Source organism: Mesoplodon densirostris, chromosome 9 (assembly GCF_025265405.1).
Source record: "Mesoplodon densirostris isolate mMesDen1 chromosome 9, mMesDen1 primary haplotype, whole genome shotgun sequence".
NCBI classification, from domain to species: Eukaryota; Metazoa; Chordata; class Mammalia; order Artiodactyla; family Ziphiidae; genus Mesoplodon; species Mesoplodon densirostris.
Genome location: NC_082669.1, coordinates 7,705,126 through 7,963,821, shown reverse-complemented (window position 1 = coordinate 7,963,821; position 258,696 = coordinate 7,705,126). Strand labels below are relative to the sequence as shown.

The following is a 258,696-nucleotide window of genomic DNA, read 5'->3' as shown; positions in this document are numbered from 1 at the left end:
GGATCATAAGATAAGGGAACTGATTTTCCCTGAGATCCTCTCCAAATTCTATTTCATTACAGAGAGATAGTGTCGATCCTTAGAAGATCCAGTCGAATTCACACAAATATTTCCTCCTTGTAACTTACTGCTTTTAATATCTCCATTCTCAGTCATTTGGGAGATGCAGGTACAAAGATAACGAATACACGATTTTTCTGTTCATTCAAAGCTCCCACGTCATGGGCCATTGACGGATGCACGCAGATATTTCACTTTCACTTACTTGACTTTCTCTTCTAAACATGACTTTACATCATGCCCCAAACTGAGGAACAGGATAGGCTGGATTATTTGCATCATTGGTACCTCACGCAGAAGCACACAGTCAAATAGGGGAACCCCTATTTCTCTGGAGGAGAGGTAAGGGAAACTGAACCCCTGAACAAGTCTATACCTGCAATCTACGTGTGGCACGGACATCTCACCTCTTTAGTCCATGGACTTGTGGTTCTCCTGGGGACGGTCCTCTCTCCTACATGGCAGGCATAGTCCAATCCTGAACGAGAGCCCTGTATTAGTCACTGTGCAAGGGCCCAATGAGAAAGCAGTTCTGTTGAATATATTAAAACAACAGCGCTGAAGGTCACGGGCAACGTCCCTGGAGTTACATGTCACTCCAAACCAACTCCACTTCTCTTCATTTGGATAAAAGCAGCCACTGCTAACCCCGCTGACCTGATCAGTGCATGTTATAGAATATTTCCGCCTTTATCAATCACATCAACACCTGACACATTGGTGAAAAAGGTAGCCAGAGCTTTAATAGGTTTAGGGAGAAAAGGCGGAACTATGGTCACTATTTAATGCCTTTAAAGCTTCTCCCCCGTACATTTACTGATTCCAAAATTTTGAATTAAGCATCTAAGTACAAATTATTGTGACCACAAAAAAAGGAATAAATCATGGTTTCCTGCCTTCATGGACTCTTGGCCTCTGGTGCAACACAAATAAGAAATCAATCACTGTGCAATCATGGTGGGAGATGAACTAAAGGTCAGCAAAGGGTGGTCAAAGAGGCTTCATTCCATACAGAAGAAATCATTTAGTCATTAACGTTTGAATAATACCCAAGAAAAATGGATACTTTTGTCATCACTAAAAAGTTGACCCATTGTGGACCTTAGTAACTGCAAAGCCACCACTAACTGAATCCTCAAGAAATTTACATATGCTTATATTTAATTTTTATCTTGTTTATCAAGAACACCTTGGGCCAAATGGGCTCTGCACACAGCTTTCCATGCAAATCCTCAGGGGAAGTACCATCTAGATGCTCTCAGGTGTGATCAGCTTTCCAGAACTTACTTTTTTGTATTAAAGGCTACTAAAAATCAGCCATCTCTCCATCATCCAAGGGAAGATTTTTATGAGCCGAGGTTATATCAAGGTATGATTTTGTCAACAAATGGCCCCAACCTCCTGGGGACGTGGGTCAGCAGGGATGTCTCAGCACACAAGCAGCCTCTTCTCACCCTAGCAGACATGCTGCAACTAGACAGACCCCATCAAGGGGGCCCAGAGTCTCCCTGCTCCCCTTGGTGATGTTACTCCTCCCAGGTGGGCAGTGAGCTTGGAAATCATGGTGATGGCTCCTCAAACGTGGAGAGAATTCCAGGAAACCTGGTAATTTGTTGCACAGGGAGCATGAACCTGACACCATCCTGTGAAATTGTCTAAACTCGCGTGACCCACCCTTGTCCCAGGCATGCTCCAGGCTGGAGCCCCAGGGCTATTATTACAGTAAAGTAACCCCGCCCCTCCTCTTTCCACATAAGGACGATATATAACCAAACACAGGGCAGAATCTGGATTAACAACACTGCATAGGCTTAATGTAGAATGATAATATTTGCATTGTTGTCCAAGAGAAACGTGATTCTCAGGTTCTTTATTTCATGCTGTTGATATTAGACTTTCAGCATCCATAAAGTATATCGGGGGAAATTTTGGTTTCCTCCTCTCTTTCCATAGAACATTTTGCTGAGATTCCTAATGATGAAACTGCTCTAACAGAGGCAAGTATGGGTCCAAGCTATTGATTTCAAAATATGGTTTTGACACAGTACTGAAAAGGGAGCCTCAAAATTCTAGTGCAGAAATGATTGGAGAGCCATAATTCTTAAAATTCAAATAGGCTTATTCCATGAGTACCTCATAAATGTTGTTGAATGGTTTATTCAAGTGACAAAAAGGAAACCATGCTTACCAATGTATTACATGAATTTATTTCAAACTTTTCAACCTATATCAATATCTGAAAACCTGAAGCTACTTGTATAAGCAATAGAGTGACTCTGGAATTTTCTAATCTGATGTTTTAGATTTTCAAATTAGATTCATTCTTTCAGCCATAGGCTCTTTCCTTGTTGGATGGATCCATCAGTACTTGTACATTTCACAGAAGCTCGTATTTCACTACTGCACACAACAAACGTTAGCTGCACCCTTCGCCACATGCCAGAGTCTGCAGTACAGATGGAGACGTGAGTGTATGCTTGACCTCAAGGAATTTATATGCCTTGAAACTCACATTTGATTAGTTTCTTTTCAATCTTTTTATACCTTCAATGTCTTCATCTCCTGTGTGCAGTAAAACATAGAGATGAATTCTTATACATTTTAAAATTTGCGGCATCATGAATAAGTTTAATAAACTCTTCTCTTCACTCCCCCAATGTAAGTGTTGCATGTGTACAATATTAAAAAATGTCCAAAAAATTTCAGGGAATTCAGATGTTTTCGATTTTGTTTTTGTTTTGATTTTAAGCATTGAAATGGACTTCTTAATGTGTCCATTAGTTGAAACATGAAAAATACAGTTTCTAACAAGCATTATTGAAAACTGCATCGATTATTTTAAATATAGATTACTGAAACATAGAGAAAACAAAAGTACAGACACAAGCCAAATTAGCAAATATTAACAACCCACCCTATTTGCTTTAATAGGCAAGAGAGCAAGTCTGCTTTTTATTAATTTTAAAAAGTCAGATGTTATTGTGTTGGATTGGAGGACACATCCAACTTTTTAGAATAAAAAATTAACAGAGGTGACCTAGATGTCATCCCATTGGCACAAGGGGACAGTTCCAGGCGTCCCAATTAGTGGGCACCACTGGTGACAGCATATGGCTTCTCTGGCCAATATAATTTGCAACATAATATTCTTACTAGACCTGCCCACTTACTATCACTCCGATGGTTGATGCAGTCATTTTTCCTGAATAATCTGGTTTAGAGTGAGCAATTCACTTATTCTAGAATAAATGCATTTTTACGGTTCGTACTTTTCACATTCCAGCTGCCACTCTTTATGGTTCCATAGTAGAACTGCCCCATGCTCCTCACTCCAAAGCAGCCTCCCCAGTCTACGATTTTCGTTTCCTAAACATAGATTTCCATTTTGACTGAATGCTCCCAATCGCACACAGAACAGCCAGACTCCTCAGCATGGCAGGCTGGCATCTTTACATGTGGGTCCTGGTCCACACACTGACCCGGCCCTGCTGGCTCTCAGCACCTTAGGATCGGGGTGCCTCGGACTGGGCTCTGAACCTGCCGCTACCACCCACCCCTGCCTTTTCAGCACAGGGAGAGATGAGCCACTTTTCAGTATCAAACTCAAAGGCCATTACTTGTGAAGCTTCTTTAGTCCTAATTGGACGGTCATTTTATACCCTGCCATACTATTCATTTGGTATCTTATTTTAGCATGAATTATTTTTTCTATTTTTTGAAGTATAGTTGATTAACAATGTTGTGTCAATTTCTGCTGTACAGCAAAGTGACTCAGTTATATATATATACATATATATGTATATGTGTGTGTATATATATATATATATATATATATATATATATGTTCTTTTTCTAATATATTATTTTCCATTATGGTTTATCACAGGATACTGAATACAGTTCCTGTGCTATACAGTAGGACCTTGTTGTTTATCCATCCTATATATAATAGTTTGTATCTGCTAATCCCAAACTCCAATCCATCCCTCCCCCACCCCTCCTCCCCCTTGGCAAGCACAGATCTCTTCTCTACGTCCGTGAGTCTGATTCTTTTCATAGATAAGTTCGTTTGTGTCATACTTTAGACTCCACATATAAGCAATATATGATATTTGTCTTTCTTTGTCTGACCTACTTCACTTAGTATGATAATCTCTAGGTCCATTCATGTTGCTACAAATGGCACAATTTCATTCCTTTTTATGGCTGAGTAGTATTCCAGTGTATATATATACATCTTCTTCATCCATTTCTCTGTCAATGGACATTTAGATGGCTTCCATGTCTTGGCTGTTGTGAACAGTGTAATTTAGCATGATTTTGAAATCCTATCGTACTTTGCATTATAGTTCATTTGATTTTCGCTCTATTCTTTACTCTAAAATCTCTTTAATTCAGGCTATGGACCATTCCCTCCCAGAATATCACCCAATACCTTTATGTTAAAGGTTTATTGAGTTGTTGTCAATATATAAATTCAGTTATTTGCTGCCCTTGTTTAAGGCCAACACATTTCTTGAAGAGCAACTCAAAGCTCCCATTACTATTTGCCTGCCCGGTGGTCTCTTGGTGTCTCAGTTGACTTGCAGACCTCAAAGGTCCAGGGCCAGGAACCTGAGGCCTACCCAGTCCCCAGTGTTGCAGAGTTTAGGGTGAGTAGCCATGAGACAGTCATTGGCCATTTATGATGCAAGTCAGGAAACAAATGGCTTTTGGTGTAAAATTTCTGATGATGAATGTAATTTCTTATACTGAGGAAACACTGGTACTTACTGATGATAAAACAAGTCAAGTTCACAGTTTTGGTATTTCTTTACTGATTATTTCCAACTTTTGGAATATAAATCTCTTATCTTTGACTTTCTTTCAGTGTTTTGAGTATCTCTGAATATTTTAATTTTTTTACATAACATAATTAAACACCTCAATAGGTATCTGATGAATTAATAAATCAATGAACTGAGTTATCAGTACAGAAATACAAGTTTCCATAGCCTGTTGGAAAAGTGTTAAAAAGTGATGGTTGTCTATATTTCACCATGGTCAAACTGTGAAGAACCTGCTGCTCTAACCTAACACAGAAATGTGGAAATTAAGTACAAATGCCTAATTTTAAAAGTAATAAATTCCATTGAACATTAAGTGACACTGAAAGGTCATGCTGGCCAACAGCACTCAACCAGAGTTTCAATAACATTCAGAAAATGTAAATGAAAATGTGCTCTAACTTCTTGGCACATGGGCGTTTTATGGTCTAAGAACTATATTCTGTTTAACTCCTACCTGTTAAGTTCAGAGAAGTATATAAAGCCAGTGGCTGCCACATTATTGAGACAGAATTTTCAAAACTAATCAAAGGAGGGACTTCCCTGGTGGAGGAGTGGTTAAGAATCTGCCTGCCAATGCAGGGGACACAGGTTCGAGCCCTGGTCCAGGAGGATCCCACATGCCAGGGAGCAACTAAGCCAGTGCACCACAACTACTGAGCCTGCACTCTAGAGCCCGTGAGCAACAACTACTGAGCCTGCATGCCATAACTACTGAAGCCCATGTGCCTAGAGCTCATGCTCTACAACAAGAGAAGGCACTGCAATGAGAAGGCTGCACACTGCACCAAAGAGAGCCCCTGCTCGCTGCAACTAGAGAAAGCGCACATGAAGCAATGAAGACCCAACACAGCCAATAAATTAATTAATTCGTTTTTAAAAAATCAAAGGATACACCTGCAGTCATTTTAGTACATTCCTGACACAGTCTGATGAATAAAAACAATTGTAAATATTGACAACTAAGTTTTAAATTTGTTTCAAGAAATACAAACATTTCCCAATTTTATTTAATATTCAATAACATTTAATGATTAATTTCCTATTTTTAAAAATTCCTGTAATTAATTTCAGGCCTATTGCCTTTCAGTATACTTTATGGGAATATTGGTTTTCCCATTTTCTTTATTTATTATACTTACATTATCAAATGAATACAATTCTATGTTTATTTCTACTTGATTTCAGGAATTATTTCCTTTGGAAGCATGTATTTCCTACAATTAAAATGAAAACGAGTGAGAAGTATCCAATAAGTAATGTCTTTCTATGAAATTATTAGCACCCTATATATAACAGAGTTACTTATTTTGTAGGTTGAAATAATCCACTATTAGGCAATCAATAAATGCATATTTTAAGCCAAGAGTTATGCAGTTTCCCCAGGCAGTAGTTAACATTATCTCCTTTTTTGCAGAAAAGTAAATGTAGGCTCAAAAAGTTCAGAAACCAGCTCAAGTTTCATTCCATTGAATGACAGGCTTGAGTTAAGAACCAGACTGTGATGATAATCTCAACAGATGTAGAAAAAGCTTTTGACACAAGTCAACACAAATTTATGATAAAAACTCTCCAGAAAGTAGGCATAGAGGGAACTTATATAGAAAGGAGAAAAGACAGCCTCTTCGATAAGTGGTGCTGGGAAAACTGGATAGCTACATGTAAAAGAATGAAATTAGAATACTCCCTAACACCATACACAAAAATAAACTCAAAATGAATTAAAGACCTAAATGTAAGGTCAGACACTATAAAACTCTGAGAGGAAAACATAGGCAGAACACTGTATGACATAAATCACAGCAAGATCCTTTTTGACCCACTTCCTAGAAAAATGGAAATAAAACCAAAAATAAACAACTGGGACCTAATGAAACTTACAAGCTTTTGCACAGCAAAAGAAACCATAAACAAGATGAAAAGACAGCCCTCAGAATGGGAGAAAATATTTGCAAATGAAGCAACTGACAAAGTATTAATCTCCAAAATATACAAGCAGCTCATGCAGCTCAATATCAAAAAAACAAATAACACAATCCAAAAATGGGCAAAAGACCTAAATATAAATTTCTTCAAAGAAGATCTACAGATTGCCAACAAACACATGAAAGGATGCTCAACATCACTAATCATTAGAGAAATGCAAATCAAAACTACAATGAGGGGGACTTCCCTGGTGACTCAGTGGTTAAGAATCTGCCTTCCAATGCAGGGGACACGGGTTCAAGCCCTGGTCCAGGAAGATCCCACATGCCGTGGAGCAACTAAGCCCATGCACCACAACTACTGAGCCTGTGCTCTAGAGCCTGTGAGCCACAACTACTGAGCCCGCATGCTGCAACTGCTGAAGCCTGCACTCCTAGAGCCTATGCTCTGCAACGAGAAGCCACTGCAATGAGAAGCCCGCACACTGCAACAAAGAGTAGCCCCCACTCGCCGCAACTAGAGAAAGCCCATGCGCAGCAATGAAGACCCAACGCAGCCAATTAATTAACTAATTTAAAAAAAATCTACAATGATGTATCACCTCACACTCGTAAGAATGGCCATCATCAAAAGAACTACAAACAATAAATGTTGGAGAGGGTGTGGAGAAACAGGAACCCTCTTGTACTGTTGGTGGGAATGTAAATTGATACAGCCACTAGGGAGAACAGTATAGAGGTTCCTTAAAAAACTAAAAATAGATCTACCATACAACTTAGCAATCTCACTACTAGACATATACCCTGAAAAAAACATAACACAGAAAGAGTCATGTACCACAACGTCCATTAGAGCACTATTTACAATAGCCAGGACATGGAAGCAACCTAAGTGTGTATCAACAGATGAATGGATAAAGAAGATGGATATGGCACATATATACAATGGAATATTACTCAGCCACAAAAAGAAATGAAACTGAGTTATTTGAAGTGAGATGGATGGACCTAGAGTCTGTTATACAGAGTGAAGTAAGTCAGAAAGAGAAAAACAAATACTGTATGCTAACACATATATATGGAATCTAAAAAAAAAAGATTCTTTAGAACCTAGGGGCAGGACAGGAATAAAGATGCAGATATAGAGAATGGACTTGAGGACACAGGGAGGGGGAAGGGTAATCTGGGATGAAGTGAGAGAGTGGCATGGACATATATACACTACCAAATGTAAAATAACTAGTGGGAAGCAGCCACATAGCACAGGGAGATCAGCTCAGTGCTTTGTGACCACCTAGATGGGTGTGATAGGGAGGGTGGGAGGTAGACACAAGAGCGAGGAGATATGGGGATATATGTATAGGTATAGCTGATTCACTTTGTTATACAGCAGAAACTAACAACACAACATTGTAAAGCAATTATACTCCAATAGAGATGTTAAAAAACAAAAAAAACAAAAACAAAAACAAAAAACAGACTGTGCTTTATACCAGAGCCTGGGACTTTAAAGCAGAGCCTTTAGAAATTAGACAGGAATTTCCAAAATGCTCTTCCTCTCTAATCCACACAAATATAGGGAACGAACATCCACAGATTCCCCTAATTCTACTAAGGCAATCTCAACAGTCGTGAGACTGAAAGGTAATTCCTCACAAAATATGACTCCCTAAATGTTTGTCGTATACTTTTACTCCTAACCAAACTATATCTGGATCTCTTGTTAAAAGAGTATTCAAGCATCAGTAGTGGTTTTTATGTCTTTGTTTAGGTATGGTCCTTACATTGAAATTTATAAAATATGACCAAATATTAGGACCCACTTTCCTGAAACTAAATGAAGCTGCCATTTATTGTGTGCCAATTATATGACATGTACTATAATAGATATCTCAGATTCTCTCATCTGATTTCTTCCTTTTGTCAACTTTACTGTCTCAATGTGGAAATTAAGACGTGGTAGATGACATGTCTGAGTTTCAGTGATAGAACCAAGGCCACGTCTGTCTGGTCACATTTCCTTGCATGGGGCACAGTCAGGGCTGGAATGGGTGGTACTACCAGCATCTAGTATTCTTCCGGAGGAGTATCAGCTGACCTCCTTCAACAAGTGATATCATGTTACAGATATTTCTTGAGTGTATCCTATAGGTCAAGTATGGTTTAGGCCTGGATGACCAAGAAATGTATGGCCTTTAGGCCAGTGGAACTCTTGGTCTAGGACACCTAAAGAGTCCTTAAGTCAGTAAAAACAGGGATGGCATTAAATTCCACTTTGAACTTTTGCTTAAGGTCATTAACTTGTATTGGTATCATCATTTATAATTTAAAATAAAAAATCTTGCTACCTCCTGATATACAGTAGAGATTGAATTATGAGGCTAAGATTGTATGGAACCAATGACTTTAAAAAGGTATTAAGTGCCTTCTTGGGTTATACTCTGCACACGTTTTTTCATTTAATTCTTGTAAACTTCAGTTCAATTTAACTCATATAAATTAATTATAAATGTAATCTTCGCACATTATATTGGGTTGGCCAAAATGTTCGTTCTTTTTATTTTCCATAAAATGGCTGTACTAGCGCTTAGTTGCCTTTAACTTCATTCGAAACAATTTTGTTAGATTGTATGTGACAGCTAGCATATCAGCGTGCCTTTTAAAAAAGACAGCAAAATTGGTGAATTTTTGTGTAACCATTTTAATACTGAAGATGGAAGAAAAAAGGCAACATTTTCAGCATATTATGCTTTATTATTTCAAGAAAAGTAAAAATGCAACTGAAACGCAAAGAAAGGTTTGTGCAGTGTATGGAGAAGCTGCTGTGACTGATCGAATGTGTCAAAAGTGGTTTGCAAGGTTTTGTGCCAGAGATCTCTTGCTGGATGATGCTCCACGGTGCAGTAGACCAGTTGAAGTTGATAGCAATCAAATCGAGACATGGAGAACAATCAACGTTATACTACACGGGAGATAGCAGACATACTCAGAATATCCAAATCAAGCACTGAAAATCATTTGCACCAGCTTGGTTATGTTAATCACTTTGATGTTTGGGTTCCACATAAGTTAAGCAAAAACAACAATCTTGACTGTATTTCGGCTTATAATTCTTTACTTAAATGTAATGAAAATGTTCCGTTTTTAAAACAAATTGTGATGGGCGATGAAAAGTGGATACTGTACAATAATGTGGAATGGAAGAGATCGTGGAGCAAGCAAAATGAACCACCATCAACCACACCAAAGGCTGGCTCTTCATCCAAAGAAGGTGATGTTGTGTATATGGTGGGATTGGAAGGGAGTCCTCTATTATGAGCTCCTTCAAGAAAACCAAACAATTAATTCCAACAAGTACTGCTCCCAATTAGACCAACTGAAAGTGGCACTCAACGAAAAGAGTCCGGAATTAGTCAACAGAAAACACATACTCTTCCATCAGGATAACGCAAGACCGCATGTTTCTTTGATGACCAGGCAAAAACTGTTACAGCTTGGCTGTGAAGTTCTGATTCACCCGCTGTATTCAGACATTGCACCTTTGGATTTCCATTGAGTTTGGTCTTTATAAAATTCTCTTAATGGAAAAAATTTCAATTCCCTGGAAGACTGTAAAAGGCACCTGGAACAGTTCTTTGCTCAAAAAGATAAAAAGTTTTGGGAAGATGGAATTATGAAGTTGCGTGAAAAATGGCAGAAGGTAGTGGAACAAAAAGGTAAATATGCTGTTCAATAAAGTTCTTGGTGAAAATGAAAAATGTGTCTTTTATTTTTACCAAAAAACTGAAGGCTCTTTTTTTGCCAACCCAACATGATATTAAATCTGTGATTTCAAAGCACATGCTATTTCTCAAAACAAAACCAAAGGCTGTCCCCAGTGCAAACAATTCCAGTGGCGGTGGGAGTGGTTGAGGAGGTGAGAAGGTCCCTCTGGGCAGCACTCAGCAGACCCTGGCCAGGTCAGTCCAGCAGCTCCCACCCTCCCTCATTGTTTTCTCTAGAAGAAAGAATTCCTACTTAAAAATAGGCATCAGTGCAATAAAGGAGCTTCATATAAAATGATTTCCTATTGACCTTTTTGTAGGTTTGGATTAATTATGGTAAATCAATACCACAAAAAATGCAGATCTTACAAATAGCTACACTGAAGTAAGAATCAAAATTTGTCCTCTATTTATGTAAAAACTAAATGTCTTTATATAGAAAACAGACTGGTGGTGGCCAAGAGGGAGGGGGTTAGGGGAGGCATGGAGGTTGGGGTGAGCAGAGGTAAGCTTTTATATACAGGATGGATAAACAAAAAGGTCCTACGCTATAGCACAAGGAACTCTATTCAATATCATCTTAGAAGCCATAATGGAAAATAATATTTAAAAAAGAATGTATATATATGTATAACTGGATCACTTTGTTGTACAGAGGTAATTAACACAACATTGTAAATCAACTATACTTCAATTAAAAAAAAATAAGTGTCTTTAAAATAAGTATAATGGGCTTTTGTAGTACAATAAACAGGGCTTCCCTGGTGGCGCAGTGGTTGAGAGTCTGCCTGCCGATGCAGGGGACACGGGTTCGTGCCCTGGTCCGGGAAGATCCCACATGCCGTGGAGCAGCTGGGCCCGTGAGCCATGGCCGCTGAGCCTGTGCGTCCGGAGCCTGTGCTCCGCAACAGGAGAGGCCACAACAGTGAGAGGCCCATGTACTGCAAAAACAAACAAACAAACAAAAAAACATACCTACTCTTGAAAGGACAGATAATGTTATAGACTAATAAGGGGGGAATGTAAAGGGAATAATTAATTTGGATCTGGAACCAAAATGGAAAGCTTGAAATTTAGACTAATATAGATTTTAAAGTGTGTTAGAAACCTTTAAAATATTGAGGAATATGATTTAAAAGCTCAAAAATTACAGTATATAATGAATCCCTTTCTTAAAAAAATAAAGAAAATACATTTTAAAAAGTAGTCTTTGGGCGAGATAATTTCCCTCAATATATTCCTCAGAACTATCTGTATTTTCCAGCTGGAAGCTTCTTCCCATACATACGTGCATCTAAACACATGGTTAAACATTTACCCTCTGAATTCACCGAGATCTGAAGTATACATGTAAATATAAGTAGGATCAGATGGAAACAAAACAAGCAAAAGACAAAAGAAGCAATGCATCCCTGGGTAGGCATTTCTTTTGGATTATTATGGTGAATCAATACCATAAAAAATACAGATCTTACAAATAGTGACACTGAAGTAAGAATCAAAGTTTGATGTCCGACATCAAAGAAAGACAGATGGAAGTAGTAAAAGGTGTGTGGAGCAGACTGAGAGAGACGCTACTCAGGACTCTGTCATTCTACTTCGTCTCTGTAAATTCATAACGTCTACTACTGTTTGCTCAGAGCTGTAAGTATAAGCATGCATATATACACATATGCATTTAATTGTGTTATTTATGACTTATTGGAATTTTTAAAAACAATTTTAGATACTGATTCCACAGACCCAGTATTGGAAAATGAAAAAAACAAAAACAAAAACAAATTATTTTAAATGGCGTCATTTACAAATATGTGTGATGTTTTACAAGGTACCAGATGAATATAAAACCATAGGTTTCTGTTCTCATTTTTAACAGACTGTTGCAGGGATTGTATTTACTACATTTATGAATTACACACAGTTTTCCTATAGACTGAGAGTGATGATGTCTTTTTAAAGTCCTTTAGTGAAAGCGAGTCTGCCTGTAAGTGTTCATGTCCTGTGCAAGTTTATCAGACAACATTGATTTTATCTACCAAGTGTAACAATGAAGAATTCTCCAACCACCATTTTTCCTGCTTATCTGACAGATAGACAATATCATGCTCAGTGTTGAAGATACTTGGGGAATTCCTGTTGGGGAAAAAGAGATGAAATTAACCTAAAGGGAATGCCCATGATGCCTTTAGGAACAAGGTCTAGAACATGCTAGTTGGAGGGATGGATCTGGGACCAGCAGAGGACGGTAGGAGTGAAAAGTCATAGGCAAGTGGGTCCCATCCCTGGCCTAGGCCTTATTCCACATGCACAGAATCAAAATCACCAGAAACAAAGGCCAGAGCAGGCTTTGAACATTTATCCTTAATAGAGGTTTGCAATCTCTTTGCTTTACGTAACTTAACAGTTAAGACTTTGGCCATTGGAGGCTGGTTCTAATCCCAGTCCCACCACTTACTGAATATTGATCAAGTCCATGCTACCTACCTCCAACTCTCACCCTGCTCATCAGTAAAATAGAGACTGTAGTACCAACCCTTAAGATAATTAAATGAGTTGATATTTGTAAAAAACACACAGACTAGATCATATTTATATATTTATATAGCACAAGGTCCATATAAAAGTGTTCACTGCTTAATATATTGGAAATATGAGACTATTGAAATTAAGACATTTTGGAGAAAATACTTGGAAAGAATATGTCCAGTAAGGGGTTAACATCCAAAATATATAAAGAACTTATACAACTCCATATCAAACAAAGAAACAAACAAACAAACAAACAAAAATGGGCAGAAGATTTGAATAGACATTTTTCCAAAGAAGACATACAGATGACCAACAGTCACATGAAAAGAGGCTCAACATCACTAACTGTCAGGGAAATGCAAATCAAAAGCACGGTGAGATATCACCTTACACCTGTCAGAATGGCTACTATGAAAAAGACAACGATTAAGTGTTGGTGATGATGCGGAAAAAAGGGAACCCTCGTGTGCTGTTGGTAGGAATGTCAATTGGTTCAGCCACCAGGGAAAACAGTATGGCGTTTCCTCAAAAAACTAAAAATAGAACTACTATATGATTCATCAATCCCACTCCTGGGTATTGATCCAAAGAAATGAAAACACTAAATTTAAAAAATATATGCACCCTCATGTTCATTGCATTATTTACAATAGCCAAAATATGTACAGACGAATAGATAAAGAAGATGAGAAATATATATATATATATATATATATATATATATATATATATATATATATATATATTACTCAGACATAAGAAAGAATGAAATTTTGACATTTGCAATAGCATGGATGGACGTAGAAGGTATTATGCTCAGTGAAATAAGTCAGAGAAAGACAAATAATAAGTGAGAGAAAGACAAATACAGTATGTTTTCAATTATATTTGGAATTTAAATGCCAAAATAAATGAACAAACAAAACAGAAACAGACTCACAGAGAGCAACCTTGTGGGTACCAGAGGGGAGAGGGTTGGGGAGAGGGGCAGGATAGGTGAAGGGGATTCAGAGATACAAACTACCAGTTATGAATCTAATCAGTCACAGGGATGTAATTAATGTATAGCACAGGGAAAATAGTCAATATTTTATAATAAAACTTTTTTTGAAGATTCTAATTAAGTAAAAGTGAATGTCTTAATTTAGGACTCATTTTTTCCCTATTCTATGCCTCTCAAATGTTTAAATTTAAAACATATAATATCTTAGTTTTTATCCTATTTATTATGATATCTGCTAGGAAAATGTTTTATAATACTTTAATTATATGTGATGTTGAATTTATATGATTAGGTCCAATGTGTATGTGTTGTTTCATGGGTATGTGTGTCGAGCTGATTTATAAAGTAAACTATTTTTTAAGCTGGGTTTTGCACTTCCACAGAGAGTTACATTTAAAAGAATACTTTTGAAATAGTTCAGTCTTTTAAAGTAAATTAAACAAGAATAATAATGTGTCATTAAAAAATATTCAAAATGCTATAAATATTTTGAATTATTTAAATATAATCCTTGAGGCTTATTTCAATATATACTATGACTTTCACTTCTTATTTAAATAAAGGACAGACATTACACTGAAGTAGTATCTATAATGTAAACTTGCCTCACGGTACAGACTGTGATGACAATACATTTTCATTGTGTTGTTTCTAAAATTAAATGTGGAACTTCCCTGGCGGCACAGTGGTTAAGAACCCGCCTGCCGATGTAGGGGACACGGGTTAGAGCCCTGGTCCAGGAAGATCCCACATGCCGTGGAGCAACTAAGCCCGTGTGCCACAACTACTGAGCCTGCACTCTAGGGCCCTCGAGCCACAGCTACTGAGCCCGCGTGTCACAACTACCAAAGCCCGCGTGCCCAGAGTCCGTGCCCCACAACAAGAGAAGCCACCGCAATGAGAAGCCCACACTGCAATGGAGAGTAGCTTCCACTCACTGCAACTAGAGAAAGCCCATGCACAGCAACAAAGACCCAGTGCAGCCAGAATATATATATATATATATAATTAAATACAATGCTCATTAAACTATGTAACTAGAAATAGGGTCTAACAGTAAGTAAATACCTTAAGTGCAAACTGTCACTAGCGTTTCCTCTGCTGTAGCATGGAGGAAGACTCCTTTAAAAATAAATAAAAACCAAAAATCTTTTTAAAGCTAAGAACTTCACATTCCTGAATTGGCAGATTAGATAATTTAGAAAAATCTTCCTGCCAAAAGCAACAAAAGAAGCTAGACAGAATGTATAATTCTTCTTTTGGTATCAAAAGAAACCATGGAATTCTGAAGACAGATGAATATCATCAATGTGCTGAAGGAAAATAAATGCCAACTTAGAATTTCATATACAGAAACAGTACCCTACAGACTGTAGTATACATAAGTAGTTGCCTTATTAAGATGTAATATTTATTGATGCTTTTATCACTTTACAGGCAAAGCCATAGTACAATTTAACTCCATTTACCTCTTCCTTCTGTATATCCATTATTTTATTTTAAGTATTTTAATTCTATGTGTTTTATATCTGACAAGTCTTGACTATTATTTTTCTGATAGTCATTATTCATTTAGCTATATCCCTGTATCTGCTATTTTATTGGTTTTTATTCCTTCTTTCATTTTCATTGCAAATCATATTTCTTCTGCCTGAAGAATACTTTTTGGTACCTCTTTTAGTGAATTTCTACTGGTGGTGATTATTTTCAGTTTTCGTTTGATTGAAAATATCTTTATGTCAACTGCATTCTTAAAACTATAAGGATATAAAATAGTAAAAAATAAACATGAGATCTTGATAAGAATATATACTATAATTTATAGGGTAGTATTTTTATATATAACTGGTAAAATGAATAGGAGATAAAATACTCAGAGACATTTTACCAACCTGAATAACTTAATTAACAAAGTTGACCTAGTGGACATGTACATAATTCTTCCTAAAAAAAATTACAGAATACATATTTTTTTACAAGCACATGTGGAAATTTTATAAACAATGACTTTATGCTGAGCCATAAAGAAAGTCTCAACACATTATAAAGAACTGACATCATCCAGATTGTAATTCCTGACAACAGTTCAATTAAACTATAAATCAATAAGAAGAGCTAAGTAAAAAGCCTCCATATGCAAATTATAATATGCAAATTAATAGAATTCCAAATATCCCAGTGGACAAGTGAGATGTCACAGTGAAAAGTATAAATCTGATGGACTGATCAAGAACAAAAAGAAAGAAAAGGTACAAATAACAAATGTCAGGAATGGAAGAGGCAAAGTCACTTGAGACTTGGAAAATATTAAGGTAATCAAATTATACTTCAGGAGATGTCTGGTTCTGCCAAAATACAGTAGTTCCCTTCCTCGAAGATTCTCCCTCTTTCTACTAAAAACCCTGGACATCACTCAAAAGAAACAAAAGAAGGCTCTGGAAGTTGCAAAGAAGCAGGGGGTTGCCTAAGTTCCATGGGATTTGGGGAAGACCACTGCAGAGAGTTCCCTGTTTCCTTACTGTCCCCCCTAGAAAACACACCCGCCAATAGCACAGACAAAAGTGCTCCAAGCAAGGCCAAAGGATGGGAAAAAGATGACCAAACAACAGAAGACTTTTCTGCCCATTCCTACCCTACCCTGGGCACACACCAGCAGAAAAGTGTACCCCACCCCTGGTTTCAGCAGACTGATGGGGAGCTGGCCTCCCACTCACCCTCCTCCTGCAGAAGCAGGTGGCACTGCTGCTCCCCTGCTGGGTGGTGGGGGTCCACTCCTGCACTTTCTATGCTATGGAGTGGTCCCACCCTTGGTTGGCTACTCTTCTGTGCAGGATTCCATGGCTGGGGCCAGACTGGGAGTGGCACCCTGGGCAGTGGTGCTGACTATGCAGTGGGTGGGTGTACATTCCTGAAAGGATGGACCGTTGGAAGATGAATGTCATCAAGTTGCTACCCAGTTGCTGGTGTCCTTGAGGGGAGCCATACCAGGGACTCAGAGGTGGCATGAGCTGGAAGAGTCTGGGAATGCGGGGGTCCGTGCCATCGGGAGCTCACGTAGCTCCACCTCATTACCCTGGCCATTCTGTCCTTGTGTCCATGTGATGAAAGCTGGCAAGTGTCACCTGGCTGGGGCATTTTACCCACTTGCTTGTTCAGGGCCTCTTCCAGGGTACAAGCTTCCTGCTGGATGTTAACATGAGATTCGATGTCCTCATACTTGTGCCTATGCCCCTGTGTCCGTCCACAGGTCCCTGCTCCAGACAGTTTTGTATCCAATCTTCCAAGCTTTTTCCTTCTAGGCCCCTGGCTGCAGCCAGCCTGTGGACCACTGACCAGGAGCAGATAGAGACTGTCCCCTCTCCAGTCTTTCTGCAACCTCTGAAATGGGCAGCCGCTCATAAATTCTGGCTTGCGATCACTGACGGAGCCAGTGCACCCATACATCAAGCTTGGGATTTGCCTCATCCTTGAGTTGGTTGAACTGATGTGAACGTGGGGAAGGGCCCTGGTGCAATGGTTGTGGATAAGATGGGGGTCGGGATGCCGGCTCTTGCAGTGTGCTTGGGCTCGCTGGTCCTGTCTGGACTCAGTCCTCAATGGACCACTTCCAGGCAACAATGGACTGCTGCCGGGTCAGCCCAGGATCAGTGCCCAGTGGGCGGTTCTGGGCCCGTGATCACTTGTGCCTAGAGCTAGGCATTCCCTCAGGCTTTATTACTGCATTACTCTCTCTCTCCTCCCTTTAGTCCTGGCCTGCAGAGGAGACCCACCAATGAAGTGCTTCGTGAGGCTGGTACTGCTCAGAGCCTCACGACCCTGATGGCCCTGTGAATGGTGTGCCCTTGAGCCCCCTTGTGGAACACAGTGCTCTGTTGGGATTCTCAGCCTCATGTCAGTTATCAGTTCCTGCATCCCTACGCCTGCATTCCTTGCTCCAGCACTTCCACTCTGCTCAGTGTGGCCCATCACTTTCCCCAGGCCTCTAAGAGGACGCCCGCCCCACCCCCCAGCAGTAAGTTTGCACATAACCTAGGGTCTTTGCCAGGGGAACCCCCCAAAAGTGTCCTGCTCAGTGAACCCTTGCACGGTCCATTTCATATTCCAGTTCCTCTGGCCAAACACCCTCACACTCCAACCTCCTGGTTGCTGCCAGTGCAATGAATGGGGTCTTTCTGTAGCTACAAAGGGGCCCTCTGGCCCGACCCATAGTCTTCAATCATCTGTTTCTCATTATTCCTTTTCAAAGCATCCATTTGACTTAACAGTATTCTGCCAACACAGTTGACCTTGCGGGCATCACTGTCTCATCTTTCAAATCTTCACACCTGCAAGCACATGGCACACAGGTGAGCACCCTCTCTGTCCACTGGCAGCTCAGGGAATAAGTCCCTGAGCCCCACCTTACTGCCTCTGTTCTCCGACTACTCCTGGCTCCTGGCATTCCTTGGGTTAGTTAGGATCTGAGAAACAGCCACAAAAATAAGATTAGATATGTAACAGATTTATATGGGAAAATATGTGTGAGAGAAAAAGGGGAGAAAGAGAGAAGAGGCTGAGAGAGCCTGGGGTGAGATGTAGGTTGGACCCACAGACGTCAAGGAGGAAGGAGGGGAGGCCCTGGGTGGAGCTGGAGGCTGCAGGGTGGGTCCAAGACAGAGCAGGCTGGGTGATGGGCCGCCCTCAGGCCACAGTCGCCCATCAGGAAACCCTATGTATGCAGATAACGGGCCGAGCTCTGCACTCCATGGAGCTCAGTCACTGGGGGACACAGCCTGCAGGAAGCGCGGGGCCAGGGCAAACAGCAGGGGATTCAGAGCGCGGCCGTGGGTCCGTAGGTCAGTCATCCCTTATGGCAGCAGGTGGGGAAGGCACGTTGCCACAGCTGTTACACCCGCATCCTGTGCCATCACGAGCCCGTCTATCCTGGGCATTGTGGTCTTCGATTCACTCTGCCACGGGACACCGGGGTGCTCAGACTCGCCATGGAGGACCCCAGCCTTCCTGCCTGTCTCCACAGTGCTGGGGAAACCCAGTCTCCTCTGGAACACTAGAGTCAATCACTCTGACCTTACAGTCAGCTCCCTCTTACGCACTGATTCAAGAGCGTGAGATGCAAGTTCCAGCTCACAGTTTAATAGATGCATTCCTCCCTTGGTAAATACTGCCTCTAAACTAGCAGAGTCCACAACTGCAGAGACCAAAAGCTAATGTTTGCTAGTTGGTCTGTGGCATAATCGTGAGAAGCCATTCCTGTCACCTACCCCCCAACACACACACGATTCAGAGACCCACAGGGTCTTAACTACAGAAGTGACACTACCAGATACTACTTTCATACAGGTAGGGACAGTTCTCCCATCATGCCCTTCTCCAGATAATCACTGTAATTCTATAGGAGTAAAATCAATGAGGAGAGTGTGGCTGTTGCTATTAGCTGGTGATTCAAAGCATAAGTCACACCCAGGAGGACATTACCTGAGCCTCCAGGTGATCCCTTCAGGTGGCACCAGAAGAGTCTTCACCAGACCAACCCACCATCTTGTCACTATAGATGTTTCAAGGTAATGGGGAGCAGGGTGAAACTAGTAAACTGTAAGAGCACAAGTCTATTGTCATGCTTCACCTCTTGTAAAGTAAGTTCCCTGTTCAGTAGCAATGTTGTGAGGACTATAATCACAGCAATAATGGCATTTGCTAAATCCGCAGGTGGTAGTTTTGGCAGAAATACTGGAAAGCAAATCTTCACTCAGTTCCAGTATGAACAAATCATGCCCCTTTCAGGATGGCCTTGGTCCCATGCTGCTGGACCTGCCATCCAGGTGGTTGGCTGTCTCCCTGGTAAATGCTGCCGTAATGGGGGCTCCTTGTTGGACTCTCCTGTTGGAAGATCGGGCACTCGGAAGAGGCTGCAGGCAGGTTGTGTCTTGATATCAGGCAGAGCCTCCATCTTTGTCACCATGGCCACTTGGTTCATGGCAAGGAGAGGCGGACCACTGTCCACACAATGGTCATCTCGTGTATTGGATGGTCAAGGCTCTCTCAGCTGAGTTTCCCTTTAGTGTGCATTCCTCCATGCTCTGTGCTTATTCTGAGAGATGTAGTCACAAACATTTCCTCCTTGTCACCAAATTTCCAATCTTGTCCCACTTAACTTTTGTTTATTGCTTCAAAATCCATGCAGCTCCATACTTCTGGTCAACTCTCATTTCTGACCAAGTGGAAAAACAAGGGCACTGCTCCAAGTTCCATCTCTTGAGAAGATTTCCCTTCACTGCTCTTACGGGCCTACCTGTGAGCGTGGCTGTAACTGTCCACTTTGGGATGCTTCCAACATATCTTGCACAGTCAACTTCCCAGGCCTGCAGGACCCGCCCGAGTCCTTCTCATGCACACCCGTCCAGCACTCCCATGGCTGGTGGAGGGAGCAGCTCATGCAGTGGCCTGCAACAGCTGCAGAGCCATCTCTAGCTCTGAGTCTCATTCAAAACTGGCAGCTTGCCAGGGTACTTAGTAAATTAGCAGGAGAAACACATCAGTAGAAATAAATACTGACTCCAAAATCAAGAGAATTCCCCTCTTCGGCTTTGCAACTCTTTCTTGCTGGAAGAAGCCAGATGAAGAAATTCTTCTACAGTCATGGAAGGAAATCAACATGGGCCAGATCACAAGACCCCTAGAAATGTCACCAAGGTGGCAGGATCCTGAAATCTTGTGGGGCTTGCATCCAACCTTCTGACACGTCTGTGTCTCACAAAGTTGTGTGAAGGATTTGGTAATTTCTGTTTAGCACTGCAGTGAGCACGGTACCTTTAACACAGTGGGTCAGCCTGGTGCACTGTGGAATGGAAAGGTCAAGTTATCTGCAGACAAGATGATGACAGAGTTGGAATTTGACACAGCCTTGCAGTAGGACAGTAAAAGTGTTATTATTGGCTGGCCAGCTGAAAACAAACTGCTTCTGGTGGACTTTACCTAAAAGTACAAAGATGAGCGCATTCACCAGATCAGCAGCTGTGGACCACGTATCAGGGACTGTTTTAATTTATTCTAGTAAATAAACAACAACTGTAAAGGAAGTTGCAACTGGAATCCCACCTGATGGAGTTGGATGGTCATTCTCCAAGGTCCACCATCTTCTGCCCAGGCCAGAGAGATGCGTGCATGATGATGGGAGAGGAATCACTATCCTTCATCCTCCTAGTCTTTGAAAATGGCATTGATCTCCTAAATCCCTCCAGAAATGCAATGTTGCTTTTGGTTTGTTATTTTCATAGGTGGGGACTCCAATAGCCCCTAGTGGAGTTCTAGGGGCTCCACTAGGTCTTTCCAGTTCCAATAACTCCATAGTTCATGGAACCAACAAGAGGAATTCATCCAGCTGCTATTCCGACTACGCGTGCTGGAACTCGGAAGAGTCAGGCAGTGGACCAGGGAGCCCATGTGGCCCATCGTGAGACAGGCCTGACCCCACACTCCTTTACTAGTCCCACCCTGAGCACGGTGGTATCGTGAGTTCCTGGGAGTAACATCAGTTGAGAGCCAGAGTCGAGTAATCTCCACAATAGCTGGTATGTTTCATTCTCTATTATGCAGCCACCCTAGCAAACAGCTGTGGGTTCCTTCTGGGAAGGCTGGAAAGATGTGCAGCATAAACCTTGGGCCGTGTGGCGGGTCCTTCCTCAAGAGAGCCCCCGTGGGCTGCCTCTGCCCCAAGGTACACATACCTCTGAGTCTGTGGATTGATTCAGTTCTGGAAATTAGCTAAGTCTCAATTCTCAACTGCCATGGCTTAGTCAGGCTTCTTTGAGACAGGCCTGGAGCTCTGATAAACCAACCTGAATTTGAATCTCACAGACGGAACTGCCCCCTACCTCCTTCAGTCTGGGCACACCATGAGCAATGTGCCAAGACCCCCGTGGATCTGGTGGTTCTGATCGCTGCTTCAGCCCTGACGCCCACCACCTCTGGCCTCTGCATGGCACTTCTCCTGGATACCATCAGCCCATGTGATTCACCAGGTCCATCTCAACTCCCATCACTGGACCACAAAGCGCTGCAGGTACAGAGACCTCAAGATGCCAGCATGCTATTCACTAAGAACTCCTCTGAGCCCTGGAAGGGAGAGGCCTCTAGACCCATCAGGGGCCAGAAATAGGGGAGTCTGCATGGAAATCTCACATAAAACATCCACTCCAGCATTCCAGCCTCCCTAAGCCTTCAGATGCCTTACTCGGCACACCAAGTAATGCCAGGTTGTCAAGTTTATTCAGTGTAAGCTACCCACCGCTGGGTTCAGAGTCCAGTCAATCAGATGAGCAAACTGTTAGTGCGATTCCCAGCTGCTCCAACTCATACACTGAATCCAGGCTCTCTGGCAATGACACCCGTCTCAATACGTTCAGCCCCACCCAGCACGGCATTCCTTCCACTCTGGCTGAGTACACTGAGGACCTATTCCCTGTGCATCGGTTATACACTTTCTATTGCTGAGTAACACATCACCATACGTTTCATGGATGAGGACAACACCCGTTTTCATCCTAGTTTCTGGGGTATGGCTTAGCTAGGTCCTCTGCCCGGGACAGAGCTGTAGGCAGGTGCTGGCTGGGCTGGGCTCCTTTCTGGAGGAGGGTGTCCTCATCTCAGCTCACATGGTTGTTGGCAGAATCCAATTCCTTGCAGTCTTAGAACTAAGGCACTGCTTTCCTGCCAGCTGACAGCCAGGGATTGCCCTCAGCTCTCTGAGCCCACTGCAGGTCCTTGCCACTTGGTCCTCTTACAGGTCCTCTCACGACATGGCAGCTGTTTCTGTGCCAGTGGAAGGATCTCTTGCTCCAGATCCAGCAAAAAGAAATTCAGTGACTCTCCCATCTTTGACGTCTTCTGTTGTCTAAAATCAAGTCACAGGTTCTAACATGCATTCGAGGGAAGAGGATTATACCAGACATAACTCAACGGGGGGCCCTGATCAGGTGTCTCCAACGTCACCTATGCATGTCCCCAGTAAGCTTCTGCTGTAAACTGGCTACTACAATTCTTCTGATACGTGTAGTAGGTAACACTTGCTAACCAAACACCCTGGGGACTGCCAGGATTCAAGTTAAGGTCTAGGTTCAGAAGCAATGAAAAGTGATAGTTTTGGGGAGGAAACAAGACAACTGTTTTAGGACGACCATTATAGGCTCTTCAGGCAAGGGGAAGTTTAGGCTCCTCAGGGGAGGAAGGGCTGCTCTTACTGACAAACAAATCCCAGTAGAATGTTGGGCTTAATGTGTTTGGCTTCTCTGGGACTTTCACAGGTCCTCACGTCAATTCTTTCCCAACCAGTGCCTGGCCTCTATCATGAGAAACATACTAGGTGGTGAGTTCAAGTAGATTTATCATTCAATCCACCATTGGATTCGAATTTAAGTTTGTTTATCAAAAATCTGTGTGGCCACAGGAAAAGAGAGTTACTTCCATGGCAGTCATAGGAACTTTCTGGGTTTTTTTTGAAGGCTTGAACTCATCATTTTCTTTCATCAAATGCAGTTAGAAGCAACCAACTCATCTCAGTCCTTATACTTCACTGCCTTCATTAAAATGTACTATTTCATCTGAGGCCTTGTCTTCCATAGGCACTTGGCCCTGAGTGATGACGTGATAATTTAAATGATGTATCCCCACTGAATGCCAGGAGTTACCACCATCAGTGGAGTCCATCTTGTCTTTACATCAATAAAAGGACAGATCTGTGGAAACTGAGACCCCAGGGGAAGCTCAGCCTCTGGACATCAGGCAGTGGGTGGCATAACTGAGGTCACTGCTGGTCAATGCTGGCAGCAAGTCAGATGCACAGCAGAGGAGAAGTGAGGGCCAGCTGGGGCCTTTGAGGGCACCTGTGCATCTTTTGTCACCAAGCTTAACCATGAGGACACAACACAACCTAACATAAGAGAACTGTCCTGCCCTTGGATACCCAAATCTGGGCAGCGATAGCTTATGAGTATTCTGGGCCCCTGACTTCCAGAAAGTAGAATAGAATAGAGAAGGAAGATAACCACTGAGGTCAGAACCAGGGACCAATCAAAGAACTCACCCATATTTGACAGCAGGAAGATCTCAGTATATCTTGCCCACCTGGATGGTGACTGGGATGTGTTTCTCTTTACTCCCTTTTCTGAATGGGCATTTTAAACTAGTCACTCTCTTCCTTCTCACCCATTTTATATTGGTAGTTTAGAAGCACATCAACTCTATAGACCATAGGGACCCTGGACCTGATGCAACCTTCCACACATCACCCATGATTTTGAACTTCAACCTGAATGCACTCACTGGGTGAGAGTTTGAACCTGTATTGTGGGGGAGGGAGAGACAATGAGCATGCGACAATGCAGAGCTTGTTAATATGAAGGGTGTGTATTGATGCAGACTCGTTAAAGGGATTCTCTGTGTCAGATAAAGGCACCGGCCCACTCAACACCATTCCAAGTCCATGTCCACTTTGAACCCCTCTTCTCTATTAATGAGAATCAAAAGTGAATATATCGATTTTCCACTTACGTGTCCTTGGGACATTGTCCCCTTCAATGTGATGTAAAAGTCTTGTAGAGGGCTTTCCTCTTCATCTTTTTTTCTGAATAGAAGGTCAATCCAATGCCTAGATGCACAACAGCCACCTACAACCATGAAGACAAAAGCTACATTAAGGAAGGTGGAGCAAAAAAGGACAGGTGGCCCAAGGTAAGGACAGCTCTATGGAGACATGGCACCAGCTCTAACCCGACCTTTGCTGGACTCAAGAGAGAGAACGGAAACCACTGCATCAGGGTTCTCTGTAACTGACACACATCTTCACCAGTAATCAGCTCGTAAACTTGGGGAAGTTATACAATTATTGTGACTCGATTTTCTCATATACGAAATGAGAGTAATATAATAATAAATCACAGAACTGGGTAAATAAAACACGAAAATATACGCAAAGGATTTCAAACAAATCTTTTCACATAATAAGCACTTGGTAAATAATACTCGTTAGCACCAGCAGCAGCATAATTATATGAGGAAAGCTCAACCTCACCAGTACCGCAGAAAAATGAAAGTATAACATGGGAAACTATTTCCATCTGTCAAGAAATAATTAAAAAAATGAATTCAGGGAATTCCTTGGTGGTCCAGTGGTTAGGCCTCCGCGCTTTCACTGCTGGGCCTGGGTTCAATCCGTGGTAGGGGAACTAAGATCCCATAGGCTGTGTGGTGTGCCCACACCCCCCCCCCAAAAAAAAGAATTCAGAGAGGGTGCAGTGAAATGTATACTCTGATACATCACTGGTGGGACTATAAATTGATACAATTCTTAGAAAATAAATTTGGCAAATGGTCCTAAGGATTAGAAATATCCAAACCCAGTCATTCTACTTCTGGGCAGAGAGAAGACTTAAAAATACCACAGAGTATTAAGAAAGAAGATGTTAACTGCAATGCTACATAAAACAGCAAAAGTCTGGAAGCAGTAGAAATGTCCAACAATTAGAAATGATTAACCATACTACAGTAATTTTGCTGAAATGTATCATATGTAATAATCATTCCAATTATGTTAGTGAGGTGTATAAGATGGTATGGAAAATATATATTAAGGGAAATACTGACTGCATATACATGAATAAAACATATAACATGAATTAAAAAATCACACAAAAGTAGGAAATTTACCAAAATGTTAACATTGCTGATATCTGGGTTATGAAACTGTAAGTGGTATTTTCCCCCTACTTCTAATTTCCTCTATTTTACCTATTTCCTGTAATGAACTCTCTACCAATTAGGATGCTTTTAGCTGAAGAAAACCTAACTTGCTTTAATGAAAGGAACTTTCCTATCTCACAGAACTGGGGAGTCCAGGGCAGGTGGGATTCAGACACAATAAGGGTAGTGTTCAGCGTCATCAAGTGCCAGCTCTTTCCATGTCTCCACTCGGGGTCCTCAGCGTGGGCTTCATCCTCAGGGTGTTCACCTCATGGTTTCAACAAAGCGGCGGCCAAAAAAAGTCACGTGCTGACTGGCTAAGAAGGATAGTTCTCTGGAGTAAACAAACTTGGTGTTCTGTTGGGAAGAAGGGGGGCGAATTGATACTGGAGAGTGAGCAACAATGTCTTCCCCAAATGGCTATTCTTGTCATTTGTCCAAGTATGTTTACTGCTTCCAAGATTTTCCAAAGTAATTCATTTCACTGTAGACGACTTGGAAAAGAGAGGGTATCAAAAAAACCTCACATAGGACCCTATCACATAGCATGACCACTACTAACATTTTGGTTCATTTGTTTTAAAACTCTAAACAATACTACATAACATTCTACCATATGGAAACAGCATAATTTATTTAACCATTTCATTCTTGCAGATAATTTCTGTTAATTCCATTTTCATTATTAGTACCACTGGATGGAATATTTCACCTGATCTCTAATTTGCTTCCTTTGGATAGTGTCCTTTAAGTGATATTACTGGACCAAACTTGTTAAGACTCTTTTCACATATTGCCAAATGAATACATATTACACACCTATAATGAGAAAAAAATCTAATTGATAAAATACAAAATGGGAACCATATTTCTCATAAGTTCACAGGTCAATGTAAATGCCAGATTGTGCAATTAAGAAAAAAATGTTTTGCTAAAATTAAGGCATTATATAAATATAAGATATTATTTTGATATAAACAAAAATAATGAACACCTGTAACTGTCTTATGACAACAATCTCTCTTAGGGATTATAGTTTTTATCATACATATTGTCAACTGCTTAAAACTACAGTTATTATTTATACTCACAGGACTTTAATAATCTATTAATTAGTTTAAAAATTATTAAGCACATAACTGTGCTTTGAAGATGACTAGGAAACTAGGAATACACTAGTATAATTGAATGTGGAAGACAGACACACAACCAACTAAAATAAATGTGATATGTGGTAAAACAGAGCCAAGAACATTTCATTTTGAGAACCAAGAAAAAGAAGTAATTAACACTTCTCTTTCTTCTCCTAGCTCATCCTCTGCTTAAATTTCTACCAGCTGTTCTTTTTGCCTGGACTTTTAAATCTGACCTGTTCTGCCCCCTGGAATCTGTGTGGCCTCATTTCTGGTCTGCCTTCATAAGCTGAAAGTCCGTGACTGGCTCCACTCATTCTCCTGTCACTTGTCTCTTCTCATTCCAGATCACCCATCTCTTCTGACCTCCAGTGCCTGTCATCACCATGTCACCCCTGCCACTGTCTTCCCAGCTGACCAGCTAGGGGGCTAGTACTGGTCACGCCTCAGAAGGATGTATCAGAAATTAAATTCCTCTGGGCTTTTAAATAATAGGAAGAAAGTAATCCAAACTTAGGGAGTACAAAGGAAAGAATATGTACTCCAATTCATCTTATTATTAAATTAAGAAATTTGGAAAACTTTAGAAGCTTGCACTACTTTTACAGATGGAGACTTAATAGGTCTTTTACTAGTTACAGAAAGCATGTGCAAGAGGAACAATAACTGACCCAAACAGTAAAACGGCAAAAATATGTGACTTAATAGTGAAAAGACGGCTCTTGATAAACCTCTCAAAAATATATGAAAACAATTACGTCATGATTAGGCAAGTCTAAAGGGATTGTTAAAGAAAGATCAACAGGGCTAACAAAGAAATGTCATTTCCCTTCCCTCTCTTATTTGTGTGAGAATTCCAGAGTAATGTTTATCCACAGGACGACGGAGAAGCTAATGTATTTACTGGACACTCAAAAAGCCATGCAGAGCCTCGGTTTAAGTACATGCCTCTCCTGTCCAGTGTGCTGCACAGCTGTGCCCACATCCAATCTGTGTGCATTTTCCATTTACATATGTTCACGTCTCCAGAAAGGAAATATGAAGAGAAAAACAGGGAACGTTCCAAGAGAGTGTAAAGTGGATACGAATTTAATTAAAATAGTAATTAGAAAACTGAGAAGCTACTAATTTTGTGATTTACTCATGTATTTTCCTGGTAATTAATATTTAAATTTTTGGTAGTTTTTCATATTCAAACACAACAACCCAGGGTGAGAGAGTAAGTATTAGGCAGTCGCAGCAGTGTTATCTGTCACAGAACACTGTAATAGTGAAGGAAGTGAAATGACTGCTTGATTCTCACCCCTAGAGGTGCTGCTGGGGAAAGAAACTGCTTAGTTTCTCTTTCTCTCCACATTGTGAAAGCTCAAATGTTAATTTAGGCACATACAATGATTACTCCATTCTAAAATGTCAAAAAGGTAATTTGAGGGACTTTCAACTGAAAAGTTTAAGATCACCACATTGAAGTATATTAAAAACTCAGTGTGTGTTTGGGACTAGGGCTTAAACTAAAGTGGCTAAAAATTGCAATAATAAGACTTGCAGTGACTTTGAGCTATGAAAGGTCAAACTGGAAGGAACAGAATCCCATAAAATTAAAACAAAGGAATGAAACAAGCTGAAATTAAAATGATTGTGGAAGAATATGGTGGCCTGAGATTAGTCAACATATAATAATGATAGAATGGGCTGTTATTGAAAAATCATAAAAAAATATTTTGGGCTAAACCAATATAGTATATTTGAAACTATTTTAAAAACAGTGATCCAAGAAATATTTTGGAGTCATATGTAGGTCTGGCACTAATGAATAAAGATTACTGGATGTTCTGTATATAAGGCATATGGACATACCGTGTTTCAATTAAAATGATGACACCATATTTTGGTAATATCTAATATATTTAATTTTGGCATAATAGTGATTTATTATATAGTAATATTTCAAAAATATACTTTTGTGTTTAACAAACCACCGAAGAGCTCAAAATAATGGCCTATAAACATGCTTTTGCTCCAAACACCAAGCTGCTATTGCACTGAAGGCAGTGAATTCCATCACGGGAGTTATAAGATCCAGGGCTGCAGATCACTGTGAATAAAAAATAAGTTAATAAGTAACGGTTTCCTAATGCCACGTAAATTAACTTTACATGGAGGATAAATTTTCAAAGAAGAAAGAATTTTTCAAAACAAAAATAATTTGTTTTTAATTGTGGTAAAATGCATATAGCATAAAATTTGCCATTTTAACCATTTTTAAGTGTATAGTTCAGTAGTGTTAAATGTATGCAAATCATTGTACAACTAATCTTCAGAACTTCTGCATCTGGGAAAAACTGCAACTATACCCATTAAACATCTCCTCATTCCCCCTCTCCCCGCTCCTGGCAGCCACCATTCCACAATTTGTTTCTATGAGTTTGACTCCTCTAAATGCCTCATGTAAGTGAAAAGTTTTAAGTTTTCACTCTAATCCAGCTTAAACCAAGACTGTGACCTAAAAGAGTTGTACTGACCACACGATGTTGACATCAGAAGGCTGACTGGGCCATCCTGTAAGTTACAGAAGAAGCCACAAGGGGTCAAGAACCAAATGTGACTACCAGATGGTCCATAGTAACCACGATTTAGATGTATAAAGATAGCCCCAAATATGGGAAGGACTTGCAGATCATTTCTAACAATCCTCTGATTTCAAATCCTATTTCTATCATGGGCTAAAGGTGTAATTCTGGAAAAATTACTTAGCCTAAAACATAACTCAGTTTGGTCATTCCTAACATAAGGACAATGTATACCATGAATACGTCACCACTGCTCCCTCTGTGTGATGGAAAGTAAAGAGAGGCAGGAAGAAACCAAGGTCAAATACATTCTCTGCCATTGATTAACTTTGGGATCCTGGGCAAAGTAGTCAATTCTCTTAGTTCTAGTTTCCTTATTTGTAAAACAGGTACAGTAACAATCAAGTCAGCATTATTGTGAGGACTGAAACCAGATGATTTAGATGAAAAGGCACCCAGCATGTGATGGACACTCAATAAATGCTTAACCCTGTGCATTGCGGGGTTGCTGCCTCTACTCACCTCTTCCACTGGGGGGCGGGGCGGCATCAACGTCATGGGATGCCATCAGCCCCTAATTAGGTTGGGGTCTCTGACCAACCTATTGCAGATGTGGTCAGCCAAGGGATCACAAAGATGTTAGTAATAGCACATCTAAGGCATGGGTATTATGGGCCATCAAAAAAGATTCTTTATCTAGCACCATGATTTAATAATACATGTCACTGAATGGAGCTGGGTCATATTATATTATTTAATTTCTTATTCTTTTTAAAATATATTTTTTCAAATTGGGAAATATCTTAACCGTCACTCAGAAAAAGTATTTTCCATTCTAGGTTCCACAGAGTTCCTCAAGTTTTAACAGACATTTTATTTGGGAATTAATGTTCCAGATGGAAAAAAAATTGGTAAACAAAGTTAAATAGATTGATTTGCTGCAGTAATAAGAAGAGTGTTTAAAGTGAAAATGTATGTGGTAAAATTCTAATGACATAATATTTCTCAAAGGTGTGTGATCATGGTACACTTTCTCTCAAAACACATATTAATATTTCTTGATGCACAAATATGGAAAGATTTAGTGAACGTATTAAAAGTGTCAAATCATTACATATGGAGAAGAGAAACCTGCATTTAGTCTTTACACACAGACTTTATACATGACTGTTACAAACAGAACTGATACTGGCATAAAATCATCTAAATCAAAGTTTAAATAAGTAATGATATTCTAATAAATATTCTTAAAATTTAAAAAACCTTCATAATATAGTACATGTTACACCACAGAGCCCTTATCTGTAGCACTCTCTCCTAGGATATATCCTGAAATATTTTGTTCTCTTTTAAGTGGAATTGTGGAAAAATGCTAAAATGTTATTTAAATTTACAGTATAAAATTAGTGAACTGTTCTTCCAGGTCTGAGTCTCAGTGAGTAGAACATCTCCCAGCTACAGTTATGAGAACAGCCTGATTAAAACTTTATTATTTCAATAAGAAGAGAAGGAAGCATTGGTGACTGATCGGTATCGAAATATGAAGAAATAAGTAAATACAGGAAAATATCTTCATGAATTTTGGGTAGGGAATAATTCCTTAAAAAGGGAAGTGACTAGCCATAATAGAAAATAATTGATACATGTGGTATTAAAATTAAGAACTTAAAGTAACAATAGTCAAGCAAGAAAACTAGGAAATAGTTGCAGCTATATAACCAACAGAGGACTACCGTTCAGGAAACACACACAATTCATATAAATCAATGAGAAAAGGACAGAAAATAATAGGAAAAACTTAACCAAGGAGGCAAATTCTTGTGTACTGAAAACTACCAAAAATTGCTGAAAGAAATCAAAGACACAAATGGAAAGACATCCCATGTTCATTTAATATTTAATACTGTTAAGATGTCAGTACTACTAACTATTCATGAAATCTCCATCTATGAAATCTCTAGATTCTATGAAAGTTCTATCAAAATCCCAGTGGTGGCATTTTCAGAGATTAAAAAATCCATCATAAAACTCATTTGAAATCTCAAGGGACTCAGAATAGCCAAAGCAATTTTGTAAAAGAATAACAAAGTTGGACATCTCACACTTGCTGATTTAAGTACTACAAAGCTACAGTAATTTCAGTGGCCTGGTACTGACATAAAGACAAAATTACAGACAAAAAAAAATAGAAATAAACTTCCAAATAATTTTTAACAAGGATACCAAGACCATTCAATGAGGAAAGGACAGTCTTTTCAACAAATGGTTGAGCAAACTGGATATCCACTTGAAAATGAATGAGGCTGGACTCACCTTACACCATATATACAAAAATTAACTCAAAATGGATCAAAGACCTAAACATAAGAGCTAAAACCATGAAATTCTTGGAAGAAAACATAGGAAAAAGCTTTATGACATTAGATTTTACAATGATTTTTTTATATGACACTGAAAGCATGAGGACAAAAGACAAATAATTAAATTGGACTACATCAAAATCGAAACTTTTTCTGTACACTTGAACCAAGGAAAGGCCATATGAAGACAAAATGAGAAGGTGGCCCATTATGCCATCTGTAAGCCAAGAGAGAACTCACCAGAAATGAATCACCAGCACCTTGAACTTGGGCTTCCAGCCTCCAGAATTGTGAAAAAAAATTTTGTTTAAGCCATCCAGTATATGGAATTTTGTTATGGCGGCCCACCCTAATACAGTATTTATCCAAAAGAACTAAAAGTAGGATCTCGAAGAGATATCTGCACACCCATGTTCAGTGCAGCATTATCCACAATTGCCAAGAGGTGGAAGCAACCCTATGTCCATTGACAGACGAATGGATAAAGAAAACGTGGCATACACATGTAGACAACGGAAATGTGGTACATTAGTGCTGGGCCGCCTAATGTGATGTAAATGTGGGAATGTGAAATTATAAGAAGTACTGTGGAATGGTATGAAAATGTGTGATGGTCACGTACTACACATGTTGGAGGTGGGAATGTGATAAATATACACACATATACACAACAGAATAGTATTTAGCCTGCAAAAGGAAGGAAATTCTGACACATATTACAACATAGATGCCAAGTGAAATAAGCCAATCACAAAACGACAAATGCCACATGATCTCATTTACATGAGGTACCTAGAGTACTCATCAAATTTACAGGGACAGAAAGAAGAAGAGTGGTTGTCAGGGACTGAAAGGAGGGCAGAATGGGGAGCTAGCGTTTAATAGGTACAGAATTTCAGTTTGGGAAGATGAAAAAGTCCTGGAGATGGATGGTATCGACGCTTACACAACAATATGAATGTGCTTAATGCCACTAATTTGTACCTTGCAATATGCTTAAAAGGTTAAATCTTATGTATATTTTACCATAATAAAAAATGTGATGCATTACATAATCATCAGATTGCAAATATTTAAAGTTTGGTTATGCCAAGAATTGGCATAGATGTAGACAGGATCTGTCCTACATTGCATTGTAAAAGTGTTTTCTAATTTTTTTGTATTAACCCAATCTGACATATTTTAATGAATTGCTCATCTTATGATCCAATATTAGCTAAAGACCTAGGATATACAAACAAAAATATTCACAACACCATTGTTTGTCATAGTAGAAAAACTGAGAAGTAGGAAGCAATTTCAACCAACAATAAAACAGATATATACTCCTTGATATATTCATAAAATAGAATATTATATAGAAAAAAAAATTTTTTAATTGTGTTATAACCACAAAAATGTGCATGAATCTCACAGATACAATTTGCAATAGTGTGAATCTGTTAAAATAGCCTATCATTGGACAGATTCTCAGACTGGATTTTTAAAAATCCAACTTTATGCTGCTAATGTAAAAATGTAAATTTTAATCAAATTAATCTATACCTGCACTGCACTCATAAATAAAACCTCAACTACAATTTTATTTTACATAACTTGACAAATCAATCTAAAATGGACAACTTCTAAAGAGAAAAAAGAAGGTTATTTACCCTCTCTATACATCAAGACATTAATTACCACAAACAGTAAAACAAAAAAGGACCCTTTAAAAGACATATATATTCGTGTGTATGTACATATATGTGTATATACATACGAATGTAGATGTGTATATATATGCACCATATAAGTATATATGTGTGTACGTACACACACACACACACACACACACACAGTATGTACCCTTATTTTATGGACCTGAGAGTAAAGAAACAAAATTTGAAATTAATAAAATAAATTATTAGAGAATTTTTTCCTGGTTGTGAGGCAGGTAAGACTTTTATAAGAGGAAACAAATACAGAAAATAAGCAATAAGACTTATACAATATTAAACAAAAAAATAATGCACCAAAGACAATGTGCACAATGCTAAAAATCAAGTAGCCAAGAATTCTAATTCTAGCTTATATTGAATTAATCAATCTGCAGGAAACACTTATAACATCTGGAAAGAGGAAACATACACTATTTGACAGTCTTGAAGAGGTAGCAAAGACAGCAGGCAAATGGGTCAATGTATTATCATATATTTCAGCAGTGGGCACTCACCACGCTATGTGGTGCACGGGTGGCTAAAACTGAAGCAAAAATTATGTCTACTTGGTTACAAAAAATGAGAGGACAGACTTCTAGGCCACCAGAAGATATAGAAAGTAACGGGAGAAATTCAAGGAAATAGGTAGAAACAGAAGCAGCAACTCTAAAATCTCACATAAACTCCATGCAGATAACTGGCTGATGTGAGACCTTCACATTAGTCAATGATATTGCAAGAAGTTCAAAACCAGTAAGAGTTGGAAAGCTGAACAAACTGAGAAGATGGTGCCTACAATGGGAGAGACAGTTTAGATTTTGAATCTAGCATGTTATTAGGATAAATAATAAACACTCTTCAGAGCAAAAATAAGCCAGAAGACTCTACATAGCACTACCAATAAAGTTTAGGATACAATAAAAATTATTAGATTTTCAAAGACACAGAAAACTAACTCATAGTCAAGAGAAATAAGAGTTTTAAAAAAAAAAGAATAGAGTAACATCAGCAAAGATACTGGCAGCTCCAAATGACAGTCCCAACTAAAGAAACATGAAAATAATCAAGCAAAAACTCTCAGAATTAACTTTGAAAGAACTCTAAAAAACAATCAACATATAGGAAATAGTAAAATGGCAGAAGTAAGTCCTTTCTTATCAGTAATTACTTTTAATGTAAATGGGTTAAATTCTACAATCAGAAGACAGAAACTGGCAGAATGAATATTTATGATCCAACTATATGCAATCTGGAAGAGACTCACTTTAGACCAAATGAAACAATTAGATTGAAAGTGAAAAAGTGGAAAAAGATATTCCATGGAAACTGCAATGAAAAAAGAGCTGGCACTAATTAAAATTAAATAGACTTTAAGTCAAAAACTGTTATAATAAAAAAAGGAAATTACATATTCCTAAAAGGATCAAATCACTAAGAAGATATAACAATTATAAAAATATACACACCAAACAACAGGTACAGAAAATATATAAAGCAAACACTGGCAGAACAGAGGGAGACATAGCTCTACAGCATTACTTGGAGATTTCATTACCTCTCTTCCAATAATGGATAGAGTTTCTAGACAGAGGATCAATAAGGAAATAGAGGACTTGACAACACTATAAACCAAATAAATTAACAGATGTATATAGAACACTTCACTCATAGCAACAGAATACCCATTTTTATCAAGTACACATGCAATATTTTCTAGGATAGACAATATTTTAGGACACAAGACAATTCTTCATAAATTTAAAAAGAATGATATCATACAAATCACAATAGAATGAAGCTACTGAAGAAATCAGTAACATAAGGAAAAGTGGAATGTTCACAAATATGTGGAAATTAAACAACACATTCTTAAAAGGCCAAGAAGATAAAGAAGATATCAAAAGGGAAATTGAAAAACGTATTGAGATGTATTAGAATGAAAGAATAACACACCGAACCATATGAGATTAAGTGAAAGCAGAGGAACATTTATTAGTAGTAAATGCCTATATTGAAAAAAAAGAAAGATTTTAAATCAATAACATAAATTTACACCTGAAGGGATGAGAAAACAACAAACTAAATCTACAGATAGCAGAAGGAAGAAAAAAATTTTAAAGATTAAAGTGAATATTAATGACAGAGAGAATTTAAAAAATAGAGAAAAGCAAGGAAAACAGAATTTGATTTTTATAAAGACTAAAAGGATTGACAAACCTTTAGGTAGATTGAGAAAAAGAGAGAAGAGAGAAATTTCCAGAGTCAGAAAGAAAGATGGAACAACACTACCAAACTTACAGAAATAAAAAGGATAAGCCAATTTTAAGAAAAATTATATGCCACCAAATTAGGTAAACCAGAAAAAAAAAAAAAAAGAAAAATACCTGGAAACACACGTGTTACAAAAACTGACTGAAAAGAAATAGAAAATCTGAAGAAATCTATAACAAGTAAAGATATTGAACTAGTAACTGAAAACCTCCAATAATGAAAATCTCAGGGTGAGATGGCTTCACTGGTGAATACTACCAAACAGAATTAAACAAATTCTTCTCAAACTCTTTCAAAAACAGAAGAGGAGGAAACACTTACTAATCAATCTGTGATATCAGCATTGCCCTGACATCAAAGCCAGATAGAGTTATTACTAAGACAAGGAAATAAATATCAATATCTCTAGAATGCAGATGCAAACATCCTCAACAAAATACTAACAAGCAACTTCCAACACTATATTAAAGTATTATTCACCATAATCAAGTGGGATATATCCCAGGAACTGCAAAGGTGGCTAAACATATAAAAACCAATCAAAGTAATATACTATACAAATAGAAGGGGGAAAAAAAAACCTACATGATCATCTCAATTGATGCAGAAAATGAATTTGACAAAATCCAAAATTTTCATCATAAAAACACTCAACAAACTAGGAACAAAATGAAAAAAAATTCAATCTGATAAAGGGCTTTTATGAAAACCCCAAAGCTAACATCATCTTCAATAGTGAAATACTGAAAGTTTTCCCCCTAAGATCAAGAACAAGGCAAGGATGTCCTAAAGAAAGTTCTAGAGAGAGCAATTAGGCAAGAAAAAGAATAAAAGGCATCTGAATTGTAAAAGAAAAAGTAAACTAATTGTAGATGACATGATTGTGTGTATGTATACACACACACACACACACACACACACACAGGGAGAGAGAGAGAGAAACCTGTGAATACTCATATACACACGGTATTAGAGCTAATAAAGGAATTCAGCAAAGTTGCAGGATACAAGATCAACACACAAAAAGTGGTTATGTCTATACACTAGCAGTGAAAAATCCCAAAAGAAAATTAGAGAAGCAATTATATTTACATGATAATCCACAAAAAATCTAGATGTAAATTGAAGCAAGAAGACTGAAGACTTGTAAAATTAAAATTATCAAACATTGCTGTAAGAAATAAAAGAAGACCTACATAAATGGAAACACATCCTATGTTGGAGAAGTGGAAGACAATATTGTGAAGATGACAATACAATCCAAAGGAACCTATAGACCAATGTATCCTGTATCAAAATCCCTCAGGCTCGTTTTTTTTTTTTTTTAATAACATCTTTATTGGAGTATAATTGCTTTACAATGGTGTGTTAGTTTCTGCTTTATAACAAAGTGAATCAATTATACATATAAATATGTTCCCATATCTCTTCCCTCTTGCATTTCCCTCCCTCTCACCCTCCCTATCCCACCCCTCTAAGGTGGTCACAAACCACAGAGCTGATCTCCCTGTGCTATGTGGCTGCTTCCCACTAGCTATCTATTTTAGGTTTGGTTTTGAAAAGAGGGAATGATGATCCTCAAATTCACATGGAATTGCAAGGGGCCTAAAATATACAACATAGTTTTGAAAAATACAAACCTAGAGTACTCACACTTCTAAATTTCAAAACTCCCTACAAAGCTACCATAATCAAAACAGTGTAGCACTAGAAAAGGAGAGAAGGTACACTAATGGAATAGAACTGAGAGTCCAGAAACAGCCACAGACATCAGTGGTGAACTGATTTTCAACAAGGATGACAAGATCACGCAAGGGGGAAAGAACAGTCTCTTCAGTGAAAAGTCCTGTGACAACCAGATAGCCACATGACAAGAATATATTTGGACCCCTAACTCATACTGTTTTCTAGAACTTACCTCAAATCATCAATGACCTCTTTGAAAAAAAGGAAAGGGGTAAATTTTTCACAATTTTAGATTCCATAATGGTTTTTTAGAAATGACACCAAAAGTATCAGCAATAAAAAAGAAAATAAACTGAACTTTATAAAAATATAAAACTTCTGTGCACAAATGGACATTATTAAGAAAGTGAAAAAACTCTCTGAGAATAGATAAATATTTGCCAATCATACATGTGCTAAGGTCTGAGTATAAAGAATATGTAAATAGCCCTTAGAACTCAACAACAAAAAGAAAGAAAACCCAATTTAAAAAATGAAGAGAGGACTTGCCCAGACATTTTTCTGAAGATATACAAGTGGCCACCAAGTACAGGAAAAAATGCTCAACGTCATTAGTCATTTGGGAAATGCAAGTCAATACTGAGACCCTACTTCACACACAAGGATAGCAATAATTTTTTTAAAGGAAAATAACAAGTGTTGTTGAGAATAGTTACCCTTGTATATTATTAGTAGCACTGTAAAATTGTGCAGGCACTGTGCTAAATAGTTTGAAAACAGCTCAAGAAAGGTAAACACAGGATTGCCTGTGTATAAAGTATAAACAAACAATGTAATATTATTCAACCATAAAAAGGAATGACATACTGATGCATGCTACAATGTGGTTAAATCTTGAAACATTAGGTTAAGTGAAAGAAGCCAGAGAAAAAATGACAAATATTGTATCTTTTCATTTGTATGAAATATCCAGAATAGAGAGAGAAAGCAGACTGGTAGCTGTCAGGGGCTGAAGGTAGAGAAAAATAGGAAGTAACCACTTAATAAGCAAAGAGTTTCTTTTTGAGGTGATTAAAATGTTTGGGAACTAGGTAGAGGTGGTGGTTGCACAGCACCATGTACTAAATGTCACTGAATTATCCACTTTAAAATGTCTTTATGTTATATAAATTTCAACTTGATTAAAAAATGAGTAGAGCTTCATGTGACCCCTGGGCCAATATACATTGGTGTAACATATGTGTAATTGATAACCAAAAAGGGAGGACAGAGAGAGTAATGCAGAAAACAGTAAATGACATATATGACCCCAAAGCCTTGAATTTAGCAAAAGACATAAATGAACAATCCAAAAAACTCTGCAAACACCAACATGAAATGTACAAAACCTCCACCCCTACACACAACATAGTCAAACTGCTATAAATCCCGAGTAAAGATAATCTAAATGCTATGGAGTACAAGTGATGACACATTAAATGCAGGGTGCGAGAGGGAAGAAGTATGAGTAGCAGTTCACTTCTCACTAGAAGCAATAACTGCTAGAAGGCAGTGGAACATTATTCAGTGCTAAAAAGAAATACTACTAAGTGAAGGAAGTCAATCTGAAAAGGCTACACACTGTAGGATTCCAACAATATAACATTCAGGAAAAGGCAAAACTATGGAGACAGTAAAAAGATCAGTGGCTTGGGGATAAAGAATGAATAGGTGGAAAGCAGAGAAAGTTTAGGGTAGTGCAGCCACACTGTATGATACTATAATTGTAAACATATGTCATTACACATTTGTCCAAAAAAACAGAATGTACAACACCATGAGTGAATCCTAATGTAAACCATGGACTTTGGGTGATGATATTTCCATTCATTGTAGATTCATCAATTACAACAAATGTATCACTCTGCTGAGGGATGTTGAGCGGTGGAGGTTAAGCATGAGGGGGGCCAGGGGACATATGGAAAATCTCTGTACCTTACATTCAAATTTGCTTTGAACCCAAAACTGCCTAAAAAATAAAGTTTATTTAAAAAACATGAAAGGTAAAAAAAGACATTTGGTAATACAATTTAGAGACATTGTAGACAATAACCCTGCACTACAAGTAAGGCTAAAAGAAGTTCTTTAGCCTGAAGAGAACAGTGGCCAGATAGAATAAAGGAAATGATTTACCATTTTGCCTGAAACAACCGAAACATAATAACCATAGAAAGACATGGAAAATGGTTTTCAAGAAACTGGACATCAAACCACAAGGGACAGTGATCCCAAGGGACATACAGGAAACAAAATATTGATATATGAGCTCTACAACTGTTGTAGATTATTGCTTTCAGTGAGTTTCTAAATTATGGCAACGGGAACTAAGGTGGAGCTGAGTTCTTCCCTGAACTGAAGAGACAAAGCTGAAGTCCAAGAAGACATTGAATGCAGCTAGTGTTCTTCCTGGGAACCAGAAAGGAGATACTGTGGAGACAGAGAACTCTGGAGATGAGTAGAACATCTCACTTGATTGTATAACAGAAATCAGCATATGTGTCTGAAGAAGCTACCTGAATCTGGGGAAAGGACCATCAATTTTGATAACTTTAGAGGAAAGGGTGCTTGGCAATCACTCAGGCTAAGGAACAGTGTCTGTTCCCAATAACCAGAATAGAAAATTCATATTCAAAAGGCATTGGGTGGAGCACTTAGGAAAGTAGTGGAAAATGATTAGCTTTTGACTGAATGCTGAACCAGAAACACCAATCAGATTAGAAAAACAAGACATGAAATGATCAAATTGTTTTCAATAGTGTATTAATTGCATGTGAAAAAAAGAAGACAAAATTCACAGGAATACAAAAATATGCAGTACCAAATAAGGTAAAATCACAATGTTTGTAATCTACACAAAGATTACTAGGCATGAGAAAGAGGCAAGAAAACACATAATAAAAGGAATAATCAAACAATAAAACCAAACTAGAAAAAAGGAGGTGAAATACTTGTATACTAAAAACTACAAAACATTGCTGAAAGAAACTACAGGAGACCTAAATAAATAGAAAGTCGTTCACTCTGTGGTCATGGTAGGAAGACTTAATATTAAGATGTCAACATTACCCAAAGCAATCTAGATATTCAATGCAATCCCTATGAAAATTCCAACAGCTTTTTTTTTAAAGAAATTGAAAAGCCATTCCTCAATTCATAGTAAATTGCAAGTGGCCCTGAACAGCCAAAATAAAATCTTGAAAAAGAAGAACAAAGCCAGAGGACTCGTATTTCCCAATTTCAAAACATACTACAAAGCTCCAGGAATCAAAACAGACAGACCTACAGACCAATGGAACAGAAATAAACCTACTCATTTATTACCAACTGATTCTTGATAAGGGTGCCAAGTCCACTCAATGTGAAAACAGTAAACTATTCAACAAATGGTGCTGGGAAAACTGTATTTCCACAAGCAGAAAAATGAAGTTGGATCTCTACCTCACGCTATATACAAATATTAACTATGACTTAAATAAAGAGCTAAAAATTCCTAGAAGAAAACATAGGGCTAAATCTTCATGTCTTCTGGTATGGCAACAAAGTTAAAAAATGGATAAATTGGACTTCATCAAAATTTAAAATTTTGTGCATCAAAAGACATTATCAACAACTTTGTTAAATGGCTAAGCAGAAATGTTAACAGGGTCTATCTCTTTCTGGCACAAGATATAAGCACTAATCATAAGAAAGCTGGAGTGATTATATTAATATCTAACAAAGTAGACTTCAATGCAAGGAATATTATCAGGAATAAAAAGGTGTATCATTACATAATGATGGAGAGTCAAGTCATCAAGAAAAGGAGCAATCCTAAATGTCTATTTACATAATTACTGAGTTTCAAAATACTTGGAAGAAAATAAAGGAGAAACAGTCCAATCCACAATATCAGCTGGGAGCTTCAACATTTCACTCTTACAAATTGATTTAACAAGTGGAAACTAGGACAACAGAAATACAGAAGACAACTTCTACTTAAATGCCAGAATAAACTTATTGTTCAAGAAGACATGGAATGGGCTTCCCTGGTGGCGCAGTGGTTCATAGTCCGCCTGCCGATGCAGGGGACACAGGTTCGTGCCCCGGTCCGGGAAGATCCCATATGCCATGGAGCGGCTAGGCCCGTGAGCCATGGCCGCTGGGCCTGCGCGTCCGGAGCCTGTGCTCCTCAACAGGAGAGGCCACAACAGTGAGAGGCCCGCGTACCACAAAAATAAATAGATAAATAAGCACAGTAGAAAGTCTTTGTGACCTTAGGGTAGGAAAATGTTTATTAGAACACAAAAACATGTGAACCACAGAATAAAAAAAATAATAATAAATTGGATTTCTTCAATGTTTTGCTTTGAAAACAAAAATGTAAGCCACAGTCTGGGAAAATAGTCACAGCACATATATCAGAAAAAAAAACTTTTTGTCCATACTAAATTAAGAACTCTTACAACTCAGTGAGAAAAACAACGCACTTAAAAAATGGGAAAGATATTTGAACAGATACTGTGCAAAGGAATACCAATATCCAATAGAAACTTGAAAATGTTTTTTAAAAAGGAAAATTAGGGGCCTCCCTGGTGGCGCAAGTGGTTGAGAGTCCGCCTGCCGATGCAGGGGATACGGGTTCGTGCCCCGGTCTGGGAGGATCCCATATGCCGCGGAGCAGCTGGGCCCGTGAGCCATGGCCGCTGAGCCTGCGCGTCCGGAGCCTGCGCGTCCAGAGCCTGTGCTCCGCAACGGGGGAGGCCACAACAGTGAGAGGCCCGCATACCGCAAAAAAAAAAAAAAAAAAAAAAAAAAAAGGAAAATTAAAATTAAAACCACAATGAGATACCACTACACATACACACATTGGAATGGCCAAAATTAAAAAAAGAGTGAGCATACTATGCTTTGGAAAGTATTTAGAACAACTGGAACTCCACAACCTTTCTGGTAGAACATGAAAATTGTACATCTGCTTTAAAAATAATTTGGCTTTTTTTTTATAAAGTTAAACATACACTTATCATATGACCCAGCAATCGCAATCATAGGTATTTTCCCAGAAGAACTGAAAACACATGTCCACCCAAAGACTTGTACAGGAATGTTCATAGCAGCTTTATTTGTAATGGCCTAAAACTGGAAACAACCCGGATGTCCATCATCAGGTGAATAGATAAATAAAATGTGGTATATCCATACAAGGGACTACTACTCAGCAATAAAGAGGAGCAAACTATTAATACATGAGATAATACTGACGAACCTCAAAATTATGCCGAGTGAAAGAATTCAGACAAAGATTATATATTGCATGATTCCATTTATTAAAAATTATTAAAATGCATGCAAATATATAGTGACGCAGAGCATATCTGCATTTGCTTGGGAATGGATATTGAGGGAGGACTGATTACAAAAAGGCATAAGCAAAATGCAGGGTTACGGCAGAGATCCTCTTCTTGACTGTGGTGATAGTTTCATGGATGTATATGTGTCCAGGTCATAAACTGTATAATTTCAACATGAGTACTTAATTGTATGTCATTGTTGAGCCCAAACAAAGCAAGTTGTAGAGGTTATTTAAGGCAAGACGCCATTTATTGATTATCACGCAAACCAATACTATTTGTCATTGATTGCCTCAATAAGAATTAAAAGTATAAAATTCGGGATTGGGTTAAAAAATATCCAATTCTGATAATGAATGTATCTGAGCAGAAGAGGAAGACAATGGATTGTTGAGGCCTTCACAGGAAGCTTCAGCTGTGTCCTATTTAAATCACTTTAAATCTTAGGATACAAAGCAAGTGACAGAATATGAAATTTGTTTGGAATGGGAGATATGAACATACTTGTTTATAACATCATTTTCTATATTTCTAGATGTTTGAAATATAACATTATAAAGAAAAATTTTATTTCCAAAGAGCGATAATAAATCAAAGACACACACACATACACACACACATGCATCGTTCCCTGAAAACCAAAACTAAACAAGCTTCAAGGTACAGATAGCTTCAATGAGGTATTGAGGGAAAAATTATATAAATTTTACATAAACCATTCAGAAAAAGCAAGAAGAGGGAATGACTGCAATTCATTTTTAAAACAGCAAGTGCCCTAATAATAAAATTGTATAAATATTTACAAGAAAACTATAGACCAAAGTTCCTTATGGATATAGACACAAGAATCCTTAACTAAATGTTAGCATATAAACCTCAGTGATATGTAGAAATTACGAATGATGATCACATATAGTTTATATTAGAGGTCAGTTTATACAAAGTTGGTTTAACTTCTATGTATCGATCAATGCATCATAAAACATGATAAAAGATACAAAACATATGATCATCTCAATGGTGTATACAAGACATGACAAAATTCCATCTCCTTCATGATGAAAAATCAAAATAAATAGAGAATGGAAGGGAATTTCCTTCATCAACCCGATTAATGGCATCTCTTAAAAGCCACCAGCTAGCATCACAGATAAAGGAGAAAGCCCGTGGGCCCTGACAGTTGGAACAGGAAAAGAATGCCAACTCTCACCACTTTTGGTGAGCACTTTTCTGAACATTCTAGCCAGACTAATGGGGGCGATAAAAAGAAATAAAGAGCATGGAAATGGGAAATAAAGCAGTGAAACTGTCTTTATTCCTATGTGAAATGATTAGGTATGAAGAAAATCCCAAAAATAAAAAATAAATTCTTAGAACTGTAAGTTTTAGCAAGGCCACACAATACAAGGTCAATGTTTCTAGAAGAAAATAGGAAAAATTCTTCATGAATTTGGGGTAAGCATAAATTTCTTGGATGGACACAATATCTTTGGTTCCTTAAGAAAAAAAATTAAGAAACTTAGTTTTGTCAAAATTAAAACTTCTGTATTTGAAAGACACCATTAAGAAAGTAAAATGAATATATATGGACCTGTTTCCAGAATACATAAATAAACCTTGTAAGTCAATATTTAGAAGAATAATAACCAGAAAAAGGGTAGAGGAAATGATGTGAACAGTTCACAAAAGAACATATGTGAATGCTCACAGAGAACATGAGAAGATATTTGATATCATTAGCTATAAAGTAAATACAAATTATATCACAAATAAAATAGCACTACACTGATTAAAATTTAAAAGATGGACAATATCAAGACTGCAAGAATGTGAAACAACCAGAAATCTCATACACTGCTTGGTGGACATGCAAAATCATACAACTACTTTGTAAAAGTTTGGGAGTTTCTTAACAGTTAAAAATACTCTACTATATTATCCTAAAACTTAACTCTTATGCATTTACCCAAGAGAAATGAAAACACAGGTCCACAAAAACTTACACAGAAATGTTCATACAAGCTCTATTCACAATAGACAAAAACTAGAAACAACCCAAATGCCTGTCAAAAACTGAATGTATAAATAAACAGTGGTAAATTTAATAAGTAGTTGTGATTGTGAAGTAGCATAAGGGGAAAATTCAGGGAATGGAAATTTCTATATCTTCATAGTGGTACTGGTTAAATGGATGAATACACTTGTCAAAACTCACTGAACTGTACAATTAAAATGTGCACATTTAAAAATGAGTGTGTTTATGACACCTTAATAAAGTTGATTTAAAAATTTTCCCCACAAATACTGCATGATCTAAAAGAGTCAAATTCAGAGGCAGGAAGTAGAATGGTGGTTCCCAGGGGCTGGTGAGAGGGAGAAATGAGGAGATATTACAAAGTTTTAGTTATGCAGGATGAATAAATTCTGGAGAACCAAGTAGAGCAATATGACTCTAATTAACAATATTACATTTCATACTTGAAATCTCGTAAAAGGGTAGATCTTAAATGATCTCACCATACACACACACACACACACACACACACACTCTATATATATATATATATATATTTATGTAACTATGTGAGGTATGGAGCATGATGGATATGTGAATTAGCTTAATTGTGGTGATTATTTCACAATGTATACATATATCAGAACATCAAGTTGTATATCTTAGATACATACAACTTTGTCAATTATACCACAATGAAGATGAAAAACAGACACAGAGATATAACACACTTATGAATATGAAGCCATCTTCTCCCCAAAACATAATCCTATCAGGCTTACTGAAAATGAAAACTGACCAGCTGATTCTAAAATAAATAGGGGAATATAAGGACCTTGTGAAAGACTGTATTTCCCAGAGATGGCTAACAATATATCCATCCCATTCTACACATTCTTACAATTGTGACCTTGTTGAGCAGTAGAATCCATCCGGGTCACCTCCTCTGTTCCTAAGTGGAACTTTGTATGACAGAAGTGACACCAGCTGACTTCTGAGGCTAGATCATGGCTTTCTATTGTTGTCTTAGGACATGAGCTTTTAGATGCATTCCACTGCCATACTGTAATGTAACAGTGCCCAGTGCTCACACAGGGCCAGTTAATGTGTATAATCCCATGAGTTAGTATGGAAACACTCAAGAATAACAGGCTTACAGCCAGAGTAAACAGAAAATTCTTGCCTCAATAGCAGAGAATGACTAGCCTAGACGGAACATTGGTTCAGCCAAATAAATTAAAAGTAAGACCAGAAATAACCAAACTGTTTCCAAACAATTTTTCTGTGTGTAAGAACAAAACGCAATAATGCAAACATATAAAAATACAAAAAATATTCAATGCCAAACAACAGAATATTCACAAATATTTGGCATTCAGTGAAAAATTACTTGGCATGAGGGAGACAAGACAATATGACTCACAATAAGAAAAAAAGTTAATTACAATCTACCCTGAATATGTGGAGAAGGACATTAAAACAATTAATGTAACAATATTCCCTATGTTCAAAACTTAGAAAGCCCAGAGATAAACCCACGCACCTATGGTCAACTAATCTATGACAAAGGAGGCAAGGATATACAATGGAGAAAAGACAGTCTGTTCAATAAATGGTGCTGGGAAAACTGTACAGCTACATGTAAAAGAATGAAATTAGAACACTCCTTAACACCATAAACAAAAATAAACTCAAAATGGATTAGAGACCTAAATGTAAGACCAGACACTATAAAACTCTTAGAGGAAAACATAGGAAGAGCACTCTGACATAAATCACTGCAAGATCTTTTTTGATCCAGCTCCTAGAGTAATGGAAATAAAAACAAAAATAAACAAACGGGACCTAATGAAACTTAAAAGCTTTTGCACAGCAAAGGAAACCATAAACAAGACGAAAAGACAGCCCTCAGAATGGGAGAAAATATTTGCAAATAAATCAACGGGCAAAGGATTAATCTCCAAAATATATAAAAAGCTCATTCAGCTCAATATTAAAACAACAAACAACCCAATCCAAAAATGGGCAGAAGACCTAAATAGACATTTCTCCAAAGAAGACATACAGATGGCCTAGACGCACATGAAAAGCTGCTCAACATCACTAATTATTAGAGAAATGCAAATCAAAACTACAATGAGGTATCACCTCACACCAGTTAGAATGGGCATCATCAGAAAATCTACAAGCAACAAATGCTGGTGAGGGTGTGGAGGAAAGGGAACCCTCTTGCACTGTTGGTGGGAATGTCAACTGATACAGCCACTATGTAGAACAGTATGCAGGTTACTTAAAAAACTATAAATAGAATTACCATATGAACCAGTAATCCCACTACTGGGCATATACCCAAAGAAAACCATAATTCAAAAAGACACATGCACACCAATGTTCACTGCAACACTGTTTACAATAGCCAGATCATGGAAGCAACCTAAATGCCCATCGACAGACAAATGGATAAAGAAGTTGTGGTACATGTATACAATGGAATATTACTCAGCCATGAAAAGGAATGAAATTGAGTCATTTGTAAAGACATGGATAGATCCAGAGACTGTCATACAGAGCGAAGTAAGTCAGAAAGAGAAGAACAAATATCATATATTAACTCATATATGTGGAACCCAGAAAAATGGTACAGATGAACCAGTTTGCAGGGCAGAAATAGAGACACAGAGGTAGATAACGAAAGTATGGACACCAAGCAGGGAAAGTGGCGGGGGGGGTGGCTGTGGGTGTGGGATGAATTGGGAGATTGGGGTTGACATGTATACACTGATGTGTATAAAATGGATGACTAATAAGAACCTGCTGTATAAAAAAGTAAATAAAATTTCAAAAAACGCCAAAACTCAGTAATTCAAAAATATAAAAATACAAAAATATTCAATGCCAAACAACAGAACATTCACAAATATCTGGCATTCAGTGAAAAATTACTTGGCATGAGGGAAACAAGACAATATGACTCATGATAAGAAAAAAAAGTTAATTGCAAACTACCCTGAATATGTGGAAAAGGACATTAAAACAATTAATGTAACAATATTCTCTATGTTCAAAATTTAAGATTAACATATGGAAGATATAAAAAAAGCATTTCAATCAATCTTCTAGAGGCCAAAACCATGCTGTGTGTGATGAAAAACACTCTGGGTAGGATTACTGGTTGACCTGATATTGTAGAAGGAAAGATGACCAATCTTGAAGATACAGCAATAGAAACTACAGAAAATAAAACACACAGAAAAAAATTTTAACGAAGAGATCAACAAAGAGCTGTTGCAAAATATCAGTCAGGTTAATATCCTTTTAATTGGAATCCCTGGAGGAGAAGATGAGACTAATAGAAAAATTATTTGAATAAATAAGTAAAACAATTTTCCAAATTTGAGGAGCACTGAGTGTCCACAAATCCAAGAAAGTGAAATATTCTTCAATAGCAAATTCACACCAGAAGAAATGTTAAATAAAATCCTTCAAGCCATATGAAGAGAACTTCAGGTGGAATTGGGTCTACACCAAGAATGAAGACTGATGGAAAGGATGATTAGATGGGTAAATACGTGTGATTTTTTTCTTATCATTCACATCCTCATAAAAGATAAACTGTTTAATAAACAGAACAATGTAGTGTGGGATCTGTGATGCAGGTAAGCTTAGCTGGGTGGACGTGAACAATAGCACAAAGCTCAGGAGAGAAGAAATGGAAGTATAATATTTTAAGATGCTTATACTTCATATGAAGTGGTATAATATTAATTAAAGGTAGACTGTGATAAATTAATGATATACACCATAAGCCTAAAGTTACCACTAGAATAAAAACTCACAGAACTGTACCTAATAGGTCAACAAAGCAGAAAAATGGAAGCACAAACACTATTCAATTAATTTAACTGAATGTAGAAAAAATGGAAAAAAAGGAGCAAAAAATAAGTTGGGGAAATAGAAAACAGTGAGATGATACACTTGAACCTGACAATACTAGTAGTTACATTAAATTGGATTTAAAGATGCCAATTACAAGGCAGATATTGTCAGACTGGATTTAAAAAGCAAGATCCAACTGTATGTTGCCTAAACAAATACATCTTAAATATGAAGATATAAATTTAAAGTAAGGGGCTAGCAAAAGGCATAGCATTTGTACTGGCTAGTTTTATGTGTCAATTTGGCTAAGCAATACAAGTTATTCAATTAAACACTAATCTAGGTATTGTTGGGCAGGTATTTTGTAGATAAGATTAATGTTTGCTATCAGCTGACTTTAAGGGGTTAATCTGGTGGGACTGATTTAATCAGTTGATAGGCCTAACACCAGAACTGAGGGTCCCTTGAATAAGAAATTCTGCCTGTGGACTTCAGCTTCAGACTGTGGCCAAGAGTTTTTTGTCTGCCCTTCCTGAAGACCTGCCCTATATATTTTGGAATTATCTAGTTAGCAATCACAATTACATAAGCCAATTTCTTGCAATAAATCTCTCAGTATACATATATCCTACTGATTCTTTCCTCTGTTGGAACCCTGAATGATAAACCACGACAACGCTAATAAAAAGAAATCTGTAGTTGGCAGTATTAATATTAGACAAAACAGAAGTCAGAGGAAAGATTATTACAAGGAACAAAAAATATCTCATAATGATAGGGGCATGAATATAACCAGAAGGATATAGCATAAAACATGTTTCAGTAAATTAAAAAGTATTCAAATCACACATATTCTCTCTGACAACTGAATTAAATTAAGTTTCAATAAAAGAAAGATCTCAGGGCTTCCCTGGTGGTGCAGTGGTTGAGAGTCCGCCTGCCGATGCAGGGGACACGGGTTCGTGCCCCGGACCAGGAAGATCCTACATGCCATGGAGCGGCTGGGCCTGTGAGCCATGGCCGCTGAGCCTGCGCGTCCGGAGCAACGGGAGAGGCCACAACAGTGAGAGGCCCACGTACCAAAAAGAAAAAAAAAAAGAGAGAGAGAGAAAGATCTCTGAAAATTCCCATAACATCTGGAAATTAAACACCACAATTCTAAAGAACCAATTGCTTGAAGAAGAAATCCAAAGAGAAATGAACATTATGAAGTGAATGGAAATGAAAATACAACATGTCGAAATTTGTGAGGTGCCACTAAGGCTAGGGAGAAGTTTATATCTTGATGGCCACAAATTATCAAAACATTACACACCCCCAAAAAAAAACCTGAACAGCCGTATGTATTACAGAAATCAAATTTTTAGCAAAAAAAAAAAAAAAACCTAAAAGACAAAAAACATTTACCAACAAAGAAAACAAAATAAAAGGTGTACTCTGTCTTTGCCTTGCTGCTTACAGTAAAATGCAGGAGGAAAGAGATAAATTGATGATAGCACTGCTAAGCAAAAAGGAACCATCATCTGGTAATTAGAAACCTATCCAGTTTTCAAAGAATGCTAAAATCAGGAAGTCCACTGTTAAAAAGCAAGATCTAGAGAGTAATGCTATGGCTGGACAAACTTTTGATACCAAGACTACGTATGTGATTCATAGGTCCACTCAACCATCTTGGAAGAAACCTGGAATTGAGATATGGAATTGCAAGAAAGTTCTGTGCCTCCACAAGAGGTGTCCCACTTGACTAATGATGTGAATACCCATGACATACACAGGAGAACTGCAAGGTTTTTTTTTTTTTTTTTGAGGTATGCGGGCCTCTCACAGCTGTGGCCTCTCCCATTGCGGAGCACAGGCTTCAGATGCGCAGGCTCAGCGGCCATGGCTCATGGGCCTAGCGGCTCCACGGCATGTGGGATCTTCCGGGACCGGGGCACGAACCCATGTCCCCTGCATTGGCAGGCAGACTCTCAACCACTGCGCCACCAGGGAAGCCCACTGCAAGGTTTTTAAGAATGTTTTACAGCAGAAACACTGCTAACTTGGACTAAACGGAACAGAGACAGGATCAAATTAAAGACATTTTTTAGATTTCCAAAATTCTACAAGCAGGAAATGGGCTGGTAGAATTATCATCTGCAAACATGCACTACCCTTGAATAAAAAAGGAATGACTCCCATGGAAAAGTAATAGGTCCAGAGGCAGACCAAGTCAGACCCACAGGCCTGAAACAGGAGATAATGGTACTTCCATGGACTAGAATGAAGTGCCTGAGAAAATATTTGAAGAGATTATAGTTGAAAACTTCCCTAATATGGGAAAGGAAATAATTAATCAAGTCCAGGAAGCACAGAGAGTCCCATACAAGATAAATGCAAGGAGAAACATGCCAAGACAACATATTAATTAAACTGTCAAAAATTAAATACAAAGAAAACATATGAAAAGCAGCAAGGGAAAAACAACAAATAACACACAAGGGAATCCCCAAAAGGTTAACAGCTGATCTTTCAGCAGAAACTCTGCAAGCCAGAAGGGACTGGCAGGATATATTTAAAGTGTTGAAGGAGAAAAACGTACAACCAAGATTACTCTACCCAGCAAGGATCTCATTCAGATTTGATGGAGAAATTAAAACCTTTACAGACAAGGAAAAGCTGAGAAAGTTCAGCACCACCAAACCAGCTTTACTACAAATGCTGAAGGATCTTCTCTAGGCAAGAAACACAAGAGAAGGAAAAGACCTACAATGACAAATCCAAAACAATTAAGAAAATGGGAATAGGAACATACATATCGATAATTACCTTAAATGTAAATGGAATAAATGCTCTCACCAAAATACACAGACTGGCTGAATGGATACAAAAACAAGACCCATATATATGCTGTCTACAAGAGACCCACTACAGACCTACAGACACATACAGACTGAAAGTGAGGGGATGGAAAAAGACATTCCATGCAAATAGAAACCAAAAGAAGGCTGGAGCAGCAATTCTCATATCAGACAAAATAGACTTTAAAATAAAGACTATTAGAAGAAACAAAGAAGGACACTACATAATGATCAAGGGATCGATCCAAGAAGAAGATATAACAATTGTAAATATTTATGCACCCAACATAGGAGAACCTCAATACATAAGGCAAATACTAAAAGCCATAAAAGGGGAAATCGACAGTAACACATGCATAGTAGGGGACTTTAACGCCCCACTTTCACCAATGGACAGATCATCCAAAATGAAAATAAATAAGGAAACACAAGCTTTAAATGATACATTAAACAAGATGGACTTAATTGATATTTATAGGACATTCCATCCAAAAACAACAGAATACACATTTTTCTCAAATGCTCATGGAACATTCTCCAGGATAGATCATATCTTGGGTCACAAATCAAGCCTTGGTAAATTTAAGAAAATTGAAATTGTATCAAGTATCTTTTCCGACCACAACGCTATAAGACTAGATATCAATTACAGGAAAAGATCTGTAAAAAATACAAACACATGGAGGCTAAACAATACACTACTTAATAACGAAGTGATCACTGAAGAAATCAAAAAGGAAATCAAAAAATACCTAGAAACAAATGACAATGCAGACACGATGACCCAAAACATATGGGATGCAGCAAAAGCAGTTCTAAGAGGGAAGTTTAGAGCAATACAATCCTACCTTAAGAAACAGGAAACATCTCGAATAAACAACCTAACCTTGCACCTAAAGTAATTAGAGAAAAAAGAAAAAAAACCCTGCAAAGTTAGCAGAAGGAAAGAAATCATAAAGATCAGATCAGAAGTAAATGAAAAAGAAATGAAGGAAGCAATAGTAAAGATCAATAAAACTAAAAGCTGGTTCTTTGAGAAGATAAACAAAATTGATAAACCATTAGCCAGAATCATCAAGAAAAAAAGGGAGAAGAATCAAATCAATAGAATTAGAAATGAAAAAGGAGAAGTAACAACTGACACTGCAGAAATACAAAAGATCATGAGAGGTTGCTACAAGCAACTCTATGCCAATAAAATGGACAACCTGGAAGAAATGGACAAATTCTTAGAAATGCACAACCTGCCAAGACTGAATCAGGAAGAAATAGAAAATATGAACAGACCAATCACAAGCACTGAAATTGAAATTGTGTTTAAAAATCTTCCAACAAACAAGAGCCCAGGACCAGATGGCTTCACAGGAGAATTCTATCAAGCATTTAGAGAAGAGCTAACACCTATCCTTCTCAAACTCTTCCAAAATATAGCAGAGGGAGGAACACTCCCAAACTCATTCTACGAGGCCACCATCACCATCACCCTGATACCAAAACCAGACAAAGATGTCACAAAAAAGAACACTACAGGCCAATATCACTGATGAACATAGATGCAAAAATCCTCAACAACATACTAGCAAACAGAATCCAACAGCACATTAAAAGGATCATACACCATGATCAAGTGGGGTTTATTCCAGGACTTCAAGGATTCTTCAATATACACAAATCAATCAATGTGATACACCATATTAATAAATTGAAGGAGAAAAACCATATGGTCATCTCAATAGATATAGACAAAGCTTTCAACAAAATTCAACACCCATTTATGATAAAAACCCTGCAGAAAGTAGGCATAGAGGGAACTTTCCTCAACATAATAAAGGCCATATATGACAAACCCACAGCCAGCATCATCCTCAATGGTGAAAAACTGAAAGCATTTCCACTAAGATCAGGAATAACACAAGGTTGCCCACTCTCACCACTCTTATTCAACTTAGTTTTGGAAGTTTTAGCCACAGCCATCAGAGAAGAAAAGGAAATAAAAGGAATCCAAATAAGAACAGAAGATGTAAAGCTGTCACCGTTTGCAGATGGCATGATACTATACATAGAGAATCCTAAAGATGCTACCAGAAAACTACTAGTGCTAATCAATGAATTTGGTAAAGTAGCAGGATACAAAATTAATGCACAGAAATCTCTGGCATTCCTATATACTAATGATGAAAAATCTGAAAGTGAAATCAAGAAAACACTCCCATTTACCATTGCAACAAAGTATAAAATATCTAGGAATAAACCTACCTAAGGAGACAAAAGACCTGTATGCAGAAAATTATAAGACACTGATGAAAGAAGTTAAAGATGATACAAATAGATGGAGAGATATACCATGTTCTTGGATTGGAAGAATCAACATTGTGAAAATGATTCTACTACTCAAAGCAATCTACAGATTCAATGCAATCCCTATCAAACCACCACTGGCATTTTTCACAGAACTAGAACAAAAAACTTCACAATTTGTATGGAAACACAAAAGACCCCGAATAGCCAAAGCAATCTTGAGAACAAAAAATGGAGCTGAAGCAATCAGGCTCCCTCACTTCAGACTATACTACAAAGCTGAGTAATCAAGACAGTATGGTACTGACACAAAAACAGAAATATAGATCAATGGAACAGGATAGAAAGCCCAGAGATAAACCCACGGACATATGGTCACCTTACCTTTGATAAAGGAGGCAGGAATGTACAGTGGAGAAAGGACAGCCTCTTCAATAAGTGGTGCTGGGAAAACTGGACAGGTACATGTAAAAGTATGAGATTAGATCACTCCCTAACACCATACACAAAAATAAGCTCAAACTGGATTAAAGACCTAAATGTAAGGCCAGAAACTATCAAACTCTTAGAGGAAAATATAGGCAGAACACTCCATGACATAAATCACATCAAGATCCTTCTTGACCCACCTCCTAGAGAAATGGAAATAAAAAAAAATTTAAAAATGGGACCTACTGAAACTTCAAAGCTTTTGCACAGCCAAGGAAACCATAAACAAGACCAAAAGACAACCCTCAGAATGGGAGAAAATATTTGCAAATGAAGCAACTGACAAAGGATTAATCTCCAAAATTTACAAGCAGCTCATGCAGCTCAATAACAAAAAACAAACAACCCAATCCAAAAATGGGCAGAAGACCTAAATAGACATTTCTCCAAAGAAGATATACAGACTGCCAACAAACACATGAAAGAATGCTCAACATCATTAATCATTAGAGGAATCCAAATCAAAACTACAATGAGATATCATCTCACACCAATCAGAATGGTCATCATCAAAAAATCTAGAAACAATAAATGTTTGAGAGGGTGTGGAGAAAAGGGAACACTCTTGCACTGCTGGTGGGAATGTGAATTGGTACAGCCACTATAGAGAACAGTACGGAGGTTCCTTAAAAAACTAAAAATAGAGCTACCACACGGCCCAGCAATCCCACTACTGGGCATATACCCTGAGAAAACCATAATTCAAAAGGAGTCATGTACCAAAATGTTCATTGCAGCTCTATTTACAATAGCCAGGAAATGGAAACAACCTAAGTGTCCATCATCAGATGAATGGATAAAGAAGATGTGGCACATATACACAATGGAATATTACTCAGCCATAAAAAGAAACAAAATTGAGCTATTTGTAATGCGGTGGATGGACCTAGCGTCTGTCATACAGAGTGAAGTAAGTCAGAAAGAGAAAGACAAATACCGTATGCTGACACATATATATTGAATTTAAGAAAAAAAAATGTCACGAAGAACCTAGGGGTAAGGCAGGAATAAAGACATAGACCTACTAGGGAATGGACTTGAGGATATGGGGAGGGGGAAGGGTAAGCTGTGACAAAGTGAGAGAGTGGCATGGACATATATACACTACCAAATGTAAAATAGATAGCTAGTGGGAAGCAGTCACATAGCACAGGGAGATCAGCTCGGTGCTTTGTGACCACCTAGAGGGGTGGGATAGGGAGGGTGCGAGGGAGGGAGACGCAAGAGGGAAGAGATATGGGAACATATGTATATTTATAACTGACTCACTTTGTTATAGAGTGGAAACTAGCACACCATTGTAAAGCAGTTATATTCCAATAAAGATGTAAAAAATTAATAATAAAACACTTCTCAAGTCATATTATCAAAAAAAGAAAAAGAAGATAAATCACTCTAGTTGTCTCATAACTAGTATTTGTGCTTCCTCCCAGACAACTGCCTAACACCTAAACCCCTCTTCAGTCTAGTATTAAAACAAGGCCAGAATTAATTTGGCCTTTTTCTTTCAAATCTTCAGATTGACATAGTGTTTTCAAACACACTACTTCAAACCTAAATGATAGTAAAAATAAGTGAAAGACATTCACTTAGGCATGATGAAGACAGTGAGTTTTCATATGTATAAACCATAAAATCATAGTTCATTACATACCACAGCACTCAGGACATTTTGGGTGTTTCAGGATATTCATTCCATACCCTGGGAAGCAGCGATTAATCCAAACCATCTGGAGAGTACCATCAATGTAGTATATCTCAGGCAACGGCTCTGCACGTCTGCCCTGAACTTCCACTTGTTGATCAAAAAATCTCTCTATGAGATTTTTAGCCTGAAATAGAAATACAGTATGAAAAAATTATCACATAAATGTAATTTTAGAACAAATAAGGACGCTTATGTATTTAGAAGCAGGGGAAACAAATTCTCCAGGTCCTTATTTTTTCTTGAATTCATAGGATATAAATAACACCTGTAAAACTGAAAAGATATCACCTATAAACCTCAAATATTTCTAAATGCACTTCCATATACAACACAAAGAAAATATTTCAATATATAACCAAACTTCTTGGTCCCTTTGGTTTTGAATAATATATGGATGGGCATAACAGCAAAAACAAGAGAGCTCTTTGAAATTAAATGTACCTTCAGAAGGGTACTCTAACAATTAAATGTTCTTAAAGAAATATACTTTAAGAATCTTTAAGAAGCATATCCTGAGACATCTGCTCCACTCTTTAAATAAAGAAAAATTAGGTTTAAAGATGGCATACAGCACATGTTAAAACTTCTAGCTCTGTTTCAAAAATCAAATTTACAAAATAATTAAGGCATAATTCTGATCTATAATTAATTACCTTTTTACTTGTAGTAATTATTCTGGCTTGACTCCGAAAAGTAACAAGAGGCTTATACTTTTCAGTGGCTGGCAAGCCTTACCTGGTAAAGCATGAGGTATGGTCATGAGTTCACACCCTCTGCAAGCTAGTTAGTTCTGCTCAGTTCTCCTATGCTCACCTGCACCTCTCATGTAGTCAGAAGCAGGGGTAAATGAAATCATGCTCATCTATAACCACTAATGGTGCATCTCAATCTACTGACTTCTCCAGATACCTTACAAATTACATCCCTCTGATGAAAATTTCTAGAAATAAATGTAAAAATGTTTTTCAATATACTGCATTCAACTCATTCTATTACTGAATTACTATATTTTTACAGTCTAAATTGTTTTCTTGTACATCTAATAAATTCTGTCAAATTTCCTGCTATTTACAATTTTGGTTAAGGAAGTGCTTATGAATTAATTAGCTACAAATATGGTATCCAATTAACTACATTTAAATGCAAGACTAAAATAAAAGTATCAGGAGACATGATCAGAATCACTTGGCTTCCTGACACCCTATGCAGGAAAAAAAAAGAAAAAAAAAAAAAAACAATGAAACTATACCTCTCAAAACCTGACAAGAACAAAAATTATCATGTAAATCAGATTCTTGTTTCCTGTTTTCTTTCTAGGAAGGAGAATGAGGATAAATCTCTTATTTGATAAAAATGGAAAGAAGGTAAGAAATTATTTGAATCATTGACTAATTTTTTTAAAAATAATGAGTATGTTGATGGTTGACATGGGGTTAATTATTTGTACCAAAGAAAGTGTGAAACTGAAGAATTCTCTGCGTTGGGTAAAGATTAAAGATTTTAAAGTAAAAATTTTTGGACAAATTTGGATGACATAAGAAAAAATCATAATTATAGAAATTCTTCATAGATTAATCACCTGGTTTAAGATACAAAGAATTAATTCAACTGAATAAACATCAGATTGCCTGGCCCAAGCTACTCTTCCCTTCACCCACCCCCCACAAATTTTATAGAATTATTAAGCATATATGGAAGGAATATGTTCTATAATTATTGGTTATTGATTACAAAACTAGAACAAGAAATCATTACCACTTCAACAATAAGCAGTTTGTAAACTATATAAACTTCTGCATGGAGAAGCTGAACGGCTTACTTTAAATACCATAATCTGCTCAACTGATCATGCCACATTAGGTACTGAAAAAGGCGACTAGAAAGGCTTAATATGTGCTCTACATTAGTCCAGCAAGCGATAGGAGTCCTAGGATAGGCAAAAAGTGTCATACATTATACACGACCAGAGTTGAATTGGAGCTCCAGTATCCATGAGGCGAGAATTCATTATGTACCAGGTGTTATGGACAATACAGTTTTAAGATAGAGTCCGTTGGAAACCTCTGGTTAACACGTATATTTGGGGAATCTCTTTGGAAAATGACTATAGTCATCAAATGGGGCTGGAATTAAAAAGCCAAAAAAGGGCCTCCCTGGTGGCGCAAGTGGTTGAGAGTCCGCCTGCCGATGCAGGGGATACGGGTTCGTGCCCCGGTCTGGGAGGATCCCATATGCCGCGGAGCGGCTGGGCCCGTGAGCCATGGCCGCTGAGCCTGCGCGTCCGGAGCCTGCGCGTCCGGAGCCTGTGCTCCGCAACGGGGGAGGCCACAACAGTGAGAGGCCCGCATACCGCAAAAAAAAAAAAATAAAAAAAAATAAAAAATAAAAAAAGCCAAAAAAAACAAACAAAAAAGGAGAGGCTTACAGTATCTTGGATGAAATGGAAAGAATTGTGAATTTGCATAGAAAAGACTGGTGATCTCAGTGCTCAGTGAGCAAATGAGAGGTAGGGTGTCCAGATCTTACAGGACAATGTCCCAATGAAGAACTGTCGAAAAAGTTTAAAACAAAAACACAAAGTTGTCCCTCTGATGGTAGGAACACCAACATGGATGATGTACACTCACTCATATCAGTAAAACAGTCAGAGAACTATGAGATAAAGCTCAGTTTCAAAGCAGAGCCAAAGGGAAGAGGAAGAAAGTAAAGGGTTATATAATAGTTTGAATTCTATGAAAGTTGGAATCTACTCCTAAGAAGCATAATGAATCCAAGAACTTTAGAATAAAGAAAAATTTAACTTTGTAATGTAGTCTACTTCAGTCCTGAAGCAAAAGACAAAAGAATCGACTCTTCACTCAGCATTGTCACTGAAATGGTAGTTGCTCCACAAGAAATGAAACCTGTATTAGAAAACCAGATTTTTTAGAAGAAAGATTAAAGATAAATTGTAATTTAGGTTTTGAAATTATTACAGATTTAAACTGTCATATTAAAGTTTTTTAAAAATAGTATAAAAGTTTTTTAAAATAGTATATTTCTAATTGAAAAAAAGAAAGCAGAAAAGATAGGAATGAGAGGAGAGAAATGACATTTAAAAATACAGAAAAAGATTTCACATTTCCAACCATATGGTGCACTAGATAGTCTGAAAAATCACCCTGCTAAAAATCACCTAACTGAACATAACACAGCAAAGATATTGTGTACCTATATTTCAACAATAAGAGAGGAAGAAAAAAGTAGAAAGGAAAAAAGGAAGACAGGGAGAGACAGAAAGAAAGAGAGAAAGTTGCTAAAAATGAAAATTACAAAGCTAATATTAGCTGAGCCCCTATTTCATTTCATGTCAATCTGAGTATTCCAGAGTGTTATAATTTAACAAACAAAAGAGCTAAGGAAAAAAGGCTTAAAGCTGTTAAAAACAAACAAAATAAACAACCAAGAAAGACTCTAAGTAAAACAGTGGAGCAGGAAAAGAAATTCAATTACAAAAGGGAAATAACAAGAAAGCCTCTCAATAGGGTAGGGAGGGGCAGCAGGAGGGGATGATGGAGTGGAGGGATGGGGGAAAGCAAAACTCCTCTGTGAATTCCTACACGATGGTTTGCTTTCAAAGTGGGTGTGGGGTTTTGTTGTACTTTCTGTGTGGTACAAGATCCCCAAGTCAGAAATTAACATAAAAATTTGGCTTTGATTGAGAACAACCATGGAACATTAGGCAAAAGCAAACGTAGTAACTTTACAGAAAAACACACACAACCTAAGCCAAAGGGGCTACATCTACTGATAAAGGACTGACAAACATGTCTTATCAGCCAGAGTTATGAAGCAGAGGATGAACTAAGAAACAACAGTGGGGTCAACAAACTGCCAAATTAGACCATCAAGAAATTCAGATAATGGAGCTCCAGTGACCTAAAATAGCAAAAAATGATATGAAGTATCCTTAGAACACATGAAGACATAAAAGTGGAAATTTATATCACAATAAAAGAGAAAGTATATTTGAAAAATTACCTACTTAAATTACAATTAATGAAGGGAGTAAAAAATGGAGTGAAATTAAAAACTCAGTGGACAGACTGAACATCAGATTAGGCCCTGCTGGAGCTAGAACAATTAAATGCAATAAATAATTGAAGAAATTATTCAGAATGAAGAACATATTTTAAAAAAGAAAAAAAAGTAAGAGAGAGGTGGAGAAATAAATGAGATAACCTGAAACATACTAAATGCGAGTTCAAGGAAAGCAAATGGGGCAACAGGTAATTTTCAAAGGTGTTCTGGCAGAAAAAATTTCCAGAACTGATCAAAGTAATGAATCCTCAGATTTCAGTGGAACAATAAATATAGGAAGAAGGAAAAATACATTATAAGGAAAGACTGAGAGGCAAGAAGAAATCGTAAGCAAAGAAATGGATAAAACTGTGGGTAAATCTAAACAGACACTGACATTCTGAAACAATCTTAATAATAAGTGAAAAATCAAAAAAAAAACTAGAATACTAGAAAACAAAACCTTGAAAGATGAAAACAGGTCGTAAGAGTTAAAGGTCTTTAAGGCTTTTGTACTTTTTTGGAAGGTACTATAAACTAAGTAAGTTTTGGTTCTGCTATGAAGAATACGTTAAAATTTGAAACAAATCCAGAAAAAAAGTGAAAAAAATATAACAAGAAAAAAGTCAGTTAAAAAAAAGTTTAATCAATCCAAAGATAGGGAAGGAGCAAAACCAGAAGAATAGAAAATCAGGTTAAATGATATATAGTAGAATGATAAAAACCCATCCACATAAAGCAGCAGTATGATTTGAAAACAATAAAGCAATGAACAAGACTATAAAACAGTATCATTCTTTAAAAGGCACAATCATCCAAAAGAAAGAATAAAAGGAAAAAGTTACAAGAGATGGGACAAATAGAAAAAAATGGAAAAATGGTGGATTTAAATCCAAATCTTTGATAATTAAATTAAATGTAATTGGTCTAAATATTCTAATTAAGAGGCAGGGATTATTAACTTGATTTGTTAGCTGGATTGTTAACTATATCCAAAAGGAATGCTGTCAGCCACACGGCAGAATAGGAGATGCCAGTCTTCACTGCACAAAAACACTGATTTGACAACGATTCGGGGATCAAAATACTTTTTAAGAACTCCTGAATATAGTAGAAACGTTCCAGCACCCCCATGGACCACAAAACCCAAGATCAGACACACTGAAAATGGTAGGAGAAACTGTTTCACTTTGACTGCATCACCACTTTCCCAGGTCACCAAAACTCAGCACCCAGAGAGATCCCTCTAGACCACAACTTCTCCCTCAGGGGAAGGAAAATGCAACGTGAAGGTTTGGCTTTCCCAAGCTTGGGGTCACTTCCCATGCGGACTCCTTCTGGAGGTCTACTTCTCTCTTACTGCACCTAGAACTCTGAGGAAATTAGCGTGGCCGAATCATTTAGAGAAAGCTGAGAACAAAGAAAAGGTGTGGAAACTCATGGCACCTGGCATGTGTGCCCTGACAGCTGGCACACAGATCTAAGCAGGCAGTATGAAAGCCTGCAGCAAGTTAAACTCTGCAAAATTTGGTGAAGGTGCACAACCCTGAGACTGTTACTTCAGGAGAGAGGAAGAGAGATGGAGCTTGCAACCCATGGCTCAGAATCAAGGGCACTGCCCTGGGGAAAAGAGAAAGGTGACTCTTGGGGCACTTGGCATGACTCTGCAGACTACAGTGAAGGAGCAAACTCCAAGATATCCCCTTTAGGAGGGAGGGAGAGAAATGGAAGATGCATAAAAAGCCTTGGCATCTCAGGCACTGCCCTCAGGAAAAAGGAGTGGTTTGCTCTTAGCACCTGATGTGACTCTCATAACCTGACATGGCTCTGTAGGATTGAGAGAAGAAATAATTCTAAGACATCCACCCCAGGAAAAAGCAAGACTTGAGGAGGTGTAGCCATTAGAAAGGTATGAGAGACTCCTAGAAACTCTAGTCTGGTAAAGGTCATTCTCTCCTGAAGCCAGACCATAAAGATTGGAAGAGGAAACTTTTCTTTAAAAGCACAGGCACCAATTCAAGCACACCAGGATCACAAAGAATCAATAAAACATGACACCATAAAAGAACAACAAAAAAAGCTCCAATAACCAGCTACAAAGGCCAAAGTTATGAAGATCTATGAATCGCCTAAAAATAATTCAATATAATCTTAAAGAAACTCAGTAAACTACAAGAAAACACAGACAAAATCAAGAAAACAATGTGCACACGTGCGTGCATGTGCACACACACACACATACATACACACAAAACCCAAGAAGTACAACAAAGAGATACAAACCATAAAAAAGAACCGAACAGAAATTCTAGTTTGAAAAATACAGTGATTGGACTTAAAAATTCAATAGAGCTTCAAAGGTTGACTCAATCAAGCCTAGAAAAGAATCAATGAATTAAAAGACAGATCATTCGTAATTATCCAGTCAGAGAAACAAAAAGAAAAAAAAGAGTGAAGAAATCCTATGATACTTATTTGATATCATTACCTAAATCAATACATGCACTATGGAGTTCCCTTAAGAAGAGAAAGAGAAAGGACTAGAAAGCTTATTTAAAGAAATAATACCAAAGAACATTCTAAATCTGCAGAGGGAATGGGCATACAGATTCATAAACCTTAAAGAATACCAAATATGTTGTACTAAAGGGAACTACACCAAGAAACATTGTTATTAATTTGACAATATTCACAAAGACAGAACTATGAAAGTGGCTAGAGAAAAGCAATTCATCAAATAAAGGGTACCCCCACACACAAATAATACTATCAGTGATTAGAAGTCAGTGGATGTCTTGGCACAAACCTTTCAGGCTAGGAGAGTACATAATGATACATCCAAAGTGCAGAAACAAAGAAATGAAACTATGAACCAGGAATACTATACCTGTCAAACTGTCCTTTGAAAATGAAGGAAAGATGAAGAGTTTCCCAGAAAAACAAACACTGAAAGAGTTCAACAGCATTAGAAGTCCCAGCATCTCAGTGCTCTGCCCAGGTGAGTGAACTGCCTTACGAGAATTGCTAAAGAGAGTTCATCAAGTGAAATGAAATGAAAGAACACTTAACAGCAACATTAAAAGGTATAAATCTCACAGCAAATACAGACTAAGGTAATACTGTAAGGGGGATACATAAATGACATTTTAAACCAGTATAAAAGTTACAGACAAAAGTATAAAAAATATAAGCATAAAAATCTGTAATTAGATGTACAATACGAAAGATGTAACTTGTGACATCAATAACATACTGTGCAGAGGAGAGTATAAGTACAGACTTTCATATGCAATTCATATGCAATATAGACTTGCATATGATCTAAGTTATCAGCTTAAAGTAGACTGTTATAAGATTTATATGTAAGCTTCATGATAACCAAAAAGAAAATATCTTTAAAAAAGAGAAATGAATCAAAGTGTATCAATGCACAAAAAAGTCAAGTAACAAAGGACGACAGCAACATTGGAGGAAAGGAACAAAAGAACTACAAACATACAGAAAATAATTAACAAAGTGACAATAGTAGGCCCTTACCTATCAATAAAAACTTTAAATGTAAATAGATTAAACCCCCCTGTAAAAAACATGACATGGCTTAATGGACAAAACAAGATCATCCAACTATATGCTGTCTACAAGAGATTAACTGTAGATTTAAGGACACTTATAAGCTGAAAGTGAAACATGGAAAAAGATCCCATGCAGATGACAACCAAACAGAGCAAGGATGGATGTACATATATCCAAAAAAATCACCTTGAAATAATAAAAAACTGTAATAAGAAACAAAAAAGGTCATTATTTAATGATTAAGGAATCAATTCAACAGGAAGATAGAGCATATATATACACCCAACATCAGAGTATATAAATATATAAAGCAAACACTGACAGAGCTGAAAGGAAGAATAGACATCAATACAATAATAGTAGGAGATTTCAATACTCCAATTTAAATAGTGGATAGAACATTCAGACAGCAAATCAATAAGGAACTACCAGACTTGAACAACACAACAGACCAAATGAACTTAACAGATCCACAGAATGTTCCATGCAACAGCAAAAGAAAATGGATTCTTCTCAAGTGTATACAAACATTCTCTAGGATGGGTCACAAAACATGTCTTTACGAATATAAAAATATTAAGCTCACACCAAGTATATCCTCCAACCACAATGAAGTGGACCTAGAAATCAATAACAGAAGGAAAATGAAACAACTCACAAATATGTGGAATTTAAACAACACATCCTGGGACCACTGAGTCAAAGAAGACAAGAAAATATCATGAGACAAATGTAAACAAAGACACAAAATACTAAATTTATGAGATGCAGAAAAAGCAGTACTATGAGGTAAATTTATAGCAATAAAAGCCTACGTTAGAAAAAAAGAAAAATATCAAATAAACATCCAACATTACACCTCAAGAAACTAGAAAAAGAAAAACAAATTAAACCTGAAGTTAGGTGAAGTAAAGAAGGAATAAACACTACAGCAGAAATAAATGAAGTAGAAAACACAAAAATAGAACAATGATGAAACTAAGAGCTGTTTTTTTTAAAGATAAACTAAGAAGACAAACAATGAGCAAGACTAACAAAGAAAAAAAGAAAGAAGACTTAAATAAAATCAGAAAAAATAAAATCAGAAATGAAAGAGGAGAAATTACAACTGATGCCACAGAAAGAGAAAAGATGATTTTCTTTCATAAATATTTTCTTTCATAAATCATAAAAGAGGACTATTATGAAAAACTATATGCCAACAAATTGAATAAGTTAGAATATATGGCAAATTCCTATAAACATACAAAATATAGAGGCTGAATTCAGAAATAAGAAAAAGACAGAAAATATGAACAGACCAATAATAAACAAGAAGACTGAATCAGTTATCAAAAACTTTCTAGCAAGGAAAGCTCCAGGACCAGTTGTCAACATAGATGAATTCTACCATATATTTAAAGAAGAATTAATAACAGAACTTCTTAAACTTCAGTCAAAAAAATAGAAGAGGGAACACTTCCAAACTCATTTTGTGAGGCCAGTACCACTCTGATACCAAAACCAGACAAAGACACCAAAAGAAAATAAAATTTATAAGATCATATACCTGATTAACATACATACAAGAATCCTCAACTAAACACTAGCAAACCAAATTCAACAACATATTAAGAGAATTATACACCATGACCAAGTGGGATGCATCTTTGGGATGCAAGGATGTTTCAACATACACAAATCAATCATTAACAGAATGAAAAATAAAAATCATATGATTATCACAATAGATGTAGAAAAGTATGATTTCACATCCATTCATAATGAAACTTCTCAATAAAGTCAGAATGTTAGGAACTTGCCAAATATATAATTAAGTCCATATAGAAAAATTCCACAGCTAGCAGCACATTCAAAAGTGAAAAACTGAAAACCTTTTCTCTAAGACCTGTGCAAAGAAAAGATGCCCAGTCTTGCTACTTCTATTCAATATAGTATGAAAGTCCTAAAGAGAGTGATTAGAAAAGAAAAACAAATAAAAATCACCCAAATCTGAAACGAAGAAGTAAAATCATCTGTTTTCAGATGAAATGTTCATATATGCAGAAAACCCTAAAGACTCCAAAAAAACTCTTAGAATAAGCAAATTCAGTAAAGCTGCATGATACAAAATCAACATTAAAAAATCGTTGTATTTCTACACACTAGCAAGAAACTATCTAAAAAGGATATCAAGAAAATAATTCCATTTACATGAGCCAAGAAGAATAAAATACTTAGAAGTAAAATTAAGTAGGAAGATGAGAGATGTGTACACTAAAAACTAAAAAACATTGATGAGAGAATTTTTTTAAAATAAATAAATGTAAAGACCCTACATTCAGATGGAAGACTATTGTGAAAGTGTCCAGAATACCTAGAGGGATTTAGACATTGATGGCAATTTGCTTCCAAATCCCAATGGCATTTTTTCCAGAAACAGAAAAAAAAAAAAAAAACCCTAAAATTCATCTGGAACTACAAAATATCCCAGACAAAGCAATTTTGAGCAAGATGAACAAAGCTGGAGTCATCACATGTCCTGATTTCAAATTACATTACAAAGCTATATTGATCAAAACCATATGGTATTGGCATAAAAACAGATATATTGTCCAGTGAAACAGAATGGAGTATCCAGAAATAAACCCACACATATACTGTCAACTGGCCTTACACAAAAGAGCCAAGAATACACAATGGGGAAAGGACAGTCTCTTCAATAAATGGTGTTGGGCAAACAAATTTTTCAGATGAAAAGAATGCAATCGGACCCTTCTACCTTACACAAAAATCAATTCAAAATATATTAAAGGTTTAAATGTAAGGCATGAAACTGTAAAATATCTGGAAGAAAATATCGAGAAAAAAAGTCTGACACTGGCCTTAGCAATGAAAACTTGGATATGACACCAAAAAACACAGGCAACAAAGGCAAAAACAGACAAATGGGATTACCTCAGACTAAAAAGTTTCTGAACAGAAAAGGAAATGAGCAAGAAAACAACAAGGCAACCTGTGAAATGGGAGTGTATTTGTAAACTTTGTATCAGATAAAGGGTTAATTTCCAAAATATATAAGGAAGACATAAAACTCAATAGCAAAATAATAATAATAATAAATGATCTGAATTTTAAAATAGGCAAACGAACTGAAGAGACATTTCTCCAAAGAAGACATACAAACAATCAGCAGGTATATGAGAAGATTCTTAACAGAACTAACCATCAGGAAGATGCAATAAAGACCGCAATGCACTATCATATCACACATGTCAGAATGACAATTATCAGAAAAACAAAAGACAGAAAGTGTTGGTAAGGATATACAGAAAAGGGAATCCTTATACTTTATTGGAATAAATGTAAATTGATGTAGCCACTATGGCAAACAGTATGGAAGGTCCACAAAAAATTAAAAATAGAATTACCATATGAGCTAGCAATTCCATTTCTAGGTATATATCTAAAGTAACTGAAATCAGGATCTCAAAGAGATATCTACACTCCCATGTTCACTATTCACAGTAGCTAAGACAAAAAAGCAACCTAAAAGTCCATCTGTGATTGAAAGGATATATAAAAAACCGTGGCCTATACATATAATGGAATTTTACACAGCCACAAAAAAAGAAGGAATTCTAAGGACATAGTTGAACTCAACACCACCATGAATCACCTGTTATAACTGATGTCTATAGACTGAGTCATACAACATCAGGAGAACACACATTCTCCTCAAGCTCAAATGGAACATTCACCATGACAGACAATATTCTCCACCACAGCACACACTTTAACAAATTAACAAGAACAGAAATCATACAATGTCTGCTCTCAGATCATAATGTAATTAAACAGAAATCAATGGAGATTAAACAACACACTTCTAACACATGGGTCAAAGAAGATATCTCAAGACATATTAAAAAAAGTATTTTGAAAATTTTAAATTTCAACAAAATATTAACAAAATTTGTGGGGTATACTAAATAATAATTAAAATAGTACTCATGGATTAAGAAACAGAATTAGAAAAATAAGATTGTTTTCTGTACTCAATGCCCTAAAATTTAACTCCTATTTCAAAAGTAAAGGAAAAAATATATCCCTGGGATGAGAGGTAACCCCTACAGAAGTTTTTTAAATGGAAATATCTGGTTATGTATAAATAGATGATTTAAGCTACATTTCAGGAGGCTTCGTGAGTACAAATTAAGAAATCATCCCCCTGTCAATTTCACTAGGCAAAAGTAATGGATACTGACCTATAAATATGCATTACTTATGATTTTAACAGAAACTTTTCACAATCATCAAATGTAAATTACACTGTATTCCAAATATTTTATAATATTATTTTTAATAAAATGTTCAGGGTCATTGAAGAGTAATCTGAAGTAGGGAAATCTGCCATAAATTTACTGAGCAAGAATAATATGTTAAGTATCATGTAAAAGAGAAAACTAAATTAAATTGCTGCTGGAAGTTACAGCATAATTTTCACCCTAAGCATAGATACAAGATGCTGAGAATAGAGCAACATGCAAACAGTTAATAAACAGTATAGATCAAATTTATTATTTAGGATTAATAACAGTAACATGGAGAGAATTCTTCTGGATTATTAGTAATAAATTAATTTACAATAGCAAACAAGGCCATATAAATGGGAAAATCCTATTTCCTAATACAATCAGTTACAAAATGCTAAATTTCAAAGCATTTCATAAAAATATTAACTCCACTAAATCCTTGTCATTTATTATTTGATGTTATTTGATGAAGTTTTATTTTTACTGTTGAATTCCCTAAGTGTGTGTGTTGGGGGGGGATGGTGTGTTCTATAAATAGCTAAGATGCTTACTCACACCCTGGGCATGTTCACCATTTCCTCTTTTTTCTCACCTCACATAACATACCTTAGATAGTCTTTTGGAAGATTCACAACTATGGTCTGCACATGGTTTGGGTCCTTTTTCAGTGTCTAGAGATGTAACTGAGAAAATATTTTATTTTTTATCATGGGTCTAAACTACTATATCACAATATTTAAATTGGCTTTTGAAATATAAAATAGACCATGTGTCTAATATTTCTATTCCACTAAAAAATTAAGCAATTTTCCAAATGTTAAATCACTCTTTTCAGCCAAAAACCTAACATAAAAATTTATCTTATATAAATCACAGGAAAACCTATTGCAGTGAACTTAAGAGTATGTGGCAATTGACATCATACAATTTTTAACAATGGAATTATTTTGCCTTTTATACCATATATATATATATATATATATATATATATATGTATGTATAAATGTGTTTACTCATTCAATATTCTACTTAACTCTACCCATATAATATAGCGTTAGTCATTTGACTAACTCAATTCTTAATCTCTACAAAGAGGTAAATGATTATAACAATACTGAAAAGAGAATGAGGTTGGACTACAGTAGTGGCCATGGTAACTAAAATGATGAACATAGTCATATATGCATGCATTCATGTACCTATCTATTCAGTAAGTAATTATTGAGAGTCTATTACATACTAAGAGTTATTCTAAGAGTCTGAGACACATAAGTGACCAAAACCTACAAACTCCCTGACTCTTTGGAAATTATATTCTAAAGCAGAAAATGAGAATAAACAACAATACATAAAAACAATAAACAGTCATCATTACAGAAACATATTTTGTGATAAAGTGATAAGTACTAGAAAAGAAAGAGCAAGGAAAGAATCCTATAACCTGCAAAACTGCCCTTCAAGAGTGAGAGAGAAATGAAGACTTTCCTAACTAAACAAGAGCTGAGGGAGTTTGTGACCACCTGACCTGCCGAGCAAGAACTGCTCAGGGAGTCCTGCAGGTGAAGTGAAAGGATACTAGAAGGTAACGTAAAGCTGCATGAAGAGAAATAAAGACCTCAACAAAGGTAAGCACACGGACGACAGAAGCTGCTGTTACTGTCAGATTGGACTGTAACAGCAATTTTTCTATACATGACTTAAGAGTCTAATATACTTAAGAAAAAACAATTGGTCTAAAGGCTAGTATTACTGTAACTTTGGTTTGTAACTCCACACTTTGTTTTCTATATAAATTAAGAGACTAATTCATTTAAAATAATTATTAGTTTATATTTTGGGGCATACAATTTATAAAGTAGCAAGTTTATGTCATCAACAACTGAAAGAGGTGGGGATACAGCTGTTTAAGGAGAGTTTTCATATGGTGTAGAAGTTAGGTTGGAATAAATTCAGATTAGAGTGTTATAAACTTAGGAATGTGAAATGTAATTCCCGTGGTAACAACAAAGAAAATAACTATAGAATATACACAAAAGGAAATGAAAAAGATTTCAACATTTAACTACAAAAAAGTTAACTACAGAAAAAAGACTATAATGAAAGAAATGAGGAACAAAACTGCTATAAAGCATAAAGAAAACAAATAGCAAAATGACACAGGTAAATTCTGCATTATCAATAATCATTTTAAAAGTAAATGGATTGGGGACTTCCCTGGTAGCGCAGTGGTTAAGAATCTGCCTGCCAATGTAGGGGACATGGGTTCAAGCCCAGGACCGGGAAGATCCCACATTCCGTGGAGCAACTAAGCCCGTGTGCCACAACTACTGAGCCTGCGCTCTAGAGCCCGCGAGCCACAACTACTGAAGCCCGTGCTCCCTAGAGCCCACGCGCCACAATTACTGAGCCTGTGTGCTCCAACTACTGAAGCCCGCAAGCCTAGAGCCCATGCTCCACAGCAAGAGAGGCCACCACAGTGAGAAGCCCACACACCCAATGAGTAGTAGCCCCTGCTCGCCACAACTAGAGAAAGCCCACACGCAGCAATGAAGACCCAGCACAGCCAAAAATAAACAAATAAATAAATAAATAAGTGGATTAAATTCTCAAGTCAAAAGAGAGAGATTTGAGAATGAATAAAAAAACATAATCCTACTATGCACTGTCTATAGGAGACTCACTTTAGATACAAAAACAAAAATAGATTGCAAATGAAAGGATGGAAAAAGATATTCCATGCAAATAGTAACCAAAACAGAACAAGAGTTGTTATACTCATAAGAGATAAAATAGACTTAAAATCAAGAAAGGGTATAAGAGACAAATAAGGACAATACATACTAATAATAGGTTTAACACAGCAAGAATATGTAATGTAAATATAAACATTTACATACCTAATATCAGACCATGAAAAGTTTTGAAGTAAAAACTAACAGCAGTCAAAAGAGAAATATACATTTCTACAATAACATTTGGAGACTTCAATATCTCACAATAGTGGATAGAAGAGTCAGATAGAAGGTAAGTAAGGAAATAGAGGTCTTAAACAACATAGTCATAACCCAGGACTGGATGACTTCAGTGGTGAGTTCTAGCAACAGTTAGAATTAATACCAATCCTCTCAAACACTCCCAAAAAGGTGAAGAGGAGGTAACAGTTCTAAACTCATCCTCTGAGGCCAGCGTTACCCAGACACAAGAGCCAGACAAAGACACCGTAAGACACTACAGTCCCATATCCTTAATCAACACTGATGAATAACTCAACAAAATACTAACAAACCAAACTCAGGGTCTTACTAACAGGACCATACACCATGCACAAGTGGGGTTGATTGCCAGAATTCCGGGATGGGCCAACATACAACTATGCCATTTCGTCTCAGTAACGGAAGTTGTAGCCAGTGTGTTGTGGCAGGAAAGCGAAATAAGAGGCGTCCAAATTGGAAAAGAAACAGGAAAATTACTTCTGTTCAGAGATACTACGATCTCATATGCAGACAGTAAGATTCCACAAATAAAACTGTTAAGAACTAATAAATAAATTCAGCAAAGTTGCACAATACAAAGTCAACGCAAAAATCAGCTGCGTTTCTATACACTACGATGAAAAGCCTGAAAAGAAAATTATGGGAACAATTCCATTTACAAAGGCATCAAAAAGAATAAAATACTGAGGAATTAACCAATCAATTAACCATTAACTTAGACAATACTCAGGAATGAACTTACAATTAACTTAACCATTGTTAAAGAAATTAAAGAAGACATAAATAAATAGAAATGCATCCAATGTTCATAGACTGGAAAACAGAACATCGTTAAAATGTCAATACTACACAAAACAATCTATAGACTCAATGCAATCAACAGTAAAATCCCAACTACATTTTCTGCAAAACAGAAAAATCCACACTAAAATCTCTGTGGAATCACAAGGGACTTTATATAAAATCTTTAAAAAGAATAAAGCTAAAAATCAAAATTCTTGACTTCAAAATTTACTACAAAGCTGCAGTAACCAAAACAGTGTGTTACTGGCATAAAGACAGAAATATTGACTAATTTAACAGACAGCCCAGAAATAAGCCCTCACATATATGGCCAAATGATTTTTGACAACAGTGTCAACACTCTTCGATGTGGAAAGGACAGCCTTTTCAATAAATGGTGCTGGGAAAACTGGATATCCACATGCAAAAGGATGAATTTGGATTCTTACCTAACACCACACATGCAAATTAGCTCAAGATGGATCAAAAACCTAAATGTAAGAAATAAAACTACAAAATTCTTAGAGGAAAACTTATGGCAAAAGCTTCATTGGATTTGGCAATGATTTCTTGGATATGTCACCAAAGGTACAAGAAACAAAAGAAAAAACAGACAAGTGGACTTCATCAAAAAAAATTTTTTAAGTGTGCATCAAAACACAATAGCAATAGAGTTAAAAGGCAACTTACAGAATGTGCGGAAATATCTGCAAGTCACATATCTGATAAGGGATAAATATACAGAATATGTAGAGAACTCCTAAAGCTCAAAACCAAAAAAAACAACCAGGTTAAAAAATGGGGGCTTCCCTGGTGGCGCAGTGGTTGAGAGTCCGCCTGCCGATGCAGGGGACACGGGTTCGTGCCCCTGTCCCGGAAGATCCCACATGCCGCGGAGCGGCTGGGCCCGCGAGCCATGGCCGCGGAGCCTGTGTGTCCGGAGCCTGTGCTCCGCAACGGGAGAGGCCACAGCAGTGAGAGGCCCGCGTACCGCAAAAAATAAAAATAAAAAAAAAAAATGGGCAATGAACAACAACAACAACAAAGGGGGCAGTGAGGGACTTCCCCGGTGGTCCAGTGGTTAAGACTCCACACTCCCAGTGCAGGGGGCCTGGGTTCAATCCCTGGTCAGGGAGCTAGATCCCACATGCTGTAACCAAGAACCTGCAGGCTGCAACTAAGACCCAGCACAGCCAAATAAATAAATAAATATATGTTTTTTAAAAAATGGGCAATGAATTTGACTAGGAATTTCTCCAAAGAAGAAGTACAAATGGACAATAAGCTCAAGAAAAGATGTTCAACATAACTAATTTTAAGGGAAATGCAAATCAAAACTATAATGAGACACTACCAAACACCCATTAGGATGGTTACTATGAAAACAAAAGAAAATAACTAGTGTTGGTGAGAACGTGGTGAATTGGAACTCTTGTACACTGTTGGCGGGAATGTAAAAGGTTGTAGCCACTGTGGAAAAATAGTAGCGGTTCCTCAAAAAATAAAAATAAAAACAGAATTACTATTATGATCTAGCAAATCCACCTTTGAGTATATACCCAAAAGAACTGAACGCAGGGTCTCAAAGAGACATGTGTACACCCATAAGCAGCATTCTTCACAATAGTGAACTGAAAACAACACAAGTGGCCATCAATGCGTTCACAGAGAAGCAAAATGTTGTATATACACAGAATGAAATATTATTAGTTCTTAAAAAGGAAGAAAATCATGCCATATGTTACAACATGGATGAACCTTTGAGGACATTTTGCTAAGTGAAAACTACTGTATGATTCCCCTTATAGGAGATATTTAGTTAAAATCACAGAGATAGAAAGTAGAAGGGTAGATGCTAGGAGCTGCAGGGAAAAGAACAACTTATTCTTTAGTAGAAACAGAATATCAGCTTCCCACAATGAAAGTGTTTTGGAGGTAAATGATGATAATAGTTAGATATGAATGTATTTAATATGATGTAACTGTATACTTGAAATGGTTAAGATTAATTTTATGTATGTGTATTTTACCACAATAAGAAAATGGAAAAAAATTAAAAATAAAAGAATTAAATCAGACTTCTCCTCAGAAGCCATGCAAGCAAGAGAATAGTGTGAATGATTTTAAACACAGTATTGAAAGAAAAAAAGTCACCAAACTAAAATACTGAATTCCGTGAAATTATTCTTCAAAACTGAAATAAAAACAAAGACTTTCTCAGAAAAACAAAAATTGAGAGAATCTGTCACCAGAAACCCAGACTTATAAGAAACATTAAAAGAAGTTCTTCATAAAGAAGGAAAACAATACGTGTCCACAACTTGGATCTAAATAAAGGAAGGGCACTAGAGAAGGAATAAAAGAAGGTAATAGTAAATCTATTTTTCTTATTCTTAACTGATCTGACAATAGCTTGTTCAAAAGCTTATGGATGGGGGCTTCCCTGGTGGTGCAGTGGTTGAGAGTCCTCCTGCTGATGCAGGGGACACGAGTTTGTGCCCTGGTCTGGGAGGATCCCACAGCCGCAGAGCGGCTGGGCCTGTGAGTCATGGCGGCTGAGCCTGCGTGTCCAGAGCCTGTGCTCCACAACGGGAGAGGCCCACGTACCACCAAAAAAAAAAAAAAGCTTATGAATGAGTAAAATAAATTACTGCATGTTTATAAGGGAAGAGAGGACAAATTTGGGAATTCTACTGTAAAGTACTTGTACTACCCATGAAATGGTACAGCATTATTTGAAAGTAGACTTGGATTAGTCATAAAGGTGTACTGCAAACTACAGGGCAAACACTTAAAGTAAAAAACAAATTATAATTGATATTTTAAGAGAAACAAATTGAGTCATATAAATCCTTGATTAAAACCAGAGAAGGCAAAAAAGTGGAAGAGGAAAAAGAAACAAAGAAAAGGGGCAACAAATACAGAACAGTAACAAATATGGTAAATGTTAATTCAACTCCACCAATAATCATTTTTAAAGTCAATGGTTTAAATTCACCAATTAAAAGACAGAGACTGTCTGAATGAATTTTTAAAGATCTAATTATATCTCATCTACAAGAGACCCACTTTAAACATAAAGATACTGATAGACTAAAAGTAAAGGGGTGGAGAAAAACATACCATACTAACATGAATCAAAAGAAAGCTGGAAAAGTAATATTAACTTTAGACAAAAGACAAACATCTAGACAAAGAATAAAAGAGAAATTAAAGTAGAGGACATTACTATCTATCTTTCATAAGTAAAAAGGATTATAAGAACATTATGTACAATAGTATGCTAAAAATTAGATAACCTACATGAAATAGTGGAAAATATAAATTATCTAAACTGACCCAAGAAGAAACACAAAATATGAACAGTAATGTAACAAAGAGATCAAATCAGTAATCAATGATCTTCCAATAAAGAAAACCCTGGACCCAATGGCTTCAGTGGTGAACTCTACCAAACATTAACTATTAAAAGAAATCTTTCTCCATCACTTTCAAAAGAATAGAAGAGGAAGGGACACTTCTTAAAACTCATTTCATGGAGCCAGTAGTATGCTTATACCACGGGCAGACAATAACATCACAAGAAAAGAAAACTCGGGGCTAATATCAATTTGAATGCAAATACTCTCAATAATAGAAGTACAAAATTATTCCAGCAGCGTACTAAAAAATATATATATACCCTGACCAAGTGGGATATATTGCAGGAGCGCAAGTGTGGTTCACCATGTGGAAATCAAAAATTACAATGCACAACATTCATAGAAGGGAAAAGAAACACATGATCATCTCATTTGATACAAAAGAAACATTTGACAAAAGCTAACACCCTTTCATGATTAAAAAAAAACACACTCAATAAACTAGAAATTGAAAGTAACTGCTTCACCCTGATAAAGAGCTTTTATGAAAAACCCACACAGCCAATATCAAATTCAATAGTGAAACACTTAAACTTTTCCCCTAGGATCAAGAATAATTCAAGGATGTCCACTTTTTCCATTTCTACTAAACAATATATTGACATTCTAGCAAGAGCAATTTGGCACAAAATAGATAGAGAAGAGATAAAAGTTATCCAAATTGGAAAGAAATAAGTAAAACTATTGTTATCCTTAGGTGACATAATCTTCCATGTAGAAAATACTAAAAATTCCAAGCACCATAAAATAACTCTTAATTAATTAAACCAAGATGTAAGATACACAAAAAAATCAATGAATTTCTACACACTAGTGATGAACAATGTGAAAAAGAAAATTATTGCACTTACAATCGCATCAAAAACAATAACACATGTAGTAATTACTTTATCAAGAGGTGTAAGACTTATACACTGAAAAGAATAAAGCACTGTTGATAGATAAAGAAGTCTGCTGTGTTCTAAATATTTTATGTCCCCCGCCCCGAGTTCTTATGTTGAAATGCTAATGCCCAATGTGATGGTATTAGGAGGTGGGGTCTTTAAGAAGTGCTTAGATCATGAGAATAGAGCCTTTATGAATGAGATTGGTGCTCTTACAAAAGAGGCTCCAGAGAAACCCTTAGCTGCTTCTGCTATGTGAGGACATAATGAAAAGTCTGTAACCCTTAAGAGGGCCCTCACCAAACATGGTGGCACTGTGACCTCAGAATTACAGCTTCCAGAAATGTGAGAAATAAATTTCCATTGTTTATTAGCTACCTAGTCTATGGTATTAGTTACAGCAGCCCAACAGACTAAGACAAAGTCCTAAATAAAGGGAGAGTGATCCTGTGTTCATGGGTTAGGGGACAGTATTGTTCAGGAGGTAACATTAGAGACATTACAGATTCAATGCAAACCCCAATGACCTTGTTCAACAGGAATGGAAAAGCAGGTGCAAAAAAACATAAGGGATTGCAACTGACTTCAAATAGCCAAAACAATGTTGAAAAGGGGAGAACAAAATTTAAGGACTCCCACTTCCCAATTTCAAATATTACTACAAACAAAGCTATGATCAAAACGTTGTGGACTAGCATAAGAACAGGCATACACATCAATGAAATAGAATTAACAGCCCAGAAATAAATTCACATATCTGTGGCTAAGTAAATTTCAACAAGAGTACCATGACAATTCAAAGAGAAAAGAACAGTCTCTTCAAAATTGGTGTTGGGATAATTGTACATCCACACTCAAAAGTATGAGGTTGGATCCATATTTCACAGCATATACAAAAATTAACTCAAAATGAATCTGAGACCTAAATGTAGGTGGTAAACTTAAAAATTCTTAGAAAAAAGCAAAATGAGTACACATCAAGCAAAGAGATCTCAAATAAAAAATGTAATATTATACCTCAAGGAATAAGAAAAAGAAAATCACACTAATCCCTACATTAGCAGAAGAAAGGAAATAATACATTAGAGCAGAAACAAATGAAATAGGAAAAAATAGAAATGGTTAACAAAACCAAAACTTGGTTTTTTGAAAAGATAAAACTGACAACTTTAGCTATAATAAGAAAAAAAGAGGACCCAAATACATGAAATTATAAATTAAAGAAGAGACATTACTCTGATAACCAGAAATACAAAGGAGCCAAAGAGACTACTATGAATAACTATACAACAAAAATTGGACAACTGAGAAGAAATTGATAAATTCCTAGAAACATGCAACCTACCAAGACTGGAATCATAAAGAAGTAGAAAATTTGAACAGATCAATAGTGACTAAGGAGATAGAATCATTAACCAAAAATCTCCCCCCAGCCCCACAAAAAATCCCAGAACCAGATGGCTTCACTGATGAATTCTACCAAATACTTAAAGAACTAATGTCAATCTTTCTCAAACTTCCAAAAAACTGAAGAGGAGGTAACATGCTCAAACCATTTTACAAGGCCTGATACCAAAGCCAGATAAGGACACTAATCGAAAAGAAAACTATAGGCCAATATTCCTGATAAATATAGATGGAAAAATCCTCAAAAATCCTCAAAAAATGTTGTTTGAGGAAAAATCCTCAAACAACATGAGCAAGTGGGATTCATCTCTGAGATGCAAGGACAGTTCAACATATGCAAATCAACAAATGTGATTCATCACATTAACAGAATGAAAAATAAAAACCACATGGTCATCTCAATGTACGCAAAAATGTACCTGACAAAATTCAACTTCCATTCAAAATAAAACTCTCAACAAATTAGGTACAGAATGAATCTACCTTAATATAATAATGGCCATGTATGACAAGTCCACAGCTAACATCATACTCCATATGAAAGGTTGAAAGATTTTCCTCTAAGATCAGGGACAAGGAAAGGATGCCCACTCTCACCACCCCTATATAACATACTACTGGAAGTCCTAGCCAGAGCAGTCTGGCAAGACAAAGAAATAAAAGACACCTGAATCAAACAAGGAGAAGTGAAACTAGCTCTGTCTGCATATGATGTAATTTTACATAGAGAAAATACTAAAGACTTCAGCAAAATCTGTTAGACTTAATAAATGAATTTAGTTAAGTTTCAGGATACAAAACAACATGCAAAACTTGGTATAATTTCTATATAATAACAAATTATCTGAAAAGAAATAAAGAAACAATCTTACTTACAATAGTATCAAAAACAAAAAAAATACATAGGAGTAAATTTAAACAAGGAGGTAAAAGGTCTGTACACTGAAAATTACAAGACAGTGATGAAAGAAACTGAAGAAGACACAAATAAATGGAGATGCCTCATGTTCATGAAATTAATATTGTTAAAATATCCATACAACCCAAAGTAACCTCCAGATTCAACGTAATCTTTACTAAGATTCCAATGTATTTTTTACAGAAATAGAAAAAAAAATCCTAAAATTTGTATGGAATCACAAAAGACCCTGAATAAGTTATCAGTGCAGTTCTAAGAAAGAACAAAGCTGGAAGTATCACACTTCTAATTTCAAATTATATTACAAAGGTATAGTAGTCAAAACAATATGGTACTGGCATAAAAACAAACACATAGTCCTATGGAATAGAACTGAAAATCCAGGAAATAAACCTATGCATGTAAGGTCAACTAATATTTGACAAGAAAGCCAAGAATAGTCAGTTGAGAACAGACAGTCTCCCCAATAAATGGTACTGGGAAAACTGGACATTCACATGCAAAAGAATGAAACTAGACTCCTATCTCATGCCACTCACAAAAATTAACTCAAAATGGATTAAAGACTTAAATGTAAAACTTAAACCATAAAACTCCTAGGAGAAAACACAGGGAAAAGCTGGTGCTGGCAATGACTTTATGAATATGACACCAAAGCACAAGCAATGAAAACAAAAGTAAACAAATGGGACTACATACAACTAAAAAAGCTTCTTCACAGCCAAGAAACAATCAACAAACTGAAAAGACAACCTAGAGAATGGTATAAAATATTTGATAACCACATAAATTTGATAAGACAATAATATCCTAAATATATAAGGAACTCATACAATTCAAAAACAAAAAACAAATAATCCAATTAAAAATTGAAAAGGACCTGAATAGACAATTTTTTCTTAGAAAGTTATTCAAATGGCCAACAGGTAAATGAAAAGGTGCTCAGCATCACAAATCATCACGGAAATGAAAATTAAAACCATGAGATATCACCCACATCTGTTAGAATGATGATTATCCAAAAGACAAGAGATGAGTGTTAGCAAGGATGTGGAAAAAAGGTAACCCTTATGCTCCTTTAGTGGGAATATGAATTGCTACTATGGAAAATAGTAGGGAGGTTCCTCAAAAGGTAAAAAAAAAAAAAAATAGAACTACCATATGATCCAGCAATTCCACTTCTGGATATACATCTGAAGGAAATGAAATCACTATCTCTTAGAGATATCTGTACCCACGTGTTCAATGCAGCACCATTTACCATAGCTAAGACATAGAAATAACCTAAGTATCCATCAACAGATGAACGGATAAAGAAAATATGGCACACACACACACACACACACACACAGAGGAATATTATTCAGCCATAGAAATGAAGGAGATTCTGTCATGTGTAACAACACAGATAAAACTTGAGGGCATTTTGTTAAGTGAAACAAGTCAGAGAAAGACAAATACTGTATGACCTTACTTATATGTGGAATCTACAAAAACTGAACTCAGAAAAAGAGAACAGATTGGTGATTGCCAGGGTCATGGATCAGGGGTGAGGGAAATGAATGAAGGAAGACAAAGGGTACAAATAAATTCAGGATGTAACACAGAGCTTGGTGAATATAGTTAATAATACTGAATTGTATATATTTGAAAGTTGCTAGAAGAGTAGATTTTAAAAGTTCTTACTGCAGAAATAAATAAATTGTAACTATGTGAGAAGACCTATGTGTTTAACCTTATTATGGTAAATAAACATTTTGCAATATATAGATACATCAAATCTTTATGTTGTACACTTTGAACTAACATATTGTTATATGTCAATTATATATCAATAAAACTAGGGAAAAAATCAAAATTGGGCAAAGGACTTGAATGGACTTTTCTCCAAAAAAAATATATGAATGGTCAATAAGCACAAGAAAAGATGCTCAACATCATGAGTCATTAGAGAAATGCAAATTAAGCCCACAGTGAACTAATTTCTATTGAAAATCATCTCTTTTCTCTTATGGGTTCAAGTACACTTCCAGGTTTTCTCAAGACTATTAAATGCCTATTAATAGCATCTATTCAATACACCAGGTACAAAGACCCCATAACTCTTATGAATGCTAACAGTGGGTCTTTGATGAGCTAAAGAAAGACTCAGCCTATCTTTCATAATTTGCCTCAGGGGCTGGAGAACAACTCTCAAAAGTTTTTCTGGAGAAGAGAAAAGAAGTAAGGAAGATAAAAGATAGTGAAAATGGGGTTGAACACCTCTTATTCTTTTCTCTGAAAGCTTCGCACCACTCACTTGTATCTAAACATTCAATCCTAGATGGCCAAGAAAGAGAGGGAATATCAGAGAAATGGGTAAGTGTAATCAAACACTGACAGTAGAGAAATCAAGGACAGAGGGTAAAGAAGAAAGAAAGGAAACAGCAACATACCATTTGAGATGAAAAGTGGAGGGGGTCCTCTTGCCACTGGGACCCATTAAGAACACATGCATGGGTATTCCTAAATGCTCATTCATAAACGGGCCCTTTATAAATCTAAAGTCTTCAGATATTAAGTCCAATTCTTGGTTTTCCAGAATATACTGGGCTTTTGCTCTACATTGTTAGGAAAAGCAACTAAGCTGTTAGAACAGTCCCTCTGGTCTAAACTGTTAACCTAGCTTATTATATAATTACATGCTTTTACAAATTAAATCTTTGTAGCTAAATATCATGATAGATATTCCTCATACTAAATTCCATTCTATAGTTAATTATCATAGCAATGTTTATTTGCGAACCCAAACTTTTCATTAAGTACATGAATCAGCAGAAATATATTTGGGGGCTATTAGATCTAAGAAGTGAAAGTAAAGAATATGAAACATTCAGATCTATAGCATTTACATTCTAAAAATGCCACTAGTCACTCATGTCTCTAAGATTAGTTTTGCAGTCTAACTTTGTTTTCTTTAAAGAATTGCATATACTTACCTGAAAATGTAAAAAACAATTCATTTTGCAAACCAGCTCTCTGCATTTTAACACGATGGCATTCAGACTTCAGTAAGAAAACCTGACATGAAAGGTCAAGAACCAATTTGCTTAAAATCTGAAGAAGTTTCTTCTCAAAAGAAACATTATAGATACTATTGCAGGGAGCTGCATGATATCGAGCTGTGAACTGGTAATAATAATGTGGCTCACGATAAGCTGCAAAAAATTAAACAGAGAACAATACAGCAATGGTTATTTAAGCAATTCAAATATATTTCAGCTATTCAAGAGAAATCATTTGGAATACATCTGACCCTTGAACAACACAGGGTTAGGGTTAGGAACACCAACCACACTCCCAGTTGAAAATCCACGTATAATTTAGTCAGCCCTCCTCACCCATGTTCCTCTGAATCCAGGATTCTGCATGTGTGGATGTGGATCGTGTGGTACTGCAGTATTTGCTACTGAAAACATCCATGTTTAATGAACCCACAGAGTTCAAACCCATGTTGTTCAAAGGTGAACTGTATATGTTTTTATATACAGCCATATATACATATATTTTAATTTAACAAGCACTTATCTAGCAGCTACTAAGTGACAAATGCTGTTATAGGCACTTTAAAAATAGAAACTCATTTAAATCTCCTAAGATTATTAAAGATTGGTATAATCTTCACATCCAGCATGTATTGAGGGATACTATGTCACATGCCTAATGCCTGTGCTATCAAAACTGAGCCTCTAGCTGAGGAGCCAAGCCCAAAGTCTGTGCCCTTAACCACCATGTCATGCTGCCTCCAACTCAGGTATGAGACTTCCCTAAGTTTAAATATACATCTTAGAAGAAAAGAGAGTCATAGAATTGCCAACAATAGGCAAAAAAAAAAGTATGTTTCCAACTTATCTATAAGCTTTATTGAGTTCAATTACAACACCTGAAACTGGGAATAGTTTTTTTTTTTTTTCTATCCATTTCAAAATCTCACTGAAATGACACAAGAAATATAAAAATGATAAATCTATGGTACTAGAAATCAGAAAAGTTTACCTTCTGAGACAGGGAGCTCTGTTGCTACTTTTGTTAATCAAGGGGCCTGCTGAGGAGACACTCTCCACTCACACTAAAGTGACAGCCACCACTGTTCACTTTCCTACCTGCTCAGTTAAGCCAAACTTGAGTGCAGAGACCAAGCTACTATAAGCCTTTGTATTCAAGGTTGAGACCAGACAGCTTCTAATTCATTTACAACCATGAATGAAAACCACAGATTCTCCTAACCGAATCTGGGGAATTCCAAAAGCACTAAAGAAAAGCATGAAGGTGGCACAGTGGTTGAGAATCTGCCTGCCAGTGCAGGGGACATGGGTTCGAGCCCTGTTCTGGGAAGATCCCACATGCCATGGAGCAACTAGGCCCGTGAGCCACAACTACTGAGCCTGCGTGTCTGGAGTCTGTGCTCCGCAACAAGAGAGGCCACGACAGTGAAAGGCCCGCGCACAGCGATGAAGAGTGGCCCCCGCTCGCCGCAACTAGAGAAAGCCCTCGCACGGAAACGAAGACCCAACACAGCCAAAAAATAAATAAATAAATTTAAAAAAGAAAAGCATGAAAATGAAAAAGCAAGGGGAAAATAACATAAAAGAAAATTAATGTAGGAAGCATTTAGAAATAAGTTTTTAAAATTCTAACTAGTAAAGATAGAAAATATATCCATAAAACATTATAAAGCTATTGTAGAAGAGAAGTGATGGTAAATACAAAAAGCATCCTGGAAAAAAATTTTAAATACAAATACTGAAAATTTAAAAATTAATTGAAGTAATAAATGAAAACAAGGTTAAAAATATATGTTTGGAGATGAAGTAATGCAAGTCTCACATAGCATAGATCAAAATTAGAAACAAAATGACAAGAGCAAAGGAAGAGAAAAGGAAGAGAGATCCAGATATCCTATGTCAAAGTGAAGGAGTTCCAGGAGAGAACAGAGCAGACGAAGGAGAAGTTAATCAAGGGACAAACAGGGAAAACACTCTGTAACCTGAAGAAAGATTTGTGTCACCACACCAAAAAGGTCCATGAAACTGTGAATAAGCAAACAGAAAAACAATGTCACACTGAGACATAAATCTTAAAAACCTATCAATATCATGCATTTACTGATACATATATTCCCATATGATAAATGACTGATTTATATTGATTACATCATGATTGATCACATCAAAGCTGTGTGATGTGATACATACAAGCACCACATAGAAGAGTGAACCTTATCAGATGGACCTGGAAGCTGCAGTAAGGCTCACAGCAAGGACTGCAGACACAGCAAGCACTCCTCTGGTTCATGGGCTAAAAAAGAACTCCTTTTTCCTTCCAGAAATCCGGCATGTATCATGCTATTACCTTTGATAGAAAGAAATCTAAACATAAGCCACAATATCTTCAAAATGTCCTCAAAAACTCTATCAAAAGTGTCCTTTTCCAAAGACAGCTTCTTATCTCTGGGAGAAGTACACATTTACACACACAGCAACTCAGGATCTGCTTGTAAATGAGTTATTAACAAGTTGTATAAAAGAGAACACAGCAGGCTGGAGGCTGCCTACAGGATTGGCCCTTGGCTGGTTAAGTATGTCCCTAAATGGACAGGCATTGCTCCCCATATGATAAAACTGTTTCCCCACCTGAGGAACTGAACCCTGCACCTCTGGGAGTTTGGGACTTCTGTCGTTGTCAGGCAGAGGGAGCCTTCATGAGTAGCTCCCAATCAGTGCCCGGGTGCTGAGTCGGCACAGGGGTTACTGGATTTTCACCACTAAGGAAAGGAGGCGGCCCCATGCGACCTCACACAGGAAGGATAGTACAGCAGTCCTGTACGTGGATTTCACCTGGCTCTGCCCATGACTTTCCCCCTGCCATTCCTACTGTGTGTCCCTCACCTTAGCCTTGAGTACAACTCTGCTGAGTCCCGCAAGTCCTTGCAGGGAATCCCTGCAACAGTTTAAAAAATAAAATCCTCATATGAAAATCAGAAGCTTTAAAAGAAAAAAGACATATACGGCTCTAGAAAAATGAGAATGATAAAAAAAATGACATAAACATCTACAGCAGCTGTTCTCAAAAGTTTTGGTCTCCAGATCTCTTTACATTCTTAAAAATCACTAAGGACCACCAAAGAACTTTTATGTAGGTTATATCTACCAGTATTTATGATACAAAAAATTCAAACTGAAAAATTTTTTAAATGTTTATTAATTCATTTTAAAATGATAGAAACTCATCAGGCAGTAACATAAAAAAAACACTTTTAGGTACAATAACACTTTTCAAAAAGAATCAGTGAGAACAGTAGTATGGTTTTATATTTTGAAAAGCTCTTTTTTTTTTTTTTTTTTTTTTCCTTTTTGCGGTATGCGGGCCTCTCACTGTTGTGGCCTCTCCCGTTGCGGAGCACAGGCTCCGGACGCGCAGGCCCAGCGGCCACGGCTCACGGGCCCAGCCGCTCCGCGGCATATGGGATCCTCCCAGATCGGGGCACGAACCCGTATCCCCTGCATCGGCAGGCGGACTCTCAACCACTGCGCCACCAGGGAGGCCCCTGAAAAGCTCTTTAAGGTCTGCTTAATAGGGCTTCCCTGGTGGCGCAGCGGTTGAGAATCCACCTGCCAATGCAGGGGACACGGGTTCGAGCCCTGGTCTGGGAGGATCCCACATGCTGTGGAGTAACTAGGCCCGTGAGCCACAACTACTGAGCCTGCGCGTCTGGAGCCTATGCTCCGCAACAATAGAGGCCGCGATAGTGAGAGGCCCGCGCACCGCGATGAAGAGTGGACCCCGCTTGCCACAACTAGAGAAAGCCCTCGCACAGAAACGAAGACCCAACACAGCAAAAATAAATTAATTAATTAATAAACTCCTAAACTCCTACCCCCAACATCTTCTTAAAAAAAAAAAAAAAAGGTCTGCTTAATAGAAGTCAGCTGGATTCTTATACTTACTTGTGCATTCAATGACATATAATGTGTTGGTTTATTGCCTCATAGAGATATGTAGTTGGTTAGAAAGAAACATTTTAACAGCTTTTTTGCATAATTGTGGATGACTGTTTAACAGTAGCTTACCCACTGCAACTGTAAATCTCAACACAGTTAAAACAGTAAATAATATCATTGTATAATTACAAAAACAGTTTTCACCTTACTGACCCCTTGAAAGGGACTCAGGGACTCCAAGGAGTCCATAGATTACTATTTGAAAACTACTGATCTATACTCAGAGTTAGAGTATTTGAACTTACTAGAAATTGGCAAGAACATGATAACTTAGTAAAACAGGTAAAAAAATATGAACAGAAAATCTCAAAAGGAATAATAAGCACAGAAAAAGATGCTCAGAGATGCTAGTACTAAGGAAAATGCAATCACAACAGGGGCATAACATTTTATATCCCTATACAAATAAAAGAGCAATAACACCTATTTTTGTGAGGGATATAGGTACGAGCAAGTTTTCATACATATTATGAAAATTTAAAAATAAAAGATATATATATCTCAAAATATTAAAGAAAGTAATAAATTAAGAATAGGAAATTATAAAACAAAAACTGGTACATATGACTAAAGAACAAGTGGAGATTTTAAAGAAAAAGATCCAACTGGAAATACTGCGGATGGAAAGTATAGTCATTGAAATAGAAAAACAGCACCAAAGTTAAAACAGAAAGTGAATAGACTAGCTAAACTTGCAGACTTCACACCACTGAAGAGAGGTTTGATAAATTGGACAATGGTACCTAAAACACATTTAAAGATGTGTATATATGAAAGACAAGTGAAAAGATATGGATGATAAATTAAGGAGCCCTAACAAATATGTTTAATTGCTATTCCAGAAATAAGTAGTTAAGAGGAAAGGTTTTTAGAGATCATGAAGGAGTCAACCAAATCCAAGCTAGATGGAAACTCCACTCCAGACTGGGGCAGACAAGGGCACAAGGCTCCCTCTCCCCGAGAAGGGACAGGAGGTCAGCCGTTCTCATGCAGACCAGAGCTACCTGGTGCTAAAGGGAAGTTGTGGGCGAGTATGGCTGAGAGGTGACGGCTCCCTCCTTCCACCATCCCCACTTTGTGAGGCGAGGCTCTAACCTGGCTACAGCAACCCTGAAAACAATGGGAGCCCATCAGCCTTGTCCAGCTCGTCGTGTGAAGTGTCCACACCCGGAGAAACATGCTGTGGAGACCCGGGGCTGCTGCAGCTACCCCCTCCAACAGACGCTAAGTTCCTAAAGCAGTGTGTCACTCACAGAGAAGCACACCACGGTCCCCAGACCCAGCTCCAGAGCGCTGGCTCAGAGAATCTGCCAGGGATGAGCAGCAGGCTGTAGAACAGAGAGCTCAGAATCTCTTCTCAAAGGAACGGACGTCCTTGTGATAAACTGTGGGGAAGCTCAAACCTCAGGGCACTTTCAAAAACACTGGCAATATGGGGAAAGACAACTGGGAGAAGGCAAAACTGTAGGCAGCCTAGTTTGTCAGAGAGCAACACAGGAGGAGTCAGCTGGAAGGAGCAATCCTGAGGTCAGAACAAATCTCAAACAGACCTGGGGAACCCAAACTGAACTGGATCGGTTTTAGAGGAATTTATGACTCAGGGCATTGTTAAAAACAACAGATACATGAAATCTCTATGGGTACACCCAAGGTGCACCTTCCTAGGACAGACTTTGGAGGCCTCACACTATGGTGGTAGGGGGAGTGAACCTCACTGAAATAATCTAGCCAGTTGCTAAACAAATAAACAGGATAAAATTATGACAAATCTGGAGGGTGGGGGAAGGAAATGGACCAGTACCCAGAGTTGCTACAATACATTATCTAAAAAGTCCAGTTTCCAAACAAATTTATGAGACATGCAACGAAACAGGAAAGTATGACCCATACACTGGAAAAAACTAGGAAACAGAAACTGCCTGTTTAAGACTGACCAGATGTGGTCACTTTGATAGATAAATATTAAAAACTAAAGACTTCAAAGCATTCATATAAATGTGTTAAAATAACAAAAGAAAATCATGATTAATGAAGGGAGGTACTTTAATAATATCAGATAAAAACTATCTATAAAAAATTATACGAAAAGAATCAAGGGCTTCCCTGGTGGTGCAGTGGTTGAGAGTCCGCCTACCAATGCAGGGGACACGGGTTCGCGCCCCAGTCTGGGAGGATCCCACATGCCGCGGAGTAGCTGGGCCCGTGAGCCATGGCCACTGAGCCTGCACGTCCAGAGCCTGTGCTCCATAACGGGAGAGGCCACAACAGTGAGAGGCCCGCGTACCACAAAAAAAAAAAAAAAAAGAATCAAGTGGAAATTCTGCAGGTAAAAAGGAAAAACACTGAAAGGAAAAACAAAATAAGAAGCTCAACAGTAGATCTGACCTGACAGAATAAAGAATCAGCTAAAAGTTTTTCAGACTGTTAAAAAGAAAACCACAGGCCCCAAATTATATCACACGTGCTAAACCTCAAGACACCAAAACTACACTTAATATCTAATCGAATGGCAGTTTGAACCTCTCCCAGAAATGTAATCCTAATCAACCAGCCTGGAATTTTCTAGTCTAACAGTAAAGTAATCTATCACACAGGACTCCTCCAGTCCCCAGAGGAAGAAGAAGCAACCTGCATGATAAAACCAAAACCTCTGCCACTCCCTTCCCCACGCCCTCAAGAAAAGAGGGCCTAGTCTAAAAATAATCCTTTCTTTTCTTTTGCTAATAGCTCCCTTGCTCCATCCTTCTGCCTACAAAAACTCCCATTTCATACAACCCCTCAGAGCCACCTTCTAGTTGCTGGATGGGATGCTCCCCGATTCATGAATTGCCTAATAAAGCTAATTAGATCTTCAAAATTTCTTGAATTTTGTTTTTTAACAAGACTGAAAGAACATGACCTCAGTCAATAATCTGAATCCACACAAAAAAGAAAGCACTCCAGTAAAGTATGTAATTATATAGACAGAATAAGTGCATATTTCTTCTTTCTTTTCTCTTTACTGATTTAAAAAGCAATTGTATAAAAGAATTTGTATATGAGGCATCACTGGGACCAAACATAAATATATATTTTCCAATAGGAGTACAATGGAGGTGGGTGGGAGCAAAGCTGTACTAGACTAAGGAAATGACTACAGATGGAAACTTGAAAAAAGGCAAACAATTAAAGAAAATAAAAAATGATAAACAAGAAGGCTAATGTAACAAAATCTATAAATATACACTTGCTTTCCTAATTTCAGCTTCTCTAAAATACATAAAGTTACACAAAATAATAATTATAAAAATATATTGTTAGTTTTGTAACATTTACAGGTGTAATATGTATAATATTAATACCACAAAAAGCATGGAAAAGGAATAGATCTACATAAGACTAAGGTTTCTATATCTCACCAGAATTAAGTTTGTAAAGATGTCAAGCTGATTCTGATAGGTTAAGATATATGTGGTAACGTCTAGAGCAATCAATAAGGAAATGACTCAAAAATATATAGTAAAAAATCATTAAAGTAATTAAAATGCTACATTAGAAAATATTCACTTAATTCACAAGACAATGAGAAATAGAAGAACACACGAGACAGGGAAATATAAAATAAAATGATAGAGTATATCCACTTATATAACTAATAACATTAAATGTGAATGGATTAAATTATCTAATCAAAAGGCAGAGACTATGAAATTGGATTTAAAAAGCAATGAACTATTTAGTGTCTACATGAGACACATTTTACATGCAAAGATACAAACAGACTGAAAGCGATGGGGTGCAAAATAATACATCCTGTATACAGCAATCACAAGAAAATAGGAATGGCTATTCAATTATCAGGCAAAGTAAACTTTAAAACAACCAAAAAATGCTACTATAGCTAAAGGGTAACATTTTTATAATAAAAAAAGACAACCTATCAGGAAGAGAGAACAATTATAAACATACACACACCTAAGAACAAAGCACCAAAATGAAGTAAAAACTGACAGAAATGATAAAAGAAATAATCATTTTGATTATATGATGATTATATCATTAAATAATGATAAAAACAATTCAAAATATTGCTTGGAGACTTCCAATAATGAATGAAACAACTAGGCAGAAGATCAACAAGGAAACAGAAAACTTGAATAATGCCGAAACCAAATATACCTAAAAGACATCTACATACCTCTCCACCTGGCAGCAGCAGAATATACATTCTTCTCAAGTGCTCTGGCACATTCTCAAGGATGGAGACTATTTTAAGCCACAAATCACAATAAATTTTAAAGGACTGAAATAATACAAAGTATTTTCTCTGACCACAATGCAATAAAATTAGAGTAACAGAAAAATTTGAAAAACTCACAAATGTGTGGAAATTAAACAACATAATTCTAAGTAACCAATGTGTCAAAGAAGAAATCAAAAGAGAAGTTAGAAGAAAGACTTGATATAAATTGAAAAAAAAAAACCATAACCTATGGAATGCAGCTAAAGCAGTACACTGTGAGAAATTATATATACAAAATTATATATATATATAAAATATAATGTGATCTCTAATCAATAATTGAAACTTTTACCTTATGACACTAGGGAAGAAAGAGAAAACTAATCTTAAATCAAGCAGAGGGAAAGAAATAATAAAAATTAGAGCAGGAGCTTCCCTGGTGGTGCAGTGGATAAGAGTCCGCCTGCTGATGCAGGGGACATGGGTTTGTGACCCGGTCCGGGAAGATCCCACATGCCGCGGAGCGGCCGGGCCCGTGAGCCATGGCCGCTGAGCCTGCACTGCGCGTCCGGAGCCTGTGCTCCACAACGGGAGAGGCCACAGCAGTGAGAGGCCCGTGTACCGCAAAAAAAAAAAAAAAAAATTAGAGCAGAGATAAATGACATAGAAAATAGAAAAACAATAGAATCAATGAAACAAAAACATAGTTATTTGAAGATATCAACAAAATTTATAAATCTTTAGCTAGAGTGACCAAGAAAAAAAGAGAGGACTCAAATTAACAAAATCATCAATAAAAAAGGAGGCAGAATTACCGACCTTACAGAAATAAAAAGAATTACAAAGGGATACTATAAAAACCTGTATGCCAATAAATTAGATAACTTAGATGAAATAGAAAAATCTCTAAAAGACATACACTACTGAAACTGACTCAAGAAAAAATAGACTATATGAATAGAGCTATACCAAGCAAAGAGATTAAATTAGTAATCAGAAAAAACAACTATCCAGGAAGAAAAACCCAAGCTCAGATGTTTTCACTCATGAATTCTACCAAACATTTAAAGAAATATTAACAATTCTTAATGCACTCTTCCAAAGTCAGAAGAGAAAGAAAAAATTCCCAAGTCATACTCAGTATTATCATGAAAGCAAAACCAGATAAAAATGATATCACAAGAAAACAGAACTACAGACCAATACCTCATATAAATATAGATGCAAAAATTCTCAACAACATTCCAGCAAAATGAATCTATCAGTATACAGAAAGCATTATACATCATGACCTAGTGGGATTTTATCCCAGGAACCAAGCTTGGTTCAACACTTGAAAATCAATGAATGCAATATACCATATCAATAAAACACAAAATAAAAAATACATGATTATCTCAATTAATGCAGAAGAAACACTTGACAAAATCCAACATCCTTTAACATTAAAAAATTAAAAATCAACAAACTTGGAATGGAAGGAAACTTCCTCAACCTAATAAAAGGCATCTATGTAAAAACCAATCTAACACCACATTTAATAGTAAAAGACTGGATGAGTCCCCCTAATATTACAAAGAAGGCAAGGATATCTGCTCTCACCATTCTTATTCAACACAGTACCAGAAGCCCTAGTGTCCCCAAAAAAAAAAGAAAAATAAGAGGCATATGATTGAAAAGAAACAAAACTGTCCCTATGTGCATATGACATGACAGTCTCACAAAGAATCTACAAACATTTTTTAAAAATTCTAGATCGACATAAATAATAAACCACTTTTTTTTACAGTATGTATCATTTTGTTGTGCTCCACATTATTGTGCTTAGCAGATATTGAATTTCTTACAAATTGAAGGTTTGTGGCAACACTGCATTAAGCAAGTCTGTCAGTGCCATTTTTTTCTTCAGCATTTGCTCACTTTGTGTCTTTGTATCATATTTCGGTATTTTCACAGAATTATAAGTTGAACTTGAATATGTGACTGAATTGCTGCAATCTCATGATAAAACTTGAATAAATGAGGAGTTGCTTCTTATGGATGAGCCAATAAAGTGTTTTTTCTTATTTTTTATAAATCGTTTTTCTATATATTAGCAATAAACCTGTGGAATCCAAAATTTGAAATCTAACATCATTTACAGTTGTGCAAAAAAAGCCCAAAATAACATACTTAGGTATACACTTAAGAAAGCATGTATATAGAGATGAAAGAGGGAATTCCCTGGCAGTCCAGTGGTTAGCGCTCCCACTGCAGGGGGCACAGGTTCGATCCCTGGTCAGGGAACTAAGATCTCACATGCCTCACGGCATGGCCAAAAAAAAAAGACAGAGAGAGATCGCAAACATCCCCCAAATTCATCTATAGATTGAATGCAATTCCCATCAAAATTCCAGCAGCATACACTGTAGATACATATAGGATTATTCTAAAATATATAAGGAAAGGGGTGTGCCCTAAAAAAGAAAAACATTTTGGGCCTCCCTGGTGGCGCAGTGGTTAAGAGTCTGCCTGCCGATGCAGGGGATACGGGTTCGTGCCCCGGTCTGGGAGGATCCCATATGCCGCGGAGCGGCTGGGCCCGTGAGCCATGGCCGCTGGGCCTGCGCGTCCGGAGCCTGTGCTCCGCAACGGGAGAGGCCACAACAGTGAGAGGCCCGCATACCGCAAAAAGAAAAAAAAAAAAAAAAAGAAAAACATTTTGATAAAGAATAGTGGAAGGAATCACTCTACCTGGTACTGAGGGTTTCTACATAGTTACAGTGATCCACACAGTGGCACTGGCAGGGGAACAAACCCCATAGATCAATGGAAGAAATTAGAAAACCCAGAAATAGACCCACACAAATATTCTCAACTTACTGTTGACAAAGGTACAAAAACACTTCAAGAAATCATGCTGGAGTAATTGGAAATCCTAATGAAAATTATTAAACCTCACACCTTACACAAAAATTAACTGATATTGCATCATGTTAAGTAAAACTATCACAAAAAACGGAGAAAATCTTTGCCTATGGCTAGGCAAAGAATTCTTCTTTTTTTTTTTTTTTTGCAGTACGTGGGCCTCTCACTGCTGTGGCCTCTCCCGTTGCAGAGCACAGGCTCCGGACGCGCAGGCTCAGCGGCCATGGCTCACGGGCCCAGCCACTCCGCGGCATGCGGAGGCAAAGAATTCTTTGACTTGACAACAAAAGCATGACTAATAAGCAAATTTGATAAATCAGACTTCATTGAATTAAAAACTCTGGTTCTGTAAAAGTACTGGAAGCTATAAGACATTAAGAAAAGAAATTGAAGAAGAAACAAATAAATGGAAAGATATTCTGTGCTCATGGATTGGAAGAATTAATATTGTTAAAATGCTAAATACTACACAAAGCAATCTACAGCTCCAATGCAATCACTATCAAAATTCCAATGGCATTTTTCACAGAAATAAAACTCTCAGAAATTTGTATGGAACCACAAAAGACCACAAATAGCCAAAGCAATCTTGAGAAAAAAGAACAAAGCTGGAGGCATCATGCTCCCTGATTTCAAGCTATATTACAAAGCTACAGTAATTAACACAATGTGGTATTGGCATACAACCAGACACACAGATCAACGTAACATACAGAGAGCCCAGAAATAAACCCATACATATATGGTCAATTAATTTACAACAAAGGAGCCAAAAATATACAATGGGGAATAGACAGTCTCTTCAGTAAATGGTGTTGGGAAAACTGGCCAGCCACATTCAAAAGAATGTAACCACTGTCTTACATCATGCACAAAAATCAACTCAAAATTGATTAAAGACTTGAATGTAAGACCCGAAACCATAAAACTTCTAGCAGAAAACACAGGCAGTAAGCTCTTTGACTTACTGTCTTAGAGATAAATTTTTTAATCCAACACCAAAAGTAAAAGCAACAAAAGCAAAACTTTTGTTCACAGCCCACGCAAATAGCAAAACTCAAAAAACCTCATCAATGACCAAAAAATAAACACTGAAGCCATGAAATACCATTATTAACCTATTACATTGGCAATAATTCAAGATGCAGTATACTAAGGGCATTTTAGGTAATGAGGTTCTCGTGTACTGTGGTGGGGATACAAACTGTACACTCTTTGCAGGGCAACTAACACTGTGAAAACCCTGTAGAAGATATTACCTTACAGAATCACCTCAGCAGAATACTAACAATTTAACATCTATAATACAAGAATACTAGTGTGTGTGTGTGTGTGTTTACACACAGATCGATGAGCGAGGGACTCCTACACAGAGACACGCACAGAGGGACTCAGGGAGGAACAGACTGAAGGACTTCTTTCAAGGCTCCACGCACTGCTGTTTGAGGCAGGGAAAGTCCGAAACACGCGGAACGATCATCAACTGAGGAATGTGCAAGCACAACCTGGAATACCATGTGGCACTGGAAAGACTAAAGTGGATCCTTAGAGTGAAACAGAATGACTTGCATGACTTTTCTAAGCACAAAAATAGCAGGTCTCCAAAATCAGTTTATTAAATGATGTGTCATCCTGCTGCCACTGGTATAACAGTGAGGCACAGTAGGACATCAAGAGAGATAAAAATACTGACTCTAGAATGAGAATCCCTAGATTCAAGTCCCTAGATTCAAACCACATTCTAACGAAAATTGCAGTACCTACTGTACGGGTTTGTTGTGAGAATTAAATAAGTTGAATATAAATAAAGCACTTCAAAAAAAAGCCTTGCAAAAATAAGCAATATATGTGTTTTGCTGTTATTATTATAACTACACGTAAAAACACAGCATAAATGCTTGGTGAATATTAGCTATCATTTTCATTACTATAAACCAGCATTCATTTTAGGCACTGTTACACTTGTTAGCTTATGTGAATATACCCCTATGAGAGATTTCAAAGTATATTTGTTATAAACTATATAAACTATACTAAATAACACATATCATATATTACAGGAAAAACTACGTAACAAAAATGAAGTGTGACTGATTACAAAGTTTAAACAAATTATTTGCCTAACAAAGTTAATATACTTTCTCATGAAAATTACGTCTTTCTTTGGGTATATGGAGCACCGTTTTTTAGTGTATAAAAATGATCAGTAAACCATTAATAATTCTGTCATTTGTTCTGCATCCCAGCTGTGAAAACAATGCTGCATGAGCTTCCTATTGCTTCCAGTGGTATATTAACTTCTTAAGCCACAAACCTCGTGGCTTAAAATAACACAAATGTATTATCTCACAGTTGTGGAGATCAGACGTCCAAAGTGAGTGTTGCAAAGCTGGAATCAAGGTACGTTCGCTTTGGAAGTGCCAGGCTCCAGAGACCTGCCACCTCCTTGGCTTGTGGCGCCTACCCCACCCTCTCCTTTCGCTGCCACGTCTCCTTTATCTGCCTTTGGCTGTCCTGCCTTCCTCTTTAAGGACCCCTGTGACTGCACTGGGCCCACGCTAGTAATTCAGGAGAGTCTCCCCTTCTCAAGATCTTAATTACGCCTGCAAAACCTGCTACTGTAGGGTAACATATTCAGAAGCTCTGGAGGTGAGACAAGGACAGCCTTGAGGACCCTGACTGTCTCCATGCGTGGGTCCCAGCCATGAGATGGAATTTTCACTCAGGCTGTTCTCCTGGCCACTCAATGACCGACTCACCTCTCCAGTCTCAGACCTCAACAGATCAAGCTACTTTTGGAAAGGGGTTGTAATACAGTGGCAATCCATGCTCCTGTTCATGAGGATACTCGGAATTTAAAAGCAGTACAGAGTACAATATCATGTTTATTCTCTGAAAACACGATTTCCATACCACCCTGTTTTTATGCACTGTCTTAAGTTTATCTGTACATGTATGTCAACATTCCCCTGAAGAAAAATGATCTTCCCTTACCCCTAACCCCTTACAAAGCACTTCACAAAATACAGGCAGGCAGAAATTTTTCTTTAATTAAGAGAGACTAAACATAACAAAATCCCTTTAAAACAAACCTGTTAAAATATGTAAATATTTGAAAACATTAAGAAACGTTAAAATACAACCAAAATCCCTTCTTACCATATACAACATATTTCAGTTGGAGATTTTTAACGACTTCTTCCACAGTAGGTTTATACTCCAGAAAACACGTGTAAACCCCACTCATGCTCTCCTCGAAGTTCTGGAATACAAGGCTTCCTGTGGAGGTCACTTGGGCACTGCTGTTTCCTAATAGAGGAATAAGATACAGTGATCAGTAGCTTAAATTACATGAGATTGAGATAAAATAACGAAATATTTTCTTAACAGAGAAAAAGCATCCAAATTTACCTACAGAATCATTGAAGGAGTCGGGGACAAAGTCATTGTGTCTGGTGGTTCTTGACAGTGGGTGCCAGCATGAACTTAGTGTCAGAAGTTCACTAACCAGAGTTCATCAAGCGTGTGGCTGCCTAAGTGGTAAGAGACTAACAATCACACATACATGATGTGCTCCTGACCTGCTTGTCGCTCTGAGGTGGCATCGTCAGTACTCATATACATATAATATAGTACATACTTATACATACTATCAAGTAATTATATTTGTATATATGCATATAAATACTTTACTGATGAGTTATGCTCTCATTAAGCATAAAAAAATGTACATGAAAGGGATAAACAGTGTGTCCAGAACAAAGGCTAACTCAATATAATCACGAACACCTAGGCATCTGTTGTCATTACACAAGGCACTTGGCAAAATTTGGATTACAACCGTGAGGGTTGCAGGAGAAAGAAAACAGGAGACTGGATCACTTGACACCCGAAGTCGCACAATCAGAACTGCAGTGCTGGGAGTCAGAACTTGGACGTAAGGTCCCTTGTCACTTCAGCATCACTTAAGTACCACACGGGGAGAGAGCCATGTTGTGTAATGGGAAAGAAGTCTGATTTAGAGGGTTAGAACTTGGCTTTGAGGTGTGCCTTTCTTTCTCATAAACTGTGTAACTGGGGATAATCACTTAATCTTTCTGAAGTCTAGCTCCTTCATTTGCACAACAAAGAATCATAATATATGATAATATATCTCATAGAATTGTTTTTGAATAACAAATACAAGGAATGTTAAAGTACTTGAAAAAGCTATAAATCATTAAGCAATTAAAAATGGTTACTCTCAACGTTCATAACCACGGGTTTGCACTAGAAAAAATTATTAGATACTAAAACTCACTCAACAATTTAATAAACTATTCATTAGAATTGAAAATATTATCTTAATAAATACTTATCTTTTTCTATTTTAAGAAAATAATTTATTGCCTATAACTGTCAAGTTGAAATTTATTTTGAAGAAATTCATTGCTTCAAAATAAGACAAAAGATGAATGTTCTTAGTGAAGAAATTTTCATTATTAATTTTTTCACTAACAATTTGTTGAGTTTCTAGCACATGCAAAGCCCTGTTTCGGATACTGAAGGAGAAATGAATAGATGGATATACCCACCCTCAAGGTATTTACATAGAGCATTATGCCTTGAGAACTCCCATTTCTATATCCTGGATGAAGCTGAAAAATGTGATATAAATTTAGAATACATTTCTATTGTACTGCCTATTTCTTCATGAATATCTTTTGATGTAAGAGTATATATTTATCATAACATGTCTCTTTTTTTAGAACAGATTAAGAGGTTTCAAGTGTTTGCTATACATATATTTCAGCAGACACAAACAGATACATCATAGTAATATGATAAAAGGTGCGCACACATTGTAAAGAAATTTTAGAATATCATGTCAGCAATGAAGCTATGCATTCCCTGGAAAAAATTTGAAATAAAATTTCGCAAACCAGAAGGATTAATAAGTATATTAATATATATTTGAATGCCTACTACAATGTTAAATATCATGACAGCCAGAAAATCGAGTATCATATAATTTGTAAGAAAACACTCCCTGGCTACCTTCTTATTTAAAAAAATTTAAAAGTAGCACACTTTGAAAAGATACCCAGATGACTGCATAGCCAAGAGAAGAACCCACTTAACAAATACCACTTAAGAAACAGACTTTTACAAAACTAAGTTTAAATGGGAATTTCAGGATGCCAAGGCATATCACTATATACTATATCACTATAAGAACTCAGACAACAGCAGACAGTCAATCAATAATTAAACTGAAGTCAGGACTTCTTTCTCTAGAACTCAGCTTGATCATCTAAAAATTCAGAGCTGGATTAGACTTCTAGAAGCACATGCCTTAGAGCTCTAAAATGATATGGCAAAATTTAAGCACCATTTCATTACAACTTATTTTTAAAAACAGGTTGATACTTTTGGTTTCTGCTCAGATATGGAGAGTGACTATAAGAGCAACAACATCATACAACAATAAGGAAAAAGACAGACAGACTGTCAACCAACAAATTTTCTTGAACCCATCAAACAAATGAGGCAGGCAGGGCAACCAGGAACCCTGAACACCAGGAATGAACAGGGCCTGCGGCTAGAACCTAGACCGAAGCATTTGCTTCAATGGTCTGGGAACATCTGGCTAAAAGTTTTCAGTAAACTGCTAAAAGCCAAGTGTTGTCCAGGGTGAGCATGTGAAGCCTCCGAGGACCACGGATGGGGGCAGGGGGAGTGCAGAGGCAGTTGCACCCTCTTACAGGCTTTATCTTCATGAAAACCTTTAGGTGTTCAAAGGAAGATCAGGGGAACCCTGAGCAAGATTCCCACAGGGTACTGGCTAGAGGAGGGGGCCGGCATCCCTGCCAAAACTCCACCCTTGCCCATTTCCCCTACCTCCTGGTGAGGAGCAATGCTTTAACCTACAAGGGAGAAGAAACAAAAATGGTCACTGAGGGCACTGTGGAAACCTGTTACCACTCGGGAAGGAAACAGGAAGGAAAAAAATCCATTCTTGAGGAAGTCAGCAAGAAGTACTAGGCCAACACTAAAGCCGGCAGACAGGCTGAAGAACTTCTAAAGGCCACACCCACAAGATCCAGTGACACCACACCTGCCAGAGACTAATGCTGAATCAGAACACTAGAGACTGCCCCTCTCTCCCAACTGCCCATCACTAATAAGAGTCTAGCGAAAATGCAGTGAAATCAAGCTAGGAGAGCTGCAAGAAAGATTCTCTCTAGAGAAAGCAAAAAAAGGAGAAACCAAAGCCAAAGACGAGACAATGGAGAAAAATAAGTTTTCAGTAACCACAGCAATAACCAATATCAAAGCCAGACAATTCCTGACTAGTTTAACACAAACTCCCAATATTAAAGGCTTAATAATATTTTAAAAAGTGTTCATCTCAAATATAAAAATAATTATCTCAATATTTACTATCTTATTCGAGATGTTCTTAAAAAATTAAGAAGCATACAGGAGGGTAAGAAATGGCACATTTCCAAAATACCAAGCAATGACACAGATGTCAGAAGTATCAGACAGTTAGTTTAAAATAACGATGAATAATGTATTAAATAATTTAACGGAAAATGTAGAAAGCACACAAGACCAGATAGGTGATTTCAGCAGAGTCTGAAACCATAAGAAAAAATCAAATGGAAATGTTAGAACTAAAACCAAACCAAAAAAGTAAAAAAAGAACACAGTAACAGAGATGAAATCTTCCTTCAATGAGCTCATAAAGAGGCTTGACACAGCTAAGAAAAGAATCAATGACTTGAAGATAAATCAAAAGAAATTTACCCAAAGAGAAAAAGCAACAAAAACAACAAGAGCAACACAACACCAAGAAGAATGAATCCAAGAGCTATGGAACAATTTCAAACAGTTACATAAGGGTGATAGAAATCTCAGAAGGAGCAGAGAGACAGGATGAAGCAGAAGAAATATTGGAAGATATAATGGCTGACAATTTTCAAAAATTAATGACAAACCAAAACTACAGATCCAAGAAGCTTATAGAACACCAAGCAGAATAATACAAATAACCAAAAAAAAAAATGCATTTAGTATTCAAATCACTGAAAGTGAAACGGAAATAAAAAATCTTGAAATTAATCAGAAAAATATGGCACACTGCCTACAGAAGGATAAGGACTATTTTATAGCAGCCTTCTCAAGAGAAACTATACAAGCAAAAAGAATACAGAATGCCATCTTTGGAATGTTGAAAGAAAAAAACTGCCAACCCAGAATTCTACAACCAGCAAAAGAAAAAGATAAGCAAACTTTACCCAAAGCAAGCAGAAAGGAAATAATAGTCAGAAATCAATGCAACTGAAAACAGAAAAATACCAGAGAAAAATAACTCAAAAGCTGGTCCCTTGAAATGACTGATAAAATTGTTAACCCTGTAGCCAGAGAGACCAAAATGAAAGAGAAAAGACACATCCAATACCATATCATAGAGATCCTGGAAATATCAAAAAGATAGCAAGAAAATATCACAAACTATGCACATAAATTCGACAAGTTGAAAAAAATCTAAGTTGGACAAATTCCTTGAAAGACACAAATTACAAAAAGTCACAAAATGGTGAGAAGGGAAAACCCTAGTCCTACCTCATTTAGATTATTATCTGTGAACTCTGAAGCCAGACTTCAAAGGCACTTGACTTCAGGAAAGTACCTTGTTCTCTCAATGCCTCTGTCTTCCACATATAAAAGGGAGAAAATGTATTTACTGCAAAGAGCTGTTGTGAAACTTAAATGATTAGTATATGTAAATTGCTTAGAACAGAATCTGCTACTTGATAAAAGTATACGTGTTGATTATTTTTATAAAATTCAGAATAAAAACACTAAAGTAAAAATATGCTTGCAGATGGGCCTCCCTGGTGGCGCAAGTGGTTGAGAGTCCGTCTGCCGATGCAGGGGATAGGGGTTCGTGCCCCGGTCTGGGAGGATCCCATATGCCGCGGAGCGGCTGGGCCCGTGAGCCATGGCCGCTGAGCCTGCGCGTCCGGAGCCTGCGCGTCCGGAGCCTGTGCTCCGCAACGGGGGAGGCCACGACAGTGAGAGGCCCGCATACCGCAAAAAAAATAAAAATAAATAAATAAATAAATAAATATGCTTGCAGAATATATCCATACACGTATATCTATATTTATATATATTTAAATATGTGCATCTACTACATGTATGAATACACACGTACATAGATATATGTATGTATTTGTGCGTGTGTATTCATACACATTGTAAATGCATAAAGAAAAGCTAAGGAATAATATTGTAAAAGTTCAGGATAATGTTCACCTAAGAGGGGTTGGGAACAGAAGAATGGGATTTTTCAACGTTAGAAGGTTCAACAGTCATGATAATGGTATGTCTTGGCTTCTATAGCAAGCTCAAGGATGTCTGTTTTATTACGCTTCATAACTTACATATCTGTTATACAGATTTGTATTTATCAGATGCTTCATAATAAAAATATTAAGGTAGAGTAAGATGTAATCTATGATCTCATTTTTTTTAAAAACCATAATAAGGATGCAGTTACAGGGTAAAGCTCAACGTGTGTGTGTGTGTATGTGTGCACTTATACAGGTTTGTGTGAACATTTAAAAAAGTGGGAAAGTCCACACACCAAAAAGAGTTAATTCATCAGAATGGTATTCGGGTTGAAATAAGAGGTACAGGGCTTGCTGCAATAAATGCTTTACCTTTGTAAACCAAAAATGTTGGAAGAGAGACAGAAAGAAGAGGGCGGCATTGGGGGTGAGAGGAAGAGAGCCTGGCAAGTCTAAGACTTCTAGCAAGTCTAAGACTTGGCCTCCACACTGTACAACCATCTAAACAACCTGGATGCTTCTCTCCAAAGGGAGGCACAAGTACGTAACTACATGTTTCTTTGGTTCAACTGTAGGGGAACTATCTTTGGAATATCCATAAAAAATAACAAAAGTACAGTGTAGTTTAACCTAGAGTCCAAAAAGCTTCTCTGTTTTTCAAGCTTTAATAAAATTAGACATTTTCCACGTCTCTCTGCAAGTACAGTGACAGTACTGAGCTTTAAAGCTGACAGACAGTGAACTATGATGTGACACTGCACTGAAAACACAACGGTAATCATGATGTCAGAATACCAGGATTTTCTGAGAATAGTCTTTATAAACACAAAACCATTGCATCTACATGATTTTATCCTACCTGGAAACAATTACGTTTTTGAACATCTGTTTTCCATTATGAAAGTGAGTAATATAAAATGTCACTGCTAGTTAAAGGATTCAAAATTCACTTACATATTATACTTTGCAATACAAGCTGCAAGACCTGGCCTGGCATCTCAGAGAAGAGCATGTTTCACATCTTAATTTTCAAATCAAAGGAGTAACAAATTACAACACAACAAATCAATACTTCAATGCTTCTATTTTTGAACTCACAGAGTTTTAATAACAAATATATTTGATTTTATTTTCAATATTGGATACCTTTACTCCTGGCCCTCTTCGCTGATTTATATTAACTGCCTAGCCTCTCAGGACCTCTGTCCCTGACCTCTGCTCACCCCCTCCTACACTCTAGTACTACAGCCAGGCAGAGGTCACGCTGCTCTGTGTACCTCCTGCAAAGCTGGGCACAATGGCAGCCACCAGGTAGTCACTCCCCTAGAGCCGAGTAATTCACTTTGGAAACACACCACCTAACTTAAAGAGTGAAGTAACTCTTTAAACCTTGAGCTATTTCAGAATCAACATAAATATTATAGCAATGTACAACAGATTGTTCAACTATATAAAATATGAATTAAAACATATTAAAAAATATTTCTTATGAATGTTTCTTCAGCAAGTCTTTGTATGAATATACTGCTTTCCTCCATCCAGGTCTAAAAAATAAACTTGTAGGTTTTCATCCACAAGCACTATCTCAAAACACCAATAAGGGAGAAAAAGGAGAAGAAAGGAAGGAAGGAACGGAGGGAAGGAGGGAGGAAGGGAGGGAGGGAAGGAAAAGAGAGAGAAAGAAAACATGGTGAATAGAGCAATAAAGAAAAAACTTCCACAGAAGGTATGCAAAAGGTACTTCCTTGAACAGATATTTAGGATGAAAATTCACTATCTGAATTTTCAGCAAGGCTGAAAACAAAAACAGCTAAGCTAATTGATATTTTTTTAACTACACTGCAAAAACAAATCAGCTTTTAGCAAATGAGATATCAGAATACAAGTAAGATGGGCATTTCAAAATAACAAAAGAAGAAGTTGAATGGAGAAAATGTTGATCAAATCAATCATACGAATAGTAATCTCTATATGGAAAAACGTACCTTCATGAGAATAAGACCTTGTTTTCTCAAAACTCTGAAAACTGTAAGGCTACTATTCAGATGTATCTCAAGTCCATCTTCTCCTCTGGATGAGTGCCCGAGTACTAAACTTTCTCTTTTGTAAGCACAGCATCAGTAACATATTATTACACAGCTACCGCCAAACCATGCGGTATATTTAAGAGCATGTTTTTCATACTAAAATACTGAATGTTAAATTTAGTCAGTTTTTTCAAAATGTATATTAATACTTAGGTTAAATTCAAATATAATCCATACTGTCTGGTCAGGATTTTAATCAGAGTGAAATATAAGATAAAAAATATAAAATCATAACTACGAATAAAGTCTCAAGTTGTTCCTATGTGGGGCTGTATAAAACAAACAAAACCAGAGTTTTAAACCTAGAGCTCAAAGTGCTCATTTGTGTTTTTAACAAAAGCCAGAATCATATTTTCTTCTTCATACATACTTTGCTAACAAAAGTCTAACTGAGGGCTTCCCTGGTGGCGCAGTGGTTGAGAGTCCGCCTGCCGATGCAGGGGACGCGGGTTCGTGCCCTGGTCTGGGAGGATCCCACATGACGCGGAGCGGCTGGGCCCGTGAGCCATGGCCGCTGAGCCTGCGCATCCGGAGCCTGTGCTCCGCAACGGGAGAAGCCACAACAGTGAGAGGCCCGCGTACCGCAAAAAACAAACAAACAAACAAAAAAAAGTCTAACTGAGGTAACCAAAATGATTTTATGAATTTTACAATAAAAAAGGAAAAATTTTTGAAATATGGATGCTTAGAGAATTCTCCAGTTTAATCATCCAGTGTGTCTCTATCTCAAATTAAGATCTGGAAAAAATGGTCATGCCATCTACATTGTTACATTCTAACTCCAAAAAGAAATGACAAGAAAAAGAAGTGAGCTAATACATAAATGTATATGAGATACAAATATTCTTTTTGCTCTGAGTACATTTCATACATATCATTTTTAATGATAACAACTGAAACAGAAGCCCACCTGAAATGATTTTTCCTTTAGGTCCATGCCACTGGAATGATGGGTCTATGAGTTCAGAATTCTGCAGTCGTTGGGTTACACATAACACGTGTGGACTCTTTTGATGGAGCATAACATATACTTTCACTGAAAATAAATATTAAAATGTTCCAATAATATTTTATGTTCATTCATGATCTATAATGGCTTACATTTTTGTAGTCTGGGTTACATGTTTTCAGACGTTTTCTTTGGATTATTGCTATTGCTTGGTAAGAACTAAATTTCATTGCATTCCATATAACTAACTTTCAAAAACATACACTTATTTGCATGTGCGAGTGTATCTTAATCTCAGCATTATGCATTAGTCTTTTTATTCAGAGTTCATATACCAACTTACTTTGTTGTCATAAAATTATTTTAATTACAAAGTATTAAGATAACTCTATATCTATACTTCATCTGTTTTGCAAAGACACCAAACCTGAAAGAAACTGACAAGATAAATTTGCTTAGATTACGGAACAATACATTAATCACAATGATGTAACACAGTGTACTGAATTTTAAAATTGTAATGTGATTAAAAAATTCACAAATATGTGCTTTGATTTTAATTATTAAGCGTTCTTCCCACTTTCCTTTAAAATTTAGAGCACTGCTCCTTAAACAAGCAAAAATAGTATTCTCTAGGAGATACAAAAGGAACACAGTAAAGATTTAATTGTTTTGCATTTACTCATAAGAAAGCTTTTAGAAAAGCTTCTAGAAACTCCTCAGTAATCCCATGGCAACACCTCACTAATCAACCATATACTAAGATTTTTGTGTTCCAGTAAAATAAAAATTGTTTCTATGAGAATCAAAATTCTCCTTAACTTTAAAGAAACTGTCTCTAAACTTTAGCCATACAACATCATGTTTATTGAATGTAGCTTTTAGATAGCTACTCTTACTTAGGTTAAGAAAGTTCCCCTCAATTCTTGGTAATTTGTTTTCCTGGGACACTTGCACCTATATTCATAAATGTAACTGTATATAATTTTCTTACATTATCCTTTGTGTTTTTCCAATTTCAGTACAAATTTGTTATTTAGTGTTTAGCACTATTAAGTTAGGCATCTAAGATTATAATAGCCACATAAAATGAATTAGGCAGATTTCCTTCTATAAATTTTCTCTGAAAGAATATGTAAAGTGTTTTTGTCCTTGGAAACTATATAGCCTGGTACTTATTTTTTGGCAAGGGAGGAAGTAGCAAAACAAATTTCTGATTAACAATCTGGAGAATTTAATTATTAGTTTACTAAGTAATTTAATTAAGTCTGTTTTAGAAACATATTTTAGTAGAGTTATCCACTGTAAGTTTATTAGATAAAATTATTCAGAATACTAAGTTCTGATTTTTAAATCTCACCATATCTTAATTTATTCATAATATTTTTGTACTTTCATTATTCTCTTGTGAAACAATTACCAAAACTCTGTCTCCTAATTGCTCCAAAGACAGCTTTTGGTTCCATTCAATCTATTATTATTCTCTGGTCTCCTTCATTAATTTCTCCTCTTATTTTATTTCCTACTCACCTCAGTTTAAATGTTTCTTCTTTTTTCTACTTTTAATGAATGCTTATTGTATTAACGTGTCATTCCTCAGCATGACTTACTGGCTCTTTTATAAGGACACCAGTCATATTGGATTTGGGTCTTCCTTAATGACTTCATTTTAACTTGATTACTTCTATAAAGACGCTGTCTCCAAATAAGTTCACTTTCTGGGGAACTGAGGATTAGGACTCAAACATGATTTTAGGGAGAAGGATGATTCAGTCCATCACACTGAGATTCAGTTGTTTTTCTTAACTGAAATGTTAATTCATTTTAAGGAGAAATTTAAGCACATCCAATAAAAAGGAAAGTTAGTTATACGCAACTGTTTTATAATTTAGGTTTAAAAGCTGTAGTTTTAAAACAAAAGCTGTGATAAAAGTTGTGATATCAGTGAAAATGGCAGAGTAAAGAACTCCAAAACTCATCCCCTTCATAAAGGTAATAAGAAAATGGCACATATTGTTAGAATCAACATTTTCAGAACTCTGGAAATTAATCAAAGACTTACAGCACCCAGGAAAAATGTACTCAGGAAAAACAACTGAATCTCGGTGTCATGGCCTGAATTATGCTTCTCCCTAAAATCATATGTTTAAGTCCTAATTCCCAGTTCCCCAGAAAGTGAACTTATTTGGAGATAGAGTTTTTATAGAAGTAACCAAGTTAAAATGAGGTCATCAGGGTAGGCCCAAATCCAATATGACTGGTGTCCTTATAAAAAGGGGAAATTTGGACACACAGACAAACACAGAGGAAAACAGTGTGAAGAGATATAGGGAGAAGATGGCCATCTCCAAGCCAAGGAAGAAGAACTGGAACAGGTCCTTGCCCTACTGCCCTCAGAAGGACCCACCCAAGCCTCCATGATTGGACTTCTATCCCCCAAGACTGTGAGACAACACATTTCTGTTGTTTAATCTGTCAGGCCCGTGGTAATTTTCTACCGTAGCCCTAGCAAACACACCTGGTAAAAACAGTGAGCGTGTAGTGCTTTGAGTTGCTGTATTAGAACCAGCAGCCTGGTAGCCACTAGAGGGGCAGATGGGGTTAGATGGACTTCAGTGCCTCCTTCCCAGAGAAGTGTCATTATTTCACCTTTCTGGCAGTGTCCTGGAAGACACCATGCACAAAGCTATCTTTACATGACCTAACTTGGAGCACACCCACTGTAAAAAGCCTTTTCCCCAAGAGTCTTTATCAAAAACAACTAGAGCTTGCCACTTAACTTTGTAAATGCCTGAAGCAGTGGGAGTAAACATCAGCTTAACCAAAAGCTTAAGAGGAAAAGCTGTGTAATGACATGTCAATGGGAGCTTTGAAAACTTCAGACACGTTCCTAGGAAAATAGAAGGGCATGTGCATGCACAGAGTAGGCCACGTGGCCAAGACTGGACATGCTCAGTAAAGAATGAGAGGCCTTAAAGTTCTCACCTCTGGCTGAAATTGAGCCTCTGTAGAGCAGAAAGTGAAGGATATGCTGGAGTTGTCAACCGCCTGGCTAAATGTTTAAGGTAAGCCATGACAAGCTCACAAGGATTCTCAGAAAATATTAGGAGACTAACTGGTTCAGGTGTTTAATGAAATCTCTGTTGAACCATTAGCCTAACTAAGCTAACTAAGCAAAGACTTCAGTGGCCACACATGACAAAGAATACAGAATTTAAAGAGAATTAGTTCAGAAAAGTCACTAAACAAATGCTATAGGAATACCTCATTTTACTGTACTTCACTTTACTGTACCTCACAGATTTTGCATTTTTTACCATCAATGGTTTGTAGCAATCCTGAGTTTCAGATGATGGTTAGCACTTTTTAGCAATAAAGTATTTTTTAATTAAGGTACATACACTGGTTTTTAACCAAATGCTATTGCACACTTAATAGACTGTAGTACAATGTAAACATAACTTTTATAGGCACTGGGAAACCAAAAAAATTCATGTGCCTTACTTTATTGTGATACTTGCTTTATTGTGATGGCCTGTAACTGAACTTGCAGTATCTCTGAGTATGCCTGTACAACAAAAAGCAACTACATAAATACCTAGAAAGGGGGAAGAATCTGATTTCCAGAGTACTACATAATATTCCCTACGAAGTCCAGTTTTCAACCAAAAATATGAGTCATGCAAAAAACCAAGAAAGTATAGTCATAGGCAGCAAAAAAAGCAACCAATAGAAACTGTCCCTGAGGAAAGCCAAATTTTGGAGTTACTGGACAAAGACTTTAAATCAGTTATTTTAAATATGATCAAAGAACATCATGCCTAAAGTACTAAAAGAGTATGAAAATGATGTCTCTCCAAATAGAAACTATCAATAAAGGGATAGAAGTTATAAAAAAAGATCCAAAGAGAAATTCCGGACTAAAAAGTACAATAACAAATGAAAATTCACAGTAAAGAATCAATAGCAGATCTCAACAGACAGAAGAAAGAATCAGCAAACTTTACGTTACATCAATGTGGGATTTATCCAATCTGAGAAAAAGAAAAATAGAAAGATAAGTGAAGGTAAATCAATAGTACTCAGAGACCTTTGGGAAACCATCAGGCATGCCAGTATATGCATAAAAGTCCCATGGAAGAGTGGAGAGAAAGAGCCAGAAAGAATATTTGAAGGAATAATAGCAAAAACTTCCCAAAATGGGCTTCCCTGGTGGCGCAGTGGTTGAGAGTCCGCCTGCCGATGCAGGGGACACGGGTTCGTGCCCCTATCCCGGAGGATCCCACATGCCGCGGAGCGGCTGGGCCCGCGAGCCATGGCCGCGGAGCCTGTGTGTCCGGAGCCTGTGCTCCGCAACGGGAGAGGCCACAGCAGTGAGAGGCCCGCGTACAGCAAAAAAAAAAAAAAAAAAAAAAAACTTCCCAAAATTGATGAAAAACATGAATCCACACATCGAGCAAGCCCAATGAACTCAAACCAGGATACATTCAAAGAGATCCACACCTTAGGTACATCATAATCAACTGTGAAAACCCAGAAACAAAGAATCTTGAAAGCAGCAAGACAGAAGCAACTCAATACATGATATGGTCCTCAATAAAATTAGCTTACTTCTCATCAGAAACCATAATGAAATAGAAAGTTTGAATAGACCTAAAACAAGTAAAGTGATTGAATAAAAAAAAAAAAAAACTTCCACAAGGAAAAGCCCAGCACCAGTTGAATTCACTTGTGAATACTACCAAACAAGTAGAATTAACAATACTTCACAAACTTCCAAAAAAATGTAAGAGGAGGGAACACACTCCAACTCATTTTATGAAGCCACTATTGCCCTAAAACCAAAATCAAAGACAACACGAGAAATCTACAGACCACTTTTCCTTATGAATATGTACATGATAATCTTCAAAATACTAGCAATCAAATCCAGCAACATGAAAAAGGATTATACATCATAATCAACTCAGATTCATGCCAGAAATGCAGGGCTAGTTCAAAATACAAAAATCAATCAATGTAATACCTTATCATATCCATAGAATAATGGACAAAACCCATTGATCCTCTCAATATACGCAGAAAAATCATTTGACAAAATCCAATACCCTTTCACAATAAAATCACTCAACAAATTCGGAACAGAAGGAACTCTCTTAATCTGATAAAGGGCATCTACAAAAATTCACAGCTAACATAATACTTAATACCAAAAACTGAAATCTTTCCAGGCCCCCAAGGTCAGGAACAAAACAAAGATATCTGTTAACATCAATATTGAACTGGAGGTTCTACCTGGAGCAACTAGCAAGGAAAAATAGGCAGATTGTAAAAGAAGAAATAAAACTACCTCCATTTGCAGATGACATGATATTATATACAGGAAATTTTAAGGAATAATTCCCCCATCCCCCATTTAAAAAATTAGAGCTGTAAGTGATTCGGCAAGATGAAAGGACACAATATCCATTTGCAAATCTCAACTGTATTTCTATACAGTAGCAATGAGCAATCCAAACACTAAACTGATAAAAACATTCTATTTACAGTAGCATCAAAAAGAATAAAATATTTAGGGATACATTTAACAAAAGTAGTACAAGAAGACTCATACACTGAAAACTGTAAAACATCATTGAAGGAAAATAAAGAACACCTAAATAAATGGAAAGACACTCCATGTTTATGAATTGCAAGACTGTAGAGTGTTAAGGTGGTAATACTCCCAAGATTGATCAACAGATTCAATGCAATCCCTATAAAAATCCCAGTGGGCTTTTATTCCAAAAATTGCCAAAGCTGATTCTAGAATAACACGAAATTTCAAAGGACCCAGAATAGCCAAAACAATCTTGAAAAAGAGCAAATTTGAAGTACTCACACTTGATAATTTCAAAACTTATTATAAAGCAACAGCAATCAAGACAGTGTGGTACTAGAGTAAGGAAAGACATATATATCAAAGGAATAGAATTTAGAGTCCATAAAAAAAAACTCATACATCTATGGCAAACTGCTCTTCAACAAGAGCACCAAGACATTCGATAGAAAAGTAAAAGTTTCTTAAACAAATGATGCTGGAACAAGTGGATATCCACATGCAAAAGAATGAATTTTGATCCCTACTGCATACCATGTGCAAAAATTAATTCAAAATGGATCAAAGATCTAAATATAAGCACTAAAACTATGAAATTCTTTCAAGAAAATGTAGGAGTAACACTTTGTGGCTGCTGATTAAGCAATCACTTCTGATACATGACTCCTAAAGCACCAGTACAAAAGAAAAAATAGAAATCAGACTTTATCAAAGTTTAAAATGTGTGCTTTAAAGAACACTATCAAGAAATGAAAACACAATCCATAGAATAGAAGAAAATATTTGCAAATCCAACATCTGATAAGGGTCTAGTATCCAGAACATATTAAAAAAAAAAAAAACTCTTCCATCTCAGTAATATAAAAGACAGCCAAATTAAAAATTGGGTAAAGGACTTGAACAGGCATTTCTGTAAAGAAGACATCCAAATGGTCAATAAACACATGAAAAGAGGTTCCACATCACTAGTCATTAGGGAAATGCAAATAAAAAGCACAATGAGAATCCACTTCACATACACTAGGATGGCTAAAATTTTAAAAGATGGACAATAATAAATGTTAATATGGATGTTGGGACATTTGAATCCTCATAAATTTCTGGTGGCAAAGTACAATAGTTCAGGTTCTTTGAAAAATTGTTTGGCAGTTCCTCAAAATGTTAAACATAGAGTTACCGTATATCCCAGCAATTTTACTCCTGGGTATACTGAAAACATATGTTCACACAGAAACTTGTCCAGAAATGTTCATAACAGCACTATTCAAAATAGCTAAAAAGTGGAAACTTCCTAAATATCCATCAATTGATGGATACACAATGGTAGTATATCCATTCAATGGAATATTATTCAGCCATAAAAATGAATGATACATTCTGTAACATAAATGAACCTTGAAAACATCATACAAAGTGAAAGAAGCCACACACAAAACACCACATAGTGTATGATTCCACTTATATGGAATGTCCGGAATGGACAAATTTATGGAGACAGAAAGTAGATTAGTGGTTTCCAGGGGCTGGAGTGTGATTGCTTAATGGGTATGGTGTTTCTTTTTAGAGTGATGAAAATGTTATGGAATTACATAGTGCTGATGGTTTCAGTACCTGGTCAATACATGAAAAACTACTCGATTGTATACTTTACAGGAGGAATTTTAAAGCATGTGAATTTACCTCAATTAAATATATATATATACAAAAAAAGTTGTAGATGCTATGCCTCATGTTACTACTACAAAATCTTATTAACCCAAAATCTTTATGATATACAGATCCCATTTTTTAAAAGTTTTAGCATAAGAACTGCATATGGGGACTTCCCTGGTGGCGTAGTGGTTGGGAGTCCGCCTGCCAATGCAGGGGACACAGGTTCGATCCCTGGTCCAGGAAGATCCCACATGCCGCGGAGCAACTAAGCCTGTGCGCCACAACTACTGAGCCTGTGCTCTAGAGCCCGCAAGCCACAACTACTGAGCCTGCGTGCCACAACTACTGAAGCCTGTGTGCCTAGAGCCCATGGTCCCCAAGGGAAGCCACCACAATGAGAAGCCCATGCACCACAACAAAGAGTAGCCCCTTCTCGCCCCAACTAGAGAAAGCCCACGTGCAGCAATGAAGACCCAACAAAGCCAAAATTTAATTAATTAATTAATTAATGTTTTTAAAAACTGTTTTTTAAAAAAAGAACTACATACATTTAATATTAGGTTTAATTATTATACAAAACAAGCAAAAACACTGTAGACAACTTTAATTAGATAGCTTTTAGAAATAATTATTTTTTGCACACTTAAGAAGTTACATCAAACAGAATTAAACTATATGAATCTAACTCTGTGGAAACACCTTTAATCCATTTCCATAGAGGAAAAGGGCCATAGGAAACTAGGATAACTGGGGAACACTAGCCTTTTGCAAAAGATTGATCAAATTTAAACAAATGCCAATTACTTTCTTACAATTACTGAAAATCTATTTATTAATACCTGGAAAATTTGGTGATCCCACTATTTTCATTGAATCTTGGGTCAAGTGAATACCTCTTGGTAATCGAGCCAAATATCCCACTATCAAAAACAAAAAGAACAGAATTAATCAACAATCTGGCTCATTACAAATTTCAAGACATTCGAATAGGACAGTATCGCAGTCTATTTGATGTTTGTTGAAGGGGAGCCATAAATCAATATCCTCTGATATCTGGTATCTCTGTTCCAGCTCTATTCCCTTCATACACTCCAATGAAATTAACATATCCACCGCTTTCCATATTATGTCTCACCTTCAGCTTTTTCTACATCCACTTAGAATACTCTCAGTAAGTCCAAATCCCCACCCTTCAAGACCCAAATCACAAGTCCCTCCTCCCTCAAACCTTGTTTGTCCTCATTTCTTACCTTTTTAGTACATCATCAGCTACACTCACTCTACATTGTATTACAGTTCTTCATGCACAGATATAATTTTCTTTGACTATAAGCTCAATAGTAGGATCAGTGTTTATGTCAACTAATGGAGAATCGATATCTTTTGACTGCCTTCATCCAATTCCCCTCAATCCCGCCTCTGCTAACCACAAGTCTGATCTCTTTTTCCATGAGTTTGTTTGTTTTTGAAATATAATTGTCCCACAACACTTTGTTAGTTCCTGTTATACAACATAGTGCTTTGATGTTTCTATACATTTCGAAATGATGACCACGGTTAGTCTAGTTATGATAAGTCATCATACAAAGACATTACATTGCTATTGACTATATTCCCCACACTGTACATTTCATACTTGTGACTCATTTATTTTGCAACTGGAAGTTTGTACCGCTTAATCTCCCTCACCTACTTCTTCCGTCCCGTTTGGCAAACACCTGCTTGTTCTCTAACTATAACTCTGTTTATGTTTTGATATGTTTGGTTTTTTAGATTCCATATATAAGTGAAATCATGCGGCATTTGTCCTTCTCTTATTTCACTTAGCATAATACCCTCTAGGTCCATCCATGTTGTCACAAATGGCAAGATTTCATTATTTTTTTATGGCTGAGTAGGAGTCCACTGTATGTATCTATTATCTTTATTATCCATTCTTCTATTGATGGGCACTTAGGTTGCTCCCATATCTTGGCTACTGTAAATAATGCTACAATGAACACAGGGATGCATATATCTTTTCTAATTAGTGTTTTTGTTTTCTTCAGATAAATCCTAGGAGTGATATTGTTGGATCATATGGTAGCTCTATTTTTAATTTTTTTGAGGACCCTCCATACTGTTCTCCATGGTGACTGTATCAATTTACATTCCCACCAATAGTGCAGGAGGGTTCCCTTTTCTCCACAGCCTCTCCAGCACTTGTTATTTGTTGCCTTTTTGATAATAGCTATTCTAACAGGTGTGAGAATGGTATCTCATTGTGGTTCAGACTTGCATTTCCCTGATGATTAGTGATGTTGAGCATCATTTTCACGTGCCTATTGGCCATCTGTACGTCTTCTCTTGGAAAAAGGTCTATTCAGGTCCTCTGCCCATTTTTTTTTATTAGTTTCCACTCTATAACAAAGTGAATCAGTTATACATATACATCTGTTCCCACATCCCTTCCCTCATGCATCTCCCTCCCTCCCACTCTCCCCATCCCACCCCTCCAGGCGGTCACAAAGCACCGAGCTGAACTCCCTGTGCCCATTTTTTAACTAGACTGTTGTTTTTTGATGTTGAGTTGTATGAGTTTTTTGTATATTTTGGATATTAACCCTTACAGGATATATTCTTTGCAAATATCTTCTCCCCTTCAGTAGGTGGCAGCCAAAACGTACAAACTTCTAGTATTAAGATAAGTACATACTTGGCATGTAATAAACCATATGATAGGGCTTCCCTGGTGGCGCAGTGGTTGAGAATCTGCCTGCTAATGCAGGGGATACGGGTTCGAGCCCTGGTCTGGGAAGATCCCACGTGCCGCAGAGCGACTGGGCCCGTGAGCCACAGCAACTGAGCCTGCGCGTCTGGAGCCTGTGCTCCAGCAACAAAAGAGGCCTCGATAGTGAGAGGCCCACGCACCGCGATGAAGAGTGACCCCCGCTTGCCACAACTAGAGAAAGCCCTCGCACAGAAATGAAGAACCAACACAGCCAAAAATAAATAAATAAACAAATGTGGGTTTTAAAAAAAAAATTATTATAGGGAAGCAAAAAATGAAAACTGTTACAGATGTAGAAATCAACTTTAAAAATATATATATATATAGTAATTAAAAAAATAAATAAATAAATAAACCATATGATAATATAAATTATTATGATAAACATATGATGAATACAATTAACACTGCTGTATGTTACATATGAATTGTTAAGAATTAATCCTAAGAGTTCTCAACACAGGAAAAAATAATTTTTTTCTATTTCTTTAATTTTGTACCCATATAAGATGATGGACATTCCCTCAACTTATTGTGATAATCACTTCATGATGTATGTAAATCAAATCCTTATGCTGTACACCTTAAAATTATACAGTGCTGTATGTCACTTATACTTCAATAAAACTGGAAGAAAAAAGTATGTTCCTTAAACCTGGAGGACACAGGGATGGGAAGCCAGGGCCAGACTGGGGAGGCCTCTGTAAGCCATGCTTTGACTCTGCAAAAACCAGCAAGCAAATAAAAGATTTAATCAAGAAAAAAATCATCTGTCAAGCACTACACCTTGCACATAGCAAATATTAAATAATAATTGTTAAATAGGATATATTCTGATGTTGTTCAGTTCTCGCTGAACAAGTCAATGTTGATGGACACAGGAGTGTGCACAGACAAGGGGCAGGAGCAGCACAAAAAACGCAATAAAGCTTAGACCCAAATCCTCTGTGGTGTTAAAAGAGAGGAGGCAGTGAACAAAGAAGAGCATGCTATTCAAAATCAGATGACCTGGGGCTTCCCTGGGGGCGCAGTGGTTGAGAGTCCGCCTGCCGATGCAGGGGACACGGGTTCGTGCCCCGATCCGGGAAGATCCCACATGCCGCGGAGCGGCTGGGCCCGTGAGCCATGGCCGCTGAGCCTGCGCGTCTGGAGCCTGTGCTCCGCAACGGGGAGAGGCCACGACAGTGAGAGGCCCGCGTACCGCAAAAAAATAACAAACGAAAAAAACAAAGTCAGATAACCTGGATTTAAATCCCAACTCCACTAACTAGTCTTAGGAAAGTCACTTAAAACTCCAGGAGCTTCAGTTTTCTCATCCGCAAAATGAGACTAAATTCCAGATTTAGAGTTTTTGTAGGAACTGAAGGGACTATTGTATAAACTAGAGAACGCTACATAAATGTTGCTTCACTATTCATACCTTACATATTAAGATACTGCGTTCTTCGTCTACTTCTTATATCCTCAGGCCTGATCTTGTTCTTGGATCAAAAGACAACACACACACACACACACACACACACACAGTCGTACCTAGCATAAGATCACGGGCCGTGGTCAAGAAGCATCCTTCTCCTATGGGGTAATTAACGGCTATCGGCTAGTCTCTACTTAAACTAGAATGACCTTTGGACTTTGGCATATTTTGTAATGTCTCTTCACCCCATTTCTTTCCATTCTCCTCCTAACCCCTGTCTACCTCCGCAGCCCTTCCTCATTCATATTCTTGGAGGGCTTCTTTTTTCATTGCCCCTTTTCTGCACAAATTGTATTTTAAACAAGCCTCGTTTGTGTTTTCTATGATTCAATTCTGGGAGATACTTTATTTCTAAAAAGTCTAAAACTTGAACGCAAAATAACGCAGCCAAAACCTTTCTAGTTAAATGACGCCCGTTTAATTAAGCACTCCCTTCGGTATCTTAACTCTATTTTGAAAGCATGAGAAAGTATTTCGGATCTCTGAATCAAAAGGAGGAAACAAAAGGCGGCAGCAGGGTATCAAAACTTTAAGTTCCCAGTCGTTCCTGTACTTTATAGCTAAAACCAATAGATGGAGCTCCAGGACCACGGGAAATGAGAAAGCGGCGGGATGTCTACTCATTTCAAAATACACTGAAATCCTGAGCCCCGTACGTCGTGGAAAGCTGGCAAAGGACCCGGGGGCTGATAAGGGGCTTGTTAACAGCCAATTTAATCTCAAGCCTTGAGCTGTGGGTGTCTGAATGACCTCGCCCGTCTAGACGACATCAGTGTGCCCAGTCCTCCTATTAAATTCAAGAGCGGGACCAGTGATAGAGGCTTTCCCAGCAGCGGACGCCCGTGACACACAAAAACCTCAGGGAGCCGCGGTCCGGAGCCGCCCTCCGCCGCCTCACCTGACGCGGGCGCCCGCAGCACCAGCGCGGAGAACACCAGGACCACCGCGGCCCGGGAGAGCGGGGAGCCCACGGCCCGGGACCGCAGCCAGCCCCGCCGCGCCCGGCCGGGGGCCGAGGCCTCCATCCACCCGCCGCCGCCGCCAGCAGACACTCAGCGTAGAAGGTCGTTAGGCAGCTCGCGCCCACCCGCCCGCCAGCGGACCGGAAGGGGGGCCGGAAAAGGGCCACCACTTCCGGCAGGGCGGGGGCGGGGCTGGACGGGTCGTGGAGGCCTGGGGGGCGCGAACTCGCCCGCCATCAGGGCCCCGTCGTCGCTCAGGCAGCCCGGAAAGCATAGGCGACCTGTGGAAAGTTGTGGAGCCGCAGAAGAGTCGCGGGCCGAGGGACGGGCTGGCCGAGTCTGAGCGTTGAGGCCGACTCTGGACCACAGGGCGAGGGTCACGGGAGTGAGGGCTGGTCCAGCCCGAGAGAGCTGCCTGCCTCTCCCGACGTCGGCTGCTGACTACCTACGGATTTATGGGACGCACCTGGGCGATGGATGCAAGGTCCAGCCACCGGGAATGGAAGTGGGCCCTGAGCCCCAGGAAGAGGCTGGGCCGGAAGAACGAGGCAACAGCCTTCGATGGAATGGACCGCATGCAGCGCTCAGCCCGAAAGATGGTCTTTTATCACCTGAGTTCAGGAAGATGCATTAAACCACCCATCCGCCTACGTGGGCGTTTATAGCCAGAACGTGTTAGAATCCTCTGCGTTTCTGCGGCGGGAAGGATTCACTTCACGTGAAGGGAGCTACGATACAAGTAAATCTTATCCAGTTGGTACAAGTACATAGGAGAATGAAGTTTAAGCAACAGAAGACAGAATGCCCAATAACCCTGTGTAATCGGAAGAAATGAGTGGTCCAGGTGGTCTGAAAGCCATCTCTGGGTGTCCTTCTCTCCACACGAGGGTTTTCGAACGGACAGCCTGAGCACCCACCTGAGTCCACCGCCCCGCTTGTTCGGTGGCGTATCTCGAACATCGATGCCTTCAGATGTAGCTTGTTTGTGCCACAGAGAGCATCGCCCCTTGCTGTCTTTCAGCTGGCCTGCTTTACCAATTATGTCTTCACATCTAGAATCGTGTCTGTTTTGCCACCATGTTAACCTCAACTTCTGGGATGGTTCCTGGTATAAAGTAAGCATTCAAATAACCATAAGTTATTTTAAAAAAAAAGAAAGAAAAGAACAGAAAACATCTAGCAGAAAGGAAGGAGAGTTTATTTTGGACCAGGACCAGGATGAAGACATATCCAAATGTCTTCCTGGACATATCCAAATGTCCAGGATTATGTAAATATCCAAAGAAGTCCTTGGTTCTTATTAACAAAGGAAATTGAAATTTCTGCTTATTTCTTGAGTTTTCTGGCTATCTTTATGCATGTGCTAATTGGTAAAATGTATCCAGTACAGTTTATTCTACTGAGTAGATTTACTTCTTTAGAAATCCTTTCTAGTCTGTGTAAAGTCCTGAATTGAGTACAGCCTGTTCAGGCATGTCTTAGTAAAGAGACCTGCATGATTTAGATCCAGCCAGCATTTTGGTCAAGGTCTTGCACTTCCTTTGTGCACACCTAGTAAACAAATTTTACTGAATAGTACCCAATAAATCACTATATTTGTCTGGATATATATTCTGCTAAAATTCCTTTTAATTTTTATAAACAAGTCAACCTGCACAACATGATTTTTACCAAATGAACTTTGGACTGTGGACTTGTAGAGAATAAAGGGCAGAGAGGACTGTTCAGACCATGCTAAATCTGGAAATCTCTGCTTTCTGTAATTCAGCAGTCCCTCCTGCCTTGGTCTGCTGTGTAAATTCCTAATATTCAACCTGAGAATAAGAAGTAATATTGGAGATCTTAGTTAATGTATGGTGTGATTCTAAAGATGGAAAGCTGATTGCTGAAAACCAAAAAGAAAGTGGGTCTGTCATTAGTATTTGCACTTTTTACTCCAGCAGGGATGGTGTTAGCTTTTGTGCCCAAATTCTGCTGTCTGGAATTCCTTTGATAGCAGTTTTCGTGCAAGACCAAGTTACCTACTTGAAATGAGCTTTTAAATGAACAGCATATTAATGATGGGTTTTTTTTTTTTTGCATCGAGCTGATAGCTGCTACTTACTGTAGTTTCCAAAATGAGTTTAAGAACTTCATTGCTCTTACTCTGCCATCATGGTAGCAAAAAGGTAAGTAAGGATAATGTAGAGCATGTAAAAGATGAACCTGTACTTTGACTATAAATTGTAAGTTACTATCCTTAAAAATTAGATACATTGATTTAACTGTAATGTAATACATGTTCATTTTTTGCACTGCATTTAAATTTACAATTTATATAGGCAGTGTGTTTTGTACTTTTTTATATCTATCAGGTAAATACTTAAAGTATATCAGAGATATGCTTTAAAAAATATATTGCCTCTTCATTAACTTTTATTTATACCCTTTACTGAATCTCATTTACCCATAAAGTAACAACTTATGGAAAAATTAAAAAATTGCAAATGAGCACAGTTTTCCTGAGCATTGCTGAGGAAACTGTCATGGAGATTTTACTGACAAGTCTGTTTTTGTTTTTCCTAAGAATTAAATTATGATGTATATAATAAATGGTCCAATGTGTTAGAGTTCTAGCTGTTGCCAAGCAACATGGGCTCTGTTTCGTTTTGTTTTTTTCTGTTCTGGTCCCTTACTTCCTTTGATGGAGAAAAAATATTTACCTTAAAATTTAAAAAAAAAAAGAACTCTATTGACATTGAGAAAGCCAAATCAATAACTATGTTAGGTTAACCAATCCTCAGTGGTTAGAAATATAAGAGTTTTATAGTTAAAGAGAAAGGAGACTTCAGAAGCAATTAATGTACAGTCACCCACAATTTTAAAGAGAAAGGCCGTAGATATGGGTTCACAGCACACACCTGGAAAGATAAGTACCTCTGAAGGATCCTTCCTTTCAAGAACAAAGGCTGTTGAGAATATAGATTACCCACACTATCATGCGCTCTCACGAAAACTGAACATGCCTTTTGTGAAAGGAGTTGAGGACAGACGTGACTGTGGCAGAATTGAAAAGAAATGCAACCCGACTTTTCTTAATTTTCACCCTTATCCCCCTTCAGTCCTACCAGACTATCATTTACACTATCCTTATCCCCCACCGTATGGGCCAGATTATCCATTATTTCCACTTCGGGATGATGTACCCTTAGGTGACACCTGTTCAGGGTTTGTGAGTCCTGGTGGTGATGCTGACTTAAAGCCTGGCATTGGCAGAACCATACCAAGCTTGGTAGATTTCAGTGATGTGAAACCTCAACATCGAGTTCCCAGGCCAGACACAGGACTTCAGACAACATTAAAAAGGAAAAAAGTGTTACTAGAACTAAAACAGGACAGGAGATGGAATTCCAGGGCAGTACCAGACATTTCCATCCGAGCAAGACTTGGAGGTAAATGAAGTGACATGGGCTTTGTAATTTTTAAACTCTGAAATGAGAGAGAAGAGCATAGATCTAAGATTCAGTATTTAGCAGTTCATTTGACATAAAATTGTAAAAGACCAAATAAGGAATTCTTATTTTTAAATTATGGATTGTAAGGAAAAAGTAATAAGAATGATAAGCCTTTTATAACCCTGTTTGTAAAAAAATAGTTGGTTTTCAAAAAAATACATTCATCAGTATGTGGCCAACACAAAGTATATATCAGATAATTAATTCTAAACACACAGATAACCTAATTTTGCCACAAAGGAATTCATATTTAACTTTGATAATTGTATATCATGCCTCCTTATCTGTCTCTGTCCTTTGAAAAAATTAATTTGCTGATGATTATCAAAGAGTTAGGTTACAGGAGCTGAAATGCAATGCGAAAGTAGTTGAAAGTAAATTTGGGGGTCTTGTAAGAACAGGAGCTGAAGAGAGGCAACCCCTGCATAAATAACTCCACCACATTCCTAGAGGCAGAATTTGATGAACACTCACTGACTGCTGCACCTTTTGGTTTCTCTATAAGAACTCCCAGAGCGTGTCACAAGCCTGGCCCAGAAGTGGTGAGAAACTTCCAGAAGAAAGCCACGGGCAGTGTTCCTGTATGGAATGTGCCTGGTAGGCAGGGAGTGAAAAGAGATTAACATGTTTGAGCATGTGGGAAAGGCAAAGACCAAGTGCTGTAGCAAGAGATGCTGAGCTTGCTCTAGCCTTAAGAGGCTGCGCCCTCTTCACCACTCCTCTGCAGTGCCCAGCCACGGACCAGAGGCCTAGGGAGGCTGTGTGGAGGAACAGTGACATCATTGTTTTTTGGAGCAGTGGAAGCTCGTGGTTCCTGCCACTCCTCCATGAAGAGAGGCCATAGGCACTTGGGACCAGGAAGGGAGTACGAATCAGGGCAAAGGTAGTAGAAATGCAAAGCCCCACAAAATAATGGTCCCAAGCCACACTCTCCAGATACCCACTCTTGAACAAGAAAAGAGCAATTTGATGAGAGAGAAGCATGGGATAAGAACTATGCTTTTAATGTGCACTCTAGTTGTGGCCTCAGTGGGTAGGCTTAGGGAAATTCCTTAGTTTGGAATGTTCATGTAAATATATAAATGAGGTTCAATAACCTATTTTAAGAAATAATTATTTTATAATCCATTTGAAATACCATCTAGGGAAATAAGGTATTACTGAGAAGCAAATGCAATTCACATTGAAGGAACCATTGATGCGTTCAGGCCAGTCTTACAGCCATAGTACAGTTTTCACTGATTCTGAACTAGTGACCAATTTTCTGATCTGTCCAGAAAGGAGCTTGAGCTCAATCTTTTGTTAATGTTTCAATGTACACTAATAGTCATTATCAAGAACTCTTCTTTAAAGGAATCGAAATCATTTTTCATTGTAGTCCTATATTAGATAAGTATGACACTTTGCTTGTAAGCAGAAAATCCAAACCTAGTGTAATTTTTAAGAACAATATTGATTTGTTTTCGTAAGTTTTCCTAAGAGTGAACTGTCAAAGCATTCCAACAAATTAGAGGTGAAGAAGCTGACGTACGACTGAAATAGGGATAACAGACATTGCACCAAGAGTTCAGAACCAGATATAGAGCTCATCTAGCCTCTATTTCACTGCCTAGATCAGTCCAGCAGAATGGAGAAAATAGGCGCTAGAGTGAGACTCTCTGTACTCTGTTCCTGGCAGGAAAGTTACCTGCACCATGACCCAGGACTCATTGCTCATCTCTATGCCTGTGTATCCTTATTTGTAAAATTCAGATACTAGTTATAATTTATAATAGCGAGGGCTATTTACTGTTATTCATGTAAAAATATCTGACAAAGGAATGAACCAATAACATCTGTTAGATGTTGTAAAGTTAAACAAAGTCATGTTATAAAGTTAAAGTCCCGAATTTTCAGTTCCTTCATACATAAATTCTCTTATAAAATTGTAGAAATTGAATGAATTAAGATGGGTAAAATACTTAGCAAAATTCGTGGAACCTGGTAAAGCATTTAATTAGTAGTAGCTGTTATGAGCTATTAACAGTTTTAAAGAACAATACTTGCAGTTCAGGGACTGATTTCAATATAATTTGGCCTATGCTTTCAGTGATTCTGGAAATAATCATTAATTATAAATAATAAATACTTTCAGTTTTTAGCAAACCTAAATACACATAATTTCTCATACATTCTGATAAAGAAGGATATCTTCTCAGAATTTATTATATCACACACCATTATGCTTTTCAGTGGACTTTCATAAATATCAAAACAAGATCCTGAAAGGTTATATTGCTGATTTTTTGTCCTATTTCAACCTTATCTAGACATTTAACTGTGGTCAGTTGTTTTTTGTTGCTAGTTTCATCCTGTCATGGGAGCCTCATCTGAACCTAATTACCCAAAGGCCCCACCTCCAGATACCATCATATTGGGGTAGGGGCTACAACATATGAATTTTAGTGTACACACCCTCAGTAACAACCATCTTAACCATTTTTAAGTGTGTAGTTCATTGGTGTTAAGCACACTGGTGTGCAGCCATCACCACTGTCCATCTCCATAACTCCTTCCGTCTTACCAAACTGAAATTCTATATCCATCAGATACTTACTACCTTTCCCTCCCTCCTCTCCACCCCTAGCAATCATTTTACTTTCTTTCTCTATGAATTTGACTACTTTAGCTACCTCATATGAGCAAAATCATACAGTATTTGTCTTTTTGTGACTGGCTCGTTTCACTTAGCATAGTGTCCTCATGGACAACAGTGTTCTTGCTGTAGCATATGTCAGAATTCCTTCCTTTTTAAGGCTGAATAATCTTCCATTTTATGTACATACCACGTTTTGTTTATCCTTTCATCCAACAATGGACACTTCGGTTGCTTCACCTTTTGGCTATCGTGAATAATGCCGCTATGAACGTGGGTGTACAGATATCTCTTCAAGATCCCACTTTCTGTTCTTTGGAGTATATACCGAAAGGTGGCATTGCTCAATAGTAATTCTGTGTTTAATGTTTTGAGGAGCCAGCTATTGTTTTCCATAGTGGCTAATCCATTTTACATTGCCACACAATGTATTAATGCACAATAACAATTCCTTACATTCAAGGAATAAACCCCACTTGGTCATGGTGTATAATCCTTTCAAATATGTGTTAAATTCTGTTTTCTGGTATTTGAGGACTTTCGCATCAGTATTCATCAGGATATTGGTCCATTTCTTCTTGGAGTGTCTTTGTCTGGCTTTGGTATCAGTTGGCCTTATGGAATGAATTTGGAAGTGTTCTCTTCAATTTTTTTGGAAGAGCTTGAAATGGATTAGTGTTAATTCTTTTTTAAATATTTTGTAGAATTTACCAGTGAAGCCATCTGATCTGGAGCTTTTCTTCGTTGGGAGTTTTGATTACTGATTCAATCTCCTTATTAGTTATAGGTCTGTTCATATTTTCTGTTTCTTCATGATTCAGTCTTGGTAGGTTATGTGTTTTTAGGAATTTGTCCATTTCATGTAGGTTATATAATCGTTTGGTGTACAACTGTTCATAGTACTTTCTTATAATCCTTTTTATTTCTGTAAAATTGTTGGTTCAAAACCTCAGGAGTTTCCCAGGTGAAATCCAAAACTGGCCCCTGTACTCACAGGGCAAGGAGAAAGAGGCAGACTCTCCAGACGGGTAGGTGGCAGGTTTAATTACCGAGGAAACTTACTTATGCTTGTCTTAGGTGCCTTAAGTTGAGTAGATCTCCGCACCCACCCTCCAGAATCTTCAAGTTTATGTAGAGGACTTAATAGGGTTCAGTCACGTATACTGTCCAGATGGTCTCAACGAAACGTTACTCTCTCAAGGCTGTGTTCCTGAAACAGCTCCTCCTGTGGGACCAGTGGGCAGAACATACATTCATTTCAAGGACAGAGGAGGGGGTGAGGAGCCTCTGATTGCCTGAGTTCAGCTCATGGGTCAGTGGGTGGTCACGTCCTCTCAATGACCTCCTCCAGCAAAAATCAGTTGTAATGTCCCTTCTTTCATTTGTGATTTTAGTTACTTGAGCCTTCTTTCTTTTTCTCTGAGTCAATCTAGCTAAATGTTTGTCAATTTTGTTGATCTTTTCAAGAACCAACTCTTGCTTTCATTGATTTTCCCTGTTGTTTTTCTATTCTCTGTTTTGTGTATTTCTGACCTAATCTTTATTATTTTCTTTTTTCTGCTAGCTTTGGGTTTAGTTTGTTCTTTTTCTAGTTTTTCTAAGGTGTAAATTTAGGTGGTTGATTTGAGCTCATTCTTCTTTACTACAAGCATTTATACCTATGAGTTTTCCTCTTAGCACTCCTTTTGCTGAACCCCATTACTTATGTTTTTGTTTTCATTTGTCTCAAGATAATTTCTAATTTCCCATGTTATTTCTTCTTTAACCCAATGGTTATTTAGGGGTGTGATGTTTAATTTTCATATATCAGTTTTTAATTTTATTCCAGTCTACTGATTTCTAGTTTCATTGCATTGTGTTCAGAAAGTATTAATATATTTTACATGCTTTCAGTCCTTTTAAATTTACTGAGACTTGCTTTGTCACCTACGATATAGCCTAGAGAATGTTCTATGGGCACCTGAGAAAACTGTGTGTCCCGCCTGGGTATCCTGTTGGTTTGAGTGTCCTGTAAATGTGAGGGCAAATCGTTGTTTATGTCCTCTACTTCCTTGCTGATCTTTGTCTGGTTGTTCTATTCCCTATTGAAAGTAGGGTCCTAAAGTCTTCCACTGTTATTTCAGGGCCGTTTCTCTCTTCAATTCTGTCAGTGTTTGCATCATATATTTTGAAGGTTGGATGTTTGGTTCCTATAAATAAATAGAGACTAGAAAAACAGCAGAAAAAATAACCTAAACCTAAAGTTGGTTCTTTGAAAATATCAACATAATTAACCTACCTTTTGCTATATTGAGAAAGAAAACTAAGGGAAGACCACTCACAAAGGATATTTTAGATGTTTTAAAAAAAAAAGCAAACCTGTCTGTAACCATTAGAGGAGAGATAACCCATGAATAAAAAAAAAAATACATAGAATAGTCCTTGAATCTTTTTTCTAAGGTTTTGGCTTCCTTAAAAGCACCTTGTTATGGAAATGTTTTATAATAAAAATAATAAGGCCTATGGGAAAATAGTGTTCATGGTAGACTGCTCCAAATTCATACAGTTTCATGGGTTACACACAAAACCCGTTCACTGTAAAAATACGATCACAGTTTTAAACATGTTAAATCTCTAATAAATGAGGAAATACTTTTGTCAAGGAAATAATACAGTGCTTTCCTTGACAAAAGACTTGATATTTGTTGGGTGGCATGAAAGCAATGAAGTGAGACTGTGGGTTATGAAGGAGAGGTGTGTAATAGCTGTTCCCCAAAGTGGCTTTTGGCAGCTCACCCCTTCCTGTGTGTGCCTGCCACTTCTCCTACCATAAAATGAGGTCTGTTTCCTTCTCACATTGACTCTGGGCTTGGACATAGGAGTGGCTTTAGCCAATAAGATATTAGCAAGCATGATGCAAGTGGAGGCCTGGTAAGTACTTGCACATGGAGATTGGTCATTTAGGGATTCTTCCCCTGGAGTTTCAGTCACTATTTTGTGAGGGACCCAACCTAGATCCAGAGGGGAAGAAAAATAAGGCATTGGTCATCAGGCCCAGCTGAGCTCCCAGCTAACAGTCAATACCAACTTGCCAGCCATGTGAGTGAGGTCATTTTGAACATTTTCAGCTATCGGAGCTATGCCTTATGACAGAACAATTCAGAGCCCCAGTAGATGATGAATGGTTGTTTTAAGCTACTAGGTTTGAGGTTATTTTGCAGCACTAGATACTGAAACAAGGTAGAAGAAAGGAGGTCATCATACTTAGATGTAAGCGTAGTGCCCCTGAGGTATATAGTTGTAATTCATTGCCCTGTTTACTTCTACTCTGGCTTAAAGTCAAAATGTTAGTTTTCTTGTTTTTCTACTTTCCTTTTTTTTTTTTTTTCTAAGTAGCTGCTAGAATGGCTTCAAATCAGAGGATACCAAAAAGCACCATATTGCTGCTGATGGCATGAGAATCTACTGGAGGGTTTTCTTTGGCCAGCTGAGTCACAGACAGAAGTATCCTCTTCTCAAAACTGAAATGCTCATGGAATTCAGCACTGCCTCTCTCACTCTGCCTTGGCCTCTTGCCCCTGCTTCTGTATTCGTTTTCTCTTGCTGCTATAACAAACTGCCACAAACTTAGCACCTTTAAACAAAAGCCATTTATTACCAACAAGTTTGCGGGTCAAAAACCTGAGCAGGCTTAACTGTGTCCTCTATTTGAGATCCAACTGCCAAAGTCAAGGTGTGCTCTTTGTTCCTATCTGGAGGGTCTGGGGAGAAATCTACTTTGGGGCTCATTCCAACTGGGCAGAAAACAGTCCCTGACATCTGAGGCGCCCGTTTCCTTGCTCTCTGGCAGGAGGGGATGCACTCCTCTCCTGGAGTCTCCTCACATGGCCTGCTCCATCTTCACAGTCAGCAGTGCTGTGTCAAGGCCTTCTCCCTTGCTACTCTCTCTCACCTACCTTCAGAATCCATGGAGGGTCCCCCGTTCTCCAGCCCTTCATTGCCACTTCTGAGTTTGCACGTTCTGTCCTGCTTGGTCAAATACTGACTGAATCAACATCATCATTATGAAGATGACATTACTACATTTCTACTATAGGTACTAATAATGTTACAATGACTAACTGATAATGTTATAAACTGCATGCCAGAAATTTGCCAATTCCTTTAAATACATTAATGGTAGTTTTTACAACTCTGACAGCAATCATTAAAGGTAAGAAAAATAAGACTCGGGGGGTCAAATAATTCACGAGGTCACAGTGGCACCTTAGCCAGGAAGTATATACATGATTAAGCCCCAAGTATTGCTGTAGTCCGTTATGGAGCTTCACCAGATGGCTATCCATGGTGACCAGGGTGCTCCTGTGTTATCCCAAATCCCTCTCACAATTCATCTCACCTATGCTTAGATATCTCTGTACTGTCCAGCTCGCTCCCAGTTTTAACATTTTAGTTCATCTTTTGCTAAGTTAGATTAATTCATGGGCAAAGCTAAAAAGTGGAGGACCAAGTTAGAAGACCCCATGCGGTAGGAAAAGGATCTCTATGGTACGACCATTATCTTCACCTACACTAGTCCCCTGTCCAAACCAGAATTATTTGCCAAAGTTATCAGTCTCTCTTATTAAGACGTACCAAGGAGGATAGGTCCAAGGCTTTCATGTCCTGACATTGGCCTACTTCTTTTGTTCATCTTCCACCATTCCCTGGCTGCCATTTCAAGATGTAGCTATACCCAACCTTCAGTAAGAGTTGTGATGTTGCTCTCACAGGGCAAGCCTACCATTGTACATACTGTTCCCCCATCTGGAATGACTTTTCCTCCTCCACTTCCCCTTTGTTATCCAAGTCATACTCAATTGTCAAGATGAGGTCAGGTCTTATCTTCAGGAAGATGTTCCTAACTCCCTATAATCTGGCTGGATTAGATGTCCCTCCTCTGCACTCCCACAGCACTCAGAGCTCAACAATGATCACAGTCACCACATTATACTGAAATTATCTACTTACATGTCTGTCTTTTCCATTTGTTCATGAGCACCTCAAAACCAGGAAACCTGTTTTCCATCTTTATATATTCATCTGCTTTCATTTGTGGTGAGGTAAATATTTGTTGAAGGCAGCTTTTATATATGCCCGTCTCTTATCATTAGGTTGAATTATCTACATAATAAACTCCTTTGTGTCACCACCATCCCCAACCTGTCTGCATGCACATGCACAGATTAATAGTGCCCAAGAGATCTCTTCCAATAATAAATAACAAATAACAAATAATTGTACACTATTTAATTAATCTAACACATAAATTCCAGAGAGCTTCTGTTCTCACTGCTGAGAAAAGTTGTTAGATAATTCATGGAAAAATCAATACCACACAGTTTAGCTTTCTAGTAGGAAGTATTTCTGGTGGAAGAAGAAATTCCTATTGCATTGTGTACATTTGTATTTCGTACATATGTACCCAAAGCACATACATTTTTGTTTTCAGGTTGGACAAGCCCACTGAGAGTTACTGCCTTACAACCTCATCGTGAAGAATACTCAGTAAATCACCAATATACATTTGATGAGGAAGCAACATGTACCGTAAGGTTTTCTTACTGCATAGCATTATGTAGTATTTGTAATCAATTTATTTCCTTGTCTGTATTTGATATTTTATGCCCTGTAAAAATAGCTACGCATGCTGAGTGAAGTAAGTCAGATAGAGAAAGAGAAATATCATATGATATTGCTTATATACAGAATTTAAAAAATGATACAAATGGACTTATTTACAAAACAGAAACGGACTCACAGACTTAGAGAACAAACTTATGGTTACCAGAGGGGAAGGGTCGGGGTGGGAAGAATAGTTAGGAAGTTTGGGATTGGCGTGTACACACTGCTATATTTAAAATAGATAACCAATAAGGACCTACTGTATAGCACAGGGAACTCTGCTCAGTATTATGTTACAACCTAAATGGGAAAAGAATTTGATAAAGAATAGATACATGTATATGTATAACTGAATCACTTTGCTGTACATCTGAAGCTAACACAACATTGCTAATCAACTATACTCCAAATATAAAATAAAAAGTTTAAAAAAAAATAGCTACCATTTATAAAGTACTCCTTATGTGCCAGGCACTATGTAGAAGTTCACAGTCATTGTATATTATGCATGTCTGTGCATCCCTACAACAGAACAGTGCTATGGAAGAGGAATGAGTAGTAGATGATGGTAGTGCCCAACACAGGCCCCTCTACTGGCAAGTGCAACCTCCCCAGTGGCATTGGGCAATGGCCACTGCATGTCTGCCAGCTGCCAGCTGGACACTGCACCCTCCCACACTGACCACTCAGGCTTTGGCCAATGACTGACTTCCTTGAAGAAACAGAATAAAGCTAGACTTCAGCTGAAACCACATTCCCACTAGTGTCTTTTCCTTGTCGTATCCTACACTTCACCTAGAGCACTCCCACCATGTATTAATTGAACAACAGTTGTGTTTGAGTCCCTGCTTCTGGACAAGACAGTGATGTTATCCCCATATTATTTGAGAAATCTGAAGTCCTGTGATGTTAAGCAACTGACTTTTGACCACAAACTTTAAACCTAGATATATGTCTGAATCATCCTATGTGGATTAATAGATTCTAAACCCATGATATTTAAATTACTTGAAGACTCCCCAAGGAATACATAGATATGACAAGTGATTAAAAAAAAAAAACAGGGCTTCCCTGGTGGCGCAGTGGTTGAGAGTCCACCTGCCAATGCAGGGGACACGGGTTCGTGCCCCGGTCTGGGAAGATCCCACGTGCCGCGGAGCAGCTGGGCCCGTGAGCCATGGCTGCTGAGCCTGCGCATCTGGAGCCTGTGCTCCGCAACGGGAGAGGCCACAGCAGTGAGAGTCCCACGTACCGATAAATAAATAAATAAATAAATAAAACAAAGCAAAAAACAAAAACCAGTTTTACTGAGGTATGTTTTACACACCATAAAGTTTGCCCATTTGAAGTGTTCAATTCAGTGGAGTTTTTTTCTTCTTTTTTTTAGGATGTTCACTGAATTGTACAACCATTGCCACAATCTAATTTTAGAACCCTTTCATCACTCCAAAAAGAAACCCATGCCTATTAGCAGTAAAGATATGGATGCTTTCAAGGAGTCAATTTCCATTTCTGTTACTCTTGTATGTACTCCTTCCTAAAGTTGATATGCCTGATAAATTATCTGTACTTAGAGATTCAGATTGATTTCTTCTTTTCCCTCTTTCCCCACCTCTCCCTTTGCCTTTTCTAATTTTACCACAAAGAGGAATGGAGCATACCTCCCACAAATCATGTACTAGGGTATATGGCCATGAAATAAAAAGGTCATTCAAAATAAATGTCACCAATGCCTCCTTTACTCAAGATGCCATCCACCCATGCCAGAGCTTCATGTCTTTCCTTGTCTATGCATTTTTCTCTATAAGAAAATTATAGCATTAGAAATAAGGGAGATTTGACCTGATTTGAGCTATTCTAAATTCAGGTAAAAGGCAGAGTTTGGTTACAAGGGTAAAGAAAATTTGTTAGTTTCACTTATTCCATCTGCAGACTCTTCAAAGAGTCTATTGCTCCTTCTGGTAAGTCCGTGAAAGCAAATGAAAGGGAACATTATAAGAAATTGAAGGCATTAATGCCTTTTTTCTCCATCTAAGTCTACAAATTTATGGCAAGGCTATATGCTTTACTTAGCTATCTATTGTAGAATTAGAATTCTGAAGTTTGTGCTTGTCCTGCAAATGCTTATAGAGCATACTTATTTAAATTTAAAATAAGCTTAGACTTTTATGACAAAATCTTGATATTTTACTACCAGTAATGGGAGCTAAGTAACATGGGACAGTACTTCCAATGGAAAAACAACTGGATTAACATTTTTTAATATCAAAATCTAATAAGGTGGAGAGAAATTACTGGGCCAATGAGAGGGTAGAAACTCTAAAATTTAAGCTATCACTTAGGGTCACTTTGGCCTTACAGGAATTTGCTATTCTGGAAAGGGAAACTAAACTTTAACTGAACATTTCCTAGCCTCATGGGTAAAACATCAAAAATTAGAATTGATCTTTGAAAACCACCCACTACACCTGAAGGCTTTCACCTTAGAAGTAAGGGTAGATCAATAGTAAAAAGCCTTGAACAGACTACAGCTGCTTCACAATAAAAGAGAAAACCAAGTCTTGAACTGGTATTAAGGCGATCCTAGATTGCTATCATTCCCAGAATCCAGACACATACAAATAAAACTTCTTTGAAGGATGATAGTATATTAATTACTAAGCCTCAAATTATTTCTGTCAATAACTTTAAAAATATAATGTTTAACACACAATCAACAGTAACCAAACACATAAAGAGAAAGGACACTGTGAATGAGAATCAGCAGAAATGAGAGAAAACAAAGAGAGACAAAAATTGATTCTAGACATTGGAAATATGCATAAAATGTTCAAAAAGAAGAAAAAAAGATAAGCTCGAAATTTTTGTAAATAAGTTAGAAATTAGAAAGTGCAAAATGAGAAAAATGTAGTACCAGAACTGAAAAATACAGTAAGTAAAGAATAAGGTAGATGGGTGCTGTAGCAGATTAGACACAGTTAGAGAATTGGAGAACTGTAGATAAAAGAGAGGAAAATACTCTTGATGATGCACAAATTTACAAAAAGATGGAAAATACCAAAGGGAAAGTAAAAATCATAGAGGATACAGTGAAAAAGAAAAATATATGTTTATTTGGAATTCTAGATGTGTAAGAGAATAGGATAGAAGCAACATGTGAAGACAATTATCATATCCATTGCTGTTTATTTATGGAGTTCCCTGTGGCATCCCCTCACATATTCTGTACATTAAGGATTAATTATTAGTAAGCCAATCATGACAGCAGCAGCAGCAGCTCTTGGTGTCAGCCCCAGCACCAACAAAAATGGCAGCAAGAGTCTCAAAAGACAGACAAAGCACAGAAGACACAAAAGTGGAAAGAAGGAAATTTTTGAAAGTTACTTCTTCACATTGTTTATGGTAATTGCATTGTTTAGAATCTGGGCATCAGTTGTTATCTTTTGTTAGGTCTTGTTGAACATGAAGAAATTCTAGGAAATTGAAACATGATATTGTTGGTGATGGAGGATCTTAATGTGAATGATGCTAAAGTATCAGGACATAAAGAGAGATCTCATTCAATGTTATTAGTCTTGTCAGAAGAATCTAGGAAATATCTAGATTTATTAGTAGAGTTTCCCATTGAATCAGATTCCAAGAGCACTAGAGATGAAGTCAAAGATCAAGTTTAATCACTTCTTTATGAAATAGTACACACAAAACATTCAGAGAACAGAGATAGAAGATGCACCAGCAGAAGAATAGCTACTAGAAAATGAATATTTATTAGGAAATTATGTAGATGATAAATTTGAGGACCTGGAAACTACAACATTTCATAAAGAAATTGAAGCTACATATCATAGAAATGGCAGCTTACAAGACTAATCAGGAAGTGGAAGAGATTGTGTATTTGAGGAAAATCCAGATTCCAATGGAAGACTGTGCCATGATACCAATGACATGATGAACCAAGATGATGATGAACAATAATATGAACCACCAGAAAATGGGGAGACATAAATTCAGACCCTTCTAGGAAAGATTTAGTTACCTTCTTGAAGAAGAACAATAGGAAATGACAGATTTCAGAATCTTTGCCCCTAAAACTAGAGGAGGACCAATCTTATCCACACATCACTCACCAACTTTATCAATACATTACCCACAGGAAACAGGTAATTGTGACAAATCTTGTAAATTGCTGAAAAGCTCACAATCTAAAATATTTTAAATGAATTGTAGTCAATTGTAATTTAGAATACTTTTTAGAAATAAAAAATTGATGTGATTTTGCATTTCTACATGCCTCATTTTTGGCAGTAGAGCCATTGGTTTTATTTGCTTGTTTGCTCCATCTCTCACACAGCTCTTATTCTTACCCATGTTTATGTGTAATCTTCAGAAAAGATGTAGAAATTATATTGATGTAGCAGCAATTGACTTGTCAAAGATTTCATATTTGTTAGTAGTGCATAACACTAAGAATGTTAGGTTTATTTGGGTGACCTCTATGCGAAACATGGATTTTTATCTGCAAAGGCACTGAAATATTTGCTAATGACTCAGGCTGATAGGAATCATCATAAACTGTGTGCCAATTAACAGGACAATGGGATACCAGGGAATATAGTACATATAGATATACTGGAACTAGATATAGTAGAATAAAACAGCACAATTAATAACTCAACCTAATAGACATACATAAATAAATCTTTTTGCAAGGACCATTTACAAAAATTACCACATACTATGCCATAAAACAGGTCTAAAAATATATCAAATGTTTTAAGTCATACAAAGTATATTCTTTGCCCACAAGACTATTATGACAGGTCAAAACACCCTAGAAAATCATGCATTTGGAAATATAAAAATGTATTTATGAATGAGTGATGGGCCAAAGAAGAAATCATAAAGGAAACTAGAAAATATCTTGAACTGAATAATAAAATATTGTACAACACAAGGAATAGCCAATATCTTACAATAACTATAAATGGACTATAACCTTTAAAAATTGTGAATCACTGTATTGTACACCTGTAGATTATATAATGTTGTACATCAACTGTACTTCAATTTAAAAAATAAAATTGATCATGGGAGGAGTGAGCCTCCAGGGAAGGAAAGGCCAGAAGTGATTCCGCCATGGTTGGGACCAGCCTGGAGCCAGTTAGGATCCCTGACTGAAGACCCAGCAGGCCAGCTTTGAAGAAAACCTGGAGAGAGGGCAAGTTACAAATCATCCCCAGACTACAGGAGATACAGACATGGCAGAAGGGACTTGGATCCGGTCAGAAGCCAATTTCCCTGTGGTACTGAAGTGGATCCTGATGAATTTACCCTTGCAAGTGAAAAAGATGACGTTACATACAAAACTGGAAGTGCACGAGTAAGAAGAGATTGAATAATAACTCATACATGCCTTTTTGGGCATTTAAGCCCTTAGAAAACCCTCTGTGACCCAGAGACTCACAAAGCGAGAGGAGTTGTCATTCCTCACAGTCTTGGCATTGCTAAAGGCCTCCAGCAGGGGATTGGCATTGATGATTTGATCTTCCAGAGTTCCCTGCAAAGACAAGAGCAGTCCTCACATCTGGGCTTCCTGAGCGCTCTGACAGTCTTGATTCTGACACACCAATCAGACCCACCTGCACTTTGCCAGTTTCATCTGTCTTCTCTCCAGTAACTGCAATTGTTGCAAAGTACTTGGTGACACGCTTCTCTGTGTTCACAGTCTTTCCTGCCCCAGATTCTCCACTGTCAAACAGAAACCAAAGAATAGATCAGAACTACAGCTTACATTGTCAATATCTAAGACAATCACCACAAACCAGAGAAGAAGGAAAAAATCACTTATGTGGTCAGGATGGACTGGTTCTCATGATCTGTGAAAAAGAAATCAAGACCATCAGTTTTTAAAGATAGTACACATCCAATATGAAGATTATCGACTCTGTTCAGATTAAACATAGTTTATTCTTTTTAACATTTTGAAGATGTTGCCTGTGATCTTGGTTTTGTGTGTTGATCCCACACAAAGAGGCAAGAGTACTTGCCTCTTACAGTAAAATTTGTGAAAATGAGAGACAAAGAATCATCTGTTTGTTCTTAAAATATTATTAATTTTAAAACTTATGGGAAATTTCAAACATATACAAAGGTAGAGGCAATAATGTAAAGAGCTCCTATGTACCTATCATACAGTTTCAGCAGTTATTATTTAGCCAGTTTTATATAATCTATACTCCCATCCTAAACTCACTCAGTTATTTTAAAGAAAATTCCAGGCATCATATAATTTCATCTGTAACTACTTCAGTAAGAATCATACAATTCTGAAGTTTCATTTAACAGATGAAGAAACAAACCCAGAGAGAAATAAGTGATTTTCTAATAGTTACATAGCCTGTCAAGATATTTAGGTCAATAGTTTATATATTTTTCTGCTACCTGGCCTCATCCAGGTTCTTCATATTAATTTGACTACTGCTAATTCTAAAAAATGAAGGGATCTGGAATTGTAAATGTTGGTGTTCATTTACTTTTAGTTTTCTTGTATACAAACTTCTAAGGGATAAAAACAAAAATTATCACTAAAAATAATAAAATAATAAAATAAAATAGAATTATTGTAGCAACGTGTGGGAATGCAACTATAACAGTGCCTGGAGGAAAATATATAATCTTAAATGAATATGTTATAACAGAAGAAAACCTGAAAATTTAAGAACTAAGCCAGCATCCATCTCAAAATGAGAAAAAAAAATAGTCAGTTTTTTAAGTTGAATGGAGGATATAATAGAGATAAAATGAGAAATAAGAAAAGAGAAAACAAACATATATTTTAAAAGAACACCAAGGCCACAAGTTGGTTCACTGATAAACAATTGATAAATATCTGCCAATGTCAATCAAGAAGAACAAAAATATATAACTTTGGGGAAGCCAAATATAATGCTGACCTCATAAAACTGTGCATCCCCACATAGCCTCAAAAACAGTGCAGAATAAGACAAATGACAGTATACAAAAACCTTACCATCACCATAACTAGAAGACAGAGAAATTCTAAATTTCAAATTACTGCAAGTTCAAAAGAAAAGAAAACAGAAAATCCTAACAAGTCATGTCTCAACATCTCAACAGAAACCCTTTTTTGGTAAATGAGGACAGCTTTGGAAAAATTACATGGTAGACAGAAGCCAGCTTAAAATTGGTCAAAACCATGGATAAATAGACAAAGTCTAAGACTAAAAATATAGATAATGTCTAAGTCTAAAGTCTAAGTCTACAGAGAAGGAGTTAAAAGAACATGTGATGAGATGGCAGTTTCTGAAAGGAATCGATTGTATAGGAGAAGAAGTTTAAAAGAAAAAGAAAAGAAGGAAGAGGAAAATTTAAGATCCTGAAAGGCAAAAATAATTATTTAATTGGAGATTATACACCCCCTCTGGTAACAGTCAACTAAAATAAGGAAAAAACTTTATTAAAGAAACTGTACTTAGCTACACTGACAGAAGTGGGTACCATTGAACTACAAATATTAAACCACACAAAATTCACAGAATGAATTAAAGAAAACTGTAATAAAACAGAAAACAAGAATCAAAATACTTTAGTGAAGAAAATTCCTCCCCAAATCAACTATAAAAAAAATTGTAATATAACACTCTGAAGTTTATTATATATTTTCAGGCAAGCACTTGAGAATATGAAAATTGCCTGCATAAAGAAATTCAAAGATTTACAAATAAAATTTTAGGTGAAATAAAGAAAATTCATTTCAAAATTCAGACCTAATTTCTAATTACATGATGCCCAAGGAAACTAAAATTAAATAAGATTTAATTAAAATAAAAATTTAATGGGGGACTTTGAAGAAAGGCAGGAAGACCTCCAAGAGAAGAAGAATGAAGAATTAGTTTAAAATATCTGAGTGAAAATGGTTGAAAAGGAAGATAAGCAAAGAAGAAAGAATATATGTATAATTGGAGTCCCTGAAGAAAAACTAAATGATAGAATGGAAATAATATGTTAAACCAGGTTTTCTCAGCTTTGGTGCAATGACATTTTGGGCTGGATAATTCTTTGTTGTGGGGGAGATTTTGTGCAGTGTAGGATGATTAGCAGCATTCCTGGCTTCTCCCCACTAAACACCAGTAGCACCTTTCTTGATGAATGAAATTCACTTCTCAAAATGCTAGAAAATGGACAGCAAAGGAAACCAACAATAGTACAAAGCGAGAAAAAAGATAACAGAAGAAATTAATGAAGTGCAGGAGATGGAGTAACATGCACTCAACTATTCTGCCTTAATAATGTAGAAAACTGGACAAATTTTGAGAAATAATGGCTTCCAGACACTAGACAAGAGGCAGTGAAGTACTGAGCTCTCTGAGGAAGGAAGAAGAACATTGTGAACTCCACAATCATACTGGCTTACTACCCGGAGACAGTTTCTAAACCACAGTCCAGGGAAGGGAAATCCATACAAAGCTTCACACTTTCATGCAGTTGAGGAGACAGAGGTTGGTGTTCTGGGGGTGAGGGGCAAGCCAAGCAGAATTTGCAGAGTAGGATACCAGGGAGGAGGGAGCTACAGAGAGGGGGCTCTGGAGATCTGGGAGAGAGAATGAGCAGATCTTTGAGCACAGATCTGTGCCTCCTTAAAGGGAAACTACCAAAGCTGAGGAAACACCTATTGTAAAGAACTGGCATGATCATTTTCTGAAGCTCAAACAGGGAATGTCCATGTCCCCATAAAGTAGAAGGAAGAAACTTTTTAGTTCATGAGATGTCAGGTGGACACTTTAGAAGGATGTCACCTCTGTAGTCAGGCTTAGTTAGCCCTACTCTAAAGTTTCCTCTGGACTTTAATGAACAAAGCTTAAAAGCAACCCTCAAAAGCACCCAACTGATTGCAAGTACAGAACTTTGTGCTGGAACAGAATCTAACACTATTTAAGTATTAAAATAAGTTCTAGCAACCAATAAACTAACATTCAAAATAAGCAAAACTCAATTAAAAATTATTTTTATGCAAAGGAGAAGAAAAATATTACCCATAGTCAGGAGCAGAAGTAAGTCAGTAATGCCAGACACAGAAGTGACAGACATGAAGAAACAAGCAGACAGGGATATGCTCAAGCAGCTATTACAAATGTGTTCCCTACATTCAGGATGTAGAGGAGACCACAACTATGATGAGGTGGAAAATGGCCCATACAAACAAGACTCAGAAGGACTTCTAGAGAAAAACACCATGTCTAAAATGAAAGATAAATGGATAGCTTCAAGAACAGAGTAGACACTGCAGAATAAAAGGTCAGTGAAATTAAAGACATAGCAGTAGAAACTCGAACATGAAATACAGAGAGAAAATTAACAAATAAAGCATCAGTCAGCTGTGGGACAGTGTCAAGCAGTCTAACATACATGTATTTGGAATTCCAGGGTAAAAAGGAAGGTGGGAAAAAAATATTTGGGGAAATAATGGCCCAAATTTTTCCTAACTGAAGAAAATTATAAATCTTCAGATCCCAAAAATTCAGCAAATGCCAAGCTGAGTAAAGATAAATAAAACCATGCACATCAATCACATTGTGGAAAAACAGTGATAAAGAGAAAATCCTAAAATAGTTAGAGAAAAAAAATATGTACAGAGGAACACATGTAAGAATGACAGTAGGTTTCTTGTCAGAATCTGTGCAAGCCAGAATAAAATGAAGACACATTTGAAATTTTTAAAAAATCAACTGTGAATACTTTAACCAGAAATAACACATTTCAAAAATAAAGTCAAAACACACAAGGACATTTTCAGAAAAACCAAGCTGAGAAAATTCATTGCTAGCAGACGTAAAGGAAGTTCTTCAGATAGAAAAAACTAAAGTATACGGAAATTGGAGTTTCCACAATGAAATGGATTTGAGATCAGCAGAAATGGTAAATATGTGGGTAAAAATAAAATACTATGTTTTGTTTTTAATTTAGTTAAAGTGTACTGACTGTTAAAGAAACAACCATTACAAGTAGTTAGAAGTTATAGCATATGTAGGAGTAAACTGTATAACAGTAATCCAGGGAATGTCAGGATGAAAATGGGGATATGCTGTTGTAATTTTTACACCATTTGTGAAATGGTGTAATATACTGTAAACCCTAGAATTAAAGATGTGTATTGTAAATCCTAGAGTGACCATGATAAAGGAAAGAAAGAGAGAGAGAGAGAGAAAGGAAGCAAGGAAGGAAAGAGAGAAAGAAAGCTAATAGGCAGAGATAAAATTTAATTGTAAAGAGGGAAAATATTACCTTAACTAATCCAAAACAAAGTAATGCAAAAGGAAAAGGAGCAGGTGAAACAAATAGTAAATAAAGCTAGATTTTAAAGCTAGATTTAAACCAAATTATGTCAATTGCTATATTGACTCTAACTATATATAATTAAATTTAAAGTCAGCAATATTTATGTTGGATTAAAAAAAATTAATACCCAGATATATTCTGGCTACAAGAAAACCATGTTAAATAGAAATAGATAAAATTTTAAGATGGGAAAATATATACTGAACAAAAAAGAGTTAAAGAAAACAGAAATATCTGTAATAAAATCAAATGAAGTAGATTTCAGAACAAGAAATTTTACCAGATAGATATTCCATGATGCTAAAAGTCAATTTATAAAATGACCTAATAACGCAACTCAAATACATGAAGCAAAAACTGATGGAACTGAAAAGCAGATCCACAATCACTATCAGAGATTTAAACACTCCATTCTTAGTAACTGATAGAAAAGGTAGACAGAAAAAAAAAGTGAAGATAAAAGTGAAGATAAAGAAGATATAAAAAGAAGATACAGGGGGCTTCCCTGGTGGCGCAGTGGTTGAGAGTCCGCCTGCCGATGCAGGGGACACGGGTTCGTGCCCTGGTCCGGGAGGATCCCACATGCCGCGGAGCGGCTGGGCCCGTGAGCCATGGCCGCTGAGCCTGCACATCCAGAGTCTGTGCTCCGCAACGGGAGAGGCCACAACAGTGAGAGGCCCGTGTACCGCAAAAAAAAAAAAAAAAAAAGAAGATATAAAAAAACATTATTGACTGACTTGACCTACTTGGTATAGTCCACACAACAACAGCAGAATAGGAATTCTTTTCAATTCACACAGACGGTTCACCAAGGTAAATTGTATTCTGGGACATAAATCAATAAATTAAAAGAATTGAAATTATACACAGAATATGCTCTGATTGCAAATGAATTAGGGTAGAAATCAGTAATGAAAGGTATCAGGTAAAGACTGAAGATGCACACACATGTTTAGGGTCTAGCAATATAGCACGTGGTTACTACATCATGATAAAGTTAAGTCTACCCCAGCAATGTAAGATTTGCTTAACTTTAGGAAATCGGTGAACATAACTAACTGTATCACAGTAGAAAAGTCATATACTCATCTAAACATAGGCAAAAAAATAAAAAAGTTTGATGAAAAGAACTGAAAATTATCCTCAAATTAACAATAGATATCTATGAAAGGGTAAATCAAACAATATTTGAACTCTACACATTGGAGTTCCTAGCCAGCCAAATCAAAGAAACATAAAAATAGTATAAAACTTAAAAAGTGTTAAACAAATCTATTATTCTTGATAATATGATTATGCATGTTAAAAATCCAATTAAATCTGCAGTTAATTTACTAAAATTAAAAAATGAGTGTAATAAGGTTTCTAGAAATAAATATTATTATAAAATCATTAATTGTATTCTAAATATCAGTGAGAAGCAGAACATTTTTAAAAATTTTAAGCTATCATTTAAAATTGCATCAAAATTATTAACTATTGAGTAATAAATCTAACAAAATATATTCAAGAAACCTGTGGCAAAACTAGTAAGTGTATTGAGAGACATTTTAAAATACTGAAATATATAGAGAAATATACTATTATCTGGATTGGAAGACTCAACATTTAAAATTTTTTTAGACCTTTCTAAGTTGATTTATAGTTTCAATGCAATTTCAATCAATATACTATCTGTGTATTTGTGGAAAATGAAAATTTCTTTATAAAATGGATACAGAAACCAAAGAATCACAAATAACCAAGACTATTCTTAGGAATAAGGGAAAAATCAATATTCATTTGTAATAAAAACTCTCAACAAATTAGATTTATTAGGGGACTTCCTCAACCTGATATTTAAGGCATCTGTGATAAACTAAGGCTAAAGTAATGATGAAAGACAATTTTCTTTCTCTAAAATCAGGAACAATACAAAAATGCCTGCTCTTACCACTTTTATTTTCCATCCAGTGGAGGTAATGGCTATTGCAGCAGGGTAAGGAAGAGAGATAGAAGTCATAAATATTGGAAAGGAAGAAACAAATCTATCTTTACATAAAGATGACATAATATTTATAGAAAATCCTCAGGAATCTTCAAAACAACTACTAAAGGTAATAGCTGAATTTATTAAAGGTATAGGTTTATTGCTAATATACAAAAACCAGTTGTATTTGTGCATATCAGAAGGCAACAATTGGAAAATGAAATTTCAAAAGATTCTGTTTACAATAGGGCCAAAATCAACATAGAATTTAGTGAAACACATGCACATGAACATTTTCTTCACTGACAACTAGAGTACATTGCTGAATGAAATCAATTAAAGAAGACCTAAATAAATGGAAAGCAAACCAGATTTATGGACTGAAAGACTTATTATTGTTAATATGTTAATGCTTCCCCAGTTGATCTATAGATAGTTTCAGTGCAAACTCCATCAAAATCTTAAGAGGCACTTTTGAAGAAATTGGCAAGCTGATTATAAAATCAATATAAAACAGAAACCTAAGATAGCTAAAACAATTTTGAATAAGAAGAATAAACTTGGAGGATTTATGCCACCTCATTTCAAGTCTTACTATAAAATTACAATAATCAGTACCAAAGGGAAAATTATAGATACAGATTAACGGAACATAAAAGAGAGTCCAGAAGTGGAGCCACCTAATATATTGCCATTTGATTTTTTTAATGTGCCAAAGCATTTTAGTGAAGAAAGGGAAGTCTTAATATATTACTAAAACACCTGGATATCCTATGGGGAAAAAAATCAAGTTTTACTATATTAACATATACAAAAAAATAACCTTAAAATGGATAATAGGCCTCAATATAAAATTAAGATTGTAAATTTTTTTAAATATTTAGATTTTCAAAATGCATTGTTATGAAAATGAAACAGCAAGCCACACAATGGGAAAATATTCACAATCACATATATGACAAAGGATTTGTATCTATAATGTATAAAAACCTCTTAAAATCAATCAATAACAAGACAAACAACCCAAGTGAAAAGTGAACAAAAGATCTGAACAGACACTTCACAAAAAAAGTAAGAATGGCTAAAAATACATGAAAAGATGTTCAATGTGCTGAGTCATTAGTGAAAAACTGTATATAACTACAATGGCTAAAACTTAAAAGACTGAAAATTCCAGGTGTTGACAAGGATCCAGAACACTGGAACTCTCACACACTGCTGGTGGGATTGTGAAACATTACAGATACTTTGGAAGCTCTTCAACACTTTGTTTAGAAGTTAAACACACACCTATCAAGTGTCCCAGCCATTCTACTCCTAGATATTTACCCAAGACAAATTTAAATGTATGTCCACACAATGACTTGAACATAAATATTCAAAGCAGCTTTATTCATAATTGCCAAAATGTGGAAACAAATGTTCACATGCATGGGAAAGTATGAACAAATTGTGGCATAGTCATACAATGGAATAGTATTCAGCAATAAAAATCTACTGATACATGCAACCACATGAATGAATCTCAAAATCATTATACTGAATGAAAGTAGCCAGAAACAAACTATTACATACCAACTGATTCTATTTACATAAAGCTCTAAAAATGCAAACCAATATAGAGTGACAAAAAGCAGATCATTTTTTGCCCTGGCCTAGGAACAGGGGGAGATATGGATGCAAAGGAGCATGAGAAATACTTCTGCAAAATATAAATGCTCTGAATTTTGTCTGTTGTGTTTTCATGGGTATACACAGCTATAATATCTCATCAAATTGTGTGCATTTATCGAATTTAGTTCATTGCAGTATATTATACCTCAATACAGTTTATTTTTTTAATAAAGGATATGATAAACAACTTTATGCCAGTCAATCTGACAACTTAGCTAAGCTGAGAAAATTCCTTGAAAACACAACAAAACTGACATAATAAGAAAGTCTGAGTAGCCCTATATCTATTAAATAGTTTAATTGATTATCAAAACACTTTCTACAGAAAAAACTCCAGGGCTAGATAGTTTTACTGATGGGCAAGATCAGATATTTAAGGAAGAAATAATATAATTTTACCCCAATAATATATTTGAGGACAAAAGAAGCCTGTCACCAAAATATGAAAAATATATTACAACAAAAATTAGTCTGATATGAAAAGACAAAAAAATCCTTAGCAAAATTTTACTATATTGAATTTGGTAATATATAAAAAGGATGATACATCACAAGTAAGTGGGGATTATTCCAGGATTGCAAGATTTGTTTAGCATTCAAAAATCAGTGACTGTAATGTACTATATATGTTCTCAAACCACCACAGAGTTAAATTAAAAATAAATAACTATAAGATGTCTAGGAAAGCATCAAATATTTTTAAGTTAAACACCACAATTCTAAATAATCCATGGATCAAAGAAGAAATCACAGGAGAAATTAGAAAATGTTTTAAACTGAATGATAAATTTGAAAATGAAACATATCAAATTTTGTATAAAGGAGTTAAAACTCTGCTAAGAAGAAAAAAAGTCTTTTGTATATATATTAGAAAACAAGAAAGGTCTAAAATTAATTACATACATTTCAATCTTAAAAAAAGTATTAAGCCTAAAATCAGAAATGAGTAGAATAACATATATTTGTAAATTTTAATTTAATTAGTAGGAGTATACACACACACACACACACACACACACAATGTAAATTTCCAAGACAATAGAGGAAAGTAGGAAAGCATTAAATCTGGTGGATCCAAGACGTGCTTTGAAAGAAGAAAAATGCAGAAAGAGAGAAAAAGAAAGCATGGTGAATATAAAACATTAGCAATTTTCATTTACATCTAATCTTTTTAAACTTATTCACCCCTTCTAGGATGATGGAGAACCACTTTTACAATCAAACAAGAAATATAATGCAAAAGACTCATTTTACAAGTCCTCTACACAAAAGTAAGCATTTTTCCCCAGTAGAATTTGATTTAAAAATGTATTTCTTTTTTCTTTAATAACACAACTCCTTTGTGTCCACAATATCCTGGATCCTGTGAGGAATTCAAAGACTCTCAGACACAATTCTTTACTTACTTACAGTGATTGCTAAAATAAACAGTTAAAGGAAGAAAACCTATATTTAATAGAAAAATAAAACCAAAACAGAAAGGAAAGGCTCAGAGAGGGAGGACGAGATAAAGATGTCCAGCATCATAGAAAATGAGAGCAGAGAAGTTTGAAGGAGAACTTTTTTACTCAGTCAAAAATCATATAGAGTATCTGTTATGTGTCCATGCCCGCACTCACTCTAAAGGGAGACGGACAATAAGCCACAAACATAATAAGTAAATAGATCATATCTTAGAAGGTGATGAGTCAATGAAAAAAAAGGAGAGAAAAAATAGAACAGGATAAGAATATCAAGAGTGTCCTGTGTGGAGTAACAGGCTTCCATAATAACTAGGAGGTCTGGGTAGGCCTCCCTGAGCGATGAGATTTGAGCAGGAACTTGGAAGTGGGTGATGTGCAGATATCTGGATTGACTACTTCCCAGTCAAAGGGAACATAGAGCAAAAGCCCTGTGTCAGAAGTGTGATTGAGGTGTCAAGGAAGAGCAAAGGCCAGGGGTCTACAGTGCAGTAAGAGAGGGGTAGCAAAAGAAGAGGTCAGGGTGTGCCCAGGAACCAGATCTTGCTGGGCACTTGAAGAGATTGTAAACAGTAGGGTGTTAGCAGTGAAGTGGCCAGATCAGACTTGTGTATCAAAGTAGTCATGGTGGCTGCTGGGTTCAAAGTGGACTGGGTGAGGGGAGAAGCTGGGAGACCAGGCAGAAGGTTGCTGCTGTCAGCTAGGTCAGAGATAATGGCGTTTGGGAGGAGCATGGTAGGAAGTTGTAGCAGTTGCTGGCCTCTGGATACATTTTGAGAGCAGAGTCAACACAGTTTCCAGACTGGAGATTGTGAGTCTGAAAGAAAGAGGCGTGGAGAATGATTCCAAGGTTTAGGGCTTTGCAGCTGGATAGACTGAAGCCATCACTTATCAAGAGGAAGGCAGGTGGAGCAGGTTTGGAGGGAAAGATCAGAGGTCAGTTTTAAATGTGCTGAATATAAAGATGCTCATTAGACATCCAAGTGGATGTGTCAAGTAGGCAACGGGGTCTGTGGGTCTGCAGTCTGGGGGAGAGGTCTGGGCTGGAGGAACAAGTCTGGGTGTCATGGCTTATGGGCAGGGATGTCAAGCCCCAACACTGGATGAGCCAGAGGAGAAGAACAGAGCTTGAGTCCTGGCATCTGTACATCAAGAAAGAGGAGAAAAATGGTGGGGGGATGCCAGCAAAAGGGACTGAGAGGAGGGAACCAATGGGGTGTTGGGGGGAGGAAATGCAGAGACCTAGTGCTCGGGTGGCAAACTAAGAAAGTGCTTTAGGGGCAGGGGGGTGAACATCATGTGAATGTTACTGACTCCTCAGTGGCAGGTAATCAAGATCAGAGGTCTAACTTCAACCATCAGTGGCTGAGTGACCTTAAGCAAACAAATTCAGTTTTCTAAGCCAGAGCTTATTTATTTGTAAATTAATGTTCTTCTTGCCCTGCTGCAAAGCTCAAATGAAATTTTTTTTGGTAAAGTGTAAGATGTATATAAGTGTATGCATTAGTTTTCTATTGCTGTGTAACAGATTACCACAATATGGCAGCTGTACATCATGCCCATTTAGTATCTCACGTTTGCATAAGACAGAAGTGCTGGCAAGTCCCTGCTGAGTTCAATGCTCAGGGTTTCTCAGGCTGAAATCAAGATGTCAGCAGCGGCTGAGTCCCAGTCTCCCAGGATCGTTCGGATTGTTGGCAGAATTCAGCTCAACGCAGCTCTAGGACTCACAGGATGTGTTTAAGGATAACTGAAGTGTGTCTGCTGCTGTTTTCTTGCTTCTTTTTAGGGGTCACCTGTTTAGGTCAGAACCACTTAGGATAATCTGCCTTTTTTTTATTATTAACTCAAATTCAACTGATTAGGGACCTTAATTATCTGTGCACAATCTCTTTTTGCCATATAAAGTTGCCATATAAACTATCATAGGAGTGATACCCTACCATATACATTTGCTCTGCCCACACTTGAGGGGAGGTGACTACATACAGTATGTACACCAGGGGCAGGAATGTTGGGGGGCAGTTTAGAATTCTTCCTACAATAGAATATGATATTGTTAAGAACTGTGCGAACTGAATATGTATTTTTCATAAAATGTCATTATTTAATAATTTCATAGGGCTTATGAAATAGTTCCTTGGGACGAGATGCTACCACCAAAACTTGATCCAGAAGAAACAACAGTGGAAAAAGCTGCTGACCCTATCTCACAGTGTTTTACACTGAAAAGATATGAAGGATTGCCAGCAATAACTCAGGTCAGTGATCACCTCTCATAATGAAGTTTTTTAATACATAAAAGTACACAAAACTAAAAAGGAAATCAATTATATTGAAATACAGCTCTAAACATGGACTCCTAAGAGGTTTGTGAACTACAGGTTAAGAAGCCCACAGTATCTTGAAAAACTTCAGCTTTTACAGAGAAGAAGGATAATTAGAGAGGAAAAGTATAGTTTTAATATAAAATCTCAGCACAGGATTTGTGCACAGAAATTAAAACCAATTAAAGGACCAAAAATGTGCCTGGATTCCTATAACTATGTTTAAGGATCTCTCAACTCCTTTAAAATATTTTTATACCTTGTGAAAATTGGTCTTTCATTACATATTGTTTAGTGTTGAATTATACTTGTATCCAAAGTCCTTCCTGGTGAGATGATGGTCTAAGATGATGGCTCTGGGTGGGGGAGACTAGCCTGGGGCTGTGGAGCATGGGCTAAGGGGGAGCCAAGAAAGCACAGTCTTGGGATGAAAATCCAAACCAGACCTTTCACAAGGGCTTCAGCCCAAAGGAGGTGGCTAACGAGGCAGATTCCAGCTGTGAGAAAACAAACTGACCCTGAGGGTCTGCGAGCAGAGCAGAGACCAGGTGTGGCTCTGGAGCAACCCCCAGAGTGAATAAGGGTGCTCGGGGAGTGCTTTCCATTGGGTGACTGGGGCTCTGGCCTGTGATACGAGAGGACTGAAGCTTGTATACTAGAAATTACAGTAACTTAGAACATATATACTAGAGATTACAGTAATTGGAACTTAAATACTAGAAATTACAGTAACTTGGTTAAATGCTTGTCATTCATTTTGATGGTGATTTTAGATGGTTGGTGGACTATGGGACAGATTTCAGACAAGATCTTTCTTGGCACCAGTCAAACCAGTCAACTTGTAAGTTTTATCTCCTAATGTTCTCATTAGTAGACCTTTTGCTGTCACATATTTATCATAAGAATCAGAGGCTCTAGCCCATGGGTGAGGGGCATGTCCTCCGGAAAACATCCCAGAGGCCCCAGGACTTCGTCCCTGTGGCTGGAAAGAGAGCACAAATCCCAGTTCAGTCACTCAGTGTTGCCAGCTTTCTCTTGTTTTCTCTTAACCCTTCTTAAAATTTAGACTATCAAATATACCACAACCATTTAAAAATAAAGAGTGTTTTATATGTCACTTGATATGAAGAATTATAATGTTGTAAAATGCATGGACTTCAAGGGATTATGAATTATTTTCTATCAACTTTTGTATCATATAGTTATTTTGAGTTCTATTAATGCTAGAAACAATGATTTATTACTAATTTTTCCACGTAGGTAATTTTGTGCATTTAGTCTAAAAAACTTGGTGTTTCTGTCTTTGAAAATGTCACTATTTTGTCTCTTTTTTCTTCTTTTGACCCACAATACAACCATCATCTCTGTTTTTATTTTTTTAATTTATTTTTGAATAATTCCTATATAAAAATGTAAAATAAAAATATGATATAATCTGCGTGTCTACTTCCCAACTATAAAAACAAACCATTACTAACACCACAGAAGCCCCTACATACTTCTCTCTAAGCACATGTGTCTTCCTAAGGGATTGCCATTATTCCGGCTGTGAAGTTTCACATTTTCATACACCCTTAAAGCATATGTGTTATTCTTAACCAAGATGTGGAATTGTACTCCATGTTTACAAGTGGTAAATAAGTGTTCCATGTTTATAAGTGGTATCAAACGTATATTCATACAACTTAACATTTTTGTTCAGTACTGTGTTTGTGAGACTCATGCTGGCATCTCTAGGTGTTCATTTTCTGTGACGCATAGAGTTCCATTGAATCGTTATACCACAATTTATTCATCCGTTCTCATAACTTAATTTTTTGTCTGATTTCTGTTGGAGTTGGAAACAGTGTCCCCATATCTTTATAAAGTATAAAGCTATTTCTGGGTTTTATATAGACATCCTTACATCTACAATTGCTACATCAAGAGGTGTAAACTTCTTTGTGTTCTAAATATTGCTACGTAATTCTCCAAATGAGTTTTACCAATGGACCAACCATCAGCAATGCTTGAATTCCCACTACTGCACTTTGTGGCCAGCATTTGGAATTTTTAAATTAGAAAAATTCTAATTTTAGAAGCATGAAATTGTACTTCATTATAATTTTAACATTTACCTGGTTACTAATAACAATTTTTTTTGTAAGTTGTAACTTACTGCATGTTCACATGTATAACTTACTTGTTCATATATTTTGTCTTTTACTGATTGATTATAGAAAATTTTAAGTCTATTATTCTGGATTAAAATCCTTTATTGGTAATATGCATATCTCCTTCTAGGCTGTGACTTTTCTATTTTATAGTGCCCTTTGCTGAACTGAAGTTCAGAATTTTAATATAACTGAATTCATCAATATTTACCTCCATACCTTGTTATATTTGTGGAATTTTTAATAGATCTTTCCCTATCCAGAAGTAAAAAGGATATTATCCTTCATTTACTTTTTTTCCTAAAAATAATTAAAGTTTTGCTTTTCATATTTATCTCTTTAAAACATTTGAAGTCAATTCTCACTTATGATCTGAGCCAGGGACTCATTTCTCAGCATGACTCGGCAGTTTTTTTCTGTCCCAGTTTAGTGAGTAGACTGCTGAGCAGACTAATGAGTGATTTGTAGCCTGCAACCCATTAGTGGAGAGTCACAACCAGCATTTTGTGAAAATTAAATAGAACAGAAAACATAAGAATGAATCACATGGAACTTTAAACAGATATGTGTATTTTGCAACAAATACTGTGGCCAGTTATGAAGAATAGTGTGAGACAGACAGATAATGCATAAGAAGAATGCATGCGTCCACAGTGAGATAATCCCATCTTTTGTTTCCTGGAGTTTCATATGATGTTCTGGTTTGATGATGGTCAATTTGATCATCACTTCAATGGGAGGGTTTTTAATCTTGTACATTTAATTTTATATTTACCTAATCCATCATTAATTGTAAAGCAAAGTATGGGAGATTTTAGGCCTTAGTCAGCAAAATTAGTAAGTTATTAATAAATTTCAGTTATGGAAAAATAATATCAAAGGTGACATTTTTCAAATCTTTAACAACTGTATGTAGCACTTCAATAAAACCAGCATAAATTGCCCTTTAAAGAAGGATTTTTTGGAGGACCTTCAAGATGAGGAGTAAGACTTCCTCCCCACAAATACATCAAAAATACATCTACACATGGAACAACTCGTACAGAACACCTACTGAACGCTGGCAGAAGACCTCAGACCTCCCAAAAGGCAAGAAACTCCCCACGTACCCTTTTTCTTTTGCCCTACCCACGTACCTGGATAGGACAAAAGAAAAAAGAAAAAACAGAGACAAAAGAATAGGGATGGGACGGGACCTGCACCACTGGTAGGGAGCTGTGAAGGAGGAAAAGCTTCCACACAGTAGGAAGATCCTTCATTGGTAGAGACAGAGGGTGGGTGGCAGGGAGAAGCTTTGGAGCCATGGAGGAGAGCACAGCAACAGGAGTGCAGAGGGCAAAGTGGAGAGATTCCTGCACAGAGGATCGGTGCTGACAAGCACTCACCAGCCCAAGAGGCTTGTCTGCTCGGCCGCTGGGGTGGGCGGGGCTGGGAGCTGAAGCTCGGACTTCAGAAGTCAGACCCCGGGGAGAGGACTGGGCTTGGCTGAGTGAACACAGCCTGAAAGGCCTAGTGCACCACAGTTGGCCGGGAGGGAGTCTGGGGAAAAGTCTGGAACTGCCTAAGAGTCAAAAGACCATTTTTTCAGGGTGCATGAGGAGAGGGGATTCAGAGCACTGCCTAAACAAGCTCCAGAGACAGGCACAAGCCACGGCTATCAGTGCAGACACCAGAGACGGACATGAAACGCTAAGGCCGCTGCTGCAGCCACCAAGAAGCCTGTGTGAGACCACAGGTCACTGTCCACACCTCCCCTCCCGGGAGCCTGTGCAGCCCACCACTGCCGGGTCCCATAATCCAGGGACAACTTTCCCAGAAGAACACACGGCATGCCTCAGGCTGTTGCAACGTCATGCTGGCCTCTGCCACCACAGGCTCACCCCACATCCACACCCCTCCCTCCCCCTGGCCTGAGTGAGCCAGAGCCTCCTAATCAGCCGCTCCTTTAACCCCCTCCTGTCTGGGCAAAGAAAAGATTCCAGAGGGCAACCTACATGCAGAGGAGGGGCCAAATCCAAAGCTGAACCCCAAGAGCTGTGCGAACAAAGAAGGGAAAGGGAAATCTCTCCCAGCAGCCTCAGGAGCAGCGGATTAAATCTCCACTATCAACTTAAGTTATGCTGCATCTGTGGAATACCTGAATAGACAATGAATCATCCCAAAATTGAGGTGGTCGACTTTGGGAGCAAATGTAGACTTGGGGTTTGCTGTCTTCGACTCTTTTGTTTCTGACTTTTATGTTTATCTCAGTATAGTTCTTAGCGCTTGTTATCATTCGTGGATTTTTTTATTGGTTTGGTTGCTCTCTTCATTTATTTAATTACTTTTCAATTTTTTTATTATTTCTTTAATACTTTTTAATATTTTATTTTAATTATTTTATTATTTTTTCTTTCTCTCTTTTTTTTTCTCCCTTTTCTTCTGAGCCGTGTGGCTGACAGGGTCTTGGTGATCTGGCTGGCTATCAGACCTGAGCCTCTGAGGTGGGAGAGCCAAGTTCAGGACATTGGACAACCAGAGCCCTCCCAGCCCCATGTAATATCAATCAGTGAGAGCTCTCCCAGAGACCTCCATCTCAATGCTAAGAACCAGTTCCACTCAATCACCAGCAAGCTCCAGTGCTGGACACCCCATGCCAAACAAGTAGCAAGATAGGAACACAACCCCACCCATTAGCATAGAGGCTGCCTAATATCATAATAAATTCACAAACACCCCAAAACACACTACCGGACACAGTTCTGCCCACCAGAAAGACAAGATCCAGCCTCATCCACAAGAACACAGGCACCAGTCCCCTCCACCATGAAGCCTACACAACCCACTGAACCAACCTCACCCACTGGGGGTGGACACCAAAAACAACGGGAACTACGAGCCTGCAGCCTGCAAAAAGGAGACCCCAACCACAGTAAGTTAAGCCAAATGAGAAGGCAGAGAACCACACAGCAGATAAAGGAGCCAAGTAAAAACCCACCAGACCAAACAAATGAAGAGGAAATAGGTAATCTACCTGAAAAAGAATTCAGAGTGATGATAGTAAAGATGTTCCAAAATCCTGGAAATAGAATGGAGAAAATACAAGAAACGTTTAACAAGGACCTAGAAGAACCAAAGAGCAAACAAATAATTATGAACAACACAATAAATGAAATTAAAAATTCTCTAGAAGGAATCAATAGCAAAATAACTGAGGTAGAAGAACTGATAAGTGACCTGGAAAATAAAATGGTGGAAATAACTACCTCAGAGCAGAATAAAGAAAAAAGAATGAAAATAATTGAGGACAGTCTCAGAGACCTCTGGGACAACATTAAACACACCAACATTCCAATTATAGGGTCCCAGAAGAACAAGAGAAAAAGAAATACACTGAGAAAATATTTGAAGGAATTGTAGTTGAAAGCTTCCCTAATATGGGAAAAGAAATAGTCTATCAAGTCCAGTAAGCACAGAGAGTCCCATACAGGATAAATCCAAAGAGAAACATGCCAAAACACATATTAATCAAACTATCAAAAAGTAAATACACAGAAAAAATATTAAAAGCAGCAAGGGAAAAACAGCAAATAACATACAAGGGAATCACCATAAGGTTAACAGCTGATCTTTCAGCAGAAACTCTGCAAGCCAGAAGGGAGTGGCAGGACATATTTAAAGTGATGAAAGGGGAAAACCTACAACCAAGATTACCCAGCAAGGATCTCATTCAGATTTGACAGAGAAATTAAAACCTTTAAAGACAGTTCTCTTTACAGTAAAGAGAATTCAACACCACCAAACCTGATTTACAACAAATGCTAAGGGAACTTCTCTAGGCAGGAAACACAAGAGAAGGAAAAGTCCTACAAAAACAAACCCAAAACAATAAAAAAAAATGGTAAAAGGAACATACATATCAATAATTACCTTAAATGTAAATGGATTAAATGCTCCAAATAAAAGACAAAGACTGGCTGAATGGATACAAAAACAAGACCCATATATATGCTGTCTACAAGAGACCCACTTCAGACCTAGGGATGCATACAGACCGAAAGTGAGGGGATGGAAAAAAATATTCCATGCACATGGAAATCAAAAGAAATCTGGAGTAGCAATACTTATATCAGACAAAATAGACTTTAAAATAAAGACTATTAGAAGAGACAAAGAAGGACACTACATAATGATCAAGCAATCAATCCAAGAAGAAGATATAACAATTGTAAATATTTATGCACCCAACATAGGAGAACCTCAATACATAAGCCAAATGCTAACAGCTGTAAAAGGGGAAATCAACAGTAACACAATAATAGTAGGGGACTTTAACACCCTACTTTCACCACTGGACAGATCCTCCAAAATGAAAATAAATAAGGAAACACAAGCTTTAAATGACACATTAAACAAGATGGACTTAAGTAATATTTATAGGACATTCCATCCAAAATCAACAGAATACACTTTATTCTCAAATGCTCATGGAGCATTCTGAAGGATAGATCATATCTTGGGTCACAAATCAAGCCTTGGTAAATTTAAGAAAATGAATATTTATCAGGTATCTTTTCTTACCACAACACTATGAGACTAGATATCAATTACAGAAAAAAACTAAAAAATACAAACACATGGGGAGCTAAACAATATGCTACTGAATAACCAAGAGATCACTAAGGAAATCAAAGAGGAAATAAAAAACTACATAGAAACAGCTGACAATCAGAACACAGCAACCCAAAACCTATGGGATGCAGCAAAAAGCAGCTCTAAGAGGGAAGTTTATAGCAATAAAATGCTCCCTCAAGAAACAAGACGCATCTCAAATAAACAACCTAACCTTACACCTAAAGCAACTAGAGAAAGAAAAAAAAAAACAAAAACAAAAACCCAAAGTTAACAGTAGGAAAGAAATCATAAAGATCAGATCAGAAAGATATGAAAAACAAATGAGTGAAACAATAGTAAAGATCAATAAAACTAAAAGTGGTTCTTTGAGAAGATAAACAAAATTGATAAACCATTAGCCAGACTTATCAAGAAAAAAAGAGAGAAGACTCAAATCAATAGAATTAGAAATGAAAAAGGAGAAGTAACAACTGACACTGCAGAAGTACAGGGATCATGAGAGATTACTACAAGCAACTCTGTCAATAAAATGGACAACCTGGAAGAAACGAGCAAATTCTTAGAGAAACACAACCTTCTAAGACTGAACCAGGAAGAAATAGAAAATATGAACTGACCAATCACAAGCACTGTAATTGAGGCTGTGATTTAAAATCTTCCAACAAACAAAAGCCCAAGACCAGATGGCTTCACAGGTGAATTCTATCAAACATTTAGAGAAGATCTAACACCTATCCTTCTCAAACTCTTCCCAAATATAGCAGAGGGAGGAACACTCCCAAGCTCATTCTACGAGGCCACCATCACCCTGATACCAAAACTAGAAAAAGATGTCACAAAAAAAGAAAACTACAGGCCAGTAATACTGATGAACATAAATGCAAATGTCCTCAACAAAATACTAGCAAACAGAATCCAACAGCACATTAAAAGGATCATACACCATGATCAAGTGGAGTTTATCCCAGGAATGCAAGGATTCTTCAATATACACAAATCAATTAATATGATACACCATATTAACAAATTGAAGGAGAAAAACCATATGATCATCTCAACAGATGCAGAAAAAGCTTTTGACAAAATTCAACACCCATTAATGATAAAACCTTCCAGAAAGTAGGCACAGAGGGAACTTACCTCAACATAATAAAGGCCATATATGACAAACCCACAGCCAACATTGCTCTCAGTGGTGAACAACTGAAACCATTTCCACGAAGATCAGGAACAAGACAAGGTTGTACATTCTCACTGCTATTATTCAACTTAGTTTTGGAAGTTTTAGCCACAGCAATCAGAGAAGAAAAAGAAATAAATGGAATCCAAGTTGGGAAACTAGAAGAAAATTGTCACTGTTTGCAGATGACGTGTTACTATATGTACAGAATCCTAAAGATGCTACCAGAAAACTACTAGAGCTAATCAATGAATTTGGTAAAGTAGTAGGATACAAAATTAATGCACAGAAATCTCTTGCATTCCTATACATTAATGAAAAATCTGAAAGAGAAATTAAGGAAACACTCCCATTTACCATTGCAACAAAAATACCTAGGAATAAACCTACCTAAGGAGAAAAAAAGACCTCTATGCAGAAAACTATAAGACACTAATGAAAGAAATTAAAGATGATACAAACAGATGGAAAGATATAGCATGTTCTTGGATTGGAAGAATCAACATTGTGAAAATGACTCTACTACCCAAAACAATTTACAGATTCAATGTAATCCTTATCAAACTACCAATGGGGGCCTCCCTGGTGGCGCAAGTGGTTGAGAGTCCGCCTGCCGATGCAGGGGATACGGGTTCGTGCCCCGGTCTGGGAGGATCCCATATGCCGCGGAGCGGCTGGGCCCGTGAGCCATGGCCGCTGAGCCTGCGCGTCCGGAGCCTGCGCGTCCGGAGCCTGTGCTCCGCAACGGGGGAGGCCACAACAGTGAGAGGCCCGCATACCGCAAAAAAAAAAAAAAAAACTACCAATGGCATTTTTCACAGAACTAGAACAAAAAAGTTCACAATTTGTAGGGAAACACGAAAGACCCTGAATAGCCAAAGCAATCTTGAGAAAGAAAAATGGAGCTGGAGGAATCAGGCTCCCCGACTTCAGACTATACTACAAAGCTACAGTCATCAAGACAGTGTGATACTGGCACAAAAACAGAAAGATAGATCAATGGAACAGGATAGAAAGCCCAGAGATAAACCCATGCACATATGATCACCTTGTCTTTGATAAAGGAGGCAAGAATATACAATGGAGAAAAGGCAGCCTCTTCCATAAGTGGTGCTGGCAATACTGGACAGCTACATGTAAAAGAATGAAATCAGAACACTCCCTAACACCATAAAGAAAAATGAATTCAAAATGGATTAACGACATTAATGTAAGGCCAGACACTATAAAACCCTTAGAAGAAAACATAGGCAGAACACTCCATGACATAAATCACAGCAAGATCCTTTTGGACTCACCTCCTAGAGTACGGGAAATTGAAACAAACAAATGGGACCTAATGAAACTTCAAAGCTTTTGCACAGCAAAAGAAACCATAAAGAAGACGAAATGACAACCCTCAGAATGGGAGAAAATATTTGCAAATGAAGCAACTGACAAAGGATTAATCTCCAAAATATACAAGCAGCTCATGAAGCTCAATAACAAAAGAACAAAGAACTCAATCCAAAAATGGGCAGAAAACCTCAATAGACATTTCTACAAAGAAGATATACAGATTGCCAACAAACACATGAAAGGATGCTCATCACTAATCATTAGAGAAATGCAAATCAAAACTACAATGATGTATCACCTCACACCAGTCAGAATGGCCATCATCAAAAAAATCTACAAACAATAAATGCTGGAGATGGTGTGGAGTAAAAGGAACCCTCTTGCACTGTTGGTGGGAATGTAAATTGACACAGCCACTCTGGAGAACAGTATGGAGGTTCCTTTAAAAACTAAAAATACAACTACCATACTACCCAGCAATCCCACTACTGGGCATATACTCTGAGAAAACCGTAATTCAAAAAGAGTCATGTACCACAATGTTCATTGCAGCACTATTTACAATAGCCAGGACCATGGAAGCAACCTAAGTGTCCATTAACAGATGAATGGATAAAGAAGATGTGGCACATATATACAATGGAATATTACTCAGCCATAAAAAGAAACGAAATTGAGTTATTTGTTGTGAGGTGGATGGACCTAGAATCTCTCATACAGAGTGAAGTAAGTCAGAAAGAGAAAAACAAATACCGTATGCTAACACATATATATGGAATCTAAAAAAAATGGTTCTAAGGAACCTAGGGGCAGCAGACGTAGAGAATGGACTTGAGGACAGAGGGAGGGGGAAGGGTAAGCTGGGACAAAGTGAGAGAGTGGCATGGACATATATACACTACCAAATGTAAAAGAGATAGCTAGTGGGAAGCAGCTGCATAGTACAGGGAGATCAGCTCGGTGCTTTGTGACCACCTAGAGGGGTGGGATAGGGAGGGTGGGAGGGAGAGGCAAGAGGGAGGGGATATGGGGATATATGTATACGTATAGCTGATTCACTTTGTTATACAGCAGAAACTAACACACCACTGTAAAGCAATTATACTCCAATAAAGATGTTAAAAAAAGAAGGATTTTTTAAAAATTATTAGAATAAAAAAGTATAGGGAAGTAGAAATATGCAAAATCATAATCAAGTTTAAATGCTGAATCTGGAATTGCAAGTAATGACAGTATTGAGAGAAATATTGAGTCGTGTCAGCAAACTGATTTTATTGAGCCATATTCTAAAAACAGTATGTAAAGTTTTGATAAAGATTATTTAAAAGATGATTTAACCAAAGGTATAAAACACCCCAATGAAAATAATAGATTCCAATGTATAAACTGAATGGTAATAATTTAAATCAAAGATTAAAACATTCAAAATATAAGTTCCTTATAAACACAGCAAGCTGAAATAGTTGATAATCCAATTCAAATATCTTTTAAATGAATAAAGATGTAAATTGCTGGTGCTAACTCTTACTATTACGTGAGTGCTAATAAAAAAACTTTATTAGTGAGAATTCCATGGCAGTCCAGTGGTTAGGACTCGACCTAACCACTGCCATAGTGGTTAGGTTAGGCCATTTCACTGCCATGGGCCCAGGTTCAATCTCCGGTTGAGGAACTAAGATTCCATGAGCCACGTGTCACAGCCAAAAACAAAAAAAAAGAAAAGAAAAACTTTATTAGTATCTTTCTATTTACATGTCATGTGGTAAAATAGCAACTAGCTCACCCAGTTTCTATGCATCCATTGCATTTATTGTTTTAATGATGAATCATCTACTGAACTAAAAGCTGTAAGTCCTAGTCAGTTCTGCCACATCTCAGAACTCCTGAGGGATCCACTCACCTCGGAGCCTTCCTCTAGTAAATGCTGTTCCCATTAGCAAGAAAAACCTATAAGTGAATGCTCATAACAGTTCTAATCATAATCTTCAAAACCTAGAATCAACCAAGATTGCTTTCAACAGGTGAATGGAAAAGCATGTATTGGATAAAGATACTAGAATAGAGCTACACAATGGAATACTGTTCAGCAATGAAAAAGAACAAATGCAACACGCAACAATATGGACGAATCTTAAAAGCGTTTTGCTCAATGAAAGCAGCCGGATCCAAAGGATCTCATATTGCATTATTCCTTTTATATGACATTCTAGAAAAGGCAAAACTACAAGGGTGGGAGTAGATCAGTGGCTACCAGGATTTGGGGGAGGGGGACAGAGTTGAAGACAGCCTGTAAACAAACATTAGGGTGATGGAACAGTTCTATATGGTTCTGTGGTGCTGGCCACATGACTGTATTTGTCAAACCCATAGAACTGTATGTACACCCTGGAGAACAAACTGTACTGAATGCAAAGTAAAAACTAGAGAAAGAGAGAGAAATATATACCAGGATGGTGGGAAAATCCAGGATGGAATTCAGAAGGTAACAAGTGAATCTGTATTACAAACAAATGACATAACTACATTTAAGTGGATGGGGGAAAACAGGAGTGATCCTAAATTTGGACCTTCATAAACTTGGAAATAGTATTTTGACACAGAATTGTAAGGCTAATGACAAAAAGAACTGTATATAAGTATTATCTATACTCTACTCGGTAAACGTGTTTCTCACCAAGAAACAGGTTGGCAATTCTAAACTTCTTACATGTATACTCCATGTAAGAAAATGTAGTGTGACTTGTGCCTTTTTGTCACATTTTGTTACACGTGACAAAAAGTAAACCTTTGGTAGATGGTGAGAGGCAGGTCTCACACTGTCAAAGAAGGAAACAGTAAATAAGGGAGAAAAGGCTGACAATGAGCCCTGTGGTGCTGATTAGACTTGGGGACATCCCACGAACTCAGGTTTACAGGAACACTTCGTTTTGTTGTGCTTCACAGATTCTGTGTTTTTTACAGATGGAAGGTTTGTGGCAACCCTGCCTCAAGCAAGTTTTTCGGGGCCATTTTTCCAACAGCATTTGTTCACTTTGCATCTCTGTGTCACATTTTGGTAATTCTCACAATATTTCAAACTTTTTCATTATTATTATATTTGTAATGGTGGTCTGTGATCAGTGATCTTTAATGTTCCTAGTGCAACAAGATTTCAGCTTGCTGAAGACTTAGATGATGGTTAGCATTTTTTAGCAGTAAAGTATTTTTAAATAAAGGTATGGACATTTTTAGACATAATGCCATTGTACACTTAATAGACTACAGTTTAGTATCAACATAATTTTTATATGCACTGGGAAATCAAAAAATTTGTGTTACTCGCTTTATTGTGGTATTCACTTTTATTGCCGTGATCTGGAACCGAACCCATAATATCTCTGAGGTATCCCTTTATTTATATATATATGCATGCAGAAAGTAAATACAGAAATATATGTAGATATATGGATACACATGGGTTCAAATACACCTGGATATTCCTAGCTCTGTCCACTGGGAGGGCCTAGAAGCAGGGACACACAAGCAGCCAGAAGCATGTCTAGCTCCAAAATGTTGGTTTAAAATGCCACTCTCCAATAAAAGACATTGTGAGATCCTTGGAAAAATGTCTGATTCTAGGGTTGGAGCAGGGAAAGTACACAATAAACCCAAGCTCCTCTAAGCGCCCTAAATAACTGCAATCTTGTGTACGTCACTGAACTCCTTTGGGCCGCAGTCGCTTCCTCTCCACCATGGAGAGTTACACTAGATGGTCAGTAAGAGCCAGTCAAATGTGGACCTTCTGTGTGTCTAAGAAAATGAGAGGTCAGCTTTGCCAAATATGACATGTCTAACCATTGAGGACAAAAACAGCAAAGAAAAACCCGGGAGAAGAGGCTTTGGAGCTAAATCATAGGCATCAACAAGGACTTATGTGTCCTTGGCTGTTTGGAGTCAATTTGTTCTGTGCTTGATTTTCATCACTTAAAAACTCCATCTTTAAATCTTTTCTGCTTAAAATTACAAACTTTTGGAAGCCCATTCCTATGGGATATCTCTGAAGACTTTTTTAATAAGAGAAATACTCTAATCATTTGATGTTTATTAACGTCAATAACTCAGTTGCCCATGTTTTCTCTTTTTCTAAGTGTGAGTCCAAGTTCCAGAAGCAAATACATTCCTCTCTCTACGTAAGTAATGTTTCTTAATGTTTTAAATATTACCAGATTTACATCTAAATTGTAGTTGCTTTCAGCTCACTCATGTTTGTAATTCACTTTTTAAAACAGCTTACGCTTTCTAACAGATTTCTAATGTTTTCCTAGCATGATGCCTGTCAGAAGTTTCACCCAAAATGTGTTAAAGATTTTAATAATAGAAAGAAAGGGGGAGCAGTATCTTCGGTTTTCCCAAATTGTTTTTTTTTTTTTCGTGTCATTCTTTTTTTTTTTTCTTTTTCTTTTTTTTATTAGTTTCTGCTTTATAACAAAGTGAATCAGTCATACATATATATCTGTTCCCACATCCCTTCCCTCATGCATCTCCCTCCCTCCCACCCTCCCCATCCCACCCCTCCAGGCGGTCACAAAGCACCGAGCTGATCTCCCTGTGCTCTGCGGCTGCTTCCCACTATCTATCTACCTTACGTTTGGTAGTGTATATATGTCCATGCCTCTCTTTCGCTTTGTCACAGCTTACCCAATTGGTTATTTTATGAAATAAAATACCTTGGATGCTACTAATATTGGGTGTTGTCAGCAAGAAAGGTTTTTACACTTGATGTGGAAGCCGCAATGTACTCACCAAAGCTAAGGGCAGGAAATGCGATCTCTTGCTTTTCTATTTAAATGTGGCTCTCCGTGGGTGGCACAGATGCGCGTCATCGCCCTTTGGGGTCTTCTCTGCTTTATATGGAGAAAAATCTTGTGCTTTAGTCAGCTTCGGCTGCTGTCACAACATAGCACAGACTGGTGGCTTGTAAACAACAGACGTTTATTTCCCACAGTGCTGGAGGCTGGAAGTTAGGGACGGCCAAGGGGTCACAGACTTGTATCCACGCATGGTTCAGGGGCAAGGAGCTCGTGGTGTCCATTTTATAAGAACACTAATGACCCAAGTACCTCCCACCTCCTGATGCCATCACCTTTGGATGTTAGGAATTCAACGTATGAATTTTGGGGGGACATAAATATTCAGATCACAGTACCTTGGAACAAAGTAAATCCAAGAAAACACAGGAATCTGGTCCTTTCATCTCTACCCTCCTCCCTCATTACTCCAGCCTCTCCTGTCCCACAGTAGAATTGACTCATCTTCCTACCAGTGGCCCCAGAAGTGCCTGCGGGACACCCTCTCACTGCTGTGGACTAATTGGACCTCCTCGCAGGCCCCGAAGGCACTTTGCCAGTTGTCCACAATCCCAGGCACCTGCCCCGTTTCTGTCCCCACAGGAGGCCCCTCAGCTATGGCGACACCCATCTCTGCCTTGCCCCGGCTGCCCCCAAGCTCCAGGGAGGAGTTGGCTCAGGGCTGCAGAAGCAGCTGCTTCTTTGCTCAAGAACACAAACCAGCTGTTGCTTTCACTCTGGCCCAAATTGAAGATCAACTCTTACTCTAAAAGAGAGAAGGTCTCCTTACTTTATTTTTTTTTAAGGCAAATTGTTCCATCACCGTGGTTAATTTTTTGCATTTTGAATTTTGATCTATTTTGGCAAGATTTCCTTTGCAAGTTAGGATATGTCCATCTATTTTTTCTATGTTTCTTTTCATCCTAACAGTGGTTGCGTGCATTCTACAAATGCTGATGACATGGACAACCCCCGTGGAGACATCACATCTCTCGCCAAGCCTCGCAGCTCTGAAATTCTTTATACGAGCTCAAGTTGGTGAGTGCCACTTATGGTTATTCCCCTCACTTTATTATTCAGGAGGAAACATGGTCATGGGCTTTGCAATGAATGGAGCAATTAAAAAACAGCCCTGGATAAACAACAAGGTCCTACTGTACAGCACAGGGAACTATATTCACTCTCCCAGGAAAAATCATAATGGAAAATAATCTGAAAAAGAATGTATATGTGTATAACTGAGTCACTTTGCTGTACAGCAGAAATTAACACAACATTGTAAATCAACTATACTTCAATAAAATTAAAAAAAACAAAACAAAAAACAGCCTGGTGCTGCTCACAGCTTAAGAGGAAAGATACCTGTTTCTTGAAAGGACTGTAGTTTCTCACAAAGGAGATTATAGTATTGAGCACTGACTAACCTGGGTGCCTACATATATATGTAATATATCTTTACATGCTATGTTTTATGAATATATTATATATATTATATATACAAAAAGTATGTATATATTCACTTTCACCAGTGGAAATACTGAGCCTCAGAAATTACTTCCCTAGGATTCACAGGATACACTACAGGAAGCTGACGTTCTGTGTCTTTTTTTTTTTTTTTAATTTTTACTGGAGTATAATTGATTTGCAATGTTGTTAGTTTCAGGTGTACAGCAAAGTGAATCGGTTATACATACACATATATTCACTCTTTTTTAGATTCTTTTCCCATATAGGTCATTACAGAGTATTGAGTAGAGTTCCCTGTGCTACATATCAGGTTCTTATTAGTTATCTAGTTTATACATAGTAGTGTGTATATGTCAATCCCGATCTCCCAATTTATCCCTCCCCCCTTACCCCCTGGTAACCATAAGTTTGTTTTCTACATCTGTGACTCTATTTCTGTTTTGTAAATAAGTTCATTTCTACCCTTTTTTTTGGATTCCACATATAAGTGATATCATGTGATATGTCTTTGTCTGTCTGACTTACTTCACTTAGTATGATCATCTCTAGGTCCATCCATGTTGCTGCAAAGGGCATTGTTTCATTCCTTTTTATGGCTGAGTAATATTCCGTGGTATATACGTACCACATCTTCTTCATTACGCCACTGAGCTGCTACACATCATGGCTGTTACCCCATCAGTTTCTGTGGTGACTGAAAACCTTGCAGGAGGTGTCCTGCAAGCCTATAGTGTGAATCACAACAGTATTTTAAATGTTAGCTGCTTTCTATTTTTTTTAAACATCAGTTGTGCCCATGAGACGAAATAGCTAAATTTCACATTGGCTGTCCTTCAGACCTATTCTACACCCTATAATAATTTTGAATTTTCCTGTGTTATATATTCTGACTCTAATTCCTTTGACTACTTGGCCAAACTAAAATATGTTTCAAAACTAACTTTGGTTTTAAAATATAGTTCTGTAACTTATTGCATTGAAGAATTAAGTGAGTTGATCTATTTCAACCAAAAACAAAAAAGAAAGAAAAAAGAGGAGAGACTACATAAAATATTCCATGTACTGTGACAAAGACTTAGCCCTCATGTAGCTTGCAAACCTTCAGGGCCGGTGAACTCTGCACACCAACAATGATAATATAGAGCAGCATGGAGTGAGTCTCCTGAGCAGTGAGCTTAGTGCTTCAGGCTCCGGACACGCAGGCTCAGCGGCCATGGGTCACGGGCCTAGCCGCTCCGCGGCATGTGGGATCCTCCCGGACCGGGGCACGAACCCGTGTCCCCTGCATCGGCAGGCGGACTCTCAACCACTGCACCACCAGGGAAGCCCAGTGCTTTTGATCTCAGTTGTACAGAGAGGTCACTTTCACCCACAAGACTTGAAGGCTGTGATGTTTTAGCTGAGTCCTGAGGAAGGGTTCGTTGGTTATGATTCTTCCATAATTTCTGCAAGGAAATTATTGCTATTAAACGTGGCAATTCTAAAACATTTTCAAGAAAGAATATGAGGATAAACCCAACTGAAAATATCCTACTGGCATAAAATTTTATTTCTCCTTTGAAATGTACATATGAATTTTGGAATGTTTTATGAAACATTCTTGCTAAAGAATAAAATGTATTCTTCTGGGTCATTCTTCAAGGATAGTAAAGAGAAGTCTGGCAGCATTTTAAAAATTTGATGTAGAACATGCCATTTAACTTGAGTAAATTTGAGAGCATGCCATTCTACCTCATCTTGCTGTTAATTAGTGTTTTTAAGGAAAGGAAATTGAATAGATTATGTAAAAGAATTGGACATTAACTGTACTTCCCCAAATTGGCCACTAGAGGGCCTCCAAGGTTGCAAAGTTTCTTCTTTGGATGAGGTTTCATTATTTAACAGAATCTTAACCTTTTAACACAAAGAAAGGTTTTCCATTTTTATTATGAGGTATTGATACAAAATGTATAGTGTCATATGTAACATACAAAGCAAAGTAACAAGGAAATGCCTGTGCATCCCGGGCCTAGCTAAGGACATAGTATTGTATCTTTTAAGCCACCTGTTTATTCCTCCCAACCTCATCTCCTCGGTCTCCTTCCCCAACCCAGAAGTCATCACATCAGACTTCGTGCTTATCCTTTGCTTGCTTTGCTTGATAGTTTGGCTACATATACTTGAATCCCTAAACAAAATGTTATGTCCTTTCCACAGTACCACACTGAGCAAAGTATAGAAGAATGCATACAACATGACATCATTTACATAAGGTCCAAAACCCAGAAACACGTAAACTTACTTTGTGCCCAGTAGAGTACCATCCTATTCAAAAGCAAACATGACTCTTCCTTTGTTTCCTCATCTTTAACTTTCTTAAAGGGAAATATTTTTATGGGATCATCTTTTTTTTTTTTTTTTTTTTTTTTTTTGCGGTACGCGGGCCTCTCACTGTTGTGGCCCCTCCCGTTGCGGAGCACAGGCTCCGGACGCGCAGGCCCAGCGGCCATGGCTCACGGGCCTGGCCGCTCCACGGCATGTGGGATACTTCCCAGACCGGGGCACGAACCCGTGTGCCCTGCATCGGCAGGCGGACTCTCAACCACTGCGCCACCAGGGAAGCCCTATGGGATCATCTTTAAGGCTCTTATAACCCATGACAATTAGGACAGGAGCTGTACTTGTCCCCACTCCTTCAGTGGAAGCCGCATTTCACACACAGTCAAGGCTACTGCCCCGTGGGTTCAGGTGGTTGGAATCACCAATTTCCCCAAAGGGTAAATGTTTTCAAATTTTCCTCATTCGTTGATTTTGTATTCTGGCCACCATCTCGTTTGACATGCCCAATGTATTGGTGGTGATTATACTAATAGTTTTAAAAATAACTTTTAAAATTGTAGAACTGAATCTGATCATTATAGAAAAAAGTACAGGAAAAATTAATAACAATAAAAATATAACTAAACTTTTACACAGAAACATAGGCATTATTAATATTTTGACATATTTCCATCTGTCATCCTGAATCTTGTATCTGTATATTTATATAGCTATGATCATACTACATATATAATTTTTACTACCTTAACATTGCAACATCATTTGGGTACCTGTTATTATGAACTCAACATGACTTTTTGTTTGTGTAGATGTGCTGTCATTGACTAGTTCACTTAGGTTACATATGTAAATTCTTTCCATTTTTTGCTATGATAAATAATGCTGTCAAACACTCTTTAAGTGAATCTTCTTCTAATTTGGAGTTATTTACTTAAGGGAGACTCCTTGAAATGGATTATGAGGTCAAAATATATAAACATCCTTAAGCATGTTGCAAAATCCTTTCCTGGAAGTATTATAAAATTTACAGTGGAACCAGAGTTTATGTCCCATGTGTATGCACACACACCTTCAATGCTAGCCTTAAAGCTCACCAAATAGCATATTCTTTTCCTTCCAAATGTGTTTATTATAAAAACAATTCAAATATGTTTGTCAAAAGTGGAATACCTCTTTCATTTTCAGGGCCAGTATTGAAAAGTGATATATGTTTTAGACTTTCCCACCAAATGTGCATGAATTCCTGCCTGTAGGTAGCTGCATGTTGCTGTGTGTGCATGCGAGTGTGGGGCGGTGTTGTATTGACAGGTGCAATGGACATTTTCCCAGGCTCTATGCAGGGCTATGAAAGTCTTTTTTAATGGCTGCGTGATATTCCACTACAAGCTATATCATAGTTTACATAGGCCAAGTAGTTACTAAAATCTTTCCTATTGTTAAAAAAATACAGAAATAAACATCCTTCACATATATCTTTGCACAGTTTTATGCATCCATTTCTGTAGAACAAATCCTTAAAAGCAGAATTGTTGCATGAGTTTTCTCATTAAAATTAATAAAATATTTTCTGATTTGGTAGTGATGGGCCAGTTATTAAAAGATATTTAGTTAAGGAACTCAAGACATTAATTCAGTTTCCACTGAGGTTCCTAACTTCTAACTTGGACCTAGTTTAGGAACTAGAATCCACAATATCCATTGGCTTCAACAGTTCTTGAAGCTCAGGCATTGAGTAGGAATTACAAAAAAAAAAAAAAAAAAAAAGGTAAAAAGTCAATCCTCACTTATAATCTGTGTCAAGCAAACAAGGTAAGGTTAACGTAGGGATTCCCCCCCCCATCTTTTTCCCAATCTGTTTTTGCATCCTACTCTTAAATACTAGAGCCATATTCTTTGCAAGAGCTTATTATACAATGAGATGAAAGAGAAGTTTGTTTTCAGTTAGTAATTATTTTGTGGCCCACCTTGTTTCAAAATGCCTGACATTCAGGAGTCATCAGTGCGAAGTGCCTGACTATAGAATGATGTGTAACAGCAGATCTGTGCAGACTCAGGATCCAAAAGCATGGAACCTTGCCCTTTCCTAAGAAAAGGGAGAGTGTTTTTCTTTTGCCATGGACCACGTGGGCTCTCACGTATGTGCATCTCAGCTGGTCCAGCCCCTCCCTTTACCAACGAGGACGCTGGGGCTTGAGCAGGAAAGAGGCACGTCCAGGTGACGGAGCAGAGACTGTACCCTCCGACCCCATACCCAGTGCTTTCCAGACACTGTTTGCCGTTTGGTTTCCCAAACCAGCCTGGCGCCTCCACCGTGCTGTCTTCCACTAAATCACAATATTTTATTTCAGGACTTCACCCAGTTTCATATTCACTGTGCCTTTACCTCTGTCGTCTCTCTGATGAAGCATCTGCAAATAATGAGTAATTGTCCAAAGTGACCTCCAGGCACCCCTGGGCCAAGGCCTGAGATGGAAGAGGGGCCGCCCTGCCCGTCCCCGGGTGTGCTGCACCTTTAACAAACTCTGACCACAAGGCAGGTTCAAGACGGGCTATGAATAGCAGTTCCTTACACTAGCCCACACTTCTGCCTTTTCTGAGAACTTTCACATCGACTCTCTCATTTGTTTTTCAAAGCAGTGTGATGAAGCCAGAGGTGCGGGAATAGGTTCTCTCCCCACTTTACAGATGAGGAGGCTGAGGCAGACTAAATTATGTAAGAGCCCCAGGTACTCATTCCATGAGCGGTTAGGAGACCAGCCCCTCAGTCCCCGGGGCAGCCTCTGGCCAGTGAGTGCTTCCTGGACGTCAGCCCTGCTCTGATGGGGCTGTCGGCTCCTTTCTGTGTCCCCTCCCAGATGCAAGAGGTGAAGGTTCCCTGAGAGCAGAGGGAGAAAAACATCCTCTAGAGCCTGATGATGCTAGGAGTGAAACTAATTCCTGAGCAGGTCCTGGGGATCTCACCACATCTTACCACATTCAGGGAGGCACAGCCCAGTGGCCAAAATGACTCCGGTCTTATTTAGATTTCTCACAGAACGATCAGCAAAACCAACCACAGTTCCCAGGCCCTCCTTCCCCTCAGCCTTCCCAGGCCTGCCTCCTTCTCTGTCCACACGTGCACTAGGCCAGCGCTTGGCCCAACTAACCCGACCCCCCACCCCCTGCAAGGGAGCTGCACATCCCCCCACCCCTGACTTGGGCAGAGGTGGCTCAGAAAGCTCCCATCCTGCGTCCAGGACCACAGGGCTGGCGGGGGCAGCCCTGAAGGCCGATGCCAGCCCTGGGACACTCTGAGCCCACGCCTCCCTCTGTGTCCCTCTCACACCCTCCGCCTCTCACTGTGCGTCAGCGATCTTTGCCCCACTTGGGTTCTGTAAACCTCTAGCCGTGCGTTTAACAACTTTACTCCTTAACGTGAAAGCTGTCAGGCGTCAGGCCTGTTTGAGTCCTGCTCGATCTGTACCTGGCACAGAATAGCTCTGGATGAACGAGGGCCCAAGTGACTTGAACGTGCACTACACCCACACCCTGAACGACGCCAACCACCCTGACCCAGAACAGCTCTCCCGGCGCGGCTGGCAGTCTGGGTGTCAGGGCCTTCTGGGTCGGGTCAGTCCCACCACCTGCCAGCTCGGTTGTCTCTGGGCACAGGACTTAGACTTTTTCTGAGGCCCCAGTGCCCACATCTATGAAATGGGCATGATACAAGGACCAGCGACCCAGAGTGTTGGGAGATTAAATCAGTCAACTCATGTTAAGTGCCATAAAGGGCGCACACTCAGTGAGGATTCGTCAGGCCTGTGGTACAGAGAAAGAACGTGTGCACGCTGGAATTCTCATCCACGTATGCATGACCTACAGTCTACACATAACATGATTTTCTCCATGTTTTCTTTATTTTCTATTTAGCTTTTCATTACACACCATCTGGGCTCCCTCCTTCTAACTGAAGTTCCTTATATTTCTCAAGTTATTTAATTGCTATTTTATTATGCTTTGCTGAGCAAAACCAATTAGCTGTGAACTTAGGCGACAATTTATTCAAATTTACCCATTAGTGAACCAACTCTAGGCTTATTGTGGGAATTGGGCACCAAAGAAGGTGTTCAAAAGACTAGCAGCTATGGAGCAAAGGCAAACATGAAGACTTCGCTTATCTTTAAATGGTTTCCTGTTTCTCTCGCTTTCCTTAAATGGGGGAGTGGGTCTGAACGTACAACTGCTCTGGAAATTCTCTTAGAGCCTGGACATTTCAGCGTCTTTAATATCTTTGTTTCTTCCATCTGAAAAACCGTGTCACCCATCAGCCGCAGGTCTGCAGAGTGTCCCCCAGAGACTATTCTCCTCTTGATATAAGGTCAACATGTTGCACTTAAGATGGAAAAAAGTCCCCCTGTGATGTCCCTGCCAAAGGGTTAAATGGAATAGATTTTAGCAGCAGCGTGGGTGAGGACTTTCGTTTTCAAATATGTGGCAGTTTATTATGCAACTGAATTCATTTCTCAGGCCTAAGCAGCTTATCTTTAATTCAGTCCACTAGTGCCTGGGTGTTATTTTTAGATATGATGTAATATAATATCATTATTATAACGTAATGTATAATACCATTTAACATCAATAACCTGTATGCCACAAGGCACATAGAGTGGGGTGATGTTTGATATCAAGCCCTTCTTGTGATTGACACATCACTGGCTTCCACCTTTGACTTCTTAACTGCTCTGATGGAAGGTTATGACTTCAGAGGCGTTTTCATTCTGCAGGTGTTTCAGGGGCCGTGGAAAAAGCCTCTCACGCAGAGGAAGGGGATTTCCTTGGTAACATGCATGGAAGCTTTAATGAATGTTTGGGGAGAGACACGACACATGAATGGTTTTGGCCCATTTTTTGTTACCTCTGTGACATACAGCTGCAATTCTTTAAGAAAATTCCAAGAAACCCTGAAGGGCCCTGCCCAGAATTGGACAACAGTGGTTTACTCACCCAGGTCCCTGCAACAAGCCTGAAACAGAGACTTCCAAACCTGGCTGCCCACGGGAGTTATCTGGAGAGATTAAAAACCCCAATTCCCAGGTTACACCGCTTGGCAATTAAATCAGAATGTCTGGGGGTAGGAGTAAGGCATCAGTACCTTTGAAAAATCCCCATGAGTTGTCAGGGCACAGCAGCGTTTGGAAACCACTGTCTGTCTTCCCCTCTCTCAAGCTGCCTGTTCTGGACGAACTGCATTCTTCGCCCGCCAGGCTCCTATTTTGTACGGTTCTTATTTCTTTAAAATCTCATATGCTCAATTAATTGAGCACCTACTAAGTGCTAAAGACTTGCCAGTTGCTTTCACCTTCACTGAATCCCTTTGACCCCCCAGGGCCCTGGGAGGCCCCCTGCACTCTCGGGCTGCAGCTGACCGAGACGAGGACAAGGCAGGCCTGCCTCCCTGGTTTTCCTGGCCTCACGGGGTCCGTTAACTTGCTCTGCTGTTGCCCTTGATGGGCTCGCCCTTCACTTTGTCTGCATCGGGGTCCCCTGTTTTATTCCCTGCAAGCCAGCTAGTCCTAGACTGAGGCACTTGGAAGAGACACAGGACTTTATTGGTGCAACTCCTACCTGATACGTCATCTCCCGTAACGTGCTGAGGCCAGGGGCACATCATCCGTGCCCAGAAGGACACCAGAGGACCTGCCTGCCCACAGACACAAGTAGAATCTGGCCTCCCTCCTGCCCATGCCCTTGAGCTTGGCACTGTCACCCCTCTTGTAGCTGAGGCCCAGATGGGAGCCCCCGCCCCTGAGCCCCCCCGCCGTTCATTGCCCTGCGCTCCACTGTCTGCTCGTCCCTGGCTCTGGACGGAGCACCCTCCCTGAAGCCCCAGATTTTGAAAATTCCTCCTGCGGTCAGTGCTGCTTGGAGGTTTCCTTGGCTTATCGGATGTGTGGAAAGCGTGGGACGAAACCAGGAGACCCTCAGAGGAGCCGTCCCTCCGCCTTCCACAGGGGCTCGGCCCCTGCTGCTCTTTGCCTTGCGTCTGGGCCTCCATCGAGGATAAGGACCCTCGCCAGAGGGATGTCACGCTCCCGAGGAGGGGCCATGGAGTGGCCGGGGCGAGCTGAGCCCTGGCCCTCTCCTTGCCATGGCACCAAGAGGACCCTGAGAGCTGAACTTCACCGAGATGGGTGTTGTTTGAGGGAGCCTTGTGATTTGCAGAGAGTGTGTTCTTGATCTTTGAAAATACTCTCAACCTCCCATTCTTCCTCGCACCTGAGGGCGAGGCTGCATGGCTTAAGCAGCACTCGGACTGGGCCCACCTCTTCCTCAGGAAATAATCCATGGAAAGGGTTTTATATGCTGTGGAAATGGCAAAAACAGTGCTTATTATTCACACTTCTCTGAATCACCCATTAAAATATTTCTTTGGGATGTTTGCTTGCCTTTCTAGAGAGGGATTTTCTACCCACACTGCAAAACCCTGCCATACATTCTTGTGCTTTTCTTTTACTCTCTCGCTCTCTGGAGGGGAAAAGGACCAGGGAAACAGAGGGGTAAGTGGAATTGGGTTAAATTTGTGCAATTTCGGGAAATTATATGAAATCAGTACTTTAACGGTGGCAAGAAATAAATATTATTTAAAAATCACAGCTGTGACTGATATTGGAGGTGGTGTCACAGAGCTCCGTGTGGGACCCAGGTCCACTCTTTGGTAAAGAAAACCCGTCCGCCTTCATTAGAAAACAGAGCTCAACTGTGAATCGTGTATGTAAAACACATGCAAATTGAAACAGTAGAAAAACATGGACCCGAAGTAAGTTTCTTTAGTCCTAGAGCAGGGCTGTCATCTGCACATCTCTGCCCCCTGCCTGCACGCTTTCCTGTCTGGCAGCCAGATTTCCAGACCTGACGTGGGACAAAGCCTTTAGACTGCGTCCCCCTTTGTGTTTTCATAGTTGGGTGCTGGTGACCGTGACTATTTCACAGATTGTTCTTTGCCTTTCCTTTCTTGCCCTCTTTCCTTTAGCTCTGCAAATATTCCAGGATACACTGGTAAGGTTCATTTCACAGCCACCCACCCAGCAAATTCTGATCATCCATCAACGACCCCCTCGCCAGATTCAGGAGTGCACCAGTAAGCATGAGTCCTATTACTCAGTGCGCTCAGATACGCGGTGGGGAGGTGGCCTAATGATGATTAGCCCATTAAAGAGCAATTCAGTACTAAGAGTAGTAAATTTACATTGTTTAAAAAATAGGGTGTCGAGTCCAAAAAGACAGGAGAGTTCATTCCCCACTGTTTTGCTCAAAGGAGCATATGAAGGTATTTAATGCATCTTAGGTGGACAGCATCTTCGCCTCTTGGGCTCAGCTCTGCATACACATCACCCTTCTGCATTATCCTCAGAACATGCACGGAACACACTGCACGAGACACGTATTCGCTTCTCGTGAATAGCCACCTTACTTTTCACAAAAGACAACATTCGGTTGAAAGCCATATATATGTTTAAACACTTTTTGGCCAATTGAAAACAGGAGGCATCTGATGGGAGTTTAGCGCAGACCCTGTGTGTTGAAGCTGCCAGTGAGAAGCAGCCCATTCTTGCTCATTACACCTCAAATTTGAAAGCATCTTATGGACGTCCTGGCCTTGCACATAAGAGAACACAGCTCTGAACATGCAAATGCGGGGTCCAGAGGCCAGCCCCGTGCCCGTAAATAAGCTCTAGTGGTGGGTCGGTGGGTGTGCATCTGGGAGGGGGACCGATGCAGCCCCCCGCCTCCATTGGTGCCTTTTCTCCTTTTCGGTGGAGAATCCACTCATTCCTGAAACATTCTTTGAGCACCCACCCTGGGCCAGGCACTGCTGAAGGCTCTGTGCTCACCGGCTTGAGCAGGAAAGCTCCAGGCTCTCAGGAACCTACGTTCTGGTGTGAAAGACAGAAGCAAAGAGGCATACAAGTATCTGAAGAAATGAATTAAAACGATTTTGGACAGAGACACATGCTGTGCAGAAGAAAAGGCAGGGTGACGTCGGAGAGGGAGCCTGGGCAGGGACCCAGGAAGCTGGGCGGTCAGGGGGGCTGATGGGTGCTGACCTTCAGGCAGAGCCCGAGCTCCTGCCTTGATGGGCTTCCTGATCATCCCGAGAGGCTGAATATGGCGGGGCCTCGTGGACCTCGGCCCGCGGTTCATACATCAGTTCACTAGTCATACACTCGTATGCGTGTGGTTCATTCATATGTTCTTTCTTTGTGTCAACAAATGTTTACAGTGCCAGGAATTCACAAGAGTTAGACCCAGTTTGCAAGGGGCTCCCAGTCTAGCAGTGAGCGACGGATAAACAGTTACCCTGGAGGATGCCCAGGGTCTTCATAGTGACAGTCACTTAACAACAGCTGAGGGCTTCTGGGTCGCTGCCCTGTAAGGACTGACTGGTCTCATCAACCCTGTGACCCTGTGAGGAAGGTCTCTTGTCTTCCCATTTGACAGGTAAGGAAACCGAGGCTCCAGGCCAGCAGGGCATCTGTGTGGGTGCAGCGAAGACTTCACGGAGGGAGGAGGTGGTCCACGCCGTGATTCTCGGGGCAGTGGGCTTCGTCTCACAGACACTCGAGGGCAGGCCTCTGCCTGCCCCAGGCAGCCCTCATCGCGCAGCCGTGGGGTCTTAGGGAGGCAGCTCTCAGGCCACCGCCCGCCGCCGTGTGAACTGTGTGTAGAGAGCCGCGTGGTAAGGGCAGTGACCGCAGGGCGACGGGGCGCGTCGTCAACTGAGCTTAGCTCGGACAGTTTGACAACTGGCCGGCATCTCTGGGCCACCCAGTGGGAAACATTTTCAAGAAGGTCATTGGCTTTCTAGGCTGGTGTTTTGCATTCAGTCCGTTTTCTCTCAAGACACATTGTCAAACGTCACACAAATTCCAAAGGAAGGACTGGTAGAAATTTAGACACAGTGTTTTACTTCCTCTGAAGAACCTAGAGAAACAACGTGAAAATTAAATGCATCCTTATATCTGTCGTTTAGACTTATTGCCCAGAAAAGCTAGGGTAACGCCCTGCGTCTGGGCAATTCACGATCAAGGAGAGACCAAACTCGAGGATACTTTTTCTGGCAAATGCAGCCGGTTCTCACCCGTCGCCGTTTTTGTCCACAGCCCATCTTCTCACCCCAAATCTCTCAGACCTCGTCCCCAACAGCCTCGTGGTCTGGCGTGTTTCTGCAGCCACGTGAACTAGCTGTCCAAAGTCCCTAATGTATTTCAAAGGAATCTTTATTCCTACGTGGGAAACTAGCCTCCACCGTTACTACTCCTGTTCCTATTGTGATCACTGTGGCTACTTGATAAAAGAGCCTGAGTCTTTAGGCCCTTTGTGGTAATGGCCACAGCAGCAGATTCAGGCTGGTTGCTGACCCCTGGCAGCCCCGCACTCACCCCACACATACTGCACACACAGCTGTCACCTGCCGTCCCAGAGTGGGGACCAAGGACCCGTGGAGCTGTCTTCTCTGGAGTTCTCATTCTCAGGGTGCACACCGGCTCTGGAAACACAGACAGTGGCAGCAATACACCCACATAGTGGGTGACACGAAATGACAGACTCGTGTTGGGCTGGGAGCCCAGATCACCCCTGTGTCCCCCCAGACAAGGGCTCCTGACGTGGCAGCGAGGCCCTGCGGTGAGAAAGCACAGGGGGCACGTAGATTTCGGAAAGCACTCTGCTGACACAGGCTAGTGGCCTGCAGCAGGGCGGCCAGTGGTCTGCACCTGTCCTGGCCCCCGTGATCAGAAAAAGTCAGGTCTCTGAGGTTCTCCATGGTGAACTAGTGCTTCTGATTTTTTGTGACCCTACACTTAATGTGTTTTTGTTGTGGTCGTTGTTTTCTCTTCGCTAACATTTTCCAGCGGCCGTGAGAGTCTAAGTCTCTGTCTGATGAATATCATGAGAACTTAGTGAGCTGACTGCCTCTGGGTCCCCTTTGTTTCTCCTGCTGTTCCCGAGAAGCCGCCTGCCCAGGGCCTGCCCTGGGTTCCCCCCTCGCGGCTGTCCTTCCATGGAAAGCTGGCCCCACCCCACGGTGTCAGCAGCGCTCCACCTTCCCTCGCAGGGGGCCGTCCTGCTGCTCCCCAGGCCCCCCGCCTACCTGCTCCGGCGGACCACCACCCCCGTGTCTTCTCCCCACTTCAGAATCGCTACGCCCACCACTACTTCCGTTTCCTTTCCTCCCGGAAAAACGAGCTCCCACTTGCCTCAAAGGTTCTTCCTTCCCTGTGAGCTCCAGCTCCCCGTCAACCCTGTTCCCTCGCTGCCGGCTGGCCAGGGCCAGGGCCTCCCTCCTGGAGCATCAGACCTTCCCCTCGAGCAGCGCCCCTGCCCCCCCTCGCTGCTCCACGCCCTCCCAGCCCTCACCCTCCTCCGGCTCACGGCTCTCCTCTCGCAGTCACGTGAAGAGCTCCCACAGGACAACCGAGGGAGGGACCAAGGGCCCCTCTTCCCGCCCAGGGCAAGAACGGCGCGCTTGCAGGGGAGTGTGTGGCCGATGGGCCGCGGTGGTGGTTTGGGGTTGAGTGGCTTAGGCCTTGAATGTCAATGCCAAGGGAGGGAGGGCCGTGCGGTCCCCATAACACACGCTGAGGGTGGTGTGCAGGACACCAGCAGTGCCCCAGGGTGGGTATTACTGGGAGGAGATGCAAAGGAGCAAGGAAGGGATTATGGGACAGGGGTTCAAGGTGGCGAGACGGGGGTGCAGGACATGGGTCAGAGGGATGCTGTGAGTCTCCAGGCCTGAAGGTAGGGTGTCCACTCCTGTCTCCATCACAGCTCAGTGTTTCCTGTGTATCCTTCACACCAGAATTCAACCTTCACAGAAGCAGGAGTTCTCATTTCAACAGCCTTTTTTCACAACATAAGAAAAACATATTGTTACTTGATAATCACAGCGTAAAAACAGGGTGCTTGAGATTCATTTGCCGTGGCCTCTGGAACTTCTGCCACATACGAGCATCGCAGTGTGTGTGTGTGTGTGTGTGATTCAAGTAGCAAATTCATGGAAGAATTGCTACAGGCTGTGTGCAGTTGTTCAAGAGAGATGGCATGACCCAGGTCCATGCTGAGGTGGACGCCTCTGGGCACAAAAGGTGTTTGGAAAGTGTCATTTACATACATAGTATTCTACATTTTCACGGTTATTTCCTTTCTTTTAATTCTCACCAGAAACTTGGTAGGGCATCATTTCCATTAGAGAGATGAGCAGACTAAGGTGTGGGTTGAGAGCAGCGTGAGGGAGCCACCAGGTTACCCCACCTGCAGGGCGAAGCCGGCTCTCAGCCCTGCACGGGGCCCCTCCCAGCCCTGCCCGCATGCTCCATGCCCTCCCACCTTCCTGTCTCCCTGAACTCTGGCCTTTGCACCAGCTGGCCTTTACCGTGACCCTCCTGATTCCTCCCTGACATAGACACTGGGTAGATGTCCTTCCCCGACCCAGAAAGGTGACTCTGCTCTGGGTGCCCTCGCACCCTGCGCCCACCCCCACGGAGGCTTCGTGTGGTCGCCCTGGGTTCTTCAGCTGCCTCTCTGCAGCCTCACCTCCTTTTGTCTGTAGTTTCTGTGTTCTTAGCACCTACGGTAACTCTAGGCACAAAGTAGATTTTCAGTCAATGAAACTGATGGCAATAGAATGCATAGAATGCAGTCAATGAACTGAATGCAAATAAATGAAATAAAGGAAACAATACACACAAGGACTAACCATTTTCTTTCTGTTCTGTGCTTCTCCTCTCTCTCTCTCCCTGCCCCCTGCACCCCGCCCCGACATGTGTATCATTAGTTGGAGGATAGATGAGGTGATATGCTTTTATTTTATTTTATGTGTCTTTTTTCCCCTCCATTCTGTTACAGCATCTTACGGAGAGAAACGGCAGTTGACCTCTTCCGTCACCAGGGGCCACTGTCTAGAATGGTCACAACTGTGAAACCCTCCAACCCCTTCAATAAGAAGGAAAAGGAAACTGTAGGCTACTGAAAGGGACCTGCCCTGCATGACACCTGAGCCTTGGGGAGGAGCCATGCACAGTACAATGGGGAAATAAAAGAAATCAAGTAAAGCATGTTCCCAGTGTGTCTGTACAAGTTGGACAAGGTTTGGTGGTGCCACCATTCCAGGATGGCAGCCAAGGTCTTCTGGAAGCCCCCAGCAGCAGAGGTGTTATTTTAGAATATTCCTCTTTAGAGTTGGAATGCCAGGCTACCTAGAGGTCTGGGGTTCATCTGGGGAATTATAACTGTGGAGCCTAGATCACAGATTCTATGATCACAGATTATCTAGTCCAAGGCCCGTATGCTGTCGATGAGAAAACTGAATATGAAGAGAGAAAGGGGCATTCTTTTCACACAGAGTGTATCGCATGGGGACAGCGCCTGTGATACAGAAGACAAAAGCCGGCCTTTGCCTGGCTCCAATGTTTCTCTTTCTGAGAGACAAGAGCACCCCAGGCTCCATGAGGGTCTGAGGCAGGAGTGACCACACATAACCGCATTAGGGTCAGCATGTAGCCTGGCTGCGCCGTCACCAAGTGGAGCTCCAGCTCCAGACTCTCTCAGGCATGGATGCGGGCTGTGTGGGATCCCTCCGTCCTCCCACATGTGGTTATATTTGTATCCACACGTCTGTAGATCCCGTTAGCTTGCATAAACCTTAGCACATTTGATCCAGAACCCCACAGCAGGCATTTTTCAAATCTCTTGCTATTTTATGAATAAGCAGACTGAGACTAGGATAAGGGAAATACTGATTGAAGGTCACACACTCATAATTAGCAGAATTAGAACTAGAACCCAGACTTTCCGGATTTAGAACCTTGGCCACTCCATTTCCCGGCATACCGAATAACCTTCCCTGAGTTATAAAAAAACAAACAAACAGAGACAGAATGACTTCTCCTTCTTCCAAGAGAATCAGAATGAGATTAGGGATCCCACAGAACTCCAAAGAGACGTGTAAATCATCTGGGGTAGTTTGGCCCTGCTTTCCCATCGGAAGGGCAAAATCAGCTGTTTTGTCTTGGGAATCATCTGTTGCCTGAGCAGACACCTCTACAGACCAAGACGCTGACTGCAGACCCACCCTGCACACTGCCTTTCTGCCAGGATGCACAGGAAGGCAGGCGTCCACCCTCCATCTATCCTGCAGAGCTGACTTGCCTTCACAGAAAAGGAATGGCTTCACCTGAACCTGATCGTGCAGTGTAATTATTTTCAGAAAGAGCCATTCTATCAAAAAATCGGACTAAAACAAAAATCTTCATCTCTGCAAGATTGTCACCCAAACACAGATGGGAAGGATGAGCCCTGTCCAGGGGGTAGATGAATTCAGGGACCTGAGATCACATTTTGCGGTAAACATCCCCGGCAGGTCACTTTGTCAGGAGGAGTTGTTGCTCCAAATCCGAGGCACCTGTTTATCATTCTGGGCCTTTCTATGGCAGGGCACCAGCGGCACCCGATCCTAACACCCTGCAGCCTGTGACAACTGTTTCCTTCCTCCACGGTGCAGATCCCTGGTACCCATCAGAGCCCTGAGCACCTCCAAGGCTGCTTCTAGAAGGATGCTGGCCTTGTCCGCAGCATCCCTGGACCACATCCAGACAAGAGATGGCAGCCCTTCATTTTCACAACAACTGGCTCAGGCTTTTCACCTGTGAAGCTCAAATGCAAAGCCTGCTCACCAGAGATCCAGAGTCCAAGGCCAACATAGCAACACCAGTGTCCCTGGCCCTTAACCTCCAAGTGCAAGTTGTATGACTTGGGTTTCCATGGTCAGCAGTTCAACTGAAAGCCATAAAAATCAAGGAAGGTCGCTTCAGGGGTTTGCACCTGCTCTTCAAGTTCTGAATCCTGGTCTTGGATTACTCTGACGCCTGCCCTCCGTCCTGTCGCCAAGCCCGGTCTTCCCTACAGTGTTACTGCCTCAGCTTGCATTTATCACCAGGGATGACACAGACACAGAGAACCTCTGCAGCTTTTGGAAAACGTAGGTGGAAGAGAGTGTCGGAAATTATTAAAGAGTTCACCTGGAAGAGAAAATGCACACGAATGAACTGATTCTAGCAAATAAATATATTGCAACGTGATAGTGTAAAAACATTACACAAGTGTACCGCTATGAAAAATAAGACACTCATGGGAGAACAGAAGAGAGAATCTAGAAATGGACATATAAAGAAATCGTTTTAGGGCTTCCCTCGTGGCGCAGTGGTTGAGAGTCCGCCTGCCGATGCAGGGGACACGGGTTCGTGCCCCGGTCCGGGAAGATCCCACATGCTGCGGAGCGGCTGGGCGTGTGAGCCATGGCCGCTGAGCTTGCGCTTCCGGAGCCTGTGCTCTGCAACGGGAGAGGCCACAACAGTGAGAGGCCCGCATACCGCAAAAAAAAAAAAAAAAAAAAGAAATCGTTTTAAACCCCTGAGCCCAAGACAGATTTTTTTCAATAGATGATATAGTGACAACTATTTGGAAACAAAACAGAAAGGAAGATCCAGGTCTCACGCATAGAACAAAAAGAAAACTGCTCCTGGAATACAGCTTTAAATGGATAATGTACAGCCTTCGACAGGTGACCTCGAAATACAGGAGAACTGGTTTATACCATGTGGATAATGGAAAATTTTTCCAAAGAGGCCTCTGAAGCCAGAAATCATGAAGAAAAACATAACTACTTTTAATATTAAAAAATACAGCCAAAAAATTTTAAGACAAACCTGTTGGGAAAATATGTCAGAAGATTCATATCCTCATTCTAAAAACAGGCAAGGATAAAAAAATATATACCAATAGAAATAAGACAAGGGATATTAAAAAATACATTCAAAACAAGAAATATAAGTGGCCAATAAATAAATGTTGGAGTATTAGAGAAATAACGGTAGTATTTCTCTTTTCACCCGTGGTCGGCGCTCGTGGGAAGAGATCCGTATCTTTACCTTCCACTAGTCGGTCTTGACATTGCTAACGCCTTTCCAGAGGGCACTTGGCAAAATGTTTCAAGAGCTTTTCCAAGTGGCATAAGTTCAGGCTTAGCAATTTCACTTTTAGGATTTTGTCAAGCAAATAATTTCACCAGTGAGCAAATATATTTTACAAAGGAGTTGAAGGTACAGCATTTCATAACTGAGAAATTAGAAATAACTCAATGCTCATCAAGAGAGAATTTAATAAACTGCTGTCCATGAACATACCAAAATATAATATATGCATTAAAAGATGATGGGGCTCTCTATGTATTTATTATCATGGAAAGATATATATGCAATTATTGGTAAGTGGAAAAAGCAGAATTTACAACAGTATATTTAATTATCTTAATTTTATATATGAACATATAGAATAATGTGGGAAAATATAAAAAAGAAGTTAATAGTTTTAATTCTGTATTTTATACTGCTACTAGAGTAGACATGTATTTCTTTAAAGTTGGAAAATTTGAAAAGTCATATAAAGACAATATCCTTAAAACTTCAAAACCCCTTATAAAGGAAACTACCCCCAAAATTTCTTTTATAAATTGAGTACCAGGAAAACGTTTGTCCCTCTTGAAAAACTGGTGTCTGAGAATGAGGATTATGTAAGCCATCCGCCTCAATCTTTTCTAAAATTTGATGATTTGTAATATATACAGGAGTGAAATTACACTTCCTGTAAATGGAAAATGCTAAAATGGGAAGTGCTTCCATTTCCCCATGCCTGCCAGGAAGCTCAAAGTGTATTAAGTAAAGAAATTAGCTTAGAAACCCAAACAGACCTGAAGCAGGCGCCCGGTTCAACATGGGTGCTCCACAGGCCTCTGGAGGCCTCTGGCACATGCCCAAGTCGGGGACCACTGATTCTGCGGGGCAGTGTACTTGCTTTCCCCTCCTTTCACATGGTTTCAGATTTTTCTGTTTCTACTGTAAGAGCCTTGTACTCTTAGGAGATGCCTTCACCCTTGGGGAAACTGATAAGATACAGGTTACATTAAATTTTTAATGTTTCCCCATTAGTGTTTCATGCAAAATAATGGAGCACCGGCTAAGGAAGGAAAAACCCAAGCCAGGACTGAGTGGTAAAAACTGTCCCAATCGTCTTTTGTTGGGGGCAACCTCCAGCCCTGCTGGTCCTGCCTGAATCAGGTTGGCAGCGGGAGAGGGTCAAATCACCCAGCAGCAGGAATAACCTGATGACCCAGGACTATTTTCTAATAAATGAGAATATTCTACGGTAGGCCCATTTGCTCTCCTTAGTCTAGGGTAGACTGGATTGTTTTAATCTCCGGGAATCAAAGAGTTCTGCCCTGTGATCTATAAACTGCTAAAATATAAAAGACAAAGAAGAAAATACAAAATAACTACAATTAACTGAGGAGCAGGTATGTTTCTCTGCAAAATACATTTTCAGGATTGATTTTTTTAAACATCTGCTTTGAAGACAGAGTTTTCTATCACTATTCTCATTTAAAGCCTGGGAGGCAAGGAGGCATCCTGGCTACAAGCGTGGGTTTCAGGATCAGCCTGAATGGGATCTAAACCCCGCACTGTCCTGGTGAGCTGCTTCACGGCTCTGAGCCACACTTCGCAGAGGGAAAGAACATAATATATTTCCATAGTCATAGGAATATAGAAATAGTGCTATGATTACAATCACAAACATGGGTATGACAGTAGCCACAACACTACTGAAAACCTCGTTTCCTGAGAGAGCGTGGAAGGTGGCTACCCTTGTCTGGTGCACATTCGTCATTCAGCAAATATCCCAAGAAGAAACAATGTGTGAGATGCCTGGGGTTCAGGAGTTGTGGGTCCTCGTCCAGCGTTCATGCTGGTGAACAAACAGGAGCCGTAGAAAATGTAAAAACACGTTGATTATGCCAAGGAGGCTACAGACAATAGCGATGTGCTCATCTCTCAGCTCACACATGTACACAGATTATATGGGGATAGATGTATATATACAGCTGATTCACTTTGTTATACAGCAGAAACTAACACACACAGTATAAAGCAATTATCCTCCAATAAAGATGTTAAAAAAATAAACATAAATCCTTAGTGTCGTAAATTGAGCAATCTTTCTTCAAAAAACAACGCTGCATTTTTCAAAGTAAAAATATTTCCTATCGTAAGATAGGTGTACTTGTATATACGCATACACACAAATACACTTAATGGATCATCCAGTGGAACTAATTATATATCTTTGCCATAAAAGACCTTGGTTTACCCGAATTAATGCTGTTCTGGAAAATGGGAATAAATTATATTGGCTTTGGGGAAGGGTGGTAACAACTGCGAATCCGTAAGAGTACTGGGCATCCAGTAGGCGCACAATATCTTTTTTATAAACTTTCGTGAAAAGGCGATATCTGGACGCCCTGATTTTTGGTGTTTTTTTCTGACTTTGAGTCACAATCAGTCCTTCTGTGTCCTATCCAAATGGTTCATACACTGCACTGTGGTTTTATCTGATGCGCTGGTATTTTCTTATTATGGTTGGTTTTGAATACACTCACAATTACTGTCATCAAGGCAGTTCCCATCTCACCCCCCTACAATGTAGGTTCCTCACACCCCGGTGCAAATTGACATGAAAGGCCACTCCTGCACAGCATTCATGCTGATGGCAGGTGCACAGGAAGAGCACCGCCCTCACAGGGCACTCACCCAGCGTGGGTTTCCAGGCAAACCCCACTGCTGCAAGCTTGTAAACTGCAATGCAAACAGCTTTACACCTTGCATTCCCACTTTGGAAATAAAGTGCTAACGTGTTGCATAAATCGATTTTTCCAGTGCTGGCTGACCGCTTTTATGTGTCTTCTGTGGGCAGGGCCAGGAGGTGGCAGACAGAGCAGACTTGGCAATGTGCCCTGGTTTGGGTGGCGGGGGGGGTTGGTGGGGAGGAGGGCAGGCAGGTGCGGGTCCCAGGGGGCTGTTGGGTGTTGGCGGGGAGACCCCTGGGGATCTGTGCCAAGCACAGCCCTGGGCTCCCAGGCAGGATTGTGAGTGTCAGGGCAGGTCTGGGGGGCGGTGGGTGGCAGGGTTGATGTGCACGATCGAAGCAGAGTCTAGGAGAGACCCACTCAGATAGCTGGATGGGGAGACCTGAACAGCAACCCAGTGGTCTAATTTCAGTAGATCTGATATTTCAAACCCATCTCAGCAGCATTTGATGGTTTAGGGACCCCCTCTCTATCCTCAACTAGTTTCCTAAGAGGACAAATGCAGCAGCAAGTCTTCCCTGAGAAGGTCACTGAAAGTCATAGTGTTTTGAGCAGGGTGTCCTGCGGGGGGGTCCTTACTGAGATGTCTGCAAGCCCACTGCAGACCCTAGTCCAACACGGAAGCTAGACCAAGACCCCGAGGTCACCGTCATTTTGGACACTGCAGTGGAGGACCCTGGATTCTAGAGACATTGTGGCCGTTGGGTCCCCTCCACTCCTGTGACGTGGGTTCCACTTACAGGGATTCATGTCCCCCTCAGCTGAGCTCTGCTGGTGGCATGGACACAGTGGCTCAACCGCCTGGACCCAACAGTAAGGGGGTTCACGCAAACTAAATCCAGGTCTCAAGGGCAGGTTCAGCCCTAGGAGGTGCCAACGGCCGTGACCAACACTGATGCAGATGGAGGGGCTTGTGGCTGCGCCCTGGAGGCACGGCTGCCAGTGCATTCTGACCCACGTCTTCTCTCCCACACATTCTGTCATCCAGGTACTGACCAAATGTGTAATCCTTTAAAAACTCAAGTAAATTCCCTAAGATGTAACATGGAACTGGTGTATAAAGCACTGCAGCACATCAAAAGATGGATGGATCTGAATCATGCCTGCAAAATATTGGAATCTATCTATCTATCTATCTATCTATCTATCTATCTATCTATCATCTATATCTATCTATCATATATCTATCTATCTATCTCTCGATCTATCTATCTGTCTGATAACATCTGTCTATAATTATTCTATTTGAACTTTTCAAGTCCCCTTGAGTTTCTTTTCCCTTTGGGAAAAGAGTTCTCTCTCCTAATTTGTTTATCAAACTAAGGTCAGTAATATGCACTTTAGGTTATCGGTGTTCTTGTTTTTGCTATTTAAAAGAATGTGTCTCAACGGCCATCTCGTAAAGGTCACAGAAATCTTAATGTACTTCTAAAACCAGGGGACCAAAAAGCTCAGCTTTCAACACATGTTAAATTGGGGTGATGCAAATTGCAGAAAATCAGTGGCCTGTGTCTCTCTAAGAATTATTTAATGATGAACTTACCAGATGAAAAATAAAAGGGTCTCTCTGGAGTCAGCAGGGAAATTCACAAGGGGCTTTCAAAGAGGCCTTTCGAAAACAGCAGGAGGACAAGGAAGTAGGTCTACACGCCCTGAATGATCGGGATCTGACCCAAGACACTGTGGGGACAGAGGAAACCAGGTCCCCAGAGGGACGTGTGTGTCTCTGTGTCTGTGTGTCTGTGTGCAGAGGAAGGCCCTGCAGGGTGCACGGCGGGATGGTGGCTGTTGGGATGTTCCTGAGGGGCCTTCTGGTGGAAAACACTCCTCTACGTGTGACTCCTTTCAGCTGACTCAGATGGGGCTCCTGGTCACCCGAGGAGGTCTGGCCACTGCCTGTTTGGGGCACAGAACATTGGAGGTGCCCTCTGGCCTCTGTAGCTGGAGGCAGGGATCTTCAGAGGCCGATGAGGGAGGCTCTGCGTGGCCTGCGAGTGGCACAGCCGGGTGCCAGGCTGCCCCTCAAGAAGGCCCCCTGGGGCTCAGGGGTGGAGGCCACCATGCCGGGGAGGTGACAGCGCCTGATATTTCTGCAAAGCCCAGGGACCTTTGCAGAACCTGTACCCTATTCTGCTGAAAAGGTGAGGTTAGTGAAGGCGGGGTACAGGGTTTGTGTTGGCTGCACTTTGTTCACCGTTCCTTTGAATTCTTCATTGTTTGCCCTCTGGGTGCCTGGAGTGGGCGCCTGAGAGAAGGTGCTTTTCTTCAGGAAGCCTCAACCCCCTTCGATCACAGTGACCGCACCCTTTCCTTCCCCACAGGCCCCACCAAGAGGTAACACTATGCATCAGAAGCACCTCTTGTGAGCGACTTTTCACTTCCTGTCTGAGAAGAAAGCAGCGGGTCTGAACTGGAGGGGGTCCAGGAGAAGCAGGAGGACAGAGCTTCCCTGGGGTCCAGAGCAGAGACTCCATCCTGGGTACAAGGGTGGGGACCCCAGGTTTCCAACTCAGCTCCTCCTGGGGCCCCTGAATGTGAGAGCAGGGCTTTTGCTTCCTCTTGGTCAAAGTTTTCTCCTAAATCTGAATGCTGATTTTTCTAACTTTCTAAGTTGACATGGGTATCCCGTGAAGACCTATCCCCTTGCGGGGGCAGTGGGCTCCATGAGCCCCTCCCTCACAGCTGACTCACTGGCCCAGGTCAAAGTCTGCATTTCCCCAGAGCAGGCAGGGCGGGTGGGGGGGAGCGGTAAGACTGCACAGCACCTGCCTTGATTTGTCATAAGAAATTTATGTCCTCATAGGAAAATGCAGGCTGGTTGAGGGTGTTAAAGGAGAGAACATACGTAAGTAACTGGTGCATTAGAGACATTAAATAATATTAACTATTATTATTATTATTAAAAATAACGCTCCTCTGAAACAGACCGTGGCTTCCCTTCTTGGAGTGGATGCACTGTTCACGTAACAACCAGCCCTTCTCCCACCACTAACCACGTCCTCTGTTCTCCAACCCTGCTCGGTCTCTGCAATCCCAGCAAGTTGGTGATTCCACGACTCACCACGTGCTGAAGCCGGAAGCTGAGAGTCACCCGACATCCAGTCTGGATTCTACTTTCTCTCTCTTTGGCTACAGCTCTCAAATAAGCTGTCTTATTTCTGTCTGCTCATATTGCCTTACTTAGGTTTTGTATGTATTGTAATATATTATAGCAATTATCTCATTGTCTTGATAGGATCTGTTTATGTATTTTCCTTTTCCATTCCTTGAAGTCTGGAACTGTGTTTTATTTATCTAGGTATCAACCAGGTCCTATACCTAGCCAGGTGCTTATTAGATACTTTAAAATATCTGCATAATAGTGGATGGATAGATGGGTGGATGGATGGATGGATGCATGGATGGATGAATGATGGATAGTTGGGTGGATGGATACATGGATGGATGGATGGATGGAAGCATGGATGGAAGCATGGATGGAAGCAGGATGGAAGGATGGGTAGGTGGATGCTGAATGGATGGACAGATGGATGGATGGATGGGTGGGTGGATGGATGGAAGCATGGATGGATGTAGGATGGAAGGATGGGTGGGTGGATGCTGAATGGATGGACAGATGGATGGATGGATGGGTGGGTGGGTGGATGCAGAATGGATGGATGGATGGATGGATGGATGGATGAATGATGGATAGTTGGGTGGATGGATACATGGATGGAAGCATGGACGGAAGCATGGATGGAAGCATAGATGGATGCAGGATGGAAGGATGGGTGGGTGGATGCTGAATGGATGGACAGATGGATGGATGGATGGGTGGGTGGGTGGATGCAGAATGGATGGATGGATGGATGGATGGATGGATGGAAGCATGGATGGAAGCATGGATGGACGTAGGATGGATGGATGGATGGATGGATGGATGAATGATGGATAGTTGGGTGGATGGATACATGGATGGATGGATGAACACATGGATGCATGGACACATGGATGTATGGCCAGGCACACGAATGGATGGATGGGTAATTCTTCACCCCGGACTCTGAGCAGTCCCCTCAGCAGAAAATGAGTTTGAACCTACAACTCATAAACCTGAGTGTCAGGAATTCCCTGTACTTTTTCTTCCCCAGCTGTACTCCCACTCCCTCCCTCATTTTGTTCCCTGTGTTTCCTCCCTCAGACCACTTCCCTTCATCTTGTGCTAAGGTCAACATCCCTCCTATTCTTGTCTTCCTCTTCCCTCTGCTCTCCCAGTCCCCACCTCATTGCTCACAGTTTGAACCTGCAGCTCTGTCTGCATTCCCATTGGCCAGCACACGGAGAAGCATCTAATCTCTGCTTAGTGCTGAGAAGAAATATCTGCATTTCTCCCTTCCCAGCTGGAGAAACCTGAGCTTAGGAAATCACATGCTAACTTGTGTGTGTGTGTGTGTATGTGTGTGTGTGTGTGTGCAAATCTGTGCACACTTTTACTGGGAGAGCATCTGGGACACAGAACATGTTAAGTTCTTCTACTTTAGCTTAAGAATCTTCATTAACAATAAGACCATATAACACTAAGGGCTAAATTACATGGTGCAGACTATACACGTTAGAGCCTCAGAGCAAAGAAAGAAACTTTCAGGTCAGGGAAATTGGCACTGACCTTTAAGATGTGGAACTGGAGTGAAAACTTGAATGGAAATAGAAAGGGATCTCGAAAGTCAATTTTTAAAGATTTTTTTTATCCAGTACAATCTCATGAATTTGGACCCAATCATCAGGATTCTTAAATAATCTTATTATGCTTTCTCTGAATTTGGAAAGTGAAGATGTAAAGGACACTATAAAAGGAATGCTGAATGTGGATTGGAGACCCCACCTCACCTCAATTTAAGTAAGAGGGGAGGAGCAGACAGAAGAGAAGGTAGCAGAAGAGTGAAAGCACTGCTGGCCCTCCTGAGCCGGGTCAGAGTAAGATTCCATTTAATCACCCCAAATACGCTACGGGGGGGTGGGTACTATTTCTTGCATGTTACAGATGAGGAATTGAATTCAGACTCGTACCAAAGGCTATGCCCGGCTTCGTGGCTGAACGAGGGATTTCGCTGGTGTCTGGCTTCCTCGAAACGCTTGGCCTCTCTAGGTCTGCTCCTTCCAAACCCCTCAGACCACTGATATTCTGATTGCAGCTTATCACAAATTATATTTAATCAAGGACCACTCATTCTAACTGCTATGGAAGGAGAAGGAACTATTTATTTGAAAATACCTGTAATTCAGGTTTTACCTGCCAGATGGCACGGCCAAATTCCTTCAAAAAAGGAACATCTTACTCTACGTGTATGTTCCACTCCAGAAAAAGTGACTGTCCTCAGCCTGCTTCTCTGGGCATGAGATCCATCTGCCTGGATGTAGACACATCCACAATCGTTTTCGTATCAAGCTCCATGTACCTCTCAGCCTTTAGCAGGGATCTGAGTGTGCTGTGCCAACTGCTCTGTTTCCTCAGTTAAGGAACCTCAGAGTAGGGGTCTGCCTCCAGCATGCTAGGTTCTGGGGGTTATGGAATGTGGCCCAGCTGCAGGGATAAACAGCGTGAGGTGAGGCAAGGTCCCAGGTGCAGTAGGTGTAGCTAGGGAGCTCTTAGAGAGGAATGGAAAACAGATGATTCTTCCTGGGGTCCATGACCCTAGGACCTCATTAAAGGAAGGGGAGGGGAGACCCTTCTAGGCAACAGGGGAGCCAGAGCAGAGGAGGAAAGTACATGGCACTCTGGAGAGATCTGAGCAGACGTCCTCCATCCTGTGGGCTGGCGGGTCTCAAACATTTGATCTCAGGGCTCCTTGACACTCTTAAAAGTGATGAAAGTCACCAAGGGCATTTGCTCATCTGGATTATGTCATTCGTATTTACTGTATTCGAAATGAAAACTGGTCAATTTTAAAATTTTTATTAATTCATTTTAAAACCATAATAACAAAGCCATTACATGTTAACGCAAGCTACTTTTTATGAAAAATAACTATATTTTGCAAAACAACAAAAAATTAAATGAGCCTCATCGTTTTAATTTTTGCAAATCTCTTTGGCGTCTGGCTTACTGGAAGACAGCTGGACTCTTGTGTCTGCTTCTGTGTTGCAATCTGTGGCAACAGGTGTTTTTGAAGTATATATAAAAAAGTGAAGCCTCACATAGATCATGGATAAGGAGAGGCATGTCTTAACAGACTTTTTAGACAATTGGAGCTGTTCTGCTTTGATTCTATATTAAAAGTCAACAAGAGATAGTTTCTTCAAGTTTAGTTGCAATATGGAAATTGAACCATGTTCGTGGTTCGTGGCTGAGGTCCACTCCCCAGAATTTCTGTTCCAGTATGTTTACAGTAAGGATGGACAATGGGGAGCTTCCCCCTAGAGTTAGGGTGGGAAGGGAGGCAATGGGGTTCTGCAACACTGCCTTCCAGCTGTTCAAAGACTGGTCCATCAAATACGAAGAGTGGAGGCTCATTCCACCAGCCTCCCTGCCTTCTGGGCCAGGTGTGTGTGTGTGTGGTTACTGGAGAAGGGCCCTGGCTTCCCCAGGACCCCTCACCACTAAGAGCAGAAGCAGCAAGAACAGACACAGTCCCCCCGTGTCCTCATAAGGCTCCAGCCCCACCTGTGGGTTCCAGCCTGCTCACAACCATTCTTTCTGATGACCTGCTGGCAGGCTTGGTGCTCCAGCCTCAGATGGAGGAGAGTCTGGTGCAGGCTGCTCAGCCAGCCCCTTTCTGTACTGAGTTCATTGAAAATGTTGTGTGGGTGTGTGTGTGTACATATACATCTGTATATCAACACCAGTATATATACAAACACATACACCCACGCATATACTTATGTGCCACTGGTTCTGCTTTTCTGATTTGTGAACTGAAAAAAAAAATAAACAACCTAAAAGTTGAGAATTATGTATTATCTGACAGACAAAACTGAGGACTTAAGCCTGGGACGTAGCCTCTCAGATGGCTCTGAGGGACTGCTCCAAACCGGTAAGGGGAACCCAGGATATTCAGGAGATTTGCAACAAAAACCAGGTAGTAGGAACATCAAAAGATTATTGTTAATTAAAGAAAACCAGACATCTCAAGTTAAGGAATTTAGGGCTTTTCTATGTATGGGAAGATGCCAGAGTCTGGGCTTACTGAAGTCATCCCTTTGATGTGCACCTCAGCTACCTGGGGCCAGCACGCTGCTTTTCTCCATCCTGGATCCCCTCAGGGTACGGAGTTTGGGGCCGCTGTAGTGGCTAAGAGCTTGGCAGTGGGCAGTTGGCAGCCTGTCTTCTACATCCTGAGTCCCCTCAGGGGTCACTGTTGGGGCAGCTGTCATGTGATGGCTTGATGGCTGCAGAATCATTTGTCTACTGATATGGCAGCAACATTTCTCATTCACAAGGCCTTCATCATCCCATGTTTGATATTTCTGTAACAGCCTCCAGTGTCTTGTGTCACCCTCCCTCCCTCATTCTATCCTTTTAAATCCATCTTCCTCAGGATCGTCCTAGGACAGCTCGGAAACACACATCTGTTTATTTCAACTTTTTGCTAAGAGTCCTTCTACCTTCAGAACAAATCCCAACAAACCCCAGAAAGAATCCTCAGCCCTTAGCAGGGCTGTCCAGGTCTTACACAGCATGGACCCTACCTTTCTTTCCAAGACCATCTTCTGCTTGCCTCCACCCATCCCACGTGGCCACCACGAGGTGGCCAGTTTTGTTTTACACCTTCTTACAAACTCTCTTGCCTTTGCCTGGAAGGTCTGCGTTTCCCACCAACTTCCTCACCCCAAATGTAAACATTAGATAGTAATATTCCAGTGGGAGTCAATTACTAACCCCCTGGGGAGATTAATTACTCCTTCATCATTTTATTGTACTTTGTACATATATCTATTTACTTGTAAACTGTTTCATAATTGTTTATCTATATGACTGTTTGTCCTATAATGCCAGCAACTATGTCTTGTAAGGGTAGAAACATTGCCTAGAGTATACTGAGAACTCAACAGATGTTGGAAGAGGTAAACCGAGGTTCATGTCTGTGAAAGACCACGTATCCATTTACACCTCCACCGTCTTATCTAACATGACTCCTAAGATGTTGAGGATAAGAGGGGAAAATTGCAAACTCATTCACTTTGATTTCTCACTATTTTAGGAAGCACTTACTAAAAACCTACCATAGCCCAGGAAAAAAAGTATCCTGTATTCTGCATGCAGATACACATGAGACTTGGCATATACTGTGGCTAAAAAGAATTCTGCCCTAGGACCACACGCGCAGGTGTGTGGAGAAGACTTTTCCTGGAGTGGAAGACAACTGTGGACTGATTCACCTGCGAAGCCTGCTAGTAGAGAGGCATCTTGCAGGGTGGTTGTGAAATCCCTCAGGCAGTGGGTTTCTGCTGAAGCTTATTCAGAATAAAATAGAGGAAGTTTACTTTTGAGTCTGTCAGAGAGAGCTGGTCAGGTAGGAGAGGAAGCAATCAAGGTATAAAGCATTTGGCTCTGATGCCATCCACTGATGGTGAAATTTGACTGGATGACTTGATCCATCTGTATTCCTCAATTTCTACTACCACAAGCATCCTTTTCTCACATCCAGGTCATTGGCTGGTTCAGGTGGGAGAATTTGCCACGAAACCTTCTCATATCCCTTCCCTATGAAGCTGATTTTCTGCTATTTTAACTCAAATAAAATGTTCCCATCTGTTCATTAGCTGGAAACCTACTCCCTTGATTTCATGTCCTGGGCAAGATCTCTTCCTAACATCCCGATTGTTCCTGAGTTCATTTTGAAGCCCGGTTTGTGCTTTTCTGCCATTAATTTTACTTACAGAACAGTTGGGTACTTTGTGTGAATGGCCATCCTGTCAAAATGTTTTTTACAGACAATTAAAGTATTAAAACGAAGGTAAATAGCCCATAATTATTTAGGCAAAAGTATTTGATATAATAACCATACTTATTTTTTTAAGATGGCCTTGGAAATTCTTAAATCTTGTCATTTGGTCTGTAAGGAGTTGCAGGAGCAGAAATGACATAGAAAAGATGCTGGAGACAGTGGCCTCTGCTTCTGATCAGCTGCATGATGTCATCAGGCAGGTCATGTGGCAACCTTGGGTCCCAGGTGTTCCCCTGTAAACTAAAGGGTAGATTTCAAGGATTTCTAAGTTCTTGCCCACCTCACTCTTCGGGATGTCATGAGTAGCTAGAACCTTCTGACAATATAGGCTAACTATGAAGTACCTATGAGGACTGTATGGGCTACTTCAGGTGCTTGTTGGGTTTATATGGCCACTTAGACCTCTGGGTCCTCTTTTGATTTTTCATTTACTTCCCAAACAGAATCACAGAGGCGGGGTTCACACAAAGTGCATTGATTACAAAGCTGGTCCACGCAGTTGTGCTAACCTGGGACTTCAGTTCCCATGTTCTTGGGGTGTAGGTCACAATCTTAAGGGTCTTGGGTGCCTAAGCCTCACCCAATACCATCCCTGGGTGGGGAGTTGGAGGGGGTGGGATGGCAGAGAGAAGAGGGACCAAAGAGCATTCCATTATCTTCTGTTAGGATAACTCAACTTGTTCTCAAGATCCCTGACCAGGCCTGGAGCCCAGCTTGGTCAAGGCCGTCCAGTCAGAGTGTGGTGTTTGGTGGACTTCAGAGCCCCTGTTACTCCAGGCCCATCCGCCCTTGGTGCAGACCAGACCTCTGATCCAGTCTGCCTGCGCCATCTTTCCTGGGGACCAAGGCTGGTCCAAGGACCTGTCATCGATGGCACAGGGTCCATGGGGTTCATAGCAGTCATGATATGACCACATCACCTGTCCGAATGTGCTCCTACTTCTTTTCAGTTCCCAACTCTCAGTCTTCTTCCTGTTTAGGTCCCGCTCCAACACTTTGAGCAATATGTATTAATTCTCTCCAGTTTCTAGAACCTTGGCTTGGATTTACTGGGTCTCATCACCCATTGCAGACCTCCTGGGAGAGGGGACTGTCCCTCGTGCCCCAAACTGGTCAATGGTGATGGGAGTGTTCAACCAGCAGAGACGCCAATGAAGGAGCAAAATTCTGGTCTAAGGGCAAGGCATTCACTCAATTAGACTGAGGTACAAACTCAACGTGCATTATCCCTGTAGAGATTTGTACTCAGTTGAGAAACATTTGCTAAGTTAGGTGTTGGTGGACTGAAATATGGCAGGATGAGATTGTCTTTGTCTTTCAGGATGTCCTTCTCAGCTTTAACCTTCCCTTCCCTTTTTGTTAACTTGTTAACAAAATAAAAAACTTGTTAGCATAAAAGTTATGCTATGAGAGAAGCTGGATCCTTGCCTTACATCATATTAAAAATTTCCTCAAAGTGGATCAAACACCTAAATATGAGATCTAAAACTAGAAAACTTTTAGAAGAAAACACAGAGGAAATGCTTCATGATATTGGATTTGGCAATGACTTATTGGATTTAACACCAGAATCATAGTCAACAAAAATAAAACTGGGTAAATTGGACTATGACAACACTAAAAACTCCTGTACATCAAAAGACGTGATCAACAGAGGGAAAAGGCAACCTATAGAATAAGAAAAGATATTTGCAAATTATAAATCTGACAAGAGGTTAATATCCAGATTATAAAAGTAACTCTTACAGCTTAACAACAAAAAAATAAATAACTCAATTAGAAAGTGAACAAAGGACTTGAATAGACATTTCTCCAAATTAGATGCACAAATTGTCAACAAGCACGTGAAAACATGCTCAATGTCACTAACCCTTAGGGAAATACAAATCAAAACCACAGTGAGATGTTACCACACACCCACTTGGATGACTAATGTCAAAAAAAAAAGGAAAAGAAAAAGAAAATGCCAAGGGTTGGTGAGGGTGTTGGGAAATTAGAACTCTTGTGCACTGTTAGTAAGAATGGAAATTGGTGCAGTCACTATGGAAAACAGTATGGAGGTTCCTCAAAAAATTAAAAATATGATTCAGCAATTCTGCTTCTGGTATAAATCCAGAAGAATTGAGAATGGGTCTCAGAGAGATACTTGCATGCCCATGTTTGTGTCAAGACTGTTCACAATGACCAAAAAGTGGAAACAACCCAAGTGTCTACCCAAGGATGAATGGAGAACAGAACGAGGTCTGTACATAGAATAAAATATTATCCAGCCTTAAAAAGGAAGCAAATTCTGACACATGCTACAACACGAATGGGCCTTGAGGACACTGTGTGCAGTGAAATAAGCCAGCCCCCCGAGACACACAGAGACACACACACACAACAAATACTCTGTGATTCCATTATATGAGCTGTGTAGAGAAGGAAAATTTCAGAGATACAGAAAGTCGAATGGTGGTTGCCAGGAGCTGGGTGGGGCAGGGAAGAGAAGGGGATTGTTTAATGGGAACAGAGTGTCACTTGTGCAAGGTGACAAATTCTGGTGATTGCCCAACAATGGGAATGTACTTAACCCGAGCGGCACGCTTAAAAACAGTTACGATGATACATTTTGTTATCTGTATTCTAACACAATAAAAAAAAAACCAAAAACCTTATGCTGTGAGAAATGACCAATGTTGCCAACAGGAAGAAAGACGGGAGAAGACTAAGAGAGAGGAATCAGCAGGTGCCCCAAGAAGCCCAGTCTGGAGGGAAAGCAGCTCGCTCAATCCAACTGGTGCATAAATATTTTGCACCATCCCATGGATACCTTGTGTATGCTTGGTCACCTGAGAGTAAGGTGATATTCTTGGGTGTTGGTTTATACCAGGACAGGCTTGCAGACCACCGTGGGCATAAACAGAGAATAAACATATGCCCTGTGCCTTTCGGTAGCTAACTACCGGGGGAGACAGACTCGTATCCAATTAGCCGGCGCTATAATTTCATTGGTGCTCTTAAGGAAATATAAAGAAAGTGTCATAAAAGCAGCTCCTTTTCCCTGAGCATATCAGAGAAGCCATCAGAGGAAACGTGGCCTTCAGGAGGAGCAGGGGTCTTCCGGATTAAGGAAGGAGCTGACCGTGTGCAGGGTCCAGGCGACAGCACAATAGCCTACTCCACGTGGCTGGAGCAGGCTCTGGAAACCCAGGAGCCTTGGCAGGTGATTAGGACAGAGGCTACAGGACAGGAAAGGCTGGCGGTAGTGACCTTCGGAGCTGGACAGGCCCGGCCTCCGTGCCTGACACCACAGGCCGCCCAAGAAAGGCTGCCCTGTCCTCAGTGTTCCCCTCGGGAGGTGCCGTGCACGTCCCTGACAAATGCGATGCATTTGGGCATAACCCAGATTCTCAAGGGCGTCGAAATGGAGGAAAACTGAGGTTTCACGGTGAGAATTCATTACCCCTAGTTTTCACTCAAGACTGGCCAATTCCAATTCCCCACACCTGTCATTCAGCCATCGTTTTAAAGCACCTACTATCTGTCAGCGTTTGCATTAGGTCCTGGGGATACAATGAAAACCAAAACATGTTCCCTGCCCTCACAGAGGGCGGGAGAGAACAGGAAGATGGACACGCAGTTTTCCACGAAGCCAGGAGAAGCGTGGTTGTTGTCAGAAGTCACACTCGGGTTGGTACATGCCCAGCACACGCCAGCCCAGCGCTGCCGGGATGCCCCCATAAACCAGAGAGGTTGCGCTGCCGTGAGAAATCCCATTTTACAGATCAGAAAACCGAGACCTGGAGAAGTTCAGTCATTCGGGAGAAATGGTGCGAAGCCCACAGCAGAGCGGCGGTGGGACCAGCAGTCTGTCATCACAGAGGGGCCAGGACGTCCTTTGAAATGAACGGGCAAAAGGACAAGCCCAGACCAAGACACGTCTGGGGCTGGTGGCAGGGACAGTACCTTGGAGATGGGAGCTAACTTGTCCAGGGCCTTGAACTCCAAGCCATGTGGTTTTCATTATGCCCGGAGATCGGGCAGCTTTCCTTGGGATTCCATGGGGATTCTGTTTTTGCTTTAGACTTATGTGATGTGATAGCCGTGCAGTTATATACCTTGAGCGCCTTCACACACGGCTGGGCTTTGCACCAGCAGATTAACAACCTGGTTGCCACGACGCCATCAGAGAGTTCAGCCCTGAACCAAAGGCTGTCTCTGTCCGAGTCAGCTTCTGAGGGATCCAGACCAGAGAGCTCGGGTCTGGAGGCAGCGTGAGCCCCAGAGGCACCCGCCGGCCACCGCAGACCCTGTGGGTTCCAGCTCAGAACAGCCACTTGGACCCCAGGGATGCCGGGGTCAAAGGCAAAGCACACATGGGGCCCAGCAGTGCGGCATTTGTCAGACTTTCCAGGAAAGGAATCCTGTCAACTTTACCAAGTTCCTCCTCTCTCCAGACACTTCCATCAGAAATGCATTTTTGTGTATAATAAATTGCTTCTCCTTGGCGAAAAATCATTTCTGGCTGTTATCTCTGTGATCGGTAACTTCTGGTGTCCTTTAATGGACTTGCCTTGATCATACGGCTAAGTCATTAAAGGCTTAGTGCCCGGCACAATGGTATCTTATGTAGAGTGGTCCGTGAGAGCTTTTGAGAGGCTTACCGGCCGCGGCCTTAATTTTATTCATTCGTCTTAATTTTTTGTAAAGAGGGTATAGTGTGAGCCTTGCTTCCCTGCCTCTGACAGATCCAATCTAGCAGATAATTACCATAAGGAAATTGATGCTTTAGTGTGCGGGAGAGAAGTTAATTCACTCAGACACCCTACAGCACAATGCATTCCACAAGATATGAGGACTTAAGTTTTTAAGAAATTAAATTTTACTATTAACATGATTACTTATGTTGAACATCATTAACTAGCTTTTTTAACTGTTTGAAATAATTACGAGCTCACTTGCTGTGTCTCAAATCCAGAGGCTGCATTAAATGCGGGATAAGGATCCATGAAATGCAAAGAAAATCCCGACCTCTTTTCTTTCTCTTCAGTCTTCCAAAACCTCCTCTTTAACCCCCACGGAGGAGGGCTGAGAATATGCTCTCTTTGAAAAATATATATTCTTTTCTGCATGAAGTTTTAATGCATACTTTAATAGAAGTATTACAGTAACAGGTCTGGCCTGGGGCAAGGTTATTAGCATAAAGGGTTGGAAGAAACAGAAAAGCATTTGGGGATGGAGTGGCCATGGTTATGCACGCACTTTGCAGAGCAAGCGTGTACTGCAGACATGAACCATTTACAGTATTTCCTGTTTTTCTTTTTTTTTTTTTTTTTGAGACCTGAAGAAAACAACAACAACCATCCCAAGTGCAAGCTCAGGACCACCAGAAAGTCAAGACACAAAGGCGGGATGTAAAATAACCTCCTTGGCATAAGTCGGTGAGAAGCAGTGTCCCAGGCCCTGAAGAGAGGCCTGGGTAGAGACTTTCTTGTCACTGAGTCTAAACCTTTTTTAACTAGATTCCCAAGAGTTCCTCAATCCTTTCCTAAACGTGAAGTGAAACACTTGACAGGAAATTTCTGGACGAAGCCAGCCCAGAAGTTCCCTTTATCCAGCACCTCTGCCTGCTCACATTTCCTCTCAGGAGAAACTTTCAGAGAAGCCTGTCCTGCGCTGTGTCCCAGACAGACCCTGTGACCGTTTGGGTAACAGCAGGGGATTGCCCAAGGGTCCCAGCCGAAAAGTCCCCCTGCCCCTGGGCTGAGGAACCTGGCCGGCCTCTGCGATGGTCCCGCCGTAGCAGCTTCGGGGATGCACACTTGCGGCCCCAGCTGTCCCGGCGGCATCCCTCCCGGGTTTCCGGGTGGATGTGTAGGTTCCAGATACGTCGATTCCTGGAAATGATGTTTCACCAGGACTATCAGGGCCCCCAAGATGGAGGGCCATTCCATAAGCCGGGAAAATGAGTGCCAAGGTTTAAAACCATACTCATCAGATATGAGAAGGGTGCGTCCTGTCCTTACCTCTCCCTGCTCATTGCTCCATCATTTGAGACCTTAAACATCACTTTAACAACATATTTGCACTCTGTGTCTGTATTTTTAAGCTATAAGAGACAAAAAGGGAAGCAAAAATGCAGGCAATACAAAACCGTAACACGGTGGTCTCTGTCTGAAATAGTCAAGTGGTAAGGGAGGTCTGGGGCCCATCAGCCACATTATCCCATTCATCTTTTACAACCATTCCAAGAAGTATATCTATATATAGCCTATACATATAGTTAGAAAATATGAGAAAATTGGGACTTAGGTTACATGTGTCCAAACATATACAGCTGCCATTACAACTAATAATACTAGTTAATAATTTCAGACACCTCAGTCTGTGCCAAGCCTGGTTCTAAGCATCTCACTTATAGTGACAGCCTTTACACACACACACACACACACACACACACACACACACACACACACGGTACTATCATTACTCCCTTTTACAGTTGGGGAAACCTGCATGCAGAGAGTTAAGGAACACATTCATGACATCAGTTAACAAGTGGCCAAGCTGGGATTTGAACCCAATATTTTAAATTGGAGTCCATGATCTTAACCATGAGGCTACGCTCAGGGGAAAGCCTAGATCCATCTCCACGGCACCAAAGGCCATGTCAGCCATCGGCATCACTATTATAATCAGAGTTCTACCATTTCTTCACTCCCCCCATCAGCCAGCATTTCTTCCCAGTCGTTCACTGACACCTGTTCCCTGCTGGACGGCCAGGCAGGGAGGATGCCAGAGGAAAACGCTCACCCCTCTGCATCTGCACAGAGACATGTGTATCACATGAACCCACAGTGAAACGTTTAGCCTCTCAGATGACTGTGTTTGTCGTGGAGGATGTGACTGAGGCCCCCAAGGCCAGGCGGCTCCTCATCCAGCTCCCCGCCTCGCCCTCCCCCGCCCCGACCGCACACGCTTCCTCTTTCCCCCGGGGCAGCTCTTCCCAGAGTGCAGGCTCCTGACTTCTGCCTCGTGGAAATGCACATCGCCAGGCAGTGCAGGTTCACCAGTTCGTGGCTGGATTCAGTCTGGAGGCTGGTACGCCGCCCTTGAATTCCCTAGTTGTCTGGAAAGCTCTGTTCTGCCCTCTGAGTCACCATAGCATCCAGAGAGGGCAGGCTGCCATTCCTGACCTGGATCTCTAGCAGCTGGTCTGGCTTCCCAGCTGTGCGGAGGCGTGTCTGCTGATGTCTGCGTGTCTCCTCTGCTCGGGATCCACCCTGAAGGAGGGGCCGAGCCCATGGAGGGGGCCTCAGGGATGCACCAGGTAGGGACCAGACACAAGAGACTTGCACTCATGCTCAAAAAAATGTCGCAGGGCAGCACAAAAGCCATCCCCGTGATGTAACAGGTACATCAGGAGAAAGGGAGGGCTGGAGAAAGGGCTTCATTTAGGGCCTAAGTTTGCCCACCCCACTCCACCCCCCAACACCTGTGACTTCCGAAATGTTCCATCGTGGGACTTGGTGGGCAGCAAATGGAAGCCATCTCTAAGTCCAGAATCGCCAGTGAGAAGTTTTTAGGAATTTAGGAGCTAACAAGGCTCCAGGAAGCTTCCAGCATGCGATAACCAGGACCCACCCGGACTGACATGACCACACTTCCTTCTCTTATCGAGCTCATTCACGGATGACCACTTCCATGACATTAAGTTCCAGGAGGCGAAGGGTCCTGTCTCGTCCGTCACTCTGGTCCTAGCGCCCGGCACAGACCCTGGCACGTGGTGGAGCTAAGTGACTGTGGAAACACTATTGTTTGGGGGTTTTCCTGTTGATCAGTTTTCCACCCTTGTTGCTCATCCTATGACCCGTGGAACTTTTTCTTTTTATTGAACTATAGTTGATTTACAATATTGTGTTAATTTCAGGTGTACAGCAAAGTGATTCAGTTACACATATACATATATCTATTCTGTTTCAGATTATTTTCCCATGTAGGTTATTACAGAGTATTGAGCAGAATTCCCTGTGCTACAGAGTAGGTCCTATTTGGTTATCTATTTTATATACAGTAGTGTGTATCTATTAATCCTATACTCCTAATTTATCCCTCCCCCAACCTTTCCCCTTTGGCAACCTCAAGTCTGTTCTCTATGCCTGTGAGTCTCTTTTCGTTTTGGAAATAAATTCATTTGTGTCATATTTTAGATTCCACATGTAAGCGGTATCATATTGTATTTGTCTTTCTCTGTCTGACTTACTTCACTTAATATGATCATCTCTAGGTCCATCCATGTTTCTGCAAATGGCATTATTTCATTTTTAACGGCTGAGTAGTATTCCATCGTATATGAATACCACATCATATTTATCCATTCATATGTTAATGGACACTTAGGTTGCTTCCATGTCCTGGCTATGGTAAATAATGCTGCTATGAGCATAGGGGTGCAAGTATCTTTTCAAATTAGAGTTTTGTCTGAATATATGCCCGGGAATGGAATCACTGGATCATATGGCAACTCTATTTTTAGTTTTTTGAGGAACCTCCATACTGTTCTCCATAGTGGCTGCACCAATTTACATTTCACCAACAGTGTAGGAAGGTTCCCTTTTCTCCACACCCTCTCCAGCATTTGTTATTTGTACACTTTTTGATGACGGCCATTCTGACCAGTGTCAGGTGGTACCTCATTGTGGTTTTGAACCTGTGGAACTTTTTAAGGACTTAACTTAATCAGAAGCTAAGAAGGTGTGGTCTGGAACAGATGTATTTGCTGGAACTTCTGAGGAAACTGATACTCACAGATTTTGACCCCAAGCACCCAGCTAGTAACTGCCAGGGCTGGTCTGTTATCCCAGGTTTGCTGCCTGTACATCCTCGCACACCCGACTCCACGCATCCCCTCAGTCCTCAGACTCCGACAGGTCCTGGTGCAGTACCGTCAGTGGGCACTGTCCACGGCGAGCTGGCCCCAGGTTGACACATACCTCAACAGACCGAAAACTTCTGTCACAGAGGAACTTCCTTTTCAGTTGGGGGAGGGGGGGTGTTAATTCTTAAAATTGGTTTGCATTTCACAGTCAGAGATACTATCCAAGTGCTATAAATCATAATCTTTTCCACTCATTAAAATATAGACGGTTTGTCTTCCTTTGGGCTCATTTGTCCTTTTCTAGAGGGGAAGACTGGATTGCAGTCTTGGGGGGACTTGGCCAAACTCCACCACATTCTCTATGAAGCCCAGTTTTACGAGGGACCCCCAGCCCCTCCCGCACCTCCCGTGGACTCTGATTTAGTAGCACACGGTCACATTTGGAGTCGAAGGGACCAGAAGAAATAGAGCTTCACACCTCGTGCTCCTGTGGCCCTTCAGCTCCGAGGTGGGGATTTCAACTCTTCTCAACTCTGAGCTATGCTAACTAACCTTCTTCAGACAAAGTCCCTTTCTTGCCTGAGTGGGTCCCTTTCTGCTGCTTGCCACACAGACCATGACACCCAGTTACCACAGCCCTCCCAGGCACTTGCCCACTTTCTGACCAAGTACTGATGCTTCTACCCATGAAACAGCCTCAGAGTCCCCCCCTGCCCCACCTGGACCCTCGCAGCAGCCCCGCGCTCGGAGCAGAGCCCTGGTCCCCACGTCCAGGTGCATGGCCTGCAGCCCACCCCCCTCATCCCACACACAGCCACGTGGTCGTCCTAACCCGGACACTGGATGGCCCTACCTCGGGGGCCCCCGCCTCCTTCAAGGGCCCCCCATCAACAGCTGGACGGACCCCCTGGCTGTGCAGAGCCACAAGGCCCTCTGTGACCTGACGCTACCTCCTGTTCGCCACTTCCTCTTCTCTCCCTGTGTCCCTGCCCCACCCGTCAGCAGGAAGTTTGCTTCAGTAACACTGCACGGGTTTCCCAGAACATGAGATGACCTTGGCCTCTGGGCTTCGGCGCGTACTGTTTCTTCAGCTGGGAAGCATCCTCTCTTCTTGTTCACTTGGCAAGTTCTCGCTCAAGCTGGGAGATTCTGTCTGTCCTACCCCCACGGTGGAGACTTGTGGGGTGGTCGAAAGCTCACGCTCTGTGGCCAGGCTAAAGAGACGTGCATCCCGATCCCGTCACCTGATGGCCACATCACCTCAAGAAAGTCATTTTTACCTCTCTAGACCTCAGTTTCCCCACATGTAAAACACTCCTTCATAGGGTTCACTGTGGGGATTGGTCCAGGTTGAGCATGTTGACACCTGGCACAGAGGCTCAGGAAAGCTAAATATTGCCGCCACAGTCAGCCCCTTGTACCACTGTATTGTTTACACCTGCATTTCTGCACTAAACTGTGGACGACCCCTTCCTATCAGAGGCAAGGTCTTTACTGTACGTGTACACAGTGTTCAGAGCCCTGGCACGTAACATGCTCTGGATAAATGTGTTGGTTCGATGCCTAGCTGCAGCAAGGCTTGGCTGGTGCCGAGAGGTTTTGAATGCACTTCTCACCTTGATAAACCAGAAAAAGAAGCCCCTCATGGGGAGAGTGTGAGGCACCCACTTATCATGGTCTTTGCTGTCCGTAGAGACCTGCGAAAACATCGTCAGCAGAAGACAAGCCCAGACATTTTAGTTCTCAGTAATGCTTTGGAAGATTTGCCCTTGAGAGTTGAGGGCAGAGGTGGGACCCACCACATCCCCGATGACTGAGGAAACACCGGGGAGTCCGTTCAGGGAAACGGTCACGGTGGTGGGCTTTGGGCCCTGGGGTGAAGGGTGCCTGAGGCAAAGGGAACTGAAAAGGGCAGAGGTTTGTGACAGAACAGAGCCAGCTGAAATCACTTTTTTTCTTCTGGAAATGTGTGGCGCGTCCTACATCAGAGTTTGGGCCAGTGTGATCATTAGCAGTTTGGGCCAAAGCGTCAGATGAAATTTCAGCTCCATCCCTTAATAGGTACCTTACCTGTGAATTTGGGGACTTTTTAACATCTTCAAACCTCCGTGTCCTCATAACATAAAGTGGAACAGTCATACGTACGCCATGGGGCTGCTGGGAAGATTGATGTTCTACTGCATGAGAAAGATTTTGTGGCATTCCTGTCCTATACAGAAAGTGCAAATGATGATTGCGATGATTATACATCCTAAGACACTTTCTGTAGCTTGATATATATTCTAGATCCAATGGGGATCTCCAAGCAGCTTGGGGAAAGAAAAGAAATATAACTTCTGGAGAAGAGCTGCAAAGATTATAATCTATGTGAGAAACAGGAACTATGTATTGAGTCCTTATTCTGTTCCAGGCAGGATACTAGGCACCTCATGTTTTGTCTCATTTCCTCAACATCCGAGGGTTACACACCAAAGTATTTGCAAGGCTCCTTCTTCTTCCAGAAATTCTCAGGATGGAGACCCCAGACGGTGCAACCAATCAGAGCAGACGTGCATCTGTATTTGAACATCTCTGTACATTGATCAGCAATAACGGGGTTAATGATGCTCTTAGGCAAAGAGTCTCAATTATGTTTCAGCATTAACACCCATTAAGATGAATGACAATGCATTATAAGTAGTGTTTCCATTTGAAATTGAAATTGTATCAATTAGCCTTTAAACTAGCCCAAATAAATTCCGTTTGGTAGCTCAAAAATGATTCAAATGCCATGATTTTGAATAAGAGGTTTTTAAAAAGATTTTTATTCTCTTCTAAAGATTCATACTAATAATCATCATATCCGTGTCTATGATCTCTTAAGAGAGGAGAGGAACAGGGACCAGCAGCTGGTAAATCATCCCAGCTGATGAGGGGTGAGTAGCAATTATAAGAACGGTGATTTCCCAAGGGGGAAAAGAAGCACAGAGGAGCGAGGTCCCTCCACGCTGCTGCCGCTGGAGAGACGTCTTAAAAGCTGGGGAGAAGGTGGTCCAGATATTTAACGGGTCCTGTGATGCCACAGACTCTCACAGATGGCTTGGCTCCAACCTCCAGTGGGTCCTCCACCCCAGCCACCACATAGCAGGGCCGTGGCCCAGAATCTAGAAGGATATTCCTCTTCTCAGTTCCCATCTGGCTCTCCTGCAGCTTCCCCTCTGACGACGCACACACTTGCCTCCTATCTGAGCGTAGGCGCCACGGAAGGCATCGGCCGGACTCTGCTCATCTCTCCAGCCCTCCCATCTCCCTTTACCTGGCAGACGTGTGCTAACAAGACATGCCCAGGTAAACAGACACCCATCCTTTTAGACAGTGGACCAGCTCACTGATGTGCACACACGTTTGCTGTCTGCCTCTTGACGAAACTCCCAAACTATTTCTCTGCCAGAGTTCGGAGTAGACCTTCCCCCTCTGCATTCAAGGCCAGAGGTGGACATGGGCAAGATGCAGCGAACACCTGGGGCTGCCGCCCGACCGTCATGGGACCAGGCGTAGGGTGGGGCTGGCCCTGGGTCACAAGGTCCCAAAGAGAAAATGCTCAAGAAATGCCAGCCCTTGCCCCCTGCGTGCTGCAGGGGTGCAGTGCCCACGGGCTCCTGCGGTTGGGAACCCAGCTTCTCCTTCTGGTGCCTGAGCACCTGGAGGAGGGGGGCAATGCCCTTCCTTGTCTTCTTTGCTGCTGCCCTTGGCACAGCTCATCTGACCCAGAGCACAGCTGGGCAGTGGGACCAACACAGCCGTACGCAGAGGCGCCCACGTGTCCTGGCCACGTGCTGAGCCCAGGGTGTCCTGCTGGTGACATCATCATATCACCCTCCTGCAGCCCTCAGTCACCAGGCTGGCCACCCTGCTGAGGGTGACACTAAATTCCTCTCTGTGGGCCCAGAGCCCTGGGTGACCAGCAGTGTTTGAGGACAGACGTGCCATTCTGCTCCCTTGGTCCACGTGTCCTGCCCCCTTCTACACACACACACACACACACACACACACATTTTGTTTTTCGAGAATGTTGACTACAAGGTTCTTATTAGAGATTAACAAGCCAGAGTGTCATGGTTGAAGTATTACCGCATAAGGCACTGAATGACCATGTCCCGTCTGACAGGAGCTGGTTCTGTTTCCTGAAATTTTTTTTAAATTAAAGTATAGTTGATTTACAATGTTTCAGGTGTACAGCAGAGTGGTTCAGTTATTTGAATATATATATATCTATTCTTTTTCAGATCCTTTTCCCTTGTAGGTTATTACAGAACATGGAGTAGAACTCCCTGTGCTCTACAGGAGGTCCTTGTTGGTTCTCTATCTTATATACAGTCGTGTGTATCTGTTGATCCCAAACTCCTACTTTATCCCTCCCTCCCCCTTTAGTAAGCTTGTTTTCCATGTCTGTGAGTCTATTTCTCTTTTGTAAATAAGCTCATTTGTATCATATTTTTAAATTTCACATGTAAGTGATATCCTGTGATATTTGTCTTTCTCTGTCTGACTTACTTCACTTCGTCTGATAATCTCCAGGTCCATCCATGTTGCTGCAAATGGCATTACTTCATTCTTTTTTATGGCTGAGTAATATTTCATTGCATACATGCACCACATCTTTTTTATCCATACACACATTTTTACATGTGGCTCCCAGAGTCTCAGACCTCCGAAGCCACCATTAGGGAAGGATGCTCCATCTAAGCTGTCGTGTTTTCTTCCCTGGAAGGTGCTGGGAGGTGACCATGGAGCACACTTTGCCTCCATGTTGTAAAACTGTTTACACTTTTGTAAAACTGTCTGACATTTGAACCTCCACAAGTCCTTTGCTTCTCAAATGAGCTATGGAAGATTAAACAGTCCTAAGCAACTTATTTTTCAGGACAGGACTGAGTCTTGCTTTAAGACAGTTGCTGCCTTTCTCCCTGGACCTCTCGTCTCTCTCGGGAACCTGGGTGCCAGGCTGGACTCTCAGCTCTAACATGCCCTGGTTTGTCCTTGAGCATGTTTTTAAACTGAAGTATAGCTGACTTACAATATTATAGTAGTTTCAGGTATACAACATAGTGATTCAATATTTTTATAGACTATACTCCATTTAAAGTCATTACAAAACAATGGCTACATTTCCCTGTGTTGTACAATACATCCTTGTTGCTTATCTATTTTATACATAGTAGTTTGTACCTCTTAATCCCATATTCATAAGGTGTCCCTCTCCCTTCCCCTTTGGTAACTCTGTTTGTTTTCTATGTCTGTGACTCTCTTTCTGTTTTTAACCTTTGAAAGGCTTGTTTACTTTGTCTGTAAAATGGGTGCAGTCATTATACCCATCTGGAAAATAAGATGATCCAGGAAAATAGAAGTCCTCAATAAATGTAAGTGAATATTTTATGACAATGATGGTGGCGTCAGTCCCATGGCCATGGTAGCTATAGCCCAGAGGCAGCCATACCTGGATGATGGGTTAGAACCAGAGAACCCTGTGCCCACACAGTTACCGGTTATACGACCTGAACAAATAACTTCTTCCCCAAAATGAGGGGTAATGTCCCTCGAATGTCTTCCATCCCCCTCTCTCTCCAAAGGCGAGGTGGAATTGGGTCTTATCAGGTTGGCTGTTAGCTGCATGCGTCTGGGTAAGACTCCACCTCCGGGGGCCCAGGTTTGTTTATAAAGTAGGGTCAGTGATTCCGTCACAGTCAGGGCTGCTGTGGAGCTAACACACTCTCTGGCACACGTGTGTGGCACGAAGCAGATGCTCAGGAAAGAGACATGATACACCAACTGGGAGTGTCCACAAAATCAGTCATGAAACCTGTGAAACGTCTTCATGGCTCTATTTGTTCTGTGATGACATAAATATAAGACCTCTGGTCCAGAAGCAAAATGGAAAGAAAGAAGAACTATAACTACCCCCTCTTGGCGGGAGAGACCTAAGCCCCTACTATTCCTCTTCCCAGCCCCCCACCGCTGCCACTGCAAAGCGCAAGGGTGGCTTAATGGACCTCATGCTGGGGAACCCGGATGAATTTTATTTGCAGAGAAGGCTCAGTAATGTCCAGGAAAGCACATGCATATGCATCCACATTGTATCATCACGTGAACTTGTGGAAAGCTGAAGCGGTTAGTAAAAGCTGCATGGACATATAGACACTACCAAACGTAAACTAGATAGCTAGTGGGAAGCAGCCGCAGAGCACAGGGAGATCAGCTCAGTGCTTTGTGACCGCCTAGAGGGGTGGGATAGGGAGGGTGGGAGGGAGGGAGACGCAAGCGGGAGGGGATATGGGGATATATGTATATGTACAGCTGATTCACTTTGTTATAAAGCAGAAACTAACACACCACTGTAAAGCAATTATACTCCAATGAAGATGTTAAAAAAATAAAATAAAAGCAAAGAACTCTGGAATTGTCCTCCCCCACTTAACAGCTGTGTAGCCCTTCAGGGCCTCCGTTTCTTCCCTGGTAAATGGCACTCTCAGCAAGGACTAGCTCCTGGAACTCCAGAAGGATCAGGTGAGATGGCGTGTGCAGAGGTACTTTGGAAACTGTAAAGCCCTGTGCAAATATGACACAGTGTTACTGGTCCAACCAGGAAAAGACCGTTGGAGATTTCCTGGGCTAGTTGCCCTTAGCCGTCCTACAGCCAGGAGGAAGCTACCCTCTTTTGTAAATTTTATACCTAGTTGATTGACGATGTTGCGGAAGCTTCCCTCCTGTAGAACAGAGGGTCCTGATTGTGTGCCCGCGCCCCTGACGGGTACGCACAGGCTCTGACTCCCGCCTGGAAGCCGGGCTGTGTCCACACGTGGTGGGTCCAGGCTCCCATCCCTCGGCCGCCTGCCTTTTCCTCCCGCCACTGCCCTGAAGCCGGCTGTCCCCGGGGGTTGCTGACGGCTCTGCCGCAGCTGTACAGAGGACCTGTGTCTTCCAGCCGTGTCCTCCTCAGATGCAGATGCTGCAATCCGGCCCAACTAGTGCTGTGAGGAGTGAGTGCACCCACTGCTCCCCGGGAGTGGAGCCAGAGGACAGAGGCCCCTCCTCTGTGACTCCAGGGGCAATTCTGGGGTGCATCCCACAGCCCCCAAAGGGCCCTGGCCGGGTGGGGTCCAGCGCCCCAACAGGGCCTTTATCTCCTCTCCTTATCCGCCCCCCTCATCCTAGGGACCACCTCCTGCACACCAGCCCTTGCTTCCTTGTCCTTTCTTCCAGGATCCCAGGCTTCACCTCTTAGCCAGTGGGCTGCCCCCAAAGATGATCTGGGAGCCCTCCCCCTTATCATGGCGCCACTGGGTCCCCATGAGCTTAATAGGGCCAGGGTTTGACGGAGCTTCCAAATGACTCGCTGAGTACCCAAGCTCAGAAAGGACCAGAATTTGGCCAAAGCTTTTCCATCCTTGTCCTCACGGTGGAGGCTGTGGTCTGGCGGGAAGAACAAAGCTTAGAAGTTAGAAAGTGAGGCTGGGAAACCAGCTCCATCAGTGACTTCTGGGTGAATCTGGGCAGGACACTTAAAGCTCCCTCAGCCTCACTGTCCCCACCTATGAAGTTGGGGTAATAACCCCACCTCACTACACACCCGGTGACAGTTACACTAGATGATGGGGTGTCACCTGAAGATTGGTGACTCTGATGGTGGTGATGGGCATCAATGTGCTGCCTGGCGCTTTCTGAGTTTGCGTTCTCCACATAAGGAAGGAGAGACTCTCTCTCTATGTACTCCTTTTCCCTTGATATTTTAAGGCAGTAATAAAAACTTCTGACCCCAAAACATTCTTGCTGAATTTGTCTCTTCTCCTCTCTTCCCCCGAGCCTTAATTGACCCTTTATTACTCTCTTGCTCATTCGTTTTCCATTTCCAATATAGTTCCAGGCGGGTAACTCTAAAGCTACTGCGTGAACCTGTCTAACCATAAATACAACTTGACAAACTATTTCCAAGCAGCCGGTAACATGAGAAGGGAGGCCACAGTCGCTTCTCGTCTCATTGAGCCTCACACGTCCTTTCAACACACACGGCAGACCCCAGGGAAATGTTATGATTTTGCTTAGACTTCAGACCATAAAAACTGATCCTCAACCTGGGCACCGACTTTCAGACCTGCCACTTCTCTCTGCTGCTAGAAAAGTCACGGCCATTATGAGAAGGATGCTGCAGGCCCAGGACAAAGAACCCGGCAACCCACGTCTACACACAATGTCGTTTGCACCCAGAGATGAATGGGGACTTGGTTTCTCATTATCAGGCCACCAGCTGAATGGGGGAGGGGGTGTCATCAGGGGAAAGAGATGTAGGCATACAGTTTAAATAATTTTTATTGGAGTGTAGTTGATTTACAAGGTTGTGTTAGTTTGAGGTGTACAGCAAAGTGAATCAGTTATACATACACATATATCCACTCTTTTTTAGATTCTTTTCCCATATAGGCCATTACAGGGTACTGAGTAGAGTTCCCTGTGCTATACATCAGGTTCTTACTAGTTATCTATTTTATATATAGTAGTGTGTCTATGTCAACCCCAATCTCCCAATTTATCCCTCCCCCCTTACCCCCGGTAACCATAAGTTTGTTTTCTACATATGTGATTCTATTTCTGTTTTGTAAATAAGTTCATTTGTACCATTTTTTTAAGACTCCACATACGTAGAATCTATGTAACGAGAATATTTAATCCTTGCTTAAGGGGCTTCCCTGGTGGCACAGTGGTTGAGAGTCCGCCTGCCGATGCAGGGGACGCGGGTTCATGCCCCAGTCTGGGAGGATCCCACATGCTGCGGAGCGGCTGGGCCCGTGAGCCATGGCCACTGAGCCTGCGCATCTGGAGCCTGTGCTCTGCAACGGGGAGAGGCCCGTGTACTGCAAAAAAAATTTTTTTTAAATCCTCGCTTAAAATTTTAGGATACCCACAGATAATTCCTTCACATAATATATAGAAAATGTAAGGCTATTGACTTAACATCACTCTTCCTATAGGTTGTGAGTGACAATGATCCGTTAGGTGTGTCTGAAGAAGCCAAGCTATGTTTACCTCCCGGAGTAGAAAACACTTTTCCTTCTTGCTCTCTGTAGGTGACCTGACTCATCAGCGTGGGGTACAAATTCAATCACATTTTTTTCTTATTAGTTGCTTGAGCCTCCACCTGCCCTTATTAGCAAAAATGTCTGTATTTCCCTTCTGAGGCTGAGGTGGTCCAAGGAAACAGCTGTGAGTCCACTTCCAGGCAGAGGGATGGAGCAGGGGACACTGGCCAGGTCTGCTCACCTGTCACCACTTCCTGCTGGGCACCCGTTTTGCCGGTCTGATGGCCACTGTCCGCTCTGCGCTGCTGCCTGGGCTGCCCTGCCTGGAGCCTGGGCTCACCCCCCGTGTTCATCCGCCCCATCCAGGATGGCTCGCCTTCACCCCCAGTCACAGGGCAGCCATCCAAGCAGCTGGCCTGGCTGTGCCCAGTCCCACCTCGGCCCCTGACCTCCTGCTGAGCTGGGTCCTTTGCTGGAGGAGGAGCTGAGTTAAAACCCCAGTCGGAGGGGCCTGGAGTCCTCATCTCTTCCCTTTCGAAGGCTTTGGGCTCTTCACCTACAATGGTCCACCCCCTTTCCCCGGGACTCTGAACCCCTATGGAGGGGATGGTGTCTCAAGTCAAATAAAAATTCACTCTCTCTTCTGCCTCTGAGAGATTTTGCTCCAATGCCTCCTGTTTAACAGACATCCTTTCCAAGGTGGATTTCTGCTTCTGCCACACAAAGCTGTGGTTGAACTAATTGCGTAAATAAAGTTTAAAAACCGGGTATTCATTGTTTACACACTAGTACCTCTGATGTGTAAGAGAAAGGTTGGCTTTCTTGAGTCTCTTACTGGCTCCCCCAGGCCTCTCCAACTCTAGCCAACTCTGTTGTCATCCCACACTCTTGCTGTAACGTTCCTGACGTCACCCTAGATGGAGTCCCGTGAACTTCACCTGCATGGAGGGGCACTCGCCCTGCTTCCCTGACCACCCGTCACTGCTTGTGGTCTTGCGGAGAGAAACCCTAAATATGACTCTTCATTTGTTCAGTGCGTCACATGTAAGCCAGGCTGCAGCGTGGGGCTCATCAGGGAAGGAGGAAAGGCACAGAGCAGGGGCAGGGGGCGGGGATGGGACCGCAGCCTGGTCATGACTGTCCTTCCCCAGTGTCTAGGCTGTCAAAATTCCCGAACCACTCAGAGAGCAGCCTCCAGCCTCAGGCAACAGGACATCACAGGGTAGCCCACGCTTTAGCCAAAGGGTCAGAGACAAATCCTGTGAAGGGGAACAGTTTCTCACACTGCCCTGGAACACCCTCCCCTTTTCCCCACAGCTACCGAAATCCTCTCCATTCTTCTAACACCTGTTCAAATGCCAAGTCCCAGAAAAAGCTTCCACCGATTTCCACAACTTGGGCCGTCGTTACTGGGACAGCGAGGCATCTCGCGCTCCATCATCTCGGGATGCATAACAGACAGCGAAGACTGGGGCCTAAACAACATGCACTCATTTCTCCTGGTTCTGGATGCTGGACGTCCAAGGTCAGGGTGGCCAGAAGATTTCATGTTTGTTGGGGAGCTGCTTCCTCGTTCATGGATGGCCGTCTTCTTGCTGTGCCCTCATGTGGCAGGACGAGAGCTAGAGAGCTCCCTGGGGTCTCTTTGTAAGGGTGCTAATCCCATTACGGAGGCTCCACCCTCGTGACCTAATTACCTCCCAAAGGCCCCACCTCCTAACACTGCTACGTCATGAGGTTAGGATTTCAATATATGAATTCTGGAAGGGGCTGGGCATGAACACTCAGCCCATAACACACACCAAATGAGTCACACAGATAGCACAGCTAGAGCCAAAAGAGACAATGACAAGTGTTGGCGAGGATGGAGGGGAGCTGGAACCACCGTTCACCACTGGTGGGAAGGCAGAGCGGTGCAGCCACTTTGGAAAACAGTCCGGCGGCTCCTCAAGTGGTTCAGCACAGAGCTGTGATGTGACCCAGAAACTCTGCACCCAGGCACTGAGCCAAGAGAAATGAAAATGTGTGTCCCGCCAAGGCTGGTACACGGACATTCAGAGCAGCACTATTCACAATAGCCCAAAAGTGTAAACCACTCACACGTCCATCACCTAAGGACTGGATAAACAAACGATGGGAAATCAGTACAACAGGATATTGTTTGGCAATAAAAGAGATGAAGTGGCGATGCAGGCACGACGTGGAAGAACCTCAGAAACGTGATGCTAAGCGAAAGAAGCCAGACACGAAAGTCCACATATTATATGATTCTATATATATATATATATATTTTTTTTTGCGGTACACGGGCCTCTCACTGTTGCGGCCTCTCCCGTGGTGGAGCACAGGCTCTGGACACGCAGGCTTAGCGGCCATGGCTCACGGGCCCAGCCGCTCCGTGGCATGTGGGATCTTCCCAGACCGGGGCACGAACCCATGTCCCCTGCATCGGCAGGTGGACTTTCAACCACTGCACCACCAGGGAAGCCCTATATGATTCTAGTTTTATTAAACATGCAGAATAGGCAAATCTATAGAGACATAAAGTAGATTATTGGTTGCCAGGGGCTCAAGGAGGAGAGCTGGGGTGAGAGGGTATGGTCATTACTATGGTACAAAGTTTCTTTTGGGGGTGATGAAATATTTTTAACTTTGATCCTGGTGATAGTTTCACATTTCTGTGAATATACTAAAAAAAACACCAACCTGTACAATTTCAACAGGTGAATTCTCAGGTATGGGATGGTATCTGAATAGAACTGCTACAAATTGAAGTACAGAAGAAAAGAAAGAGAGAAGCATGATACTTATTTATGGCCTGAGCAACAGGACAGGTCTGTTTATTGAGACAGGAAGACCCATTTAATGGCAGTGAGAGCTAAGAGCTCGGCCATGACCCTGACAAGATGGAGAAACACACTTGCACAGATGCTCCAAGCGTATGGTTGGAGGTGAGAGTCTGGATTTTCAGGGAGAGGCCTGACCAGCAGAAACAGAATTGGGGTAATAAGCACAAGCATGGTGTTTGAATCCACAAAACTGGAAGAGGTTCAGGTGAGGGCAGGTGAAGAAGAGAGTGGTCTGGATCAGAGCCATTGGGCCCAGCAATGTTTCAACACCAAGCAGAGAGACTGGAAAGGAGGCTGAGATAAGAGGGAGAGCATGGGCTGAGGGTCCCCAGAGGCCTGCAGGAGAAGCAGATGTAAGAAGGAAACGGTGCTGAATACCGTCAAGAGGTCGAATTAGCCAGGATCTAAATGTGCCCTTTGGGTTGGGCCTGGAGTTCCTCGGTGCCCGGCAAGAGCCCTAGCGGGTGGAGGGCTGGAACAGAGAGTGCAAAGCACAGCAGTGCTGGGTGGCTGGGAACGTCCCTGCAGGGAGCATTCCTGGACAACTGAGAGGAAAAGGGTCCAGGGGCTGGAGGGGGATAGGAGACCAAGAGTGGGACCTTTTTTTCTTCTTTTAAGATGTGAGATCCTAAAACATGCATGTATGTGCATGTCCATGATTTAACAGAAGGGCAGTCTTGGGGCAGGATTTCTTCTTTCTTCCTCAGGGGATCTCGGTCTTTGCTCTGAAGACCTTCAACTAATTAGACAAGACCCACCCGCATATGGAGTACAATCTGCTTTACTCAATATCTGCTGATTTAAACGTTTATCTCACCTAAACAAACAAACAAACAAACAAATACCCTTCACAGCAACATGCACAGTGGTTGTTTGGCCAAAAGCTGCCTAAGGAGCCTAACCAAGTTGACACATAAAATTAACCATCACACCACGTGAAGATGCAGAAACTCACTCTGAGTGATTAACAGGGGTGGACCTGTCAGTTGGCTGAGCCATGCTGCTAATATTTAATACAAGGTAGATTCCAACCCCAGACAATCTCCAGGGCCCTGGCTGGCCCTTCCCCTTTCCCTGGGGTCTTCAGCTGCAAACCTCCACCTCTCTGCTCTCAGGGCTCCCCTTGGGCCTCAGGGGGATCTCTGTGTTTCTGGTTCACATTGATCTTCACAGGGCGTGCTCTTAAGCTTGCTTATTCACCAGCATTATATGTGAATATACCTTAGACTTAGGACACCTTGACTTTCAATCTACAATAAATTTCCTCTAGAACTGCATCAAAATGAGAGAATGTAAGTGTCGCCTGACCACCCCTGCCTTTCCCATCATCCTCCCAGCCAGGGCCAAGGCAGCCCCACCCTTCAAGCAGCCCCCTGGGGAGCCCTCACTTCCCCAGATCCATCCTGATGGGGGCTGTCAGCTCCTGTCACCCCTCCAGGTTTCTGGAAATCTCCAGCCTGCTTACGATGAGATCACTGTCAGAGCTTATCCCTTTTAGCCTCAAATCACAGCTAAACTTGAGACTGTCATCTCTAATGACTCTCCCCAGGTTCGAGGCCAACATACGGGATTATGGTGTAGAAAGGAGAACTTGAAGCCGTGTCAGCTGGTCCTGCTCCTGGCATCACTCAGCCTCATCAACCTGCCGCCCCTCCTGGTTCCAGTGCAGCTGCCATGTCACTGGGCCTCCCCCGTCTTCCTCAGGATGCCCCCCAAACTCCAGCTCCATCTTCGCCCCCATCCACAGTCACAGAACAAGGTGGGGGGAACAGATGTCTTCTGATCATCAGCCCGTCACCTGGGCAGAAAAGCCCTCTGCCTCCAGGAAAATAGATGCCTCTCACTACATGTGGATTGTCTTCTTCAGAAGCAACTATACAACAGAAAAGAGCATCAAATTACTCTGCACCCAAGAACAGAGGACGAACCTCACCGCCCCCAGACTGATTCAGACCCCAGAGACTGATCCCCACGTGAAAATAGCTTATTTGTCTCTGACCCAGTCAGATGACAAGGCCTGTGGGCTGTGCTCTGCAAACGCAGGAGAAGCTGGGACCTGGGAACCAGGCTGCAGGAAGCTCGTAGCCGGGGCAGGAGGTAGGGAGGCTCCCAGGGGCCTGGCCTCCGTGAGTCACACATCAAGCCAGACCCAGGTAGGTGACGGAGCCGAGTTGCTCTGACTCACCGCCACCCCCCATGGACACAGGGCTCCTCCTGCCCTGCTGGGTGGGCGTATGGAAATGGGCCATGACTAATGGGGGGCTGCCACCAGCCTGGGTGCCGAGTTTTCCAGAGATAAGTGATGTTCTGATTCTAATTTCTTTTCGACCTCAAAATGTTGCTGGATATGTAAATGCAGTTTGAAAACCTTACACGTAATTTCCAAGTTGCTGAGAACATATTTGAATCACAGATTAAGAAAGCAAGACGGCAAGCGTCTCTTGTGTCTTTATAATAACAAGTATCTTGACTCACAGACACAGAAAACAAACCTATGGTTACGGGGGGATGTGGGGGATGGATAAGCTGGGACACTGGGATTGGCATATACACACTGTTGTATACAAAATAGACAATAAGGACTTACTGTGTAGCACAGGGAACTCTACTCAATACTCTGTACTGACCTATATGGGAAAAGAATCTAAAAAAGATTAAATATATGCATATGTATAACTGACTCACTTTGCTATACACCCAAAACTAACACAACATTGTAAATCAAATATATTCCAATTAAAAAAAAAAAAACAACGTTTTCCCTATTTCCTTTTTCAAAGGAAGAGAATTGGATGACTCTGCCATGGAACACAGTTCATAATTATTAAAATTGATTTTAAGGAAGAAAAAATGAGCTGGAATTTTCTCTCCCGATCTTCCACTCTTAATGAGCAGCCGTGAGCAAATGTAACTACAAGTTTGCCACCGGTAAAGCTATGTCTGTAGGACATCGTTTTCCAGGATAAAATGATGAATACCCTGTTCAAGTCTGTTAATTGCCAGGCATCTCTTCACAATGGACATCAAGTGGAAAGACAGTAGTCTGGGTCCTGATCCTTCTTTGCTCAACTGTCTGTTCTAAACGGGCAGGAACCCACCTGTGATTCGCTGAACATGGTAAACATGCACAAGGGTTGATTATGCAAATGAATGAGTAGTGGCTGATTTTACACTGGGTGATGTGCACTTTTTTGCATCTGTTTTATGAAGGAATGTCAAGCTCGATTTCTCAAGGGCCATAAGGTCTTCAGTCTGGTCCACTGCAAGTGTGCTGTAGGAACCTCCACCTTAGCCAGAGGGAGCCCCTCCTCACTCTGTATGGCCCACTTCTCTCTTCCATCCTTTGCCTCCCCTGTTCCCCCAGCCCTGAATCTCAACCACTCGAACCTTAATCTCTAAAGGTTACTCATTTTCTGCTTCAAGTTCACATTTTCTTTCCCCTGAGATTTGCATAGACATTTTCCTTTCCTTGTTTGGCCTGTAACTCATGTCATCCTCCACTGAACTCCCAAACGTGTCATCATCGTGCTGGGCATTTTGTGCATGTGATTTCTTTCAGGTGAAATGAGACATGTGGGCAGCTCATGGGGGTGTACATGCAGAAGCTGTGGGGCATGTGCTGGGGGAATTGGAGAGAGAGTGGGAGATCCTGTGGATCTCTGATGCACCCTTTGGGCAGGGCCTCAAAAGGTTGGAAGGATGTGGACCTGGGAGGGAAGAGCATGAGGCAAGGAAGAGGGGTGGGGGTTGGGCTGGCCTGTCCAGGTGTGGAGAGCAGCAGGTGTGGCCACAGGAGGAGAGGAGGGAAGCCCATGGGGGCCGGAGTTTGAACCTAAAGCCACATGGATGCTTTCTGCTGGATGGGGGAATTTCAGTGTTCACCTCCTAGAGTAAGAGGTCCAACCTTTCTTTTGAAACACAGGGGTAATGAGAAAAGTGTCATTTGTGGAACTACATGTGTTCAGGTTTGTTGACTGTTTATTAGCTGAGGGATGTTGGACAAATTCACTTACCTTATTTGCATCCTCAGGTCTTCTGGGGTGAGATGGAGGTAGGAACACGCATTTCACGGGGTGACATGTGCGTGAAATGGGACGACACAGACTAGTGCCAACAGGATGCCCAGTAAATCTCTCTGCCCAGCCTGGCCTACGTCCCCAGGCTGTGCTGCCTGATACCGAATTGCAGTGAAGAAAGAATGTGAGGTTTAGCCCAGATAAGCAAGTATAGGGTGACCAGATGTCACTTTTGAGGTTTTTTAACTGAGTGGAACTTTTGATGCAGGAAAACAAGGTAAAAATTTCCCAAGGGGTTTCTACAAGATTTCCAGCACTTCCTAAATTAGCCCCAACCAGTAAAACCACGAGCGAAGACCTCCTGGCAGGGCCCGCATGGCCATTTCCAGTCCCAACCGAAAGCAGGAAGCCTTGAGACAAGTCATAACTCAACTCTTCAGTTGGCTTCCAAAATTATCCACGTTCAGATCCCTGGGCATTTATGCCAAAGATCAGGAGGTATTCTGATTTTATCTGTTCCAGATTATCGACTCATTTTTTTTTTTTTTTTTTTTTTGCGGTATGCGGGCCTCTCACTGCTGTGGCCTCCCCCGTTGCGGAGCACAGGCTCCGGACGCGCAGGCTCCGGACGCGCAGGCTCAGCGGCCATGGCTCACGGGCCCAGCCGCTCCGCGGCATATGGGATCCTCCCAGACCGGGGCACGAACCCGTATCCCCTGCATCGGCAGGCGGACTCTCAACCACTTGCGCCACCAGGGAGGCCCTCGACTCATTTTTGACCAAACCAATTGCAGATTCACTTCTAGCTACTGGAAATATTTTTACATCTTCCTCATTATCAACACACGCTAAGCACGGATCTCTCCCCGATGAGCAGTTCCCTGCAGCTGGCAGGAGCCCCTCTAAGCCGGAGCTCATGTGCTGTGAACCTGGGAAGGGGGTGAAAGAAAACCCTGCCCTTTGGGTTCAGACCCCCTGAGTGCCATTCCCAGCCTCGTCACTTATTCGCTGGGTGACCTTAAGCAAACTGTTTAAATTTGCTGTCTGGGCTTCCTATTCTGTAAAACAAAGAAGCTCCACATCCATTAGGACGACTACTATTAAAAAAGAAAGTGTTGGAGAGGAGGTGGGGGATGTGGAGAGATTGGAAACGTTTCATTGCTGGTGGGGATGGAAAATGGTGCAGCCACTGTGGGAAACAGTACGGCAGTTCCTCAGAAATTTGAACAGATAATCAGGGACAATCAGGACTAACCATATCTGGATATATTCTCCAAAGAATTGGAAGGACTGTCTCAAAAATTATTTGTATACCATGTTCATAGCAGCATTATTCACAATAGCCAAAAGATAGAAACAACCCAAGTGATGGATGAATAGATAAACAAATGTGGTATGTATATATATACATATATATACAACAAAATATATCCAGCCTTAAAAAGGAAGGAAATTCTGACACATGCTGCAACATGGATGGACTTTGAGGACATTATGCTCAGTGAAGTGTCTGTTGCAAAAGGAAAAATACTGTAAGGTTACATAATATGAAGCACTTAGTGAAATTCATAGAGACAGAAAGGAGAATTGGGGGTGCAAGGGGCTGTGGGAAGGATAAGGGATGGGGCCTTGGTGTTTAATGGGGACAAAGTTTCAGTTTCGGTGAAAGTCCTGGAGACAACGATGGTGATGGTTGCACAACAATGTGAGTGTACTTAATGTCATGGAAATGTACATAGTAGGGAGGTTCCTTAAAAAACTAAAAATAGAGCTACCATATGGTCCTGCAATCCTACTTCTTGGCGTATATCCGGAGAAAACTATAATTCAAAAAGATACATGCACCCCAATGTTCATAGCAGCACTGTTTACAATAGCCAAGACATGGAAGCAACCTAAATGTCCATCAACAGATGAATGGATAAAGAAGATGTGCTACATATATACAATGGAATATTACTCAGCCATAAAAAAGAACAAAATAATGCCATTTGCAGCAACATGGATGGACCTGGAGATTATCATGCTAAGTGAAGTAGGTCAGAAAGAGAAAGACAAATACCATATGATATCATTTATATGTGGAATCTAAAAATAAAGTACAAATGAACTTATTTATGAAACAGAAACAGACTCACAGACATAGGAAACAAACTTATGGTTACAAAGGGGGAAGGGGGAAGGATAAATTAGGAGTTGCGATGAACAGATACACACACTATATACAAAATAGATAAACTACAAGGTCCTACTGTATAGCACAGGGAACTCTACTCAGTATCTTGTAATAACCCATAAGGGAAAAGAATCTGAAAAAACTGCATAACTGAATCACTCGCCTATAACCCTGAAACAAACATGACACCATAAATCAACTATACTTCAAAAAAATAAAAGAAGTTTTAAAAATGTTAAGTAGTAATTTCATGTTATATGTATGTTAACACAACATTTTTAAACGGAGAAGCTCCTTTTTTCATGAACCGTGTTTAGTCATTACGGTTCTTCTTTATCAGAAATCCTGTCCTAATTCACGCTTAGATTCCAGACAAAGCACACTCATCCGTACAGGTGGTCACAGGACGTGCTGCCCACTGACTTGGCAGATTTCAGCACATAGAAAGCTCTGGCTCTGTCTTTAGGGTGAGGACCTTCCCTGGCAGGTGTTCAGCTGTAGTGGTCCAGTGCCCGATGGTCCTTCCAGCCTCTGGACACCTGGACATGCAGGTGTGAGGAAAACTCAGGCCTGGAGCACAGATGGTGATGCCAGGACAGGCTGGCCTCCTCCCTTTTCCTCAGCTATATTCCTGTCTTGTGCTATTCTCTCTCTCTTTCTTTTTCTGCTCTTCTTGGCTTTACATGAATGATTCTCCCTCCTGCAACTCTTTGATCACAGATCAACGAGCCAGATGGGAATGTCTCCATCTTCATCAAATAAGTTTAGTTAAGATGGCGGCAGCAGAACGACTGGGTGGCCATGGTGCCAGCGGAGGAAAGGGCCGTCCCGGGAGAGGAAACACCCTTTTGAGTAAAGACTAGAGATTATAGACTTGTCAGAGCACTGATCCTAAGTCAATGACTCCATTTCTCTTTGGAAAACATTAAATCCTTCTGAGACTGGCAGAGAGTAATAGACGTTTAGAAAATGGTGGACACGTTTCGTTATGTCACTTTGGGGAATGGGATGAAATCAAGTGACATATGTTTTCTTTGAATTATCAGATAATTCCTCCACTCTGGTTCATCTTCCATGAGCCTTTTCATTTTCTACCTTCTTAGGAAGCCTTTGCGTGGTAACTCTGCAGAGTCACAAGCCACTACGCCATTTGTTACTAGGGCAGAGATGATCCAGCTTCCTGCAAGTACCTTGGAACGTGGTTGCCAGTATTTCCCTCCTCTGAAGCGGTGGGCATGGCAGTGTCACTGATGCTGTAAGAACCCTGGGGTTGACGTGAACCCCAATGACCCCCTCCTGCATTCCCACCTGTGCCATCTTTTCCCCCCTTGCAGCAGGCAGGGGTGCTTGTGTGATCCACGGCATAAAGTAAAGGTATGGGGCTTCTGAGATTAAGGTAGGAAAGGCTCTGACTTCCCTTCCTCCTCACTCTTTCTGCCCTCTTCCTCTCCGACCCTGTGATGGATGGAATCCTCCCGCCACTAGCCTCGTGCTTAGACGTGGATGCTTCAGCCTCTTCCAATGACTGCATCCCTGGCCAACAAATTCACTGCAATTTTAAGACTCCCTCAGATGTCTTTAAGTTGCTAAATTTGTGGACAACGTTTTACCCAGCAGCAGATGAGTAATACCAACACCATCAGCGTTGTGTGCCCTCACATCTCAGGTTGTGCAGCTTCTTGCAGAAGAGCAGCAGTGTGGGTCTCCATCGTGAGAGTTTTTGACTCGCAATAGTTCTTAGTTCCCGTTCAGTAAAGCCCATAGAAACCCAAGCCCATCCCTTTTTCTCTGGTGTCCTGGAGGTTCCTGTGTCTTCCCTTGACTCCCCAGTGGCCTCTGTCCTGTGACCAGATGAGTTGAGTTCGTGCTACAGACCCAGACGGGAGCCTCTGTTTCCAACACCTGACATGCTGTCTGACCCCATCTCTGTGGTTTTGGCAGGTGAGTGAAACGGGGCGAGCGTGGCCTGCGGGCCACGTAGACATGATGCAAACATTAGTTCTGCCACTTAATGGCTTTGCACCATCTCTGGGAGGCTCAGTTTCCTCATCTGTAAATGGACAAATAAGAACCTTGCAGGGTCGTCATGAGGATGGAACAAGATGATGCAGGGAGTCTACGGGGTGAAGGACGTGGTGTTGCGATTTACTGATGCATAACCAACCACCCCAAAACTCAGTGGCTTCAAACACTGATGAGTAAGATCCCTGAGGGCTGCGAGGATAGGCTGCAGCTCTGGCCGACTGGCCTCAGCTCATCCACGCAGCTCCATTCAGCTTCAAGGTCAGTGGGGCTGAGGTCACATGTTGGGCCGTCGATCTTGGCCTCTGTTCTTCTCGTGTGACCACTCAGTCTCCAGAAGACAACACAGGTGTCCCTACTCGGTGGTCTCAGGGCAGAGTTTCAAGAGATCAAAAGCAAAACCAGTGGATCTCCCAAGGTTTAGACCCTGAACTTGCACAATCCCATTTCCATTCATTTATTATCAACTATACCAATACAAGTCACAGCTCCAGATAGCAGGGGTGGGAAATCCACACCACTTCTGGATGGAAGAGCCACAAAATCACATTGTCATGGGACACACGTGCACTTTGGAAGGAATCTCTGCCCGTATTCTGCAAGCTACCACGAACGTGTAGGAATCTGTATCTGTACGACTCGTTGCCCCCAGGGTTCCCAGAGCAGCCATTAGAATAAAGTTCTGGAGCCTGGGTGACCTCAGTTCGCTTCCCCACTTGGAAGGGTTCTCTGTGTGGCCTCAGGACAGATACTCAGCCCCTCTAAGGTTTACTTTCTTTACCTGCATTTTTTTTCATGCCTCCACTTTCTTCAACCCTTGTACTTTCACTTTTAATGCTATCGTCACACTCGGTCTTCAAAAATTAAAACAGAAGAGATAGGAATGGTGATGCCCACAAATGCTTCCTGAACCTCGGGCCCAGGTCCCCACAAGTGTCCCCCTCAGCCTCAGCAGGGCCCCGTGTGCGCAGTCCCCTCCGAACCACACGGGATCACTCCAGGGTCACCACCTGCCTAGACCCAAGGGAGCAGGTGACGAACTGCTTTCCATCTTTCGTTTCCTCAGCCTCAACCTGTAGCATCATTCCTGCTGCTTTTATGGTAAGGGGGGAAATGTCCAGCAAGGAGAAGCAAGTCCAGATACAAGAACCAGAGCGACAGGATAGGAGAGCAGGGGTCTTATCGCCTGTTTCTGTTGTGTCTCGCTTCCTAATGCTCAACAGAAAAAATGACCCATTCATTATCCCTGGACTTGAGCAATCCAGAAGCATCCTCCTCTCCTCACTGGGGATGAGGGAGGCGGATGGAAAACTCAGGAGGACCTAGGAGCATTCCTGTGCTGCAGGCCACCTCCCAAGGACGGGGCAGAGAACCTTTTCCTTCATTCATTCATTTAACAAACTCGGAGCACCTATGGCAGCCTGGGTGCTGCTTTATGTACAGACACCCCCGTCCGGGAGGAGCCCCCCAACTCCGCTTTACCATCCTTTCAAGGAGCATCGGACAGCCTGCCTTGCGATGCATGTAGTTGTCTGCTCATCTCCCCCAGGACAGAGACCACCCAGGGCTCACTGTGCCTTCTCCCCCAGTGTCCCCAGGGAGCGGACAGGGGACCCCCAGCCTAGCACCCCCCTGCTCCAGCTTATTTCATATCTTCAAAGAGGCCCCTCTCCCTCCTGCCTGGAAACTTTGAGCCTCTTTGCCTTCTGTCGGGGGGTGTTCCTCTCTCCCTGGTGACCGCGCTGACTCTCCTCCATCCTTCAGCTCTCTGGACAGAGGTTCCTTCCTCAGGGGAGCCTGGCGGAGCCCAGGCCAGGGGAGCTCCTTTGCTTTGTCCCGTCATGTGTGAGGTAGCATTCTCCGAGTAAGCATACACTCATCATGGGATATTTTAGTTAGTCTTCACCTCTGTCTTTGAGAACAGAAACTGTGGACGTTTCATCTCAGTGTCTTACCCCTGCCCCTGGCATGGTCCTTGGCAGTGGACTCTCAATTATTATCTGATGAATAAGTGAATGAATGAACGAACCTCCCTTGATGGTCTTCAGAGATAACCCCTGAGCCTGCAGGTGACCAAGCAGGGTCCCAGGCAAAGCCCGCACCTGGGAGCAGGGTCCTTCCCAAGAGGCTGGGTCCACCTTCATCTCCTCCTCTTTCACGTCCTCAACCTGGAGCCTCGTGTCTTCACCTCTGTTCTGAGAGTCCCTCCTGTTATTTCTCCAAGAAAGACTGGGAGATACTCCTGTAAGCCTTCTGCTGGCCACTCAAACCCCAGATCCAGGCCCCATCCATGCCTTGTTACAATTCAGAGACAAACAAGACAGAAAAGGCTTAGCATAACGCACAATTCTAAGTCGGGATTCTTGGGCATCTTCAAAGGCCACCCGGTTGCGAGGCGCTGGTGAGGACACAAGAGCATCAGGAAAGCTGTGTCAGAGGCAGGAGTGTGTCCTGGTAAAGAGGCATCCCCGCCCGGCAGACACACAGACACAGCTTCCCACTGGCTGCTCGTCTGGACAGCCTGCCCAGGCTGCCAGCAGGGCCTGGCTCTTAGGGGAACTTGATCCCATGTTCGAGGGGCCAGGTCATCGCTGCAAGGACCAGAGGACCAGGACACACAGCTACCATCCGCTGGGACACTGGTCCCGGTGAGGAGATGCTGACAGAACCCCAGAGTGGAGCAGCCAGTGGTCAGATCTTCCTTGTTTCATGAACGATTTGAGTCACAAGGAAATGTAAACCAGCCAGAACGTGGCTGGTCAGGCCTGGCATCTTTTTTTTTTTTCTTTTAACATCTTTATTGGAGTATAATTGCTTTACAATGGTGTGTTAGTTTCTGCTTTATAACAAAGTGAATCAGCTATACATATACATATATCCCTATATCTCCTCCCTCTTGCATCTCCCTCCCTCCCACCCTCCCTATCCCACCCCTCTAGGTGGTCACAAAGCACAGAGCTTATCTCCCTGTGCTATGTGGCTGCTTCCCACTAGCTATCTATTTTACATTTGGTAGTGTATATATGTCCATGCCACTCTCTCACTTTGTCCCGGCTTACCCTTCCCCCTCCCCGTATCCTCAAGTCCATTCTCTAGTAGGTTTGCATCTTTATTCCCATCCTGCCCCTAGGTTCTTCATGACTTTTTTTTCCCTTAGATTCCATATATATGTGTTAGCATACAGTATTTATTTTTCTCTTTCTGACTTACTTCACTCTGTATGACAGACTCTAGGTCCATCCACCTCACTACAAATAACTCAATTTCGTTCCTTTTTATGGCTGAGTAATATTCCATTGTATATATGTGCCACATCATCTGTTGATGAACACTTAGGTTTCTTCCATGTCCTGGCTATTGTAAATACTGGGCATGTACCCTGAGAAAACCAGAATTCAAAAAGAGTCATGTACCAAAGGGCCTGGCATCTTAACAGACATTTTAAAATGGCTCTGTTTTGGCCTAAGTGCAATCAGTGCTGCTGAAGGCCTGGAGCTGAGCTGAGGGCAGACCACACTGCCACTCCTGGAGGTCTCCAGGCACAGACAGCCCGACAGGTGCTGCTGACGCCTTGAAATCCAGGCTGCTCCTCCCACGGGAGCTGTCTTTGTGAGAAGCGCATGTCTGGGTCACGGTGGGAAGTGGGAGAGAAAAAAGTACAGGAAGGAAATTCTCTCTCTCTCCCCCTAGAGGAATCCTCCTTCCCCTAGGACTGGGGAAGGATCGGGAATTGCACCAACCTAAAGATCAGAAATGCCTTTCGTAGCTGAACCTGCAGGTGGGGCACCTGGCCAGCAGGTGGCAGTAGTGATGGGTCCTGGCACCCACCAATCAGAACGGGCTCCCAGCTCTGGGTGAGAAACAGGCCAACTCTGTGGGTGACGCCCCTGTCCCCCACTCAGCTGGGCGACAGCTCAGCATCTTCTCTCGGGCAGGGGCTGTCACTCTGACACCTCAGCTCCCAGCGTCGCATTTGGGGAGCAGGACTCGCCCTGCAGTCGGCCAGGCCGGGGGTCTGCAGGGGCTGCCCTCCGCCCTCCCCCAGGCTGAGCGGGAGGTGATTCCAGGGGAAGGAGCGGCCTGTTCCAGAAGCCAAGGGGTGGGGGCCTGCAGCCTGAGGTTGTGCAGGTGGGAGAGGGGACGTCTAATAAAACGCGGGGGGTGGGGGGGGCAGCTGGGTCCTTCCCTCGCGGGGCCGCACGACAGCAGAGTCCATCTGTGTAACGGGTCACCTGGGCTAGGAATCCCTCCTGGAATGAGCGGCTGGACCAGGACTTCAGGTGGGGAGGCAACAGAGGAGGGGGTGGGCCTGGGGGAGTCCGCCCAGCCTCCCAACCCCCAAGTCTAAGCCGGGGTCCCTGCAGACCCCACAGCGTCCTCTGTCATCTCTCTTCCCTCACGTCAGCGTCACTGGCACCACCACATAACTTGTCTGTCCCCTGGATGACGCTGGGCACTCTGGAGACTGCTAGAAAGATGCTTCTGCGCTTGTGTCTCCATGTGTCTCAGTGTCCACACACAGCGGGTGCTCAGGAGACGGTGCAGCAGCAGGCGAGGGACGGAGCTGTCCAGTGCAGGCAGGGGGGATGGTGCCTTCCCGGTGGCTACACCGAGGCGCAAGGCACGAGGGGAGAGCGGGAGCCCTCCTGTACACCTTGGGTCGCGGCCCCATGGCTGGTTTTGCCCACGATGGTCGGGAGGACGTCCAGAGCTAAGCGGGGAAGCCTGGGCACCAGCCCGGGGGGCTCAGGGGAAGCCGATGTTGGAAAAGGGGTGTGTTGGTTGTCACCTCAAGCTCATCCACTCAGAACTGCCTGGGCTGAGGGCTGGGGTACAGGTGGGGGCCCAGGGACCACGTCTCTCATGGGGAGCTCAGCCTACAGCCAGAGGAGCAGGGGGAGATAAAGTCAACGCAGTTATTTCCCCCCCAGTGGACCCTGGTAGCGGCTGGCGGGGTGGCGGTGGCCAGTGTAGCTTCCTTGAGGAAGGGACTTGAATAAGACCTGAGCCTTGGAGCCCCCATTCCAGTCACGAAGGGAGCAGTGGGGCTGGGGAGGAAGCGGAGGATGCGCAGCCGGCAGACACCTCCATGGGGACGTCCAGGCCAGGAAAGGAGGCGGGTCTTCCTCTGAGAACGGGGAAGGGGTTTGTAGGGGGGGCTGACAGAGTCCAGTGGTGGGTACAGCTGTCTCTCTGGTCTCTGTGTGAAAAGAGATTAGAGGGCAAGCATGCACGTGAGGCCATAGCCCTGGTCCAGGGAGATGGGGCAGGAGTTTGCAGACAGGGTGAGGAGAAGCGTGTAGGTGCAGGATGTGGTCAGAAGTGAAGGTGAAGCTGTGAAAACCTGCTGATGGAGCAGGTGTGTCAGGGCAGAGAAGGGGGGACAGTGAAAAGGGAGCTGGATGAAATGCCCTTGAAAGTTCGACCGTGTGACATTGAGGCCACATGGCTGGAGACGGTGGTGTGACGTCGTGAGGTTTCTGGCGAAAGCCACCTTTCAGTTGATGGAGGATTGAGTGGGAGTATCGATGCTCACTTGGGTACCAAATAATGGGGGGGAGGTTGGATGCTCACTTGGGTACCAAATAATGGATGCGATGATGGATGCTCACTTGGGTACCAAATAATGGATGCGATGATGGATGCTCACTTGGGTACCAAATGAGGGATGGGAGGTTGGATGCTCACTTGGGTACCAAATAAGGGGGGGGGAGGTTGGATGCTCACTTGGGTACCAAATAATGGGGGGGGGGACTTAGATGCTCACTTAGGGGCCACCTGACACCTCTCCTGCTGGTGCGCATGGCAGGCCCACACTGCCTCGCCATTGGTCCTGCCCTTGGTCCTCATCACAGACGCACACTCCTCCCCAGGCTGGCCTCTCGGTCCAGTTCATTTGCCCTAAGAAGCCCTGCTTTCCCCATTGCCTGCCGCCTTTCTCCAGCTTGCCTGTGTTCTTTTGTTTCTTTATGGTCTTAGCACTGATTAGAGCGAGGCCTCCCGCCTCTTTATTAGCTGCAAAGAGCATCCACATGTGCGGAGAGCTTTCTGACAAGAGCAGACGGAAAGAGGCCATAACTGAAATCACAGAACGGTCTTGTCTGATCAGAAGTTGTTCTCTCTTCTTTCTTCAAGAAGAGAGATGAGGCATGGAGGACAGAAGCCACTTCTGTTAAGAGACCCCAGACTTTCCTCGCAGCACCGTACCACGACTGAGGTGTCCCACCTCGACGGACAATGGGCAGAGCTTATTTTAGGTTTCTCTGAAGAAACTGTCCTCCTCAAGTGTGAGGATCTATTTTTCAGGAATAAAATATTTTCAAACATTTCCACAGAACCTTAGAAAGGCTTTAAAACAGAAAACTAAGGAGGCTTCCTGCCAAGGGGAGAACAAATCCATAAAGCCAGATCTTTGTTTACGTCACAAAAATATTTTTTTTCCAAAGCATAATAGGTTGTTGCTTTTTTAGATGTCAGCACTAATTTGAGTATTATAAACTAATAGGCAGGTATTTTTCAAATGAGAAAACTGAAGTGTTTGTCCAAGAGCACACGGCTTTCCAAGGGTGGATTTCAGGCTGGAGTGGGTATTTCCCACCCGACCCATGTGACAGCCAGCATGGAATCTCGAATCAGGCGGAAGAGCCACAGGGCAATGGGCACATTCACAACGCCTGCTGGAATGAATGTTTTCCTTCAGAAGACATAGATTTTGAAAATCTTTACTGCAAAGTCTGATGGCTGTAACTTTATGTCTTTTCAGTGAGACCACAGGACAGGCCAGCAGCCTCAGGACTCAAACAGAAGCATCTCTTTGCTGGGAAAGTCACGGCCACGTGCGGGACCCCCAGCGCCGTGTGCCTGGCTGGGGTTAGCAGGTCACTGGACCCGCCGGGGATGCCACAGAATCTCCTGTCCCTCCCTGCCTTGTCCCTGCCCGGAGTCTGCTGGCTGGACTTTCTCCTCTGTGGTTCCTTTGAGCGTAACTCAGACAATTCCACACCTTAGGCCCCCTGCCACCCCTACAGACCCTACAGGCTCTTTCCCTTTCTGGAAGGAGGTCGGAGATGGAGGAGACTCCACTCGTGCTTCTTCAGATTCGGACGTGAAGCCTGGGATGTGAACTGAGTTGCAGCCTGGGCGCTGCCCTCTTGTTAACGGGAGATGCTACCAAAAATACCTCCATCTGTCACACTGAACATGGAAGTAGCAGGTAAATGAAATGATTCTCCAGAAAGCAGAGAAGGTTGGTCCAGAGACCTTGTCTGCATTCCAGCAGCTCTGCTGGGAGGAGCATCGCAGTCTGTACTTACAGGGCTCGTGCTCTGGGCAGTTACCTTATTTCTCTTCCACGGTGCCCTGTGAAATAAATACTGGCTGGGTAATGCTTTCACAGGTGGAAGCAAACACCCAGAGAAGTTATCTGCCCTAAGTCACACAGAACACGCTGGAGCTGGGGTCAGGGGCTTTGGGCCTCCAGACCACATATTCCTAACCATGTCCTTCTGCTGATCCACGTGGAATGTTCCCTGAAGGCCTGCTAGGCATTGCACCAGCCACTAGGTCACTGAGTTAGCAGGTGGCGTCCGTGGCTTTCGCCGGACTCGCCCACCAGCGAGTGATTTCACTGGGTCTAATGGGAGTGTGTGCAAACCGACCAGGGAACTTCGCAAATCTCTCCTTATCTGGGCGGTCTCGGCTGTGCAATAACCGTGTGCCCAGCACAGGCCTGGAGGACAATCGGTGGCTTCGCTGAGCAGCCCTTGTGCAACCAGCTGCATCCAGAACCCTCTTACCCAAGACCACTGCCAAGGGCGGAGTGTGAGAGCTGGAAGGCCGTGGGGCCTCAGCCTGGGTATGGGAGGCAACGGATGGAGACAGAAGTTCCCCCTCTCTTCCTGCTGCCGTCACGGGTGGGCTGGGCGTGGTCAGCACCAGGCCTCGGTTTCTCCTCTTTAATGTGTCATGATAAATGCCTGCCTATCCTCCTTCATAAGGCAGTATCAAATGAGCAGAGGTTATTCAACAGGTGCAAAAGAATGGAATTTTACTCATACCAGCGTGTCTGTCTGTCTCTCTGGGTCACAACTACAAAATGTGGGACATCACAACCCTGGGGGGCCAGAGCCAGGTACCCGCTGCCCACGGGCATCAGGGTCACCTCCCACCTCTTCATCTTCTCAGTTTCATTTCACGCCATCCATCCCTTTTGTCCCCCCGAGGCCCCTTGTAATCTCATATCTTGTGTCCTTAGAAAGGATGCACACGTATTATAATAAATACCTCTTGTGACTTAGGTTTTGAGTATTGGTAGCAGCTTTTTGGTGAAGGGAAAATGACAATACCCACATCACAGGGTGCGGTGGAGAGCCAGTAACGTTGTAGATCAGAAAAAAACAGATTGTAAAGGAGCAGACACATTGATGAATTGTACGAATTGTGTTTAGCCACAAAAGTTTTTAAAAGTTGATCTGCTTGCTATTTGTTAGGTGCTAGTCATGTTTTGGGGAACGGACACAGGTTAATAGTTTTTAATATAAAAGTCTCTATTTCATAGTATTAAATCTCTATCTCACAGTACTAAAACGTGACTTGTTTTAACGTTTATCAAAGAAAATTGCAAACATAAACTGCGATGTCTGGTTAAGGATGAGTAAAATTAACACAATGAGTAATTACGATTGCGCAGCTTCTGTGAGTGACGTAAGGGGTACCCATCGGGTATGTGGGATGAGAGAGCGGTGAGCTCTCTGCCGGGCTGCAGGGGGGACTTGAATGTGCTTGTTTCCTCCACGCCCCACGTGTCTGCCTGCGTAGTCCTGAGCACTGCTGGCTGGTGCAGTCAAACACGTACCGTGGGCTGACGAACACCATGCCGTCCATTCTTTCATTCATTCGTGTGGTAACCATCACTAAATACCTGACAAGTGGCAAACACCGTGCTTGAAACTGAAGGTTTTCGTAAATGACTCAGCACAGGTCCTGCACTAACAGCCTGTCTGACGTGGAAAGTGGGGCCTCTACGCGGCCACAGCAATCACATGGATGCGCGTGGCAGCCCCTAGGAGGCAGGGGAGCCACTGAGACCAGAGCCGGGTCATTTTTCCTGCTTTCTTATTCCAGGGTCCTCGCTGGCAGGAGCCTTCCCTCTGGGGCAGATGCGGCCCAAGGCAGCTACAGGAAAGGAGAGACGTGAGGTCAGCCAGGTGTGTTCTGACCCCGTTCAGAGGTCCCGGCAGCTGAGCACAGAAGCTGACTGGTGCCAGGAGGCGTCCACTGATGCACACGTCTGGGCTCCGAGGGACTGTGGGACCCATCACCTGCCCTCCCAGGGCCTGGGTCACCTCCCAGGCTGTGGAAAGTTGAGCAGGGCCAGCAAGGCCATTTGCCCAGGGCCCAGCAGTCAACAGAGCCTATGCCCGCCTTCCTGTGTCCCCTCCTTTGCCCCTCCTCACCCAGGCCTGCCCTCCTGCTGCCCTGTCCTTGGTCCTGCATCATAGGATACTCTAGGCCACAGTTCACACTGGATGCAGTTCCACATTCTTGGTCCTGGCTAGGATGCATTCAGGATGCGGGAGGAGAGGCGGGCAGAGTTGACCAGGTCAGGAAGACATGGCTCCGTCCCTGAGGCCACGATATATTGGGTGGGGAATGCAGGTGCACCGGGAGATGGTACCAGTAAACCGAGGAAGTGTGCCGATGGGGTGTCCGGCGTCGGGGGCGCTGGGCTGAAGAGCTGGGCGGTGAGGCCGGGGTGGGGACTTTGGCGTGGGCCCTCCAGTCAGAGCGAGGTCGAGGCAGAGGGAGCCCTGTGCCCCTCCAAGGGGAGCATATGGGCCAGACCACGGCACCGGGTGATGATGCCAGGCCCCCCACCCCCGGCAAATAGGACCGAGGTAGGCAAGTGCCTCAGATGAACCCCCTGCTACGTTCTTCCAGCCTCAGTCCAGCTGCTTCCCTGGGCGCTGAGAGCAGGAGGGCCTCTGTGTGGCCACTGGACAGGCTCAGGCCACCAGGGCTCGGCCGGGCAGCGACTCTGGGCCACACTGGAAGCAGCAGCATGATGCACAGGGTGGCGGGTCAAGGGCAGGGGAGGGGAGGGGCGCCGGGCAGGCAGAGGACACCGGGAGAATCTACCCGGCGGGTGGGGAGGACGAGCTCTGCACCGGGCGCCCCTCGTCCGTGCCCCTCCTCCCTCCCCCCCCCCCCCCCCCCCCCCCCGCTCCTGGGCTCCAGAACAGCACTTATCTCTAAATCAGGCACGCACGCGGCCAGGACGCGTATCTTCAGCGGGCCTCCAGAGAGTTGGAAACCACATCCGTACCTTGGCTTCTACACGAGAGGAACTGCCCCGTGCTGGAGAGCCCCTGGGCTCCGCCAGCTGCCTCTGCTTCCTCCCAACAGCCGCTGCCCTGCCCGCTGGGATGGGGTCTCCTCCCCGCTGGAGAGCGCGGCCGGCTGCTATTCTTGGCTTTTCCACATGTGCACGCTCTGCGCCCCTGCACTCGGCCCACACACGCTCAGCACCCCCCTCCGCAGGCACACACACACACAACAGCACCGGGCCTGTCCCTGCCCGTTGGTCACACAGCGTATGGTGGCGCTCGGGGCTGGATGATGCCTGAGAGCGGGCCTTGGCCCCAGCCCCGGTGGTGGCGGGGAGGTGCTGGCTTCATCTAGGCCGGGGCGGGGGGATGGGGGCAACTCCCCAGGCCCCTCCCACTGACCCTTGCTCCCGTCCATCCCCCTTTCCAGCACGCACTTCTGTGGATCCCTCGCACGAGGTGCCTTTGCTTTGCTGGCACTGAGCCCAGAAAGGACAGGAGCGTGAGGTCAGACCCCAGGGTCTGCGGGGGTGAGGCCTCCGTTTCCCCGTCTGTAAAGCAGGGAGCACTTTCACTGCCTGGGCTGGGGGAGGGGACGCAGCTGCTCACCTGTGCTCTTCAGGAGGCAGGTCAGGCCCATCCCACCGAGGCCTAAGGTTCCCCAGGGGAAGGAGGCCCACAGAGCACAGGCAGGCCAGGCCCAGCAGCTTGGAAGTGGAGTCCAAGAGGGAAAACTCTTATGTCTGGAAGGAACATGCTGTCGAGTGGGCAGGCGCTCCAGTGCTCATCACGCCGTTTCTGCAGGGACCGTCCAGGCTCCTGTGCAGGTGGGCCAGCTGCCCAGTGTCTGCAAAGCAGCAGCCCCTGCTGTCCTGGAGATTCTTGGTGACAGTGCAGAGCAACAGAGAATCACCCGTGGACCCGCTCCCAGACCTGGTCTGGGGGCGTCTGGCTTCCTTCCTCAGGCCTCTGCTGCCCCCTGGGAAGCTGGAGAACCCCACCGTTCCCAGAGCAGCGTGGAGAGGTCCCCCAGATCTCCCAGGCACTCAGCTCACGCTGGGCATGGATTGGTGGCTGTAGCTGGGAAGGTCCTCACAGCAGAGTCACATCTGCAGCAAAGACGGGACAAGAGAGGGTCTGCTGGCTGCAGGCTGGCCTTGCCCGGCACGGCTCTTCTGAATGTGTGTCTTTCTCCCCCTTATCTTTTTCTCTTAAGGCCTGTCCTTTCCTAGATGTCAGAAGTCACAAAATTCCCCTTATCTTTCCCTGTGTTTCCCCAGTTTTCCCACCTGCCCCTCTGAGATAATCTGTAGAAGATGTAGCACGGCGACAGGCACAGAGCAGCTGGTCGAGCAACACCTGTCAGCCCATCCCCTCTGTCCCGCCATGACCTCATGAGGCTCAACACCGGCCCGGACCTCTTGGGGCCTTCAGATCAACAGTCAAAATGAAGGGATGTGAACGTGCATCATTTAATTTACAAAACTGCAACCAAGTTCTGTGTGACCCAAAACTCAAGAATTCGCTCATCTGGATGAGGTCTACCTGGTGGTATGGATAGATGGATATCCCTTCAGCACTCAGCAGCAGACTCAGGTCCCAGAGCAGGGCGGCGAGTCAGACGTCCATCTGGGTCTGGGTGCTGCGGCGTCCAGGGGTGGAGGACCAGACACACGGTGTGCCGGGTGCCAGCTCTGCAGGGTCGGGGGTGCCAGCAGGAGGCAGGACACGCAGCTGGGTGTCCTGGGGCTCATGGCCCTGCTTCAGGATTTAGGCTCCATCATGATCCCGCAGGTTCCGCCTGGGGGAGCCTAGCTCAGCAGGGTTCAAACTAAGGAAGACGAAGTTCGATTTGGACCCAAAGGCAGAGCAAGAATCCGGGAGAAGGAACTGGAGCCGAAGGGAGCAGCTCGGGGTCATTTCAAAGCCCCACATGAGGAGTCCTGGGTCCTCAGGGACCACTGCTTGCCTCCCCACTTTCCAGGTGTCCCTGCCAAGCCCCCTTCAACCACAGGTGAGAGTTCGGAACCCACACGTCCGATCGCAGCATCAGTTTGCAGGTGGAGTCAACAGAGTCTTGGGGTGGCCGGATTTAAGAATATTCTGTCCCTGAGGTGAAGAGAAAGAGAAGTCCCCGGTAAGCAGCAGTGTGTGCACGTGTGTGAGAGGGAGAGAGCGGGGGGGGGGAGCGCTGAGACACCTTCCTATCGGTTCAGAGAGAGGCTTCTGTGTACGTGTCATAAACCTTCTTGTGTCACCTCCGCTCCCCAGAGGCGACCTTTGGTTCTGGCCATCAACCCGTCCACCTAACATTCCCCCAACAGCCCTTCCTCAAGCAGTGTTCTCACTACCATCTCAGGCATCATGGGAGAGTGTGCAGGCCTCACATCCAGAAACCGCGGGTCCCCACCCCGGCTCAGCCAAAGATGCTCCGAGTGACACTGGGCTAACAAACCACTTCCCACTTTGGCCCAAGCTTCCCCTTCTCTGACATGAGGGTTGGGCATGGATCACACCTCGGGCCCGATTCAGCCCTTAGGTCCCCACAGCTCTGTACTAAAGAGCCCAGGCCTGAGCTCTGATTTCTTGGGGTTGGTTGCCACTTGGAGTTTTCACTCTAACCATGTTTACCATGCTTTGGGGCCCTTTGATTTTGGACCAGATCACAGCTTTTTCCAAGCATGGGTAATGCACCCGGCCCCCTGGGCTGTGCATTGCAAAATTCCAGACGTTACCCATTTCATAGGCCCCTCTGTGAATGGTAGCTCCACTGGGTGTCCTAGTGGCCTCACTTCCATGTCCCCACTGTGCACGTCACTGGACAACAGCCATGAGAGCCGAGGCGGGGCTAGCTGGATGTGCAAGGTCAGGGTGCATACGGTACCACCCACCCAATGGGGTGGGTCAGGACAGTTGTCCCAACGTATCTCCTGACTGTACAGTCATGGACTTTCCATCCTGGAGTGTTCTGAAGCTGAGAAGTCAGAGGTGGTCTCCGGTGGTCTGTGACACCAGCTGGCGTGGATTCTATAATACTGGTCACTCAGGGTGGAGACCTCGTGGGAATCTGGCCTTACAGTGATGCCGCCCCTCTGATGTGCTGGGGAAAGCACTCATTGTGCTGAATTTCTCACCGGAAATCCTACCACCCGTTAGCTGGCTGGGATATCCAGGAAAACAAGCCAGAGATGATGGTTAAACAGTCCCAAGCATTTCAGGGAACTGAGTGAAAACATTTGTACAGAGTTCTCTCTACTCGTGTTGCCTGTTTGAAGCCCGAGTCCATTAAGACTTGAATGCAATGAATCCCCTGCGACTTCCTCAGGCCATCAGAACACACGGCATTTCAGAAGCGCAGAAACGCACAAGTCAGCTTGGATCGGTTAAGTTGCTTTCCTATCTGAGAGAACATGGTGGGGATATCTGACCAGTGTTTTATTGGTAACGATAACAACAACTGGGCAAATCTCTTTGCTCATTTCACCGATTGATATTAGAGACACTGTTTAAATGCCCGAGAGAAGAACCATCTGTGAAGATGAATTGGGAGGGCTATGATGCAAACTCCCTTATCGAGGTTGCATTGTGTGCTTGGCATCTATTTCATTATCTCCCATTTCCTACTTATAATGTAATGACCAGCCTTTTCCTGTTGCCCAAGGGTAGCAATTTCCACTTTAGACAACACATTTCTTACATATACTTTGGTAATCGCGGACACCTTGATGTTCTCTATACAGGAGTGTCCTGCCCTTCTTTGGAGCAGAAATGTCAGACTCTCTTCTCTTCTTTGCAGGCAGGAAACCAGTGACCAAAGCTCTAATCAAAAATCTGAGATTGCACAGCTCTCATGGTGATGAAATTGGAGTCGTCTTTAAAGGCTAGAAAGGAGCCATTCTGAGGGTGCCACCGGGTCACCCAGCCTTTGGGAAAATGTGGGCCAGCAACCAACTTCTCAGAGGGCCAGACCACCAGGAGGAGGGAACACACTCCTGAAATAAACAGGAACCTCATTCAGTTTAGAAACAAGACTTTCTCACTATATCCAAACAGCAGCCTTGATAGGGTGAAAGAAAGGTATTGCCTGCCCTCCCTGGATGATGTCACAAAGGTGAGGTATCTCTTCACAGTGTCCATAGGTGGTGAGAGTCTAAGCCAGGTGTGCTCAGAACTCCCAGGCCCAGGAAGAGCCCAGGTGTTGGGAGCTGTGATCCCGGGACCAGAGGAAGGGTGAGCACCATCTGAGAAAGGGAGCTGTGACCAAACCAAGGGCATAGTTGGAGCCTGAGAAGACTGAATGCTTTTGAAAACGCCCTCAAAACAGCTGTCCCATGTCCTGCTTGTGAGATCATCCAGGTAGAGAGGCCAGAGATTGGCTGGACTTAGATGGGCTTGAAAGGAAAGGGTTAGGTTGGAGGAGGAGGATTGAAGGTGACAGATACTCTCCAAGTCACTGAGCACTCATGCCCTCCATCCTCAGAGGAGCCTGGGAAGCAAGGAGAATTCTCACTCTATAGACATAAAACTAGGCTCAGAAAGGTGAAGGAATTTTCCCAAGGTCATGAAGCTGACAATGGAGGAAACCGAGATAACCACTCAGGAGAGGGAGGCTTCAATAAGGTCCACGGTTTTACCACTAGGGGTTCATCACTCAATGTCCACAGACAAGCAGCACCTGGATCACTGGAATGCTTGTTAGAAATGCAGACCCTTGAGCCCGGCCTCAAACCTTAGCATCAGAGTCTGCATTCTATCGAGATTCTCAGGTGATGAATCTGCCTTCCTGTGGTTTGTCCTCTAGTCCTTTAGGGTCAAGTCTCAGCATCCAAGCCAGGTGGTGGCATGTTCCCAGGTCAGGAAGGGGCTGTGGAATCTCTGGAGAAGGAGTCCTATGAGGCAGAATAAGCAAAGTCACCCTGAGAAAGTAATGTTCTAATGTGATAATAAAATGCAGACAGAAAGTGATGATAAAGTGAGAGTTCATGAAAGACAGGAAGATCAGTAGATGTTGCCTCTGTCATTGATTTTGAGTTTACAACTCTTTGTCCATCTCTGCATCCAACCATTCATCCAAATTATTGAGGATAAAACGTCTTGTAAGGATACAGGTTATGTCATGACGTTAGCTTATTTTGGTCAGCTTGGTCAATACAGAGGAGTTAAAGTAGCATGTCTTCAGACTTAAGCTGAGCTTCCAAGTTTAAATTATCAGAATTCTCACCTAATGGAGATGACCACACTGCAGTAGTCTTTAGGAGATGGGGTATCTCTTAAAGAGAGAGCAAGACCATGCAGAAATCAAATGAAGAGGCAGTGGTCCAACCAATGGTAGCACCATGCCTGAGAAAAGGGTACCAGATGGTTTAGAAAAGAGAGACGGGGGACGATGTGAGTGAGTGCTTGCCAACAGTGCCCAGAGAAAAAGGACTGGGCAGATGTTAGCATTTCAGAGACCTGAGTAGTACCAGGAATGGTCCTGTGGGTTTCCCAGGGTCCTCAAATGTCATCCATTATCCTGTGCCCTTAATCATATCCTGATGGTTATTGATTTGGAAGTGGTGCCATAGGTAGCACGTATGAGCATCATTAGAAAGGAATACAGTTGACCCTTGAACAACACGGGGGTTAGGGGGTTCGACTACATTTTCCTTGTAGTCAAAAATCCCCATATAACTTTACAGTTGACCCTCTGTACCCACAGTCCTGCACCTGTGGATTCAGCCAACCACAGATCACGAGGCACTGTAGTATTTATCAGGAAACATTCGTGTGGAAGTGGACCCGTGCAGTTCAAACCCATGTTGTTCAAGGGTCAGCTGTACTTCATGTTGGAAGTTCACAAAATAACTGTAGTTTGGCATCTTGTGAGCTGCCATGAACTCATGAATATCATGAATTCTTTTCTGAGATTGTGGTCACTTCACGATGCGCTGACAAAATTGATCCCCTCCAACCTGAGACCTCTGAGGCCTTTACCCTGGACCTGGACAGTAGGCTTCCTTGGCTGACAGGATGCTGTAACCTCACTGCCCCATATCTGTCCCACAACTTTAAAAACACTTATTTGAATAGTCACCTGTACCCAAATGTCCCCTCTCTATCCCATCCTTAGGTCCTGAATCAGTTTTGATGAAGATGCTCAGTACTTAAAGCTCTGCAGCCATCTCCTTCTCCTCACTCAAACAGGTGGAATTTACTACCATCACTGTCCTCAATGGGCTGAATGGGGAGCTCCTGTTCAGGTCCTCAGTTGCTGGTCCCTGCCCTGTGCGCACCCCAGGCTGTGGACAATGACTTTGATCCCTTTTGCAGTCCCATCCAGCCCTCTGAACCCCTTGTTCATGGCACAACTCATGCCTTTGGAGTTTGAAGCCTGGTCTCTGAAAACCTCACAAGGTGGCTAGGACCTAGTCTTTGGAAACCAATTTTCCAAATGCTTTCCCCCCACGTGGCATCATGTACCTGAAATGCTAAAAGTCTACACTCCATTTCCCACTGGGGTCCTATCACCTCCTACCTATCCCAATCCCATTCTTAGAGCTGACAGTGTTTCTTGACCCCTGACTGAGATGTGCCCCTTGGATACTCTTGTCCACCTTCCCTTACCCCAGACAGTATCCTCAGCCCCGTGGGTTCCTCTAAGTCTTGTTTGCTTGCCCTGGCTGGCAGACTAAGCACTACCTAGACCCACCTCTGTACCTCCCTACATGGCTGAAGATGGAGTTCCTTCTATAAAATTCACCTAATTTCAAGATAGAGGTACTCAAAGAAGCCACCAGAGTGAAGGAGGTGAATTAGTGACAAATTCATATAGAAAAGTTTAACACACGTCATGACGATGAATTAGGAAAGAGGTAGAAGAGTACCTCCAAATAGAGGAAGTGGGGTAACACTGGCAGGGACTAGGCAATCACCAAGCTCAGCAGGAAATGGAAAGGAGACTAGTTTGTGGGGAGGCACCCGGATGGAAAGCGGGCAGGGGTGTGGCTGCCTGGAGTGGTGAGGCTCTCCCTGGGAGCTTGGGGCCCTTCCCTCAGTGGGAGGAGTAATGGAGGAACACTTCTAGTTCTGTGCTGAAGTATCAGCAATGAACAGTCGTTTGTAGCTTATAAGAAGAAAATTAAACAGCCAAGGTTAAGATTTCAGACCTCAAATCTATGTCAGAACTATTATGCAAATGCAAAACAACCTAAGATGAGAAATTGATTTCCACGCACTGTTTCACTTTTTAACCCAGTGCAACAATTTCAGCTACAGACTTAAGCCAACCAGATCATCTCTGTGAACCATCTCATAATTCCCACTAAATGTTCAAAAGTAGAATTACATTTAATCATATATACACAGAGATACATATACACAGGTATATATAATACATATATGTATGTGTATATACGGACACAATTTGTTAGGGAGAAATTAAGTGACTAATGCCATGTGGTTACAACCTTGAAAATGTTTGCAGTACTAGAATGTTGCTTCCCAGTCACTAATTCCAATTAATGTAGTGATTAGAAGGAATCCTAACATTACTGGAATCTGACTTCAGCCAAACACAATGAGAGAGGCTCATGTTGTTTTTAATAGGATTTTAATAGATAATACCTCAAATATAAAGAAACAAAGGGGTTGGAAAAAGTCCATTCAAAGGCACATTATATGCTTGATACCAGATCCTGCACAGATACAAAGCCTAGTTCCACTCTCTCTAGGCAATTCAAAAATTAACTATGTAAATGGGATAAAATGGATTAAGAAAGCCTTAATGTAAGTGTCAAAGATAGAGATAAAATGCAATATACCCTTTCTTGCACATTCTGCACTGTCTTGTATTTGAAGAAATTTCCCTAGTTGGTTAGGATCTTTGGAACACTTGTAATCTTCCCCTGCTCCTTACCTTCCATAAATTCTAAAATCCCTATTGTCACGAGAAAAAGAAAACAGACCAATATCTTCTATAAATGTAGACGCTGGGACTTCCCTTGTGGTCCAGTGGTTAAGACTTCACCTTCCAATGCGGGGGGTGCTCGTTCGATCCCTGGTGGGAGAGCTAAGATTCCACATGTCTTGCGGCCAAAAAGCCAAAAAACATAAAACAGAAGCAATATTGTAACAAATTCAATAAAGACTTTAAAAATGGTCCACATCAAAAAAAAATCTTAAAAAATAAATATAGATGCAAAAACTGTCAACAAAATACTAGCAAACAAAATCTAGCAACATATTAAATGAATTATAAAACGTGTGTAAACACAAAGTAAGATTTACCCCGGGAATTCAAGGTTGGTTTAATATCTGAAAATCAATTAATGTAATACAACATATCGATTAATAAAAAGAAAAAAACTGTATGATCAGCTAAATTGATGCAGAAAAATCATTTGCAGAAAAATCCCCTTCATGATCTTAAAAAACACTCAAAAAAACTAAGAATAAATGGTGCAATCATCTGCTAGGGCTGCCATAACAAAATATCATGAACTGGGTGACAAACAATAGAAATGTATTTTCACAGTTCTTGAGATGAGAAGTCCAAGATAAAGTTATCATCAGAGTTGGTTTCTGGTGAGACCTCTCCTTCTAGCTTGCAGATAGTGGCCTTCTTGCTGCATCCTCACATGACCTTTCCTCTGTGTGTGCATAGAGAGAGAGAGAGAGAGAGAGAGAGAGAGAGAGAGAGAGAGAGAGAATAATGGTGTCTCTCCTCTTCTTATAAGAACATGAGTCCTGTAAAATTAGGACCCCACACTTATGGCTTCATTTAAACCTAATTATCTCCTTAAAGGCCCTATCTCCGAATGTAGTCTCCTTAAGGGTTGTTATGGCTTCAACTTATGAATTTAGGATGGACACAATTCAGTCCATAACAAATGGGAATGCCTTGTACCTAATAAAAGGTATCTATGAGAAACCCACAACTAACATCTTAGTAGGAAAAGACTGAATGCTTTTTCCCTGATATCAGGAACAGGACAAGGGTTTCCACTTTTACTGCTTTTATTCATCATCATACTGGAGGTTCTAGCTACAGCAATCATGTAAGAAAAGGAAATAAAACACATTCATATTCTAAAGGAAGAAGTAAGACTATCTTTATTTGCAGGTGTTATGATTTTGTATATAGCATATCCTAAAGAAGCCACAAAAAAGTATTCGAGTTAAGAAATGAGTCCAGCAAGTTTGCAGGGAACAATATCAATATGTAAAAATCAGTCATAAGCTATCAACGAACAATGCAAAAATGAAATTAGAAGAACGATTTCATTTATGATAGCATCCAAAAGAATAACATACTTAAGCATAAATTTAACCAAGGAGGGGCAACACCTGTACACTGAAAACTACAAAACACCTGCTGAAAGAAATTAAGGAGACATACATACATGGAAAGACATACCATGTTAATGGATTGGAGAGTTTAATATTATTGACATGGTAACACTTCCCAAAGTGATCTACAGATTAAATGCAATCCCTGTCAAAATCCCAACGGTCTTTTTTACAGAAATGGAAAAGTCGTTCCTAAATTCCATATACAATTGCAAGAGACCTTGAATGCCAAAACAATCTTGATAACATTTGGAGCATTCATACTTCTAATCTTCAAAGCTTACTGCAAATCTACCACTTCAGTGGTATTGGCATAAGCGTAGACGTATAGATCAATGGATAGAATTGGGAGTCCAGAAATCAAGCTATATATCTATGGTTAACTGAGTTTTGATGAGGGTGCTAAAACCTTTCAATCAATAAAGAACTGTCTTTCACAAGTGGTATTGGTACAATTGGATATCCAATATGCAAAAGAATGAAACTGTAGCCTTACCTCACAAAATATATAAATATTAACTCAAAATTTATCAATGACCTAAATACAAGGACTACAATATTACAACTATTTGTAGAAAACATAGGAGTAAATATTCATGGCCAAGGATTTGGCCGATTTCTTAGATATGACACCAAAAGCACAAGCAACAAACAGACACATTGGGTTTCATTAAAAAGTTAAAAACTTTTGTGCATCAAAGGATACTATCAAAAGACAAAGTGTTTGCTTATCATTTCCAACTTCTCTACTTTTTAAATATCTAAAGATATTTAGATATTCTGACTAAGCCTAACCAGGGATTTCAACTTTTATGCTAGGTAAGTTAAAGAAATAAATTATTTCACTTTGTATTGGCTGTTTACTCTTGCTGCAGCATTAGGCTATTTTTCTAAGAATTTGGAACATGCTACGTCATTGGAACTACTTCATGGTGAGAAATATTTATTTTGTTGGAAATGTGTTAGTTTAGAGAATTAAATGGGAATTATGGAAGGAAAAAAAAGAGGGGAAAAGCACTCACAGAATGGGAAAAAATATTTACATCTTATATCTGATGAGGGTCTGTTACCTAAATTACATAAAGAACTCTTACAACGTAACAACAAAAAGGCAAACACCCCAATTTAAAAATACACAAAGGGGCTTCCCTGGTGGCGCAGTGGTTGAGAGTCCGCCTGCCGATGCAGGGGACACGGGTTTGTGCCCCAGTCCGGGAAGTTCCCACAGACCACGGAGCAGCTGGGACCGTGAGCCATGGCCGCTGGGCCTGTGCGTCCGGAGCCTGTGCTCCGCAACGGGAGAGGCCACAACAGTGAGAGGCCTGCGTACCGCAAATAAATAAATAAATAAATAAATAAATAAATAAATAAAATAAAAATGCACCAAGGATTTGGATAGACATTTCTCCAAAGACGATATACAAAGGGCCAACAAGCACATGAAAAGATGCTCAATATCATTAGTCATCAGGGAAACTGAATTCTAAACCACAAGGAGGTAGTACTTCACACTCACTGGGATGGTCGTAATAGAAAAAGTGGAAAATAACAAGCGTCAGTGAAGATATGGAAAAATTGGAAACTCACACACTGTTGGTGGGAATGTAAAATGGTATAATTGCTGTGGAAAACAGTTTGGCTGCTCCTCGATAACTTAAATATAGAATGATCATATGACCCAGTAATTCCACTCCTAAGTATATACCCCAAAAAATTTAAAACATGTGGGAAAACAAAGCCTATACATGAATATTCATAGCAGCACTATTCATGATAGCCAAACAGTGGAAATAACCCAAATGTCCACCAACGGTTGAGTAGATAAATAAAATGTGGCCTCTCCACACAGCAGGGAATAGGAGTGCCTTCTTAATGCGTACAGGTTTCCATTTGGGGTGACCAAAAATTTCTGAACTAAAGGGTAGTGATGGTTGCAAAATATTTTTTATATGCTACTATTTTTAAAAAGTGTTATAACCAATATTGTGTCATGCTTTCAACTTCACAAGATGTTTGCACATGACAAACATTTTGGAATTCAAAGAAGTAGTATCATTGTCATTTTATAAAAGAGAAAAGACACAAGGGCAGGGTCTTCCTTAGGCCCTAAACCTCTGCCTGAAACTGGGCTCCCTTTTCTTTATCTGTTTAATGGCTTAATGACAATACCTAACCCAGAGTATTAGTATGAGAATTAAAATACACAGCACGTGTAAAACACTCAGCACAGTGACTGGCAGGTAAAGATCTCTCGAAACTATATGCTGTTACAAAAATCCACGCATGTGTTGGTGTATGTTAGTCAATAAATGGCTTTAAGAAAAGAGTTGAAAGCCATGATAAAAATAATGGTTTGAGCCTCTGATGCAACGAACTGACAAACACAGAATTTCTCCCTAAAACAGATTTCTAGGCACAGTGTCATCAGCATGAAAAAAAAAAAAAAAGAATTAGAAAGAAGCTGCATTCCGTGGTCCAAGACTCTCAAAAGGATGTGTGCTCAAGGACACCCGAGCAATGCTCAGAAACACTCAGGGATCCAGCTCGGGTTGGAATTTTCAAAGAATAGGTACAAGGTGGAAAGAACACACAATCCAGGCCCAAAGTATGAGCTGATGCTCGGTCGTCAGAATGCAGTGAGACTTCTGGAAAACTGACCACAGCAAAGCTTGCTCTTTAGGCTCTGCTCAGAGGAAGAGATGTGAGGGAGGAGTGGCCAGGGCTGGTGGTGGAAAGTGTGGGGAATTCCTGACAAAAGGAAAATGAAGCCCAAGAGGAATGGGGAAATGAGAGCCACGGGCTGTGCTGAATCAGTGCAAGGCCAAGAAAATTACATCCCAGGCAACGGTGCGAACTTCAAGTGAGCTGACTCGGTAATATGCAGACAGACCCGGGATCAAATTCCTGTTCTGCCTGTTTCACTCTGGACTCATCTTTTTCTCTCCGTCAGCTCCATCTGTTCATCTACAGGATGAGAATGGTAGTATTAGGTTGAAACATATAAAAAAGTCAATACTGGACCTTTTTTACCTCCAAAATTGACAATTTAATACAATTCAATCTAATACCTGATTTGCATATGTGTTAAAGATGATGAGATTAGATAACATATAATTTCACTAGGGTTGGTTCACAGTACAGGTTAGCTCTGGTTCACCTATAATGGAAGATGTGCCAGACAGCTGGACGTGGGAAAGTACCAGAAAACATCCTGATTTTACACAACTAGAATATTCACACTTTAAAATTTTGAATATGCTAAATAAATCACTTAAATTGCCTAATAACAATAATGTTATAATGCTCAAGGCACTTTTTTTTAAACCACTGTCTTAGTTTGATTCTTACGATAATCTTTTGAGCTGTATGGTTCATATCGGTCCACTCACCACACCTCCAGAAAGTGAGTGACTGGTCTAAAGACAGTCCATACATGATAGAGACGAGACTCCCAGCAGAGGCTTTAATTTCAAATTCAGGGCTCGTTTCACTACACCGTACCCCCTTCTATATTTGCAAGCAAAAACTCCCAGAAATGTCTCTTCAGCTCTAAAGCAAAGCAATCCCTTGGCCTTGAGGTTCTCCAACCCGGAGTCCTTGGAAGAGGGAGGTCTGGTTACCTGGTAACCAGGTGGGTGAAGCTGGGATTCTCCTTCCTCTCTTAAATGGGTGGTAAGTACCAAACATTTTCTGTTTGGAGCTAAGCTTTCCCATCTGGGGGCGACTCTTTCAGGACAGCTAACCCATCTGAGCTGCTATTAATACAGAGGAACCCTTTGCGTCATTATCTAGTGGAGGGAACCAGGATTTGGGTTTCAAGCTGAGAGTTCTTAGAATTAAATATCCTATTTTCAACTAAAGGTCACCTTCCCCATTTTCTTCGTTCTATTATAGATTGTAATATTTCCTGACTTACTCGGTTTAAAAATTGGGAGAGAGGAGGAAAAGTTCACGTATTTATTTATTTGGCCACTCAGCTTGCAGGATCTTAGGTCCCCGACCAGGGATTGAACCCTCACCCTCGGCAGTGAACCTAACCACTGGACCACCAGGGAATTCCCAAATTCACGTGTTTGAGTGTGTAAACTGGGCAGTGAGGGTAAGTGTGGAGTAATTACCGTTAGCATCAAAATCAAGGTATCTTTCTTGTCTTGCTGCTTGTCTGAAATAATCTCATTACAATTCACAGGCAGAAGAGTAAGCACCTTGGTGCACAGCCCGTTGTGTCCCTGCCCTCCTGCCCCACAATGAGTGAGGCTGTTGTGAATGTCGCTGGTGTCCTGGGATCACTTTCCAAACACCTCGAGCTTCCCTGGAGGGCCTGGAACTCTGCTCTCCATCACGTGCCTGCTTCAGTGGATGAGAGACAGGACAGCACGCATTTCACCAGTTCTCTTTGGCGAGGGCTAATTGTTGGAAACTTCTTCTATTTGTTCACATCAAAGAAGAAAATAACAAAATGCCACCCACTAATGCCGCCTTTAAGGTGTTACCTCCTCCTCATCCAACCTCGTCTCCGGCGAGGACCCAATATTGTACTTTAATCTGCATTTGTAGTTAAAGAGAATTTCATCCTTATCTTGTTAAATATAGTTCATTTTAAATTTCCACTAAAATTGCTCTTCTTGTTAAAATGAGAAAAGCAATACAAACCCTTTCCAGTGAAGTGTTCCTCTTTTCTCTAGATCTTCAGCAGTATTTTAGGGTTTAAAGGAAGCAAGTCTCGTCCTAAAATGTAAATATAGATCTCCCATTGGCTCCAGACATGGCTTTGCCTTGTGGCTGAATTTTGCAAACGGAGAGGAACACAATGGCCATTCTGCATTACTCAAGTTCTCAAATGACTCTGTTAAATGTTCAATCATTCATATTCATAGTCAAGACAGGGCTTACCATGAGGGAAATGTACTGTACTTTCTATTTTCTTCATTCCAGGATGCCATTGATTATAAACCTACCATAGATTTAATCACATCTGTAAGCATTCAAGGTGAGGAAATATTAATTTCCTACATGTTAATGTTTCCAATTTAGAATGCATTGTATGATCAAAATATACACATTAATCACATATACATCATGAAATATACCCCAACATGAGGAATGTGAACATATGAGAAAACACACATCTTAGCTTTGAGAAATTTAATGTCTGTTTTCACGTTTTCTTCTCTTGTTTATTTGGTGTTGCTCCTTCTCTCATCCCAGTCTGTGTTATAGATTAAACAGCAAAACTTCTATGCTTTCCAGTTGGTGAAAATTTCAAATATAAATTAGACTTCTGAAATACTGACCAGGCATCCCAGGAGTTGATAAATGGGAGAAGCCTGAGGATAAGTAAGAATGATGAACAAGAGTGACTTATTTAAGAAGACTATTTGGGAAGAATGTCAGTTCTATCCAGGGTCCACTGTGAGAGTAGTCAGAGTAGTGTTTGTTTGTTTGTTTGTTTGTTTATAAAGCTTAAGAGTCAGAAGTCACCTCTGGGAAAATCTTTTCAACATAAAAGAGGATTGATAAAGTGACTGTGGGAAAAAAAATCCAATTATCCTGAAGTCACCTGGTTGCAAAGGTAATTTGTACTGAAAACTGAGAGGGCTTTACTTGGACCCCAGCAATAAAGGACCCAGGATGGAAGGAAGCAAATTACCTTGCTTTGGAGAGATATCAGAGGCAACTAAAAGAAAAATTATTGGGTTTATTTGGGCAAGTCTCTATTCAATGAATTATTTGTGTATGCATAAATAATCTACTGGGATCATAAGATACTTAAGATATGCCAAGATTGTTCTGATCATTTTCTAATATGTTTCCTTGTCTCCAAACTCTATTTAATGCATCCTTTTAGGGAAACTTCATTGCAAGTGGCTGACTGGATATTTTAGAGGTCAGGCTGCTCATCAATCCCAAACACAGCACTCCCTCCTCTGTTAAAGAAATAAGATAGCAATTACAAAGAAGAACAGAAACATTCAGGAACCAAATTTACCTTGATGATAGCCATCTCAGAAAAGAGCTAAGCCTGCAATTATAGTGACCTACCACCAACCGGGCAGTGGTTCTTAAGCAGAAATCTATACCCCATCAGTGTGGAGCACATGCCTAGGGTGTAGCAACAGGCAACATGATTCAATAATTCAAATCTCTTTATTTTTAAATTTATTTATTTATTTATTTATTTATTTATTTATTTATTTATTTTGGGCTGCATTGGGTCTTCATTGCTGCACACAGGCTTTCTCTAGTTGCAGAGAGTGGGTGCTATACTTTGTTGCAGTGTGCAGTCTTCTCATTGCAGTGGCTTCTCTTGTTGCAGAGCATGGGCTCTAGGCGCACGGGCTTCAGTAGTTGTGGCACGCAAGCTCAGTAGTTGTGGCTCGTGGGTTCTAGAGCGCAGGCTCAGTAGTTGTGAGGCATGGGCTTAGTTGGTCCGCAGCGTGTGGGATCTTCCCAGACCAGCACTCGAACCCGTGTCCCCTGCATTGGCAGGCAGATTCACTTCACCACCAGGGAAGTCCCTCAAATCTCTTTATTTTTAAAAAGCTCCTCAGGATATTTTTCCTAGATGAAAAATTATAACCCATGCTCTTTATAAGCATTTGAAAAAAAACTTAAAAATCACCTGTAATATCACCTCTCAGACATTGTCATATTTTGTATTCCCTTGCAGTCTTTTTCCTTTGTGCATGTATTTTCATAAATAAGACATATGTGTGTGCATTCATACGTGTCAATATATATATGCATGTGTATCTCTATATATACACGTACACACATTATATATACATTCATTATTTTACACCCAATGCTTAGCACAGTCCTTAGCACATAGTAGGTTAATATAAATATCAGTTAAAATAACTAATCATTGAATACTTTGGTAGATTTAAAACACAGCAAAGTAAAAAACAAAGAGAGAAAGAATCTGCTCAAGGGTGAAAAATAAGCAACAGATTCTTTTTTGCCCCTTGTGACATCAGACATAAGCTATTTTCCTACAGGTCTTTACCTTCATTGTGCCTCTTAAAGAGAGATGAACTCAAGGGGAAAAAAATGTGCAGTTATGGGTTTGGGAGGGTGGTCATTGGTTTGTGAACCTACAAGTTAATCCCACATCTTCTCTACATGGGAAGCAAATGCTGACTTTATTGAACAGAAGGGCAGGAGCACTACACTCAGGTAATAACCCCCACAGGTTAGAGAACGTGGCTCAAGGCATGAGTCCTAAACTGGGCTTCTTAGTTCCTCTTGCATGAACTCTGAAGGGAAATGGTTGACAAAGCATCTTGGTGATTGGAGATCAGCCTTGAGGTCAAAACTTCCAGAGGTCAGACCATAATTCTCTGTGTAGGAGGGGCTGGGCGGTCAAGGAAGAGACAATAAACCTCCCCTCAGAGAGAAACCAGATGGTTGGGAAGACACACCCCATTTCTTTTCTCTGTTATACTGCCTCTGCCACCTGTGATGCCCTAATCAGATATGACCAGATATGAGAATAAGCATTTCTCTTACGTCCAGTAAGAATGTTATAGGATCTTCTTGTTCTGTTCTGTGTACTTATTATAACATAGTTTACAATTTTGGCTGATGTTGTCCCTGTCAATGGGATCTTCTACAGATATTTTTCCAGTTATTTATTGCTAGTATTAATTAAAGAAATTCCTTTGTGTCTGCCCCATTTACCAAACTCTCTTATTGGTTGTAATAGTTTTTGCACTTAATATTCTCATATTTTCTAGATATACATTATATCATCTGCAAATAATGAAAATTTTGTCTACTCTCCAATATTTGAATCCATTATTTCTCTTTTATTCCTTGCTTTATTGGCTACAAATTCTAGTATAATGTTAAATAATGGGTACATTTATCTTACTTTGTTAATTAGGTCATTTCTAATGGATCCTTCTTAAGTATGATATTGGCTGCTGCTGTGTTATATATATAATTCATGTTAAAAACCAGTTTGTAAACAAGTTCTGTAAATTTGGGGTATATTTTGTTCGAAATCAGCTGGAGATCTCTAATAAAAATATTCAACAAGTGGAGGGCTAAAAGTCTTCAGCATTTCTGTTTTAACAAAAGGAACTCTTGGAAATTAAACTGAAGCCACCTAAGGACCTATCCAGTTACTGTATCCAGCTCAAAGTTGCAAAAAAGAGACTGCACAAATTAAATGAGAACTCAAGTGATATATTAGATTTAATGGTGAATATCTACAATTGCGTCTTGGATTATCTAGATGTGTAGAAACACTATTTCAATAGAGCTTTTATTTCTTTATTTTGGATAAATTCATATTCTATACCAGAATAGCACAGAAGTCTCAATGTGTGCCATCGCTGCTCTAAAGAATCATGAAAAAAAGATGATTTATGTCATGAGCTTTGTCTTATAAATGTTTGTCAAAGGGAGGTCCTAATGCCTAAAGGCAAAAAGATGATACCTATGAAAATATTTAGACTTACACACATTTTAACACAAAAATATTAGAATATTCCCCATTTAACAGCTTTTACTCTGAACTACCAGAAATCTCAGCACCTCTGGAGAAATTTTTCTCAATTAAAAGTAAGTTCTAAAGAGAAAAATCCATGAAAAGTGTCAACAATTTAAAGTATATTAACCATAAAATGCATCTATGAAAAATATTTTAAACAATTTTATTTTTTAAAGCCAGTAAGAAAATATTTTATAAGTGTTTTGCAGGAAGGCAAGTTGTTATAATCTAAGAGGAATATTTTAGAATGTTTAGAAACAAGCTAAATAAATACTAACAGCACTGATATTAGTAAAACACTAAGATGACTTTGTCCTACACTCTCTCTGAATATCATTTCATATGGGTAGCTTACAAATTTGATTTTGGGTCACAGCTACCAAACCTGAAGAAATAGTTGTTCCAGACTTTAAAAAAAAAAAAATGGCCCCATTCATTTTGTGAGGTTAGTGTATTCTTGGTTCCCAAACGATATAAGGTCCATGCAAACAAGCAAAGAAAAATTTATAGTTCCATTTCACTTATGAATCTAGATGCAAAAATCTTAAATAAAATATGGGTAACTAAATCCAATAGTATGTTTAAAATATTGTCATAAAATGCTAGGAACATAAGTATAGTTCAATATAAGAAAATCTATAATGTAATCTGCCATGTTAATATGTTAAGGATAAATACATTATGACTATTTAAATAAATGGAGAAATAGTAACCTTTATTCATTAGTAATTCCCTTTGAAAAACATTTATAAGACAAAACTCATGGCATAAATCATTTTTTTCCATGATTCTTTTGAACTGAGCTGGCACACATTGAGAATTCTGTGCTATTCTGGTATAGAATATGAATTTATAAATAAATGGAGAAATAGTTACCTTGAGATACATGACAGAACTTCATCGTATATGCCAACAATTTATAGTAAATATTTACTTGATGAAAAAAAATGTCGATGCATTCTATTTAAACCAGAGCCAAAGGTAATAATCACCATTACCATTTGACCTAGTGTTGGTGTAGGATTGGGGAAAACATGAAACTATGCTTATTTGCATGTGACATGATTACCAATGAAGAAAAAGCATCAGGTAAACTGTTAAAACTAATAAGAGTTTTCAGCAACTTTGCTGTACACAAACTTGATCTACAAAATTCAATAGCATTTCCAAACACTAGCAAAAATCAATGACCTCTATTGTCAATTATCATTGTTCACAGCAGTTGTTTTCTACAAATTCACAATGAGGACTGAGGTGGCAATTGTAGAACCATCCTTTCTAGAGGAAATACAGTTTTAAGTCCCTATGAACCTCTGGTTACAACAATTTTATCAACTGATCAATACATACCTGATTTTTTGTGCCCTTCCGTTTAAAAACACCTTACTTAATATATACATTGTTGATTCATTAGCACTGAACACATGGCCAAGTTATGCCTTAACAGTGCTGATCGAAAAAACACACACATTTTCTCCATAAGGCAAGTTCTTTCTTTAGTTACTGAATTTAGGGTAAGCATTACTTTTATTTCAAGAAATCTTACATTGAGGTTAACAGTAAAGAAAATTTTTGTAAGCCACTCCCACCACTCAAACAACTAGCACTGATAAATAACACAAGATCCTTAAATTCATTTTCTTTCAACACTTTAATAAACCATTGATGATCCATATCCTTTGCACTTATATACTGAAAGACATTAGCAAATATATTCATGATCCTTTCATTAAAAGCTTCAGAAAAATGAGCAAAAGATATTTTCAATATCTATCAAACTGTAGAATGAAGCGATAAGAGAAACACCAGTCTCTTGTTTTAAAATTGTAAGGAATCCAGATTTTTAATATAGCCGGGATACTGTCCGTTGTGATTGGAGCTAATTTCTCCACAACTATCAGAAATTATTCTTTGAAAAAATGTAAAAGATTCAACAATATCTATGCCACAAATTCAACTTTTTTAGATTGTGAATTGACAGTATTTCTAAATATATTTGGAAGTTCTTTGGGGTAAAGCATACCAAAAGTATTAGTTGAGTGGCATTTCATAACATGATACATCTAAAGCTAAAAAATGTGTTTACAGCTTTTCAAATGTTGAATCAATTGGTCTTTGATATTCTTAGAAAAGTATTGTATTTTGTGGGCAATTATTTGATGGCTTAACTGCAGGTTTTCACTTATAGTAAAATATCTTCTTTAGTCTTTCTTTTGTAACTTTCTAACAAAATTTCTATAACTTAATAATTTCTTTTACCACCTTCCTATCTAAAAATTCTTTTTTTTCTGTGTAAGAATTTAAGCCATTCTATAGATGGCAAAAGTTATAAGCCCAGTTTCTATTAAAAATCATACAAAATTTTTGTGTTGATCATTTGATTCTGATTTCAGGTGATTAAGTTTTATCAATTATTTTTTGTTGGCAATTTTGTATTTTCTGTAAATGCCTCTTAATCTTATTCTCTTTCTTATGTTTAAATTTTACTATTTTTTTTTGCTGTGTTAGAGCAATTTGTAAATGCCATTTATCATAAACTTTGTTACGTACATCTCTCCATTTTTTATTGATTTTTGTTATATACATCTACATCTCCACTTGTTTCTGCATCAGTAGTATGGTTTCATTTTAAACACAAAATTTTGGTAATACTTATTTTTAGACTAGAAAGATATTAAATACATTGACTAAATAATAATAATTTTAAAATATATTTAATAATTACAATGTACACAAGTATCACTCTTACTCTTCCTGTTTTCATAATATGTTCAATAAATACACTATGATGTTACATCAGTGTATAGAATAAAATCATTTTAACTAAACCAATTGGGTGACACCAATTAGATTGGTAATATGTTTATGTGTAATAATAGAAATTATGCATGTGCCCGACAAACACACCACAATAAAACAATAATATCTTATATAATGTAATAGTTAAATGCATGCCTATCAGAACAATTAGATATGTGTGAGGGAAAATAACACTGTTTCAGATTTTACAGTTATATTAATTAAAACCAAATAAAGTTAAAATTCAGTTCCTCAACGCGCTGGTCACCTTTCAAGTGTACAATAGCAAATCTAGCAGAGTTCTACATGAATCAAAGATTCCAGTGTGAAAGACAAAACTTTAAAATTAATTATGAAAAATGTAAGACCATACCTTAGTGATCCTGAAGAATGACAGAAGCATAGAACTTAAGTAAAATGAAAACCAACAACCTGTTATTAGATCATATTAAAATTATTTCTGTTTAACAACAAAAACCACTGACAAAGTTCATAGACAACAAAATTTGAAAGCAAGATAGGGTCAAGCATTAGTAGAAATGTGAGGTATAAATCCCTTCCTACAATACTGGTAGAAATATAGATTGATTTTAATTGCTACAGAGAGCAATCTAGTACTATTAGTCAAAGGACATATAACGGTTCCTCAGTGACAACCCAACGGTCCTCAAGGGCTCACATATGACGATGCTTCTTGCAGCATCCCTGTGTTGTGGGGAGCTGGGAGTCACTGGGAATCTGTCCTAGAATAGTGGGTAGGAAAAGTATGGTAGACGTCTTCCATGGAGAATTATTTAATAGTTAGAAGAAACAAATTAGACGTATACAATAAGACATAGAAAAACCTTTAAAAAATAGTGCTTAGTGAAAGAAAAAGAGTAATAAACAGCATGAGATTATATTTTGATACCATGGGAATCAATTAAAAATACATGCATACAAGATACCAATACACATTTTGAAAGAACACTCCCAAAATAGATACTAAACACATCAGAATTATTGTCTGTAGGATAATAACAATGGCAATGAGGTGGACGAATGATTACAATGTGTTATAAAATTGGGAGTACGATTAATTTAATTTTCTATTTTCGAGGTCCAAGAAAATTATTCCAAAGTACACAGTATGACAGGATGACCTGAGATATCTTTTCACTCAAAAAAAATTTAGTATAAAACATTTTTAAGAATATATTTTTTGCATTGCTCAGAGGCAGACAATGAAGTTGAGAAAAGAAACCACAGATGTAAGCAAGCACTCAAGCTCTTTTTCCCAGAAGCATCAGCGAAATACTATTGAAATCGACTTTCTGATTTGATTTCCACTCACGAAGTACAAAGACAAGAGATAAATAAGTACTCTCCCAAGCTGGGGAAACAAAGAGATGCCTACTTAAAGTCAAAAGCCAGAAGGATAGGGTAATTTAGAAACAAACCTACAAAGAGACAAAGGGGAAAGTCACCTAACTTGGCTTTGGCACCATATAAAAGGGAACCAATTGTCCTTTGAGATTTCATCATCTCTACTGGCTTTCACGTGCATTTTCAACTCAAATTCCAGCTGTCTCTATGGTTTGAAAAATCTAAAGCCAGAAATTCAAGTGGTCCCAGGTTAGTAATATTCAAAATTTCCTGGAAGGAAAGAAATCCTTTCCAGGAAACCCAATTTTCATTCAGTTCTCAAAGAATTCCTACAAATAAATTTCAAAGGAACATCATAAAATATAAAAAGAAATAGGGTATGATAAGTAAAAACTAGTAGACAATAAAATATGACCAGGCATATTGGGAAAAGAAGGAAGCATATCAAATTCCTGAAAGTTTTATAGTACTGAAAATTGAAATACAATAGTCAGCAGATTAGATACAGCTAAAGACAGAATTATTTATCTGAAAATTAAATCTGAAGAAATTATCGAGGCTGCCACACAGAAAGAAAATGAGATGTTAAATATGAAATGGATTGACATGAAGTGTAGATTGTGATGGTTTAACACAGATTTATTTAGAGTCTCATAAGAGAGAGATGGAGCAAAGTCTTTATTAGCAATTGCTGACAATATTCTAGAATTGATTATAGGGCTCTCTCTTGATTCAGGTAGCCCAGGGAATCTAAAAAAAAAAAATTCATACCTAGATTCAAAATGTTGATGTTTCAGAACACAAATGATAAAGACCTAAAAATTAGGCAGAAAAATACAAAAACCTAAAAAATAAATGGCAATTACACTGACAGCTGCCTTGGCAACAATGGAAGCCAAAAGATCCCATTGGAGTGTTGGCAAGAGGGAACTGCCAACCTAGAATTGTACATATAATGAAACTCCTCTTAAAGAACAAGAGGAAAAATAGAAAGTTTTCTCAGATAAATAAAAACTGATCTATAAATACTCATTAAAGAAAATTCTAAAGGATGTACTTTAAAAAGAAGGAATATAAACTCGGATAATTTGACCTGCAAGAAGGAGTAACAAGCAAATATATTTGTTACTGTGACAGGTAAATCTAAATAACCATTAACTATATGGCAAAACAACAACAACATTTAACATCAGTGCTTAGGTAAAAGTAGGATTAATCTAAAATAATTGCACCGAAAAAACAAAAACATATTTATCTTAGATCTATGCGATGTTTACAAGGAAGACAGATATATTGGTGAACTGCATACTTTATTCATTATCCCTTTTAAAATATCTAAGATAAATAGTGACCCTTGAACAGCAGGGGTTTGAACTGTGTGGGTCCACTTATACGTGGATATTTTTTCCTAATAAACAGCCCTCTCTATTTGTGGTTCCACATCCATGGATTCAAACAACTGGGGATCACAAACTTAACACACAACCTGTAGTTGGTTGACTTCCTGGGTGCAGAACCTGCAGATACAGAGGGGCAACCATGGGGCATGAGCATCCCCAGACTGTGGTACCCTCCACGGATTCTGGCACCAATCATCCATGGATTCCGAGAGACAACTCTATGTAAGTTCTGAAAGAACTGGAGGAGAAAGAAAAGGAATGAGAAGTTTAAAAATTTAATCAATCTGAAGGAAGACAAGAAAAGAAGGAAAAGAAAGGGGAGATATTAAAAGCACAAAATAGAATGGTAGAAATACATCCAACTATGTTGAAATGAAAATAAATGTGAATGAAATAATACCACAGGTTAAGTTCTATCTAAAATAGAAACAAAAATTGTAGGAATAAATACAATAGAAGACATACAAATTTAGCAGACCTGAACAAAGAAAATGAGATACTTGACTAGGAAGACAGTAGAAGAAAGATGTTAATTCTCCTTGGCTGGATTTTTCTGTTCAACACAAATGCACACAAATTTCCAACAGGTTATTTTCTGCATCTAGCTGGCTCTAAAAGTTACATATTGCCAACAGTTAAGAAGAGCATTGTTGAAGAGAACAAGGTGGAGGGATGTGCCTGACCACATATCAAGACACATTTTAAACAATGTGATTAAGACACATTTCATTGGTGCAGAGATAAACAAATAGACTTATGGTACAGAAGAAGAGACTCAGAGACAGACTTACACAAACTTAGAAACCTGATTATGATGGAGCTGGTGGTGGAGACAGAGGGAAAATGGTGCCGAAATCAACTGCTTTTATATGGGGAGGAAAATGAACTAATATCCCTATCTCACATAATAGACTAAAGTCATTTTAAGGCAAACTTATGACATATACCTTAAAAGAAATACTATTAAACTTTAAGAAAACAATGCAGCTGGCCATTACCTAGAAAAAGGAAGTCTTCATAAAGATGTTAAAAGCACATTCCATTAAGGAAAGGTTTGGCCAATTCATCTTAAAATTAAGGTACAGTTAAGATGTGAAAAGGCAATACATATTGAGATAAGATATCTGCACACATCACAAATATTTTTTCCTAAAACATGTGAGTATACTCCCAATATAAAAATAACAAAAATGACAAATGATCTAGTAGAGAAGTGGGCAAATTATTTCGATGGGCACTTTGTATGAGAGAAAAGTATATGAAAACATGTTCAGTCTCATTAATAAGCAAGGGAATTCCGATCAAAACTACAGTAATGTTAGTTTTATCACTAGACTGGCAAAGAGTTTGAAGCCTGACAGTATCAAGAGTCAACAAGCATTGTGGAATGAGGTATTTCCAGCATTTTCCACGACTGATAAGCAGGAGGGCAGCTGTGTACCTACCCCGTGTTAGAGCGGGTGAACCTGGGTGTGTGGAGGCAAGTCCAGCAATGGAGTAAAGGGACCAGTGGTTCTAAGCAAAACCAGTCACACTGACTATAATTGCAATGTCTTCATTCAGTGGACCTGAAGTTTATTCAGTACCTGAAATCGTAACGACCAAAATAAACCAACTAACAGTACCACGAAATCACAGAAATGCACAAACCAGTTGCCACCCTTTTTTTGCTGACATAGGGGGAGAATTTATTTTATGGTATTACCATATTTATTTATTTGCAGTATTAACATATTGTCCCTAATATAATTATTTGGAAAATCACTAAACTAATGATTATAAGAGAGAAGCCAGTACTTATCAAAGGCTTTATTATGATCTGCACATCACAAACAAGTTTATAAAATATTATTATGGGTACTATGTAAACATGTATGCTAGGTTTTCTTTAGGTTTTTTGTTTGTTTTATTTTGGGTTTGGGGTTTTTTTTTTTACACATTTTCCATGAAGCAATGGGTTCAAGATAAAAAGAAAGCACCATTGATAAAGATAATCAAGGCTTTGTGGTTTTGTTCAACAAAATTCCATGGGTCCTTCTGAGCTTTAATATCCAGTGTCCTCTTGGCAAATCTGCCTCACTTCTCTGGGTGGCAATTTCTCAACTGGTTAAAGAAAAGAGTGATAAATTGGCAACTAAGTCCTGCCCGTGCTGAAATTCTAAAATTCTGGGATAGGTATAACTGAATTGCTGTGCTGTACACCTGAAACTAATACGATATTGCAAATCAACTATACTTCAGTAAACTAACAAAATAAATAATAAGTGAATAAACTAAATAAAACTCTAGGAAGCACCATTGATTAGTGGTAAGATGGCAAGTTTTCACAGCTCCCTGCTGAACTTTACAATTCTAACTACATTCGAGAAGGGCTATATTCTGCCATTTTCCCTCTGGCATCAGCTCGACGTCCATTCCTGCTTAAGCAACTCTGAGTCAAGCACTAGTGGTGCACGGTCTAGGGCTTTGGAGTCAGACAGCACTGGGTCTCCCTCTCAACTAGTGACAATAGTTCTCTTAGCCTCAGATTTATGTTCTATCTATTATCTACAAAGTGTAGATAATATCCTTCCAGCAGGCTTGTTGCAGGGATTAAGCACATAATGTCTCTCAAATGTCCCGCCAGTTCTTGGAACAGAGAAGCCCTCCATGGGTCCCCGCTGCCCTGATAAGCACCTAGAACAAAGGGGCATCATCCAGAGAACAGGGCGAGAAGCATCCCATCTGAGCAGGGAGCACATCATCCTACCGCTGGCAGCTCTGCATTTGGCCCTCACTCCCTCTCCCTTCCTGTCCTCTGGGCCCTCCAGCTGGTTGACTTGTCACCAACCTCACCGCTGCTCCCCGGACTTGTATGCACATCTCTGCCCCTGGGCACCGATCTCCGTGGAATGCCATTAGACACCTGTCACCCTCACCCTTGCTGACGTGGTCCCCAAACCTCCCACAAATGTCACGAGCACAGCCAGACACCAAGCAGGCCCTTCCCCACCTTCTCTTGTCCGTGGCCTCGCGACCCCAGCCTCTCTGCATCACTCTGCCTGCCCAGGACAAGCTTGCCTGGGGCAGTACAAGGGCTCTGGACCTTCATGCATCAGAATTTTCTTCCCTGAATGATTTAGGAATGAACATGGCCCAGCCAATATAAAAACATGAAAGGTCCAAGATTCTTGCCATTATATCCAGTTGTCTAAGCTTCCACCTCCTCATCTGCCATGCGCTCCTCATCCTGTGACCCTTCGGTTTCCAGGCGACCATCCCCCAGCAGCTCTTGTCGCTCTCCAGCGGCCCTATTCATTGAGCACGGCTCCCTGAGTTCTGATCTGACAGCCTTGAACTTGTTTTATTAACTATGTGTCTGCAACCTCTTCATTTAATCCTCTGCTAAGCTGCAGGAAGGATGTTTCCTAAAATGCAATCTAGACCATGACACTTCTTTCCCTAAAATCCTAAAGCATCAAAAATACAATCATTGGGTCCTTTGTGATATGGCTCTAGCTTCAGCTCCCATTCTTCAAATGTATCTTACATTCCAAACATATTGACCTAGATGCAGTTTTCCAAATTGACCATGTCCTTTCTTTTTGAAAATCATGGTTTTGGGGAAACAATCTCAAATTTAGAGACAAGTCTCCAGTACACTAGTAAAAAGCTTCTCCCCTGAAACATCATTTGATACTAGGTTGCTGACGTGATGTTCAATCAACCTTCAAATGTTTTAGAGTATATTTTCTACAGACAAAGAAATTATCCTATAACTCTTCTGTAACACAGTCAAAATGGGAAATCAACATTGATACGTGATCATTCAATCTACAAACGCTATGCAAATTTTATGAACTGGCCCCCAAATACATGATTCTGAACTTGATCTGGTGGTCCTAAAGAGTGTTACTTTTAGTTCTAATTTCATTTTAGTTTCTTTCAATCTGGAAGAGTTACTCAGCATTTCCTTGACTTTCATGTTCTTGATGTGTTTGAAGAGCATAGGTCCATTGTTTCAGGAATTTCTGCCAATATGTGTTTGCCAGGAATCTCCTCATGACTCATGCCCTGTGGACATTCTATCATGTGGAACATATTTTTATTTGTCCCATAACTGGTGATATTAACTTTGTTTGATTAAGTTGCTATCTGCCAGTTTCTCCACTACAAAATCATTGTTTTCCCCCTTCAAATTAACAAACACTTGACGGTATCTACTTTGAAACTATGTAAATATCCCATGCCTCAACAAAGTTATAGTTTATTAATGCATTTATTATGTATATCTATATAAACTCATGGCTTCCTATTTCATTCAATGAACTGTCATCCATTACTATACTTATTTATTTTGAGTCTCAAGTTCTTCCAGACTTGGACAGTGAGAGCCTCTCCACGTCAGCATCTGTGTCTTTTTGATAGGTTCCCCTTCAAATTAACTATGTCATCATGGTCTGACACAACAAGCTGTTGCAGGCTCGTGTCTTATGTCCTCTGCTCCAGCCCTGGAATCAACCATTCCTTCAAGGAGCCCCAGCTCCATTTGGTGGAAAACGGTGTTGGAAATCAAGAACTGGGCCTACGTGTGCTCACTGCTTCAACACTTCTCGGTGGATCAAGCTGTGGAGTATCTGCGTACATCCCAGATAATATATGTGTAGATCGACATCTATCTATAAAACCATGAATTCACATGGATAATTCGGAATTCAATGCAGAAGCATAGTTTGCAGCCTCCATACAGGTAACACCCTTCTCCCACATTAAGAACCCCACTCCTGTTCTTTTTTTTTTTTTTTTTTTTTTGCGGTACGCGGGCCTCTCACCGTTGTGGCCTCTCCCGTTGCGGAGCACAGGCTCCGGACGCGCAGGCTCAGTGGCCATGGTTCACGGGCCCAGCCGATCCACGGCATGTGGGATCCTCCCGGACTGGGGCACAATCCCGCGTCCCCTACATCGGCAGGCGGACTCTCAACCACTGCGCCACCAGGGAAGCCCCCACTCTTGTTATTTTTATGTGATTCATCTCCCCGGAAGTAACCCAACTCCAATCATTGCCTTTCCCTGTGTTGATGCCTCTCTAATCCCAACTGGGCTCAGACACCCCCTAGCTGGGCTACATAGTGCAAACTGCGGCCTTACCACAAGCTAAAAGCCAAAAAAGTAAGGTTGCCCCGTATTCTTTTCTTCTTCCAAGTATCAACTCCACTAGAGAACCTGCAGCTTGTATTTTGTGTTTTGTCTGGAGATTTTAGTTGGCCTCTGGGAGGTCTGGTACAGAGGTTACTCAGCCATAGTGGAAGCTGCCATAGGTTGATTTGCCTTGTTGTGTTCTGTTTTGTATTTGTGGGTTTTCTTTATAAGATTAAGACAGGATCCTTCTATTCCCAGTTTCCTAAGAATTTTTATCCT

The 258,696-nt window shown here is 40.5% G+C and overlaps 2 protein-coding genes and 1 pseudogene across 2 annotated transcripts; 2 read left to right on the top strand and 1 right to left on the bottom strand.

Moving 5' to 3' along the window:
- Positions 1–28,973: 28,973 nt before the first annotated feature.
- Positions 28,974–116,557, bottom strand: ZPBP (zona pellucida binding protein). The gene is made up of 8 exons (XM_060108625.1): positions 116,431–116,557; positions 112,125–112,205; positions 103,995–104,120; positions 95,815–95,964; positions 81,465–81,683; positions 68,685–68,761; positions 56,098–56,275; positions 28,974–29,068 (listed from the first exon to the last, which is right to left on the bottom strand). The coding sequence occupies exons 1-8, from the start codon at positions 116,555–116,557 to the stop codon at positions 28,974–28,976; spliced, it is 1,053 nt and encodes a 350-aa protein (XP_059964608.1).
- A 2,054-nt stretch (positions 116,558–118,611) lies between these two features.
- SPMIP7 (sperm microtubule inner protein 7) lies at positions 118,612–175,956 on the top strand. Its single transcript, XM_060108818.1, has 10 exons — positions 118,612–118,662; positions 119,361–119,925; positions 128,094–128,191; positions 143,460–143,536; positions 145,848–145,986; positions 146,826–146,893; positions 159,465–159,506; positions 161,094–161,201; positions 170,959–171,066; positions 175,833–175,956. Exons 1-10 carry the CDS (start codon positions 118,612–118,614, stop codon positions 175,954–175,956), a joined length of 1,380 nt encoding a protein of 459 aa, XP_059964801.1.
- Positions 131,525–132,271, top strand: LOC132496032 (aspartyl/asparaginyl beta-hydroxylase-like; annotated as a pseudogene).
- Positions 175,957–258,696: the final 82,740 nt, after the last annotated feature.

Bases quoted from the DNA above. Each gene is read 5' to 3' on its own strand.
- ZPBP (XM_060108625.1), bottom strand. From the start codon at position 116,557: ATGGAGGCCTCGGCCCCCGGCCGGGCGCGGCGGGGCTGGCTGCGGTCC. The intron at 112,206-116,430 runs GTGAGGCGGCGG...TGTTTTTGATAG, and splicing joins GCTGCGGGCGCCCGCGTCAG to TGGGATATTTGGCTCGATTA. The intron at 29,069-56,097 runs GTATGTAATGAA...TTTTATTCACAG, and splicing joins AAAATGTCCTGAGTGCTGTG to TGATCTGCAGCCCTGGATCT.
- SPMIP7 (XM_060108818.1), top strand. From the start codon at position 118,612: ATGAGTTTAAGAACTTCATTGCTCTTACTCTGCCATCATGGTAGCAAA. The intron at 118,663-119,360 runs GTAAGTAAGGAT...ACAATTTTAAAG, and splicing joins GCCATCATGGTAGCAAAAAG to AGAAAGGCCGTAGATATGGG. The intron at 146,894-159,464 runs GTAAGTTTTATC...TCTTTTTCTAAG, and splicing joins CCAGTCAAACCAGTCAACTT to TGTGAGTCCAAGTTCCAGAA.